The sequence below is a fragment of the Anabas testudineus genome, chromosome 15 (genome assembly GCF_900324465.2).
Source record: "Anabas testudineus chromosome 15, fAnaTes1.2, whole genome shotgun sequence".
Lineage (NCBI taxonomy): Eukaryota > Metazoa > Chordata > Actinopteri > Anabantiformes > Anabantidae > Anabas > Anabas testudineus.
This window is the reverse complement of record NC_046624.1, coordinates 6,298,717-6,587,074: the sequence shown is the minus strand read 5'-3', so window position 1 is coordinate 6,587,074 and position 288,358 is coordinate 6,298,717. Positions and strand designations below refer to the sequence as shown.

The 288,358-nt window shown below is 41.8% G+C and overlaps 12 protein-coding genes and 1 non-coding gene across 26 annotated transcripts; 4 read left to right on the top strand and 9 right to left on the bottom strand.

Annotated features, from left to right (window-relative positions):
* Positions 1 to 33,201: 33,201 nt before the first annotated feature.
* On the bottom strand, positions 33,202 to 35,801 carry irf2bp2a (interferon regulatory factor 2 binding protein 2a). Its single transcript, XM_026356425.1, has 2 exons — positions 34,661 to 35,801; positions 33,202 to 34,321 (listed from the first exon to the last, which is right to left on the bottom strand). Exons 1-2 carry the CDS (start codon positions 35,493 to 35,495, stop codon positions 33,603 to 33,605), a joined length of 1,554 nt encoding a protein of 517 aa, XP_026212210.1. The 5' UTR covers positions 35,496 to 35,801; the 3' UTR covers positions 33,202 to 33,602.
* Positions 35,802 to 58,754: 22,953 nt separating this feature from the next.
* tomm20a (translocase of outer mitochondrial membrane 20) lies at positions 58,755 to 60,796 on the bottom strand. The gene is made up of 5 exons (XM_026353808.1): positions 60,596 to 60,796; positions 60,234 to 60,280; positions 60,056 to 60,137; positions 59,634 to 59,776; positions 58,755 to 59,321 (listed from the first exon to the last, which is right to left on the bottom strand). The coding sequence occupies exons 1-5, from the start codon at positions 60,714 to 60,716 to the stop codon at positions 59,277 to 59,279; spliced, it is 438 nt and encodes a 145-aa protein (XP_026209593.1). The 5' UTR covers positions 60,717 to 60,796; the 3' UTR covers positions 58,755 to 59,276.
* Positions 59,447 to 59,580, bottom strand: LOC113159963. Its single transcript, XR_003298654.1, has one exon. It is a non-coding gene; the product is annotated as a small nucleolar RNA SNORA14 (small nucleolar RNA).
* An 884-nt stretch (positions 60,797 to 61,680) lies between the features above and the next one.
* On the bottom strand, positions 61,681 to 95,740 carry arid4b (AT-rich interaction domain 4B). 3 transcript variants are annotated; one of them, XM_026354282.1, is made up of 24 exons: positions 95,537 to 95,740; positions 93,257 to 93,305; positions 86,548 to 86,658; positions 83,366 to 83,431; positions 82,915 to 83,005; positions 80,806 to 80,885; positions 80,344 to 80,435; positions 78,017 to 78,158; positions 76,746 to 76,825; positions 73,419 to 73,495; positions 72,332 to 72,480; positions 72,173 to 72,245; positions 71,626 to 71,720; positions 71,413 to 71,510; positions 71,058 to 71,256; positions 70,741 to 70,958; positions 67,905 to 68,087; positions 66,841 to 66,925; positions 66,553 to 66,760; positions 65,186 to 66,415; positions 64,924 to 65,034; positions 64,507 to 64,731; positions 64,153 to 64,299; positions 61,681 to 63,970 (listed from the first exon to the last, which is right to left on the bottom strand). In XM_026354282.1, exons 2-24 carry the CDS (start codon positions 93,260 to 93,262, stop codon positions 63,819 to 63,821), a joined length of 3,918 nt encoding a protein of 1,305 aa, XP_026210067.1. In that variant the 5' UTR covers positions 93,263 to 93,305; positions 95,537 to 95,740; the 3' UTR covers positions 61,681 to 63,818. The 3 variants fall into 3 exon arrangements, with proteins under 3 accessions (XP_026210067.1, XP_026210068.1, XP_026210070.1); XM_026354283.1 differs by having other exon boundaries at positions 66,625 to 66,760; XM_026354285.1 differs by lacking the exon at positions 67,905 to 68,087.
* Positions 95,741 to 96,063: 323 nt separating this feature from the next.
* Positions 96,064 to 107,831, top strand: ggps1 (geranylgeranyl diphosphate synthase 1). Its single transcript, XM_026356304.1, has 4 exons — positions 96,064 to 96,435; positions 97,887 to 97,979; positions 99,292 to 99,362; positions 106,143 to 107,831. The coding sequence occupies exons 2-4, from the start codon at positions 97,907 to 97,909 to the stop codon at positions 106,944 to 106,946; spliced, it is 948 nt and encodes a 315-aa protein (XP_026212089.1). The 5' UTR covers positions 96,064 to 96,435; positions 97,887 to 97,906; the 3' UTR covers positions 106,947 to 107,831.
* Positions 107,832 to 113,231: 5,400 nt separating this feature from the next.
* On the bottom strand, positions 113,232 to 120,860 carry b3galnt2 (beta-1,3-N-acetylgalactosaminyltransferase 2). Its single transcript, XM_026353679.1, has 12 exons — positions 120,643 to 120,860; positions 119,970 to 120,096; positions 119,508 to 119,608; positions 117,402 to 117,601; positions 117,048 to 117,143; positions 116,354 to 116,464; positions 116,155 to 116,233; positions 115,382 to 115,565; positions 114,906 to 115,031; positions 114,560 to 114,719; positions 114,411 to 114,467; positions 113,232 to 114,206 (listed from the first exon to the last, which is right to left on the bottom strand). The coding sequence occupies exons 1-12, from the start codon at positions 120,749 to 120,751 to the stop codon at positions 114,069 to 114,071; spliced, it is 1,488 nt and encodes a 495-aa protein (XP_026209464.1). The 5' UTR covers positions 120,752 to 120,860; the 3' UTR covers positions 113,232 to 114,068.
* A 3,593-nt stretch (positions 120,861 to 124,453) lies between these two features.
* On the bottom strand, positions 124,454 to 134,189 carry LOC113158190 (guanine nucleotide-binding protein G(I)/G(S)/G(O) subunit gamma-4). Its single transcript, XM_026353919.1, has 3 exons — positions 133,812 to 134,189; positions 132,468 to 132,574; positions 124,454 to 125,772 (listed from the first exon to the last, which is right to left on the bottom strand). Exons 2-3 carry the CDS (start codon positions 132,564 to 132,566, stop codon positions 125,644 to 125,646), a joined length of 228 nt encoding a protein of 75 aa, XP_026209704.1. The 5' UTR covers positions 132,567 to 132,574; positions 133,812 to 134,189; the 3' UTR covers positions 124,454 to 125,643.
* Positions 134,190 to 135,372: 1,183 nt separating this feature from the next.
* Positions 135,373 to 183,890, bottom strand: lyst (lysosomal trafficking regulator). 10 transcript variants are annotated; one of them, XM_026356516.1, is made up of 55 exons: positions 183,820 to 183,890; positions 182,414 to 182,686; positions 174,755 to 174,846; positions 172,025 to 172,223; positions 169,518 to 169,608; positions 166,653 to 168,753; positions 162,667 to 163,615; positions 162,365 to 162,550; positions 158,606 to 158,762; positions 156,752 to 156,963; positions 156,568 to 156,634; positions 155,991 to 156,100; positions 155,025 to 155,394; positions 154,778 to 154,934; positions 154,492 to 154,665; positions 154,243 to 154,403; positions 153,787 to 153,977; positions 152,921 to 153,166; positions 152,171 to 152,344; positions 151,154 to 151,303; positions 150,455 to 150,592; positions 150,173 to 150,371; positions 149,956 to 150,084; positions 148,722 to 149,346; positions 148,191 to 148,371; positions 147,529 to 147,698; positions 147,146 to 147,376; positions 146,800 to 146,966; positions 145,883 to 146,035; positions 145,569 to 145,730; positions 145,039 to 145,230; positions 144,714 to 144,925; positions 144,418 to 144,627; positions 143,968 to 144,144; positions 143,688 to 143,764; positions 143,390 to 143,578; positions 142,868 to 143,013; positions 142,664 to 142,760; positions 142,444 to 142,505; positions 142,201 to 142,256; positions 141,941 to 142,093; positions 140,764 to 141,008; positions 140,460 to 140,526; positions 140,204 to 140,360; positions 139,517 to 139,657; positions 139,172 to 139,389; positions 138,848 to 139,078; positions 138,541 to 138,730; positions 138,309 to 138,445; positions 138,085 to 138,183; positions 137,509 to 137,648; positions 137,295 to 137,392; positions 137,053 to 137,209; positions 136,893 to 136,964; positions 135,373 to 136,797 (listed from the first exon to the last, which is right to left on the bottom strand). In XM_026356516.1, exons 2-55 carry the CDS (start codon positions 182,492 to 182,494, stop codon positions 136,659 to 136,661), a joined length of 11,685 nt encoding a protein of 3,894 aa, XP_026212301.1. In that variant the 5' UTR covers positions 182,495 to 182,686; positions 183,820 to 183,890; the 3' UTR covers positions 135,373 to 136,658. The 10 variants fall into 10 exon arrangements, with proteins under 10 accessions (XP_026212301.1, XP_026212302.1, XP_026212303.1 ...); XM_026356517.1 differs by having other exon boundaries at positions 150,173 to 150,368; XM_026356518.1 differs by having other exon boundaries at positions 154,778 to 154,931.
* Positions 183,891 to 185,824: 1,934 nt separating this feature from the next.
* On the bottom strand, positions 185,825 to 197,541 carry nid1a (nidogen 1a). Its single transcript, XM_026355170.1, has 20 exons — positions 197,213 to 197,541; positions 195,248 to 195,550; positions 194,944 to 195,170; positions 194,504 to 194,799; positions 194,245 to 194,385; positions 193,697 to 193,948; positions 193,241 to 193,441; positions 192,851 to 193,084; positions 192,522 to 192,659; positions 191,918 to 192,046; positions 191,478 to 191,621; positions 190,108 to 190,227; positions 189,482 to 189,709; positions 189,184 to 189,356; positions 188,444 to 188,570; positions 188,162 to 188,333; positions 187,915 to 188,072; positions 187,707 to 187,830; positions 186,775 to 186,887; positions 185,825 to 186,220 (listed from the first exon to the last, which is right to left on the bottom strand). Exons 1-20 carry the CDS (start codon positions 197,411 to 197,413, stop codon positions 186,102 to 186,104), a joined length of 3,600 nt encoding a protein of 1,199 aa, XP_026210955.1. The 5' UTR covers positions 197,414 to 197,541; the 3' UTR covers positions 185,825 to 186,101.
* An 8,955-nt stretch (positions 197,542 to 206,496) lies between these two features.
* Positions 206,497 to 211,623, top strand: gpr137ba (G protein-coupled receptor 137Ba). The gene is made up of 7 exons (XM_026354250.1): positions 206,497 to 207,180; positions 207,843 to 207,892; positions 207,987 to 208,209; positions 208,602 to 208,748; positions 209,233 to 209,361; positions 209,528 to 209,649; positions 209,745 to 211,623. Exons 1-7 carry the CDS (start codon positions 206,518 to 206,520, stop codon positions 209,857 to 209,859), a joined length of 1,449 nt encoding a protein of 482 aa, XP_026210035.1. The 5' UTR covers positions 206,497 to 206,517; the 3' UTR covers positions 209,860 to 211,623.
* Positions 211,624 to 211,809: 186 nt separating this feature from the next.
* On the bottom strand, positions 211,810 to 226,724 carry egln1a (egl-9 family hypoxia-inducible factor 1a). Of its 2 annotated transcripts, XM_026354252.1 has the most exons (5): positions 225,673 to 226,718; positions 216,290 to 216,409; positions 212,734 to 212,870; positions 212,573 to 212,640; positions 211,810 to 212,476 (listed from the first exon to the last, which is right to left on the bottom strand). In XM_026354252.1, exons 1-5 carry the CDS (start codon positions 226,375 to 226,377, stop codon positions 212,421 to 212,423), a joined length of 1,086 nt encoding a protein of 361 aa, XP_026210037.1. In that variant the 5' UTR covers positions 226,378 to 226,718; the 3' UTR covers positions 211,810 to 212,420. The 2 variants fall into 2 exon arrangements, with proteins under 2 accessions (XP_026210037.1, XP_026210038.1); XM_026354253.1 differs by lacking the exon at positions 216,290 to 216,409 and having other exon boundaries at positions 225,673 to 226,724.
* Positions 226,725 to 228,864: 2,140 nt separating this feature from the next.
* Positions 228,865 to 236,909, top strand: tsnax (translin-associated factor X). Its single transcript, XM_026356463.1, has 6 exons — positions 228,865 to 229,204; positions 229,958 to 230,050; positions 230,157 to 230,271; positions 231,057 to 231,187; positions 234,781 to 234,902; positions 236,285 to 236,909. The coding sequence occupies exons 1-6, from the start codon at positions 229,189 to 229,191 to the stop codon at positions 236,660 to 236,662; spliced, it is 855 nt and encodes a 284-aa protein (XP_026212248.1). The 5' UTR covers positions 228,865 to 229,188; the 3' UTR covers positions 236,663 to 236,909.
* Positions 236,910 to 239,230: 2,321 nt separating this feature from the next.
* disc1 (DISC1 scaffold protein) lies at positions 239,231 to 278,982 on the top strand. 2 transcript variants are annotated; one of them, XM_026355414.1, is made up of 14 exons: positions 239,231 to 239,821; positions 243,240 to 244,174; positions 244,528 to 244,597; positions 245,515 to 245,671; positions 246,655 to 246,751; positions 247,132 to 247,364; positions 249,729 to 249,783; positions 251,394 to 251,496; positions 251,672 to 251,860; positions 259,432 to 259,492; positions 264,776 to 265,022; positions 267,199 to 267,243; positions 271,874 to 271,997; positions 273,888 to 278,982. In XM_026355414.1, exons 1-14 carry the CDS (start codon positions 239,752 to 239,754, stop codon positions 274,100 to 274,102), a joined length of 2,601 nt encoding a protein of 866 aa, XP_026211199.1. In that variant the 5' UTR covers positions 239,231 to 239,751; the 3' UTR covers positions 274,103 to 278,982. The 2 variants fall into 2 exon arrangements, with proteins under 2 accessions (XP_026211199.1, XP_026211200.1); XM_026355415.1 differs by lacking the exon at positions 239,231 to 239,821 and adding an exon at positions 240,944 to 241,113.
* Positions 278,983 to 288,358: the final 9,376 nt, after the last annotated feature.

The window sequence follows — 288,358 nt, the reverse complement described above, 5'->3', positions numbered from 1 at the left end:
TGTGCGTGCTGCTTCCACTTTTTTAATAAAACATTGACTCATGCATAATTATCTCACAGCACTCAAACCTTAAATACTCACAGACCAAAAATCACTTATAGAAGTCACTAAACAAAACAACTATTTCAAGTTATTATATAATTAGAATATAATTCCTTAAATTGAATAATCTCTTTCCTACTTCCTGTTGTTTTTTTCACTATACACAAAACACTCAAACTCCATTTGTACAAATATAAATTTAGTAAAAGCTTCAAATTCCAATTTAAGTGAATATGTCCAATAGGTTTCCTCCATATTTTCTTCTGTTACATTGCAAACACCCTGAATGCAGAATGACAAGTGGTTTGTGTAGAATATGATGCAACTGACGGCAACTCGTAATAATGCAGGAGGACAGCCATAATAATGTGTTTTTTTAGTTTCAGTTTATAAGCCTTATTTGTTTTTCCTCCAGCTAGATGAGTGTAATGCTGGTTCAGCACAGCGTAAACAGCCTACAGGGGCTCAGTCTTAAACATAGCCGTCCTCCTTAGACTGATCTCACCGCAGGGCTTTGGCTCTCCATCCCAGCAGCCCTCTGGCCCACATGACAACAGGAGGCCTATTTTTTCCTGCAACACAGCGGCACCGCCCTGAGCTAACTCTAACCCTTGACAGTCAAAACATATTATTGGTCCAGGTGACAGGAGATTTACACTAAGCAATACAAAAACTCCAGGGATGGGAGACTTTGAGTGTTCACACTGACTAATATGATGTCACCGGAGGAGATTTTAATATTCAAAGTGAGCAGATACCACATATTTGCTTTGTTAAATAATTTTCCAAAGAGGACTTGTAAACAAAAGAGCTCAGAGTATGACCTCAGAGCTGAGGAGAGCGCTGCAGAACCGGACATTTAAGTCTAATGTTTCAAAGCTGTGGAGACAGTCCAGGCCTCAGCTGGTCCACATCTAGTGTAACCCTGATTCATCTTGACATTATTGCAGCGTTAAGGATGCGAGAAAAAAACCTACTGCCCCTTATACCTGGGTGTTATTCAGCCAATCTACAGCTGCAGGAAGATGGAGTTGTTCTTTTTCATTATCGCCACAGGGCCCACCGTGGTGCCGCTGCTTCAGCACAGAGCAGAGGCAGAAAAGAAAGCAAACAGGTAATTCACCACCATGTCCCTGCACCTCCTCGGAACCTGTTGTTCGTCCTCAAAGACAATGCACTTGTGTTTATATATGCCCTCATACATATCAATTACTTTACAACTTGGGCAGTGTCATCTTCAAGGTGCTTGAAAATTAGGTTTCAATGTCAGCTGAGAGGCACTTTCCAGACGCAAATAATGGCGCGTTCACCTCCAGGCTGTTCAGCCTCCCCGTTCAGCACACGGTGACTGAAAGTGAAACCCTCCCATCTAAATAACACTAAAATCCAGGCTTACACAAGCGATGCATTCCAGTTGCATCAGCAAATGAACTTCTTTCCACATAACAGTTTAGCTGTCAGCAACTGTGGTGTTTATGAGGAAAAAAGGAGGGGAAGTGAAACCTCTCTGTGCCTCTTTGTTGCTGTGGAGCACATGGAGGATTGGATTCCTGAAAACTCGGACAGCAAATATGGCGTCACCCTCGCTCTGAGTCAGAAACACAGAGTGTGCCCTGGATGAACTTCCTGTTTCAATCTGTCACAGATATAGGGTTTCTCCAGCACAGCCACACACAGGAAGTGAGTCACACTTATTCACCAGTCGTCTGCAGGCTGCAGACTTTACGAGCCCCAGAGTGACAGGCCAGGGAGGGGGCCAAATTAGCTTCTGAAACTTTAATCTCCTGCAACTCAATTATTTAATATCTGAGCCGGTACTTCAAAGGAATACCTCAACTCCCTCCCCCTGGCTGCCATGATGGAGGCTTTCAATCCCATCTCCTAGAGGACACGCCCATTTTATATCTCTGCCCTGCGGTTTGAATGACGCTCTGCTGAAATCTGACAGCGCTCCCTGAAAGCCCAGATGTACTGCGTCAACAACCTACAATGCATTATGAAGCGTGCTAGCTGAAGGTGAAGTTATTTGTTTGAAACTTCAATTTTTTTTCCACTATGTATTCAGCCATGCTAATTTTGGATTACCCATCCAATTGTAAAACAAAATCATCTGCAGCTGCAGAGCGTAATCTCTTCAGGCTCAAAAAGGCAAGAGGAGGAAGCAATTACTGTGATTTGGAATGAAGTGTGAATACAAAAAGAAAAAAGAAAAAAACCCTACTGGAAATATGCAAAACAGGCTTATGTAATAAATAGGAGATGAATTTTAATGAGAGTAACAATGAGAAACGCAGAAATATATTGGATGACTGCTGTGTTTTCTGTACAATAATAAACGTCCTCTGAATGTAAATGATGTCCTTGTTTACGGAAAGATTCATAATGGAGATGAGGTCAGAGAAATGAATAGGAAGCAGAGGTAAAGAACGAAAATAACCTTGAGAGAGGGGTCATAAATTATTTTGGAATTGGCCTTGATTTTTGTCTCACCCAGCCACATAACACATTTCCAGACCTGCATAGCTACTGGCTCTGTGGAAAAATGGATCAGAGAAGTGGAAAGTTAATCCCCAAGACCCTCCCAGCCAGAGAGGAAGAGGGGGGCCGCTGGCAACGGCAAAGAGGTACGGAGGTTTGTCTCTGCAGATTTACAGATACACACAATCTTATGACACTCAAAGGACACCTGAACTTAGTTTGACATCAAGATCACATTGACTTACATTTACTGAACTTTACGTTGTAGTTGTTGTAGTAACTTGCTCGGCACATCGCAGCTGTCATGCCAAATATATTGAGAGAGAGAGAAACGTCAGCCTCTGTTAGCGGGACTTGGGTTGGACATACTGCTGTTTACTAGCTGTAGTACAGTTTGACGCTTTGCAAAAACAACAACAAAAGAGCTTATTTGCTTTCCAGCTGAGGGTTAGCCGAAGACGATGACGCAAGCTTAGCTTAATATTAGCTAAGCTTAGCATAAAACCTAGCTAGCTAGGTATTGACTGCTAGCCAGTTGCTAGGCAACAAACTGAGGCTCCAGGAAGTTACATTTATGAAAATACAATTTTATTTTTTGCTTTTTAAAGTGTTAATCTTCTCCTATGCCTTTTTAAGGCATAGTTCTAAGTAAAAATAATAATAATAATAATATATATATATTTTTAAACCTTATGCTATGCTAACCTAGCTTTAGCTACATACAAAATAAGGGTGTTAGGACTGGTGAGATATTGATTCTTATCTAACCTTTAGAAAGAAATATAATATAGACAAAATGTAGGCCCATTCCTCTAAAAGTAAAATTATATTTTAATGTATAACCGTAATGTATTTAGTTTCAGCTTTTTGTGGTAAAAAGGTTATTTGACTGGGGGCACGGAGCCATGGGTTTTCTTACTGAACCTTTTTATGTTGTTTTTAAGACCGTCTAGCCTTACCACATAACAATCCCACTTTAAAAATGGTAAATAGGAACAACAATAGCTGCCAGCATCACATCATATCTGGCACCATCCGCATGGAACAGATGGCTTACCAGGCAGACTATATTAAATGTACCTAATGAGCCAGAGCACGCATGATCTCATGCAACCCCACTTGCATTCTTAATCTTCCCATATCATGCACGTGTGTGCAAGTTTACGCGCGAGTGAGTCTGCTGGTATGTGTGCATTACTTCACTGGGTACACACATACAAAAACAGATGTGTCTTTGCAAGCTTAGGATGCAGGATATTCTCTGTTCTCTTAAAAGCCTTTTACAAGTGGAATGACTCTATCAAGGGAACAATGGGTATTCTGAGCTCAGCAATGTGACAAAGGTTCACACTGACACGCTTTCCTAAATTAGGCTGTTCATGCACAGGAGGGAAGTGAGCCTTGCTCCTATTCTTCTCCTCTACTCTGGGGTCATTGTGCAGACAGGAATGGCCACAGAGACATATGAGTTGTCATGCTCTCCAAAGTAGGTTAAGGGCATTTTACTTGTGAATGTAAAAAATGCAGAAGTGTGCATCAAGGGAAAAATGACTCTGTGGCAAGTTTGAGCTAAATTCTTTTATTTTGATGGATGACGTGGATCTTGGGAGGGGTGTGTATAAATCAGTTTTTGTTTTTTTTTGTCACACGGAGATATATGCTCACTGTCATATGCCAACAATTACATTGTCAGTCTAGACATGTAGGTGATGATCTTATTCAGTGATAAGATAATAATTCTCAGATCACCAACAATACAGGCAAGTCTGCATTTCTGGCATGCACAAATCATCAATTGCTGACAGCGGGAGAAAGAAACCTTCCCACCTCCATTTTACCTTTTCACCTCCAGGCACACATCGACCTTCAGCATGTGAGCTGATGTCATTATGAGATAAGCTGCAATATGTCAAACCTTGTTTTTCTACATTGCATGTTTTCCCCTTCACATAAACACTGGCTCATGAAGGCATTGCAACACTATGCAAGGAACTGCAGATGTGAACAGAGAGGCCTTTGAAGAAGCAGAATCAAGGCCTCCTCGGTTCCACCCCTCCACCCCCTCCGACCCAAACTCCCACTGCACAAGTCTGTTTCCAGGAAACCAGCTGTTGGACTGAGGAGAAGGGAGGAGGTGATATTCTATATCAGGGCTGTGAATCACAGTTCCATGCTCTGTGTTTTTCCTATGGTGGTTTGGCTGCCTGACTGGCTGAGTGCCTGGCAGGAGGAGGAATGCGTTGTTGAGCAGGCTCCGGCACTGAGGGACTGACTGGAAGACTGGGACAGGGGGTTGCTGGGTTATTACATGGCCCCAGGGGTGCTTATTTAAACCAAAGTCCTGTCTGGACCATTGCACTGTTATTGTACTGCAGCTGCATGAGACCAAAGAAAGAGAGCTAGAAATTGAGAAAAGGAAGAGGAAGAGTGTGAAGGCAAAGAGAGAATTAGAAGGAGTGAGGGGGAGGCAGGAAGAGAGCAGGGGCGAGGGGAGGTCTGGACAATGTCATCCCTCCTTCCCAGGAAACAAGAAAAACAATAAGTAAAAATGAGAGAGCCCAGTGGAGCAGAAGAGGGAAGGACGCAGGGACAAGCCATAATTAGGCACTGGATGACGAAGGATCTATGCAAGTGTGGTATAAAGCTAAAAATGGAACTAGAACAAACCCACATTGCAAAAGTATCTGCTAACTGTAGGTGTGGGATGTTGGAAGTGATAACAAATACTACAGGCTTGACTGAGTGTGCATATTTAAACGTGACACACATTCTAAAGAGCATTTGGGTCTAGAAAGATTTATCATGCAGTTTAATTAAAGTCGATGCATCCGAGTTAGCGATGAAGAGTCACACGGTACAAACTCTGAGGAAAACTCACAGAATCTGAAACACTGTGCAATGGCACAAATCCTGGTCTAATTGTGCAGCAGTGTTTGCTTGTGCTCAGACAGCTCTTAGGAAAGGAATGTGTGGCCTACATTCCCTCTCTAGCCCCCGCCTCTCTACTTCTCCAACACCAGCACTCACTGTTTAAAAGGCTGCATACCAAAAACAACAAAGGACGGAAATGTTAGGAGAACATGATTTACTGGCATATTCCGGGGGGGTAACGGGGACACAGTGTAAGGAAAAACACATGGCCATGACTGTTTGCTCTGCAGTGTTGAAATTGCTGCTATGTAATCATTTAAGTCTGAGGCAGGAGGCAGGAAGGGGTTAAGTCTACTGCAGAGATAGAACAGGCAGAGGCGTGGAGGTATGGGGAGACAGAAGGGGTAGAGGTGGGGGCAGGGAGGGACTGTGTGTGTGTGTGTGGTGGTGGTGGTGGTGGTGGTGGTGGTGGGGAGGCAGGACTGCATTCAGATGAAATTAAATGGAGTCTAAAGTGCTGACTCATTGCGTTCAGGCCCTTTTATTACCTGCTCCGTCACCCAGGCTTTATAGGGTGGACTGCCAGAGGAAGACTGGGGGGATGTCGCAGCAGGCACGCAGCCCTCATTTACAGGAACCCTTCTGGAGGCAATAACACTACAGTCAGCCAGCAAGCCCACTGGCCCACCTGCACTCTGCGAAAGTACCCTTTAGGGCAACCCTCCACAAAAGCACACACACACAAACACACACACACTCCCCATCCCCTCTCATTTTTGACTAAACAGGAGGAAACCTGCTTTTGCTGCTAATGAGACATCAAGGGGAGCTGGGGAATCTCGACTCTGGTTCTAGTAGGCTAGTTTCTCATGTGGTGTCCCTGTGTGTGTGTGTGTGTGTGTGTGTGGCTGTCATTGTGAGGAGAATTTTTAACCTTTAGATGAGGATATTTTTACAAAGTAAGGACATTTTAGCCGGTCCTCAAATTTTTGGGGTTAGAACTAGGTTTTAGGATTAGGGTTAGAATGAGTTTTGGTTAGTGTTAGGGTAAGGTTTAGAGTGACAAAATTACAAATCTATATAGAGTAGATTAACATGGCCTTTGTGACAGTAGGGGGCAAGGAAATGAATCATGTCAATGAGTGTCCTCACAGTGACTGCCATACAGAAGTGTGTGTGTGTGTCTGTCTGTGTGAGACTAAAAAGCATCTGTTTGCTTTTCTGTGCTTTCTTGTGATGGAATAGTACTGTGGCTTACATCCCAAGCAATATGATAAATAATATGCTGAATGTGCATTAATCTAGAAAATCTTGTGTGAAAACAGAAAACTTGGCTGCAGTCAGACTTGCGTGCGTCATCATCCTCGCCATCCAATCATGTCCTAACACAGTTAGATGTGTAACTATTGCAGCAACATCATTTCTATTGCAGCTAGTGCTCACCTAGCAAGGTGATAGACTTGTTAGTGGTGTGAAAGCAGAAGTAGGCCGGTGACACATGACATATTTTGGGCACCAGTTCTTTTTCCTTTTTTTTTTCCTAAAGACCACATGTTTCTGTGGTCTAAGGGAAAGCTTGTTTTGACTTTCAGTGCTGGACTCTCTCTTTCCAAAAACTCTTCAGCTTCACATTGCCAGTTAGAATTTGATATTTGTAGGTCAAGACCGTCACGTTTGAAAGTCAGTGTGCAAGCTTGCAGACAAAATGGATCACAAAAGTTGACACAAGACAAACAAACATAATTGGAGTGGTTATACAACGTGCATGATGTATGGCTGTGGCCAATGTGGAGCACTCGCTGGCTGTGGAAAGCGCTTATTGCTGCTGATCAGACGAAATGGACTCCAGCACTATGTCAGGCTCCAGTTTGTCTCAAATGGTCTGGGCAATCAGTGCATACAGCCAATAAATGGAGGCATTCTCTCTGTCCTGGCTCTGTTTCTCCATCTCCCTCATTACTCTCATTACTCTGCAGCTTGTGGGTTATCTAATGCTCTCCCCATGGCTTACGGTTTGGCTCGGGATTAGACTCATTTTTCCAAGGGCATTTTATAAACAACCCTGTGTGCCTCCTGTTCCCGTGGGCTGAGCTGATGTAGCAGCAGAATTTATGACCTCGGAAGCCTTGTGGCCTCACTCCCATTGCAATACATTATTCAAATTCATCCTCTCTCTTACACGAGGCAGGGGGCAATTATTTGACTATCCGCAGGAGTGCAGCTGGAGTGCTGCGGCTCATCTTCAACAGCAAAGACGGAGAAATTGCCTCACTCCGGCAGATCAAGGTTGTAGGCAATGAAACACTATAATTTATGTCACAGCTTGATATTTGAGTGAAGTCATTGATTCCCTCGTGTCAGACCTTGGCAAGGACGGCTGCAGAATTCACAGAATGTAATTTCAATTCTGCCTCAATGAGGAAAGAAATTTTTACAGCATTAATTGGACATTTGGCTGACTGCACATGGTGTAAAATGGATTTTCCCCTGAATCAACAGAAAAAACCCTCAGAAATTCAGCACCGTGCCCCTGCTTCTCAAATTTTGTTCAAGGTTTCTGTACATAGTGGAGCAAATGAAAAGTATGTACTCAAAAACAAAATCTGTGTACTGCCCGAGGAAATAAAAAAAAAAAAAAACACAGACTGATATCATACATGCAGTAATTTGAAGGTGTCCCACTTTTAGCAGTGAACAGATGCAGTGTACTCATTTCTTGTATAGCAAAGTTCTCCTCTGTCGGACACCTACATCATGATGTAAGTGTTGTTCACACCACAACAACACATGCCTTTGTACCATTCACATATTGTATTACAGCGCCTCATGCAGACTATAGCTGTGACTATAAGTCACACTGGATGACACACCTCCCCCTGCACGAAGACACACTAATACAGTAGACTGTCATTATGATTAGCAAAGAGGAAGGAGGTGCTGCAGTCTTTTCCTGTTTAAACTTCGCCGCACCCACCCAAACCTCATTCCAGTTTCCTCTCACAGTCAAGTTGATGAATTCCTACTAACTTGTAATCAGCTGTTTTTAGATTGTATGTATTTAATCGACATAACACTACTGTTTGCAGTTTGTCTTTTCACAATTTTGTGGTTCTTATTTCCTCAGTAAACATTTATTAATGTTGTCTGTGTGAGGAGAAAAAAAATCTACCACAAGCCACAACTTAAAGCAGCATGCATGTTTGTTTTGGTCCCAATATTATCATCCTATAAAGTTGCTAAGGCATTAGCAAACTGGCTGGATAGTATACAATCAGAGCCTTTACACTGTAAAAAGTAGTGGGTCGTGAAAACCAAAACAATGAGCTAAAACATGCTAAACAGCACAGTCAACATATTTCTCATTGCAAATAGATATAACCTCCATGTACCTTCATTAGAAGTTGGTGACAAACACAACAGAAAATGAAACATTTGCGATACCGATAAACATTTGACAGTTCATCATCGTGTTCGGTTCATCATCATGCCCGGAAATGAAGTCATATGTGAGAAATATTATGAAACAGATTTGTCACTCGGTCCTGACACAGCGTCTAATCACTCTTTTATTATGCTCTTTACCCACCACACCTCTCAGAAGTATCAGTACACAGTAGGTTCAAAAGTCAAGTTTGGCACAGGAAGTGATATGCTGTCTCGCCGTTGAGTCTTCATTGATTGAACTCTGACATTTCTTTTGTGTGTGAACTAGTGTGTGTGTGAGTCTCTGTATGGGGAGACAGGGATAACATTTCCAGTAGCACACCTGCCTCAGAAAATCTCATGTGGCTGTATCCAGTTCCAGTCACAGATACCATGAAAGCAATCACAGAGATAACAAAACCTCATTCAAACACTGAAAGCAGGATAAGGACAGGTAAGAGCCTGTTCACCGTCTTTCCCACATGTGCAGCTTTTATACCCCTTTGGGTGTGCCTTTAGTGTTAACTGATGAAAACCACTGTGATGCAACTGCGTCTCTATTCATGACAGTACACAGTGGGAGGGTTTACCTGCAAATGCCTGTGGCTTCGTAAATAAATCATCTAAACTCAGCGGAGAGAAAAGCTCTGACAATAAAAGATTTTTCTTCCCTGATGGGTGAGTCACCGTTCAAAGGAAAAAGAGGCCCAGAGCCTATGCTGTTGCGCATTCACGCATCAGTTTCACTGGTGTGAAAAGCCAGCTGACAATAGAGCTAATTGATGAGGATTATCCAGCAAAAAAAGAGGAAGCCCTGTGACGTGACTCATTAGGGCCATCTGTGTGAGTGTACTGTATTTTCACAACCATGCTTTCGAGAGCAAAATAACTTCCTGTTTGGCACGAAGCCCCGACAAACATCACTTTACCCCGACTGGCTCTGCCACTGCCTGGATAATACTTTCACTTGCACCTGTGCTTTAAACCGCCCTCACTGTCTGACTAGTTGTTGCTGAAGGAAGGCAAGTACACAGTACACCCACTAAGAGCGATGTATTGAGGGAAATGTGAGTCACACTGAGCATCAACACACTTCCCTCAAAATGCTGAGACCCAGAAGAAGTCACACTTCTTTCAAACACACACACACACACACACACAAACATACACTGAGAAATTCCCAGTGAGTCGACTGGCTAATGACATTTTTTCATTACCAGCTAATCCAGACACAAAGGCACGACAGAGGGCTCTTAGGAATCTTTTTTAATAATTAGAAAGTGTCTCAGCCTCACTATTAAAACTTCACAAGTTTACAATCATCTCCCAGTGCTGACATCTGGGACATCTTAAATATCAGTGACACATCAGTGGAGAGGGCAGACCAGACAGCATTAATGAATGTCAGATTGAACAGTGAGCGCGTGGTCAGGATGTGCAGTGAAGCTTAGAGCTCATTCACATCTTTTTCTCAGTGAGTTAATTCTCTTGTTCTTACACGCTTAGATTTGTTTTCTCGCTTTTTCTTTCATTTTTTCCTTTCATTCTCTCTCGGGGCTGTACATTCGATCTCTATCATGACGCCTTACCACAAATTGGGAACGTCTCTGTCACTGCGGTTAGATCATTTGGCTTGTGAGAGTGATGCATCTCAGTTTCAGAAACATAAGATCACTGGGCCATTCGATTTGTGTTCGAAACGAGCACACAGTTGCTAAATATGCCCCGGCTCAGAGTAAGACATGTAGTGACACAGCTGGCTCTCCTGACAAAGGGGAAATTACAGAGTTCAGTGGGTGATTTTCTGATCCAGTCAAAGCGAAAATACCCTTTAACTTCAAAGTTACTTTACAGGAAGATCAAATTGAAATACTGGAGGAGGATTTCGTGTGTCTGAACAGTTATAAACAAAAGTACACATATGCACTTGCAACTTATCTGTCTGCGAATAAGGGAGAGTGATGAAATAAGAAGCCTATAGCTGCTCTGGCCTTCAACACCCACACACACAGACACATATACACTTCCCCTCCCCCCAGCTGGGTCCCTTCTGACTCATGGGGGATTACTTGTCTGATCACTTTGATCTGCTTGCCGGTGCCAAAGCTATTTTCTCCACCCAGCGATCAGCGTGCAGGTTGTATTATCCCACAGGCAGGAGACACACATTCAAGTTGGAAATTCATCTATCCACTGACACCCAGACTGCTCCTACTAAACCCACATTTCATGGTTTACAGCTAACAGGAGGAGGAGTCGATTCAGAGCCAATTTCAGTTAGGATTGGCAAGAACGGTGTCTGGTTATTCGAGGATGTTGCACAACTGCAATGAATAACAGTCACTTCTAACCACAAACTGTTTGCTACTGATGCAACAGGATCTCTCACACATGATAAGTGCTCTGATATAAAAGGAAGGTCATAAGCTGACACAGGGAGATGAAATGGAAAATGTGGGGTTTCCTGCCATTACCAAATCATTGTAGAGGCAGTGGCATGAGTGCAAAGGGGGAAAGTATTCTGACATGTTCACACTTATCTGCTTGAAGAGGGATACGAAGGAGTGCACCAGATGGTGGTGCATGAACCTCTCTTCAAGCATTTCTCTTACCCTCACAGCCAAGGCAGAAAAATGTGATGACACTTTTTGAATGACACATGAATCAACATGTGAATCAAGCCAACCCTGATGTGGCTGGGAGCTGTCTCTTTGCTGTGCCTCATCTGGTTCACCGTGTTCTCGTTGCCGCCGGCTTCGGTGCCAGGTAAACTACTCCAGCTGAAAAAACAAAAAAAAAAAAAAACAGAAACGAGCTGTGCCGTGGATACATGACTCAGTTTCTGTGAGATATAATTGTCTTTCTCCATAATTTCTCTCTGCAAACCCCACCGCTGACACCCACCCCCATATCCAACCATCCATCCATCCTCCCTCCAGGAGACTCGGAGGAGCCAGCGTTATCAGCGGGTGTCATTTCATGAGAGCCATCATCAGAGGCAGCTGCCTGGTTTCCGTGGAAACAGCCCACTTTAGGGGAGGCAGATCGGAGGAGGATGTGTTAGAATGCTGCGGGTTACTATGGAGACTGGAGCGACAGCTTACATAAGTATTCACTGTATGCGTCTGCTCCACCGAGGCACATTCCACCATATAATTAATGCTCAGAGTGTTTGCTCGCTGCTGCCGAAATTACAACAATGTCATTTCAAGTGGCGGGCAGCGGCGCTCGTCGGCCGCACTGCCACAGTCAAGGTCAGGCTAATTTCCCTGCCAATTAAGCCCAGCTTGTGTATGAAGCAGCTGTCTACTGCCATCTCCAAGGTGACACATGAAATGATTCTTCTTCACTAACCCAAAAAAGCAGCTCATGAACACTTTACAAATAGGGCCAGATGTGGTTTATATTCGCTTTAATGATCACCAAGAACTCCACAGACTGTTCCACGGTGCATTCAAACTGAATGTAGAAACAAGACGTGTTCCCTGAGATGTAATAGGAGAGCACGGACCATTAAATGGCTCGGACAGGAAAGGAAATAGGATGCAAAGGTGGGAGTCAGCGTGGTTTATTGGCCCCGAGCTATTCTGCCAATAACTAATGGATCCCTCCTGAAGAGAAACACTGCAGTCAAATTGCCTTGAGTGCCTGGATTCCAAATGGAAGTAGACAAATGATGTCTATCTTATCTGGACGCTGCATAATGCATTTTCTCTATCTCTGATTTATGTACCCATCACATCATATATTCCGCCATCTCCGCCGAGCTGCAGCCTTTTAAGTCCTGATTGCAATTAAGCTCTGTATATACGCTCCACTTTCATCTCTGGTGTATATATCTAACAATGATGTGATGCAGCTGTTGTGGCAGACCAGCAAAACAAGAGGCTTATTTGAACAGCGAAGGATCACAACACGAGTGAAAATAGCTCCTTGTCTTTGTCGAAGAAAAGAAAATGAGCTTTAATTGGTCTCATGTGAGCTAATGTATACACTGTGTATTTAAAGTATCATGGTGTACGGTTTTGGTAAAATTAAATTAAAGAGCACAAATATAGATTACTTTCAGTTTCAGTTAGTTGTTATCAAACTAATATACTGTAGTCAGAAAATAATGATTCTGTGACAATACAGGTTCTTAGCACTAAACCTCACCCTTTACCCACTTCCTCTGACTCACAGCCGTGGTCACATGAGCAGACGAGATGCCAAACAAAACCAAGCATTTGCAAATACATGGAAACAGCCTCCATGTGACTGCATGCAAAACTGGTGTAAAATCTGCAGGGTTTTCATATCTTCCAGCCACTTTGTTCTTGTGATTAGGATTTGTCCATATCTTAAAACTAGGATACAGACCAGTCGTAAGTGAAACCGTGCACAGCGTGCACCGTAGCGTGTGGTGCCTTCTCGACAGTTCCTGAGCGTGCTGGAAGACAGACAGGGGGTTGAATGGGTTAAACACAATGTTTAGGAAACCACAACATGACAAATGTCTTACTAATAACACTGTCACCACAGCCATGGCCAGGCGGGGAACACTTACTGTGGGGTAGTTGTATGACACATAAACCTCTATATAAGGACTTCCTCTTTGTATCCTCCAGTTGCTTTAACTGGAGAGTAAACATATCCTTAGTTACTATTACCTCTATGTTAATAACAAAACATACCGACAGTGTTCTTGCACATTGCATTGATGTTGATGGATGGAGACCATGATGTGCTGGAGCCTGTCTGTGTTTCTTATTATGTATTTTAGCTGCTTTTTATTTATTTTTTTTTTTTACCACAACCACATTCAGGATGTTTAGTTGATTGAGGTAAAACCAGAGGCATGTCTGCTACCTCCGGTCCAAATAGTGATCTGATCCCACACACTCACTCAATATTAAAAAAGAGAATTGCTGTCGTTTTTTAGTGATGTCAGCATAACACAGCAAAGCATGCAACCACCTAAAAGGAAAGGCTTAACCTGGGTGACTTGAATAACTATTGCATGCGACTATAATACCAGTGACAGATGGCAGGAGGGGAATGCCGTCTGACTACGGCAGGGACATGCTCTACTAAGTGAGAAGAATGCTTTGTGACAGTCCTCCAGGGCACCTTGTGAACAGCGTGACAGTAGCATGAAAGCATCAACATGCCAGTTTTCACTGTGCACCCCTCTCTGTGCAGGCCTGCCAAGACTACCGACACCTCAGTTCAACCTCCACACCACAGGTAGGACTTCTACAGATGCCGCTGGAAGTGTTGCTGCAACATTTTACCATCAGGATGTGGATTTGTTTTGCCCAGTCTTGAAAGAATAGTGGGATGGTAGATAAGCTCATTAATTGCCAGAGGCTGTTATTGTTACTGAAGACTGTAAATAGCTTTTATAATTCAATCAACTCCACCTTAGTTGTGCAGTGAGTCAACTCTCTGTCTTCCACAAACTGTGTCAGAGCAGCTGTTGCTCCAGATCATCTTGTGATGTTGCACAAAGACCGCACCAATAATATGACTAGCATACCATGCCATGTTATGTTGTGCACCAACAAAACAAAGATGACTGTGTTGGGTTGGCCCAAAACCACCCCACTAGCACAATTCCATCAAGTGTGTTCATTCGCTGGTAGCTTTCCAAGCCTATCCCTTGGGAGTTCAGGGCTGCTTGTTTTGGCAGCAATACAGTATTTTGGCAGATACTGACAGACCTGCTCACCTGTAACTAAACCACAAAGGCCAACACCCTCCTTTTGAGTGTCGTAGTATCAGTCTCCGTCTTCGTCTCTGTCCCTCTCTATCTCAGTGTGTCTGTGTGTTAGTTACATAAGTACAGGGATAGTAGAAATCCTTTCCCACTTAACCCAATAATCAGTCATGTGCTGCTATTTTAAGAAGGGAAACAAAATGACCATCAACGTCATTCACAAAATAATGAGACTAGTAATTTCCTTGTCTTTTTCTTCCAGGGGAGTGGCTCATGAAATAGGCTGCATTCTCTCCAGATGAATTATTACCATTCATTCGGATGCCCTGCAGGCAGCTTACGCATCATGGAGGCCCATATTTCTTGGCAGCAAACATATTAGAGTTTGAACCCCTGTCATGCCTACTCTGCAACCTTACTGATACCCCGTAACCACCTCCAGTCATAATCAGAATGTCAGAGTGGAGCAGGGAGGGTGAATAATTAATGCTGTGTCTTTTGGGTTTGCTTATTTCGCTAAGCAAAAAAGAAGTTTCTTGCCTTCGTTGCCCGCGGCCCAATACTTAGCTTGCCTGGCACTGTGTTCAGCTTCTAAAGGGATGATGCGTTGCTCAGAGAGATTTTTTTGACAAACCATCACATAAGATTCGACACAGGAAAAACAAACTTGTGCGGGAACAAAACTCCAGATGAACTCGTGCAGCACTTAAAACGGGAGGGAGACATCAAAGCCATTTCATGACACACAAATACACTAATATCTGCGAGGCGTAATCATGTCATTAGCATGTGAGATGACATTTTGTTGTAAGGTGAACACACAATTTAGTAGGTGGAGGTGACGGCGAGGCTGAAGGGTGTTGGCAGAGTCTCCCATGCGGCGACACATGTTTATCCAGACCGGCAGACAGACAGAGAGCAGATAGAGGGGCCAGAGCTGAGAAAAGCGGGGGTGCCCCGCTGTTTCCACGCTGCCAGGAAACTCAGCAGTGTCCTGTGGTCCGTCCCTGTCATAATGCCCTGCAGCATATCTGCTCCCGCTTCGGAAAAAGTTACCAGTGATAATGGCGACAGATTTAGCTCTCAAAAAATGGGCCTTCGAGTTCAAACAGCTACAAAGGGCCAGATTCTTGTTCCTAACCAGAAACTATTGATTTTACCTGCTGAAATGAGCGTTCTCTGTCAGTTGTTGCTAAAATATTTCATCACCTGTAGCTAGGCTGCAATAATTGAATGGCAGCTGCATGAGTTGGTTGATTTTATTTCAGATTTTGAGCTCACTTGTTTAAAAATATGGTTAAAGGAACTCTCAAATACATTTTCAACAAAAAGCAAGTTTGTCTTTATGAAAATTGGCATTAATGGGAGGTCATGATAATCGTTATTTAATTGTAGAAATGCTGCACAAATACTTACCAACATGCCTACATGTGGAGAAACCCAAAGCTTGACTGACCTGCTGTAGCTGCAAAGTATGGATGGGACGAATACATTTTGAGGGGAAGACTGAGCAACAACAAACATCCAAAGTGACCCCAGCTGTCTACAGCTAACCTGTATCCAGAGAGGATGCATTTCAAAAATCACCTGCATCTTTGCAGACAATGTTCCTCAGCAACAGTAATCACAGCTTTTCTTTTCTCATCAGATTGCCAGATGCTAAAGTTAGCCTCTGTGGCCTTATCTGAAAACAGCACCAGACCTCACTGTCTTCAGGTGGCCCTATCTCCCTCACGACATGATATACAGCACCTGCTGCCTGTCACAGATAGACTTAGCCCATACTAAATCCAGCCAGGCTGTCCACATTAACACAAGCATACCACAGAGTTCAGCCGCTTCATACAGTGTGTTGTGGCAGCCAAATCGATGATAAATCTCTGTTTTCATTATGAAAAATGTTCAGGGAAGTACTTACGGCAGGGCAATAATACTGAGAATGCCTTATTGTATTTTCTTTATTGATCCTGCAGATTCATGCATCCACACTTGGATTTGTTGTCTGCCGCTGAAAACAAATAAAATGTGTCTGGCATAGCGAGTGAGATATTTACACAAAGCTTCTTTAGTTCTCAGTGGGTTTGATATTAGCTCTTAAAATGAAACATAAATTCACCCACATCATTCTGTCACTTCCCATCAGACAGGCAGATCCACGTGTTTATCTGTGTTTGCCTTACAGTCGCTAGTCAACATGAAAACACAGCCTCAGCATCAATTTGTCAGCTCGTCTGGATGGGTCTTAAAATGGTGTCATTATCACAGCAGGTGTAAATCCCCTCCCAGATTGCCTGAGGTTGCACTGCTTACCTAAGGCCACCCAGTGACTTCCAAAGCCATAAACTTATTACAAACATTCAACAGGTTCAGACTGCTGCACTCACTCAGAGAGCTTAGGGCTGAGCTGTTGCTTGTGCTCTCTGTTAATCTGTAGCAGTTTGTGTGCAGGTCAACAAGTTACTTCCAAATCAGTCACAGCCCAGTAACACAGAGCTTATGTGACTCTGCAGTCACATGACCCGAAGTAGCTGATGCTTTTAACCTAGATGTTGAATAATCAGAATTAGGTCTGCAGTATTTTCCGTGACCTTAAAGTCAACAAGTAACAAGGGGGAAGCTGGTTTGATAAGGGTGAAATGTTTTATGGCCTCTCTGTTGATTTGCTGTCTCTGAGATAAGAAAATGCCCCACAGCTGCGTCCTCCAGAGCAACACTACTCCAATAGCACCACAAGATTTATGGCGGTCCGAGCTCTTGCACTGGGGACTCTGGGAAAAGACAAGTGAGTGATCTGAAACTAAACAAACCGTGTTTGATTCTGTAATTTCTCCAGTTCCATGACTAGCTCTGCTGGAGTCAGCCTGGTGTCACATGACCGGTCATTTGTCAGCGATGACGCCGGCTTCAACTTGTTCAAAACAGAAAGTGAGTCATCAGGCAAAGCATCCACGCCTAAAAAAAAAGAAAACACTCCTTAGCTCTGACTGGTTTCATATCCTGATCACATGTGAAAATGGAAAAGCTTAAATAGAGAGAAGTCTGTGTTTATGCTGGATGACCTAGATATGTTTAAGATTAAAGCCACTGGTAACACTTTGGTACGGATTAGTCAACACACTAATTCACTATGAACCACAATAAATAATAAACATTATTTGAATAAGTGTGGCTGCAGTTAAAAATAAGTGATTAACATAACATAGTTATTATAAGGGGTTATAGCTGGGAAGGAGCACAGATTCAAAATATGTGTAACCTACTAAATATTTATTTTTAATGAATTAATCAAGGCTTATTTTCATATGACTTTCAAATTATAAGTGAACTTGTCTGAACTACTGCGTATGCACTCACAAACATAATTTCCACAGCACAGTCATGTGAGTTTTTTCCACCTGATCTCCGCCATAGCGTGCCTGCGTTTCTGGACGACAGTGTATGGTTTAAGACAGGGGTCCGGGGGGTAGCCACTGCTCTGCTCTGTGTGTGGGTGGCTGGTTTTGTGTCTGAATGAAACAGCATGGGAGAAGAAAGGGGAATGAATAACATGGAAGGCTTTTTATTTGAGACTTCTTGTGGTGATGAATAATTGAGCTGTAGCGAGGCGGAGAGCTGTTTCATGAGCCCCTCTGTCTCCAAGTTAAAATTAGACCCTTCTCTCTATGCAGACAGTCTCTTTGAACTGCTACTGTCTCAGAGCATCACTCAGCTCTCTGCACAGCCTACTAGTGCCTTTCAGTGCAAGGTGCCTCAGTAGATATGAGGAGAGACATAAACGTGCTTGGTGGACAGGGGGAAAATTTATGTTATACACGACAGGGAACAGAACATCAGCATGATGAGAGAGACTGTGGATTATTATGTCATACTCGGTTTTGGGTGTAGGTAAAATGTAGAATAAAAATGTGAAAGCACAACTATTTTTCTTGTGTTGATTGGGGACATTAATTTAATATTCAAAGCTCCTCTCTGCAGCAGTTATAATGAAGTTCTGTCTCTGTCCTGTGTCTACCTGCCATACCAAGTTCCCTCAGGCTTTCCTGTCTTTGCTGGCCTCTGAGTACCAGCAGCCCATCTCAATCTGTCACTCCTGTCAGGCCCACAACGCCACCAAAGAAGCCAGAAAGTAGGACACGGAGAACTCTCTCTCACACACACACACACAAACACACACACACATACACACACATTGAAATGCTGTATGAATTGTGCCAAAAAATACACATTTTGCGACAGAGGCCTTAGAGTCCGTCAACATAATATCTGCTGTTATCTGTGGGCAGCAGCTCTAAATGGGGCATTCAGTGACTCTTCAAAGCCCCCGTTTCTGCAGGGCAACTCAGGCTGCATTGTTACCGTTTTAATTAGAAGTGCTTCTTGCCTGTTCCCTGAGATCCACCCAGCTTCAACATCAAAGCTCTGCTCTGAATAATGATGTACCCCTTCCATGCCTCAGGTACAGCCTGGATCTCATGCCCCCTCCTCCTCCAACCTTCCCTCCGCACTTCTTTGTACCTCTCGGCTTCCCAATTTACTGCTATTTCTCTGTGCGCTGACATAACACTATTTTGTCATGTTCAGGGCAGCAAGCTGTTGGGGAGCCCTCTGTGTTTGTGTTGTGATGCTTCTCTGCTGTTCGGGTGGTTAAAAGAGACAAGTTCTTTCCATTTTGTCCTGTATGCACGGTGCAGTGTTTGCTTTAGTCTGCTTTGACATTACATTTAATTACTCACAATTAAAGCAAAATTAAAATAGGGTAATCCCATGTCAAGTCTACTTATCACCTTCTGCCAGATCTTTCAACCAAATCCCATCAATGGTTGAAGTTTGCTCGGTTGCCTTCGGTTTTGATCTCCCTCATTTTAGACAGAACAAATTACTGTTGCATAGCTGAAGAGGAGCTTTACAACTCCCAACCCATTTATGTGTACATGATAAATGCCTCCAGATTGCTTTGGGGATGTTATTAGATTATCTTAATGCCTATTAAATCCATTATTTCTTATCTGTTGAAAATGTATTCAGTGACATTTGGTCAAATTGACCAAATCATAACATAACAAAAACCAACAGGCTCTAATGAAAAGTATCCGCAACAATGAAAACGGACCTGACTTATGCATTAGGAATTTACCAAACTAGACAGATGACAACGACGCCTTGGTTTAATCATCCCCTTTGTATAATCTGATCTCAGTCTCATACTGACTTTTGTTGCAGTGGCTTTCTGCTGACTCACAGCTGCATTCCTCATGTGCTGCTTCTGTAAACATACACAAGAATGAGGCAACACCAAAGAAGTCTCACGAAACCCAGAGGTTATGCAATATCTTGAATCATGGTGCACTCAGCTGATTATGCAGTAGATGTGGCACTCATTGCAGCACATCACATTTTAATGAGATCAAAACATACAATGAATCTTGGAAACAATGCACAGTTATGTTATTTTTAACCTTCCTCGCGTTGCATTGTGTATTGTAGTCGAAGCAGGTCACGGACCGTCCTCCAGTCAAGCGGCGGCTCGTTGTGGGAGCTAATTTGTGAGTCTGAATTACATAAAACTGGAAGGGTTACTTAAAATGGCGCGGCCTATTTCACTAGCATGACTATTAAAAGTCGCACAAACCTTGTTTGATGACTCTATTTAAAATGATAGTAGCAGTATTGTTTCTGTGAAACAGACCTAACAGACATAACATATGTTCACATAAAATATGAAACTAATTGAGCTTTGCACAGTTAGTTTTTTGCATGAATTAAGGTATAATATTTTGAACCTTCAAAGTCTTTGTGCTAAGCTATGTCTCTTACATGTAACCTCATATTTAGTGGCTACAGATTGAGCGAGTGTATCAATCTTCTCATCTAACCTCTGCTATAAAGCAAGCAAGCAAATTTCCCAAAATGTCTGACTATTGCTTGAGAGAAATGTCAACTGGATATTGTTAGTGTAATATTATTTTTTTTCCATCTGTCACATAGTGTTTACCCAAAGCATGATGCAAAACTGACTAATATGGTAATAAGGTGAGCTACAAATACACCGTAATTTTCCAGTTTAAATCACATTAACAAGCGTTACCAGGGAGTGGAAATACTTTAATTTCCCAACATTCATATTCCACCTCTGCTTTTGTTACAGCAAGATTAGCAGAGTAATCCCACTTTGATCACACTGTGTTTGAATTTTTAATCTCAGGTAAAGGCGGTGTGCAGCTCGCATTATGATGATGACTGCAGAGCTATAGCCAAATTAACATCTGCCCCACGCCATTGTCATTAGGCTGTAAAGAGCCTGTTTTGTTTGCCGTTAGGACAAAGGCCTGTCAACTTGTTACATGGCCAAGATTAATTGCAACGATTTAGGTGATTCACATTGTTGCTTGGTTTTCTATTGATGAGGTCTGCTCTGGCCTGTTTAGCCTGCTAAGTCTTCAGGGAGTAGAACATTCAGAGGCCCAAGGCCAAAGCCTGACGCATCTATCATGAGGATTACATCACTAAGATCACTGAAAGTCAGCAACGTTAGGCGTTCACAGTTTCCTGTGTGAAAGAGCTGCTGCAGTGATGATGTGTTTAAAGAGTTAACTGGAAAATGTCAAAGTGCTTTCTTGCAAGCTAATCAGTTTTGCGTCTCTTAACTTCCCTGCTGCCTCACGTAATGATGGTACTCAGACAGTATAGCACAGATTATAGAGTTTTGTGCAGCTCCAGCAAGCAGGCAGTCTATGTAGCACAGCTTTCCCTTGGGAAACCAAAGCCCAAAATGAGAGAAAAGCGAAGCCACTGATCTATTTTAGTGATATTAGATGAACACATGCATGTTTGTGTTTGCGTGAGGGGATGTGACGATGAGACTACAGACAAATTCATGCTCCGATTCGGGGGCGCCTCGTGATTGAGCTATTTGAGAAGCACAGAGGTCACAGAGAGGATGAACCATGTCGGTGATATCATCACAGCCCGGAGAGCAGAACAACAAATGTCGGCTTCTTCTTGCTTAAACAAAGAATGTTTGTTTGCAGCTCTTTTTGTTCCCTTCCCAGATTCACCGTGTGAGTTGAAAATTTGTGACGACGTAGTACACTGACCTTTGTTTCTCTGGTAACAGACTCTCTCTCTGTGTCAGTCTACAGAGGATTGCAGCGAGGGCTGAGGCTGAGAGTCGCCCTTTGGGGTTGAGCGCTGATCACATGAGCGGCTAAAATAACAAAGCAGTCTGATTTGGGCATACATGGAGCCACGTGATTCAGATCTCCAAAGAACTGAGCCAGTGGGAACACCTAATATGATAAGCAATATTGTAACCAGAGAACCGAAAGCTTTATCATCTGATGGAATAGTAGTAGCTTTATATGACAATACACACACACACACACACACACACATAAATGCAGCTTGATTTATAGTAAAACTAAAGAGGAAAGTGATTGGTTCTCGCAAAGTTCCTATAAAATAGCTGCAAAAATCCGATTAAATAGTTGATCAATACATCCTACGCAGGCCGGCTGTTGAAATCCTGCTGAGTGAGTGTAGAGATTTACTCAGAGGTAGATATTTGCATCACGGCTTTCATTTTCAAACCGACATAACTGCCTCTTTCAGTGAGTCAGCACAGCTACCCGTCCTTCAAAGGGTATTGTGAAATTGATGTGAGGATAATGTGACAATGAAACTGTTGCCTTCACACTCGTCTTCTGCCTTTTCACTGAGGTATCCGCTGTTATGAGAGGAACAAGATGCAAATTTCAGTGTTAGACCAAGCATGAAAACGTGGGCGAAAATGATTTATGGAGCAATCTTTGAGTCTCTTTCTTAATTAATACAGTGTCATATTGTACACGTCTGATGAAGTACAGAACAGGAACACACAGGGAATCCTGCACAATTCTTAGTAAGTGGCTACCAAATAAATCAAGTAGTTTTCAGGGTGTGAGCCATGGGGGACGTGTAATTAAGCAAATGACATGACATCTTTCTCATACGGACCGAGCCAAACGGACTGTAATGTTATTACCATGTGTGCGGTGAATGGAAATGGGATGCCTGTGCAAAGATCTATGATAACATTTACAGCCAGCAGAGAGTGTTAATAGTGCTATGATGTTTGACATTAGCGGTTCAGTCATCTTCCAAGAGATGCAGAGCAAGGAAAATTAGGTAAAACTAGTGAAAATGTATATAGCTTTATTACAGAATACGAAAAACTAGAAGAAACATGATCACAGAATGATTGCACACTGCCTAATATAACTATTTTTACTATGCTGATCTTAAAATTGATATTAGTAAGTTTGGTGCACAGTGAAATCGCTCTGCAATATCCTTATTTGATTGCTAATTAAGGTTACCGTTACTTTATCTATGCCATCCTACGCAGTCTTGCAAGCATTAGGAATTATGTAGAATGTACAAATCACATGTGCAGTGTTGTTTATTACTAGTTGCTAATACAAGAGTCATGTCATTATATCATCAGAGTTTCAAGTGTAGTTTGCAAAGCAATCACAATCAAGGTCCATTCAGTGGCTATTCAGCTTCTGTCTATAGTTTCCAACTAGAGAAGACTAGTCTTTGAGAAGACTTTTGGTTTGTTTGTTTCCTTCTTTGCGTCTCAATCCTGAATTCTATTTCAAAGGTCAAACTCCATCCACTCGCTGCTGAAGATCAGACAGAGCCAGACTTGCTAAAAGGACTTTGAGGGGAGTTTGTTTGCTTTCAATGTCAGGGAAGAGCTTTGAAACTTAAGATAAAGTGTAGTTAGGATCAAATGGGTAAAACTACAAACATGACAGTACATCAGCAGCCACTCCCTCCAGATCTCCTGCCAATCATCAAAGACAGAGAGCACGTCCAGTCTTTGTGCTCATGTCTCTGCCCATCACTCAACCTCGTACTGTCAGCAATTCTACGCCCCCTCAGGATTCCCACAGCACCATGTGGCAATGAGGGTCACATTGCATTCTGGGAGAAGCACGCAGCTATGATCCCCTTTGGGCCCAGCCCCCCTGACAATCTTGCCCAGTCTCCTCCAAAAATTTCTTGGCCCCTGGGGCACCGTGCAACCCAAAATAACAGGACACATCAGCACTTTCATCTGCATCCTCGAGCAAGCTCAGACACTGCAGCAGCAGCTGTTAGACCACTCACAGGCACAGATAGAGTTCTGAAAAGTACTAAGGCACTATAGCTGGCACACCCCCTTTCCCCTCTAGTGATACGAGCACAGACGGAGCCAGACTTGGATAAGAGTGCCAGGCTAGGTGTGGCTGACAGAGCTGTCCTTTAGCTGTCCTTCAGCTACACAGAAATGCACCCTCACTGTGAAAATGTACATGTTGTATGCGAACAACTTGCTGTTATTATATTGTAACAGATGTTATCAGAATGTAAATGAATTAGAGGCATTTAAAGGCTCAAGTTTAAACATATTTAAATTTTCACAACACTTACCCACGAGAAACATGATCAAATGCTGTTTGTATTCATTCTTTTTTTTTTTTGTAAATCACAGTCTATTAACAAAAAGGTGCAACACAAACAGGACTGAGAACAACGAGGGAGAGGAAGGGATAGCAATTTCTTGCTGAGGTCACTTTAGACAGCTTGTGTTACAAAGTGTTTGCCTTAAATAGAGTACAATACAGGCTGTTCCACAGTGACAGATTGTATCACGGCACAGAGGAAACACAGAGATGTATTGTTTTACTTAATCACTTTAAAATGGAGAAAAAGCATTATAATGTCTGCAAAGAGATAGAGAAGGTAGCTTATCAAGGTCACAGCTTGAGACGGAGTGATTAGGTTACTGTGGCACTTTGTGGCTCAACAGACGAAAACACATGACTTGTGTTGCAAGTTGTGACTTTGCAGTACAGCCACGGTGCTGTCTGATGAATCTGAGGTCATTCTTTCTCAATGCCTAATGGAGGAGTATGGACCTGCCAGTAATAACTCACAGTCAAGCTGTTTGCTGCAGGGTACAATCACCAACTCAAGGTAGGGAGTACACAGACATTCACACCCTGCAAAGCCCATTAAGGAAATATTTAGTTCATAAAAATACTAATGTTTAAATAAGATAATTATATTTATTGATTCTCTCAAAGGCTTTAATGGATTGTTCCAGCAGTGTGTGAACATTAAATAAGATTTTTTTTTTTAATATATATATATATTAAGTCCACTTCTTACAAGCCGGTCATCACAATAAAGAGCTGGAGCTTTTAGGCCGTCACTGCAGAACTGATTCCCCAGAATCACTATGACCGCTCATTCAAACACAAGTGACACTGGTGGGAAGCCATTGAGGGATTATGTCCGTGTTGTTGCACTATGAGCGACTCCTGCCGGTTGGCTGTAGTCCCTCAACGCAGGGTGTTGGGTTGTGGAGGGGGCCATTGTAAATGATATTAGTATCATGCCTTCCTGGTGACGCACTTTGCTGGACTGAAGCGCCGTCCAATTTTACTGAGTATTTCGAATTCAAAAGAGAAGTGAAAAATATATAAAATGATAAGGTTTTCTATGAGCTGTGATGCTGTGTGTGTGTGTGTGTGTGTGTGTGTGTGTGTGTGTGTGTGTGTGTGTGTGTGTGTGTGCTCTCCCTGTTTCCCTAGCAACGGACATATTGACATGCTGCAGTGCTGCTGCTGGAAGTTGGCAGGCAGCCAGGAAGCACCCTGCCTGTACACAAGCTCACATTCTGTCTTTTGCCGGCACTATCACTCCAGACTCGCACAATTCCCATCTCACTTTTTTTTGTTATCCATCTTGGTAGGTTCCTGAGACCAGCTGAACGCCAGTCTGAAGTCTAATGACTTGGGTGGATTGTGTAGTGTGTGTGTTTGTTGGAGGTGGTGGGTGTTAGGCAAAGAGAGAGGGAGGAAGAGAAAGACAGCATGACGGGGAGGGAGAGCGAGTAAGAGCCAGAGAAAAACATGGAGGAGGGAGGGGCAAAGTCTGTGCCATGCAGTGCTTGCATGTTAAGACGAATAGAGGGAAAGGCGAGCCCTGTGTTATGTTACAAGAACATAGTAGTGGCTGGGGGGAAGGGGTTGGACTCTACATCAACAGATGGATAAACCCGAGAGAAGAATGCATGCCAAGCGCCAAATGTATCAGCGGCTTGCTGGGGCATGAAAATGTCAGGTGTCAGCGGCGAGCCACGCGGTCACTGCTATTTTTACGATCCACCATGTGCTGGATGTACACATAAGGCCTTGTGAAAGAGGATGAAAGGGGTTAAGGGTAAGAGTATTGCCAGGCAGAGGAGGAGAAGAGCAGGATAGATGAGCGAGTGACTCACCTCTTTATCAGCCTGAGAGGAGCCACCACGGCCCAATGTGCTCAGACAGGTTGGGCAGGGAAATGTCAACACCGGGGAGGGCTGTGCATGGCTAGCAACCATTATCTCATATCTCAATTATCTCATGTGCAGAGCGCAACTCACACACTGCAGGGAAGGCTGTGCTAAAACCCAGGGCAAGTGTTGACTGGTCGTGTTAGAAACGTAGCAACACATACCAGGCAGTACGCGCCTTTTGAAGTGTTGCCATTGTTTTGTTGCCCCTGTCTTCACACAAGGGCATGAATGACGCATGTAGCTTAGAAAGGAAATATGCAAAAGCTCCATGCTGACTGGAAGCAATTTGGTAGGTTCGTACTCTCCAATTAGTGACTGGCTGGTGAACAAGTAACACCATCAAAACACATCAGTTGGCATTTTGTTACACAGCCTTTTCCAAAGCCCTCAGGGTCTGTGTCAACTACGTGCAGACAAAGCCTTCTAAACCCGGGATTTCATTTCCACATTGTGCCCCAGTGTCCCCTTCATTGTTGATTTTTCCACTATGTGCAAGGCCAGGGTATTTGTACCAGTCTGTTAGGCCCATGTCAAAAGAAAAAGTATCCGCTGTTGATGGCTAGGCCATCCTTGTTATTCATGTCATGCCTGGTGGTTTAGTAGGGCAGGGTGCAGAATTTTCCAGAAGCAGCTGTGTGCGAGCGAAGCTGACAGTGCACCAGCCCAAAAGGGTTTCTATCTCTCTCCCTCCTTTTCCAAAATCCTCGCTCCCCTCCCTTCCCCTCCATCGGCATGCTTGGCTCGGTGCCCGGACTTACTCAAACTCACACTCAACCAGAAATATCCGCTCTCCCCCCTCCCGCCCCTGAACATATCCCTCTGGCTCAACAGAGAAGCTTCCATCACTCCGGATGACATTGGATCATTTTTTTTTTTCCCCGTGTACATTCCAGCCAAAGAGGAGGACAAGGGAGGGGAGCGGCTGCTGTTTCTGCTCTGTGATTATATCATTACAGAGAAGCAGACATGTATACAGTATATCAAGCACAACCTGTCATTAGCATACTTTATTTGATGATGGCTAAACACATGTGTGCTTTTGTTGGATCCAACCAACTGGATTGCACTAGTACCGCAGAATTAAATTTGGGAATGCTTTTTCCAAGCACTCCAAATTTGCGATCAGCCTTGAGCTATAAAAACCCTGCTCTTATTTACTGTACCATTATCCCCCTGACACCTGTTGTGACATGCTCGGTCCGAGTTACCAGATACTCAGAAGGCTCTGCTAGCGGTCAAAATAAACTGGTCCGACCAACACAGTTGTGTAATACACTCGAAGTCACCGGCTCCAATAATAGCACACACCTGTCAAACACAGGACCTGGCTGTTCTCTCTGTTGACCTGACCTCCTCTCACTCCTTAACTCAAACTCAAATGTTCCATGGCTGGAACACAACAAAAACACTTCTCGAGAAAATGATTTCCGACGAACGCAGACACAAAGAGAGGGAGGAACAAGAGGTGGATGTAAAAGCAAGAGAATAGAACATTTTTGACTGGCAAGGGAGAGCGAACAAAGACGATAAAAGCTTTATTCTGCCTCTGCCGAGATTGTGCAGTGGCTGCCACTATAAAGACTTGATTGACAACAATATTAGCACTCGGAGGAGAAACAGCTCCCACTCACAGTTATGTAACATACAAAGAAACTACAGCGAGTTTGTGGATGGGATATTAGTGTGTGTGTGTGTGTGTGTCTGTGTGTGTGTGGGCATATGCACACGCCGTATTCCCAGATAAAAACAAAAGTGACAGAATATCTAACAGTGTTGTTCTTATCTTCTGGCAACTGTATGCCTTCAAGGAGATGAAAGACGATGTACAACACACTGAGGATCTCTCAGGAATCCTGGATTTATGCAGCACATTAAAGTTGTCTCAGACATTTTTTGTGGCGCTTCGCTGTTTGGCAACGCGTTAGTGAAAGTTTAATTGTGCGGTTGTGGTAGAGGCAGCTGATTCTGTTGCATGCAGACACTGAGCACCGTGTCCCAGCTTGAACTGGCTATAATTGTCCGTGGCTGAGTCCCTACAGAGAACCGAGCGAACAGACACGGACAGGAGGAAATGAGCATCCCATAATACATCACCACAGATCTGCTGACACACCCTGGAAACCGAGTCATTCATCAGCCCAGCAGACAAGCGGCAAAGCAAAGACAGTGAGCATTCAGATGGTCAGCTAAAACATTTCCACTGCACTGTAGTTTTTATATTTCATCCCGTCTTAACATTATTCTCTGTGCCAGTCATTTGAAACTATTTGCTTAACCTCCATGTTGGGACTTTGGACATATTCTGCATTCCTCCATGGACTGTGTCATTAATCAGCTTAAAAAGGCTGTGCACAGATGGCCCTCATGAGCCATCACCATGCCTTTACACACACACACACACACACACCATAAAGTTGACAGCACAGCCAAACGCCCATTGAACAGCAACACACATTTTGAGCAACACAACAGCCGACATTAAATCAGTCGGATTGCATCAGTGTTTTGGAAAAGCTCTGGATCACTGTCTTTCAGAGAACACACTGGGTGTCGATGAACTGTAATTCATTTTTGATTTGCCAAAGCACTGAAAGGCTGAGGATCCTTCTAGAGCAAAGCTGTGCTAGCGGCCTGTGTCTTCTTTTAGCATAGTTCCTATTGACAGCTAAATCTAACTTTAGCTCGGCATGTCAGAGGTGGCAACAAGCATCTTACTACTGTGACTGGTGACTATGCCCCTCCCAGAGTCCCAAAATATATGTCTGGTCAGTAGAGTTCAGCCGGAGAAAAAGGGAAGTCATGACATTTTTTAACACAATTGAAACTCTGTAGCTGTTCAAATCTGCAGGGTTATTTTTATGTGCTGTATTTCGCAAACGGATTAGGTTTATGGGCCTCACATGTTATTTTTTTGACAGCTGTTTTGTTATGTATTGAACATTACTGATACACGTCGCGAGGAGATATCACTCCCCTCTCTCACTTCCTATTTTTTATTTGGCATAGTAACAGTACGCCATCTTATCAGCTGATCCTGAGCCAGGATCAGCTTGGAGAATTGCTCAGCAGAAAAAGAATGGATTGTGCTGGGCTCGGCTATAATATGAGAAAAAGCCCAAATGCTTTTGGATCAGTCCCATGCTTTGTCCTCATCTCTCACGTTGCCTCTCTCCCTTGTTCATTTTACATCCTCTCTCTTTTCATCTTTTTGTCCTGAACCCCCTCTCCTTTCTCTGCATTCTGCTCGCTTTCCTCCTCCACCTCTCTCCCTCTCTCTCTCTCTCTCTCTCTCTGCTCCACTTATAAGATTTGGCAGCACTCCAAGATCTGAGAAAAACATTGGAGGCATAGCCTCGTTTTGATGTCTGGAAAGAGAGAGAGAGCGAGCGAGCGAGAGAGTCCTCATTTCCATTTCACAGACTTGATTCACAGCAACACCACAGCAGAAAGAAGGAATACAGGAATGTTGAGAGGTTGAGCGTAACCGCCAGTCAGAGAGAAGAGGAAGGATGGAAAGATAAGGCAAACGCAGATCTTATCGCAAGGAAGGGAAAAAAAAAGGAAAATTGGGTTCACAAAGTAAGATTAGGGTGTTTATAACGAAATGCAGATCCAAACATAAAGGATAAAGAACAAAAGTGCCACCAAAATAAGTAATATAGTAAAAATATGCATTGTGTTTTTGTGACCTGCTTCTGTTTCTGTTCCGTAGTCGACACAGAAAACAGCTGAACTGCAATCCAAAAAAACACTCAGGCAGAGAAAACTCAAAACAGTGCATGGGCCTTTAGCGGTAATTGGGTCTCAAACCAGTCTGAGAGAAAACAAATTTGGCACTCAGCATTGTAATCATCTTAACTTTGCAGGCCTTCATGGTAAACAGGCTAGACCAGTCAGATGTAAACCCTCCTCTCTGAGCCATGCCAAGAATCAGAAGGGAAATTTTACACATCCTGCGGATTTAGCTGTGCTTCTCCTAATTGCTGGTTGGAGCTCCAGTTTCTCCCCGGTGCTGAGAAAAGAGACCGTCATTACTAGTCTCGCAGGAGCCCGAGCCCCAACTCTAAAGGGAAACTTTGATTGATGAAAAGAAAAAAGAGGCAAATCTGAGCGTGTCCTTGATACAACATTTGCCGTGACCTTGTTTTTCCCTGACAGGTCTAAAATTAACCACACGGATCAGTTATACGGGGAGCGGAGAAATGTGGACCAGATTCTCCTTTTGGCGCGTCTCTGTCTCCGCTCGCTTTCAGGGGATTACAGCAGCACAAGCGTGCCTTTTGATTTATTGTGCTAAACATAGATTCATTAGTAAAACAGCTGGTTACACTGAGTGCTGCACCGTCTCCCACACAGGCCCTCCCTCCCCTCCACCCACCTACTGGACCAGTTTCAACATTTTAATGTAAAATAAATGCCTAGGGATTCACATTTTTGAACGCACGTCGACGTAGATGTCAGCGTTAGCTCCACCTGCTAGCGATGTGAATGCGATTAAATGTGAATGTAACGTGATTATGTTGTGTAGACAGAGATCTTGGGAGTATCTCTTATTCATATCAGCGATATTGAGGCAGACACACGACAAACAAGTTCAGAAAATTGTGCTCACATCAGCCCACAGCTGAGTTAACCATTGAAGGCACAGCAATGGATGCTTCAGTGTGTTATTGCCTTTTACTTTGCTAGATTAACAGGCCTGTGTAATGTAACTCCATCAAACAGAGATGTGTTGCAGCAATCTGCTAAAAAAAAAAAGCTCACATCTGGAGCATCAAATACTTGGACGTAAGCTTGCAGGCTACGTGACTCAAAACTGTGCTCCACTGTTGCTTTAGACCAAGCTGGTATCATAAAAGAGCGGAAGAAGGAAGAATCTAAATTAATCTTTGCCCAAAGTGATAACAGTTTCACCTGAGCTCCACCTGGCTCAGTCCCAGACGACATGCCTCGCAAGTCTTTCTGTAAAATGGTTCCAGGGGAAGAGCACATCAAAGTCAAACAATGTTTGTCTCGCAAGCGGGAGCTTCAACATTAAAAATCCCCAAAGGTTCATTTAAGTAAACAAAATGAGAGCCTGTGAGTCATTAACCACAAATGGCTCCTCCATGATTATACTGAAAACAGAGGAGATGTTTCACTTAAGTAGCAGCATAAACAAAAAATATATAATCATAAAAATTAAGGCTGAACTGCATGTCATCAACTCTCCGTGACCTTGCTGGTTGTTTACTGAAAGCTCTCCATGATGTTCCCTCCCTGCATACAAATGGACAGGCTGCACCGAAGCATCTGCTGTGCACCGCTTTCACCAGTAACTATGCAACACCAGAGCACTGTGTTATGACAGAGACACTTCCAGGGACACATTATCAAAGTATTTGATACGCCGCAGGCTATTTTAGCCACGACTGAACAAACAGGTATTGGCTCTTCTGCAATAAATCTTTTATGAGGAGGAAGAAACGTTCTTTTGTGTTTAATCACATGATACCATCAGCCAGGTTATGAAGACCTGGCTCCTGTCTCTCATGATCGCATATGTTGCAATGTCAACGCCGAGTACATAAAGAACAAGTAGGTCACAGTGCAGACAAATAAAAAAATAAAAATCAAACATGTAAGATGGAATATAGAGTGGGTGTGTAGTTGACAAGCACAGTAAAGTGTCACCCGTTATCAAATTGGGCTGCGTTTCTGGTTTTAAAGTCCAACTGATAAGATAACTTTCCAAAGAACGGAAAAGGGCTATAAACAAACAGCTGACTTGCTCTAAATGAACGGAGCTTATTTTGTCCATTGCTGCTTTTTAGTCTTCTCACTTGGGTAGCAATTAGTATCCATAGAGCCTGAGTTGGCTAAACAAATCCTAATCCAACATATCCGTTGATCAGGGCACTACACAGCTTAATAAAGAGCTGAATACTAAAATATCCTTCTATCTGTGCAGTGAGGGCCATGAATGCCCAGCAATAGACTCATGGGTGCCAACAAAGCAACAACATAAGAGCTGCACGAGGGCCTTTAAGTGCAAAACAACCCAACATCTGTTTTTTTGGATGTGTGGTCTTTCTGAATTTTAGGGAGTTAAGAGTTTGATAAAACATGAGCAGGAAGCACATCATGCCTCTAATAATTACGCAACTGCCTACTACACCAAGTCCTCCTCCTCTCAACCAGATATTTTCCTCCATGTCAGTGTCCGCTTGCTGCAGTGTCAGCTACACGGGAGCGAGAGTTCTTTGTCTGAGGGAGCAAAAAAAAAAAAACAGTCTCAAGATTGCTTCTCTTTTGCAGACACAGTAACTGCAGTTTGTCACTTAACACCCCATAAGCCGCTCATTGCTTGTAGAGATGAGCCTGGCTGCCTGCCTTCCATTACGGAGACAGAATTGCTGTTTTTATGGCTGCGCTGCCACGAATCTGCAACAATTAAATTTGCATCTGAAGAGATACAGAGGTTGGTATGTAAGGGAGCAACAGCGTTGTTGTTTACTCTAACAGAGCACACACACACACACACACACACACCGCATACTGAGGCAGAAATGTGTTCTTTGCATTTGGGAGAGTGTCGTTGCATCTGTGATCAGAGTTTGTGTTAGTGTGGCGCACACACACACACACACACACACACACACACACACACGTACACAAATCAGCTAAAACTGAAATTAAAGAGGTGCTGTGCAGTCCTAAGTCATGCCTTGGTTTTATTCATAAATTGGGATTTGTCAGCTGCTTAGAGAGTCAAACGTAGGATTAAAGGTCTATTTAAATTATTGAAAAAAATAAATAAAACCTGACACAGTTTGAATTCCAGCTTGAAAGTATGTGGTGCCACCACAAAAGGAAAATGCTGAGAATGTTATCTGGAGTGATTAGTTTCAGCAAGAGTACCAATTTGTCGTTTAACAACATAGTTGCACTATGGTCTCATGTTGACAATCGTGCACTTTCTCACGTTACTGACTCAACAGATTCCAACTGACTGAACATGACTTGGCACCTATTTCTGTACGCTGCAATCAGTTACAGTAATGCACAAACTGGAGCGAATTTGGAACAATGCGTATTGTTTTAATTTCTCCCCAACATTGCTCTTCCATGAGTCACGAATCATGAAAAAAAAAGGGCTTGTGTGCAGGGAAGCTGCCGTCCTGCAGCTCGCAACAGTAGCCTACTTATGTTGTGCAGCGTAAATCAAGTCTCCTGAGCCGTCACAACAAGCCTGCGTATCAGAGCAGAGAGCCCTATCTCATCATCTGTCCACAGTCCTGTGTAACTTAATCACTCAAATGAAGCAAGCTCAGACAGTAAGTTCATACAAGATCAGAAATTGTATTTGGCAATTTTTAAACAAGTGCATACAAGTACAGCTAAAAGCATTTCAGTTTTGCCAAGTGCTCGTAGAGTAGCATTAGTCACATTCTACGTTAAACAGGAACTGCCACCAGACCTAGAAGTACATCAAGAATTTTGTTAAACATCAACAAAGAGGAACGTAGTCCATTATAATGAGTACATACCTTTATCTTCAAAAATATAGAAACACAATGTATTCAAAAATCAAAAATTATACAACCATGTTTACGAAGTATACTCTTCCCTTGGGTCCAATATGTACAAGTCCGTTAGTTTGTTTGAATGGTATGTATGTGATATTTATATATTTATACTCATATTTTTGCTTTCCCTCCCCAAAGAAGTGTTCAAACAAAATCAAGGGTCCCTCTCCTTTTTTACTTTGACATCTCCTGCGAGGATGGTGGCGATTTCTCCTTGCATGAAAGCCCACGGTACGTTCGAGCCAACCAGGGGACATTTCTCGCCACTTGGACAGTACACTTCACCTGTGGCACCTTGCTGCTTTATGCTTTCCCTCGAGCACGGGAAGCAGAACTTGTGAGAGGGCACAGACGGGCACTGAACAAAGTGTGTGTCCTCCAAACGCTCGTGGCACAGCGTACAGCACAGCGGTATGCTGCCAGGTACAGAGGAGTCCGGAATGCTTTGGGGGTGCACTTGGTCCATGCCTGGCACGTGGGGGGTTCCTGCACCAGACGCATCTCTCTGCGCCAGCCTCCTCTGATTCATGGAGGACGGCGAGAGGGGACTGCTGCTGTTCCTCCGTGTGGTGGAGTGGACTTGGTTGGCGTCCTTGGGAGAACTGTTCCCACCTGCATTGTCTGCCGCCATGATGAGAGCCGCCATGGGAGACTGGTTGTTCTGGGCCGCCTCAGGTGGGGTGGTGCGGGAGTGGGGGGATATCGTGGAAGGGGGAGAGGCAAAGCTTGGCGGGGGAACTGGAGGCATTTTCAGTCCTTCAGTAGGTGGTGGTAACCACTGCTGTCCCTCTCCATTGAGCTTGGCAGCTGTCCCCTCTCCCTCTGGTTCAGGTGACGCTTTTCTCTTCATGTTCCGCGGGTGTTTTCCTCTGTCTGGAGGTGGGAAAGGGTTAAACCAAAGAGTTGAGTTGCACAGCTCAGACAAAAACGAACAATCACACTGGGAGGGAACAGCTTTCTACGTCTGTTTGTTTTTGCTTGTTTTCTGCTGCACCACAGGCTACAAATAAATAAATAAACAAACCAATAACAACCACAACAAACGTGGAGAATACTGATCAATGCAGACACGTTACTTTGCACATATGTTACTCTACTTATCATGTGTCTGTGTGCTGCTGGCCCACTTCTGGGCTTGGATGGGTTGATACAGATTAGCTGTAGGTGCACGCTGCACAATATGTTCTAGTTTTTAACATTATGGATGCTTACCTGACTTGGAAGCCGTGGGACTGGGTTCATAGCCCATAACCCTTTGTTGCATGGCCGCATGGTCCTTTTTGAACCTGTTGTCGAAAGTGTGCAGAGCCATCAGGTCCCTCACCGTCTTGCCCTTCCCCATCCAGTCCTGCTCTGCCCTGTTTTTGTGGCTCTCGGAGATCTCCGGCGTGAGACTGTCCGGTCTGTGCTTCTCCTTCACCTCCCTGTCGTGCTCGGTGCTGGACACTGACGCGGGTCTCTTGCCCAGGTCGGCGGGACTACCGGCCGCCAGAGCCGAGGGAAGCCCCATCTGGCCCGGTCTGCCGTTGACGGGGTGCACCGGGGGCATGTTCCCGTTAACCAAAGGCACTAGGTTTGGAGGGACCGTGCTATTCCTGCGCGGGTTGGGGCTCTGGCGGTTCAGCTCCGGCGGCTCGTCGGGCTTAGGAAATCCATTGGGGACGGGAATGCCGTTCGCCTGCCGGACAGACTGGTACTCTGGACCCAGCCTGGGCGGACGGTCGGAAGACAGCGGGTAGCGGTCCAGCGGCTGCGGCGGCCGGGAGCCGGGGTCTCCCGCCGCAGCGTGGTTGATCGCCTGGATGTCTTTCCCGGAGAGCTGCGACTTCCCCGGCCCGGGAGACCTGCCTTCCTGAAACCCGTGAGCCCTCTTGAGCTGCCGGGCCGTCTCGATGACAAACTCAATGCGGTCTGCTCCTTCGTAGTTGACACATCCTCTGCAGACGGGCTCGGTAAAATCCCAGATCATGGCCCACGGCATGCGGGGCAGGTCGCACAAATAACACGACTGCCTCCTGGAAGAAGCAGCGACCGCCGCGGACGACATGGCGCTCGTCGTCGACCCCCCGAAAAAAAAAAGAAACCCAAAACAAGTCTTCGTGTCCCGCTTTTCCTCCGAGCTCCCTTTTAGTCAGCGAACCAAAGAGCAAGTTCCGTTCGTCGGGGAAAAAAAAAACCCAAAATAAACCCGGTCCTGTCCCGACTTCTAGAGCAACAACGTCGAGTTTCAGAGGGAGAGGTTCATGCCGTGCGTCCCTTCCTGCAGCGCTGCTCTCTCTAGCTGCACCGAGCCGCTACTACTGGCTCAATGTGGACCAGTGACGTCACCACGGAGCTCTAAACGCCTGCTTCCACTTCAGTTTCTATTGACTTGATTTCTTCGACAGACCCCCTCCTCCTCCTCCTCCTCCTCCTCCTCCTGCTCCTGCTCCTGCTTCTTCTCTCCCCCCCCCCCCCTCACACTCACACACACACACTTTGCTGCAGCCTGTGTCACTCACTGCTTCTTTTTTTATTTATTTTTTTATTTTAATTTAATCACTTGAACTTGTGCCAAAGCTGCACCCAGCTCAGCTTTTACACCACCGCCTCCTCCGACTGAAGGGAATAACCCCACTGCTCGTTTTATTATTATCAAACCTGCTACATATTACGATGCCGATTTTCTTTCTTTCTTTCTTTATTTATTTATCTGTGGCTGTTAGCTGTAGACCACCAGGGGATAAAAGACAGAGACTCCTCCAGTTCTCTGCTGCTTTGTCCTCAATTCAGAGCATGATCCTGTTCAGGGTGAGAAGCGCTCGCTGCAGCTTGTTTTTCTCAATGCACAGCGCCTCGACGCCATGAGCTGCTACTACTACTGCTGTGCAATGAATGAGGTGGGTCGACTCTAGGAAAAAAACCACTAGGCTACTGTAATCCAGTGGGAATTTGTAGTTATACTGTGAAAAATGTGCAGCAACATTAGGCAGCACAGTTAGTGCTCTTTATAGCTGAGTATAATAAATAAAATAAATAATAAAGGGAATATGTTAGGATTATTACAGGGCTTTCTGAATGAATTTAACATGTAGCCTACTGACCTGGGTTAGATCACATTTTCCCTCCCCTGTTAATATGAAAAGAAGAAAAAAAGCGCCTGCACAAGCCAGTAACCAGGAAGCTCTGTCATGAGGTGGGGATTTCCAGCTGGTGTGTTGTAAACTTGAATGGATCGGGGTTACAGCGTGAATATAGCTCTGCCCACATTTTTAGTGCAGTGAGCAGTCAGTCATCCAGATCTGCCACCACTAAATGAAATTACAGTGCAGTGAATCAGCCATTCAGACTCTTTATTTAAAAAAAAAAGAACAATAAACCAACCAGCTCAAAAGATGAAATAGACTGAGAGCTGTAGCAAGATTAATGACTGCACTATCATGCTGTGTGTTTGACATGAGGGAAAAATGTTACTCCGCTCAGGTCATGTAGCAGAAAGCAGCCAAAAGCCCCTGAAGTAAAAGTGTACGTTTGAACTGGAGGAGTGTCCCAGTAGTTCAGATTCCTCCCTCTCATCTGGTCTCATTCCAACTCAGTGCAGCTTAGCCTCCGGCTTTGGGTGAGGCAATGCGTCTGAAACCTGCAGACACAAAGCAGGATATGTTTGTGCAAGTCCATGTGACGCTGAAAAGAGGAAGCAAGATGTTTAGTCACGTACCCTCATCCGCCTCACCCATCTCTGGGACATCGGGCCACTTGGTTCTCCGCCTGCAGCCGTGATCACGCACTGTGGCATGAGGCTGCTCCTTCAAAGGCTTTCCACAAACAAAATAAAGCAGTTATGTCGCCGCTCAAAGCAGCGTTTGCCACCAAGCAAGGATAATTGCGGCGCGGCTGTCATGTGATTTTAGAGTATTGTTGCTGTACGGCTGCCAACATATGAATGAGCACACCCAACAATGCAACACAATAATATTCCCTTTGGAACATTTACAGACGTCACAAGGTTTCAGCGTCCTCGGTGTTACTCTGACTGTAAACTACTGTATTAACACATTGTTTCCCGTCACTGCTTTCTCTACAATCCCTTGTTGGGCGAACAACAGTAGGAAGTGTTAGGAAATGCCTACTGTGAGAGGCAAATAAACAAATTCTTTCCTTAAGATTGGTGGGAAACAGTTGCCTAATGCTTTGATCCTTTCCTTTCCACTCAGTCCGTGCAAATAGTTACACACTATTATGCAAAACGGAGGCCTGGTGGGATTCAATTAAACCCTAAATGATGTGATTCTATAATAGAAAGGTCTATTGATTGTTTTCTGTCTTCTTTTAAATGACGCAGTGGCTGCAAAGCAGAGGCAGAGTTGTCTTGGAAGAAAGCACAGACTCACACAGATGGCCCTGATTGGCAGTAAAGACCGTGTATACAGTGAAATCACCACAGTGTGACCCAGCTGACTGCCATCTCATTTGAGTCTAGCCACTAAACCAGATGCAGTGTCTGTATTTTCCTGTTCCAAACTTCTTCTCTTCGAGCAGCGTATGCACGTCGAGACACAAAAGTAGCTGTAGGAAGAGTGACAGATAGGTGATGGCCAGGGGAATACCCAGCGTGTGACGGCATCGCAGCCTTGATGAGGTGACGTTATTTTTGTTCTGTTGCTTTCCGAGCCTGTTAAATTTTAGATTGGTCATCTTTTATTCATAGAAGTGAATCATTGCAAATTCTCTCAGAAGTTTTTTTCTGGCCGAGCAGAGCACGGCGTGTTTTCTGTGTCTTTTTCTCTGAGTTTCCAAACCAGCAGTTGTGTTATTGAGAGCAACTGCTGGACTACACCGTCCCATGTCACACAGGCTGCAACAGGACAGCGTGAGGACGTAACGCTGACGTTAATCAGCTGTTGTTGCGGCCTACCTTGGAGATTAAAAGCTGCACACAGTGGCAGGGGAGAGCGGACATAATGACAAATGTGCACGCTTTACAGGGAGATGTAACCATGGAGATCATCACAACACCCCAACAACCATATATATCCTGTTTACGTTGCTATTTTTAGCCACAGATTTGTACTGCATGCATTAAGACACAGATACAGTTGGAGGAGTTGAAAGACGAAGGCAAAGCCTCCATCTGCCGTAGCTCATTCTTGTTTTGAATGAAATGTTTTATAGATTTTTCTGAATGGATTAATATCGTTTCCTGGATGCACGTGCACAGAAACACAAATAAAGACACAAGTTTGGGCATTTTAAAGAGTCGGCTTTGATATAGGTATAAAATGGTGGAATTCAAATAAAATGGAGGGTCGACGGCGAAAGGGAAAAATGTGCTGGGCGGCTGGAATCTGGGGGCTGGAGGCTGCAGAGGTGATGTCATTGGGCCGGAGCAAGAGGCGAGTGAAAAACAAGTCTCTCTCTTTATTCTGATCCTCTTTGCAGTCCCAGCAGGGGTGGGGGGGTGGGGGGTGGGGGGGGTGTTGGGGTAGGGAGGGCCTGGCAGTCAGCCAAGGCAAGGGCTGCTGGGAAATGGCAAAGGATGCCAAGCAGGCCCCACCGCCAACATTAGAAGCTCACATCTTTGTTCTCAGAAACCTGGTGTGCTGCCAAAGGCCTCATTTCGGCTCCATGGCATGATTACACTGGATGTAGGCCAACTACTGAGAGCCTCCTCGCTCTCCCTCCCTCCCTCTCTCACTCTGCCTTTATGCTCCCTCCCTAGGCTCTCTCTCTTTTTCCACCGCCTTCAAAAGCTTTCTGCCAAACATGCAGCAGTTGCCATGGCTGCAGAGAATGGAACATAAAAAAGTGAGTAATGAGTCAGGCTTGGACCCAGATGTGCCACATGTGTATCCATTTAGAAAAAAAACAAGATGGTAACATATCCCCTTAATCTGCCCGGCCTGTCAGGGGACAGACAACTTTAACAAATAGCAGTGGGCTGAGAGTGGAGGAAGAAAAAATCCCAGCAGAGAATGTAAATGAACAGAATTGTTTTCACATCCATTTTTAAACAGAAGGTAGTTTCAGTGGCTTTGCAGTGCACATTCAATTTTGGCAACCAGGAACAGAAAGACCTGAACTTTGTATGCATTGTGAGCTGACGACATCACTTCCTGTCCAGCGGAAACCCCCGTATATTTTCAGTTACAACCCGACACTGATGTAAACAACCTTTCCCTCGTCTTTTCTTTTTGTAGCAAATTCATCACATACAGTACAGTAGTCAGTGAATCAGAGTGAAGGTTTTTATGTGTATTTGACATTTGACGTGTTTAAACTACTACGAGAATGAGTAACATTACAAGCACATATAAAAGCCTTTTTGTTTATTGCCCTTAAAAGGCCATGTCACACTTGACTCACAGCCGTTATATTTAGCATGCTGAACTCAACGGTGAAGTCCTTCCAGCTCTGTCTCGGACTCAGATAAAATTTTGCAAAATGTCATACTGCTGCATTCTTTTCTCACACCTATGGTTGTAATTTCCAGAAGCACAAGATGGCATGCAGCCACTCCTATACAGCAGCACTGTCCTAGTGCGTAAAGATAGACGTCACAGAGATGTATATATTTGGACACACGCGTAGCAGCTTCACTACTCAAAGGTTATACGTCTCTCTCTTTTCTCTCTCTCTCTCTCTCTAGTTGAACCAAAAGGAATGAGGAGTGCTTCGTGTGTTATGTAACATCTTCCCTCTGAGCCAAAATAAAACTTTTCCCAAAGTAGGCTTATTTATTACTGGAGCTCCTGTCTATTTTTGAGCTGCCTCGCTAGAAAATGGACTCTGACATCCCCGGCGCAGCAGTTAACACAGCACTCGGGCTCAGCATGCAGGTGCAGAGGATGTCTCATATTCGAGTGCAGGCATCGTTTTCACATTCCTACTCTACCCCGTCGCTGTCGTTTTTGGTAGAGCACCCAAGTGATCTGTGTTTACTCCTTTGCATATCACAATGCTTTCAGCCACAGATTGCATAAAGCCCCGGTAAATATTACGCACAGTACGTGTGAACATGCATATTTATAACTCCTTTATTTAGAAGATATTTCAGGCTTGTTACTGGAAGAAGATCAAAGCTTCTCCAGAAATGTAACTTGAAGGCTGTGATGTATAGAATACAAAATAACCGTGAGAGCAAGGAAAACCAAGAATAGTAAATACTGACCTAATTGGAAACCTCAAGCCTCTTTCTTTTGTGGGAAACCGTTCATAGATAGCATGTGGCGTATTCACATCAGGAAAAGTGGGGAAGATCAGGGGTAATGCAACTGTAATGCATAGCTTACAGATGTTGTGGCTACATTTGGCAAGTGATATTCTTTAGTCTTCCCGCAATTAGGCTCTAAACACATTTACTTGGAGACAGCCCTTTTTTGGTAGTGGTCATAAATCAGCCAAGTTTCCCGTCAGAGATTCCGCAGATGCCTCCCTGCCCTCTCTTTGATTGCTTGGTTTATGGAGGATGTTTCATCGTTCACTGTGAGCATCCATGCCAGAGATGTCCCTTCTCCCCTTTCCATAAAAGTGCAAGTTGTCACGATGGTGTGGCATTCATTATGCGCCTGTGGTTTAGTGGGCCTGGTCCCCGAGCAGCTGGGGAGCACTGGTCGTCACATTGAGCCTCATGCCGCAGTGAAAGACGGGAGGGCAGGAGATGAGGGCTGTACCCCCTCCCCACTTTTCCCGTCTGTGTAATAAAGCTCCCTTATCCACAGAGTCTGGGCATCACGATGCCTCACCTCCCCGAATCCACTTCAAAGCCTCGTCTCAGAAAACGGCTCTCTGTGAAGAGCTGAAATAGAAAATAGACCTGGGATGACAAGTACAACCACGCGTTTGAGAACTCAAGGACAGTCAGTAGTTAATGGATAATCGCAGTTTATTACAAGCTGCTCTGTATTTTCATTGTTTTAACCATTATGCACACTGACTATTTAATTTCATTTCAGTGTAAAATCTAAATTGAGAGTACTGATAATGTCAGCGTTGATTTTTTTTAGGTATTTACAACTTCTTCAAGAGCTATACGTCACTTTACTGTACTGTAGTCTGTCTAGATCTGTATCAGGAGATTTACTCTTGAGATATCTTTATATATCCCTATAACATTAAATCCACAGCTTATTTTAGGAATAGATAGATTTGAATTAATTCTGATGAATCATATGTTAGCTTGACTTTGATCACATTATATTTTTAAACAGTGAAAGCTTGTGAGGACTACTGATAGGAATATTAATGTCATGCAAATAAGCCCCTTATTTGTGACTGAAATGAAAGTGACAGCCTTTATTTAGGAACCTACCATTACCTCACACTGTGAGCTTTATGCAACATACATGGTGATAGATGTTGTCATACAGACAGTCATTATTCCAAACAGGCACATAGTGGATAGTTTAGTCATAGTCAGCATAACAAGCTCAGCTGAAGTGGTTCAGTAATACTGTGGGAAGTACATGGGATGAATAGGAGAGCCTTGACGCAACAGCAAAGTCCCAAAGGCATACGAAAGGACAGAACGGGGGGGAGCTCTGTGGGAAAGTTCAGCGCCCTTGAAGAAAGCCTGATAAGCCCAAGTTGATATGAGCCCGCGTGTTTGTATTGTGCAAATTTGTAACGACTACAAGCACACGGCTGATAGAGAGCCGTCTTACACCATGTGTTTGCACAAAACCTGCCTGACCGAAGGGCACGTCGATGCTGGGTGTGGTGAGCGTTATCTGTGTGATTTCAGTTTGTGATGGTAATGTCACACTGGCGTGGTTTTACACGGCGCACAGTCGATATACAGGTTTGGGCAGAGGCTGTTCTCAAGCCGTTTTACCGGGAAAAGGTTGCGATGGGATCTGCATTGTTCAGCAGGCGCACAGAAGTGTAACTTGACCTTGTTCTATGCAAATCATTCGAATGCTCTCAACAAAGAGGGATAAAGTTCACCTACAACACATTGCCACACAATGGGAGGGAGGAGCTAGACAGCCTTGAAGCGGAAATGGTTTCACACTGACTGACAAGTCTGGCTACACCCAGGGTTGCCCTGAAGGTCTACACACACACACACACACACACACACACCCCTCCCCCCGTTTCTACACATCTATTTTCACATATACATATCTCCATTGCTCATCAACAAACATCTTTGCAGAGAGCTTGTTTTCGTCTTCCTTCCTGCTGTGCATGACGTGCACCGCTTCGCTCTCTGTTTCTCGACTCACATGATAAAATCACTCTGACCGTTGCCTAACAACAAGACGAGCAAAGTTCACCTCCCCTGTAAAGTAAAAAAAAAAAAAAAAAACTCCAGCTCTCACACGATCCTTGCCAAGTTAACCATTTACAGCAGAAAGGAAGAGGGAGAGAGAGGGAGAAGCTCACTCTGAGTAAACACTGCTGCTGTGTTTGCTGTTGGAGCTACTTAACCCAGCCATTCACTGCCTCACCTCTTTGCTCATTAACACACAACGTGCAGCAACATGAAACTCGCCGGGGCTATATGTCATCTCACACCGAGACAAAGCTCCTTTCTCCTGCCACAAAACAATGAGCGCAGGCAGTCAGAGCGGTGCCCCCATTATGAAACCGCTCTGTCACAAGACGAGCGCCTCGCAGGAATGCTGTTGTGACACATTCATGCTGTTGACACAAGGGTTAAACATTAAACTGCTCACACACACACACACACACTTCATCTGCCAAAAGGGCGGGAGCTTTAACGACTCCGGCACTGCTTGCTCGACAGTTTGTATTTATCTTTCCACTTTGACTGGTTGTGTCGTCCGCCACCCCCCCCCCCCCCCCCCAACAGTCAGCAGGTTTATCAAAGGCAAAGTCCTCTCTGTAACTGCAGGCAGGTGCAGTACAGTGTAATGATTCACACTGCAGACACAATACGCCACATCACATGTTGGGAGATTTGTGGAGGTCACCGGGTGCGCGTGTTTGTGCGTGTGTGTGTGTGTGTGTGTGTGTGCGCGCGTTGGATGTCATGTGGTGCTGATCTCTGGCTCGGTGCTGGTGCAGAGGGTTCAGCAGGAGTTCAGCACACATTTATTATTCATGCATTTGTGAGTAGCGAGTGATGGCACCGGGGAGCCTCTCCTCTCTCTAAAGTGCTTGAATATTCTTCCACTGTTTTGACTCAGTTTGTGTTATTTTCTTCTTCGTCTTCATCTTTTTTTTTTTTCCTTTTTCAAATGTGGCGTAACATAATTCGAGAGGTTTAGCTCCGTGGGGCTGGATTTTATAAAGTGTTCAGTGTTTGTTTCTTGGATTTAGACGTTGCCATGTGTGTGAAGCACAGGAAATGTATTGGTGTAATACTTTACAGAAGGGTGTCTTCAGTTTAATGTGTGTTGGCAACCCTTTGAAAAATCCCTGCTTAACAATTCTGGGAAAGTCAGGCCACCTGGAAATCTCATGACTTCCTGAATCTAATTCCGGGCTGAGCTATCAGACTGTCTGACTAGCAGCTTTCATTTGGGGGGTGTAAACATTGAATGTCAGGCATGTTTGCTAGAGCCAGTGTTGAAGCATTAGCACTCATGCAATGCCTGCAGTGAACTCAAATGCCCCAGCAAAGCTCTGATTATATTTTCTCCTTTTCCAACAGATTTATCGTGTACTGTGAACTCGGAGAGAAAGCTGGCACTGGGTGGACTCGTGAACAGGCCTCTGCATGCTCTACATAGTCTATTCTTGTTGTCTCGCAGTCTGCACTTTACTCCAACCATATAATAACAGACCTAACAGGCAGGCAGTTTTGATAACCTGCAATTGTAATCTGAAAGCGTGCACAGAGCAAACAAGGCAACAGAAAAAACAGAGCAAAGGTATGACACCACCGAGGGAGAATCCAGAACAAAATCCCCTCTCATGTCACAGCGTGCTGTGTTGGCGGACCGTGACCTCATCCAAAGTTTGTATGCAGCCACCTCATGCTGCTTTGTTATCTTCAAATCTTGCAAACCAGCACATTCCAGGCGTCAGTGGCAACAAAAAAAAAAAGTCAGCGCGCAGGATCCTGCTGTGCTGTGAGAAACACGATAAGCAAATAAAACGCTTAAATAAATACTTCACCCAGCGAGCAGCAGCACTCTCTAGAAAGTAAAAGCATACAGGCACACACGTGTGCGCGCACCTTCATGAACAGAAAGGCAGAGATATACAGGATATAGGTCAGTTGTGGACTGTATGTAGCTGTGTGTGTGCTTACTCAGCAGCCTGCACCAGGCTTTGCTCGCTTTCAGTCTTTTTTTAAACAGACCACAGGGTAGTAAATAGCTACGAGGAGGATCACAGCCTTCACAGCTGATTGGCTTAATGCTCTCCTGACATAAACAGGAAGCCGGCCGTGCAAGTCGGAGACGGGGAGCGAACAAAGATGGAAGGACCGGAGACGAGCAGAATGTGGTGGCAAGACAAAGAGAGAATGTGTAAAAAGCCGGAGGGATTTAGATTTGAGAGGAGAGGGAAAAAAATAAAAAAGCTTTCTGTTTGTAGCGAGCCATGTGACTCACAAAGGAATTCAGCCTGTGATTCAGTTCTCTGCATTGTCAGCAGGCAGTGTGCAAAGATAATGTTGATGATGTGTGAAATATGGTCTGTTCAGTAGGGCAGGAGACCGCAGAAAGATGCCGCTCATAAACTGTAATCATATCATATCATTCATTCTGTGCCTGCAGTGGTTTTATCTTTAAATGTTTACATATCATCAGACATAAACTAGGCTTTTTCATGTTGTTGTATCTCATTTGTTTAACTGAAATAATGCAAATCATCCTGGAGCAGCTGTGCTGTGAGGACTGTGGAGGACAGTCAACCCTTTAACCGTGATGTGTCACAAACCTGCTGCAGTTAAAGAGATTTCAATGAATTCCTGGTTTTATTTTTAATCAGATTGCACAACTTGCATAAGTGATGCAATGACTACAATTATTTCACTTCCCAGTAATTCACCGTTTTCGCTAAACTCTGCACTAAGTTCTCTTTTTACATCAGCTTATGTATTTGTGGATCTTTTAATAAAGTCAAGAGACGCTGGATCAGCTGTTAGCTTATAATCACACGAGCAGGCATTTGCAGTACACACTGATGATGACGAGCTGTGTTGTTCAACTGTTATCTTCTGTAATATCTAACCATCGTGAAGTTCCTGCTAGCTGTGCGTGCAAGGCGCTGGGCTGTTGCATGCTTCTCACGGGGCTGTGACGGGGCAAAAGTACAGAGTGGAAATAATGAGTGACATATCAGCCCTGCTGCCCAAAGAGCTTTTAGAAAGGAAAAAAACACTCCTCCTCCTCCTCCTCCACCTTCTCCACCTCCTCCCCTGTCAACCTACTGTCCCCATGCCAATCTTTGAAGGTCAGATGAGAAATGAGAGCACCACCAGAGCCACTTCCACCTCCGACTGACTGGTTCAAACAGGCCCGGGAGGGGGTGTTTGTGTGTATGTGTGTGTGTGTGTGTGTGGGGTGTGGCTTACTGAGCATGCCCAGTAAGGAGAAATACCATGTGATGGCAACACAGTGGGCTCTCCCATCTGTTGATGTAGCGTGCACTTCTCGCCCCGGGGCCTTTTCCATCCAGTCTAGTGAGCAGCCAGATCAATTTACTGTGGAATGAACACAAAGTCAGCGACTGATGCGCACACACACACATTATTCACACATTCTTTATGTACAGCAGCAAAGCAAAAAGCCCTGCACTGCAGCAGGCACAGACACAGACAAGCACACATAGGAATTTACTCATGCATGCATACAAATAGTAAGACTCAGGCTGGATAAAAGGGTTTATATATTATTCATGGAAATGCCCTCTCTACACCAGCTCAAGTTTACAGTTCACCTCATCTTCTAGCCTTCCTGCACGCAATGCTTAAAAACAGTGGAGTTAGTTATTCTGGACACTCTCCTCCATCTAAATTCCCGTAACATAGCGCTGACTCATCTCATCCACGACCAGCAAAGGTGTCTAATTTATCACAATGGCTATTAATGGTGCTGACTGACTGCCATTTTCATTATTGTTGGCCTGTGTGCTGTTTCATCCACCCTGCTTCACCAAAATGCCAGAACAAGAGGCATCATTTCTGGGCAGTGATATCATCTGTCTCCACACACATGCAAAGTGAGACCACATGTGTGTGTTTTCCCCCCCCCTTATGAATAATTGAGGAGGTCTGCCTCATGTAGTTGAGCAGGCGCTGACTAGGCACCCAGGGTGGCACTCTTAACCACTGTGACAAAATGGTGTGGCGTGAAAAGTGACATTTAAGGCATATTGACGCTAAGGCGTATTGTCAGGCTACTTAATCGGCTGCTGTGTGACAAAGCAGGCGAACGCACTCACGCCAGCAACGTGGGGAGAACTCCAAAAATGCGAGCCAGTGTGTTTGAACGAGAGCTCAGAAAATGTTAATTTGCTCGGGCTGAATGCAAATCAAGGTGTGACTCGATTCCATCAGCTCACTCTTACTTTATATGAATAATTGAAACGTATTACGGGGAGGAGGGGTCTAATGTGTTCTTTTATTTGCAAAGTCACGCCTGTGCTTTGTGATATGCTAATGTCTCTCCCGTTCACTAACTGAGCTGTTCTTTAGAAAATCAGCCCGGGCCTAATGGCGCATTGTCTGGAGGATGATCAAAAAGCAGTCGATATAAGGATGAGATGTTGTCCGATGATCCGCAGATGACACTTATAATGAGGCACTTGAAGGAGTTTTCAGGCGCGACGGACACTGCAGCCATTTCGGTCACAAACCCACTAGAAAAAGTAATCGAATTCCACTGGCAGATCTGTCTCTCAGCCCTCAATCAGAGGATTTTATTTTTAGTGACTGGATGTCTTTCACAGCTTTGTCCTTCCATCCTCCTCCCCCCTCTTTGACCCTCAGGCCCTAACCATTACGGCCCACTCCGGTCTGAACACTGCAGCCTCTTTGACCTCCTCCACACACACACAAACACACACACACACAAACACACACCCTACCTCTTCTCATCTCTGCTGCTTGCTTGAGGGTTTCTAAATCGGGAACATCTGACATGCTCGTCACCTACTCATGTGTCTCTCTGTAACTCCCCGTGACCTCAAGTCACCCTCTTCCATTTGAATATTGTACATATTAATGCTCCTATAATACTTTATAGCAGCCCCATGTTCAAACACACACCCCTGACCACATGCACACACAAATAATGGCGATAAAAGACAAACAGCTTCAGTTCAAAGCTTAGCAACAGCTGTGTTCCATTGTCTAACCGGGAGCTGACTGACATTTGAAGCCGTCGATGGCTGCCTGTAAGCGTTTCTATTCCTTCTCATGCCTTCCCTCTTTTTTGCTCCCTCCATCTGTCCCTCTTTGTCCTCCACCACCAAACACTTCTCATTCCTGTGATGTTTTGGGTATCGCTGAGGTCTGCCTGGATACCGCAGTGTCTCCAATTCTCACACAGCAACCAGACAAGCGCAGAATATGCTCCTTATTTGCCTCCCACAGAAGGCAGACACTCAATCCAACCTCTTCACTGTCAGAAAGGCGGTGGAGATACACTTGCCAAGCTGTTTTGCAACCCCCACGTTCAACCCCCCCCCCCACCCCAAGTGTGTGGGGGATATGTATGTATCTTTCAAGCCCTTCATTTCCCAGAAAGGAGCACAGGATTTATGAGTGCATGAGACGCCGCGAGCAGCAACATCTCCAGAGAAGGATGAGTGTTTCCTGCAAACGTTTGGGTGGGGAGGGGGGAAGAGGCACTGCTCTGAATGTGTGTGGGTGGACAGCTCCCATAGAAACACTATCCAGTAACACTTGAGGAGCGTCATCAAGGGGAGGTGTGCGGTGCATGTGTGTGTGTGCATGGAGAGTTCGTCTTTCTGAGAAAAAGCCCATGAGGTCCGTGGACCTGTGACTGACAGTTACCTCTGCTGATTACTGCCCCTCGGGGACAGACTCTCGATGACAGCTGCTGCTTCGAACTCACCCTGAGCTGTTGCTAACTTCAGGTTCACTAAATATGTCCAAACCTGACTTGTCAGCTAAAGCAAAGCATCCAAATCCTTCCGTGCGTCTTTGTTTCGAGGAACACTTTGACAAACCTGACACAGGAGGACCGCGCACTGCCTAACAATCCTGCTGACACGTATTTGCAAAGTAACCGAGCCGTTCATCATCACTCTCTTCATCCTCCGCCACTGGGTGCGGACGTGAGGAGTAAGAGTGACTTCATGGTGAGTTGTGTAAGAGCACGGGGCGAGGCTTGAAAACCGATCCATGTGAGACAAACAAAAAGTGCTGATGCGCCGAAAAGAGAGCCAGTGTTTCTGGAGGCATGCAGATATAAAAAAAGAAAAAAAACCCCGACAGAGTCAGGGAGGACAGATGGGGTCCTGGTTCACTAGGGCTGTGTGGACAGTGAATGGTGAAGGGCCAGATATGGAGGGTTGGAGCTGGGGGGAGTGTAAGGGGTGGGGGGGAGTCTATTCCAGTAGAAAGAGAAAGGTCACAGTGTAAGCTGATAAAGGCAGGAGGCAGAGCTTGGGGCTGCTTCCAGGCCAGCTAGTCAGCTGACGCCTGCAGCTGTGTTTGGAACATCAATATGAGCCTTGTTCTGCCTCTTCCCCCCCTCCCTCCTTCCCACTAAAACTCTCTTTCTCCCTCCCTCTCCTGCTCTCTCTCTCTCGGCATCCCCTCTCATCCCCTCCTGCTCCACACCTCCCCCTCCTCCAGTGCTGTTTCCTTTTTTTTTTCTTTTCCAGCTCTGATTTATGAAAGTAGGGCATATGCCCATAACTGCTGCATCAAGGCACATGGCTGAGCCTCCAGAGGCACTAAGGCTCTGTTTACATCAGCTCAGACAACTGCACCGCATTGCACAATCACCACAGGCAAGCTGTGTTATATAAAGCGCGGGGCCACGTTCGCTCCACTGTTTTTGTTTTTCTGGTTCGCCCTGTCTCCACCTGTATTTCCTGAACTGCAGAAATCTGGACAAACACAACGTCTTCTGCTCTTTGACACGTTGCTTAACACACACACAATAGCTGAGTGACTGAAAATGTCAAATTTCCCATTCCCTAGGCTGATGTGGTGCAACGTTCATCACGAATATTTGGATCGAGCAGCTAGGGAACAGTTCCAAGAGCTTCAATCACTGTTTTGTTTTGTGGCATTCGTTGTTTTCAGCTATTTCACTCAGTCTCGCACAGGATTTCGGGGGCTTTGTGGCTGAAGTTTATTGTTGAGAAGTACTGGAGCATGAGGATATTACAACAAAGAGAGCGACAAATGGTGTGATTTCAGCGGCGAGTGTTGAGTCTGACAGAACGTGTGTTTGTTTGGGGACGACAATTAGTCCCAAACGAAGCACTAAGGCACTTCATGATCAGTTTCCATGACAACAAATGAGACTGCTCAGTCGGCGGAAGACAGAAAAATGTGTTCTTAATGAGCATGAACAAAGGCATTTGAGCCAGGAGCCTGAGACAATACTGATATGACAGTAAAACTGCATAATCACGCTGTGAGTAGGAGGGAGCAGATTTAAGGTTGACTTGAGATGATTCATGAGAGTATGTGGAGGTGTGAATGAGGAGGTCACAGCAGTATACTGATAGTAAGAGCATAACGTCATCCTTTGTGTTCAACCATCCGAAGCACAGACGAGGTTTTGTGGATGTCTTTGACACGAACCTCGTGGCCGCTAAAAGACACAACCAGCTGCAGCCATCACAAACCCTTCATGTGACTTAGGTTACAGGCCATGTTTGCACAGTCCAACCATAAAGCGGAGCTCGGTGTAACCTTCCCTGTCCGTCCAAACCACTGCTGACTCAATAACAGGCCGTTCACTGCGAGGACACCGGATTATTTACAGCTGAGGGCTTCGGAGCTGGACGGTTTTCCGTATTTCTGCCTACTTGTGAGTCATTACATGCTCTCTGTGTAGTCATGTTAGCAGCGGGGTCAATGCAGCCAGGCCCTAGCGTGCACACACACACGCACACGCGCTACTATACTCATTACTCCAATTTTCTGTCCATGAAAGGGATTATCAGAGATGCCCAGCTGCTGTTTAGCATTGGGCATATCACTTATGTTGCTGCCATGCCAAGTATTAATACTCTCTGGCAGCTAAGCACATGATGAAAAACATCTTATTTTTCAATCCAGAGCCATAACCTAAATAAACATTTTTATTTTGTTTTTGAGATATTTTCCCCGTCTTGCTTCCAGGCTTTGTTGCTCACTGCCGTCTTTGTAGAAAAGTCCTCGGCGCTCCCTCCACCCCCTCCCCCCTTCCCAACGCCCACACTCCTCTCCTCCACTCTCATAACTCAGCTGTTACTTGGCAACATGGTCCCAGCTGGACCCAGCATCAGCCACGTTGCCACGGCAACATAATGCACACATGCAGACACGATAAACATGTTTTTTTTTTAGGAAGCCGGGGCTACATGTACTATAAAACCCACATGTGTATTCAGCTCCGACACCTTTCAATAGAGGAACGCCCTGATAAATCCTCCTGGGGAAGATTGGAGATATAATCTCATGCACCTGCGGCACACACACACACACACACACACACACACACACACACACATATATATATCTGTGCTCATTGTAAAAATAGAGAAAAACTGATTTGAAATTGTACATCAATAAGTGACGGATTGCTGATTCTGCACAGCAGCTCCTCATTGAAGAATATCCATCTGGCTGCATTCATACACTTCTTAATATCCTTTATTAATCATGTCCTGCTTCACCATATATTTAAAGCCAAGATCCACTCACAGCCTTGAGCGTATGTTTCTGGGATACAAACCACTTCTCCACGCTCTGGGTAACACTGCATCTGTCGTCATAGCAACCCGATCCATCATCTGCAGGGGGATCAATTGATTCATTATTGAGTGAGGCGCAGCCTCCTTCTCTGCTTCCAGTTCACGTCTACTTACTCTGCCTTCAAGCAGCCATTGTTGACATTCCCACTCACTGGGCTGAAGAATGGAGAACTGTCAAGTTTCCCCCATAGAAATATATTTAATATTCCCTCTGAAAAACAATGTGTTTGAAGCGTAAAAGGCACAAGGCTGCAGCGTGCAGGCAGGTAGAAAATGCAATTTGTACAAGATGTTCTCTTCATTCTGTCACACAATCAACATCAGATGGGACCACACATTTAAAAGAGGATAGAGTACAGATAGCGTTCCCAAAATCACCCAGAGGCTGTTCCCACATGTGGTAGGAACTGTAAAGAAAAGAAGTGGGGAAATGAGTATTGGAGGGTATGACGGTCTTTGTTTTGCAGACAAGATGAATTAGTGGCTTAAAAACAGGGAAGAATAAATGGAACTCGACACACATAGCCTGTTCAAAACACTGTTTTCTGGAGCAGGGCATTTATAGCTGCAGGGGAAGACATGCTTTGATGATATCCCCCTTATTCCAGTCTGTCCTCCATGGTGTGGCTACACACCTGAGTAGAGCCTGGAGGCACTGGGATGGGTGGGGAGCTCCAGTTTCTAGGAAAGAAAGCTGATGGAAATCAAAAAAGAAGACAAATGTAAAGCGTTGGAAAGTGTGTGCTAAATGGATGATGTCAGCTGCAGCACTTTGACATTTTAATGTCATCTCTCGGGGAATTACATCATTAGCCCTCTTTCCTGGCCTGGTTCAATGCTGGGAAACCTCCTAATGGATGTCAACAAGCCATCCCTCTGGAAGAATGGAGCAGGGGGTGGAGAGCTGGTGTAGCCGGTGAGGTGGGGGGTGCTTTCACTGAGCAATATGAGTAAAAGAGAGAGACCTCACAGCGAACGTGATCTGGTCTAAAAGCCTCCAGTGCTTGTTACAAGATTAGCTCGATCTTTATGTTGGCGTCTCTAACAGAAAAAGCACAATCATCTGTGAGTCTGTTGCTGCTGAACCTAAGAGATCTGACATGTAACAACCTCAGCAGTGGAGTTGTTTGATAATTATTTCATGCACTTATAATTACAGGAGCACATTAAGTTGGCGGCGGCGGCGACGGCGACTCTCCTCAACAATTGTGCTTCTTTCAATTTAAAAAGCTGTCAGTGTCTCAGAGATCAGATGCTGTTTCCAGTTATTGATCCATTAATCATCTACTAGTCCATTAAATTTAAATCAAGAGGAAACAAACAGTAAAGAACTGATCTGTCTGACTGAAATGCCTCAAACCAAATATCAAACAAGAAGACTTTTATACAGCAGTAAAAGCAGCAAAACAAAGTCATATTTTAGGCAATACTATCAAATCATCACAGTAGCTGCAAATAGACTCCAAACAAACACGGAGAAAGATCAAGGCTTTAGTGAAAAATAGGTCAGATGGAGGATATTCATGCAGCTCAGCTGAATCTCTGAGCAAACTGGGGATGTGCTGCTGTGAGCTCACATGGCACAGCGCTGAACTAAATCAACAGCATGTGGACAAGAGCACAAACACCTAACAAAATCAAAGAGGGCAGGGGGGGGGGCTGCGAGAACAGTTCAATCAATCCGATGGACGGTGACGAAATAGGAAGCAGCAACTGATATTTTAGAAATGTTGCTCTCCTCTTGAATTGATTGTGAACTCAGCTGCGTGGTGGATCCGCTCAGTCTCGAAGAGGATTTGCTGGCAGGGCTGAAGAAAAGGAAAGAGTGGCGTGGCTGAGCCTGAAGAAATCAGATTTGCAGAAGGACAGAGAATCAGATGACGTGCACGACGTACTTCTTTTCTCTGCATCATCCCTTTGAGGACTTTCATTTTAGAGTCAAAGCCAGTTACTGTCTCACCGAAGCCGAGTGTGTGATATCCCCTCCCAGTTCATTGAAAAGAGCAGATTTAATGTGACAAATCCACGGCCCCAGATGACAAATAAGTGGGAAATTGGCTGTGCTATTCTGTCCTCACTTGTGATGAGACCTGAATTAACATCAAGCAGGACCCAGAAAGACCTGTGAGTGTCCAGATCCCCGATTTTTAATTTTTTTGATCGACTTTTAAAGTGTGAACCGGTCGTTCGCTTTTAAAGTGAAAAACCATGAGAAGAAGCTACTGTCCCCTCATCTTTTAGCATGCAGGCGCACACATACATATGCAGACTGAAGCTGGTTACATAAACAACAGAAAATGGTAAATAGTTCTGCATGCACAGGCTGTCATAAAAATAGTGTGCGTGAATGAATAGCAGTAAACGAGTGGGGCAGATAAGCTACCCCCTTATGTGCTCGCCTCAGATTCAAATTTAGCTTTGCGTAGGGAATTGATGAGACACAGAGCTCAAAGCGAAAGTCTTCAAAGGCCGTGGTTACACAAGATGCAAGGCGTCAAACCCACTTTGTAGTTCTCGGGTGAACAAGTGGGTTGGAGCTGCTGAGCTGCTCAGGGTGATACGGCAGCGGAGTTCTATGAGCCCAGGAAAAGATGATAAAACACCAAAGTTACACCAAGGTTACACTGTGTGTAAAAGAGAGCAGGAGTGATTTTTTTTTTTTTTTTTTTTTAGATGGTTGTAGTTGTGGGAGTGGGGGTTTGCTTTATCATGTTTCAAGGTTGAGACGCCTTTATGGTTGCCATAAAACATAGCAGGTGTGGGAGAGAAAAAAAAAAAAAAACAACAACGCGCACGCCAAGGGAGAAAGAGGAGAGAACAACACGGAAAAACAGAGGGAGAAAGAAAGAGCTGATGGCGTAATAGTGAAAGTGAACGGTTTCATCACACCGAGGCACGCAGGGGAGGGAAGCATTAAAGGGATAGTTCAACATTTTGGGAAATGCCTATAAAAAGTGTTCACTTCTCTTGGAGGTGTTTGCTTTTGTTTTTTGTTTCGTTCTTTGAAAACCTCCAGAGCACAGTACTAATTATTATTATAATTATTTTTTATTCTTTTGGTGTGAATTTGTTTCATTCATCTAAAGCTAAAGCCAGCTGCAGTTATCTAGTGAATGAAAAAGTAAGATGTCCCAGCAAGATATGAAGAGAGCTAACGTCTGCTGGGACATTGTATGATGTAAGGCGGGATCTGTTACCCTTGGACAGAGCCAGGGTAGCTGTCTGTCTGGCTGTAGAATCACATTTAGATGTGATTAGTATCTAAATCTCAACCGAGAAGTTCATAAATGCATTGCCCAAAAAGTTAAACTATTCATTTCAAAAGATCATTTAAGCCCAGACTGTGAAGACGGGTTGAAATTGAATCAGATTATTTTAATGTGCTACAAGTAGAGGACTGGTTTCCAGTTTCCAGTTTGCTTTGCTCCTCAAAACCCACCATTTGAGTGCCTACTAGCTCCAGACCTGTTGTGAAACAGGACTTCACATTACCACATTATTACTAATATTGCATTACTAATGTCGGTGTGCAGCAGCAAACTATGTGTCTTGCTACAGTTGAGAGAGCAAAGCGGAAGTAAACGATTGCTTCATACTTGCAGAGGCCCCACATTCCCCATAGAGTGCCATAGCAGGCTCGTACAGTTCCTCCTCTGCTCCCCACGTCGTCGCACACCCCCTCCAGCCCCCGGCTTCCTGTGCAGCAGCATGGCCGCTCCAACCATCCCTTCCCTTTCCTTTCTGCGAGCTCGGTCAAGCTCCAGCTCCCTCCACCCTGCCGCTCCAAATACATTATTTACACTCTCATCCCCCTCCCCCTCAGCTCATCTTAAAAGAATCAGGGCAGAGGGAAATAACACCACTGTATCCCCCCCCCCATCCACCCACATACACACACACACACACACACACACACACACACTCCACAACCCTCATGCACAGACACACACACATTGCACACATAAGCTGAACCCTCCCCTCCACTAACACCACCCCACCTGCTCATTCTTTCTCACTCTGCGGGATGAAAATATGGCACAGGGCTGGGCTGCGACAATGGGAAACTCTGTGAGGCCCCGGCCCTCCCATTAATCCCCTCTGACATGCCTCCCGAGGGCAGGGATTTGCTACAAGTCAATGCAGGAGACCTACAGTATGCAAAACAAGTCTGTCTGACTCTCTCATGATTTTCAAAGCCACTGCACTGCCTGTGAGACAGGAAGGCACATCAGAGAGAGGGGGGGGGGGATAACTGTGCACACAGTCTGCTTAGTTAACCCTTTCTTCACCCTCCTGTTCAGTGTATGTCACTTCCCTCTTCTAGTTTCACTTCTAGCCTCGACTGCACAGATAACGCTGATGACAGATGACAGGATGAGAACTGATGCTGAGTGATTTTTTTTCTCCCATTCACCTCTGTTGCTATTATCCTCATTGCCCCCCCCCCCCCCCCCCCCCCCCTTGTGACACATTCAGTTTCTAAGAAAGGCTCGCTGCTAAATATGAAAACCAATGTAAACAGGAATTCACAGGCCATGTGATGCACTTACTCCTCTCAGGCAGAGTAGTGCTATTGGATTTCAGCCTTATCAGAGATCTAGTGATGAGGAGATAGGAGGCAGGGTGGAGGGAGGGGTGGCGGGGGGGCCAGGATGACATTAGAAAGAAGTAGTTTGGGAGGGGGGTTGCTGTCCACACCCTGCAGGTCACACTCACAGTAAATGTAAACAACAGCAGTGAACAGAGAGGCAATGTTACACATGGGGGAGGGACGAGACCTGCATGGAGGAAGGGCAGCAGAAGAAATGGAAAAACAGATGACAGTAAGGCATTGCCCTACAGAGGAAGAGAAATCCGCCAGGATTTGTAGCCTGCTTCAGATTCACGTGATTGACTCCACTGCTGCCGCCCCCTCCCGCTCCACCAGCCTCCCCCCCCCCCTCCTCTTTTTTCCACCCAGCCTCAGACCCTTTGAGATGGAAAAATGGGTCATCTGTGTGGAAGTTAATACTCGGAGCACGTACAGTGCTGTTTTATTTTTAGGACGTGCCTTGGAAATTTTTCTTCTTCTCTCCCTCACTGCTGAATGACAGAGAAGGTGCTGGGTAATTAATATACTGTGTTGCTGCTGTGCACACAAGTGGAAACGTAGAAGAGAGCGGCAGTCTTTATTATAGCTACTGGCACAGCCTGGACATGTCTCATATTTCTCGCCGGCCTGCCCTCTCCATGACAACGTACAGTAGGCTGCAGACTCTGGCAGCACGGCCATGACATCAGCAACAGGGCACAGACAGTGTGACTCTGAGCATCGTCGGGCAGTAGGAAAAACATGTTCCAACAAATGCAGGGGGACTCGTAGCCTCTGTGGACACCCCTGCCTAACAGTGAATGATCGGCAAGCTACAGGCAGCAAATGCCTCCCTGAGAGGTTACCGCTCAAAGGTAACACTCTGAGGATCTCAAATGTAGACTGGTTCGGCTTTGCAGAGCCATGCGAAGCTGCCATAGCAACCACTTACAACAGAGTTATTTCTGGCTGCCTTAAACTCCCAAACACAGCTGCTCCCACATAACCAGACATCTCCACGAGTCAGACACCCAATCTGTGCATATATGGCACTCGGTGTACAGATCAGTAATCATGCTTTGACATTCAAACTCACAAACTGGAATAACTGCAAAGGTAATTACTGCTGCGGATGATTTGTTGACAGGATTTCCTGTAATGAGTTGTGGGGCTAAACAGATTATCATATTCCCAATACAACATTTGACACAAAAATCCATGCAAACAAATTACAACTGCAATCACACGGCTTTGGATCTGGTTAAAGCCTCTACGCCAATTTAATGTCGTCTTCAGTAACAGGTTATTTCCTGCACCTGTAATGAATGAACAGGGTGGACCTGCCACCACGAGCACATTGGAAAAAAGGATTACGAACTGTTAAAAATCACCCCTCTCCAGCACATGGTCTCTGTGCTGCAGGCACAGCCATTGTTACTGCTGTCAACTGGAGCTGTTGTACTCTCAGCTCCCTCCATTCAGTCGTCCTTTAGTGGAGCGCTGCAAGTCTACAAATACAGCCTGGAGCAACAGTGCCCCCTACTGCACCAGGGTGTCTTTATTTCCTTTTTTCTTCCCCTGCCTGCTTCACCGTATACGAAGAGCTGACTCATAACCCATTCATGGATTCAACAGAGCAGGAATAAATGATACACAAGTAATAACACTAAGTGAAGATTAGGTACAAAAACCCTTCATTAATTACATTAGTATTGGACTGAGCATTGCAGATCCACCACAAGCTTTGTCTTAGACAAAAAAAAACATAAGATTTGCTGCCTCATGCTGAGATCAAACAGTGTCATGGCCTTGTATCAAAGCTTGTTTCACTTGGCTTACTTTATGAGCAGCTCTTGTCTGGTATCATCCCGTGACCCCTCAGCTCCCTCGCTCTGTAGGGGACAGAGTATGCGGCCAGCAGCTGTGCTTATTTAAAGAAGCAGCCCAGTGATATGCTGCGTTGAAGGTTCTGAACCTGTTCCTACCCCCAGAGCCAGCAGCAAACCACAGCTTCAGCTTGACCTCCAACGGTCTGTTATTTTTCTCTTCTGCCTCCCCAAAGGGCAGATTAACAACGAGCCACTTCATATGCGCACACACACACACACACACTCTGGGGCCAGACAACTCTGCAGGCCTCTTGACAGGCTTCTCCTTTTCCACCAAATGGCAAACTAGCAGGAGTGCTGAAGAAAAGACTGCAGAGTGAGTGCATGAGTTCATGGAAAATGGAACACTGTCTACCATTTACTTTTCACTAGACATTTCTGGGCCACTGTTCAATTTTCATTTTTCATTCCTAATGTAGAAAAACTATTTTCCACTGCTCTCGTTTCCTGGCAAACTGAAGACCCAGGCTGCTCTGGCCAGAGCCCTTAGAAAAACAGCTGCAGACAGGGATAAAAATAATTACAGCTCTATTTGTCTTCCAAGAGACACACTTTTAACCAGACCTACTCCCTTCCCCTACGAGCTGCTCCACTTTCACTCTCCTGCACTCACAATAAAGTCATTCACAACAAAGACATCATGGCTCTATGTACTCACACAAGCTCATATGTTTCACCACACTGGCAGGAAACAAATATTGTACACACAAGATGGCAGGTCAGCCTTGTTGTTAGAGTCTGCATTTTCACTGAACACATTTCTTCACAATTTCTCCTACAAAACATTTCCTGCTGGGTTTATATATAAAAATACTCATTTATTTTTAATTTATGTAACACTTTCGATTCTGCATAATGACTCTCTAGTTCACCAAGCAGTAAAAAAAAAAACAAAAAAAAAAACTGCCCACTGTCCATATTTTAAAGCTTTAAAAGCTTCAAATCTACTTTTTTCCTGTGCATTGCTGCTGCCATCTACTGGCAAATGAAGTCAGAACCTCCTGAATGTGTTTCCATGTTTTATTGTGGGATTTCACACACAAAAATGTGCCTAGATTAGAAAGACTGGAATAAAAAAATAACATTTAACAGACATGGCAATAACAATTTCAGAAAACCTCATCACGATATTCCACAAGCAAGTGTTATTTGTAGTGTAGACACTTTTACACATGGTTAACTGGGCAGGAATATGTAACAACCCATCTACATACAGTTTTGTATTTGCACGTATCAGTAACCGCTCCTAAAACATGTGATGGCAGGAAAACATGAGATCTGATAGGGACAAGATTAGAAAGATGGAATGTGTTCAACATTTCAAAATAAGATAATCTTTACAAAGTTTATTAACCTCGGAGTGCTACGACAGAGAGCAGGTTATTGTCATCCTGTGTCCAAAGCTCGACCTCCGTTATATTCAGACTCACAACTCACACACACCTGCAGCCACTGTACCAAACAGTGCATAAATATCAGTGTCTTTATGGAATACTATAACTTTCTTCGCACACGCACTCACACATTTTCATTCGACATCATCTTCCGTTAATGACTGCGAGCTGATGATTCGCTGAAAAACAAGAGAAACATCTTCAGAGGTTGTTCACATAAGATCCACAACAGCCAAATGCCTGCACATGTTTTCTCTTCCTCACATTACACAGGGAATTAACCAGTTATTTGTAACGATAGTATTTTTGTCTTAGAGGTGAAATAACCAAGAGTTTCTGATATATGGCTCTCAGTTTTGGATGGCTCTAAGATTGCTTTTGCATCCTTTCTTGTCCCAGAGACCACAAAAAGTGACTGGGGGGTTTCTAAGGATGCGCCACCATCCAACCATCACACTGAAATTTGAATGAGAGATGCAGGAAGTCCTCACCTGGCTGATGCTGGGCAGTTTGGTGAGCAGCATTTGGAAAACTGGAGGCGGCAGTGTTTGCTGGAGCACCTGAAGAAGCTGCTGAGGTTGGCCGCATACTGCAATTGCGTTGGTCAGGTGGTCCACACCTTTCTCGAATTCACCTACGTTAGGATTAGAGAAGGTTTTAAAATGGGGGTGATATAAGAACATTTAGCTTTCCTGGAGATTGCTGAAGTGTTTGGAAACAATGGACTTGACTATTTAAACTTTGAATATATCACAAGTACACAGGCAAACTAAATGCAGCACAGGTTGTGTGTCCAAACGACCTACATGAAGCTGCTTCTCCTGATTTGCCACAGTCACAGATCACTGCTTTCTAAGCTTTTAGTGATGCTACATGTGTATCCTGCACAGACGTATGACTATACGTGGCTAACCTTGTGACAGGAGCTCTTCTCCGAGTTGAATTTCCTCCAGAAAGAATTTCTGAACAGCTTCCGGGTCCTTCAAATCCGGCAGCTTCAAAGTCAACAAAAAGCCATAAACGCACAATTAGATCCCAGTAACAAGAAAGTATGAAATACATGAAAATGACTGGTTGGCCATTTGTCCTACCCTTGTAATTGCAGACTTCTCACTGGAAATATTATTCCTTTTTCTACCTGTGAGACAAAAGTGAATGAGTGCTTTCGTACAACATGGTAACAACTGGACCGCTGCGAGCAGCATGCTTCATTCACGAGTTAGCGAGATACATATCCTGCAACGTAGGCGAGGAAAAGTAAGCGAAACAACAGATTAACAACCTCTACGTTGTGAGTAATAGATTAGGCAAAACTATTTAAAGTAGTTGAATAGATTTCAGTGGTTTTTTATAAATATAGCGTCCTAGCGGTGTGTTTGCCACATGGTCTCTACCCCGCTCCCGCTATAAGTTGACTACTGAGCTAACTTCCCCCTCCAACTCAAGCACTTACGTTCACGTAGTTTTTCCTTAAAGCGAGGGTCACTCCGCCGCTTTCTGTCAAAATAAATGCAGTATGCGACAAAAAGGGCTCCACACACCCCGGCAATGATTACGCTCGTCCTACCGCTCATCGTACCTGAAACCACGGACACAGCAAAGGGACCTGGCTAGCTAGCTGGGGAGCAGCTAGCATGCTGCTGCGGAAGTGCAGAGAGGAAGTACGTAAGACGTAATGTCAGAGAGGAAGTACGTAGGACGTAATGGCCTGTTTCTTTTATTTTTATTTTATTTTATTTTATTATCTTTCTTAATTACACCACCAACATTAAACATAAAATTATAAACCTGTTAAACCTGCTGTAATTAATAAAATATTAATAAAAAAAAGTCTATTAACTAGAATAGTAAAACATATTTGATATAAGTCTGTATTTATAAATATACACCCACTCAGCTAGAACCTGTGCTATAGCTTAATTCCACTTAATAACACTTGGCACTGTTGAGAAGTATTCAGATCCTTTGCTTCAAGGCCGGATCATTTACAAGGCAAAGTGGGAAGCTGCGACAGTCGCTTCGTGGTAATAATATATCACTGAAGTCTGTCAATCCAAATCCACCTTTAACATCATAATTCATTTAGTTAATACTGTGTTTGGTTTTTATGGTTGTTCTTAATACAGACATGAAAGATCTGATTTTTTTTTTGCATTGTTATTTTAGGCACATTATATTTGTTGATACTCTTGACTTAGATGAAGATCAGATCGCATTTTATGACAAATGAATGCAGAAATTCATCCTTTTTCTTGCCACTGTAGGCATGTTTGGTCGAAGTGTTGAAAAAGTTTATTTAGCATATAATATGTTTTATTAATCTTTAGCAATGAGCAAAGAACAAGCTTCATTTGTAAACACTATCTGCATAACAAAGTACTTCCTTTCAAAAGAGAAAGACAGGTAAAAAGTAAAAATTCCCCTTTGAAATTAAGGAGAATGATGCTAAAAATATAGAAGAAACACTGCTAAATTATATTTAAGCAGAGTATATAGAAACAAGTTCAATTTTCCCCACTGATTGCAGCAGACAAAGAGTACTTCACAAACTATGGTATTTATTTCAAACAGAGGCTTCTGCTTTGCTTACATTTTTACAATAAATTACACAATGACCATCATCAGATGAGCCTAATAAATACTATTGAGCATTTTTCAATAAGCTCTATTACTTTCTTTTTATCTATGATCAAGACCATTTTCCACATACAGGATCATACAGCTTTAGCTTCAGGCCATGTACAGGTTGGAAAATAGTTGAGCTGCATCCACCATTCTCCTCTTACAAGCACAAGCTTTAGAAAAACTAAACAAAACAGAACAGAATACAAACTAAAACCAAACATGACATTTTTAAAAAAAAAAAAAAGAGGAAGAAAGAAAACAATTAAAACGGATGAAAGAGGCAGAACGGAACGTAAACTTAAATCTGCTCCTACAGAAAAACAAAAAGAAAACAAGAATGATGACAAAGGGGAGAGAACAAACATGCTGTAACCCTCAGTATTTACACTCGAACTACAGTTAAAACCGTAAAACTGTCTGTACAGAAAAGTACATGTTATTAACAGTGCAAGATATTAAATAGCTTGACTCAAAACACTTCTCAATATACAAATGTATACCAAAAGCATACAATTACATACAAGTGCCAAACAAAATGTAACTTCAGGTTATGATACAGCAGGGGGGTCTATACAAAGGAAACACTGGAGATGTCTTCAGAAATGTATACACATACATCACTTTATGATATAAATGCACATTTACAATATCTTTACCTTTAATCTGGTCATAGTACAGGAGACAGAACCAAACAGATTTGGTAGGGATGAGTATGAGCAGAAGCTGGCATGTCATATTGATCATGAGTAAAAATAGAAAGAGATGCCAAAAGATACAAAGTATGATCTGCTTTAATTAATGAAGCAGAAATATATGGAATCAGATAACTTCATATTGTTTGAAACACTGCAAATGTGGAGTTCAGCTTAATTCATGTGTTCTGCAGTACTGAGTACATGCTGTAAATACCTCCTATGGCTGTCTTCAAGTTCACTTTGTCCAGTTGCAGATGTGCATCATCAAATCTTCAGTGAAGACGATGGGACTGAGAGGAAACTTAATGGGTGATGAGTACATAATCAAATAGGCTGACGAACTGAAGTAATGTGACCGCTGCATTCACATCATCTGTCATTGCACACCTTATACTGCACAACTCAACAGTTATACCCAAGCCGGATGAGTATTCAGTAGTAGCTCTGCTCGTCAAATAATACCACACTCTGTTCAAAACCATCCGTATCTGTCAGACCCAGCCCTTCACTGCCCGCTCACTCATACAGCATTTTTCAGTCTTTTGTAAGGGACACGTTATTCCAGCTGACCCTCTGATGTGACAAGAGGATCAGAAAAAATAAAAGTACTGTCCTTTCTCAAAGTGCCCCAAAGAGAAGAACAAAAAGGCACTACAGTATCATTCCATATTCACCCACTGACACTGTCAGTGGACCAACGATGGTCTGAAACCCTTTCTATCACCACCTATGTGACTTAATGCAAACGCGTACAAGTCTGTGTGCCTGTACGTGACAAGAGCATCGTCAACCACTTGAGGTTTAACCACATGAAGGCCTTTTCAAATGAGGGTGGACAGAGAATCGTGGCAAAGTTACATTTCAGACGTGCTTGATGCCAATGTGGCAGTGTTCCTCTGAATACCCCATAATAATAATAATAATAATATGGCCAGCACAGGCTGCACCACGTGAAGCTCTGAGGACAGAGCACAGAGGGGTCCTCACGGGAAATCATCCCTTACCAATATAACTTTATCAAATGGAAACAATTATTGCTTGCAAAAACAATTCTTACAAATGTTCAATTAAAGAGCGCAAAAGACAAATTTGTATTATTTTTTTTTGACAAATGTCATTCCCCTACACAATCTTCATAAAAGTGCACTTAAGTGCTATTAGCTTGCCAAGGAAACAGTTGTCAATAGAAAATAGTGCTTGTTTCTTGTTATTTTTTTTTGTCTCTGGTCTGTTTTTGTGCCCCAGTAGTTACAGTATGTAGGTTGACTTGTCCGTCCTGTTGGAAGGGAGCGGGGGTGGTGACCCCAGGGTGCTGGTTAAGTGCTTAGTGCAGTGGCTCCTTGCTGGTTCATCCTGTCACCTGCACTCCACTGATACCCCAGAGTTCTGAGAAGAGGAGGATGAGGATGACACCGGAGGGTCAGCCAGTGTCAGCATTACTGCTGCAGTCAGTGAGCTGGAGGACGGCGAGGAGGAGGAGGATGAAGAAGAGGACGCAGCCACAGTGCCTGCAGAGAACATGAAGACAATTTGTTATGGTCTCAGGAATGTAGGTGGAGATGGCACGGAGCGGGTTGCACCTGTTACTTTTAAGCTCAATCCCAGCCAAGTTTGACATGTGGGCACACACTCTGCAACCATCTGAAAACAGCTGGTGAAACCCCATCCTGGTAAACAAGAGCTGACTCACTTTCCCGTTCCTTCTTCTTCATGCGTTTTCGCCGTCTGTCAATGGAGGCCACCTCAGACTTGAGGGAGAGGTAGTGGTTCCTGATGTCCTGCAGCTTCTCCTGAAGAAATGCAATCCTCTCCAGGCTGCTCATCTTCTCCAAGTCAGCTGAGTGAACACAAATAATACATTTTAGGACTTTAGGGACAGCAAAGAACAGACTGTTGGTATAAATGAAACTTTAGTAAACAACTTGGAAACACTTGCTAAATAGGACACACACAGAACAATGGCTAAAAAAGGCTGATCAACTGTTGATGAAGATACTAATGATTTAATACCTGTAATGATAACAAATTAGTGTGCAACACTTACACATCTGGAAGCTCCACTTATACACACGCTGCGATCTTCCATGGTTGTCTCTGTGCTGGGCGTGATCAGCATCACCTTGCTTGTGGTACTTATGGCTCGAGGGGGGAGATCGTCCGTGACACTTGGGCGAAGTGGCAGCCTTCACGTCTGATGCGATGTTCTTAGAGGCAGTTGTTTTGGCAGCGCCCTCAGCAACAGACTGGTCCTCACTGTCACTGCTGTTGGCTGGAGGAGAGAAGGGAGGGAAACAATAAAAGGACACTGCTCACGCAAAATGTCACATCATTTCCCCATCTGAAACCTGCAACTTAATATAAGGAAACAAGTAAATGTGGAATACAAGATAAGAGTACCGCTGGCAGTTGAAACTGGAAGACTAGCAAGGTGTTAGCTACATCTTTCTACATCTCTCGTTACCTGTTTTCCTATTCTTTTTGGGAGGCACACCTAGGCTCTTGCGGTTTGGCTTGTGTTTCTTTGAGGCTCCACCTGTCTGTGATTCTTTCTGCCGCTTCTGGCTCACAGACGCTACAGAGGAAAAAGCAAAAAGACGGTGAGGGAATAGGCAGACTGTGAAATGAGTTGTCAGAGTGTGTTTCTTTAATGCTCCATCCTGAGGAAAAATAATGAATTCTGTCATTTGAAAGTATTTTCAAATATATTTTTCTGTCATTTGTACCTTTGGACTTCTGCTCGCTTTCCTGTTGGCTGCTGCTGCTCAGCTCTAGGCTGCAGCTGCTGCTGCTGTTGCAGGAGAGGCTGACATCAAACACCTTTGAGGGGGAACCTGCCCCTTCATCCTGAGGGAGGTCTTGCAGCTCCCCACCGAGACTCTCGACTTCCACCGTGCTGCTGTCCGTCTCACTGCGCCCGCCTGCCACTTCCTCCTGTGTGGGACCTGGAGGAAGAGTGTCAGAAACCGGCTCTGAGGGCAAAGTGGGGGGAATGGACGGTGCAGGGGAGGAAGGCTGCGCTTGACTAGAGTCTTCCACAGCGCTGACTCCTCCTGAGGTGGACTCTGGCGTTGTTGGTGGTGTGTTGAGTACAGAGTTACTGCCACTGCTCGGAAACTCCTGTAGTTTGTCGTTCTCCATCTGCTCCTCTGAGGGTTCGTCCTCAGGTCCAGCATCCTGTTCAACACTCTGCTCTTCCAGACACGAGGGAACAGGTGGTGGTGAATTGGCTGCCTCTGTGTCTGAGTCAGAGAATAACTCTTTGAGAGTCTTCTTGGGCCACTGGGCCTGGATGCTGGACCACACATCTTTTTGTCCTTTAGAGCGAACGGCAGGTCGTTCCTCTGCATTCCCAGACATTTTGGGCCTCTTCTCAGGAATCTCCCAGAATGCAGCTTGTCTGACACTTTTGGTCTTCTCCTTAATCCCGCTGTACTTCTTGGAAAGAGAACCTTTGGTTTTTGGGCGGCTTCGCTCACATTCCTCAGCATGAGGCTGTGCCAGCACTGCAGCTTCATCATCTGAACTGCTGCTGGACGAGGCCCCCCTCTCCTCTCCAGGGCCAGCTGCTCTCTCTTCCAGCTTCCTGGGAGAGCCTCCAGGTACCCAGTCAGCACTTCTGGTGTTTCTAGACTTAGCTTTGGATTGACCTTTCGGGGTTCTCTCCGCTACACTGTCAGATTTCCTCTTCCTGGTGCTCGCCTCCCCCTCTAACTCTGGTTGGCTTCTGCGCTTTCCAACATCTGCATTCTCTGCACTGACTAAATCCTGGCTCCTTCCCGAGACTGGAGAAGGTTTGGATCTTTCAGGAGGGGCTCCACTCTCCCAGCATTCTGATGTTTGTGGCAGCTCTGGTAGGGCCTTTCTGAGGCTGCCTCTGCAACCCGGGCGATCCTCTTCATTTTGCTCTCTCTCCTCATCCTCATGCTCACTTTCGTCCGTGGACATCTCAGACGCTGAGGTAGACAAGACAGAACTTCTGTTAGTTTCAGCAGGATTTCAAAAGCCATTAACAATGTGCTTCAGATCAGAGTGAAACTGTCTAATCTGCTGTAAGAGAGCATGAGGACTACACATTTAAAAGTGGTGCTACCTTGTAGGCCATTGAGGATAGAAGTAATTTCAATAGACTTGACTGGAGACTGCTGAGTCCCTTTGTCCTCACCCTCGTCCATCTTGGAAAAGACATCCTGACTCAGGCCACATTTGGAGCGAGGGATGCGGTTTGTGTTGGACGAAGGGCTGAGGACTTCTCTGTCATTGAGCCTCTCCAACCTGTCTCGCTCCCTCTCAGCTTTGTTCTGTCAGAATTGAATGCAGTCAATGATTCATGAAATCAAACCAGATTGAAGCAGAAAATTGCAACTCTCCAAACTTGTACCTTTATTTTTTTGCGGTGCTTTATTTTTGGTACATTCTTATTGGCAGGGCGCACAATCTTGTCAGCTTTGATCCATTCATCATATCTAAAAGTCAAAAAGTACAAAAGACAAGAAACAATTTCATCATTCAGATCTTTGTGAGGAGCTTAAAATCTCCACTAAAAAAAACCACCCACCACACAGACACTCTACTGTCTGACCCCAACATGTTGCTGTGACACAATAAGCCTCAGCAGCAGAAGAGGAAATCCTATGGTGTTATGTGGAAAAAGACAAACCTTTACGATGAAGAAACAAACAATATTGACACCGACCACCACACAAATCATATTCAACAGAGTTCCAACAGTACCGAGTGTGCTACTTGGGTCGAATGAGGAAAATGAAGTTTCACGACATCACACACGACAGACACAATGCAGAGAACATCCCACTGTCTTTTATAGAGTGCTAGAGGACCACACAACAACATTAAGCCAATGAAATGCTGATTGCACTAGGTAACCTCTGTGTCATGGTACCCTAACACTCTACTTAACACTGCATTAACCCTGACCCACTGGGGAGGGGGGAGAGGGTTGAGAGGTAGAGGTGAGTGTAGCAGCACTTTGACTGGCCTTTCAGAGGTTCAAAGGGTAGCTCACATTAAAATATCATATTACAGGATCAAAAAATTGTTTAATCAAAACCAGTGGTTGGCAATTTCCTGCTCAAAAGCAATTAAAACTCAGCTGGTCTGTAGATTTTGTTGAAAGACAGACAGCTGGGGGACAGACAGACAGGGGATTCAGTCAAAACTGAGAGAGGGAAGCTGAGGAGTGATCGACATCAACCCAATACTCAGTTCTGTTTCCACCACTAGATGGCCCAGTGTTCTCCATAATCAGAGTACTGACCATGGAACTGGCTCAGATGAAGTAGAATTGTGAAGAAGGCATGTATCTGTTACTGCTGCGGGGATACCCATGTAGCAGTGATCCCCTGAGCTGAATTGAAGGTTAATAATAATTTTTTTTAAGGTGAATATAGACATTAGGTGATTTCTCCCCAGGTCCTGTCTTACCTGACGTTCCAGCCACAGTAGTGCACCAGGTAGAGCACCTCTCCCCCCTCCACGTCTGCCTCTTTCACAGTGGCCTCGTACGTCTTCAGATTGCGGCCTCGCCCATACCTCACCTGCACCTTCATCCCCGGGGGGTAACACTCAAACTCCTCCCCTTCCTCCCCCTCCTGACTGCTGTCATCCCTGCAAGAAAAACAGTTCAGCACTTCCTGGCCCTAGGCTGCCCCATTCAACACCACAGAACCCCACCCACAGCCACCCACCTAACTCACTGCCTGCTGCTAGGATGCCTGTTTTCTTATAAATTAGCTCCACCCTTGCCTGTCCTGTCCCATTAGAGCATTAGGCCTTTAACAGTAAAGAAACATAAACTTCCACTTATTGTCCTAGTCCAGTGTAGCCTACAGCAAACTGCAGATTGACAGTAATCCAGTCAGAGAACAATATATGGAGTATTTCAGCAAATAAAACAAAAATCAGTCTGTCATGGCAGAATTCAATCATCTTACATGTAAATTAACGCTACTGTTATATCTAACCCTATATCCACAAACAACATACTTGGGATTCTCATTCACACACACGACAAGAAACACAGCAGCCACAAGGAGGCGCTAGTGGGGGAACAGTCTGGAGATGTGAAGCTGGAGGGTGGTGCACGAGTGCCAGTAAGTGGTTTAGGCGCAGAGGCCATAGGGGCAGGTTAGCACAGCAAAGCACAACTTGGCAGGCAGCGCAGCAACTTAAAGCAAGACTAGAGCGCAGAGAGGAAGCACGACCACGAGATCCAATTTGATCAGCTGCCACAAAAACAGCCATGACACAGCGCCCCACGCAATCCCTGTCATACCTAACTGCTCCGAAAGCTCATTTTCCTCAAGACACAACAATAAAATGATGCACTTTTGGTGCAGCAGTGCACACTGGACAACTGAAGAAACTGTTACCACCCTAAGACTGGGGACACACTAGGCTGATCAGCTATACACACAGATGATGTAGACCCCTCAGTGATAAATATGGTTACAAAAAACTAATTAGCAAACACTAAATTTTTTTTTTGTAGCAATTATAACAACTAAGTTATTTTAAGTTTTGTTTATTTAATGTTATCAAATATTACAAGATCAACTTTCTTGGTTTTCAATTGGTTGCAAGTGAAATATTTTAAGGTTTAGACAAATTTAAATTCAATGGCATTACCATGGACATCTCGATAGGTATTTTTTCATGTGTTCTAATGTTTCAGAGATCAAATCATTAATAGATCGATCAAAGCTTATTAGCAGATTCATCAGTAATGACAATAATCAGTTGTTATAGCCCTAAACAAATTATCTTAAAGTAAAACTTATGACAATTTCCTGAAATCCAATGCAATTAAAATTTAAATAAAAATAATAATAACTGTTTTGTAGTGAAAAGCCAGAAAGAGTCAGTCAAGCTGCAGAAGTCAAACTACCTTTCAACTCACTGCACTCAGGCAGTAACTTAACAATCAATGTGGAACAGGGGTTTCTCTCCATATAATTAATTACAATCATTAAGATAGCCTTCATTAAAATATAATTTTGGCTTTGCACACAGTCTGCAGCTAGAATAAAAATGTGATCCTCACATACTACAGGTTTCCTTCAGACGATAGGCTGTACACATCAAACAAGTTTGATATCATCAGGAAAGCTCAGATCAGTTCAGCTTGAAGGTTGTTGTCGCTGTGACTGTAAAGCATCGCACCACATAATCTGTGAGGAACACTGACCCGGGGGATCATGAGAGGATCAGGGAACCTCCTGAATATCAGAAGGTCTACATATGATGATAATCTGCATGGCCATACCACAGCCTCTGGTAGTAAAAACTACACACAGCAACAGCATGATCAAGACATACAGTATATAAAGATGGAGATTTTTTACTTTCAATCAGACACAAAAATTGTAAACAAAGCATGTGGACTTTTAACTTTTTGTTGAAGTGTATTCTAGCCTGTCCCCAGTCACCCAAACAACCGTAACACAACTGCAATATTGGAGGGTGAACAAACACAGGCCTAAACTAGACAGAGAGCACTGCTCTAGATGCTGTGAACGGGAAACAACAGGGGAAAAGGCACCTAACTGAGAGCAAACATTTCAAGTCAAACATTTATCAGCACTCAGATTCCTTTGTCTTCTAAAGATGATGGCCTCTCAAGCACTATATTGGAACTACCTTGCTAATGCATCAGTGACAACATACACACATGGAACACTTGAACAACATCAATAAGCCAAAAAATGAGAGAAGAGACAGGAAGAGGGGACAGAGAAACTGATACGAGTTTAGAAAGGGGAAGAAATCAAGAAGAGCAACAGCCATGTTGTCTGTGAGTGTGAGTGAGGTTGGCCACACTCAAACAATCCCAGCCAGAGACAGAGAGGGGAGGGGGAGCACAGCATGACATGCCAGGTGAGAGGCAGCAGTCAGGCTTTGGTGCTCTAAGATGTCTCTGCCAGCTGATGTTGACTAATCCACAAGAATTAATAATAGCACGGAGGGCAGTGGGTAAGAGCTTAGTTAGAACAGAGAGAGGTGAGCTTTCCTCTATCGTTAGCAGGTAGCGGTGGATTGTGGGTATGTTGGGTATTAGTGTCACTGAGGTCAGAAAGGTCACTATTCTTCATCTCTTAATGGTCCTTTAGGTTTTTACTGCCACCAAGGACACTGAAGCATTATTTGTCTGGAGAAACTCTGAAAGCTCTTCACAGTCCTGCATGGAGCTCGTTTTTGTGCCATGTAAATATATCAAATTTGTACAACCTTGGTGGAGGGACCATCCCTTCAGACCACCTACCCAGAGTTGTCCTTGCTCTCCTGCTCGTCATCCTGCTCCGGCTTTGTGTTCTCAGCTCCTATGCATTCCGTCAGCGAGCCCTGATCTGCGTCTGCCTTGAGGGGAGCATCCTCTTCTTCTTCTTCATCGTCATCATCGTCGTCATTTCCACTGTCCTTTTCCTCAGTTTTCAATGGCTCAGGCTCTGTTTCAGTTTGGGTAAAATCAGGTTTCTCCTCCTATGGGAGAGGGATGCTTTCAATATCAACATGTACATGGGTGGTCTGCAATGACTAACTAAAGATAAGAAAAAATAAACTGGATTTTGAAGAACGCACCTTGCAGACTGCAGACTGTGCACTGCAGGATTCTCCATCTTCCTGGGCTTTCTGCTCTTCTGAGCTGGATGATGTGGGAGCCGTTACTGCTGCCTCCACTTCAGACTTCACCTCACCCTTGGGACCCTGCTTCAATGGGAGGTCCATCCTGAAAGTGATGGCAGTGGAGGTGCAGTATTCCTCAAATCCATACAAGTACCTGCATGATGACAGATTCCTTGTTAACCTACCAAGAATATGTTAGCCCTGCTAAAATCTAATCATGAGGAGTTTGCATAGAACAGTGCATGTAAGTGTGAAAAATCCCAAAAACAGAATCTTCATCTGCCCAACGACATTTAAAGCCTATACGTACTTGCGGTAAGCACATTTAACATTGTAGCCGGCGGCTGAGTTGAGCACAGGGATTCCCAGATCCTGATAGACTTGTTTCCAAACAGAGCCACTCTCTATCTGCTCAAACATGGACACAGAGGAACACAGTTCTACAGTTAGTCTACATCAAATGAGACAAGTGTGACCAAAGTCAAACTACAGAGAGAGAAGTAAATCTCCAACTGATACTCACATTGTCAAAGCCTCCCAGTTTGTGCACCAGCCTGTAGAGCTTGAACAGGTTCAGGTTCCTGTAGCCCAGAACAGGCCTCTTGTTGATGGAAGTTCCTGAGGCGGCAAAACAAAAAATGGGTTGAGATGGTACACTTGACAACATTAGATTAACTGTAGACCTTTTTTAAAAAGAAATTGGAGCTAAATTAACTACTGAGGACTGAAAATTTATTTAGTAAAAGTATTCAAGCATTATATAAAAAAAACTATCACAAGGGTGTTCTGGCTGGTAAAAGAAAATAAAGGATATTAGATTAGGAAAAGTAGAAAATGTAAATGTTTGTGGCAGCCTTAAAACCTGTAGAGACCACATGGTGTTGGTATGGGCAGCGGAAAATGGAAATGACATCAAATTGTGTTATTCATCTGTCTAATTTATCCAACTCTTCTTTGATCTTGATCTTGATGAACATTTTGAACATTAACCTTCAACATAAAAAGCTATACACACAGTTTGCTTTGAAGAAAGCCTGTAAACAGCCATTTTATCTGCACTCTGGATTCACCTCTGTCTTCCATGAACTTGTAAAGCTGCTGCAGAAAGTTCTCCCTCTCCTCTGGGAACGGCTCCACTTCCTCCTGCAGACAGGAAACAAGACAGTTTGAGGATCACTTTTAGTTGGCCGTTGTGGGGTGAAAAGCATGTGAGCAGTTCGGCATCTAACCTCCTCCTCTTCACCACTGGCATCTTCCTCCTGCTCTTCCTCCTCATCATCATCCTCGTCCTCGCTGCTGGAACTTTCCTCCTTCACTTCTGTCTTCCAGATGCTGGGTATGACCAGATGCTCCTGGAACTCCAAGGCTGCATCCAGTGCTGTCAAACGCACGCAGAAAGCAGATAATACAACATATTTAGCATCTTAACAGTAAGGTCTACTTATCATTCCTTGCTCCAATGATCTAGCAAACGGGGCTGGCAAGTCAAACTAAACCATTTTGCAGAGACCGAATCTTTTTCAGGCTAAATAAACACAACTGAAACATGAACAGGTGTTTCAGTCAGCATCTGTCACTGGATGTGATATGTGTGAACATATATGTGTGTCTGCACATATGTGGGTGCTCACGGTAGTGAGGCGAGGAAATTATGTGAATGAAACGAGTGATACAAGCCTCAAGCAAAATACTTACGTTACCACTTTATTTTTCTTTGTTTATACAACTGTTAACTCTGAAAATAACACCCATACATTTTGACATAAACATGACGACAAGCAGCTATAGAAGAAAGCAGCAGGAAAATCTGCCAGGAGTATTTGCAGTGACTCAGAGCAGCAGAAGCATTCAGCCACAATGTCACAGGTGGATTTAAGTAGCATCTAACCACACTGGCAGATGCTTGTTTTACGCTTTTCTAATGCGGAAAATATCACAAGTCTGAGTCAACCACCTGTGAATACCAAGACTGGGATCATACAAAGCTGCTTCCTCACTGTAATTATGAGAGAGTAAGAGCTCTGCAGCAAAAAAAAAAAAGAAAAAAAAAAAGGGACCACTATATGAAGAGCATGGTGAGGACTTCAAATATAAATAGACTCGACAGCGACAGGAGCTCTCCACTGCTGCATTTTCCCCGAACAAAAACAAAAGTTCTCTTTCTTCAGTCTGCCTTGCTGCAACCCACTCTGTGAACGCTTTCTGCCAAATGTGTCAATGCACAGACCAGCCCACAGATGTCAGGGACTAGATACACGCAGCAGTGCACCAGTTCTAATATAATATTTACATCCTAAAGCTTTACGTTTAACTCACCTGGTTTGAGACCTGCGTCGGCTTTTGGGGGACAATCGCTGTTGATCTCGCGTATGTCCTTCCGCAGCACCATGTAACTGCAAAACACAGCATCTCTGATTACAATGTCCACAGTGACACTGTGTAGACAATATGTGTTGAACTACAAGGTTTAGCTCTAAGAAGTGACTGTGAGTATAGCCAACCAAATAGGCAAACAGTGAAAATCTAAGTGGATCGTTCTTTTCCTGAAACAAATGGAGCACTATAAAAGTATAACAGTGAGAAGTAGTCGTCACATTAAAGTCTTGTTAAAAATACTGACAGGGAGCAGGCTGCCTAATCTTGCAGTCCAGCACCTACAACAACCTCAAACACTAAGTGTACAGTCAGTTTCCTTTCTTACAACATGATTTGGCAGACAGACAGATCAGTGGAGCTTGTAAGATGATTGCAGTCATAGGTTTGGCTGATGCGCCAGAAAGACAATTGGAGGCGGTATCCATAGATAGAGGATATTTTTTTTAAATGCATGTTGCTAAAGTGGCACCAGTCTGTATTTAAAATTAAAACAAGATTATTTTCTTCCCAGTTTGCTTTTTATAATGTAAGCATGCTAATATGTGCTCATTCGCAATGATAGGAATAGGAGTCATATACAATCGGAGGATGAAACTAGATCAAAGGTTAAAGTCAGCAGAATCCAACTCCTGTCGACCACAAATGTGAGCAATGTGTTAAAAACATTAAATAAAGTCAACACACTGAAGTGGTGCTTCCAGACTCTCCTCCATTATTACTACAAGTGCTTTTCTCTCAGAGATCTAATTTTCAGTTCGTACAGTTATAAGTACAGCATAACCAATTCTAAACTATTGATTATCAGATTGATTACACTAGACACTTACACTTAATCTATGAAACTATGAAAAACACCCATTACATCTTAAAGTCAAATATTATTGTTAATATAAACTTTTATCTAACAGTCGAAAACCCACATTTAAATACAATTTACATTGTAATTTACATAGTGTGTTTCCTCCAAAACACTGGAGGAAAACAAACCTGAAAATCTTGTCTTTAAAGACTTAGATAGATTGTACAGCATCCAGCTCACAGCTTTTGTTTAGCGCTTCAAGGCCACTCTATTAAAGAGTATATGGTAAAATAAAAGAGACATGAGCAAATGCCTGAGGATCTTATTTATGAATTAACAGATTGTTACATTGTCTTTTCCTTCAAATGTAATTAACAACTAAGCAATAATCAGTACAATCCAATTAATTTATTAACCTATTAATTTCATTGAATAACTGACATATTTGTTTCAGCCACAAATATGACAAGGAGCTTCAGTTTTTTTCATCAGTCTAATCACTTTTGCAGCCCAGTTGTGTACAGCTCAACCTCCTCAGTGATTAAACTGTCATTTTCTGTATATGTCAACAGCAGCCGACCAAACAAGAAAATACAGCAGCTTCTGTTTCCATTGTTACTGTGGTAACCAGATCTGATTAAATAATAGTCACTTCATTACAACTCCTGTGTCCCCTATGACTGTGACCTCGCTTTCTTTAAAAAGTGTTTTCTTACGCCATTATTTTTGAAAGGCATGTCGAATGGCTATCACTAACAATACCAAACTCTGCAGGGGAAAGCGAACACAGCGACTGTGCCGCTGTGCAGCAAAGGTCATGTGCCTTATGGATGTGACCTCTTTTTTAAAAAAAAAACAAAGAAATCTCACAGGGAGCTGCAGTATACAATACCATTACTCTGCAATAACAGGCGAGAAGAGTGTGGCATAAATGATAAAGGTGCAATGATAAACAATGATAAGTGGAGAGTGTGTACTGTATGCATATATATAAAAAACACATAAAGGAAATGGTGCAGCAATGTAGCAGCTCTAGCTTTAGTGAAAAGGCATCTGCTGATGGATGTGAAGATTTTCACTTCATACTGCAAGATCTCAGCAACGATTATGTGGTAAACCAACACAACATATAAAACATTCTTTGTGAGGGCTACTTTGAAAACCTGAAACAGATCAAGCTAACATCCCAAAGATCAGACTGTATCAGACTGATGCATCACAGTACATACGGTATGAGTAGCAGATTGTTATTCCTTCCACATAAAAACACTGGAGAAAAACAAACCTGAAAATCTCATTAACAAGGACAGAGATTTTCCGACTTCCTTATTTCTTATATTCACCTCTGGATACACACACTCAGAGAGGATATTTCCCACAAGCCTATCTTGTTGGATTTATCATTCCTTATCTTATCAGTCTCATCAGCTCTCCCCTTCACCTGACTATTAGCAAAAAATACAAGTGATAAGACTTCCTGGGCTGCAAACATGTCTTGAGCTGCAGATTAAGGGTCATGTTGATGAGTTGCACTGGATATCTACTGAGGAACGCAGACTCAAGGCTGTTCTGTCATCAGTGGAATTCAAACAGACAGAAAGTAGTCTCTGGAGCAGCAAGCCAACACCAGAGTAATTTATGTAGAGTGGGAGCTATGTTTCTACCCACATACAGAGACTGCAGTAACAAACCACTAGCTGAGTGCAGGCTCATGACAGGACTTTCCTCTCTTCGCCACAGACAAAACAATCAAGCTGTGTGATTCCACGCCGACGGCAGGCTGCAGGGAAGCTACCTTACCTCACTAGGAACTTACAGCCTTAGGAGAAATAAAATAGCGCAACCCAGCACTGCCAGGGAAGGCACAGAGTGTCTTAACTCCTGTTGGCAGTTTGCAAAATGTGAAACAGCTCCAAAGATTTGTCATGAGTGGGAAGTTCATACCACGTTACAATAGAAAGAAATATATCAAAAGGCAGGAAAAAGCAAAAGGATCAATTATTTGAAATATTTGCAAAGATTATGCTCATACTGTGCACCAATTTCTTGGAGTAGAGTGCACTCAAGTATTTCCTTTTGTGGGTATACAAAGCAGTGCATGGGGTTCTTTTTTCAAAGGTTCACTGCACACAGATCCCATTACACTTATTGAAAGGCTCTTGATGAGGATGTGTTAAACTAGCATTACATGATTAGTTGATTAACTCAATTACAGAAAACTAATCAAGAACAACTCTGATCATTTATCATGAGACTGTGCCAGTCATTTCCTTATCCAAAGATTGGTTTTCCCTTAATGGGAATTGAATACCGTTTACTTGCTACCTAACTTTGTGCTATGCTAGCATAAACATATTGCATGTACATATAAGTTGCTAATGAAAATGTCTAATGATCTACTGTTAATCACTAGTGTGTCCCTGCTTCACATGTGGTATAAATGGTACTTTCAGGACATAAAGACTCACAATTTTCCGTCCTTGAAAGAGCGGACAAAGACGTTGTCCTTCTTCATAGTCACGTCTTCATGGCAGTCCGGGGAGATGACCTTGTTGCACAGAAACAGGAGACAGTCAAGAGGTTAGATGAGGTGGTGCTGTGTGTGTATGTGTGGAAGACAAAGTGGAAAGGGGAGGGTGTTGGGGTATCAGGGTATAGAGTCAAAGACCAAAGCAGTTACAGCAAAAGGCCGTGAATAGAAAATGTGCCGTCTATGAAGTGAAAACAAACAACTGTGAGAGGTGAGGAGTGATGTGTATAGGGGTGTGTTCCCACTCGCAGCATGTGCTACTGCTGCTGCTGCTGTTTACTGGAGCCGAGGAACACGCAGTTGTTCCACTGCCAGGGTTTAAGCCAGAAAAAGCAGCTCCTGCTCATACAGCGCAAACACGCATACTTGCAGGCTGGACGCATTTACACGAGCTCTATGACTCACGTTTGCTATGATATCATTTCCCTCTGTGACACATATGCTGCGCTGCAAATGTGAAAATTAGAGTGTGCAGCTCACAAATCCAGATCCGTTTCATCTGATATTTATTTAATGAGTCCACTTAAGAGCACATTGTATATCAGAGCCATGTCTCGTCATTTACCAGCGTACTACTCCACCCCTCAGCCATAAGGTCACAGTGTAAACAACAACGGGTTACTGTGTAATGTACTTCTCTGTCACAAGGAGGCAGAATGGAGTTCAGTCAGCAGCAAGCCAAGAACAACAAACCCCGGAGGCGGGGCCCTGCTGACTACACAGTTAAAGGGACAGCTTTCCCCACCCGCTCCCATTCTCCCACTTCTACTTGTAACACTTACATAAACAAACTACGCCTGTCACCGTTACATTGTGTGCTTACAGTGGTTGCGAATTAAGGGTGGGTGGAGAGAAAAATAGTTAGGGAAAGACTGAAAAACATCAAATCAATGTTGCTGCACAGTTGCCCACAGCATGGAAAACCAGTCTATCATTTTCCTACCTAAATAGGGGTTAAGCTGCTCAGGTGTCAGCAGCTACAAGTGTGTCTAATTTTTAGAAAGCAGCTATTTTACTAGTTCTACTTAATAATATGCATCTTTTCAACATTTCATGGGCTGAGGATACACAATAACAAACTCCTGCTGACAGCTGGGGTTACATAAGCAGGCGTTTTGATGAACTGGTACTAGGACCAGCAGCAGTAGCCCCTGTTTCTTTGCAGGGATGGAGCAGACAGCCTTAAAGGACAGGAGACTATGCACTCACCAGAGCAGGATACCACGTGGTCTTCTTTTTGTCTCCAGTGGCCACCCCCTCCACACAGACCACTTTACCGAATAGGTCTTCGTTCGGCCGCTGATCGCTCTCCTCTTCTTCACTGGAAGATGAAGACAACTCTTCTTCTTGACTGTGGGGAAAAAAGGAACATTTACTCAACAAACTACACGTTAGAAAGATACAGTCAGCACTTTATTATTTCTCTTCAAATTCATTATTTTGTAACAATAACAAAGTTGTCATTGTCTCCATATGGTATAAACCTTGCATATCAAAATATGTTCCCCAGTAAAGAGCAACATAATCAGAGTTCATGCTGAAAATGTACACTAATGATTGAGAAAGTGGTGTCCCACTTGACTCCATTCTTTCAAAGAAGTATAGCACTGCTGTTTATTAAAGAAAAATATTCTGGGTGCTCAAAGAACTGCAGAGATATTGGCATTGTATATCAAGTCCATGTCAGGCAGGGGATCTCTGCTCATTTTTACCCATTCGACTGCTGTTTAGCTAGAAAACATCAAAAAGTTTCCAACCAACAACCCAACAGCCCTTGGTGAACTTTCTAGTGTTATCATTATGTGTGAAGAATGAGGTCTGCTCTACTGATGGGATCACTCATTAGGATCAGTGTATTGACGAGCCGGACCATTCTCTGCTGTCTGACAGTCATTCTGACGCTCAGGCAGAGCCCTGACTGCATCCAGCAGACAGGCAGTCATGTCTCAGAGTGATCGTGACAGCAGCACCAGCAGGCAAACAGACCCTGCCTCATCTTTTTATGCCTCACTAGGCCTGCTCTGAGCACAACTCTATGTACATACACATATACACACGCTGTCTGGCAGGACACAAGAGCAGTAAATCAGCCAGGCTGCTGCTACTACTACTACTACTACTACAAAAACAACTAAACTGTGAATCAAAGTCATAAACAAAGCACTCTAGCTACTCATTGAAGGAGACACTACAATCCATTTAGGAATTGTAGTGCTCCACACATAAAGACAATTGTAGCAGGAAATGTTTAATGTTTGACCCTTACTTTTAAGACAATAATTTGCAGGAATAGTTTCAGACATTTTGGGAAGATTAGCTGAATAGACAAAAACCACTAGCATTGTGCACTTTAAATATGAAGCAGACTCCCAGCAGCTTGTTTAGCTGCCTTAGTGTGAAAACTGATGAAAACATGAGGAAGTTAGTCTGGTTAAAAATACAAATGAAAACATATATCTACAAACCATCGCCTCTGAAGTTCTCTGATTAAAAGGTTTTATGTAATTTGTTTAATATATACAAAAAAACTAAAGAGAAGACTTTCATATTAGGCTTCTATGTGTCTCTTGTGGCATTGTGTGTATTACTTGGCAACCACCTGGTTAAACAAACAAGATGTCACGTGTTAACTTCTGATAAAAACTAGGGCTATGCAAGCTGTTTCGCCCTGGTTCAAGTCATTACAGTGCAGCGATGTAACATTTGTATCCATCTATTTAGCGCGCAGCAAGAAACTAATTAGCATATTCCCCAAAATGTCCAACTATTTACAGCTTTAACAGTAGCAAAACCTCTTTTAAAACAAGCAATTTAGCCATTTAAACGTTAATCTATACTGTACTGTATCTACTGGTATATAGTTAAGACACTGTTAGTGCACAGGAAGACAACAGGTCCAAGCTGCTCATGTGCAACTGGGACTGTTAGTCAATATTGCATCCATGTTTAGGGTAATATTGACTTTTCTCTAAGTGCCATTAGCAAAGGGTGTCAAAGAATGAGATTACTTAGATGAGTGTCCTCTTATAACACAAAGGAGACACAGTTATATCCAGCGCATCAAAAAAAAAAAACAAAACCCTCAGTAGTTCAGATTCCCTGATGAAAACTCTGCAGTCCCCCAGGAGTAGGCACATCAGACCATAAAACACCTACAGGAACATCTGAGTCAAAGGATGGGTAAAAAAAAAGAGAGAGAGAGAGAGAGAGAGAGAGAAAGAACATTCAGCAGGACCACGCTGTGCTCTCACTGCCTCTCCAGCACGCATGCACACACAGGAGCCCAGCGTGATTAAGGACCTGGAGGAGGCAAGAAGGCTCTCCTCTTCCGGGCCTCAGGGGCTGTTTATGAGGGGATGGTGATGAGAGTAAATCTTTCATTTCAACCGCTGTCAGCATACTTAGAATGAGGGAGCCTGTTACCAATGACTGTGGATCAGCAAAGAAAATCCCTCTCCACCAAAATCACAGCCCTCTCATATATTACGTTTGATATGAGCCCTGCAGGACGCACAGATACTGAGGACAATACTCACATTGGGTTCGATCGTCGGCCACGGTTGCCCTTCTTACCAATGACAGGTGTCCCAAAGTGCTCGGGGTTAGTGAGGGGGAGTCTATCGAGTGTCTGCAGAGGAGACAAACAACAACAAAGAGCCTCAGTGCCAAGTTGTCAGACACTAAATTGGAAGACAAAAGATTTATCTTGTATACCTTGAAGGAAATCTCTTCATGGGATTTTACCAGTTACAAATAGAGGGGTTTACCCAGAACAATGGAGACAGTTTACATTTGACAAGCTTGCAGTAATAGCAGTTTCTGGTTCCTGGTAATATTTCACAGTTCCATATCCAAATGCCAATATGGGACAGTTTAGCACCATTTTATTTTGTGTACTGTGAGTTCTGGTGTGAGACTGTTGGTAAATTAAAAGGAATATGACAATACTTTGTTCTAGGGAAAGATGCAAGAAAAGGCTGCAGGATGACAACACTTGCCTCGCTCTCTGCAAAGTGACGCGCTCCTTTCAGGCAAAGAGAGGAACGTCTCAGGGTTTTCTCATCGCCATCGTCAAACACTGCAGAGACGGGAGACCAACTATTAGACGGCTGTATGTAGGCCACAAACACACACTGAAGCACAAATAAACTCCTGGCCAGTTACTAAATGTCTGCTTGCTTTATGATATTTTAAAAACTAATTACACTTGTCTTTTAAAGGCTTAGATAGATTGTACAGCATCCAGCTCACAGCTTTTGTTAAGCGCTTCAAGGCCACTCTATTAAAGAGTAAATGGTAAAATAAAAGAGACATGAGCAAATGCCTGAGGATCTTATTTATGAATTAACAGATAGTGCATCATGTCGATCTGATATTAAATCTCTCTAGACTAACTTGCATAACGTGCACCCACATCAAGTAACACTAAATACAACAATTCACTTTCAACAGCCGTGCTCCTCTCCAAGATAAATCCAGACGTGTTAAATCCTTAAATTCCATTGTTCATTGCTCAAATGTACTTGGCATCAACAACAAAATAAAACTGAAAACACTTGAGGTAACTTCAGAAGTGACTTATGCTTTTGTTTCCCCACTGATGAATGAAAAGATGAGTGTTTTCAAAACAGGGAACACCCCACGGGCACTCTTAAGCGACAAGCAGCTGCTGAGCGACTACAGATCTGAAAAGGAGTCTTAACATGATATACACTTTGGATTGTCTTAAATCGTAATTGTGTACTCTTGACGACTTGCAATTCTCAAACATAAAAATTGACTGCTTTTGTCTGTTTGATGCGATTGTGAGTTGAATAGCATTGGATTTTGTACTGTTGGTTGCACAAAACAAGCACTTTGAGGATATTGTATAATATGTCAACTTAGGCTGTGAGAAACTAGGAACTGTGTGTTTTAGGATTAATCAGTAATATAAATAAAAAGCCTCGTCACATTATGTTGTACAATATTTTAATGTTGATTCAGAATAGCATAGTCAAGCTCAAGCCTTTCCGGTGTCTACTGTGGACCCAGCGCATTCAAAACTAAGACTGACACTATCCTACAACACAAGGCAAATATCTGTTTATGCCAGTGCTTCAAGAATATAAAGAATATGCCAATAGGACATACTGAGCTTTATTACTGTCACAAAAATATGTCTGGGAAATAATCATACAAGATGCAAGACTTCTACAGTACCAATGACTTGGGGGTTTTGGCATATGTTAAAAGCAAGTGTTACGTTGCTATGAAGTCAGTTACTGAAGTTTGCTGTAGGTTCAGTCTCCTTTTTCGGGCTACTGTATATTTGTTTACATTTTGGCTAACCGCCAAAATAATTAGACGCATGCCAAATTAGCTATTAGCAATTCTTGTTTGCAATATACCCATCAATGCACAGCCAACTATGAGTGGATTTCTTTGATACTACTGGAGTTATAAGGAGCTTTATTCTATGATTTCTAAGCAGACATCAAGATGTATATTCACAGTGGAAATTAGAGATGATCCTCTGGTAGAAAAAGAGTATATGTTTATCAGTGAGAGTGTTGAGATTATATCTGATTTGGGCACCGACCCTTGGGGATGCTTGCCTCACAGTTTGAAAACTTGTAGTGGAGCTCAAGCTGCTTCTAATCTAAGTAAAGTAAAATTGTTTTTATTGTTCATCAAGTTACAGGAGTATTTTTTCCATCTTAATCTTGTTCTGTTGTATTAAAGTTTTTTGTAATTATCTGGTCCATTATTTTTTACACACCATTTTGGAATAAACACTGCAACATACTGGATGTTTCCTTTTGGCTCATCCTGTTATTCTACAATTGTCCAATTTGATTACTATGAGCATGTAAGTCACTGCAGGTTTGAAGTCTTCTTGCAACACTGCAAGAAATCACTTAATTCCATACTAGTTCTCAGGAATCTACTAAACTGGTCCTTGCAACATCTTTTAGTACTTAATACTCAAGTATAATGCTTAGGCAAGGGAAAATGCACACCTAGTGGAATTGTTTCTGTACAGGAGCATGTTTTCGACAAGCTAGCTGTGGAGAGAATAAGTGTTTGAGTGAGGAGGGCAAGCAGGCAGTCTGTTATTGACTTACCAACAGTGTATATGCTCGCGTCGGTCAGCTTATTGATTGTGGCCTCCTGGTAAACTCCATCCTGATTCTTCACCTCCACAACTGCACCCACCTGTAGGACGGATGCACTACTGTCATTTGGCATGTCAGTATGCTAATTATTATTATTTTCTAATTATCTAATCTAATCATGTGTTTTCAAGCAATGAGGCGACCATATTGCTGCTACAAGAATCCTAATTGACTGAAATTCAATTACACAGCAAATGCTTCGCTGACCGATGCTCGTGTGCTTTGTCTACATTCACTGTGCCAGGGACAGAAGTGAGTAAATACAGATACAAATGAAAGTGAAACTAAAAAACATGTGGTAATACACAGATTAACAGTAACTGATTATGAATACAGATGTGTGTCATAAAAATGTTGTATCTAACTGAGACAGTCGTGTCCTCTGTCTTTCCTGCCTTACCTTTAGAGGCCCTTTGATGTTTTCATCATGAACCTCAGCAGTGGACAGATCTGGTTTAAAGGTCACCTGGTGAAGGGGGAGGCAACAGGGAGGAGAATCAGTAATGAGAATAAGCAAACAATCCCCCAAAGATCTGACTGGGCCACATCAATCTTCCACTTCAGAGGCAGCATTTACTACTAAGGCTGAACTTTACACGAGCTGATTACAATGATGGACTCTTTCATGTTCCTGGCAATTAGACAGGTTTGTTACAGGTTACATATTAGTGGAGCTCTTGGTTTCATCATATTTACTACTATTGTTGCATTGCTAAGTGAGTGTCGACCAGTTGGCAACTGGACCGCATCAGTTGGCGTCAACTGTGCTGGATTTCTGCTGCGAGTGTCTGGGGCCATGTGTATTTGACCATCCCCCCTTTGCATCTGCAGCTTCCCCTGAGTGAGCCACACTAGATCATAATCTGATCACTTTGTAATAATCTTGCATCTGCATGGCAACCTGGCAACACAGAGACGGAAAAGACCACAAGGCAAGCAGACACACTTGCAGCCATTTACTGCCACACGTTTTCCAGGGAGCATGTGTGAAAAATGTTGAAGCTGCCACAGGTGTAGGACCTGTTAGTGGTGCAAATGCTCATCCCTACTTTAAATCAAAATGCTCATCTGTTTCTTTTTCTGATTCCTAGGGGAAATCAAATGAATGAGTTTGGGAGCATAGTCTAGTAAAACGCCAACATAATTATAACGGTAGACTGCATTCACATTTAATGTGATTTCGGTACCAAATTCAGATAACGCTCTTGAGTCAGTTTCAAATATAACAATAGGCAGAAAGTACTCATTGTAAAGGAAAAAGACAATGAATGAAACACATACTGTTAGATGCTACTGTACTGTTACGGCATTAACTAAGAGGGAAAGAGAAAGGAATAAAAGGCTTCCTGAGGCTGCATTTCATCAGTTATGGAGATAATGACATTCCTGCCCGGTGGAATAAAGGAATCCCTTTCTTCACAGGGACAAGCAGGAGGCTCCTCTCCCCACACACACAGACTGTCGCTGTCCAAATCCTCAGCTACAGAGCTTTATTAACACCTGCTCATCCTGACAAACTCCTAACTGTGAGCTTGCCGAGGTCTGTAACAGTACCCACTCAGAAAAACTGAAATGTCAATCCTGCACATTAATTGAGGTTTATCAAGCATTTGTCCCCAATTTGAAAATGAATGATTGTTATGTAACTGTTTGTTAAAGCAACATGTAAGTTGATCTTGATTTTTTTCAAGAAAATGTGTGTGCAGAAATGTATTGTGTGTCTTCTGGACATAAACAACAAAGACATGATCCCTGACTGATACCAAGCGATGCCTGTATGTGACAGCTCAAATAAAACTGAACAACTCCAGTTGCTTCACTTATTATCCTCCAGACCCTCTCTGTATTTACTGCTCCTGTCTTCTTCTGTTCTGCCTTTACATGTTGTTTATTTCATAGATGCCGTAGATGGAAAACTTGTAGATAAAATATGCAACTTTTTGCTGCTTTTTAGAAAATGTAGTTCCTCATAATAGCATCACCATAATAACCAACCCCTGGTGGGGCAGCGGAAGTGCTGCTAATGAATGAATTATAACCTAATGGTATTTTATTATTTAGCTATGTGAAATACATTTAAATGAATATAAAAAAATCAGCCTCCTGGAAATAACATCAGCTCTATAGAGGACTTTGTGTTCTGTCAGAGTGAGCAGTTGGGTGGTGAGAGGCACTAACAAACAGTAATCAAAAACTGGCCTGACTGAAGCTTTAAGAGAGACAATTCTTTCCACATACTAACATCTTATACTAAACAATAGCATTCTCATATAGATTTTTATTTCAGTAAATTTATTTTTAGCTAAATAGAGATCTGCATTAGAAAAAAATGTTTTTCCATTTAAACAATTATTTTATTTGTATTTTGCACTAAAATTGCATTAAGTAGCAAGCATATGCGTACAACAATCGTCTTTGACACAGCGCTTAGTCCTGATTGATCATTTCTGAGCCAAGCCGTTCACAGTGAGTGATACTGACACAGTACTAATTGGCTTTTTACAGGTCCTCTGGTATAGATCATCATCATAAATAAGAATGTCACACAGATATGTTCACTGAGTCTTAAAATTCACTCAAATGATACAAGCGCAAAATGCTGCAACCATCAACTTTGTTAAACAAACAGACAGAGATTAATGAACCAAAGAGCTAAAAAGGAACTCATTACTGTGGAATATTCAGATTCACAACAGCCACTGAGTAATTGCCATGTTTCAATGTTTGTGTAACAGAGCTTATATTCACATTACAGCTCCTCAAAAATAAACCCCACACTCAGCCAATTAGTATGTTAATTAATTTATGAGCCGAGACTGTCCTAGTAGTGTAATGTTAGCCCACAATATTTAAACTAACAACATCACATGTTCCACTCTGTCATGTTGTTTGTGTCTGTCCATGAGACAAAAAGACAAGCCATTTGAAGATTTCAGCTGGTGTGTCAGAATGGCAGAACATCACTGCTCTTTTGTCTCTTCGGGGGGAACTATAGTGCACTGACACATTAATAAAGCCAGCATCCAATCTTTGTTCCTCCCACACAATCTTGCAGAACAAGAGACAAGTGATCTGTCTCTATTGTATTATCCAGATGCTTCAGTCCCACCGGGAAATAAGATACTGTACTATGTGCATCATGCAATGCCTTCATCAGCAAGGCATAAAACCTATGGGTGAACAGCAGCCACACAGCTCCTGCAACAAAGCGTGGAAGCAGTGGGCAAGATAAACGCCTGAGGATGTGATGGGTACCTGGTGGGCTAAGCCAGACCTCACATCTGTCACAGCTGGGCAGCCTTAATCAGTGTTTCAACTGCCTGAACAGTACTAACAACCTAAACCAGGTGGTAGAACTCCAGAATATGAAAAACACAGCTGGATTTTTAGTTTGAAGAAAATTTTAAAAAATAAATTATTTGAATGCACATTTTCAGAAACCGTCTAATATGACAACCTTCAAATCCTTCCACAACATTGATCTCTAAACAAATGTTTTGGACAAGATCTTTAAATGTGGCTATCACTGGGTGTGCATTATACATTTTTAATTTTGGGTCGTGGCTTTGAAATAGGACTTACCTTGGCCTTGACTAGCCTCTTGGCAGTTTTAATCTTGGCCTCACAGAAAGCCCCTCGGTACTTGGCACTCACATCTGTCCCCACTGTCAAGTAGGGGGGCTCCTCCAAAGTCTGAGGAAATAAAAATAAATAAATAAGGAACCAGTTCAAAAGCATTTTATATAGAGAGCTTACTGACACAGGTGAATTCTCACAGCTGAGACAGGGGGACAAGCTTTACACGGTATAGGCCAGCTACGCAAAACCCACCAGGATCAGTGATTCATCCATGGAAAACACATACCATCTGCTCTGGATATTGGAGAACAAGCCTCTGAGGGAGCAAACAAAAAGGCCACTTCACTACTGCTTTGATGACAACAAAGAAAAAGTTATCCGAAACACATAGCACCATCTTGTGTCATCATTGGATGTTTATCATCCCTCCCCGCCCCCCCAACGAACAGATTTGTAGAGTGAGGGGTACGCAGAGAAAACAGACTCTGTGTGTGGATGAGGGCAGACGGTGTTTGTGGTTCATGTCGTGTGGAGATGAATTTACTGAGGGTGTTTCACTAGAGCTCGAGTAAAGGCCTAACCTAACAGTGGTATATTTAGACATCTTTCTAGAATAAGACCCAAAGTGGGCCACACTTCCTGCTGACAGGATACATCAAGATCAACTGCAATATGCTGGCCAATACGCCAGATGCCAGGCTTTAATCTACTGTTATTCCTCTTCTAATGTACAAACCTACCTTTTAAACAGTACAAGGAAAAAGAAGGGTGAGGAAGAATTGACTACTGACACCAGCTGCAGGGAGTCTCCAACGGCACATACTTGTGTCATGATTGAACCACTTTTAGGACTGAAATGGGAAGTTCACATCTGTGAATTTCAGACCTCCGACATGTTTTAGCTAACTACAGGTTACTTGCCTAAACTAGTCTGCTTCTGTAGCTTGTTTTAATCAGCTTCATAAATCCTGATTCAAATCCAGTAAGTACACCAGCTGTCAAAAATAACCTACTGGCTTTGTGTAAACACTTAAATCTTAGGTTAACTCACTGCATGTGAACAAGTGACGCAGTGGTGTCAAAAGGAAACAGCAGCCAAAAGTTTTAAGGGTGCATCAGCAGAAGCAGCAGCTTTTGGGGGACAAAAGAAAAACATTTAACAAATAAAACAGAAAAACAAAACAACTGCTGTGCCTCTGTTTCAGATGCATTTTGCAAGTGGTGTGCTAGAACTGACTGAATCCTGCATTTGAACTTGTGTATTTTGTTCAAGTGTGGGGTATAGGGTGTCCAGATGCTGCTCTTACCTTCCTGCTGCAACCATTTCACACCGACACTACCCTCTGTGGGTACTACACATACTGTAGCATTTAAGACATGCACTTCATGTCTTTAGTGCAGTCTGGCCTCAGCACCAGCTGTCCTAACCAACACCAGGCCTCCATGACACAGCACTCTGTCAGTTTAGGCCACGAAACCAAGCTGGAGTGCTACTGTATACACAACTGTTTCAGCTCCTTCCATACTAGTTCTCCTCTCCGTTTGCTTCCCCTTCTCTAAGCCTGCTCCTTTCCCCTACTTAAAAGAAGAGTCATGCTATTGAGTCAGAGAAGGCAACTTAGGTTATCTCAGACCGCTGTGGCTGCCAAACCACCACAACTTAACAAGGGTGATAGCATTTATATAACACGATGATAACATTTAAATTTACCATGCTCACGAGCCAATACAAATAGATAGTTTCTACTGACAATGCTCCACCTCCTTGTATTCAACTATTGTAAATCTGTGAAAGAAAAAAAAATCCATTCCATGGACCGGATTGCCATTTAGCCTACAGCTGTCTGTAGAAAAAACACTAACTTATTTTTATTTTCATCATTGCTGCCAGTGCTGAACGAACATTTTTTCCCCTGCTCAGGAGATCAACCAACCTATCAAGATGAGCAAACTCAGAGAGGTGGAATTCCTGCGCCTTTGGGACGTGTAACATCCTTGGACCAACTCAAAATAACGCAGTGAAGTGAACAAGAGCTTCTCTCACCTCAAGAGTGTGTCATAATGATGGCAGAGCAGCATTTATCAATTCATCATAAGCCTCAAGCGCCGCTTGAGCTACTGCATGCAAAAAATCAACATAATGGTAACAGCAGCAGTATAATCAAGACAAGGTTTCTGGCTATTCACCTAGTGCCACTGATGCAGAAAACACTCTCCAGGCACATGTTTGATTAAACACATACAAATGTGACATGGCATGGGGTGACGAAATACACCTGCGGCTGGCGTGGAGAGAAACAAATCTTTTTAAAAATCTGGAGCTTGACTTGTCTTAAATATGTCTCATCTGAGAGAAAGAAAAGTTCTGTCTGATTTCATATAAATGTACTCAGGCCATAAAAACCTTTTCCCCCTTTACAAAGAAACCTTCTAAAACAAAAGCCAGATGTGATTTGTTGGTTATGAAGTACTGCTGCTGCAAATCACACAGATAATTTGAACAGTACTAGCACCTCTCTGATTACCAGTGATCCAAAGTCTACTAAGTATTTAAGCCTTTCAAGTCGGGGCAGAAAACAGGCAATGCTGCTACATTAAGTCAGAGCTTCTTAGAAATCATTCCAGATTTACTAAAACAAAATCTAATGGAGGGACACTGGCACCAGCAGAATGAGATCAGTTTCTGCTCAATAAAGACTCTCAATTCATGAAAAATTTAACAGCCAGCTCTACAAAGTGCTGATTGAAAATAAGCTCCCGCTTATAGTGCATTTCTTGGACAGCCTGAGTGACTATAGCATTTTTATTCTACGACTCAGTAAAAAGATCTTTCCTGGCGGCTACCAAAAGGGCAACAGATGCAGGAGAAAGAAATATACTGAGTGAAGAGTTGTGGAGTGTTACATGTAAACTTTGGATTGTAATTCACTGTGGATGGCCACACTTCATATGAGTCATCAGCAAGGGGCTCCAGGAATCTCTCGTCATTTTCTCAACACACCACAGGACAATTTCACTGGACTGGATCCAAGTCTGATGAACCCATATTTATGCAGCATGCCTTGAGTAAATGCTATCGTAATACGTACTTCACTACATTTCAGAGGCAAACAGGAAATGTGCAAGTAACTGACAGCTGTTGTTGCTACCAGTTGCTTTGCATATTAAACGTGCTCTGCGCCCACACAGGTGTTTTCAGTGACTCTGGCTGGGGTTAGGTGTAGGCTGGGTGGAGCTATGCTCAAACTCTTACATGTTAATATAAAAATCATAAAGGTGTAAATTGTCCCAACGTGACAAGTGCAACAATACAAAAAGGATATCAGTGAGATTTCAGTCGAGCACAGTTTGGTTTCAAACCACTCTGACGGCACAACAGATGAAATTAGGTTATTATAGGTGAAAACACCTGTGTGATAGACTATGGCTGTGTGGGCAGCTTAAGATATGATGTACAAAATAAATAATGGCACAATGTGACACATTATTATTGAGTAAACTTCTAACACGCATAATGGATACTTTTGTCACTTCAAAAGTAAATTTTTTCTAATACTTTTGAATACTGGGCATGTACCTGTTTTTTTGTTTTTTTCCACTGTAGCACTGCTACTTTTATTTAAGCCTCTGAACACTTTTTCTCTCACTGTAAATCACTAAGTACTTAGAATAGTTAGCATAAGTCATTAGAGTTATGTAATTATTAGTTAGTATAACATCATTGCTACCATCTACACCTTGCTGCTCATATCAGTCTCATATATTAATGAGTAATTGTTCTAGATTATGGTGGTAGAAACGGGATGACACAACACTTAAACGTCTAGGTCACATCACGTGTGCTGGATTTCTATGTCACAAATCAATTATTTTCATTGTTAAAATTACAGCGTATTGATATCCAATTAAAAACGCAAACCTGCATCTTTTGAAACAGATCAACGAGGCACTAAGCAGCTCTACTGAAATATTATAAACAATGGTTTTTGACCCATTATATTTTGCTATAATGAATAGGCTTGTAGGTTGAACAAAGAAACATGCAAGAGGCATGCAGCAAAGAATTAAGCTCCCTCCCAGTCTAGCTCACACGTACAATAATCCTGTTGTGAATCACTTCTTTGTCCAAACCAGAGTCACCACAATTGCAGTGACTGGTGCTTCAGCAGGAGTTGCCTTGGCAATGCCATGGCAGCTTTAAACTAAAAAAAAAAAAAAAACAACAACAACGTATTTTAATATCTTTGGTTTATGCCCTTATTCACCAAATTCAGGGCTGTCCAAAAAATACACTGCTGCAAACCAAGCACAGAACGGCTGCCTTTGAATTAAAGATGATGCTAACTTTCAGATGATTTCTTCACATATCACTTACAGGTTATTGGAAACCTATTTACTGACAATCTTTACTCAAACGTATCACAGCACCACAACAGGTAATACATCACTACAGCAGCAATAACACATCACAATGAAATACTAACTGGACTAAATATATATGATTTCTCCCGCACCACAGTTTTTCTACAGACCAGCTTTAATCAAAACCTCTTGGTTTTTTCAGCTATTTAATATTCTGATCATGCCTTACATACACATACACAATTATGTAATTAAAATGAATGGATAGCGGGAATGGATGTTTAATGTTGGAGGTTGTGGACATTACAAAACTGTGCCTGACTCTGAAACAGTAAAATATTTACTGTAGTATGGATTAGGACTACTGCTACTGATGCTGATGCTTGAAACAGCATCTTGAATTTCAAGGTCATAGACAAAGTTCAATGGTGGAGTAAGTCTACGTGACTCCTGCTGCTTGACTAAGAACTTCCTTGATACCACTTCGAGCATAGGCATTTGCATGATATTTTCAGATTAAGTTATTAGATAGATTCCAGTCCCTGTGTACGATGTCTGATGTTTAAAGTGTTTAAAGTGCATGGAGTTGAAGCAGTGTGAGCAAATGATGAAAAACGGCTATGGACCATAAGCCAAAGTGACATGAATTGCTAAGTGAACATAATGAAAAGTTGCCCTAGTTACAAAGCAATTTACAGTTTAGACATTGAGCAGATGCTTCCGCACAGAGCAGTAAAACGAGCACTCCTCAAGCTTCGACAGAGCCAGATGACTCGGAGCTACATGAAAACAACAAATACCACAATATTAAACTGGAAAAGTCAGTGTGAATACATCGCTGCTGTCAGCAGTTATGTAGATAATGAAGTATAAGCACAATAATCATCTAGCATAAGTCTACTGCTCTCTAGCTCTTCCGAATAATAAACTACAAAGTGGTCACGGGCACTAGGAGCAACTGTTAAATGCATTTTCACGTATTGAGCTTTACTCAAATAGACACTTGTAGGATATTAAGCAGCAAAGCTAGCCTAAGGTGTGAATTAGGTTGTACCTGCTAACTCCATGTGATTCTATATCATCTGCGCCCAGATGTTCTGTTCATCGAAATGCATTTCTGGTCATAGCAATTAGATTCCATTGCCTCCCTGCAAAACACACTATTAATTATACAACTACAAATCACCCTGTAGTTCAAGTCAGAATTCCTCTAGCACAGTAAGAAAGCAGAAATGGTTGTGAGGTAGAGAGAGAAAAAAAAAAAAATACTAGCTGGTATCTTACCTGCTATAGAGCAAATTTACTGTCTATGATTTTCACATTACATGATGTGTTGGATGCACTTTCAGACTGTTTAATTGGATACTTTGGTAGACTGCTAACATGTCTTTTAGTGGGCAGTGGTAACGTTTGATTAACCACAATAAGCATAACACCATTAGAGGCAATGTGCCTACAAATCATTACCAGAGATGCTTTTGTCCGCATCTAGCTCCACACTCACAAAGCTTGTCAAAATACTCTCATACTCTTTTCCCTATGATCCTGTGTACACCACATCAAACTTTAACCTTGCTGTATGACAAAACAATTAATTTAAAAATGAAACAACCCAGGTTATGACTTTACATACGGCTCACATGGCAACAAATGACAAGTTAAGAAACAACAGACCTACAACCGTGATCTTATAAGTAAAGATGAAATAGCTTGCATCACAGCCTGTTTCCCAAACAATGACAGCTGTGACTTTTTCAGAGAAAACGAAAACAACGGCAGAGCTTTTGAATGCCTTGCAGATTTCACAGCTTGATTTATTCATATATTATTCTGCACTGTATCTTTAGCGTGGATTTATATTGGACACACTTCGTGAAAGCTGTTTTCTTTTAATGAAATCCACATATATCAAAACACATCCATCCCGTATCACTGCGCATAATTCAATAACGTAGCATAAAAAAGGCATTACATCAAAATTACAGTACCCAAATTGCATTTTGAAATACAGCTGAAGCCACTGGAAACTCAATATCATGCTTATCAAGTAAATGTATTACTTTGGCATATGTTTAATGCACTTGCCTTGTTCTGTTTGAACAAAACACTGACATTTACTAAAAGTTCACACCAGCCTTATTCATGAGAACACAAGCGTGAAGCCATGCATACAAAACACTAACACTGTACATTTAATAGTCTATGTTTGATTTGCCTGTTTTAGGGCATTGGTACACAGTAGTTATTTGTGAAACGAAGCTGAGACTAGACTGGAGATGCAGAAGTAGTAATCCACTGAGTTTCACGTGGCATCAAACACATGCAAGAAAAAAAAAATGAATGTACATACCTTCATCTCTCTATGAGTCCTCTAGGTGACCAGTGTAAGGAATCTGAGGCTGAAAACAGAGGAGGGACAAGAAGGCATTACCGACAGTGCCAACTTCAGTCTGCCACAACAAGACACGGTTATGTTATGATGACATCACTTCTTCTGCTACACTGCTGGATGCCATGAAAAAGCTGGGCGGTAGACGAACACTTTAACAGTGGAAAAAACACACACACACATCCCCGACACATGAAATATCCTTGTAGCGCCTGCAGGTTTCATGCTGGCTTTAATTGATTTGAGAAAAGTTGAAGTAATCCCGGCTAATGCGACGGCCGAGTGCTATGTGTGCCTGAGCTGTGGAGCCACATTCACCCCCCCCCCAAAAAAAAAGATCTGTGTTGCAAAGTAAAGCGTGGCAGGCTGATCACTCTCATTCGCAGAGCCCTTCAAGCCGTTTATGTAATGCCCAGTGTACTGTAGTCAGTCAGCCAGCAGTCAGACTTGGTTTGTGCATACGGGGGGGGGGGGGGGCGAGCAGACAAAAAAAGTCGCTGACCAAAGAGGCGACTTCTCCTTTCGGTCTGCACAAATATACGGATAATGTGGCAGACTATGGAGAAGTGGTCGATCGTGTAAAAGGGCGCACGGTGCTCGGCTCTTTGAGTACGGCAGCGTGGTGTGCCCGCTGTCTGCACTGCACTGACTATACCCACACCACAGCAGAGGATGACGCCATTTCTGTAGCTGACAGTCGGCTAGAAGGGAGTACACTTGAGCGCACAAACACGGGGGAAACTGCGGGGAACGGTGGACGAGATTCACCTGCCCCTGTCTGAGCCATTTCCCCGTCGGAGCCCGATCTCCTGTGTTTTACACGGAAAGCGATCGTTTTCGTTTTCGCCTCGCTCCCTCGTCTCCGTGCGCTGCTTTCTGCGGAGAGTGCACTCGACAGCAAACACAGAGCGATAATAACACAGCTTCCGAGCAGGCGACACACTCGCTAAACCCTCACAGAAATGTCACATTAGAGTCGTGTCGCAGTAACAGCGGCTCTGGTCGAGCCAAGCGGGAGTCAGCTGTGCGGCCACATTGAAAGTCACTTGTTTCTTCGCAAAATGCTCGTTTTATCGACTGGTCTGGCATTTCGCTGACTGTTCACGGAGTAATGTGGAGTGAGGTTGCTCCTGACAAAGAAACAAGTCGACGCAACGGTTCGCAACAAGGTCAACCACGGGGAGGACTTTTAAACGCAGCAACATCGCTTTAATAACGCCAACATTTTATTGTTATAGCAGCAGACAAGGTCGCGGGGCTTCGTTTGTGAATGATCGCGGAGCATACAATGTCACCCGCCCCAGACTATTTGCTAGACCAGCCGCTGCAAGTGAGTGACTGACCACCGCCAACAATAATGCACATTACAGGCGGCCGGAGCCTCGACTGTCTCTTCCGCTGTCCTAAAACCTGCTACCGGGATTAACTAAAGCGTCCGGGGCCATTTAAACCCCTCCAGTTATGATTCAAGCCCAGTTTGTCAGCGGTGATGTTACCAGTTATGAAATGTGCAAAACACTGGTCACGCACACGCACGCACACACGCACACACACACACAGCATTGTGAATAACACAAGTCCTCTCATGCAGAGGGGAAATAGTCCACATCGCATCTGGTTACAAAGCCACAACTGATCAAATGGATGAGTTCCTTGGTGCACGGTAGCCCGTCTGCTCCAGCCTACACTGGACAAGTCCATCGTGAGACGCTAACGATAGTGGCGGCACAAAAGAAAAGCCTGACAATGCAGTTTACCTGGTAAACTACAGCGCTGGTCGACAAATCACATCTTGCAGCGATGTCAGGGTAATACAGGTCGCCAGTGGTTTCGCGTAATATCACTTTTGACGGGGACTGTGGAGCACCATGACAGGCGCTGCTCGACGACGAGCTCTCCGAGGATTCCTCCGCTCAACAACACAACAGTCCGGTGCTTGTCCAGCAGCCTCGAAACTATCCAGCCCCAGAGGAGCATAACCTTTCACTGTGCTCATCGGCTTAATTTGGCTGGCTACAGCATAACTTTGTTACCGAGCTGACCAAGTTTTTTCTGTATTCTCGGTGGTCAGCTTTTTGCTGCCTAGTCGCCTAATTCATTCATTCCTTAACCCCCCCCCGTACACAACACATCGTTAGTTAACAAGTTAGCTAACGTCAAGGTTGGCTTGGTAGCAGCAGGGAAGCAAGCTAGTAAAATGTTCAAAATAGCGATGGATTTGGCGAACAAAAGCAGGCTTACCTGTGCCGTCAAGTTGAGAAACACTTCTGTTTTTCGACGAAAGCGTATTAGTAATCCATAGGAACATTTATGTGAGAAATCTGACGGGTTTTAATGTCGTCCGTTGGCTCCCAGTTGATGTTGGATGCGGATGGGTAAAAGTCGTTTTCGCAGAGCGCTGCTGTTCGCCTTGTTGAGTAGCTCATCTAGCCTAGCTCTTTCTGTGAGCCTGCCCCCGCCTCCTGGGGGTGATCGACAGCCCAGCTAATCCCGCCTCCCCCGCGGATACGCTCTCTCATTGGATAGCACGCCGACGAGGACGCATCCTAGCCGCTCCCCATTGGCTGAAACAGGAGAAAAATATCTATGATAGAGTTTAATGTAATCCTACTGGGCGGCTGTTTACAATACAGAGAGAAAAAGGCTTAAAAGAACTACAACCCCCAGCTTTGGAACACATGTGTGTGCTTGATATGAATTACAGGCTGTCCCGGTACAGGAGGGAGGCGTGTTTATCCATTTTCAAGGTGGCTCGGATGCTCCTACCGGGCTATGTGGAAACATAACTGCAACACTCTGCGCCTGCTCTGTAACGAAGCCGTAGCATATATAGGTAGCGCTTCAAAGCTAGCTTGTGAAAAGTGTGTGTACTGTACGCTGGCGCTAGCCTAGCACAGCATCTGGTGATTTATCTAGTAACGCATAGACTAAAAATGATATGAGAGTGTACGTGTGGCAGTCGTAGCGTGTGCCTCGGTCGACCAGCGTTCAACTGGGAGTTTCTAATTTGAAAAAGACGGAAAGAAATGGTCAGTGGTGTCATACCGGCGCGTTTATGTTAGCCTTCTGATGCTAGCAGGCTAGCAGTCTGGCTAACAGGAAAACGGGACGGGCTAGTCAGCAGACTGACAGCAGCCAAGGTGGGTGGAGATCACACTGATGAGAGGACCTGAAGGAGACCAGCATGATGTCACACACAAATAGTTTTATTATTTATTGTGTATGTGGAATTTAGGTCACTCGGGTACAATTCATTTTTAAGGTATCATTATCATTAAAGTTCTCACTTAAAGAAACGCTCGTCCTCAAAGTGATAGGAAAGCCTGTTATAAAAACGTCCATTATTATAGCATTGATGACTCAATTAGTAAATAACATACTTGACAAAGGTTATCATAAGCGGAGCTGCATGTTGTAATGGTTTCCTTTGTGAGCTGAATTTAGTTTGTTAATGTGTTTTTACTCAACGTAGACATAAACAATAAAGTTATTTTTGCAGAGATTGAGAGGGATCGTTATTACACTCATCACAAACAGTTCAACCTTTCTGCTGTTTTTCTGCATCACTCGCTACCAGGGTCTGTTATTCACCAGTAATGTGATTGTTTCAACCAGTCTTGTGATTACTGTGTCACTACGCAATAGGGGATTTCATAGCCGTCCGCAGGCGGCTCACACCCTGTCCGCTTCATCGTCACAGCATTTAGTCAGATTTGTCAAACCTTTAATTTTGTTCTTTGAGTTTGATGAGTTATAGCATGTTCTATGTAAAGCTGTACAATATGTTAGTTTTACAGTCCTTATTTTCTATCCTTTGTCTTAAAAATGCGCTTATTTGAATGCAAAGTAGGATGAGTTGGTGAGTGTATATACTCACAGTTTCGTTTTTGTATTATTCTGCTCATGTCTGATATTGTTAATGTCATGTTGATACCCTTGTTTCTAAAGTTTCTTCATCTACATTATACTCTCTCAACACTAGTCCTTCCAAGACCCTGCTTTAAGTTTGGTGTTGGGAAGTAATAGTTAAAATCAACTAAACTGAATAATACAAGCATCACTAATCTGAATTAAACTTCTGTTTAATGTGCGATTGTAGAACTGCAGTCATCATTTTAAAATGTACGCCTCAATAATATCACTATTGTTTCTGTAACCTGTCTGGTTGATGGCTCACTTTTTTGGAGCTGTTCTATTTACTATAGATAACACGGCTGGAAGTTGTAAAGTGAATTAATAATTGTATTGCTCTCTATTCCCTTTTTTTAAATTTGGGAGTTGTACAGATTCTGTACATTTGCTACAACCTAAATGTTTCTGCTCTATTTATAAATGTAACCAGAGATTTGACATCTATGGATGACATGGATGCCATCTGATATAATATCAAATTTATGAGGCTGCACCACCCACAACATATGTTTTGTGCATCCTGTAACAAACAACATTAGATGTGTAATGCATATTCAGAGTTGGTTTAAAAATCAATCCGGTACACCAAACAATGGTCTGTTGGGGATGACACTGTCTTTAACAGCTTGTTTATAATCTCCTAAATTTTTATTTATTTATTTTTTGCGCATCATTTTAGATTTATTTAAACCTGAAGCCATGGATAGTGTTGCAGAAGCAGCCTCCGAGAGAATTCTGCTGGAGCCTTACAAGTACTTGTTGCAGCTGCCAGGTAAGTCTGTTTCTATGTGAGCGACTGCAGGGGGGTTGGACATGTTTCATGCACAAACATGAAACTGAAAGGTCATCATAAGTGTTGTATAACGCTGATGAGTGGTAGAGTAAGGCTGAGTCCTGACCAGCTCACTTCCTGTTAGCCACACCAGATCATAGCACAAGGAAAATGCCTACAATAATTAAATATGATGAGAAGTGTATATCCATCAGACATAATCACAAAAAAAAAACATTCACCTATTACGCACCACTAAGTGCAAGAGATGAGAGGGGATCTCACAGCAAATTGCTCATCTTCAAATGAACTACATTTAGTTTTATGCAGTGAATTTGGATCACAATCACAGCAATTGACAAATATAGTACTTACATTTCAGATGTGTGTTTTGGCAGGAGCGTATACCTCACTATATTGAAGATGTCATTTTGAAGGCTTAAATTTTATGGTTTTCATTTTAATGTTTCACTGCAGGATCAATAGACATTTGAACATTTTAACATAATTTTAACATGCACTGATACATCTTATTGGTAAAGTCCTTTACTTATATTTGAGGCTATAAATATAACCCCCACTTGCTGCTGTTTAGGGGAAAAACTTTATTGGTTTCTTCACTTTTGATTGGTCACTTTCAGTGGAGAAGTGACTGACCTAACGCCAGAATTTCATTTGGGTAAATAGGACACGTCCTTGGAGTCTCAGTTAGTTTGGATATTTCCTCTGTTGCAGTGTCACTGTGTAATTAAAGCTTGAGAAATGTGATTCTTTTTAAAGTATTGCAACAAATATTATCATTAAGGAAAATCTCCAGTATTTTAAGCCTGTTATTGTCATAGTTTGGGAAAATATAGGTTTAACTAAAAATGTTCTCACCCCACCATTGTTTGGACTGTGGTTGCAAACACTCAGCTGGAGACAGTGTTAAAACAAATTCCAATGGGGTCACCAAAAGACACGCCTTAAACCTTGTCTCTGAACAACAGAAAACTTCCTGTGTTTCATTTATTCCAGCTACAACACTGTTCATTTACTTAGCCAGGCCACATCCCAACTTCACTGTTGCCTAAACAGAGCTGTGTATCTAAGTAGCCCACAAGTTAAACTCTGAACCATGTCTGCAGTAAAGAGGTTAAAGAGTTCATGTTTACTAAGATGATATAATAGATTCTACAGTAGTTGGTTTTCAAAATCTCTGTGGAATTTGTATTTTACTTTTATCTTGTTTCTTACAAAGCACTTTGTTTCTACAGCAGTGAGGGTGAGAGCAATGTCATGCTTGAACTTTTGTTTTTCACTCTCTCCTCAGGAAAACAGGTGAGGACAAAACTTGCCCAAGCATTTAACCACTGGCTCAATGTTCCTGAGGACAAACTGCAGGTAAGAATCAGCCATTTCAAGACCTACTCAAAGTCAGCTGATGTTTATTGTTGCAGGTGGGTTCAGGAAGGTGAATTGATTCTGTGCACATCTCAAACAGGCAATTTATTTTGTAATGCAGCTAGAGCGTTTTGTCAGCTGAGTTGTTCCTACCTGAATGTAAATGTACAGCTTGGGTGTAGAGCTCGGCGCATCCATGATTTATAACAGGAGGTTGTTAATGCAGCTAAGGATCAAGTGGAATAAATTAAAACGTGAAGCAACACTCAAGAACAGTTACCCTTTTCTCTATTTGTTTGATCTGTGGGTTAAAAAAAATGCAGCTTTCCCTAAGGGGTGATTTCATGAATTGAATTGAATGCGATTTGTTTGCATATGGCGCGCAGTTGGGTGATACAGTCATTTGCTGGAGGTTTGTCACTACTAGTCACGCCATTTACATAATGTAGTCAAGCATGTGCTTAAAGGCACCTCTGAGTTGCCCTACACCTCACACATTTTGTGGAGCAATTGAAAACAATGTGGTATTGCTCTGGTGAACAGTTGTTGTAGGAACAAGTTTTGTGGGACCAAAGTTAATGTGACTAACAAGAAAAGCTGTGTCAGAGTTGGACATTTTTTGTTGTGTGCATTATGACACGGTTTCTAACCCGAGAGCAAGACAGAGAAGCTTCTTTTAAACTTGAATAAAGAATAATGAGGCTTCAATTTACATAAAAATGTAGAAATATGTGGAAATGCCTGTAGTTAATAATGTCAAAAATCACTTATTAGTCCATTAATGTATTTTGCTTCCTAAATAGTATCCATGAAGTACCATTCAGACTATGACACTAATGAAGTCCTTCCCACTGTGGATGTATTTATAACACTTGTTTGCTCTCTATTTATTCATTTGCTTCAATTTGAAGAGCACTTTGTGCTTTGTGCAGCTGTTATATCTACTTTCTTTGTCAAGATGTCTACTCACGACTCAGCCCTTTGAAGTTCCTCAGTGGTGGGATATTAATAATAACTTTTATAACATTATTAAGCGCTCTTCTCAAAATTATGTTATGTAAAACAATGCCAACTTGCAGTGCCATAGTTTACAGAAACATAATACAGACATCAAAGGCTTTCAAATGTTGTTAATAAAGTTTTAATGAGGGTGGGAGATCTGCACAATATACCTGTATTTTTACTATCTATATGAAGATTAATAATAATAATTTTAATGTAAAACTGTCTTTGCCAGAGGTTTTTCCACTCACTTCATTTTCTGTTTTTAGAGGGTGGTAGTTTAGTCATGCTAGTTTTTGCATGAACAATTTCACTGTTTAGAGTATCAACACTAAAAATGACTTTTGTTTTGGGTTAGCATTGTGCCTGGAGACAGCTGCAAAAGATTAAATTGCTGATTTGTGTACAACCCTGTTGTTGTAGAAAAGTTGCGATAACTGCTGAATTGCAGTTGTCTGTTTGCCTTACATAACTGATAAAGGTACAAATATTTTCAGTGTTGTTACTGGCCAACTTAATTCTATTTAGTATTTTGACTAAAAAGTAAACTAAAAGTAACAACAATCAAGGGTAACTTGGAGTGTATAACAGCCATGTTTGGAAACCACAGTTGTGTGTGTGTGTGTGTGTGTGTGTGACCCTTGACCCTTAGGCAGCATTGCCCGAGTAACCGTCATGTTACCATGATGGATATGCTGTAGCCACATGGGCTCAGGAGTACTTGGTCTTATTTATCTTATTTACTAAAGTTTTAGGGCTCACATTCTGGGGATGTCTTTGAGTTTGTGCATGCTGGTCATGTGAAGCCCAGCACCACGCCTCATGATACTAATTAGAAGGCTGGCCGAACAACAACCTTTTCTCTCCAATATTCAGAAATTTCAAGTTCAATTTTTCTGTCATCTCCCGCCTTCATGTCTCATGTTCTGCTACATTATCTGAAAAAGACAAAAATATGTTTGAATAGACTCTAGAATGAATCCCAACAGTTGACGAAATCAGCATTTATAAGGCATGGTCTCTGTCAAAATGAATGTCTGGCAAGTAAGAGTTTTTCTTTTTTTTTTTTGGGTTTATAAAAACATAATATTCATGATGGCTATTTCCTACCTAAGCTCTGCCTTGTGATACCTCTAATATTAATCCAACCTCTGAGTATGATCAGCAACAGTTACCTAGATGTTTAGTTGACTGTGGGCTAACATTGCTAGATGAATTGTATTTCGCACTGTATTGTTGGGGTGATAGTGTTACATGGAGCGTGATGGTAGGCAGCACTGTCTGTATTTTTAAAAAAAGCCTTAAAGCTACAATATGCAACTTAAGCTAGTGCTAGCACATCACATCACTGTGCAGCCCTCCCTCTCCCTGCTCTGTTATGCTCTGCTTCGCTCTGTCGTGTCCTGCCTGTAGTGTGTTGGGTATCGTCGTCAATATGAAATTACAATAAATGTGACTGTTCTGTTACAAAACTTACCAGTCAAGCAGTAATATGAAAATGAAAAATTCTGATTGATTTAAAAGGAGAAGCAAATATCTCTACACTTGTGCCATTGCTATTCAACAACTCTCAATCAAAGGAGTCATAAAAAAAAACCTGTCCACATTAAGTTAGGTTTTGGAGCAAAAAAAAAGAAAAAAAAATACATACATATATATATATATATATATATATATATATACACATACACATACGTACATATATATATATATATATATATATATATATATATATATATATATATATATATATATATATATATACACACATACACATACGTACATATATATATATATATATATATATATATATATATATATATATATATATATATATATACACATACACATACACATACGTACATATATATATATATAGCTGTAAAATCAGTTTTAGTCTATACACTTTGAATATAATGGGAGGAAGCTAATAATTACAAAGCGTTCAGGGTTATTTTTAGTGTAGTTAGGACAAACTGTACACATTTACATCTCCAGTCAGCTTCTTATGTAGCTGATCACCTTTGTGAACAAAAGGATTAGCGTGACTCAAGTCACAGACTGATTTGCAGGCAAACATGTGCCTCCACTCATCCATTAGTGTTGTTGTAACATATTCTTGCATGCTGCCTGATACAAGCGTAACAGATATATTAGGTACCTATATTTATATCATTGGCAGGCATTCCTTCCTTTCCTCTGTTAGGTTGATTTCAAAAGAAATATTAAGGATTTTATGGTTTTATTTTGAGTTTTATACAATAGGGTGGTACTCCCAGGAACACCTTATTATACTGCTAGCATTAGCATCACAGTGAGTGAATTCTGGTCGTATGTGTGATGAAGATAGGGAGGCTTTGTAATTCTGCATGCACGTCATGGTGCAGAAGAGTTTCTGAGCCTGTCAGGTCTCATTTGGTTTGTGGTTCAACAGGTCTCCCTTTGTCCTGAATGTTTTATAAACCCTCCACAAATAGAGGAATAGGAGTTCTGCAGGAAAGCTCAGAGGCCACACTGTTGTCTCCTGTGGTCATTTCATCTTTCAGTGTGCAATAAAAGTCCTTGTGATGACTAATTTTAAGCCTCAGAAAAAGATTAATAACACTGTAAGTCTCTTTTTCAGAATTATTGAATAATATAGATCAGTCCTGTCATGTCACCCCTCATCTTTGCATCAGACATTTATTTAATCATAGCTTTTACACTTCTACTATTGCCGTGCGCTGGATGTTTTCTAATGAATGAATCAAGTTTGCAAAATTAAAAAGAAGCAACTCAGCATTCAAAGCAGAATTTTTTTTATTATTTTCAAATTACATGCGGCTTCAATTCTTAAAGTAATTGCTGACATTCTCTATTCAGGAGCACATGCGCTCCTTGAGGCTACAACAGCAAGTTACTTCAGAATTTTGAGTTTGATCCGTGTTTGATGTCGATGGCCTACATTCAGATGCAGATGGTATCAAAATCTACTTTTGTTCTCCTGATAATTCCACTTTTGACAGAATTTCCTTGTTATGGTGCAACACATAACTGAGGTTTAAATGTGCCTCACATATCAAAGACTTGTCTCCCCCATGGCTCCCTCTGACTCACCCCGCTCTAACCTCTCTCTCTGTGCCGGAGCTCTGTAAACTCCCGCTGAACCCATCATGCAGACGGAGAGCACTCCTCTTGTCATCATTAGCACACTGCTGCCAAGAAGTCGCCACCATGGAAACAACCATGCCTTCGGATAGATGGAGGCTATGACAGTGGCACGCTGTGTCATTTATCTGCTAGTGCGTTTTCTTTTCAAACCCCATATGTGCTTTTGTACTGTTTAGTGTAACACATGTTGTGGAGGTTTGGGAAATTCCCACTGTATGCATCAGTTGCCTTGTGACCTTTTAACTGTGGGGCTTCCTCCTGTTCTGTGTGACAACATAGAAAGGTTAGCTTGTACATACTGTTTCCTCTCTTTCCCTTTGAAGATGTGTTTGCTTACAGCCTCTTGTAGTTTAGTGGTACTGATACAGTGAAATATGGTAATGTACTGTAGCTGGCTTTATGAGAAAACAATTGGGTGGCAGGTTAGCTTATCAAACATAATGTGGAGCTAACATAACTGCTGTAATAATAAAGCTGTCCACTATTAAATAGAGCAAATTGCTGAATATGTGTCAGAGGGTTAACATCACATGGAGCAGATAAGAAGTTGTGACAACAGCAGATTGTATTGCAGTAAAGCCTGGATCAGGCTACATAGAACATTTGCAATGGATCTGAAGTTCAGGGTTTTTCCCAGGATATAGTTTAGCTGCAGTAGTTGGTCAGACAGATCCCGACACACCTTGTGATCAGTTTAGCCTTTAGATTAGATATATAAACTTTAATGTATGAAATAGCTTGTTTGCTATTTTCATAAAAATGTGTCATTATGTATGATGACAGTGCAAGTGGGGCTTGTTTTAGCTGTGTTGGTTCAACTCTACTATTTTCTGTATTGTAAATTTGTTAATCAGTAGGAGCACCTTTATTTACTTCACACAGCATCTGAAACATACTGTGCAAGCTTGAGCATTTCACAAACACTTTGTAGGACGTCCTATTATATAATATAATATCTCGCACTAAAACTACTGCTCTAAATGGGTGAGAGTATTTTTGAAATGCACATAGTAGGCCTGGTGTCTGATCTCGTAGGATGACTGTATCAAAGTGTTGGTCCAGTCAGGCCTGCAGACTGATGACATACACATAGATACACTTGCAGTTAGCACCCACTGCACCACATAACTGACTTGTTTGTTGAGTTATTTCTCCTCAATATATTGAACTCATTCAGTGAGGAGAAGTCACTTCATTCTTAATGGATCACTGATTGTAGCTTTGGAAATCACCAGCAGGGCTGATGATAATCAATGGAGTCTTGTGGAGCAGCGAAGGCGCTCGGCACTTAAACAGCAGCATAATGCAGCGACAGGCCGACTAATTGGGCTCCTTGGAGAACACAAACACTCAAAGTTCAAAACCTGACAATTGTTGTGTTGGAGCTTGATAGTTGCTGTTGTTTTCTAAGGCTGCTGTTGATGTGAGTTTCAAAGCTTGTCTTGACTGTGGCCTTGTTCCTCCATCCTGAAAGTGAATTCACAATGACCACAGTCATTTGAATCCTCAAGGATGTTTTTGTCTATGTAATTTTCCATTTTCTCATTCAAGTGTGCATTCATTGTAGGTCTACCCCCCCCCCCCCCCCCCCCCCCTCCCTCTTGTAGGCAGCTCACTGAGGTTGCAGGGTGAGTGGGTGTCAGGACCCTGTCGAGGGAAAGGTTGTGTTTGGCGGATAAACTGCTCAGGCGGCCCAGCCTTGGCCATCTGCCTGACCCACTGAGCCTCTCTTTGTGCTCCCCAGCTCTGCACAAACAGCTTTCATTACCAGGCCACACCACTTGTCTTTAAATCAGTAGAGCACTTCAGCCGGCTGCGCTGCCAGCTCAGGACAGCAGACACCTGTGTCAAACATGGACCTGGAACAAAGCCATTTTGGTTATCAGGTTGCGGCTTCTCCTGGTGGACAGAGGACATTGACTATGGCTGTTAAAACAGTACAGCAAGGATTTGACATTCATTCAGCAAGAAAGGTATCTATGCATAAGTGCTGCCTCGTGGGTGAAAAAAGGCCTTGATTCAACATTTCTGCAGATAAACGCTCATACTGTGATAAAGCTGTTGGAGCTTGTCAGTCCACTTGTTACACTCGTAATGTCTAAGGTTAAGTACTCAGCCCTCATCTTCTCTCTTTAGAGTAGGTGAAAGTGTTCTAAGCCCTGCAGTGTCACCTCTAATTGCTTAACCATCTGACTACATTTCCTCTAAACTCACCAAGACACTGTTAACTCTTTCTTGGCCAGCACATCTGAGTTTTAGAGCAGACCAGATGAAATCACAGCAGTACAATCACAATTTGAATCTGAAACAGCTCCAGTCTCGTGCGTGCCTTTGCTGAATTCTTGATTCCCTGATTCTCTGCCTAGTATGTTTCAGCAATGAATATTTTGTCTGCTCATGATGACTCTCACTAGTGGAGCAGTGCAGGGAAGAGTGAAGACATGGCACCCTCTGCTGTATCGAAGGTGTAACTTGCACACAGAACTTGATTTTATCTCTGTTGCTAGTTCAGAAATAGGAAAAGTATCTTTCATCCATCATCAATACATCTGTGACTGTAATACCTATAAAAAATAATTAATTATTTGATTTATTTTTAATCTATCAATTTGTTTGTGTCATGTTCAGGTGATCATCGAGGTGACTGAGATGCTGCACAATGCCAGCTTGCTCATAGATGACATCGAGGACAGTTCAAAGCTGCGGAGAGGGTTCCCTGTGGCCCACAGCATCTATGGCATTCCCTCCGTTATCAACTCAGCCAACTATGTCTACTTTTTAGGATTGGAGAAGGTGCTGACCCTAGAGCAGCCCGAGGCTGTCCAAGTGTTTACCCGGCAGCTGCTGGAGCTGCACCGTGGTCAGGGCCTGGACATCCACTGGAGGGACACCTACACCTGTCCCACTGAACAGGAGTATCGCAACATGGTGCTGCAGAAAACTGGAGGGCTGTTTGGCCTGGCTGTGGGGCTCATGCAGCTCTTCTCAAATTGGAAACAGGATCTAAAACCCCTCCTGGACACACTGGGCCTCTTTTTCCAGATCCGTGACGACTACGCCAACCTGAGCTCGCGTGAGTACAGCGAGAACAAGAGCTTCTGCGAGGACTTGACTGAGGGCAAATTCTCGTTCCCTACCATTCATGCCATATGGTCGCGTCCAGAGAGCACTCAGGTACAGAACATCCTGAGGCAGCGCACTGAGAACATGGACATCAAACGATACTGTGTGGACTACCTGGAGAAGGTAGGCTCGTTTGCCTACACCCGCCAGACTCTGCGGGACTTGGAGGCCGAAGCCTACCGTCTCATCAGGGAGTTTGGGGGAAACCCTCAACTAGAGAGCCTGGTCAAACACCTCAGCAAAATGCATCATGAGGCTGAAGCCACAGCAGAGTTGAGCCCTGAGCCACACTCCAGTCAAAACCACTGACCTTCAACCTTTCACTGCTACATGACTCACATCCTACTATACCAGCCCTGCACACTCCACTAACACAGAAGCTTTGCTAACACACCAATGCATTTATTTACATTCCTGAAAAGCTCCATTTGTGCACCAGTATGTTACATTCAGAAACTATTCTGAGTCACAACTAATCATTAAACTTGAACACTTGAATTCTGGTAGACGGCTTTGACTGCGCTCAGCAGCTGTGAGACGGCAAAGCAGCTCCAAATGTTGCCTTTATCTTTTGTGTGCAAGACGGCATCCTTCAAGTGTTGCTTAACAAAGTACACATCAGTTTTGTATCCAAGTGTAGCTGTGCAGCCAGTGGAAGGAATGAATTCAAATAGAACCTTCTTGTGGTTTTAGGTTTACAATTCTGAAAATGAAAAATTACAAGATAGCAAAAAGCTTAAAAGCCTTTTTTTAACGCGTGCTACAGTGCATATAAATGGTTTGTGTGTGTGTGTGTGTCTTGTCACTAAAATTGGAAAATTGTTTATCTAGTGCAGAGTGAATGCCGCTTTCTGAAGTCCCTGCTTAAAATACAATGTGGATGTCTGGAATGTGTGATGTGTGATTTGGGGATCCTTAAACATTAAAACGCCAGAGTGCCAATCCTGTAGAAAAGATCTCTGCAACTCAATTGTCTACTTGTTATGTAACATGCAGGCATTATATGCAAAGTAGTCTTCTTACTGTTTATGCTCAGCTCTATATAAACACTGTGTTGATGCTGTTAAGATACTGTTTCTCATTCAGCAGTTTTTCACATCTGATACTTTATTAAGGTGATTCAGTGATGATATTTGTAAGTCAACACTGCTGTAGTTCTTATTAAGTATTACTGAATAAAAATTTGTAAAGATGAAACATGTCGGCTTCACTGACTTCTAGATAAATTCACATATTTGTTTTTTTTTTTTAACATGCTCACTTCAAAACAGGAAAAAAACCAGGGGCCCATTTACAGAGACGAGCAGCACCAGCTGTGACAAATTTGTGTGTCTGTCTAACCTTTAACGTTGTTGTACACTGGACGTTTACTCCACACACACACACACACGATTAAGTAGTCATAAGCATTCTCCTGTTACACCAGATGTGTGTGTGTGTGTGTATTTCTCAAGGCAAACTTTAGTTCTGCAACTACATGCTGAACAGTCGGAGCTGCGATGCGAGCCAGCTGATGCAAGTTCTGACAGAATTGCCTGTCATGTTCTTTGTTTTGAGGAACCTTGACTACTCACACAGGCTGGCTGCTATAGATGTGCTGGGTGTTGTGCTTGGCGTTTGGTCCAAAATACAGGGCACCAGTCAAAGAAATCCTGTATTATCTGCTGCTTCTGTTAAAACAGTTGTTTGGGTTTGTTTTTTTTTTTCCCCTCAGCTGCTGAGAAGAAGCTCAGCTCTGTGGACAGAGGATATCGTTCCCAGACAGCTCCGTTGACTCTCTGAAGCTCTCGCTCTTGACAGCTGCAATTCAATTAATTGTGTATCTTTCGGATTGAATTGTAGCCTCTCAGAAAATATGTGCATTCATCAAAATGTCAAACGCTTTAATATCTAGGGACCAGATCCTCTGCTAATTTTCCTTCCAAGCAGACACAAGTGCGGGGAAAATGCGATGCAAATTCTTTTTCTGATTTGATAAACATTGGAGACGTATGAAGTGTCTTTTGCAGAGCTGACTTTAAGTCCATCACAATAATCAAAGCCTCTCGCAGTTCTCATCTCTCCTCTCCCTCTCTCTAGGTTGACTAGATTGATTTTCTCTACCCACAGTGTCTGAGTTCTGTTTGAGAGCAAAACAGAATAGCTTTTGTGTGAAGAGCGACATGGCTCACTCACCGTCTCCCTCATCCGCTGCAAGCTTTGGATTATTTATCACTGGTCTGCGCTTTGCACATTTGTGTTGCCTGGTAGCACATAACTGGATGTTTCATAAATATTCTTGTGGCAACAACAACAACATTTTGAAGCCCTAATTGCTGAGAATGGAAAAATAGGAAAAAAAAAAAGAGATGCTGATGTGTTTGTACACCTTCACTGATTGAAGTGTTACTCTCTTGAGTTAATTATATTCTTAAAAAATGCACTGACTTAAGTCTTGTGACACAGTTTTTCAGGCACCACATCAGCCTGAACAAATTTCAAAATCCACTCCTTTGGTGTGGGGCTGCCGAGCTGCTCCACTTCAACAACCAGCAGGACATGTTATTATCTACAAGAGCCCCTGAAGAAAACCTCCAATGTGGTTTCAGTTTGATGTTCACTTGTCTAAATATTGAGCCATGTTGATACCGTAAAGGACAAAATCATCTATTTGTTTCCAACTACATTGAAGTGTGTTTTCTCAGTTTCGACTCAGCCTGTATTTTAGCTGCTCACTTCCTAAATCCACTCATTCCTACTGAAGACAATTTTGTAAATGGTTGAACAGCTGGACACATGTTAGGGTCCGTTCTCAGCTGCTCAACAGGATTATCCTTTAATATCACTCGATTCAAGGGTTTTTTATATAAAAAGCTTCCTTCGTTTTACAATATTCATGCCAGTGTGGTTATCATATTCATGTCACTGTTCCCAGAAGAACACATGTTCTCATGCATAATTCTGCCAGCACTCGGTTGTTTGTAAAAATCTCACTGTGCCCTCGTGTCCCATTGGGCAGAAAGAGGAATAACACAGTAAATCACTTGTTTCTACCTGCAATCAGTGCATCTGATATGTAACCAGCTCCTTCGAGTTTCAAATGGCTCTACACTGATTAAAGGGACGCTCAGTTTTACACAAGAAGTTCAGTTTATTTCTTATGGGGCTTTAAAGTCTGATCAATATTATAAATCTGAATCAGAGGATTTTAACTCAACCTTGTGCAAGTGCAATGCAAAACTGCACTGAGTGTCTCTTTACCGCTCAACTGCGGTAAGAGGTTCACTTAGCTGACATCATATTTCCTCCATATATTGTATTGCATCACATTACTTCAAACGACGAAGTGGTTTCCAAGAATCTCATCATCACTCCAATGAGCTAATTCATGATCATCTTAAGACAGAATAACTGTCAGTAATGGTTCAGTAATGACTGAGCTAATTATCCGTCACAAACACTATCACAGTAAATCTGCCACGTTGCTGCAGCAGGGGTCAAGTGGGCTTATGAAACTCAATGATTCACTCAGTATTTCCATAACTTTGTCAAAAACGTGTGTAATTATATGTACTGTTTAAGAGCCAACCTTCCACCAAATGTATCATCTAACCGACCCGCAGTGTCACACATTTCACAGCTGTGTTCTGCAAATGTTTGGGAAAAATGACAGCTATAACCTTACCAGGCAGAGACGCTGTAGCTGCTATGGAAATGAGAGAGGGGGAAAGCTGCGTGCAATTTCAAATTGGGAATGAAAATATTGCCCCATTAGGGCATAGTGTGTGTCTAATAATATCCCCTCATTCCTGTGAATCAGAATCAGTCAGAAATACCGGTTTTAGATGCGGGGTGTCATGAATAAATGATTTCCTCCTCATTTTAGTGCACACACAGGAGGAGGAGGAGGAGGCTGATTGACAGCAATGTGTAATGCTCTGTGAGGAGGGTTTAAGAATATGGAGTTGTTTGAATGAGTATGCAGATGCACGCCACTCAGCAGACTGTGAGCTCCTCTTTCTAAGATCTGGGACAGCTGTGTCTGAATCATAGGCTTTTGGCACCACAGGTACTGTATGTTTTAATTTCATCTATAATGTGCTATATAAAACATAAAATAATAATAATAATAATAATAATAATAATAAAACATTGGTGGCACATAACCTGTAAAGTGACCTGCTTAAATATGATGTCTTTCCAAAAGTTGTATAACAGTAAATACTAAACAGTGAAGAGTGCTTGCACCCCAGGGGGTACGTCTGCAGTAGCCTAAATTCAATTACAAACATATCAATTGCTACTTGAAAATGCACTATGGAGGATCATAAATAGCTGAACAGGATAATAAATGCATGTTGCAGTAACTTGGGTAAGATGAAAAAGTTAAAAGTAACAGATAAATAGTTGAACAAGGTCAAATTTGAACATAAACTGTTAAAATAGTTAAGTTAGGGTAAAAGTAAAGTTTTGATAAATAGTTGAAAAGGGTCAAACTATAGTAATGAACCAAACTTCAAAACAATGTGGATCAAAAGTTAGTCAAAAGTATCTTGTTGAAAGTGCTGAAAGTAATGGACAGTTACGAATAAAGAGTTAAAATAGTTAAAAGTCACAGAAAAAGACAAAAGTGGAAACAGTGGAAAGTTAATGTACCATTAAAAATAATTAATTACCAGTAGAGGCTAAAATATAGTGCAACATTGATTGAGTGGCTGAAATAAGATATTTAGTATTAAATAAAATACAGTTTATAATCTATCCATAGGAAAAATATTTGGAACATGGAGGCTGGTGTTGATGAAGGGGTTTGTTAATGTGGGGTCCATTAGACATCAAGATTTTAAACAAACGTCTTTCACGTTGTCATTTCAGGATATTAAATAATCCATTTTAGAATAAGGCTGTAACTTAACAAACTGTGGCGAAAATAAACAGTAAAAATTATTTCTGGATGCTTCGTATGCGTCAAAACCACACATCAAGAAAAAGAGGCTCAAATCTGTTAAGTCAACACATTCTTGCATTCAGAATGCAGTGCAAGGAGAAGATGATGAGTTTTGGTAAGAGGTGAGACTCCAGATGAAAAGGATTTTATAAATACAATTAACTTGAGCGCCCAGGTTCCTTCTATTTTCTCCGAGCAGTGCTTGTCACAGGCTAAACGGATGATTGCACTTCCATGGCAAAATATTAATAGAGTGAAAATAAGTCAGTGGTTCAGGGAATTGTACTCCTGTCGTCGCTTAGAAAAGATTACACACATGCTGTAGGGCAGAGACAATTTAAAACGTGTGGGGTCTATTTATATCAAACATATGGATGAATCAGATATTCTGTGTTAGCAGGATGAGCTGAGATCTCTTTGTTATGCCCTGGTTTGTGCTTTGTGCCGCTTCTTTAGTCTTTAAGGATCCAGCTTTGGGAGCAATTTCATGTTCACAAATATTGATCTCAGAGAGAACAAAGGAATTCTTGAGTAGTGTTCCCCCTTGATACTGGATTATTTCACACCATCTAAGTCTTGCTTATTCAAGCACAAGCGCATTTAAATACGAAGCAGTTATCAGCAAAACAGTTGTTTGCACATTATCTAAACATCCAGAAATTATTTTAAAAAGGGAATAACTATATAAAAAGCAGGTGACTTCTAGAGTAAAGCACGAGACTCACAATTTAATACAATTTGTCTCCAGTTATTATGATGAGGCTGCTTGGATGAGAGAACAGGGCTTCAATAAAAGGAGCCGGAAGATTTGGAGCACGTCTTTGTAGATACAATGCTAATAATTTTAACGTTTTGCCAGTGAGTGTCGATATCCCCACTGCACCCATCAAAGTTTAGATAAATTCAATAACTCTTCATCTTCTAAAGAAGCACTAGAGCAGAAATGAGAAATTAGCTTTTGTCATTTTTGTTCTCCATCTGCGTGTTATTTCCACGCTTCCATCGCTTCACAATGAAGGGCTTTGAGCCAAATCAGTGAGAAAGGCTGACGGGGTGAAAAATGGCGCCCTTATCTACGTAGGAGAGTGGAACAGATGCGGATATGACTTTGTTATCATGCAGCCCACTGAAAAAAGAGGAGACTAGAGGATAAGACGGGGAGGGAGAAGGGAGGAAGAGGAATGAGTGCTCCCATGTCAGGTTAATTGGAGGAATAGATTAGTTGGCAGGTAAGACAAGTATAAATAAAACAAACAACTTCTATTATCCTACATTAGTGAAATATTCAGCATCATCTTTCATTATTTCCATGATATACAGCAAAGTAATCAAATTCCAGTGACTCAGCATCAATCACATGGATCCAACACTTCACAAACAAATCACTGGAAGTATCACTCAGGTGAAAAACCTCAACTCTGTGCTTCATGCTAAGATTTTACAAGCTTCTTTGTACAAGTTGACAGCTGAATATGTTTAGTACTTATTGATTAACATGAAGCCACTGATGAATTTGTGGCTAAAACACTCCATGGGTTTCCCTGTTCATCGTTCCAGCTGTGTTCAGCAGGTTTTAATGATCTGTCACAGCAACATGAATCTAAAGCCAACCAGCGGCAGTTCACCGTGTGCCCAAAATAAACAACAAGGAAGTCATTCATCTCTCTTAAGTGTTTTTATTACCTGTGAGGACGGTTTCATAAACCAGTGTTAAACTAGTGCGATTATTCCTCAGTCACGCTGAGTGCTTTCTCAAGTTCCAAAAATTGCAAATACACCGATTTAAATCTGTGTTGATATCACAAGTGCTGACATACAGACAGTATGGAGCCTAACAGAGGCCACATCACTATTTGCACAACAACATTTACAGTACAAAGTGTGTGTGTGTGTGTGTGTGTGTGTGTGTGTGTGTGTGAGAGACAAAGCTTGTCAGAAATCTACAAATATTGGAGCGGATGAAAAGCATAAGACAATAATTTACAAAATACAACAATGTAAAGCAGTCGCCTTTAAAATACCATCAAATATCCCTTTTACACCAAAAGGTTTACGCCTGTCAAGTATCAGAATATGAACAATTATAATATTACAAAGTATTACAGCAATGATCGTGTGCATGATGTCCATCACATGCTGGTGCTGCACACGGTCCTTGTCCATCCCTGTCGCTTATCACATTACTAAAACATCTTCTCATCTTTTTTCCATATTGTAACTGGTTTCATGAAACAACTACTGGCGGTGTGCTACAGCTACGTATATTCTGAAGCTGCAAATGCTTTATTATGTTGGTACAGTTGTTTTGTTAATATTAAGAACCTGCAACGAGATCTCAAAGATTTTAAGATCGTTTCCCAAGGGAAAATTCAACATTTCAAAAGTCTAAGTTTATATAGTGTAATAGCAAAACGGCTCAGTTTAGGGTTTTCAGGAAACCACAGATCCCGAACAACTAGTGTGTAAGTGCCACATTTACCCACAGTGTGGTGCGAGCCAGAAGTTCAGTGACCCCAGGGACAACCACAGGGGTCACCACAGGCCCTCTTTTGATCCCAGAGGATGTGCAGCTCCTCAGCCGTGTGCTGGGGAGACGACAGCATGTCCATGTAGCACTCTTTCTCGCACAGCCAGCCGGGGTCCTGGCAACAATAAAAAGGAGACAGGACAGCGACTGTGTCAACATGCACACACGGATCTGGTCATTAGTGATACACTGCTCCACACGCTGTATTTTAAAGCTATACTAGAATGCCGTTAACACACCAAACCATTTGGGACCACATTGCTTCATTAGAACCGGCAGGTCTGGATGTCATTCAATCATTTCTTTTCCCTCCCTTTACCTGATACTTCTGTGGTCCAACTGCAGCCATCCATATCCCCATGCTCACATCTTCTCCCTGTAACAAGACATGAAAAATGGATTCCTCTCGTTATATTGTTGATTGCTGCCCATTACGTCCCCACAGTAGTTCAGTGCTCAGTACTTCACCTGGTAGGCCTTCAGTTTCCCTGCATTACTGGCGAGCCACTCGACCAAGTCACGAGAGACCACGTAGCCTGAGCCACAGGCAAATGCCGGGTAGGCGGGACTAGCATACTCGAGCTCCTGCCACTTCCCAATGCGATCTACTGCCCAGCTCTGCCTGAAACTGGGTCAGGATGGCAGATTTATCATCATCACATCCTGTCTCCATTTCACCTGATGCATCATTGTTATGACTTGAGCATCCCTGTTTCTTTCATCTCTAGTTCAGCTGACGACACACTTAAGTTAAAATCACAAGCAAAATATACATCAGGATTTACAACATGATCACACGCCGAACAGTACTTACTTCCCCCACCAGAAATTGCTGCGCTTGAGACCCTTGTGGTCAATCTTCATTAATACTGAGTCCACGTCGATGTAACAATCATCATCCGTCTTCAGCAGCAGATTAAAGTCAGCGTTTCCTACAGACCTGCCACAGAGGGAATTTGCAACCTTAATTAAAGCCTACCTGCTGATTTCTTTTTTTTTTTTTTTGCAATATCCCAGAGTGGATTTATTTTCAAATACCACAGAGAGTGAAGGCCAAGAGGGCCCCCAAATAACTAAAAGACTCTCCAAGTCAAAGCTTAAGACCACTCTGTTTGTTTTGCTACTTGATGACTCACAACTGTACTTTTTCTCTGACTGAGTGATTTCAATCGTGATTCAAACAGCAAGACATTTTGAGGCAACGACACACTTTCATTTCAGGTTGCTGATTTCCTCAGAGGGCCCAGGCAATTTGGAGACAGGGAATCGAGTCATTAGCACTTGGCATACCATTTATAGAACTGAAGCAGTTTCAAAGGCACGTTCCTGTAGGTGTCTACCACGTCTACAAACACCATGTCGCCATGCCTCAGGCTCTCCTGCTTCAAGGCGGCGTCCTCCTGCCTCAGCCTGGAGGCATGGTGCTCCATCCTGGCTGGGTGGCCCCGCAGGTGCCCCGACAGACCGTCTGCATCTGACACCCAGGATGATGGATAGTGGACGCAGTGATACATAATGTGGGTAATGACAAAGAAATGCAGAAAACAAGATAATTTGATGAAAATGGTAACAGAGTTTTTGATATTTTCAAAAGTCATGTTAACCTTTGTTCACCCAGAGTTAAGACAAATTAAGGCACGTTTGAGGAATAATAACCTAAACTAATTCCTGGCAAACAATATAATTGTAACATTTTACAGAATGGGTCGTTTGTCATTGTTAGACATAATAAATGCTAAAATAATTAAATTTGCTTTCCTCAAAACAGCTACAAATCCATTCTCAGATCAACTTAAATGTAAACACATGGAGGAGATAAAAATCAATAATGTAACACAACAGGGGTACAGGGGGGAAAAAAGTTATTTCCCATTTGGAACACGTGCCAAATGGGAAATAACAAGAGGCCTCAGGCGAAAAAGGAGCTAATCTCATAACCTGACAGAGTGAACAATGTTTGTTTGAATTTTTACATATTGTCTTTTTACAGCACCTGCTTCAGAATGGTTTTGATCGAACTGTTTTTATAAAAAGCTCAGAATTAACTGTGTTGCTGGACCAACCGTAGATAGTAAATGTGAACCCTCCGGCCAAACCAGGAAATCCAAGAGCACTTCTATGAGGCAATATACCCTCTGCAATCTGCAATTCCAAGAAAACAGTGAATGATACTTCTAACCTCTTGAACTTTTACTTCACTGTAAAACTTCAGAGAGAATATTCTTTATACATTTCTGTTTGACACTACATGTGAGTACATACAGAGGCGATCTTGAGGACGCCTCCTCCATCATTGAGATGCACAGAGGAGGAGTTAACTGTGGTCAGTCCAGCAGAGTCCAAACTCTCCCAAACCAATGTCCCCTCAAAACCCTGGATAAAGAACACACGTTGCACTGTCCACCATCCCATAAGCTGAGCAACAAACAGGACCATCACATCTTCTGTATTTCCTTTAATTTATATTCTTTCTCCACCACAATTTTACTAAAGAGTAACTTAATACCCTGTGAATATCTTGTTATTGTTGGTCTATTGTGGTTTGGCAATTTCTCACCTTTCAGCAGTGCTGTGCAGGTGGTCACCAGGACCCTATGACATCACTGCTGGGTGTGACTACAGGTGCAACGAAGCACACTTCACTACGTCAACACAGAGGGCAGACACAAGGGGAACACATCCTGTAGCTTGAGCTAACTTAAGCTAGCGATAGCGCTAGACTAAAAATAAATCTGGTCGTTTGGTTAGAAGAAGAATATTCTTTAATATAAAGATGAAACCACCTTCTGAGACGTTTATTTTACTTAGGCCTGTTCAACCGTAGGATTTTTACATTTTTATGTTTTTTTGGACCTACTCCATTTAAAAATTAAATCAATGTTTCTTTAACTCATAACCTCTGCATTTCTCAAAAAAACATCCTGGTTACAGCACTGAATGTTTGTGAAAAACCGACCTTAGGTAAAATGAACTGCTCCACTGGTTTGTACCACATCCCATTCACCATGGTCCCTGTGCTGATGGCACTGAAGCGAGCAGTAACCACAGCCTCCTGCAAAAATCACAGGCTTCTGTACATAAAGTATTCATGAAGAAACTACTTCACATTATGATCTACTTTTTCCTCATCTACACTGAATACTACATTACAGACTTGGCACTCAATGACAGTAATCCAAGAGTTTCAGTTTTTGTCTATAACTGAAGCAGTAAACAGTCCAGTGTCCTCCAGCTGCCCCCAAGCTGTGTGCCTACAGACAAAAAACAAAAAAACAAGCTATATTATGTTCACAGGTTGAGGCTCTGTTACCTCCTGATCCAGTTGGAGAAGCTTCACAGTTACGTTGCTCTGGAGGTCGGGTTGGGTCCCGCTTGGAAAGACCCCCAATCTGGTGATCACTACCGGGTGGAGGACCTTGAAATCCAGGGCGATGGCCAACACGTCGGATGGTACGAGGACCGAGGGATCAGACACCGTCACAATCTCTATCTCTGCACCCTGCCCTGTCACTGTGACAGAGGGAGAGCAGGTGAAATTCATTACAAGCCCAACATGCTGACTGTCTCTTTTCACAGATGAAGACGGAGTGACTCCAGTAGAGGGAGAGCAGTCAGAGAAGAAGGCAGACTCTAGTAAAGCTACACCATCAGCAGTTTGACCAGCTTTTTCCTGGGACTGCTGTCTCCAACCTGAGCTTCTGCTCATGAGTGTGGTTGCTTAATTACAAAAGAGCAGTTTATTACCCGGGAGATCAATGAAAAGATCAAGGCTGTTAAAGGGAAGCGGGCTTTTTACTTTATATGCGTCGTACACAAGTTCCTCTGCTCGCTCCAAAAAACAGACAATTAGAGGTGAGGAATCACAGACAAGAGGGAGAGAGCAGCATTTGATCAAACCACACTGAACAAGAAGAATTCAGCAGGAAGATTTAACCAGTGTGAGAGGATGTATTTACTATTCCTGTGTAGACTAAATATAAATGCTTAGCTTGTGCACAAATGTCAAAATAATTAACAACAGTGTCTCTCTTGGAATTGGGCAGCTTGATAAATCCCTTTTAAAGAGGAAAAATGAATAATACTTTGCATAAATCATAAATTATTAACAGTGAATATGCTGTTAACCTTGATTTCTTTTTAATAATATGCAACAACTTGGGCCCTACACTTTTTTTGTCATTAAAGTTTAAGAGAACATTATATAATGTACAGATAGAAGCACAAATGAGGCGGAGCTACTGATTAATTTCTTTAATTAATTAGTTAAAAGAAAAGACATGGACTACTGAAAAATGCATTTCCACAAAGCCCAATATGAGGTCTTTAATTTGGTCTGACATCAATCCAAAACCAAATATATTCAACTTACTACCAAAGAAAGACTAAATAAACAGCAAATGTTCACATTTGCAAAGCTGGAAGCCGTGAATTTTTAATTGTTTATCAAAAGCTCCGCTTTAATCCCAACATGCCAACAAAACAGTCAAACAATAAAAAAAAAAAAAAGCCCCTCCTGTCTCACCTTTAAATATCATTAGGATTTCGACTCCTCCTCGCCACTTCAAACCACAAACCTCTTGTGCTGTGAGCAGGATTATTAAAACAGTCTGAAAAGCTGATCAGCATTCACATTATCACAGTCCCAAAGAAAAGTCCCTGTGATAAATGCGGCACAAACAAACACATTTCAGCAACAATTAATTGTCCGCTTAACGTGCGCTTTGACCTGAATCCCGAGTCAGGAACCCAACTGTGTTTAAAAGCAGGCATTGTCTCTTCCTGTTCCAATCATAACGAGCATCTAGCACCAAAGCTGCCCGCCCGGCTGCAATTCTGAAGCAAATCACGTCAACGCTTACAACCATTAACACGGTGGAGAGCAGAGAATGGGCCGGAAAAATAAAACATCACCGTGACCCTAAAGGCCGTCATCTGAAAAAAGCCTTTTCTGATGAGCAGTAATTATGTTTTCATGAAGGCAGCAAACACCGAACCAACCAGGAAACAGCTGAATTGGACTGGCGCTCTGAAGGTGAGAGGCGTGACAATTACTGTGTGGACGTTCGATCTGTCAGCGCCTGTTCAATTATTTTATATACTGTGCGGCTGTGCTTCATATAGCTTTACTTTTCAAGTGCTAGTACGCACTTATGGTTACAGCTACAGCAACTGGCATTGACTGCGAGGCATTTCTGATTTGGCCTTGGCTATGGAAAGGAAAAGAACGGTGTCCTTGAGCTGTGGGTGAATATGAAGAAAGGCGCTTTACTTCATTTCTGAACATTTCTTTCACTCTTTCATCTCATCTCCTGTTCTTCTGCCTCCGCTGCCACTGGTGACAACTGCACATGCAAGCGACCGACTGCACAGAATATGTTTTCCATGTTACAGCTGTGTTTCTTTTTATCATTATTACCTGGCTCAGTGAAGTTGAGGAGAGAGCAGGAGTAGGGGTCCTCTCGGTCCTCCTCTGGAATGGGACATCCGTGCTCGCCCACGATAAACTTCACCCCCACTCTGAAAATAAGCACAGACACTACTGTGTTCATCTCCTTTTCTTTTTTTTTTTTGGTGCAATATTAGGCTACAAGATTTCTAAAGCTTGTCCATCTATCCACCCTCCGTTGCCATGGTTACCGAGGGTTGCTTAAAGGCCATCACACCTTATCTGCACTCAGATCGCTGAATGGGAAGGAAATGGGCAAAAAGGAAGAATGAAAGTGAGAACGCTGGCCTCTGGTCAGGTAAAGATAAAAGGGCTGATGGGACAGTCAGTTATTCGCTGCCAGCTGCAGGCTCGATTTCCTCTAAACGAATTGCACTGGAGGTAAAAGAGAAAGAAAAACATGTGGTGAAGTTGCAGATCCACCCTACAGACCTTTGATGGAAGTGGGGGTGGTCTCTGAGGTAGCCCAGCCAGGTCTCCCTTATGGCTTGTCGCAGTTCATAATGGTGTCTCGCTGACAGCACTCCCACCAAAACTTCATAGAAAGGCACCTCCTCATCTGTAAGACAAGCAGAGGCCATGCGAAAGTGTTTCTCTGTGTGTGTGTGTGTGTGGGGGGGGGCAGCAAACCTCACACAGATGATGATGATGATGATGATGATGATGACTACTGCAGTGATGAGGTTTTAAACTCCACCATAAGACAAGAAGCTGAGGTGAGAAATAAAAGCCCCACTTTGAGACAGACCTGATTTAAGCTCTAACTGGGTGTTTCTCTCACATTAACTTGACCCTGTCATCCTCCTCATGCATGTTGAGGTGGTCAAACTAGGTTTTCAGTGATAACCGAGTGGGTTTAGCCTGATGATCGGTGACAGACGGGCTCAGCTCATCCCAGCAACGCCCAACACTCCTCAACACTTTCCCCACTCAGACACACTTTGTCGCGTCCACACACGCCGAGAGAAGAGGCGAATAATGAACTACAACCACAAACGCACGCACCGGGGCGGCGGAAGCAAAGTCAGCCGACCGCTCGGCGGGGGGAAAAAAAAAGTTGCGAGGCGTAAAGGAGAAGGAGCCGGGGACGTGGCTTAAAAAGTACCCGAGTGTGTGTTGTGGTCCGGCGGAACAGAGGAGGGTCGTTGTGCCAACCACAAGTGCACCAGGACGGCGACGGCACAGGGCAGCAGAGTGAGCGCTAGCCTCCGCATGGACGGAGCCCTTCATTCAGCCGGAGCAGCCTTCAGCTTTAGCGGCGCGGAGCCTCTTCCTGAGCCGCACGGCGCTGCGCGGTGTGAGCCTCTCCGTGTGTCCGCTTCATCTCAGCTCCGCCCGGGCTCTCACCACCGCCTCATGTCTGCCTCCGCTGCCTCGGAGAGCTGCGCCAATGGGAGGCGAGGAGCCCCGTGCCGCCGTGCACGCTGGGAGATGAAGTTCGACGCCCTCTAGCCAATCAGCTGCAGTGGGAGTCTGAAACTGTGTTTATTGTAAATATGATGAAGTAGGATCATAGAATCCTAATAATAGTATTTGAGACTTGAAGTTTCAACAAGTGGCCTGAATAGAAAGACGCAAAGTCAGTTTTATTCACAGTTATCAGCTAAATGTATTATTTTGCAGAGGTGTTATGATCATTTTTGGACCATTTTTTCTGATGCATTTATGTGATCTAGCATTTAACTTGGTATTTTAAAAAAAGGTACAGGTGTAGACCATACATTTAAGCGTTTAACATGTTTCCACTGAAAATACAGCACAACCGAGCGGTATCAATTTCAACACTAACCGCGTTAAATAAGACAGGGTGGTGTGGTAAGCAGAATAAATGGTTTATTACATGTTCTTAAAAGTAAATCGAAACACTAAAACACTGATAAGAGCTGGCATTGCTGAGAACGACCTTTCCTTGTTCATCACACAGACGTCTAAGTAGTTTCCGTTTGTTTTGCTCCAAACCACACTACAAATTTCTAAGGAAGTGAGAAAAACCTTGTAAGCAGAGTAGAAAATTAACATATGAATCACTTTATCCCTCTAAAACCCGGGTGACATGTTATAGCTTAAAGATTAGAACATAACTTTATTAAAGCCGTTCCTCTGTGCTGCACATTAATCATTTAAATGGACTCCATTGTGTACGGAGAGGGATGTTTGAGCAGGATTTCTTCTGACTCACAGAGTACCAGTGTTTCTTCTGAAGAGGAAAAGAAGGACCCACCACCACGAGCACCTCCTGCCATGCTCGTAAACATTTCATTTGTATTGATTTTAATGGAGTTCCAGGGTGGCATAAATAAATTATTTTAGATACTTTACCACCTCTTGAAGAGAAAAATGATGATGTAATGGGAGATGCTGGCATGAAAGACACTGTATGCCAATATCATGAGTGGAAGCCATTGACAAACTGCCGCCAAACAGCCTGCAGAGACTGTAGATAAATAATCTTATCAGAAATTATTACTATTCTCATGTATTTTGCTTACACTGTTCAATTTGGAAAATTGCTCCAGCACAGATTCTCTGTATTAGATAACCTACCGTCCTAGAGATAATTACTTTTCCGTGCATTATATCATTCTTTTTGGACTTGTATTCATAGATATACTCATTACAGTGATTTAGGTGTCCGTCTGAAAAACATTAGTCTTTTAAAAAGGAATTCACAGCAAAAACTATTTATAGCATGTTCAGCATTTCTCGAAACTCAGCCCAACATGCTGCTCCACTGCGCCAATCCCAGGTTGTTGTTTGTGTGCTCAGCTCCTATTTACCTTTTTATTTACATGTTGAAACATATTTGTGCTCTATTTATACTATCTCAACTCATGTGTATGCAGTTCTTCGCAGTTTCTCTTGTGCTTTGCAGTGTTGAAAACGCTCAGCACTCACTGTGCACTCTTCTCCAGATCTATATAGATTTCTTTTTATCCAGCCTGGTCCCAGCTGAGAATGATGTGCATACCAAATAATACAGAGACCTACTTCTTAAATTTCTAATTTTAGTTGTTGGTATATAAAAAAAATTCATATTCAAATTTGGCATCTGAGGAATATGGGTGCTGCATTTATTCCTTCTGGACAGCTCAATAAAACAATCCAACAATCCTAAGAACTTATTTCTATAATCTTATTTAAGCAGGACCAGATGATCAACTATTAAATTCCCAGTAGGAACATAGGTTTTATCCATTAAAAACCTTCAAAGTGTGCCAATCGGATTCAGCGGGACTTTAAGGAAGTGGACAGATCTGACTTTATTCACAGTAACCAAACACTCATATGACTTTTGGATTAATATGCTGAATTTTGATTGATTCACAGGACAGAAGGAGAGCACAAAAAGAAAGAGAGAAAAGTCAAGCTCATTATTCTTATTAATAAGCTAATAGACACAATATGTTTTAGTGGCTTTAACCTGAAATAAATGTTGGTAATAATCCACGCCACAGCTGTGCCAAGGTTTAAAGAAACGTCTTCTGCTTTTCTTTGATTACATCCTGCTCTTTAGGGATTCAGTTCAGGGAAATCAATAAGGAATAGCTGACTCAGCTTATCAATACCATTCATCTGAAAGTGTCAGTGTTGCTTCTACAGATTTTTATAACTTGAATGTCACCAGTGGCATCAAATCACCAAATCACTTGTATGTCCATGTCTTTAGTTTAGCAAAAGAGTGTCTGAAAAGTGTCACCATGAACTAAACCTACTGGTGAGGCTGTGAACACATGCACGGATGGACACACAAAATAGCAAAAAACAGAGCGTTGATTTCAGCGGGCGACACCCCAAATTATGATTTCTTTTCATTATTTTTCACCGACCTGCAGTGTCAGCGGATGCGCTGCTTTTCCTGTCTCCACTGCAGAGGGCAAACTGGCTGAGGCTGAATCAAATCATAATCCTTTAAAATGAAAATGCCACGACACATGAACAGTGCATCCAGATGGCCTGTGGTTCAGCTCAGCCACAGGAGGTCCCCACTACACACCAGAATATCATGTTCCCCTGTGAGAACAGAACGATTTGCAGTGGCCTTTTATGTTATCAGCGTGATCAGACGGACCACATCTCGAAACGTCAGAGAGAGACACCAAGCAGAAAAATTAAAGACGCAGCGCATTCGGATTGCCGTTTTCCTTTAATTCACTTGATCCATCAAAGGATTTACAAAGCCTGCTATTTAAATACTCCCCCCCCCCCCAGAATGATAATACTGTTCAAGAATACAGCTGCACATTGTTGACATATCCGGACTCCAATGACATTATTATGAGCAGACTAGCACCCAGAAAGTCAATGAAGAGGCAATATTTCATATCATAATAATTCTCTCTGTTTGGAGATAGAAATAAATCCATGCAATATTCATCTCTAGCCTTTATAGGTGTTTCAGATTTGGCACCATCTTTAAGATGAGGTCAGTGAGAGCACCCTGAGGTCTGCCTCGGGTTTCTTCGATAGTAAATAATGCCAATAATTATCTTTATAAACAATTTGAGTCCAATAGTTTGTGTTTGTGACAGACCAGTATCAGAAATTGTTTCCTAATGTGATGACTATTCAAGTACCGAGGAGAAGTGTCCATTACTTTTACAGACATGATGATGCAAAAAGCCTGAACCACCAAAGGGATCATAGAATGTAAACCGACCCTCACCACCGTTTTTAAAAAATACTCAGATAGTATCAATAAATGCATGATTTATAAATTTTTTTCCCCCTAAGTATCATACAAGCTTAATAGCACTACACGTCATGTAGCTGTCAGTGCTGTGCAACAAATATTCAATAATACTACTGATAATAACAATATTAATATCGATCATAACAATTCATTGTAAAAATTCGCAAATGCTGTTCAACTACCATGTAAAGGAAATGTTTCAACAGTGTGCTTTTTCTTCCAAAACAAAACCAAACAGAAAGAAAAGGCTGTGGGACCACAGTGTGACGATCACACTGCTCTCACAGAAATTGGCACTGTAACATACTGTACACTCTAAAAGACTGACAGTCCCTCGGAAACAGAGGGGGCTGTCAAAAAGGAGCAGAGAAACATGCAGGCCTCTGGTTTGGCATTAATGTCAAAGGCCTTGCCATTCACTCTAGGACAGGCAAAAAAGTATCAGGCTCAGGAAACATGCCCAGAAAACAAATAAGACCCTTAAGAAGGAAGTAAGAAGGGAGAGATATTCTGCAACTTGCAAAAAATATGCCAGTCGGGAGGCAGCGGGATTAACGTGATAGTGGCTCTGATTTGGATGAAGAATACGAAGAGGAAATCTAACAGAGCAGTAAAGGTAGAATGCATTAGAGCGTGTCCTGCGAAGGAGGCGGCAGAATCATAAATTATTTTTGACTTGAGGGTTGTTTGCACGGCGATAACCCAGAAGAACTCATCTCGCCGTTGAAACATTAGCTCTGCACCTTCCAATAAACACAGATTCTATTCATTCACTTATTCGCAGCCGAACCGATGTGGAGCCTCCTCCTCCTCCTCCTCGTTACGAGTGCAGTTTGCACAAACTGAAATCATTTACTACGTGAGATAAGGTTTCTGTTCTCTAATTGGAATCTGACAGTACTGCAGTACTAAAACGAGCAGGTTAATTGTTACCGACTCTAGAGGCAAATTGAAATCGAAACCACTGGGAAGTGTCAAATTTCAGTGGGAACTTCGGTAACTGTTGCTACAAATACTCAAACCTGTGCACTGAAAGCAATAAATAAAACTAACTCAAATCACGTTGGAGATTTACAGACACTGGGCAAACTTCTGTTTCCTGAGGCATGTTAAGATCTAGCACAATAAAATAAAAAGAAAATACATCTCTCATCTCATTAAGCACTGAGCAAGGCTGTTCTCTAATAACAAAGCAATAACAAACGTATTTAACAAGACATGATACGCTCACTGGGTTGCCAGTTCGGTAGCTGACTCCCCCAAAACCTTCAGCCACCAGGACAGAGTTGACCAACAACAGAATGTCCACCTGGCAACACTCAACTCAACGCCTACAGCCAGTAGCTTCAGGTGTGGTGAAGACAGAGGAGCCAGGCAACGCCATGCCTGCACCTGTACAGCTCTAACAGCAGGTCATCAGAGGATGGTGCAGAAGAACTTCTTCTCGCGGAAAGGGTTCTCGGAGGCAGGGACGGGCACGATGAGGGGGTCCTCGCGTATGTGGGCGTCACAGTACGCCATCAGGTCTGCAGCTGCTTTGGATACCTGAAATATTAAGACAGACATATACATTTAGACATATACTGTGTTTTGAAAATTGCTTTAAAGAGGATAGTGTTTGTTGTTTTGGACACATTAGCAGCTCTACAAGGTTTTATGGCAGTGCTTTGAGCTAAATGCAAACATGCCCACAGTGCTGATGCATGACTAATGCAAACATTTGCTAAATAGCACTAAACACAAAGCAAAGGTGTAGCGGATGGGATGGCCGTTAGATTTCCATCTAATTTATTCATTAACCAAATTAATGAAAGATTAAAATGTGGGCCTGATAATGGCACTAGGGGCGTTTTGCTCTCAAACTCTCAAAAAATAGCATTATATAAAGATGATGTTAACGTCGTTGGTTGCTTGATGATAATCGACGATGAGACTCAAACACCACGATGTTGGAAACAAAGGCAGCTGAAGACATTTGGCAAGGTGAATAATGGATGGATTGCTGGAGAAGAGTGCGTGGCCTGTTTTCATCCTGATAAACCTGAAGTGGAGCTCATGTTGGTCTTCTTGTCTCACCGTCAGACAAAGGTGCAAAATGATTCCAGATCTGAATTTGCACCAGATGAACCATGTCCATAATCTGGGTGATTGTTAGATAGCTCTTTCTACCCCCCATGTTTCTGCTTCATCAGTGCCTGCGGTGACTGCACTGCCTGTTACCTCAGCCTCAGGCGAGAGAAACTGGCAGCTCATTTGATTGATTGACAGGTGTTAAGCTGGGACTTTGACCAGCTGAGGTCAGATGAGGGCGGGACTAACAACACATTTCCTGCCTTAAGGTGAAATGATGCATATTTGTAGTTTATTTTTTTAACTCAAACAGTGACTGTAAATATTAAAGTTCAGTCAGACTGTCTGTAGGTTTCCACTAGGGAGATGAGTGTGTGTGTGTGGGGGGGGGTGCCTCAAATGGAGAGCGGAGGAGCAGCTGCATCAGAGGGACAGCGAGGGCTCCGGGATCTACGTGGAGGACAGAGCCATCTGATCTCCGTCCTGCCATTTCACCTCACCTACTGCTGCTCTCACTGGAGAATACTGTGCACAAAATCCATCCTGGTGCCTGATCAGCGCCGGTCTTACACATGGATTATTACATTATTGTCATCACAGCAGAAAAACGAAACCTTTCTAAGGGATGTTGATGATCAATAGCTCTACAGCACTCATGCAAGACCGTTCATTCCTACTTTAATAAAATGCTTCATAAAGATACAGTAGGCTTTTAAATTAGAAAAAGGTTATAATAACAACTGGGCACTGCAGTTTTTCACCAACGTTAATCAAACAGCATTTGTCGAGGACTGTTTTCAGGCGTGGATCAATGCACGTTAGGTTTTCATGGCATTAGTTGACATTAAGACAAACATGGAACCAGCTTTATCCTTTAACCTTCTGAGAGAATTTGACATGTTGAAATGTAAAAACACTCAACGATAAACCAGGACGTCATTCTTGATTTGAGCACAGCACCTTCTCGTTATTCTTTATCTAGGTTGGGTTTCCCTCCTAAGGCAAATATGTGGGGTTAGAAGATGATTATAGGTGTAATAAAGAAAATCTTTCTTTTTTCCAATTTTAGTTTTGTGGTTGTGAAGAACTGGATACTTTCACCTCTTCGGGGCATCCAGCAATCCTTCACATGAAACCGTCTTAAAATGAAGTTGAACTGTTCACAGTTCATATCCACACTAAGGCCGTAACTTCTGATGCGGGGTCACTGCTTCATTTGAGGGGGTCACACACAGCAGAAAGTCTGAAAAAGCACTGAGCTGTCGCCCTGCCTACAAGAAACTCGGGAAAAAAGCAGCTATGTGAGGTTGTAATGCGACAATCTGGGCTGTAATTAGACGGCAAACGTTAAACGCAACAGATGTTAAATGCCAACATCTGTCGCTCAAGGTGACAATGTTCAACAGGCCCAATGTTTACGATGGTCGTGTTCTTAATTTAGTATGTTAGCATGCACACATTTGGTAAAGGACACATGAGGCAGATGGAAACGCGTCAGGTCAGCAGGTTTTTGTCCATTCAGCAAAGAAAACTAACATCAACGCAAAATTCAAGGGATCACCAAAAGATCATTCCTTCTATGAGGACATCATGAATGATGAATGAAACAATTGTTTCACTGCTAACACGGAGAAAACAACAATACACACGTCTAACTACTGTGTCTCCTGCTCCTGCTGTTGAATTTTTCACCACATATCCTCTTTTAGAAATTACCAACATGAAATTCAAAATTAAAGCAGAGTGATGAGACATAAGAGCAACCAGCAAAGCAACACATTAAGCCCCCCACCCCCAAAAAATAAAGCAGAATGACAAAGCAGTGTTATCACGCTTGGTTACCCCCCCGTGTTTCTGCTCTATTACTAACTGTTGCAGCTACTTCACGCCACCTAACGAATCTCCATTATTCATGTTCATAAGACGCCATATGTGCTGTTGCTCTGTGCATGTTTTTGCAACGACTCTGCCCCTGATGAAGGCTGAGAAGTCGGAGACGGCACAGTGCACCTCTACGTGATGTTTCAGAAAACACAGGTGACATTTTCTTTGGTGAATTTGACAAGACCCGCCTCAAAAACACGTCTGGATCAGGCCTTGAACTCTGAGCAATGCTGGATAGTTCGTTTTGCATTGGTTGAAATAGAAGAAAGGAAAAATCAATGGGACAAAGAAATGTCAACTCATCAGTGGATAAGTTTACAGCATGCACAACAGTTCTGTGGTGAGTGTTAGGGGTTAATATACTCAAAATGGTTGATTAGTATTTAGCTGCATATTGATTTCAAAGGCTTTGTGTCTCCAGACTACGCGATCCAGTCATTAACTCGAGTATACACGCCTGCACAAAATGGAAACATTAATAAAGCCTTCTCTTTCAATGCAAGTAAACAACGTAATTATTCTCATAATCAAAGTAAACGCAATTGTTACAATATTATCATAAGTGAAGCCAGAGTTTCTGCAGAGAACGGGAGCCCCAAAGGACAAAAAGTGCTATTGCACGTTGTGTGTCATTAGGCCCAGACTGACTGTAATTACACTGCAGCCCCATGATGGAAGGAGAGTCCTTCTAATTAGCACAGATCACATTCCTTTGGCTGATTGAGCAATTAATGAGAATGTGGTGATCCCTCAATCAGCAGCACGGAGACCACTCTTCACTGATACACGCTCTCCCCTCGTCAGATCTCTTCATTAAATTTAAGGGATAGTCAGATATGACCAACTGTCTGTTGTCTTCTCTTTCATTTAGAGCCACGTTCTACTTCAGTGGCTCTTTTTTTTTTAGAGAGTACATTAATGAAGAATTACTTGGATCTCCACATCTGATGTGTCAAGTGCCTAATAAAGCACAAGCAGCTGCCCGCCTATCAATCATCCAACAACTGCTGGGAAAATAATAGAAACGTGAAGCCGCGCTGCAGCTGAAGAGCTCCTCCTGTTCTGGAATAAGAATAACGTATAGAAATAAGAAAAATACAATATTTATTTAACTGCCTAAAGCCTAACGTGGCCCGCTGACTTGATCAAAGTAATTCTCGTCCTTAATGTATTTTTAAGTATGTCGTTGAACATAATGTGTTGAGAAATGTGAGCACTGCTACAAAGACCATCCCCACGTCTTATGTGCAGCTTTTTCGACGACAGGCGTCACGCTCAGCTGAAACTTTCGGCGATTGATTTACATATTTTGAAGAGCCGAGAAGCTCGGCCCCATGAAACCCTAATGAAACCAGTTAAACCAACTCAAATATGCCACCGTTGAAACTGGGCTTTTAACAGCTGCAACTCTGGCGCTGAAAGGTTTTTCACATTAGACAGAAGATGCACTCTGTCAGTCACTTATGCAGCGAGCTCACATTTTTGTCAGCCCCCTCTGTGGAGCGGAGTGAAAACCTTTCAGATAAAAATCAACCGTGACATTTAAGAGTCATTTAAATTCAGGTCTGATGTGTGTGTGTGTGTGTGTGTGTGTTTTTTTGGTTTTGTTTTTTTTTTTTTTCATGTAAGATGCTGAGGTCAAATCTCTTCAGTGATCTAAACACTTGTCAGCTCATCTGTGATAACAACCTAACATCACTTACCTTCACCCTCATCACACTCAGCACTACTGCAAACAACTTACTTTACTTTGTTTGCGCTCTATTTTGGGCACGACAGCCAATTATTATGCACGCTCTCATTTTGCATTCGAGCAATGAATAGTTTACAAGTTAGACAGCCTTGTTACACTTGATGCCGCTGTCGTCTTTCTTGCCTGGTGATCCGTACTGAGATAGTCTCAGATATCTCTGTCGTGCTGTCACCACTAATTGTAACAACACATTTATTCTTTCCATTCCCAACAAACAGGCAAAGGAAAATAGGAAAACTCATCATTTATGGGTTTATGCCTGAACATAGTGAGTAAATGCAAAGAGCTGAGAGGATAGTTCACTTGTCAAAATGGATTAGATGAGTTTCCAGAAGTTGAACAAGTTGAACAATGTGCAGCTTCTTTTTAATTAGCAGAGTCAAGTCGGTCTCACGCCGCCGTGTCGCCCGTGTTAAGCCTAATACTGGACCTTCCAGGTTTGTTGTTGTCACCAGCTTATCTTAACAGCGAGAAATTGCTAAACCAAAGTCAATAATTGCTTTGGTGTCCTGGGGGTTCTGGGGGCTTTAAGACGATGATTATGTAATCCCAACATCTGCAGTTTCAATCTGGGCGGGGGTTCATTTCCTGTTATCTCCTTACTGCACCTAATAAAAGGCAAAACATGTTGAATGTTCACCAGTGCATTCGAAATACTGTAGTACTAATAGTACTACTACAACTCTTTTTATTTGTTTAAATGTTGTAAAAGAAGAATATTATGGAATGTTTTCTAATTTTGTGTTTATAATAATCAATATCATAAATATTGTTTTTAGTAAAAATTGGGGGTGCTTTTATTTTGATGGACTAAACTGGTCTAAGTTAGAAAAGGTCCATGTGTAGATCCACGTTTGGTGGATCTTTGGTGCTACACAGCAGTTGTAGTCAACTCGTAGGTTAATTCAGGGGTCGTTTAAATACGTCTTCCAACCTTGATTACAAGCTGGGGATAATCTCTGTTGCTTTGCTTTTGTTGTGCTGAGTAGGGATGATGGTATAGAGCGGGTTTCCATATAACGTCGAGCCAACAGCCTCGGGGGTTGTGGGGCAATCATTCCCCGCGCACATGAGGAGCATGAGGAATGAGATGATGACATGAGCTTTTTAAGCTGCACAAGAAGTGGTTCATGAAAAATGGTGAGAAGCGCCCCCCCACCCCCCCCACCCCGCACACACTCCACAAACATAAGAATGTGAAACGTGGTGAACACATGACAAAGTGAAAATAAAGACTTCTTCAATCAGTAGAGGTCATATAGAAATCTCTATTTATGGTGACAGTATTATAACATTTTAAAGCGCGGTGACCAACCTGCACCCTCAAGAGTATAGAAGTCAATGTTTAAATGTTTAACCAGGACTTGTTTGATAAGGTCTCTCTCTTTACTGCTTCACAATAAAAGTCTGGTGGAGCCGCACGAGGCTGAGGCATATTATTGAGCAATGGCTTATTTAACCGTCTAGATTTTCTTTGCTGAGTCTAAGAATCTGAATCGGTGACCTCAAGCTCACGGCCTGCTGCACCCTTGCAGAAATCAAACACTGACGATGTAAGATGAGGAGGAACCCTGCGTGCGCTAACCAAGGACAAACTCATGGTCAGAAAAGACGACTCAAAGTGGTCTACAGCTTCCCCCACAGTCACCGCCCGGGGGGTACCTGGGTCTCCTAGCTCTGCACGGTAGAGATGACAACAGTGGTGCTTTCAGGGTGAACTGAGGCTTCGTGCGAAGCCTGTTGAGAGAACATGGACCAAACTAGGCTGAGAAACATTCATTTTGTTGGTACCCTTGTCTATTGCCAATATTGAACTATGGGTAATGTAGTCACCAGGGGTTGATGAAGAATTTGTGAAATAAAGAAGCTGATCTCAGTTTAAACAGTCCACTCTGATCACACCTTAAAGTGCCATTAGGGAACTGGTGGAGTTAGTTTTACACAACATGCACTGAGATGACAAATAATGCACAACAGTGAACATAGGAAGCAAGATACGGACTGTTGCTTGTTCTAGATAATCAACAAAGCTCCACTTCTGCCTTTAACTTATAACTGTGCTTTGAAACAGTCAGGAACCGTCAGTGCATTAATAGCGGCACTAACAGGGACTGTGAGCTGCAGATTTATGCACATGCATGTGTGATTGACTAAAATGTTGTTAGTAATGGACGAGCATGTCACCAAGTGCGGCTCACTGATGTGTTTTTAATCGTTTCTGGATAACAACAGCATCCACGCTTCAGCTCAGCAATGGTGTATCTTCACTTCACTAAGACGCTGACAATCAAATATGATAACGTTTCCAATTCCAACCAAGCAATACCATTTTTGTGCTTTGTTCAGACATAAAACCAATAAAGTGTTTGCTGAGAGCTGATGAGAGTCACTCATAAAGATACAGCGGTGCTCTAAACACCACCAAAAAATGTCCACGCTGCAAATTTCCCATATTGCAGATTTGGTATTTTAAAAAATGATGCAAATGTTTGCTCATGGACACAGGTATTAAAAAAAAATGAACCCCCCGTACCTTTATCCTATCCATGCAAGCCTCCATCTTCAGCTGCTCAACAGCTTTCCTGGCTTGGGAGATGCTGGCCGTGCTGTTGTTGGCAATACCGTCCTTCATGGTGCTTCCTGTGATGCACAAAGGGGAACACATAGAGTCAGTGAACATCGCATAAAATCCAGCAAGCAGCAGCCCCCCTGGCGATGTCTCTGCCCCCCTTGGAGCAGCCATTCTCTGCCACAACCTTTTTTTTTTTTTTTTTTTTATTTGAAGGACCCATTTTGTCTGGGGGAATCTGCTTTACAGCAGCGAAGCTCCATTTTATCTGAAGAAAGAGCTTTGAAGGGAGCAGCTGGACAGTGTCATTTCTCAGTCAGTCTTCATGCATGGTCAGTTTTCTTTATTCCCCCTTCACAGAGATGTTGTTATTCCTCACAATAGCAGGCTGCCAGAGAAGTTCTGAATGCAGGAGGCGTTTGGACACGCAACTCGTTGGAGCTGCACGCTTCACCACGGGGCTCTAGTGCTTTGCTCAAGGGCATTTTGACATCGGTGGGTGGATTTCAAGGGAATTAAAACCCACAACTTCCCTTCCTCTACATCTCCTCAACTTTCTCTTCAGTGAACATCATTTCATGTGTTCCACTGCAGTCTCTGGGTCTCTCTATGTGGGGACTCTACCTCATTTAAGGCCCCTTGACCCCCCTCAGTCCTCACAGCACAGAGACAATGCACCTGACCACATATGGCTTTTCTAATTGTGTGCATGACAACATGCAGCTGATCACTGAGGTGGGATGCTGCTGTTGAATCTGTTCACACTCACTGTGGATTTTTTCTTTTCTATTCTGCATCGATTTGATTATTTTATCACATTTAACTGTATTTAAACGGACACAGATGTTTTGCAGGCGCTCATTTCATGTCTCCAATCCCACCCTTCGTGCCTCTAAAGCTAAATTTCCAGCTTTTTTTTTAAAATCACAACCTCGCAGAAAAGCTATCAGGCCTTTTTCTTTCTCCAACGATTCGTGCACGCTGACGCTCGCACGGATGCTTTTTGGGGGCTTGGACAGGGGGTCTGCGACGTTTTACCCAAATGAAACGAGGCTAATTGTGGATGCAGATCCGTCCAACATGGGCGACTCTTATTTCTAAAGGGGATTAAATTGTGATCACACACAAACACACACACACACAAACACAGACCGTGCGAGCTGCGGCCCTGGTTAGAGAGAAAACAGCAAACCACACATGATGAAAACAACTAATGATGTTAATGAAGGAATCATCTTAAAATCTCCTGCTGCCTCGTTGCATCGCTCGGTTATGAGCTGATTATTTAGGCTTCTGCCGCCGACCTACCTGAAATGTGCCAATGGTTTTCCAATTTGGAGAATTCCGGGTTGACTCCACCCAACACACACACACACTCACACACACACACACACACACACACACAAAAAGAGAGGATCTGTCAAATATCAAATGATGAGTGGAAATCCCAGCCTCGTCTCGGTGTGGAGGTGAATCCTGGCGTTTTAATGTCGCCTCAGCGGTTCGTCCGGTGCGAGTCGTGCGTATTCCCGTGTAGGAAGATGAGATCCAAGCGGCGAGGTCTTGGTGAGCACCACGGCTGGACTTGGAGAGATGTTACGCATGCAGCAGGGGGGGAAACCTCTGTATGACGATCAGATACAGGCTGTGGGGCAGGGAGCACTCGATCAGCGGACCAGGAGCTGCAGCAGCGACAAGCCAGGATGTGTTTCTACTGTACAAACGGACCCTAAACGCACCGAGGCGCCTATTAGTCGAATTAGGCTGCTGTGCTGTTTTTCTAATTTGCTTTATTGCTGCAGAAGGCACCGGAGATCTGCAGGCTTTCCGTTTCATTTTTACATCAGCTTTGACATCACCGGGTCCCCCCGTAGTAACTGATGGGCCTCATCCACAACAACAGGGAATCTGTGGGAGAATCTGCGTCCAAATTAAAACCCTCATTCCAACTATATGAGCCATGACCAACATTTGTATTTCCCTACTTGTGCTCCTGATCTAATGCAGTAGTTGGTGCAGCCAGGATTTCTTTTGCTGTTGATGCCCCTGAACACCTCTCTCCGCAGGAAAGTGAGAAATGGACACAAAAGACAAGCTGTAGTAATGTTTCTTTAAATTTTTATATTCATAATATACTCATCAGTTGGTTTGTCCATACACACACGCGCACACACGCACACACACCTCATATATATACAAACAAACAAACATAAAACATGACTTATCAGAAACTCAGTCCATGGAGCCAAATTACAAAACACTTTAAGCAGCCTAAGACAATATTTTTAAATTATGCATAGCTCAAGTTCAACAGAAAATAATATTTCCTTCTGTGTAAAACACACAAATCATTGTCTGTTATCACATTTCCTCCCTGCTCTTTACCATTTTCTGAAAAAGAGAGAGAGAGAGACAAAAAAAGAAAGAAGAAATGATGTAATCTCTAATGTGGATCTTAAAGAGAAAAGAATAGTTTGCAGAGAAAACAAGAAAACGCTGTAAACAAACACATCATGTCTCATAAAGCAACAAGCATCTGAGTTGGGCTGAGGACAAATACAACACAAAAGGAATGACGTCATAATATCTGAAATATTCCCTTTCTTGTAAACAAGTCAAAGACAAACAGTAAAATGTTCAACATCATATCATCACAGAGACGCGCTGCAGTCACCACAAAGGAAAAACAACTTGTTTCACAGCTGTGTTAAAACAAACTGTTTTTTTTTTCCTATATGAAACATGATAAGAAAAAAGACCTATTGCATGTTTGTGTCTAATATTGCTTTCTGGATTCGATTTATTAAGTGGAATTAAATCAAAGGTCTGGTTATGTAAAGACCACATATCATTGGCTCTCCTTGGATTCATCAGTAACTGATAAAAAGTGCTTTATATTTGACACATAACAACAGACAAACTGAAAGTGCGGTAAGTTGAGTGGGAATGTAAAGAATAGCTGCATGGATCCATCAGAGGAGAAGAAAGGTTTGGTCGAATGTTTTCCAGATTGGTCAGTGTAGTGTATAAGACTCAGAATTCAGCTTTAAATCTCATCAGTGCAGGAAATGTTAACTGTTGTAACCTCAGTCTGCTGAACATAAAACCTGTTCCCCACCTACTGCAAAAATGTGACACAGGTAAACACCGAGGGGCATTCGGGAGAATCTTCTTTGTTTTGGGCTCTAATGCTCTTAAAGTGTCTTCTCAGAATTCAAGAAGAAGTGAAAGGATTTAGTGAAGAAGGAGGGATACGCCTCCACGGGGGTTTCTAATGCATAAATAAAAGATCAGTATTTCTCGATGCAGAACGACAGGTTCAACCAAGGCAGGTCTTAAAGAAGGAGTATCATGACAGCAAATGTCACAACACACACCCAGTCAAGGTCAGCAAAAGTAGGACGGAACAACAGGCAACACAAGGTACAAATTCATCCCAGCGTCCCCCCCCCACCCCTCCACTAAGCTCAGATATAAAGTGATGCAGAGCTGTGACACTAGTGTTCAGACTTGAGTGGAGCAGACAGCCCAGCAGAGAGGCGTCTCACTCCCACAGAGCGGGACCTCTCCCTGTGACAGACGCGAGGAGGGGCTCCCCTCCTACCAGCTACTGCAGCGTCAGCAGGAAGCGCTTGTCGTGCTCCGGCAGCAATCTGTCAGACGGCGCGCCGCAGGAGAGCCGAGCGCGGCGGAGGTGAGAGACAGAGGGACTCCACACTTGGGGTCTGGTTTTGGCCAGACGATAGCAGCTTACCGGGAATCAGTAATATGAACAACAGGCAAGGATCTTTGCACAACAGAGGAAAACTAAATAACAAAAGACTTAACAAACCAAACGCACTCTCAGAAAAGGGTCTGTTGCAGCTTCAAATGTTCATCCATTCTCTCCCAACAGTGCACTTCAGTCTGTTTATAAATATATTTTATATACATATTATACTAATATATTATACTCGTTTCTTGATGCTGGGGTGGCTGCGGTAGAGTTTGCTCAGCTGGAGATGCTTTAATTGAAAGTCAGGGAGGGTTCAGGGAGGTTGAGGCCATGCTGACATGTCCTCCTCCCCACTCTGATGGGGAGGAGGATGTGGAGGAGGAGGCGGGGAGAGCTCCTCCTGCTGAGAACTGGACAGTCAGAAACATCAGGCACACAAGTCAGCCTGCAGCATAGCTGCTCAGGAAGGAGTAGAACATGGGCAGCTTCATGCGCTGCTGGTCCCGTCGACACCATGCCATCACTGTCCCCTCGCTGTTGGCTGTGTAGAGGTGGTGGCCATCACATGAATATGTCAGGCTAAGACAGACAGAGGACACGGTCATCAGAGACACAGCTAGCAGCATTACCTGCTGAATCAAACTGAATGTTCGGTTCGGTGGTAGCTCTGTTACCTAATGATGGGTTTGCTCGACTTGGGAAAGGTTATCTCTCTCACTGGTTTCAAATCCCAGGTGCTCCACAACCTAGGGAAATAGGAAATAGGAAAAATATCAGTGTGAATAAGACCTGAGAAGACATAAAAAACACAAACCTAAGAAAAACTCTGCCTACCTGACGACACCGTTCTCCAGCCCACCGACAATGACGTTGACAGAAACGCCCTCTGGCTGGTTGGAGAAGGCCACGGAGCAGATGATCTCCCTACAGTGGACATGGCCGATCAGATCACCGTTCACCGTCCACAAGCGCAGGTCGCTGCCTCCGCCCACTGGACACAAACAAGGAGGGGTCATGATTCACGTCAGGAATCATCTGAATATGTGATGCAATAAATATCTCTAGAGGCTCCTCACCCGAGTCACAAACTGTTGCGATGTCACCTGTGGTCTCGCTGGCAGACACAGCCGTCACTGGGCTTTTGTGGCCTGTGAGACTTTGAACATAGCAGAGCCTGAAGAAATACAGACCAGCTTAGAGATTAAATACAGTATAACTTTACATCCTCATTACAAACCCAAAATATGATTGAGGCATTTTCATCTTTTGTCATATCTCATACACACTGACCTGTTGAGGTCCCAGAGGATACAAGTGCCATCGTCGCTGACACTAATGAGGATGCTGTAGGGTTTGCAGACAAACAGGCTGGTGACTTCGCTTGTGTGTCCGTACAGGTGAACCTGAGATTCCACTTCTATCTCTGCCGGCTGTGGAAAGACACACGTTAGAGACCTCATACAGAGGACACAGAGATCTGAACTATTTATTATTGGCATGAATGGGAGATTTTGGTCTTATTCTTTCCTATAAAATATCATTGATCAATCCTCAGCGGGATTATCTCAACAGGACAAATAAATTGCTACTGAAACCCCCTTCAGAGACAGAGAAACAGGAAATCTAGCTGCGCATTGCTGAGGACTGATGAAAGTCTGAAAGCCTCTCTGATGGCTGAACTCCCAGACCCCTAATCCCACTTGTAGGCTCGGTGGAAACGTGTTTCAAGGGCAACTGTGATGTGACTAATAAAGCTGAGCGTTTGAGCACGGTGAGGCTCGCTAAAGAGGGGAAGATGGAGGGGGGAGGGGGGTTTGATGATGTGGAGGCGGAAGGTTAGAGGGGGACGTCGCCATGGAAACCCACTGTAGTGCTGGTGAAGCGGTTGCTGTAGGCGGTGATGACTCCACATTTGCTACCCGTGAATAGCTGACAGCCATCGGGCACCCAGGCGCAGCTGGTCACCTGGACCACAGGGAGAGAGACAGTTGGACAGAAGAAATGAACAATCTGGAAGCTTATTGGTCGATGCTCAGTGCAGAGACCTGTAATTCTTTTCACTAACAGGTGCTCTGGATATTTATGTTTACCTGGTGAAGTTGTGAACACTGAATGAAGTTGATAGGTGGTTCACTCTGTTTGCTCTTCAGCCTCAATATGTTATCTGCATAGCCCCAGCTCAAGATGGCTGACCACTGGATGTCTGTGCTGTGCATGCTCCGAACTCCTACAGAGTAGAGAACATAAAATTAATGGAGCCAGCCGAACACTGTGCAAAGCATCCTGTACGTCTGACTTGTGGCTGAGTGGTGGACTTCCTACCTTGCTCCTTGCTGTAAATCATCATGAGGCAGAACTTGCGGGAAAGCCCACAGATGGCTCTTGTTGGCAGAGCAAGCAGGGATCCAAACCTCTCCCCGTGTGGCTGGCTAAAGCACACCACAGGGTCGGGAGCAGAGGGCGAGCCCACATACTCACCCCACTTCAGACCTTTGATCCATGGTAGTGGGCTCTGTAGTGGAGGAAGAAGAAATTGGCAGGTGAGCAACAGATCATGTCATGGTTGGTGTATTAAGTAATTTCTGTCGCAGCAGGCTTTCAGAGTCACTGCCAGACCACAGTTGATTACCGGGCAGATTATTTCCTTGGACTGCTCTCTGGTTTCTCTGAAGGCCAGCTGAACCAGGAGTCCCATGGCTGCTGGCAATTCGCCCTCCATCATGAGTTTGGGACCAGCTCTGCTGATATGAGACGCGTTGAAGAGCTGTCTCGGTGTCTGTCCATATGTCTTGATCATCGTCTCCAGAGCGCGGCGCTGAACTGGGTCTTCTACCGCCGAAACATCCATGCCGAAATATGTCTGAGAAAAGTGATACAAAAATAACGTAAGCAACAACAGCTCTGGTGTTGTGCCAGTAATTCTGGTCAAATGTGATATTAAGAAGCTACTTACTGCGGGGTGGAAGACATTGATGGCCTGGACAGCAGCTTTGCCTTTCTGCTTGAGGCCAAACACCAGGTCGATCCACTGACACAGCGTCTGAGAGACCTGGTCAGACTCTAGAGCCTGTCGGTGGATTAGGATGAACAGACGTGGGTCATTACGAGCCCAGGGTGGCAAGTTGACATGATTTACCCTCTCGCTATTCTGTCGAACACCGAAATCAAAACCTGCGCAGGAGGAAAAAAAAACAAAAGAAAAAACAAAACAGTTTTTGAATTTCTAACAAGCTATGGAAAATGTATGCAGGTATAACTATATAAAAGGGTAAAGGTATAAAAGATAGTGGAAACGTACCCTCTCTGTTGACCAAGAACTCTGGGAGGTAGAAAAACTCTGGGATGAGCTCTTTTACATCAGTCATGGACTCATAGGAGGACAGGCGCCATGTGGTGTTCATGGAGTGAAACGTCCGGTCCGGAATATCAAAGCTCTGGTCTGATTAAGGCCAAAGACAATCTAATTACAGATTCGACTCACTGATTGAAAAGATCTCCTTTCATGACCTTAGACACTACGCTTGTTGAATACATTTACAATCACATAAAAAGATGCCTTTGAGGATCAGAGGAGAGAGAGAGAGAGATGCATAAATGAAAAAATAATTAACACAAAGGGAAGAAGTAGAAAAGAAATGGGGAAGGGCGAGGAGGTGATCAGAGGAGAGTATAAAGACGAAGTAACCTTTCATGGCTAATACATGTGTTGCGGCTAAAGCAACACCATCTCAGTCAGATCTGAGATCAGGAAATTTCAGAACTAAAAGCATCAGCACTGACCAAGATAGGGTAAATGTTATGCAGACAGTTGGCCTTCTGCTGCTGCTAAAAGCTTTTTGGAGATGTATGATAATTATCTGCTGTTCAAGAGCCACTGACTGTCAGTCATTTAGCATTCACAGTACTTGTTGAAACTATAGATAATGCAGCTAGAGATTTTTCTTGGGTTGAGATTTTCTCCTTTCACTTTTATTTTGCCACTCACCCTGGTATGCAAGGAACATCTTGGTGAATGGAGGCATTCTGACCAGGAAGTGCAGCACTGTGCCGCTGTTGGAGTAGTGCGAGCCATAGTGGTAAGGCTGGACAGGAGGCATGGGGTCATCCTCACGAATGCCTTTCTTGTATTCCTCCTCCAGGTACTGCACAACACACACACACACACACACACACACCATGTGTTTTCTGAAACATCTAAACATCTAATATTTTAACATTAACAAGGTACAGCAAAGCCTTACCCTGTAGTTATCCACATAGCGATCCTCTTTTTCTTTAGACTGGACTGCAATAGGTTTGCTCAAATTCCTGCAGGACCACAGAAAGGAAGCAAAATGAACCATGTCCAATAGTGACAATGTCTTATAAATTATTTTCCTGAAAAGATTCCTGACTTCTGAGTCATTTGTTACCCAAACTCGATGACAGATGTCCCATACCCCGCACCTGACTGATATTTATGACATTTTTTACTTTTCATTCATAAAATGTGTGAAAGGTCAAATACCTGTCCTAACAGTAACAGAGAAGCCTTCCAGTACTAACCTGTAGATGTTTGGATCCTGCAGGTCGAGTGTCTCACTGGTGTAATCTCGCAGAATAAAGGGGAACACTGGGTATTGCATGAGGTCGTTGAAGGAGCGGCCTGCATGCTTGTTAAGATGTGTGAGGTACTCAAAGTTGGAGATTTGACCAGAGCCCCACAGCTGTGTCAGAGCTGTGATGTTTCCGTGCTCCAGCAGGTTGGGCAGATCAGAAGTGAGGATGTTGTGGTAGACATCGTCACGGAACTAAGACAATAACACAGAATATCATGAGCTTGTTTTAGTACTGAAGTGAAACATGGAAAAACCACTGACTCACAAATGTCATCTGAATGTTACAGACTGATGAATTAAATCTCTTAGTTTCCTGTACTGCTGAACAATAGATCTGGTGTAATATCTCAACTGGACTTAGAGTTTAGGTCATTATAGATAAAGCTGGGAGAAACATTAATTACACACTTTACAGTATTGCACAATATCAAGTGTTGTAATAATCTCCTCAACTACCTTTCTAAAAAAATGTGCATTGCAAATTAGCATTGTACAACCATTTTAGCAGCTTTTTTTTTTTTTTTTGGCGACAGGAAATCCGTGAAAGTGTTTAGAAGGTAGCTGTCCAACCACACTGTAGGTTTTGTCAGTTTGTATGTATGTTCAGTATAATAGTTTTTCTTTTCCTGCAGAATATATGGGTACAGCATCTTATTATTATGACTCTATTATGAATGATTCTCAGCATAAATGACTACATAGCTTGGCAGGTATCCCGGACACAATACCCAAAATCTAAATCAACAAGTCTCACCTCAATTTTTATTTCCCCAAAACTGCATGATTTTGTCTGTTCATACAGCTTTTTATTTGAGCATCAGTGGGCTTGTTCATTTTTCGACTGGTTTCTCACATCATCATATTTTTACGTTTAAATAAAAACAATAGACTTTTTTTTCCCCTCGTGATCTGCTAGGTAGTCTAGTTACAGATGATGAGCGCTCTCCAGTTCATCGCACTAATGGAAAGAAACGGCTAAAATAAACATGCTAGGACAGCTACTGAGTACCATTCATGGGCAAAGTCAGCTTGCATTTCAGCATTTGTTACTTGAATATCTAACCTTCTTCTGACAACACAGCTTCCTTCACCTTTATCCTATGTGACTTGTGTCTTTGCCTCACCTTGGTGTTGTCAAAGGCTAACAGCAGGGTTCTGCCATTGGTCAGAAATATCTCCACAGCGTTGTCTCTTAGCTGCCACCATCGCTTATGCACCTCCTTGATCTCTTCATATGTCCAGGAGAAAGAAGGTGCCTCAGTTTCCCCATGAAGACTCTGTCCAAACACATAAACAAATCCCAGTGTTGAGCTGACAGGTAGACTCACGTGGCTTGCTTTTCCTCTGGCAGAGAATGAGCCTGACCAATAACATCTGGCTTTACCTGGTTGTCATGAGCATCAGCAGCATTGTCCTCCACAAAGTACATCCCAGACTTTCCTGTGAGACAGCATACAGTGAGTGAGATTTGAGACAAACAAAAGCTTCTCCTAATAAGTAACTAACAAACACTTGTGTGTGAGGGCAGAGCCTCAGAGCGGGCACATTTTTCTTTTTGTCTTTGTGCCTTGTGACCAGCTGAATATATTATGCATGGAGCAGATGTGAGCAGTGGTCATTGTCTTACCGAGAAGTAGCTCCCCTGCTGTTTCTCTGGAGGGGGCAACGCTGATGCACCGTCTGGTGAACCTAAGAGCAAAAAAAACAAAACAAAAAACACTTACAAGCGAATAACTGCTTCTCAGTGTTGCAAAAGTCGATAAGAAATTTATGTACAGTTCTTTCATCAGATTTTCATGTGTACTAAAGACATTCAGGTACAGTTACAGAGAAGTTGAAAATAATACCTGATGGCCTCACTAGTGGCTTTGTCTTTGACAGTGGAGGAGAAGGACGAGTGAGTCTTATCCTCAAACAGGAATGAAAGTGGGGGTTTTACTGGATCTAAATAAGACATAAAGGTCACATTCAAAACAAAACAATGCGTCTGACAAACACAGTGCAATAGACAGAATGTTGCCATACTGCTACAAGTTAAAGGATTTATCCACCTTCAGCCTTGCGTCTGTCTGGAAGCAAGTATTTGTTGGGGATGGTGAGGTAGCATCTTTGTAGCCGCCGTCGTTCCCGGTTCGGTCCTTCAGTGGGGTCCAGCTGCCAGGATGTGGGGTACGACGTCTGGTCATACCAAACCGCTCTGAAACAAATAGTGTACGCACATTAATACAGAAGAAAGCTCACTGCAGGGCAGAAGCTACTACAAATGTCATGTAGATATAGATAAATATTCTTCAGTATAACTAATTTTTAGCAGTATTAAAAATTGTATTTAGTATTATGTGAATGTAGATAATACGAACCAAAAAGCTAATAGTATGCATTAGGTGACAACATGTACAAATCAGTAAGTTTGCTTTCTGGTGCATATTTTACACCTTTTATTTTACTAAAACTGCAATCTAATAGTTTCCCTTTTAAGTTGTTTACAGAAAATAATTAATATTATACTTCAATTTTTGTACTTTGTTGTGTTATCGTGTAAGCCCTGGTAAAAGACACATTTCCATGCCCACCGGTCATGTGTGAGTTGTTGCACTAGCTCCTGCCAGTGGCGGCTGGCGCTAAGGTCAGTCTTGTAGAGTCCCCTGATGTGCTGGATGACTTTCTTTCTCTCCATGCCTTGTCGCAGAGACACATTCTGAGTGATATCAGCAGCAATCTTGGAAATGTCCTTGGACTTTCCTTCCAGCCTCTGGATAAGACTGCAGAAAGCAATAAGAAAGAATTGAGTGACCAGAGGAGTTTAACAAAGACATAATTCTTAGCCCTATGTTGATCAATTTCACATCAGAAAAAAACGCCCAGACTCACTTCCTCTGAGTGTTGGACACTTTCTTTTCCCACGCCATTTTGCTTGTTTTTGCTTCTGCTTCATACTTTAATTTTTCCTGTGTGAATGAAGTTACGAGTAAACAAAATTATACCATGCAGTTAAGAAGATAAAAACTGATTGTGCTTAGAATTTACAGAATGAATCCACCTGCACGAAAGCTGACATTTTCTACTACTGAACTGGCAAATTAGATTTTATTACAAATTATTATAAGCTATTTTACTTCTCTTAAACAGTGACTGTGATTGTAAAACCTACCTCATTTATTGCTCTGAGCAACTCTGGCCTGTGTGGAGCATTGGATGGAATGCAGCGATGGCCACAAAGCTTGAGCGAGGTCATGAATACACCCACGGCACTCTGCTCGTCTTTGGTTAGGCTGTCCTTGTGATCATGCAGCATCTCAAACAGGTACAGCGACAACTTTGGTCCATGCTGAGTAAAAGAGAGAGAGAGAGAGTAAAATAAAGCACATATTAAAATGTAACCTTTGTCTGAGGCAAGTAGCAAACAGTAATAATCAGAAAAGAAGCCTTATCCAGCAAGATGACCATCATTAAAATGAGACTGAGGAAGAACATGAAAATCTGAATCTACACTACTTACATAAAAATGACCAGAAATACTAACATTTAGGATTTAATAATTAGACAAGTTCACATGCAAAGTCACAAATGAACTAATATTAAGCATTTTCTTCAAACTAACCTCTAGACCTGGGCTGAGACTCTCCTTGAGGATGTCCAAATGTTTAGGATCTAACACAAAGTCTAGCGCCTCCTTCCTGTCAGATAGGGGAAGAGCAAGGCTCAGTGTGTGCACCAGCAGGCGGCCAATTTGGACCCGAAAAGTGTCCCGACATGACCACAAGATCCTTCGCCACTGCTGATGTGGGGCTCCTCCGCGACCTGTGCTGCCCTGTGAAATCAGAACAATATAGTGATAAAATTAGCTCTTTAAAGCTAAAAATACATCCTAAATCTTCTTGGTGACTGTTGTCATACCAGGCTGATTTTGATCCCGTCCATCATTAGTTTGAGGATGTCTTTCTGAAAGCTCTTCTTGCTGGCAGGTGGCAGCGAGAAGGGGGCAGGAGAGTGTGGGACCGAGGAGGGACCACTCTCGTCCTGCAGTTGATCACCTGGATCTGGTGTGAAAAGCTGTTGGTCTGGGGAGTCTGGAATATTCAGGAGGTCAAATAAGTCCTGACTCACATCTGAAACGAGAGACGCATTCAAACAGAACAAGGATTAGTTCAGTTTGTGCTCATCTAGGGGAATGAAAACAGAAGACTAGAGGAGATAAGTGAGAGAAGAATAAGACTTTTACCATAGTAAATGAGCCGGTTGACAGCAAGAACCACAAGTCTCTGCAGCCGTTGCACAAACTCAGTCTCACTGGCACGAATGGGGTTTTCCTGGCTCATTCTCCTCTGCATCATCTGGTTGAGCTCATCGCTGGCTACAGAGCGCATCCGCATCAGGAGAGAGTCAGTCTGGGCCAGAGAGAGCCGCCGCCGGCCTGAAAGCAAAGTATTGATATATGCTCACCTGCATGTACGCTTACTGGGTGCCTATGATGGTACGCCATTTGGAAGCAAAAGCACACATACTCATTGAACACAGAGAAGATTAGAAAGAGTTACTGATCAAAATGCCATCTGTGCAGAAATGCTCAATACTGATTTAGTTAAGCATTAAAACATGCACACACACATAGGCACCAGTGACTCATCAGGGTACTGGGCAAATTAACTCCCCAGGTGAGAGTGAGGGGGAAAGAGTGAGTTACTGCAAAACTGGGAGACATGCCCCATGACATGGAGAATGTTCTCCGCTGTGGACCACAGTCCCAGCTACCTGCATCACAGTGGAACATGAAGGATGATGCTCCTAAGGGGGAGGGGAGGGGGGAGTCTTGCGATAGGAAGCTGAAGGGAGGGGACAGGGGGATCTGGCCATAGGAGCAGTAGTGCTGTCGGGGAATGCGGGGGATAATGGAGTCTTTCATGGCAATGGAACCTTCACGTTGGGATGAGAAGAGGACCAATAAAAGGACAGGTGAGAGTGGAGCAGTAAAATGTTTGAAAACATGAAGGTCAATTCTACGCCTACACATGATTAGACAATGTGCCGACCAGATTTCTACTGTAGCATCACTTTGAAATACTCACCTGCGATGCTCTTGCGCTTCTGATAGATGGCATGATGTGGAGAGCTTGGTGTATTTACAGAACTACTCAACTTCTGAGGCTCCTGATTGGCTGTTGTTTTTATGAACTCAATCGCTGACTGTAGGACACGGAACTGTAAAGCCGCCGCCATCTCTGTGAGAGAGAAAACATACGATGAAAGTTCAGTAGTTGCAAGTCCCGTTGCCAAAAGGTTTCTAGCCGTGGATCACCCTGAATTCTTTCCCCTCAACTTCATGCCACACCATCCTCCTTTATTTACTGTATTTCCCTGTACTGGTCTACAAGGAAAAATTCTTCCTTTTACTCATTTACTCATTTTAATTAGTAATTTGGGGCTGTTGTTTACTATAGCATAGTACAGCAGAAATTAACAGTGGAATCTATCAAGTTAAAAAGAGCTTCAACAGGTTTTTACAGTTAGCAGAATTTGCTAAATGTGATGTTCTAAAATGTTCTTGCATGAGGCTAATAAAAGGCAATAATACAGTTGAGTATAATTATTAAAATGACAGATGATAAACAACTAAAAATTAAAGGGTGCCATGTACAGAATGATAATGCCTCTGTAACAACCCTGTGATCACATAATGATTATATCAGATCAGAATAATAGCAAAGAAATAAGCTCTAATGAGGAAGAGTGAAGAGAGAGAGCAAAATTAGAGAACAATGAGAGAAACTGGTTAATGGGTAGATGAAGATGTGAGATATTTCTCAAATTGTATTTTTTCTAAAATGGGTTTCCATTCTGCAGTTGTAGATAATAAAGTGACAGCACAGTTTCTTTCTGCAGCAGAGCTTGACAGCTTGATATCATCCAGAGCTGCAGAGCATAGCAGATGACAACACTGATGTATTTTGCATATGTATTGAATTTCTGAAATCCAGCCCCTCACCCTGTGTGCGACGCATCTTGCTGGTCTGCATGAAACCTAGCAAGGTAATGAGGTCTTCGATGATGCGGAAGTACTGGGACCCCGAAGAGCTGCAGGAGTGGATAGTTACTGCTACTAACAGCTGCTGGATGTCGCACACCAGGAGTTTGTAGTCATTCAGGGGAATACTGGAGGAGGAGGAAAAACATCAAAATATGAAGCAGAGGAAGTGAGTATATCACTCTTATATGCCAGATCAATGAATAGTGAGAGGATTAATCATTTAATTCATGGCTCAAAGGTTCAAGACAAAACCCATGAGCCCATGGAGGTGTTTGAGTGAATCATTGTGTTCTGACAGCCGTACCCATTCTCCATGCCATTGAGAGTGGAGAGGGTGTTAAAGAGCACATAGAGCAGCCCATGGTCTAGCAGGATGTCTGCCAGCTTGGGGCAGGCATTGAGGAGCTGCAGCAGCATACACAGGATATTGTGTACCAGGGAGTTGTCGTACAGAGAGTTTTCAATGAGACCCAGCACGGGGATGATACAGCGCTTTCTGAAGGGTGAGATGCTTTCCATTTCCTCCAAGTCTAGACTGCAAAGGATTGCAGAAAACAAAATAAGTTACAGTGTGTCTGAATAATATATGTGCACATTAATTACATTCAGCAAAATAGCAAACAGCATGTTATAAGATAAAAAAAACAAACAAACAAACAAAAAAAACACTACTCTCTCTGCACTCACTCTTCCTCTAGGCCCACTGGGTGTCCAAATAGCATCTCCAGGAAGCATTCAAGGAGACCCTGGCTGCCCTGATGGATGTACAGCTGGTTGGCCAGCAATGAGAAGCCATGGTTCTTCAGGAACTTCTCCTTCTGCTCCTTTAGTGCTCGGCTGAAATAGGCATCTAGTAGCTGGGGGACAGGAGCAGAACATAATGAGGTATCCTCAGAAATACTTTACTAACGTGAGTACAATATCTATTCTTACAATTATGATCACACTCATGTTGACATGATCACTGTGAAGCAACAGCTACCACTCAGTTATCTTAGCATAGACTTGAAACACAGGGAGGTAGATCTGTTTAAAGATACCATAACCCTAACAGTATGTAAAAGCGACATAGCTTAGACATAGCATAGTTTCATTCTGGCTCCTAAGTCTGTGATTGTTCAATGTAGTTGTTTTTCTGAACCGTCTCTTGAACTCTGAAATTCATCTTATATGACAGTTACACCTGCTGTGAGCTGCTTGATAAAAACATAAAAACACTGTAAAAGAAAGTGATAAATGTTAATTAGCAAAAATATCCTCGAATGGGTAACACTATAGTGAATAAAGTGCAGTAAAATGTAACTGCTGGCGTTTCAGATCCAACTGATCTAAGAAGATACTGAACCAACCTTCATAACTCCTTGTTGGATAAGAGGTGACGAGTGATTGACTAGGACAATGAGCGCCTCTGGCTGGATGAGTTTGTCCATCACCTCATCAAGCATGAGGTCAGGCAAAAGCAGCAAGACGCCCCTTAGAAGATCATAGAGTCCACAGCAGATCAGCACCAGGCAGTCCTCAGAGCTAGACCTGAAACACAAAGCTCAGACTTCAGTGCTGAAGTACTGTGCGTGAACAACAATCCTAATTCCTTCATCAGTGCTCATACAAGGATGTTAAGAAAACACTACATATATTGCAACATAAACTTAATCTTAAGTTATAAAAAACTGTACATTTTCTACAACTTGCTTGTGATATCTTTATTATTGAAACACTGAGGTTAAGGAATTTATCTTTTTTAGAGTAATGAAAAACACAGTAACCCAAAACAAAGAAAAATATATATTTAGAGAGATTGATTGTTAATGTTAAATATAAGTTACAGAATACCATATCTAACATGCAATGCCTTGCTAAAGACTAATGTGGGAGCATACCTGTCATTGGACTCTGTCTTACTGTGGGCCCTCTCATAGCCAGGAGAGTAGGTGTAGCTCTCCCAGTCTTCAGGTAAGGAGCCTCGGTCTGCGGCACTGGGCCAGCGGCTGACTGCCAACGAGCCGTTTGCAGCGGGGAAGGCCAGACCCAAACTGGTCAGGTTGCTGTGGCTCCTCTGGAAGGACTGGATGCCTTTGAGGCTGTCTGGGCGGCGTGGAGCCTCATCACTAGCCCAATCAAACCTGTCCTCAGACTCTGCACCCCCAACGCTGCCTTCGGCAAGGCTGTCAACCTCGGCTGTGTCATCCCGTTCCTCCTCCACACTGATAGAAGGAGTGCGTCGAGCTTCTCCTTCACCTACATCTGTAGAGTCACATATTGTCTTGGCTGATTCACAACTGCTGAGGAGCTGCTCATCACATCCACTCTTCTTGAGTGTCTCTGTGCTGCCCAGAGCCTGCTGAATGGTGAGGGACACCGCATCACCTTCACCTGCCTCATTTGAGCTACTGTGTCCGAGTCGAGGCGTGAGCAGTGGGGAGGAGTATGGTGATGGTGCAAAACTTGGTGGGCGTAAAGACTGATCATCACCTCCATGTTCAGGGGAAGGAGGGTGGAGATAACCTGGAAAACCAAACAAGAAGATTTAGTGATATTAGATTAAAAATATAAATATTTGTTTTTCTATTAACAGGTTTTATTGCTGTGTATTGTTATAACTTATAACTAAATATCTTTAATTCAAATAGCCTCCAAAAGAAGACTAGAATTCAAAGTCAGGTTATTATGAAAAAAGAGGCTTATAAATCTATGGATAATAGAATAAAAGCACAGCCAAAGAGGTTCAATGTCAAAGTTAAAACCATATTTAAGATAGATCATAATGAAGCACTTTGTAAGAACTACTCTTAAGAACAGCACCCATTACAAAAACAGTTCTTTAAAGCAAAAAATGTTGTCGTCAGTTTCACAAATTATTTACTACTAATTTAATCACATTTACATTAGGCGCTTAAAATAAAACTCTGGTTACTATAATTCACCAGAGAGAGAATTTAGGCTGACACAGCACTAAACATGTTTAACACATTTCCTTGTTAAAGGCACATGCACTGCAGATCTCTTCATTTCTAATTGCTTTCCAAGTAACAAACTGAATGATTGCGTTTAATTAGCTTCACTGTGTTGGATGCTGAGAGTGCTTTAAGGTCAGCGTAATACAGTCAGGTGCACCTTCATGGGAAGCATCAGCGAAGACAGTGGGAGAGAGTGAGAGCACAGAGCTGCTGGCAGACTTTCCTCCACTGTTGGAGTGTCTCAGGTACATAATGGACTGCACCTTCTCCTGGTACAACTTGCCATCTGAAAAAACAGACATCAAAAGATATCAGTGCATTAAATTAATGGCACTTAGATACACACACTGCTTTCACCTGCAATTCTCCCTCACCTATGTGTAGTGAGAAGTAGAAGCTGGATGGAGTGTGGCAGACGTAAGTGTTTGTAGGTGGGTGAACAGCCAGCAGGAAGTTGTAGATCAGTTTTAGTAGGTCCAGGTCCGGAGGAGCCCCGAGGACCTCCTGGATGATTTTAACAAAAGACAAACAGACCTCCTGTGGGATGGTGATCAGATGCTCGTCCTGATGCTCCTTAAGACAAACGACATATTGTTAATGACAGTCTCTGAAAACAAGAAGTGTATTATGACAGTAATTGAATAGCAGTGACCAACCTGTAGCACCTGGCAAGTGAGCAGGAATCGATGGACTATTTCAGCGTTGAGAAACTGACGGATGTTGAAGACCTGATGAGGGTGGTGCACCCTGATAAGGATCTCCAGGGCAGCAAGCAGCGTTTCCCATACTCCACACTAGTAGACAAAACGCAGTGAATGACAACAGGCAGATTAACTGGTTCTTCACCATCTGAAGGCGAGTCTGAGAGTGCCATGACTTCTCAGCAAACTAAAACAGTGCTGCACACCCACTATCTCTTTCACTTCTTAGATTTAAGCTATGTGTATTAACAATGCATTTAAAAGCTGAATATATTAAAATGTGATTTTAAAAATATCCAGAATTATGAGTTTATCTGGAGATTAAATCTTTGTAAAAAATAATTATAATCCATTTATTTTTAACAAATTTTAAATGTATTTTTTGTAGCTGAGAGCTGCTCCTGTGGTGTATAAATTTATTAGCAAATCATCATTAAGGATTAGCGGACCTTGGGAGAAATGTGCAGAATTAGTAATGCCATCCGCATAATTTTCTCTCTTTTATTTACCACTGCATGATCAAGTCAAATTTTCAACTACATATCAACAACACAAAAGATCTTGAATAAACATTTTTTGAAATGTGGAATATGTATCTCTCATGACTAGTTTATAATAATCACAATGTGGATGCAGTGATTAATTATAAGTTACCTTTGCTTTAGCCCAGATTTTCCAGTCCAACAGGACATCTGACAGAAGCCTGATATCCTGCACCACAGCGACAGACTCTGTGTCCAACCGAAACTGACCATCATCCCCCAGTATGAGGATGGGTCCACTACAACATCCATCCAGCAGAGTCTACAGAGAAACAATTTGGTCACCAGGTCAAAAATACAGCCATTTCTTTATTGCTTCAAGAATAACTTCCAGAGTACTTCTCAATCTAACTAGACACATAGCTCAACACATTGAGGCATGCGTCTCTCCAGAAACAATCTTACAGACAGGAGGAAACTCCATAAACTCCACATTAATTTTTTTGGAGCAGACATCAATCCATCAGAACCAATGCCATTTACTCTCTGTGTGGCTCAGTCTGTATTGATCATAGTCTGTCATTTGTGACCGTCTTCACTGCAGTGGTCATGAATCTTGCAGACTCCTTTGGGTCTCTGGCATACTGAAGCAAGACAGGACCTCGCACTCTTATACAGTTTGTTACATTACTAATCTGTCCAATAAGTGGTTTCAGTTCTAGTCCAGCAAAAGGTTTAATTTACTGATTTACTGAAGATATACAAAATAGACATTTCTTTTGTAGCATAAAAGTGAAAACAATTCCAACAACTGTGAAAAAGCATGTTCTTTTCCATATAGGAATGATTATGAGTGTTTAATATCAGTACTAATGAGTGCAGTTCTTTGCTGTACAATACAGTATGTGGAGGCCTAACACGACAAAGGCAATCCGAGGTGCTGTGTGACTCTGCAGGAGCTCAGTGTTTTATCAAGTCAGACAGAATCCATTTTAGTGCACAGTCTTTACACAGCTCAATTACAGACACAGCCAGAGGGTCAAGTAACAGCAGGGTCACCAACATCAGCTCAGCTCAGCTCAGGCTGGATCCAACTCATGGTAAAATCAAGAACGGATGAACAGGTTTCACTGCACTAATCAGCAGAGGATGAACAAAAGACAAGCAAAAGGTTTAGGTTGTAACTCACTTTCAGCATATGATATCCCACAATGCACTTGGACTTGATGAGGACCTGGTGGATCATGGAGTAACCATGGTAACAGTCCATTTCATGGATGCGGTGTTGGTTAAACTTGGACAGAGAGAGCAGCACTTGCAGGGCCAGAGCCTGGGTCTTTTCACAGTCACTCAGCTCCACTGTCTGGACCGCACAGAGCACCAGGTGATGGACGGAAAACAAAGACAGGACACAAATGCACGCACACACACACACACACAAAAAACAAACAAACAAACAAACAAACAAAAAAAACATGAGCGTGTGAAGTGTGAATGTGTGAAGTTGCCTCCTTTCTATAGCATTATTCCACACTGTTGGTGCTACAGTAACTGCAGATGAAACCGAAAATGCCCAACAAACTTTAAAATGAGATTAAAATACAATATTTACCTGAAAGATAGGTGCAACAATTCAGTAATTTTTACATGGTGCTGTTTATCTTGCAAAAGAGTAAGAGCAACAGCTGAAAAGCTGATTCTAACAATAAATGTGAGTATGTGAAACAGATTTTCTAGACTCCTATCAGGAGACTTATCTGTATAGAATTTAGTTTGTAATTACATTTTTAAATTTGTTGATTTCTTCTTTATTCAAACTGACAGTTTTCCATTTGGAAAAATATTTATCTAGCTTTCACAGCACCCCATAAATATCATGGCAACTGGAAAATAGTACATCCAAAAGCTGCATTGCTATTTAAGATGTGGATTATCCTACCTGTGCAAAGAGAAAGACAAAGTTCCCCGTTCCTCCAATTTTGTGCAAAACACTTTGCAGCCCTTGGGTTTCAGTGGGGAGCAGAGCCCTAAGAGCACCAAACTCCAGGGAAACACTCTGTGCCTCTTTGGAGCTGAAGGGCCGCTGGGTAACCACCGTCTTGGCCTGACCTTTCAGTCTGATTACAGGCTCGTAGATGGTGTAGACTCTGGGACTGCTGGGGGCATACACTACTGCCAAACTCTCCTGTGCAGGAACACAGTACAAACAATCATCTTTGTAGCCAAAAGTGCCTTCTTGTAACGTTTGATTTCTAATAGATTGTATACAGTAAAACATTTTTTTCAAAATAAGCTGCCCACACGGTTTCTGGCATGGATTCAGTGCTGGACTAGGCTTGGCTAAAGTATAAGAAGTTCTCAAGATAATTCATTCCTCCTTTCCTATTCCCTTCCTTTCTTTTTTAACAGCACATTTATTATCAACAAAGCTATTAGCATTTAATGGGAGAAAACTATTTTCAGTCTCACTGAAATAGCTGCTGCTTAACTGTAATAGCTTTTACCAGTGGGGAAAAATTACTTCCTACAATACAGTATCATAAATGACAACTAAGTGAAACAGCAAATTACTCATACACTGTGAAATGAAACAATGAATGAGACATTGAAAGGAACTGTTATTCTTACAGAGCACTTGAATCATGAAGCACAAGGATATAACAGCCTCTACATCTATGTGCATTTTAACCCAACTCGCCACTGGTTCCGCAGATTTGTTGGGCTATTGGGCACAATAAAACAACATGCGTTTAGCATGCATTTTGTGTTGTCACGTGTTAAGGCCTTATCTAACCAAATACTTACAACCAGAACTGTTGTGTCCACATCCTGGCTCTTCAACAGAATCTCTCGTACATGCTCACATTCCAGTCCTTCCTCAGTAACAAACTTGGAGAATGTCCTGCTGGGCTTGCCATATTTGCAAGGCATGATTGAGGTAAGGTCAGGACCACTGGTGTATAGGTAGAAGGCCTCCTCAGATCCTATTCTGGACCCTGGAACATGCAGGTAAACATGTAGTTACAACACTGAGCATTACAAAAGAAAGAATGTGGAGAATCTACACAACACACATCACGCCAGCCCTAGTCCTTTACAGCAACTAGTGTAGATACATTACAATTTTATCAGCTGCACCACAAACCAATTAGCTACAGCAATGTACCACCAGGGAGCAGCACTGAGGACACAAAATTACATAAAGGACCACCCTGCACATTAGTACTGATTCTGATTCTGGTCTAATAAACTCTGTCCTACCATTAAAGAGAAGCACAGTGCCCATGCCCCAGCGTCCACCATGCTTCAACAGCTCATCAGAGGATGGAGTACAGTGGCCCAACATACAGAAAGTCTTGTTGCTATCAGATGATAAACTGGACTTTCTGGGCAGGGTGTAGTCCAAAGAAACCTCACATTTCCTAAAAAAGGGAACAGATTGAAGTTGCAGTTAATGTTTTAAAAACAAAATGCTACTCGCTTATTCTTGCTATTATAAATGTTCCTCACCTGATACCACACACCCAGACAATAACATGACCGTGGATGTTTTTCTTTCCCTCTGGCTGCTGGGTGTAAGTGAGACCAAGGTGCTGCCATTGGCCTGGCCTGAGCAGTCCATGACCAGACTCTGCCTGTGCCAACAGCCCTGCTTTTATCTCATCGTTGGGGTCTATACAAATTCTGAGGGACGAGCACATTACAAAACGTCAAGGTCCATAAACTATGAATACTCAAGTAACAGTAATTCATTCCTCATAAACATCTTAGAGACTTTAGCAAAGCGGGAGCTCACCTGAATGTGAGAGAGCCTGTAGAGAAGTCTGCCCACACTTGAAGCATCAGTGCTTTGGAGCCCATGGACAGAATATGAATGAGACTGTCCTCTACTAATCTTGTCCCAGACAGAGAGGAACCATGGTGTGTCTCAGCAGCAGGTGGGTTACGATCTTCTGAATTACAGTAACAGGAGAATCTCAAAACTAGTTTATGTTTAAGGACTTCAGACATTATACAGTCTTGATAAAGAATCGTTTTCTCACCCTTTTCTTTGTTCCCATCTTTCTCCTCCTGCTCTGCCACCTTCAACCACATAGAGGCGCTGAAGCCGCTGGCCATGTGGGGCCAGCAGTTTTGCCCTACAAGGGGCAAGTGTAGAGGAGCGACGTGCCAAGGAGAGGAACGGAAGTGGTTTGCTCGGTACTCTGCATCCCCCTCCCTGCGACCAGGAGACAGTTTGCCCTTCCAGAGCACACCAACACTTTTTGCTCCAGCAGCACCGTTCTGTCTGGAGCTAGGGGACCCTACTCCTGGCGTTGAAGCCCCAAGGATAATAGGAAAGTTTAGGAAGTGAAGCGGCTCCATATTCATGTTGGCTTCAACAATTTGCAGAATGCCCTCGAGCAAAACCTCCTGACAGATAAAAGAGTAAATTGGAATTTAAGAGAACAGTCTAACAGTTTTGATGTGATAAAACAAAAACACTTGACTAATCTGTATTGCTGACATAGCTTTTTCTTTTCTTTTTTTTAAGTAAGGCAAAATCACAAATGGACATGCACCATCCATCAATAAACCTCTTGACAGAAAAGTAGCAATACAAAATGAGCAATGGCATCATATGCAACCAATGCAGTCACTGAAAACACGTCATTCACATGGTTAAAAATAAACTCTCTTTCTTCTTCTTGGAGACAAATTATTAATGATATCCGATGTTGGATTCCAATTAAGTGCAGACCTGCGATAATAAGTCGCGGCACCACATCTGTGCCATACACATTGTTGTCAACTGTGTATAGAATGAAGTGGACCCAGAGGAGCATTATGTGTTGATGAGTTTTGAAGAACTAATAAGTGAGAAGAGAGTGTGACAGGAAGGATGTCTTATAAATAAGGTTGTGTTGCTGCTGAAAAACTGAATGTACAGACACTGTGATCTTAAGTTATGGGTATCCAAAGCCTAAACATAAGCTAACAGTGAGTGACTGATGGGGTTTGCCGTTTACAGTAGGTGGGGTCTTCTCCAGGAAGAGGCGAATCAATAGAGCCAGTTCCTCCGCTGTGATTTGCTGGCTCACCATGGCAACCAGCAGCTCCACAAGCACAATCTGGCAATCTGAATGTAGATCAATGAAGAGCAGATTACGTGAAGAGTTTTTATTCACTTGGGTATGCACAAGAACACTACAGCAAGAACCAAATCAGCATCAATAACAACTTTGCTCTAAAATATCACCAGTAATATCACCAGTAATATAAAAACAAATAGGCCACATATAAATATATAATAAATTTTGTAAGAGTATTTTGTAAAAGTATTGTAACCATCATAAAATCAGCACCATGTGAAATATAAAATCAGCCCACTGGGTTCACAATTTCCTCAGGAATTACTAACATTACTCATACTGGCCATGAAGTTTGAACCTTGAAAACCTTGTTGAAATGTAAGCAGCAATGGGGAAAAAAAAATAAGATTACGCAAACTGAGTGTTCCAATTTTTCTCCTTAGATGTTACACATATTCTAGCAATATCCTACAGTGTGAAATCAAATTAACTTAAGGCAGAAGAAATAGCAAACCTGTAAAAGAGGGGTCTGTCTGGCTAAGGATGTTGTGAAAACCAGACAGGATGGTTTTGACACCCCCCTGCAAGAACCAGAATAAGAGATTGGTCATAATCCTCACAGCTGACAACACAGTAAGACAAATAGTCTGTTGAGGTGGAAAAGAGCAGGACAAAATTGAAGAAGTGATCCCTCTGACCTGGTTGTAGAGTAAGGCAGCATTGCAGCGGTTGGCGTGTACTGCACTCAGCAGGCTGTGAAACACATGACTCAGAACCTCCAAATCTGGGGAACCAGTGGCGAGCAACTGCAGCTCCATTGAGCAGATCTCCGGGAACAGTAGCACACCTCGTTCAGGCCCGCCGCCCACGGCTGCAAACTCATGCAACATGGCAGACTCCACGTTCACCCCTTGGGAGAACAATGAAAGACAATACAATCAGACAGGAAACAACAGACATTGATGTGGTGAAATGATGCATGTCACACATGCCAACATGGTAACACAGAAACACACACTGGCTTGTTGCTTAAACAGCTTCATGATCCACAGGCATTCCCTGCTTCTTCCTCTCCAATCTCTCATCTTTGAGGCAGCTAATAAAAATGAATTAGTCTGAGTCCTGTTCTCAGCCTCAGAGCAGCATGGGACTCCCCTCATGATTTACAGGAGAGCAGACCAGCAGGCTCTCATGAGGCTTCTGGGACCTCCTTTTATTAATGAGGCTCACTCTCCCCTTGTGCACAGCTGCCCAGTTTGACTCCATCCAATACACTCACACCGCAGACACATAGTGTAGTGATTTCAATAAATACAAACTAACAGACAATATGCAGGCTGCCTTAATGCAATTTTGTGGAAAATGTAGATGCTTGGTCTGAGATAGAATTTAACTAGAGCAAACCACCATGTGATAGCTTTAGGAGAAGAAATATAAGCCGTTTTGTTTTGAGTTGCTGTTGTTTAGATAACAGTGCCCACATTTGCAGTGCAACTGCATGGTTCACTCATGTATTTTCAATGGTCTTTAGACAACACTTACCTACCTAAATCAGGTTCTGGATTCACAAACCTTACATTTAACAGATGCAATTCATCATTTGTTTTCATCTTTAAATCTCTTTGATGGATTTGTTAACAATAACAAAAATATAGAAAATCACCAGCATTATCTTTAAAGGCGCTGTTTGGAGTTGGTTTATTTATTTGTCTAGCATGGGGTCAGCCTTAAGGAGTCACTGTTTTCCAGGATGTTAAAGTTTTCCACAAAGTCTCTCATTTGATGGAGACTTAGGGTCACAAGATCCAGCTCATGAGGCCGCACAGTGTAGTTCCCTGCGGCTGTAAAACAATGACTCTGTTCTGAGAGGATGACAAAACAACAAGGGTGTAATCAGGCCATGTTCTTAACCTGTGAGACCAGAGTGGGGAGGCAGAGCTGACACAAGAAACTGCTAAGAAGGAATAAATGCGATCAGGCTTGTTTTCTGCCATGTCATATACATGTAATAGAAACTAGCAACTTGTTATTGCCAAACACCCTCCGCAGTCTAAAAGAGGATGTGTGTTTTTTTAAAAACAGCCTGTGCTTGCATTTACACTGCAATTTTTCTAAAAAAAAAAAAAACAAACAAAAAAACATGCTTTTCAACATAAAATATCTCAGAGAAAGTTAAACAAACCTCTTGAATGATTGATTCGACAGTGGAAGAAGCAAGGTTTCCTGAGGCTAAAAAGCAGGCTTTGAGGTCGGGGCCAACAAATGACCTCTGAATCCATTAACATTAGTCTGATGACATTTATAACAAACAAAAACAAAGAATGGAATAAGTGAAGTATAAATGATTTATAGCTTTCTTAAAATAATCCCAGGGAAGTAAAAAGGGTGAAAAAAAATAAATCTATCTGCTGTAGGAAATTACAAGATGTAAAGTAAAGCAAACACTTTAAGCAACATTAAACCAGCCTAAGCTACTATTATTTAGGGCAGTGAAACGTGAGCCATAGCCGTGAATTCTTAAGGAGTGTGTGTGGTAGTAATTATGGACCTACACTCTTCCTGCTTGGCCATGTCCTCAGGGTTGCTTTCGCTGTCAGCGTCGTAGCCCTCCTCCTCCCCTAGAGGCTTGACGCCACAGCTCTGCACTTCGTCCACCTCCTCAGAAAGATCCCCTGCTGGGGCCACCCTTTCAGCCAACACCTGGAGCTTCTGACAGAAGGACAATGAAGGAAAAAGAGTGAGACAGAGCACGAGAGAGAGAGGCAGAGACAAGAAAAAAAGTCATTCATTTCAATACAGTTCCGTCCAAATGCAAAATGATTGTTGCCTGGTTAACTGTGAAATGGTTGGTCAGATAAGAACGATTTTGTAACAGCTTACCCAATCCTGTTGAAAGAAAAAAAAACAAAAACACCCTGACTAAGAATGTAATGCTTAAACATACAAAGCATGACAAGCAGTGGTCTTGTGAATAAACTTCTAAGAAAATGTTTTCAAATGTGGTGGGGAAAAAAAAAAAAAAAGTACAAGATTTTGGTCATAAGACAAATACCAGCTGACTTGCACAGCACTCACACAGCCCAGTTCCTTGATGTGAGCAGTCAGTGATTATGTGTGCACAGAGGCGAACACACACTCAAGTAAACAGTGAAACTATAAACCGCTCAAAGAAGAAGAAGCTTACTGTAACGCACACATCTATTCTTAACAACATAATACAGCTGAGATATTCAATTGAACACTTCAAACAATAGTTCTTCACTGGACAAACTTGGTGGGGAAGACTAATCTTGGAGTTTCATAGCACATACTTGTAATGGTTAAGCGAATATCACACTATGCTGGACTCACTGAGAAAGAACTAAGCTCTTAGGAAATGGGTAAATCTATTATATAAAAGTTAAATCCTCCTGTGTTGGAACAGGCTTATTCTGACAGGCATTTTAAGGCTTGCAGAAAACACAACTAAGGCTGTGAGATAGGAGGCACTCACCACCAAGTGACAAGTCACTTTAAAAATTATCATATTTTTTGCATTTGTCCCACTTCCTGGAGCCATACATGGTTATAAGATCTTTCAGTTCTGCGGCAGAGAGCGATAATGACATTAGCGAGTAGGCGGAAGTTGGTGCGACTGTAGCATTTTCTTGTCATTGTGAAAAACTGTTTTAAGACTTGACTTTTTTTAAATGTTTAAGAAGAGGATGAAAGAACTTACATTATTGAGCAATAAGAAAATAACACTGTGACATGTTTCAAATAGAGGCCATGGCGCATCTACAGCTTGCGAACAAGGGCCATCATTATTTTCAGTGGCAAGAAAAAGTATGTGAACCTTTTGGAATTTCATTGTTTTCCGCATTCTATTGTCATAAAATTTGATTTGATCTTCATCTAAGTCAAGGGTATTAACTAATATTATGTGCCTAAAATAATAACACAAAATAAATCAGATCTTTCATGTCTTTATTCAGAACAACTATAAATACCTTACACTGGAAAAAGTATGGGAACCCTTTGAATAATATCCTCAAAAAACTAATTGGAGTCAAGTGTTGAGTTAAGAAAATTAGTTTGGAGGTGTGGTGTAGAGCTACTTTGACTGACAAAAAACACTAACTCTAACACTCTAACACAAGAAGAATGTGCTTATGTGAGTCATGCCTTGCCAAAATGATCTTTCAGAGGATCTACAATCAAGAATTATTAATTTATAAAAAGCTGGGAAGGGTTACAAAGTGATGTCAAAGACTTCAGAAGCTCACCAGTCTACATTTAGGAAAACAATCTACAAATGGAGACACTTTGGGACTGAAGCTACTCTACCAAGAGGTGGGCAGCCAGTCAAAATGACCCCAACAACACAACAAACAGTCTTTAATGACGTAAAGAAGCAACCCTGAGTGACAGCCAAAGATTTGAAAGCATCATTGGAACATGTTCATGAGTCTACAGTAGGTAAAACATTGAACGTGCAGGGTGTCTATGGTAGGACACTACGAAGGAAGCTGCTGTTTAATAAAAAGAACATTGCTGCACCCCTGAAGTTTGCATTGACACTCCACAGCAGTATTGGCAAAATGTTTTGTGGACTGATGAAACTAAAATTGAACTACATGGCACTACATTTGGCGTAAAAAGGTCACAGCATATCATCATGAAAACATCATCCCAACTGTAAAGTTTGGTGGAGGAAACATCATGATGTGAGCCTGCTTTGCCACACCAGGGCCTGGCCAGCTCACAGTAATTGGGGAGAAGATGAATTCTCAAGTATATTAAACAATTCTTCAGAATAATGTAAGAATGTCTGTACATCGACTGAAACTCTGTAGAAGTTGGGTGATGCAGCAGGACAATGACCCAAAATACACAACAGAATGGCTTTTGGAGAGGACAAGTCAGAGCCCAGACCTCAAACTAATAGATATGCCACACTGGGGATGTCCAAAGACGACAGAGTTAAAGCCAAGTGTTCACATACTTTTTTTCCCCACCATCAGTATGATGTTTTTGTTCTCAACAAAAACATTAAAGATCATATTTTCTTTGTGTTATTTTAGGCACATTTTATTTGTTGATACTCTTGACTTAGATGAAGATCAGATCAGATTTTATGACAAATTAAAGCAGAAAAGCATGAAATTCCAAAAGGTTCAAATACTTTTTCTTGCCACTGTATGTCTGTACGTCAGGGAAATTACAGCTGCTTAGCAACCTAGAGTGAGTGGCCACACACAGCAGCCCTGATGCTTGACAGCACTTGACAAATGGTTTTCTTTTCATTGTATGCGCTCTTCCTAAATAAACACACCAGCTCTATATTTTGCCACGGCATTCAGCCAAAGATGGAGCACATCCAACATCGTGACTAAACAGAGCTCGTTTTATTCTGCTAGTAAAAAAAAGCACAACAACAAAACAAATGTAGATGCTTATTTGCATCTTTTGGTTTGAAAGGAACTTTATTAGAAAATATTATTCTTAATTGTAGGGTTAAATCTTGTTTTTCCTTTAGTTGCCCTGACCAACTGTCCCCATGACTATGGTTCATTCAGCACAACCGAAGAATCAATGTTATTATCACTGGGTAACATTCAGCAATGCAGCCTCTTACTGGTTACTTATGTGTTTTTAAAATTTAAGTGATCTCTTGACATGCATCCGTTTTTTCCTCTGCATATCAGCTTCAGAAACATTTGCCCATTTACAACCTTGTTAAAACAAACAATTAGGTTAAATATATTAAAAAGCTAGAGAAACTGCAAAAGACATGATGAGAGAGAGATTGAGAAGCTCTCAAATTTAGTTGCAATTTCATAATTTTGTGCATTATCTGCACCTCTTATAGTGGTTACAGTAGAGAGACAACAGGAAATGAGGGGTGAATGATGAGAATGACATGCAACAAAAGTTGCACGCATTCTGAAATAGCAAAAAATTTATTGAATTGTAGAGTCAGTGAGTGGATAAGTATAGTCTGTAATGCTACTTCAAAACCACATACATATAATGCAGTTAATGGTATAAGCTGAGAAACAACATTCTTAGCGTTAATTTGGGGTGAAAAAAAAAAAAACAAAAAACAAAAATAAATTACTGAACGGATGCTTTACAGTAGATCAGATAAGGGTTAAAGTAGTAACAGCTTTATACAATGTTAAACATGAATGACATCTAGCTGCAGAGGAATCAAGAGTCTTAATGCACTGCACTACACTACACTACACTGGCTATAACCTGAACTGGTCTAATGATGCATGAATAGCTCAAATAAGCTAAGAAAATGTGAAGGTATAGGTAACACTCACAGGTTCTCCCAAGGCAGGACTCACCCTGTCTGGCTTCTCCTCAGGGGGATCAGAACAGGATGACACCTCAGCCAGGGCCACTCTCAGAAGAGAGTCAAACAGAGGAATAGCAAGGTCTGAGTTCACCACCCCTGAGCGAGAGAGTTGATCTCTCACTTCAAGGAGGGTCTCTTCCACTGACTGAAGCTATACACAAGGGGAGACATACAGTAACAGTGCTACTGAAATGAGGGTAAAATCATTTCATTTTGTGGTTGATAAGGTCTGGGATTAGTTTGTCAGTATGATATAAAATGGCATACCTGATAAGAAAGCTCAGGCTCTATCCTCTGCAGGGCTGAGTTAGCACTGTGTAGACAAATAGCCAAAAGGGCCTCAAGGAGTCTAATACTTTGTAGTTGCCACTCTTCCTCCAGTTTCTTTGATGGATCTTTGGTCTTTCCCTCAGCTGGCCCAGTACCAAGAGTTTCATTTGAATCACGAGTCGTCTCCTCCTGCCCTACTGAAGTGGCTGGCACTGTGGACTCCGGGCTGCCTTTGCTCTTACCATCCCTCTTTTTCTTTGCTTTTCCATCCTTAGTCTTACAGGAGAGTTTCTGAATAACCATGGCCATAAGGCGTAAGCAGACATCTAGTCCTCCTAGCCTGAAAAACTGCCTCTGAAACAAAGGGCTAGCCAGGTAGATCCACCGACATACTGACCATACATCTGCAGCGCGTCGTACCTGCTCTTTAGAGGGCAGAGCCACACTATCTGGAGACAGGTAAGGCAGCCGTCCACCAAGGGGTTCACTGGCTGTACTGTCATAACCTGAAGTGTCCTCAGAGTCATTGGCTGAGTCCCGGTCAGAATCAGCCTCTTTGCTGACGCAGAGAAAGGCCACACACAGAAAGAGGTTGATAACATGGACGTGGGTTTCTGCTCGGCTGCGCCCTGGTCCACGGCCTTGACCACTTCGGCTCTTATGGCGTGGATATGCCTCCTTCAGGCCTTCATAGAACTTGCTGAGGCTCTGCGGTCCCTCTAAAGACCCTCTCAGTGCCAGTTCTTCAGCAAGGCCCAAGACAGCATCCCTTTCTTCAGCATCAGCACTCTCTAGCTCCTGAAGCACCCGGTCCGCCTGCTGGTGTCCAGTGCCTATTATCAGGGTCTCAAACACCTTTAAAGCCAAAGAGCGGGTCTGGTCGAGGTAGACGAGCTCTGTCACCTGGTTGAGCCCATTACAACTGATGAAAAGGTCTCTGATTACCCTGTAACAGAAAATATTGGAAATTAAGCAAAGTGAAACTGAACACAAACACAAACATTACACTTAGTATAAATGTGGGAAATAACCAACACTCATTATTATTTATATTTTATTTATTTTAATTCAATATGTCTTTGCTGCAATCAAAACAAATAGCACCACCAACAAACTCTACAACTTATAAATCAGAAGAAAAGCCACCGCCATCATGCAAGATGCTTCACACGCCATCCACCACTTACAGCACCTCCTCCCATTAGGTTGCGGATGTAATTTCCCCCAGGGCACAACAAAGCCTTTAAATAAATTAGCCACCTTCTATTAACATGATAAATTTACTGTGAAGGACGTTACACACAAACACTGCACATGAACACCTGCTATTTTTTAAAGTTTACAGTGTATATTTTATTTGTTTTCTTACCTAATCTGTCATATTGTGTGTCAATTATCTAAATGTGAATTATACAATTTTGTTTTGCAAAAAAGGTGAAATTTTACCCGTGTTTATACGCACAGCACTAAGGCATAAATCAATCTTAAAATATTAAAGTGTAACCTCTGAGTAAAGGTTAAATCAACATTTGGTAAGAGAAAACAGCACTCTGAAGAGATGCACTGCCATTAAACATGAATGAAATAAAAAGACTAAAGCGTAGGACTGGCTGCCAAGTATGTGAAGTAACTGAAACAGATGTTCAACTGAAACTTTGAGCTTGGTGCATGAAATAGGGAAAAAAATTATTAAAATTAAAATTATTATTCTTTTTTTCTCTACTCCTAACCCTTTCTGCAGTGCCTGTCTCAATTAATGTGGAGCTGATTAATTCTGCTTTTTCAGAACATTTCATGTTTTCATTAGTAGTGTGCAAGTCAATTACAGTGACTACCCACAAGCTGCATATTTAATCATCATCTCATCATTACGCATTGTAAGATGACAGAGAAGTAGCCAAGAGGCACTGTGAACAGACTGCTTATCCTGTAGGTTATCATGCAACAACGACTAAAATTAAAATATTGTTTAAACTGTATAATATGGATCTGCACCAATGACTGACTAGTATTATTTTGGTTTACACATTTCGGAAAGGTCTTTAATTTAATTTAAACTTTGTTTAAATGTGATCTAACATAGTAAGGATAGCATAGATCTCACTCCCACAGCAGTAAGCAGATTGTTCCCTCATATCAGCATGCAGTCTGCTCTGCCAGAGAAATTAGGCAATATTGGACCTTGAGATAATAAAATAAAAAACGTTTTATCCTGTTGGGATATTTGGAGGTATAGAGAGCAGACTCTGATTTCAATTAATTATGGAAGAACAATTCTCATGCTAGAGCAAAGTTACATATTGTGACTTTCAAACATAACTGAATGTACCAATTGCTTTTAACATGACTGTACAACCCTCAAATAATGATGCTTTTCCGCATACACATTTAGTCTCTGTTAATTACCCAGCAGATGGAGCTGTACAGGCTTTTACTGTACAGCTGAACCAACAAAGGGTGATTTTGGCTATTTAATTACACGAACTGCCTACTGGAAACACAAATGCAGCACAAAGTTTAATTCTTAGAACTGACGTTACAATTTTACAATTCACAACAGTTAAGGTGATTATCTAGAAACCAAAATGTTTTGCATTTTACATCCTTTTTAACAATAAAGCTACTGTCCTTAACTGCGTTTACATGCACACTGCTTTCTGATTTCTTTTTTTGTGCTGTGTTCGTGTAGCTCCAGCATGACAGCACAGGGGGAGAGAGGAAAAGATGGAGGGAGACACAGCTGACACACAGCGCCAAATGTCTGAATAAAAAAGATCTGTGATGGAAAGCGCCTTATTTTGATTTCTGTAAGGCACATTTGTGTGATACAATCTCACCCTCATTCACTCTCCCTGACATGCTCATGTCTCTGTAGACATTAGAATTGTGTTGTTGCTACGCACTAGTGAACGTAAATGTGTGATACATCGTGTCAAAATGACACCTTATTTTATTCACATGAAAGTTATTATTGTATTATATCACCCTCCATTTAAGTCAGTCTACATTTGTGTTACATACACTTGTTATTCTAACCTAACAAATTGGCCAAATAAAAATACATTCCTTGTATAATTAAATAGCTTCAACTTTAAGTAAATACCACTAGCTTGGTGTTTGAGCACAGTTCATGATCCTCTACAGTGACATTTATCTTCTATATTCACTCAAAATGATCAATGAGTGTGTACAAAAAGGTTTTTGAAAATGCTCAGCTGTTAAGATTTGCGGAAAGCTGAAAAACATTCTCTGAATTTTAATATGGAAAATTATTAGCTCCCACAGCTTTAAGACGACCTTAAAGGATACATCCAACAATTCTGTATACTCAATCTTTTTCAGGATATAAGCTAGAAGATACAAGCTATCTTGGCATGCATGGGGAAGAAAACAGGAAAACTACCTAGACAGGTCACTATGATATACAAGTGTATAAACTACATATTCATATTCAATGAATATATGATCATATTCATACCAAAAGTAAAAGCTAATTAATACAATATTATACTAATTCAATTTAGTCAGAATGACAACACCACAAACACCTGCTTTTTCCAGACTGTTACTATGTATGTAACAGTCAATAAGTCTCTCCCTGAGTTCACAAAGATGTAATGAATTATTGACTAACATCAATTAGCAATGACCTGGACAGACAGATCTAATTACAACCAATGGCTAACTGGATTAGGTGTCTTATTTTGAACTTGCTGGCTGTATTTGATTCAAGTTATAGAAAGATGAAAGAATCCATTTCTGAAACTTAATCTATATTAGTACAATATTTGCCAAAACATTTTTCAAAATGTTTGTTTTTGTAGTTTTTTCTAAATTAAAACATTTAAAATGTTAAACACATATTTGGCTCAACCAAGATACAGCCCTCTACTACTTAGGAAAAAAACTGAAATCATAAAGACCCCTGTAAAAAAAACGGTAAAGAAGAAAAATAAATTGTACACTGATTTCGAACAGCTTACCTTGACTTGAGTAGGGCTGGTAATGTTTGCAGGTAAACGAGTAGTACCTCCACAGGCAGGCACTGTGTGTGATAGCTGCAGACCTGAGTACAGACAGTGGAAACCCCCAGCTGTTGGGCATGATGGGCCAGTTCTACCCCTCTCTGCAGCACAGGGTTGAAAATGTGTGTGTAGAGCTGCCACTGCACTATAGCATTGCCCCGGAGGGTCAGGTGACACACATGGCCAGCGATCTGCTGGCTCAGTTGCCAGTCCTCACCGAACACTAGTTCTTGGTAGGCCTCCAGAGCATCCCATTTCCACAGCATGTCCTCTGCTCCACCTCCACTTGGTAAAATACCCTGGGAGCGATAGCGCAGACTGGTAGTAATGGCTGAAGCTTCCCCTTGCTGCAGTGTCTCCTCTAGGCCTGGCAGCTGGCTGTGGTCAAGAGTACAGATGTTACAGGAGGCCAGCTTTGCTTTCTCTGAGGGTTGCCCCCCACCAAGCTGATCTAAGATCAGTCTGCCTAGGACACTGAGAATGTGAGACTGGTAACTACGCAGGCCTGGAGCTTGAAAGGCATGCAGCAGGGGTCCTACCACAGAGCGGGGGTCCATACAACAGCAAATTCCAACAGCCTGCACCCCAGCCAGTACCTGTAGAACGGCTGGGCCACTAGGAGAGAGGCGCTGCAAGAGTCGCAGACATTGGTGAGCACAGACAGCCAGGCAGCAGCAGCGCTCAGGGTAATGCACCGCTTCCCCTTCGATCCCTTCCTTGCCTTCTCCGTCCTCTTCAAAGGGATTTCGCCTAGCTGCCTGCTTGAAAGCAGAGACAGGCAAACCTGACAGGTCTCTGTGGTGATGAAGGAAGTGTGAATATTCGCATCGACGATGGCGGCGTCGGGCACACACGGATTGATGCAGCTGCTCTGACTTTGCTTTCTTGACAGCACTGATGATCTTGAAGAGCCCTGCGATGAGACCTCGCAGCCTTTCGGAAGCCTCACCTCCTGCTTCAGAATCCCTGGCCCTGCCAAGTCCCTCCAGCCGCAGCACGGTGGCCTCAAAGAGTTCCAGACCACGGTGCTGAACAAATTCATGAATGAGCTCCAATGCTTGGCTAAAGAAAAAGGGATTAGGTGTGGAAGCCTGCAGGCAACCAAGCAGCACTTGCAGTACTCCTTCTAGAAGCTCTGGCAGCAGTAGCGCTCTGTGGCGATAGCGGGAGAATGAAAAATCATCCTGAACCTCCTGCAGCGTTTTTTTGGGTCTAGGAGCAAATGGGTTAGTCTGTCTGTCCAAGCAGCTCCGAATTTTGAGTGTAGCTCGCAGCAGGTCTGTCAAACTGCGTCTCAGGCTGTCCGGGAGTGTTTCACTCTGACTCACATCAACTGACATCAGGTGTAGGATGGTGCGTAAAAGCATCCTCTGGACCAAAGCAATGGGTTCTTCAGTCCAACCTCTGGCAAGCTCCTCTGCTCCTGTTCCACCCCCTGCCCCTGGACCACAGCAATCTCCAAACTCAGTCAGGATCTCAGTGAGAGTTGGTACAACACTGACCGCCAGGCCAGGGTTATGGTTGATGCTCATGTCAAACTTACAAACCTTCTCGAGAAGAGAAAGCAGCACATGGCAGAGATCAAAGGGTGAGTTCTCCATGCGATTGAAAATTGATATAGCTGCTGGGTCTGTCAGGGTTTCAGTATCTGCCATGTGGGACCCAGGTGACCTGGGGTGTGGATATGGTGCGCTCATGGTTTCTATAGTGGTGGTGGCAGTGGGCATTAACTGTGATGCCTCTGAACGGTGATGCTGACAGCTCACCCGGATGGTGGAGCCATGTAATCTTCGGCTTCTCACACCACCAGGGCCTGGAGCAGTTTTGTCTTCAGTGTTGGCTTCTGAATCTGAAGTAGAAACCTGGGACTTGCGAGCATCCTTGACAGAGTATCTCTGTGCTATTCTGCGTGACCTGCGTGATTTCCAGGTGCCACTGCCAACACGCAATCTTTTCCCAGAGTTCTGTTCATGGGTCGCAGTCTTCTGTCCTGCTCTGGGAGGGATGGCCTTCACATCCCGGCTAAGGAACACTTCCAGTAGGGACGGTAGGGTGAAATCTGTCAACAAATAGAAACATTTATCAATCTTAATGTAGATAAGATGATAGAAACATACAAACCCCAAATCTACTTGGAAGTATTTGTTAGGTCAATGCCTACTAATGCGACGCTTTTGGAATTGAGATTTTAGATTTCAAAAACACTAATTTTCACTGTGTGAAATGAGGAACACAAGCATCAGATGCATATGACCTGTTTGTTGAACCCCTTCAGTAAGTAAGAACTAATTAAAGTAAAAATGTCTAGGGTCCACGTTAGAACAGATTAGCAGCACTGTACCAAATACCGGTGTCATCCTGAGGTCACTGGCCTCTACAATTAATTGCTCCTGTTTTGTGGTTGCTAACATTTGCAAGATTTACCATAGTAGACAAGTTATTAAAAGTCTTTTAAAATGATGCATACATCTCTAAATGAGAACTGTGTACCATTTACATTGTCGAGGAAGTAAAGTATCACATTGATAAAGACTTTCACAAAGCTATTAACAGTCAACAGCAATGTGTACACATTCTACTGTGTGCCTACTGTCATATTATATCATATATCATTTATATGATGGTAATAACGTGTGAATAATTATGTAAAAGATGAGAAAAACAACAAATACTAATAAAACACAGTCTGTTTCAGTTCATCTGTACAACCAAAATGTTTATACAGCCCATTGAACTTTTACATTACATAAAAACAGCTGGGGAATATGAGGTACATGGCATTAACATGTACAAGTAACAGGGCAAATACTTGTGGGTACTGACCTGGGGCTTTTTCCTCCTGCACAGGGATCTTCCAGACCAGTGGTAGCAGAGAAAGCAGCAAAGTAAGCAGCTCCTCCCGGCAGGTCAGCTCCTGAGAGAGCAAACAAAAAAAGAAACAAAACTGTGAGGTTACTTCGAAAGCCCCCGTGCTTCTCTTCCTTTGGTCACATGAAGACACTCCCACCAACACACTCTTGTCCAGACTTAAAAATACTACACATACACACACAGACACACACAAGCACACTCCAAAGGTTAAACATTAATGCTGGTCCTCACAATGATAGCCATGCAAACACACAGACAGACGCACACACAAGCAATTTCGATGCCTGAATAAAAATGTTTTACAAAATTCTTAGCAATTATTTATTATGTACTTGCTTTGACAGAGTTGTGAGCAAACGTGAGCAATGTAGCATCTACATGAGAGCCTTACTTCCGAGACAATGGGGATCTCGTGACAATCCAGGGAATTCCTCACAACAGAGAGAATCAGCTCCTTAGTGTGCTAATTAAAAATGATCAGCCTGCTGATTTTGCAAGTCTGTGAAAACGTACAGTATTTTCACTGTATAATACACAGCCCATTGGAGTGTACCGAACAATTACCTGTAGATTATCCTGATTGCTTGAATTGCACAATTACATTTAATATGTTATTTTTTGATTTTTAATAATTACAGTATAAACAATACTATAAAGGGTGAGCAGCTCTGTTTATCACCCTGGCTACAGTTAAGAGAAAAATAAAAGAGTAAAAATAAGCAGTTTCTTACAGATAATGTTTGTCACATTGTGTGGTTTATGCTAGCCAAGGGCTGACAGAAATGACTGACACTCATTTATAAGTTATTCATTAACTAACAGGCCAATCAAATAGTTTTTTCACTTACTCTCTGATTATTTTAATGATGAATACTTTCACCTCATATAATCAAAGTTTGTTTGATTCTACCAACCTAGAGTCATGATTTTAAACCAAGTTCTGCAATGCAAAGCACAAGTTCTTATATACCACAGGTGATGATGTAAAGAGAAAATGTAATGAGTGTCTGTGTGCGAAATTAGCTAAAAGAAGGTAAATAAGAAGGTCGTAGCTTAGCCATGTGATCACGGTGTATTACAATATTTCATTCAATAAGACATTTGCTATACAACATTGAAGAACACTATGTACTGCTGCCTCTACTGCCTTGATACTCTTTTGTATAAAAATAACTGAGCTCAGAATCCAATATTTTTCTCTGGTGCCTCTAAAGAACTGATAAAGAATAACATATCAAAAAGTCCCTTGCTAAAGGATTTTTTTGTCTGAATGCAGTTCTTATATCATCAGACCAGCTCAGTGGCTTTGACACTCTGCAGCACTAACTGTAGTGGGTATTCAACCTGTTTATTAACGGTTGCACTTTCTATAAAGCTAGTTTCACATGATCACAATTAGATCTTATGTACAGTTGGCCCATGTCCACCTTAGCAGTGTCTGTGTCAAAAACACCAAACCACTCAGGGGTCATATAATCTTCAATTTTTGTACTGGTTTCTCATTGTCCTTCATGTGCAGTGCTTGACTGCTCATGTGAAAGCTTCAAAATTCACTCAGGATAAGAGCATCTACTACCTTGTTACTTAACCTTAACATTGACTGAAAAACACTAACAGATCAATAAATAAACACAGAGCAGTGGCCTAGGCACAGCTGGTAAAATCTGCAATACTTGAATCTGTAAAGCCTCTGAACATAAGCATGAAAATTTGGCACAACAGAAATTAAGGCACAGATGGGGTCATGTAAAATCCAATTTGAAAGGCAATATAAAAAAAATAATAAGAAGAATTCTAACAGTGTTACTCAACTGTGCTAAATAAATTTTCATATCAGCATCAACATCTCATTTGCAGCAGCAGAATGAAGTGACTAAGGTTCTGCAATCAGACAATGTGTGGGCACTGCAGATCTTGTCACTTTGTAGATTCAACCACCTGGGAAACTGTGGTAACACCGGTGCTTAACAGTGGAAAATAAAAACATAAATTATATGTGGTATGTTCTATTGTTCCTTAAAGAAAACAGCAGACGTAGTATAATATCTTATCTTAACATACTTTTAATTTCACTGTGGTCAATAAATACCCTTTCAGCAACATCAGCTGATGTTTGTCTGATGTTTGAATAACACTTGTTGATTTTATCGTGTTTGTTCATTATGCTATATCTCTACTGCGAACTGTCTACAATTTCCTTTTGATCGACAGATATGAGTGGCAGAAGAGCTTATATAAGCTTTAGCGCTGCATAAAAAGTTGATTACATTACAGAGCATGCAGCATGCGGCAGAATCTGAAACAAAGTGATTATCTATAGTTTACTTAGTATTTTGGTTCTCTATTAGTCTTTTCCCTGTGCACCACCTGGCAACAGGTTCTACTGAAATGTTTTTCATGAATACAATCTAGTCACATTATGATTATAGTTAGAATTGGTGTTCTTAACTTTTCTTTACCTGGTCAATAACTGAGTCCAGTGTGCTGAGCAGCAGAAAGCCTCTGCCCCTGACCAGGTACTCTCCCAGTGCCACCATGTGACTTTCTTCCTCATCTTCCTCCCGTGCCTCTGCTCTCTGGGCCACTGCACTGCATAGTTGATGAACATCAGTGAGAAACTCCCTTGCCAGTGTGTTACTGGCCCCACTCATGTCTGAGCTACAAGCAAAAAGAGGAGGAGAAAGATCAGAAGACAGTTGTACAATCTAATATATGTATACATGTATCTAGTGTGTTTCTGATTGCACTCTTAATATAAGGTATTACTTGGCAGTGTGAGGAAAGCAAAATAGTTTAATGTAAGGCAGAAACCTTATGGAATAAATTAAAAGTAAAACTTTAAGTTTAGAGTTGACCTTAGCATCTCAAGAAATGACATATAAACATTTAAATATCTCAATTGCAAAAAGTAGTAGGCACGATATATCACATCAATTGTTTTGTTTATACAGTGTAGCACTCCCTTGGTTTTTAAAAATGACATCTTGTACCATACTATGATGAGATGACTGTAATCGTGTAATATGAACTAATGCTGTGAAAAAAAAAAAAAAAGTTGATAAAAAATGGGGTTTAGTGTTGATCACACTTAGGGTTAACATAACAGAAATTGCTGCTGACTACAAGTGTAGTAAGATTAAAGAATAAGAAAACTCCCTAAAAAAATAAGCCAACAACAAAGTGAAACACAGTTACACACCTTGATCCAACAATTTCCTCAATAAGTAAAGCTAACTACTGGCCCAGTGAGTCAAATCTTAAAATCTAAATTCATGCAGGTATGAAAGTGAAAGTAAAAAAACAAACAAAACAAAAACTCATTCAACCATCATAAAGCGTCTCCAAGCTAGTCTGATTATTTCTTCCATGACCATGTGTTCTTGTAAAAGTAACTGACAATGAAGTGCAGCTCTGTACATAAGCCACATACCTCTTTCCATGCTCTGTTTAAGATACACACCCCCTTTCCAGGACAACGCCAGCTACAGAGTTCAACATAAACTAATAAACATGAGTTTAAGGCAGTAACAAAATGAATTAGCTTTTGCTTTTGCATTTTTACATTTCTGCCATTTGAGGGCTTTTCTTAGCCAAATCGAATTTAATAGTAATATAAGAAGTACTGAGGTAATAAAATATAAAGCCAGAATCTTGTTTCACAAGAAGAAAAAAAATATTTCTGGCTCTAGCCTCTGCAACATATAAACATTATCTTACCAAGTGTTACTAGGCCAAACTGATTCCTTCCAGTCATCTTGTGTACGCTCCAAGCTTGACTGCAGCTCTAATGGCTGTGTCTGCATACCTCCTCACACGACTGCTGACTGCATTTTCTGTTCTACAGAACAAATTCCATTAAATTGGAATTTCTAATGGAAGCTTTCCAGATTGGCAGCAGATCAGCGTATCACATGAAAGCATGTGATGTCACATGGCCTTGGAAATACTGACGAACCCCAGTGCCCTATAGAGGACCTCTGTGATTGACCAACATTCATTATGCAGTAAGTGCCTTTGTATTCTTCACTACAACTGTTAGGCGCAGAATATCTGCAACTGGAAACACATTTTCTCAACTGGAAAGGTTCCAAAAAAAGCTAGCAGCGTAAATTTGCCAACATTACAAGAAGGTGATTAATAATTTTTGAAGCTGCTTTTAACATATTAAACCTCAAGAGCTCTTCTGTGACTTCATCTTCACAAATCATCTTCATTATTAACTCTATTCACAGATCATTTCTAATCTGTTCATGTGTATGAACAGTTACTAGGCTTCGAAAAGAAAATTTAATTTGTCAACACAAATCCAATTAAGATGTGTACAAAAATATGCACAAGTGGTTCTATTACTAATTGTAATTGAGATCACAAGGTTTTGAAAAAAATATTGGCTAAACACATTAGGCTTAATGGTTTATACACTGTTAAAGGATAATTCAGCAGCATATCTCCAACAAAGCAAGAGCTAAACTCCGTTTGATTAAGGAGTCACTGAAAAGCTTCTACACTGTAAGAAGTGATTTCTAGTCCTACACAGGGGTTACCACTTGACTGCAACTGCACTACTGCATTACTAGTGATAAATAGGAGTGGGTTTAGCAAAAATTGGCTTGCTAGATAAGCTATTAGTGAGGTTGAGAGAAATGTAGAGCGCTATGTAAATATTTTATTGAATTGGATCTCTTGAAAACAAAATGCTGACATACCAACAGTTGTGGCTGTAAGATTGTTTTCTTTAATATTAAAAGGTCATTTGAATAATTTCACCAGCTTTGTGTCAGCATCCTCTCAGTTGTGTTAACATAACCACAAGACTAAACAGAGCTTGCCGATTTTGCCGTCTGCAAAAAACACACATAACTCAATTATTGTTTCCCCTTTTTTTAATTTTGTTGTAGCAAAACATTTTCTCAAGAAATTAAAGGGAACTTTAAGCAATGGGTACTCTTCATATGTTGCCTGCGTTAAAATGGTTCCAAAGATATACGGACATGGACATAGAGTTGTAATGATATCATGGATAAATACTGAAAAGTGAAACACCTAGTGCTTGATCTCATGGAGAATTGAGTTGCCTGACGTTAAAAACGAAAGTTGTTGCAAACTGTTTAACCAAAGGTACTTCAAAAGCTAAGTGAGACAAAACCTGTCATATAGCACATTTAAGTTCAAATTACAATGAGACATACCAGAATTTCAGCACATCTTTGGTACTGTGATTTGGGTGATGCTGCACATAGTGGAATAGACAGAGGAAATTCTCCAGACTCTGAAGGCTGACCTGATAAAAAACAGAGAGAAACAGATTTTTACTTTCTGTACAGTTGCATGGAGACAGAATGGAACAAAAACCTACTACACAAACATGACCATTTCGTTTGATAACTACTATCATTATTGTTGATCATATTACATGTTGCAATAATTATATATGATTGCATAGTCAATTAGATAGAAATGTAACAGCCACTAATGTTATGTGGAACTAATGCTTTTATATTGTTTGGTCAGAAGCAGTGCTGGAAATCAGTGTATTAAACTCCTCCTGTTCATTAGTACAGTACTTTACTTTTTAAAATCTCAATCAACAAGAAAAGATTGGTACTGGAGAATCTTGGAATGTACAAAAACAAAGATCATCAAATAAGGAAACCGGCCCTGTCACAGAGCTGCAGTCAGCTGACCACAGAGCATAAATCTCTCACTCCCCAGAGTTGGAAAGGCAACGGGAACTTTCTCTTAACAGCAAGACAAGTCACCTGACTGCTTTTAACTGCATTAGTAGTTCCAGGGTAGTGTGCTATTACCTTTCTGGCAGACGTAAGATCCTCTAAGCCATCATCCTGTTGTCCCCTACACCACACAAGAGCTAGCTTTACAACTCTGTTAATCTGACACCACTGACAGGATTCATTCAGGCAACCCTGATCCCTGACTGATGTTGCTGTGCTGAGTGTCTGGGTCACAAGTCAAAGAATAGATACCACACAGGACCACTCACTCTACACGCAGTGGAGCTTATGAAGGCACAGGATGGTAAAGAACATTAAATTAGAGGTTTATACAAGTTTTTTTAATCTAAAGGAAAGCTTACAGTGGTATTATCTGAAGGTTCACTATAAATACAGCAAGCTGGAGATCTTAGTAAATGGTATGCACATACAATACACACTTTTTAAATTAGCAACAGTTATGACAGATAGAAAAAACAAAAAAAGTGTGATGACTGATTTCTCTGCCAAAAACAAAATGTTCAAAAAGCAAAATATACCACTTTTGTTTCTCATGATTTCAATCACATTTGTTAAAAGGATTTTTAATATGATTCTAGCTCACAGACTGACAATAGAACAAAAAGCTTTATCATCTTAGATCTTGGACAGTTTGGGAAACAGGGTCTCATCTTGGATCCTATTCACTTTGAAACAAACAATCTATACATTTTGAGATTTTGACCACTAGCAGACCACTATGGAGAAATGTTTCACAAATGGATCCCCTTTTGTTCAGGTCATAAAAATGTGGATACAGTGCTCTCTTTGTACCATGAAGTTCTCAACATATGTAGCAGTAAGGGACACAAACACAAGACAAGAAACGTAAAACGGCCTTTAAAAGAGTAAATACGCCATCATTTATAGCTAGTTATAGTGTGTACTGTCTGTGTCTTACTTATGTGCTCTAAAACAACAGACACTTGTGGAGATTTGTGATTTTTCTCACTCTGTCTGACTAGAGTACTGTACAAGAGGGGAAACTTTCAGACCAGTTATTGAGGTGTCTAAAGTTTTGTCACACCTCATCTTCTTCTGCTAACTATCACAATGAAGATGGGGATTGAAGCTGCTCATCTCCTGTACACAATGAGTCAACTTCCTTCCTGTGTCACAAGTGCCAAAGTAAGTTTTTGTTTAAAAGTAAAGAAACAAGTAACATAAAGTAATTAAGTAAACAAATAATGTTTAATAAATTACATCAAAAGAAAGGTATAACTAGCAAATACCCAATATTGCATAATGATTTAGAATCAGGTTAAAAGATTCACATTTAGCATCATCAAGTATCCAACAATTTTAAGTAAGTTGCAGGTGATGAAAGTGTTGAGTTGACCACACTCACCAGGGTCAATGTAGGGGGGCAGAGAGGGTGACACTTCAACAGCTGATCAAAAACCCACCCCAAGCAGTGAGGGATGGGTGCAAGGATAGGTGGGTGGGAGTCACTGCACACCGAGGGGCTGGACAACATCACACACACACAGGAGACAGGAAAAGGAAGAAAAAGAAATGCATGTATCATGAGAGAGACAGGAGAGGGCAGGGGTAAAACATGAAAGCTGACAAGCAAAAGGTGAAAGAAATAAATGCAGCGACAGATGACAGCAAAGATAAACAGGGGGAGTGACTGGCAGGAAATCAAACCCTCAAGGTTGCCAAAACTGTTATTACTTTACTAAATGAGCCCAGAAGCGCTGCACCCAGTCTATAAAAATTTATCTCTCAAAATGAATATATAGAATGAGTTGGTTTGTCCTTGTGTTATCAGTGTACCTGTTATAGCTGTATTCCTCAAATAGGAAAGGGAAACTGAGTGGTTCACGATAGCACTAATTTCCCAGCAATGGAGTTGTTTTTTCCTGTGCGGTTCTAATCCAATATTACAATGCACTCAGCACAAACCGGCTGGGGTGATTTGATAATGGAAAGACTGCCAATACTGATTAACACAGCTTAGAAAACAAATCAAGAGTTCGCCAAAGCTCAGAGAAGACATTTCTGTAAACAAATAGAAAGCTTTGACCTTTTACTCTGCGGTGATGAACTCCTTTATTTGCTCATTCGTCATGAAGACATCAACAGGCAATCTGGGTGGTTGAGACATAGAGCTTTGTGTTTCACTTAATGCTCATTGTATGATAAGAGCAAATTTTTCCAGCCTTTTCACGATATGTTGACAGAAGGATCTATTTAACCAATGGGAAATTACTTTGCCACACGAACACACATTTAAATTGGATGATAAGGGCAACACAAACAGCATAGGTTCCGCAGAATAGAAAGAAAACAGCAACACTCTTACAGAATATTATGTGTGTGTGTATAAAAAAACATATATCCACACAGTATACAGTACATATGTACAGTATGTATACAAAGGAAACCTCAGATTCACATTTGTGCACACTTCCTCTATTTGCTGCATTGTATCCTTTTCTGTTTTCAAAGGGTGGTTTTGCGTATGAGGAATTTCTGTTTAAACACTGAAAGGCGAAGTTGACGCAACTGCTCGGAAACTGCAGCTGTGACCTGTGTCTTTATCCAACATGGCAATCATGGAAGGCCTAGTCATGAGAGTCTGATGGCTGAGTCACCCCCGCTGGTACAGACCTTCCTCTCAAGCTCCCTTTGGATAATTGGGTAGACTACAACTTGGCAGAGGCAGTGAAAGCGATGTGATCCTGTCCTCGTGAGAGACGACGTGGGGCGTTGGTTATGCAATGTTTTTTTTTTTTTTCCTCCAGTTTGAGATCACTACTGATCTAATTTGACATTCTGGGTGATGAGCATCATGAGAAGGCCCTAACGTCCCACATTTCCTCACATACTAAGAATCAGAGCTGCTTAATGCACCGCCATTTTCCCCCTCTTTTTTATATTTAAAGAGCTTACCATCATAACATGGCTTGTATTTTTCCTTTTTTGGTCAGTGTCATGTCCTCACTGTCATAAGCAGTGACCTTTATCCAACCATAAGCACAGTCACTGAACAGGAAATGAAAAATGCTTCTCTGCTTCACTGTTTTCATTAGTGAGATAGCATGCAAGCTGGTGCTGGTCAAACTCAAAATCCAAACAGACTGCTCTGGCTTGTCTCTTTCTGTCTGAGAGAGTGTGTTTTTGAGAGAGAGATCTGACAAAAAGCTGAGGCAGAGCACAGGATGGAGTCTGACTTAGTCTAGAACTAGAAAGATAAATCACTCATCTATTCAGCCAATTGTTTTGTAAAAACCCTTGGGAGTTGGGTTGACACTAAGAGAAGAACGGTACATGCAGAAGCGAAACGAGCCACGTGGTCAACCAACAAGCTTAAGAAAGTGCCTTTGTGGATGTATGAAAACATACACATTATGAACAATGATAAACAATGTGAAACATACGGAAGACCACGAAAGTCATAATGCATTTAATAAAACTGATCGATAAGTGAAAGTGAAAGTAGTGTGAGGATCACAAGACATCATGATTAGAACCACACACTTATGATTGGACTTTAGCACTTGTTTTCTCCACTCAAAGTGCAACTTCATGGCAAATTCTCTAAATATTGTAATATTAGGCAATAATGGCAAATTACTGTAGAATGAATGAAACACATTCATCACAAAAATATGTTGCTATACATGTATAAATTAGTATAGTATAAATTAGAAATCAATTGATGAATAGGTGTAATTTGAGTCTTATTTGCTTAATTGGGTTTCCTTTGTCCAGTTAGAACCTACATGAAAATCTTATTATGTTTTAAATCATAATAATGAAGAAAGAGAAAAATGCCTTAAGTACCAATTACTTTGTTCCACTTTATTGCGCTTTCAGTTGCTCAGATGTCAAAAATGATCTTTACACACTATCATTAATTGCTTTAGAAACTTTGGGCAGTTATACTTTATTACAACTGGCCTTAATGCCAGATATTTCACAGCATAACATCTCTCATGATGATAACACATTAATGGAAATAATACACATAGTGAAGCTTTTGCTGAAATATTACAGAGATAAGTTCAGACCTGACAAGGAAAATACAAAAACTGTAGGGATGAAGGTGAACCTGCACTGCAATTTTTCCTGCCTCCTTAGTCTTCACTGCATTTAGCCTTATTCTGTGCACAACACGTTTAATCTGCTTTAGTCAAGGAGTCAGGGTTTTACTACAGAAAGAATGTAAAGCATAGAAATGAGCTTAGGAACCTAATGACAAGTAATGTGGTTGGAATATGTGACTGTGCTTGTCTCATTTCAGACCCTCGCTATATTGAGCTATACATGTGTAGAGATTAAGTAATAATGTCTAAAGCAATGTCTAAATATTGGACAATTACTTTATTCCATTACGAGTAATTGCTGTAAAAACATAGCTGATGTTAGAGAAACTACAGAATGATACTTACAAGATTGTTCCAATTGCATAGTAGGAAAGCATCTTGTCATCCATTTTTATACAAACTCCCAGAGTTAAGATTAGTACAAGACTGAAAATCAATGAATTTAAAAGGATATAAAAGTTAAGCAAAGCCAGCACCATACATATAGCTTGGAGAAGAACAAGAAGACAAAAAAATAAGTGTGAAGTGCTCCAAACAGCTCACTTTCATGTTGCGAAACATCCTGTGAGCTCATAATGAACATCCACAAGCAACAAAACCTATATTTATTTTGCTTGGTTTCTGGTAACTATTGCATTAAATTAACTTTGCTCATCAAGAAAGCGATTGGGCAGAACAGAAAACGACCCCACAGACACAAAGTACAATTAATTTGTTAATAATTCCTCCAATAGGGATGTTTTGAAGCCTAAAGAATGCAAAAAGACGTTAATGCAAGTAATTATTCTGAAACTATAAAACACCACCTAAAATAAATATGAAACAAGATCAATCAAAAGTTTTAATTCTAGTGTATTCCATATGGTAAATGCTGCTTATCTAAAGAACATTAATGCATAGTGAATATACTGCGATGAGGAGGAACACATGCACAGGAGTGCATGGACAGTTTTAAGTCTGTGGTTTCCTTTCAACCAAACCAAACTAAATGCATTTCTGCTTTTTGAGAAGAGTATTTACTGAGAATGATACAATAGGAAACAGAAAAAGAACGACTAAGGCCAAACATCAGGTCCAAGTCCAAGTGACCCATTAAAGCTTTCCAGTTCTGATCTAGCAGGATTAATCTCCCGCTGAAATACCAGCAAGAGTATATCCTGATAGAAATGCAGATGAAAGGCAGAGAGGTGAGACACCAAAATGTATAGAATAAAGATGAGGAGGGAGAGGCTGCAGCACCTGTATTTTCACACCACCTCATTGATTATTGCAGGATAAGGTGTCTTTTTGACCTCCACAATTTCACTGTGAAGTGTGATCACAGAATTGACCACAGAACAGCAGGAGAGTGATAGCCGCCGTCTGATGGGCCAAAAACAGGGTCCTTTCAGTCACTGCACAGCTTCTATTATCACTTTGTCATGTTTAGCTGTGTACTGACTGCACTGGCTAGAAGGTGCCACTTCTAGTCAGTCAGTGAGATGGTGGGAATGTGCAGCATACACTTGTGTGCTGATTGTTTAGGCAGAATGAGTTGCAGAAAAATATCCTGTGCAGGCAGTGCAACAGAATCCATGCGAGTGATACACTCTGTCACCGAGTCCACATCAGATTCAATCACAATAGAAAGCTACAGTATTAGCAAACTGAAGAGTACAGCTGCACTCACTTAATTATCCTTCTGCATGACACACATGCTTGCTTTGATCAGTGTGGAGGTGACAAGTGGAGGAGCAAACACAGTTATCTCAAGGGAGGCGTCACAACAAAAAGTGACATAAAAGTTGCCAAGTATTTTATTATTACTATGGAAACTGAGAAAAAGTCAGCACCATGTCTACAACTGATATCCTAATGCACACTACCATTATTTACAACACACAACAACAGACAAAGGATCTAAAGAGGAAAGAAGCCATTATTTCCAAGAGAGAAAAAAAAACTAACGGCCTTTCTCAGCAGGTCTGTATTTAAGGATGACTTGCACATTATATTTCAAAAATAACAGACTAACATTGTGAACAAATCAGCTTTGCCTTGTGTGTGTCTGCGCACAGCAGATCCCTCTTATGCCTACAGTCTGATCTTAATCCAAGTCTCGTGATCTAGCTGCTGTTGGTTCTCTGACAGCAGGCAGGGGGGGAGAAAAGAGCTGCAGTGGCCTGACAGAGATTAAAAAAAAACACCTCCACTCACTTGTGTCGATGTATCACACAGGAATAAAAGTGCACTTGCCCAAAATTATAATGAGCAATCTGCAGTTTACACCTGCTTCCACATCTGTGTAGTGACTCACTGCCAGTCGAGACATACTTGTGCTGTGTATTACTTAAATTTCCAAGTCCAAAAATGACATCAAGGGACCTCCACGGTCTCGGGCAACAGAGGAAATCATTTTCTTTCAGAGATACTTCTGCCACTCACCTCTACCACAATGGCAGAAGGAAATGTAGTGAGTGACTCTCCACATTGTGCCTATGTCCTTGTATAACTGGATATAATTTTGTCCAAAATAAGCCATACCTAATCTGTACTGTCCTTCTGTGAAGATTCTCAATTTGAATTTTTAGAGCATATGAAGTTTCACTGGTAATACATAAGCAGACATTTCTGCATCTTTGTTTCTGTATAGTTCTCTACAGCTGCAATGCAAACTATTTGGACTACTCACTGTGGGATAGCTAAGGCAAAAACAGGAAAGTAATTTGGGGAGTCTGAATGACAAACAACAGGCCAAATGTCTCTGAACAATGTTTGCTACAGTTGTTGCAGTGATGACTAAGTCTCTACATAATCCGTGGTGTGACAAATTAAAATTCTAGACAAAGAGAGAGAGCAGGAACAAATCAGAATCTGAATTAACAACATGTGTTAAAGACTTTTCATGAATCTTAAGGTTTTTCCAACACCGGTACCAAAAAATGAAAAGCAAGCATGATAACCACACAAAGAAAAACTCTTTAGCCGAGTCTGTATCCCACTGGCTCCTGACTTCAGAGTGTCTGCAAGCAGCAGTGCCTACCTGCAGATCCGCTCCTTGCAGTCTACAGTCCATGTACTTTTCCCACGCATATGACAGATCAGCCTGCTGTGGACTGGCCATGTCGTCCACACCTCCAGGTACAGCACCACTCAGGGCGATGAGGAAGTCAGTAATGAAAGAATTCTCCTAATGGTGTCCTCTCTATTCCTCCAGGTGGCTGAAAGTGCCCCAGACAGCACTAAATGTTCTCCTGGGTCTTTCATAGCAGATTCATGATTCACTGCACTGCTTTGCCACTTTTAAGTTTGGCTCCTGCAAAAAAAAAAAAAAATAGTCATGGGTTACAAAAACAGAATAAGCTGACAAAGACACTTTCGCTTTTATCTTTTATCCATACACGAAGAGATACTGGCAGTTCATTGTGATGCACTTGAACCTGACTTGAACCCGAAACAAACGAGCTTAACACACTGTTTCATTACCAAAACAAAAGCGAAGCTACACACTCAGCTAGCTAGCTATGTGGCAGAGCCTGCGTCAAAATGGCAAGCATGTGAGGACAACTCATTTCCGATAAAGGATATAGTTTTTAAATAAAAGCACCACATTTGTTTGAATGTAGCACAAGAAACTCCAACAAATATTCTCCTAATGAAAGCTCACAGTGTTTGCTGTTGTTATGCTTTATGCCTTCACCTACCTACTGTGCAGATTTAGCCCTATCTTCTATTTTTAGGTGATAGCATATAGCTTTTTTTGACATGAATGGTTGATCATCAATGTAACAGTTATCACAAATGATCTTTTTTTTTTTTTTTTTGGTAAATATATTTCTTCAATAGGGTTAAAAAACGAAGTGATAATTTATTGCCACCCTTATTGCCACCAGGCCATTAGTGTTGGGAAAGCGTTAAATGAAATCAAAGTCTTTTATAAGCTCACGCTTTCATGCGTGATTCATCTATGCATTTGATGTGGACAATTACATAATTACAAACAAATCACTGACTTGAATCAGCTACCTAACTAAGTTAGCTACTCAACATGACGACTGAACCTTTATTTTGAAAAATCTGCTAGCTACGTTCCTCTAGCTAGCTTGACCGCAGGAGACATCAGCAAACGAGCGCGATATATTTAACCTATATATCTGCATGAAAGCTTTGTTAACCTCAGAGCTGCTACACCTGAGGAGTTTCACGACATATATTAGTGAGCAAACAGCACAGTCCGGCGTTTTAATTGTCTTGCTAGCAGACACACCGTTAGCTGCGGTGCTGGCTGTTTCACCGTGTCGTACTGTGCATGGCAGCTGTCAAAACTGTGTAGCAGAGAGAAGCGCACACCTCGTTAGCGGCCTTCACTAAAACAAACATATAAGTAGTTACATCTTTCTTACATTCGCGCTATCCAGGTCTGTGGGAAGGATTCATTTTCATACGTACCTCTGTTTCCCATTAATTAAAGCCAGCTAAAGCTAGCCTTCGTCCAGCAGACTGTTTATGTGCGATTTAGCCATCAGCGCTGACTGTAAGGCAGCCTGCCCGCTAACGTCAGGACGTCAGCGGCTCAGTGAGGATATTTATTTAGTTTAGTTAGTCACTGAAGCCCAGGTTTGTTCCAGGCACATCTTTATTTGCGTGTGCCGTCAGGGTTAGGTAGGGCTCAAGTAAGCACCTACAAGTACCGCGGTTGAGTCATAATAATAAAAAACAAACGTAAAAAAAAAAAAAAAAGAAAAACAGCAGAGTTTGTAGCTGCGTTAATTTGGGGAATCGAAACTCATAGAAAAATATACATGTGATTGACGTTTATAATGAATTTATCCCAAATACACATTGATTTGTTATTATCTCAGTGGGGCAGTGGACAGTTTCCTGGCAGACAGCCGTGAGGGTCTTTTCGCCGCTCAGCCGGTGACAAGCCCACAGACTCCTCCCATTGGATAACACTCAGCCAGCGTCCTGTCAATCAAAGCATTACGTTCAGGTGGTGCATTGAAGTCTCTCTGTAAAACAATAAACGGACGTAAAACTAAGCTAAATGCTGTTTTCTGTTTGTGTAGCTTGCTTAATTTTGGCAGTCACAGAATACGTTTTAATATTTAATCCACAGTGTACTGACCGCCTTCATTAAAATACCACAATGATCAGGCTACGTCTTGTTTAATGAGACATCAACCTGTAGGTTTGGTAACTGATAAACTCAGAAACAACATTTCTGAACTCAGAAAAAAGTTATAACTATGTAAACGATTTATAGCTGTATCTATAAATCAGAATGGAAACAAATAATTGGCTTTACCTGTCTATTGAAAGAAACAACATTCTCGAAGGGGATTTACGAATTATTTGCATTATTAAAGTGAAAATCTTTGGATTCCTATTCTAACTTTGGGATTTAGGATTTTTGATAATAAGTTTTAGCCTTTTTTCTGACGCTATATGGGTATTACTCTGCCTTGGCTGACTAATTAGCAGTTTTAATCGGTGATTAAATATTTAGTTACACCCGCAATGTGACTGTTATGGTTGCAGCTCATGTGGTTTATGTATATTCCGAGTTAAAGAAAGAGCCTGTTAACGCGCCGCTGACGCAGCTTTCCTGAGACTCTGCAGCAGCGGAGCACAGCAAAGATTTATTAACTGGTGTTTTTCTACTGACACCTGCTGGTAGAAATAACAGCAAGCCAATCAACCAAAAACCATCATCAACTGGGAGAGTTAATGCTGCAGCTCATTAAAAAAAAATCTCATTATGGCCCCTTAATAAGCTGTAGTTAATATAATTGTATCCATTATTTTATACGTCTGCTTGATCAGCAGTATGACTTTTAGACAATCATACAAAATATTAATACAATTAGATTTAAATAAAAGGAGGCTGCATGTTGTGCTGCTTTAGGGACAGCAGGAATTTGCATTTGTTAAGTTGGCGATCATGAGGTTCTGCTGAAACCTAGTCTAGTGTTGTCATCGATCACATGATGTAAAAACAACGAAATGCACACACACTTCGGCTCGGCGACTATCTGAGCATTTAAAAGCAGCTTTTACGCACCACACCACTGCCTATGAAACAAGATCCTGGACAATTACATCCACCTAGTGCAACCTTCCTACATCTTACTACATCAAATAGTGTATTTGTAACACACTCAACCTAACACAAGATGTCGCTATTATTATACTAAAGCAACAGACACAGCAGACTAACCTGTTAGAAAAAATGTTTATTTTGTTGCCCAGCATGTAAAAAACATCCCACCAAGTTGCATTAAGGCATTTTTAGTCCTGTTTCACAATAATACTAATACTTCTCATAATAATCCAGACATCTGACATGAGATGATGGCATGCTTTGCTGCAATGAATTTCACATTAAATTATATATATATATATATATATATATATATATATATATATATATATATATATATATATATATATATATATATATGTATATATATATATCCCTTGAGCTTTATTCTCAGTTTATGTGCACTCGGGAAAGAAGTCAACATATTAGTGTTTATATGTACAATTCTGAGGAACAGATGTGAAGTTATAGAAAATGTGGATAAGGATAACGCAGAGTAATTAAAGGCACAGTAAGATCACACCTCTTGTTTTCAGTGGCAATTTCAGCAGCTATAGTTTATTAATGCTGAGTGGCTCCTAATTTTATGTCAAACATCCACACAGTGTCATCTCTCAGCCGCCTCATTTCAGTACTCCACACAGCCCACGCTCTCTGCGTTGTTGGGACACTTGCAGGTGCGGCCGGTTGGAGTCGCTAAACAGAGGTGAGTGCAGCCTCCGTTGTTCACAGCGCAGTAGTTTTGTCCTGGAGGCAGGAGAAAGCATACGGACTCTTATTAATGCAGGACACTCCAGCGTATTTGTGTAAATAATAAGCAAACCCCTGTAGACAACAGCAGGAAAAAGCTTCTTCACTGTCTTTTAAACAGATATAAACATTCTCCACTTAAACATTAGGAACTCCAGATGCTGGAGGCCCCTCTCTCTCTTGCCTCCGCATTCCCTGGCTTTACGCACGCAGCCTTATCTAAAAGGGAGGATGAGGCCGGGTGCTGTGCAGTAACATCAGTCACCGCTTCACTTCATCAATACTGGCCGCAGAATTCCTCTTGTTGCTCTCAGGTCAGGGAGTGAACCTGTGATCTCAAAATTCTTTATAGTGGGTACAGAGGTCACGAAACAGGGCGGCTATGTCCTGAAACCTGACACATAAGTCAGCCCCCAAGCGTACACGGGTCAAACTATTTTTAATAATGGCTCTTTAGTGGGGCTGCACATCTGTGCTAAATGCAATGTGTGTATTAAACATAAAACCCTAAAAAGCACGTTATTTAAGGAGAATATCATTTTGCTTAATACCTGAAGGACAATGTGCATAAGCTGTTGCAATGCCGTATAGTTTGGTCCGTTTCTGAGGCTGGAACTCCTCAGTCTCCTTTCCAGAATGGCGGTCCACTGCAACCACGGCATCCCTGTTGTAAACACAGTCAGCACAACAGTTCAGAGTTGACCGCTCTGTGAATGTTAGCATTCTGCCTCCTGCATGTTGTATACAGTCTGCCAAGGAAGAGTAAGGTCTAGGGTAGGTTTTTTTTTTTTTTTTTGCTGTAAATGTTTGTTTTAAACTGTTAAAACCTCTACCACCCCCCTCCACCACCGTCTCTCAACCTTGTCCATAAGACCTCCAGCCCTGATGGGATCAGCACTCACAGTTGCTCACATAGGCTAAGAAATTGCAAGCAGCTGCCCCTTTTTAAGTTACCTCCTCACCCTACGTGTGTGTGCGTGCACGCACACACACACGCACACACACACACACACACACACACACACACACACACACACACACACACACACACACACACACACACACACACACACAAATGGGCACCCCAACCCCCGCTGTTTTGCAGCAGCTAACACACTGAACCAGCTGCATGTGAAGAAAGCTCCACAGTCTTCAGAGTGGGAGTATCCAAATATGGAAGAACATCAAGGGCCCATGCTTGAAGTGTGGGGAGCTTTTTGACCTCAGACCCACCCTCTCCTTCCTCCACCTTGACAGATCTGGGTTCTTACACTGCACAGTGGACCATGGATAAAGGCTGAAATATACTGTATTGTAGCATCAAGGATAGGGTCTATTGCAGCCTTTATCCATGGTCCACTTCAATACTTATAACATGGCACTCTTAATTAAATTATTTAGAATAACAACGACTAGTTTCTTTTATCCAATATGTTGTCACTGGAAAAAAAGTGAGAGTTCCCAAGAATACAAGAAGTCAAACCTCCGCCAGTCAGTGTAGTAGAGGTTCTTCCCGAAAGACGTCACTCCAAAAGGGTACAGAATCCCCGCCACAATCTGCCTGCGGTCACCACGACCAGGATGCATGCACTCCATTTTATGCGTGCCTAGAGGTGAGAGACTACATTTAGTGCCGATCACGTGGCACACGTCATCTCACAGACGAGTCATCTGCTTGAAATCTGCCGTACCTGCATCTACCCAGCAAAGCAGGGAGCTCTGAAAGTCGTAAGTCAAACCGTTTGGCAGGCTGAGGTCATCTTTAACCAGCACCCGTCTGTTGGATCCATCCATGTGAGCGGTCTCAATCTTGGGGGCCTCGCGGTTCCAGTCAGCCCAATACAGATTACTGTAATAAGAACAGGCTTGGAGTCAGTGCAATGTCCAGTTCAACAAGAAGCAACAAAAACTTTAATAACTTGTAGGGACATTACACACCCATTGGGAGGATCTGTGATGATAGCGCGAGGGTTGACAAGATCAGAATCTATAATGACGCGACGCTGAGACCCATCCAGAGAGGCCACCTCGATGTGGTCCTCCACAGAGTCTGTCCAGAACATAGTACGTCCCAAGTGGTCGATGGCGATACCCTCAGGGCTTTCCAAATCTGTTGTGAGGTTACAGTTTGCACATCAGTAAACACACTCGATTTCACATTTATTTCACGAACTGACTCATAATGAGAGAGACACAGTAGCAGGGAACAGTAACGCTGACCTGATCTAATCACGTGAATGGGGTCTCCTCCCTGGATGCTGGCTTTGCTGATTGAGGGAGATGTGATTTCTGTCCAGTAGACCATTTTCTCGACACAGTCATAAGCCACTCCAATGACTACCTTCTCCTACGGAGGGGGTCGGCAAACAGAAATCTTTGAAGTGCGCTTATAAAAACATGGTGCAGACATGTATTTCAACATTAACGTCTAGACATTAAAGTCCAAACAAACAGAGCCATCCAGTCAGCGTGCAACTACTCGAGACTTCAGGCCAGCTGGTTTGGAAATCAGCGTAACAAGAAATTCTAACTGCAATTCCGAAGATGTCTGACTGATGTTAGTAATTACTGTGAATGTCGCCATGTGTGTCCAATAAAGTGCACGACTTGAAAGCAGAAGACCTCAGCCTGCCAAATCACAGAACTGACTCCAATGAGAGACTGACTTTATGGTATCGTCACAAAGGAAGAATTCCAACCTCTTTAGACAGTTTTTATTTTACAATCTACATAAACACACCTGTTGAACTGTATATACAGTATATACAGTTCAACAGTGTTTTGTTTACACAAAAGTACATTTGAAATTGAAGACAAACTGAAATTACAAGCTTTCGTCACATAGATGTAAAAACTAATTGGCTTTGTAAGAAAGGCACTGGTATTAAGATTAAGAATTTTATGTTTTATTTATGTTAAACATGTCTAAAATGAAATAGATCGCACAAAGAGAAACTTACAGGGAGATGAAGGACAGTTTTGGCGTCATCCTTTTTCATATCATAACCCTCTAGTGGGATGTGGTCTATCTTGCCGTTCTGGGAAAACAGCAGGTGTGTTCCTGGAGGCAGGGGGTGGACGGTGGGTCTAGTGGTGGGGCCGACAGGTGGTGGAACAACACTGTGGTCGATACCTGATGGAAAACATATTCAGAAACCAACCTCAAATCAGCATAAAATTAGCCTTTTTGATATTTTTGTTTTGTGTTTCCTCGTAGGTCATGTAGAGTTTTGGTTTGAGTACGAGTGATTTACTCACACATTGGTCTGCTGCTGGGACCGGCTTGGGACCCGGGGATCTCCTGTCCATTTTGGTCCACACACCAGCAGTATCCTGAGCTGCTGTGGCACTGCATCGGTTCGTAGGCACCATACTGGTCGCAGGTAGGGATGTACTGTCCGACGGGAGGCCGGGGGCCTCGTGGGCCATGCTGGGTCACACCCAGGATACTATCTCTGTGGATCTCACACTGAGTTTTTGGCCTCTCTGAAGATAAAAGTCAGAAACAGATTTCAAGTCAATGATAAAACCTGTTCATAAGCTCATGTATATTTATACCTGTCTTCTGCTTTAAGCTGCACAAAATCTCCCACATTCCTTGTAAGGCATGACAAATTCCTTTTGCTCTCCAGAAGAAAATGAAAAACAGGTCCCAGCTGGCACCAATAAACTGTGGCGATGGGTTCATTTCCAAGTGGAATAAACAACGCTGCGAATGAAAATGATCCATTTTCTACTACTGCGCCTGCAGCTACTACATCAAACTGAAGTGAAAGAATTATATTGGTTCCAGCGCAGGCAGAGTGTTACCAGACTGTACGGAAAATCAATCATCCGACAACAAAGCACTATTTAATGTTTTCCGTTATCTGAAAGTGACTTACCTGAAGAGCAGTGGAGACCGTCCCCATAGTAACCTAGCCTGCACTGGCAGCTGAATGATCCCTGTGTGTTATGGCACACAGCGTCCTGATGGCACCTGCCTACCTGGCACTCATCTATGTCTTCACGTGGGATAAGAGAAAGAGAGTGAGAGCAGAGAAGAAGCGGTCATCACAAGCTGGAATAGTTTCTGCATGTCCTCGCCGTGTCCTTTTATGGTGATGGCTTGACAATACGAACTGGGTCTGTCGGTGCCCAAAACTGTGCTCAATGTGAAGAGCATGGAGCGTGGAGAGGAATGGAAACACATCACACCAACACTCATGACCTCCACATGTGAAACACCCATCTGCTTTTCATGTTTTGCTGTTCACGCTGCAGATGTATTATGTAACCCACTTCACATCCCCCAGTTCTGAGCAGATGGTTTAACAATTAAAGCCCTTGCACTGCAATCTGGACTACTTTTGTCAGTGTAATTTACTTTTATATTTAGCCTGTTGACTAAAAATACTACAGCTCCAACCATTTTGAAGCATCTCATATGATTTCATAGGCAGCCATTAGTTTCATCACATTGTCACAGTAAGGCCATCACAAGGAAGCACGAATTTCAAAACTCCCCTTGTTAGTGTGATAACGAACGCTCTGACCCCTGAGATTGGAGGATGAATTTTCATTGCCTCAAGCTACTCATTTTCCTAATGTCCTCATTACCTTTTTTTTTTCTTTTACCTCTGCACCGATCGTCTGGCAAGATACTGCAGCTCATGAAAGCAACAGTCAACTCTCAGAGCTCAGACTGCTCTTTCTCTCAGCGCAACAAGTATAAAGCCTGGAGGCCGGAACAATTATCAACATTACAGTGTTTCATTCATTATAATCAATTCACAACATGAGTAAATCTAAATTCTATTAAAATCAGTAATTAAAAATGCAATTAAATAATTGATTAATAAACTAATTTCTCCAACCCAATCATAATTTCATTATATTATTCTATATTAAGAATTAGATTTTTCAAATTAGTCTATTAATTAGAATGGGTATATTTACTATACGATTTACTAATGTGTCTACCTATTAGATTTTTTTCTCTTTTCTAATTTACAAACAATTCTGTTTTAATTAAAAGATGTAAAGGCAGTGTGTCACATCCGCAAAACAGCAGCAGAAGCTCAGACTGGCCATGTGTTGGTTATGTGTTGGCAGAAATCTGGCCAGTCAGGGCTGCTTTGAGAATTGGATGTCATGTATTTCTAATGGCATTGCAACATTTATAAGTAACAACCCCAAAACCTATTATAGACACTGTGGTGTGGTCAGTCATGATACATTTATATATTGAATACTTAGTGTCCCTGTGCAGTACCTTGGCAAATTCTGCCATCTCCTGTGAAGCCTTGCCGGCAGGTGCAGATGTAGGATGACCCTCCGGTGTAGCTGCACAGAGCACGCTCAGGAATGTCACAGGTATGAGTGCCTTCTTCACAGGCATCCACAGGTCGGTGAAACTCTGAGGAAGTAGCAGGCGAATACTGTTTATTTAGTCTGGTACAGAGAAATCAAATCCTCACAGCCTTTATTGTAGAGCAGAAATAACCAGACATCACATTAACATTTACATTGTTACAGTTTGAATCAATTACAAAACCTATGTATGTGCAACTATTCTTAGTGTGTATCCATGTATTCCATCTTGCTGACCATGGGCTTCTAAATATTTGAATCCATTTAGCAACAGTTTATAACTGAACCTGTTCGTCCCCAGATTTGTGTAATATGTATTTATATTAAACACACCACACTTACCAACACAGGTCCGCCCGTCACTGCTGAAGTGAAATCCATCTTCACATTCACAGCGGAAAGTCCCGGGCTGGTTGTTGCAGATCGCGTGAGAGCCACAGATCTGAGGATCTTCTCTGCACTCGTCAATGTCTGATAAAGACGGGAGTGAGTTATCATATGCTAATGAGTGCCACGACTGAGTTTAGGACTCTGAAGTCTGGATTTGTCAGTGTCCTTCATTATCAGATGTCAGGAGATCAGAGGAGAGAGCTTAATTATATTTCCTAATTACAAATGTTCCAAGATAGCATCTGTCTGAAATACTTCCTTCTTTTTTTCGACTGTGCCCCAAAGCTCTTCCTGTCTAGTCTCTTGGTTGTACAAAGCTGGGAAGGAGGATCACACTGGATATGTTAACCTGGTCTGGGAGTATGAGACACTGTTTATCATGAGGGACTCCCTCGTCTAATTGGCAAGATTGCGTACTTCCCCAGGAAGGAAGCTTGCTTGGAAGCAGAAAGCAATAGTTTAGAGAATGGAGACGCTGCTACACCCTCTTTATCGCCACAAACAATGGAAACAAAAGTCCTTTTCTGTATGATAGCTTTTATTCCATCATTCTTACCATAACATGTGCGGCCATCGCCGTTGAAACCAGTAGCACACTGACAGCTGAACTGGTTTCCCTGTCCAGCTCGGCAAACAGCGTTGGTGTCACAGCCGTGTCGTCCAGTGAAACACGGATTCTCCTCTGGCTGCATTCCTGAGAACAGAAGTTGCAGGACGATGTTGATGCATCAGCTCGTGTGATTTTACAACACAAGCTTCAAAATTCGCTATCACACAGTAGCCCTAACTTTGAGGAAAACTGTCCCTGGTCAGGATATATGTTGCGCACCAGAAAGGAAGCTGAGACTAAAAACAGGAAGACAGGAATAATTTCTGTGACCTCACCATTAATGTCCCCGATCTTGTTGCTCATGGCAAACCGGATGAGTTCATTATTAGCATCGTACAGAACAAAGACCTGGTCCACGCTGAGCATCTGTGTAGGCTTTACGTCTCCTGAAGACTCGTCATGCTGGCAGCCCTGGAAGCTGATGGTCTGACGCCACTGATATGTCCTGGTGTAAGTGGAGCCATCGGGTAAGCTCACTACATATTCCCGATTGGAGGATGAGGTGATCACTAGAGGGACCGGCAGAAAGATAAATAGATTTTCAAGTCACTCAAGTAGATTTTCTCAGTCCTTTTCTTACTAAGTGAGTTTAGATGAGTGACAAAAAATGCATTTAAAAACGTCTGTCAGAATGAAACTATTTCTCTGTTCGCGCTGTGTCTTACAGTTGTTGCTGTATTGGTAGATCTCAGAGTATGGGTCAATCCGTACAGTGGAGCCCAGAGGCACCTCGGGGACCCGGCCTTGTAGGGTGGTGCTCACAATCAGGTGGTCATGCTCGTCGATCCCTTTGAATTCCTGCTTGATGGTCAGCTTCTCATTCCCTGGCAGAAAGGTCACCTCAGCCTGCCGCGTGAACTCCCCCCCTTCAGAGGACAGAGAAGTCAGTGAAGGTTAACTCTGAGTGAACTTTGGCTCGTCGTCTTCTGTCCAAGCTGCGGTATTGTGAGGGGAATTTAGCTGGACACAGTGAGTAAAACTGCAGCTGTACAACTACAACTGACATTTCCTTCCGAAGATTTATGCGCCCTGAACATCTCCTTATTTTGTTATTTTCTAACCAAGTGAAGCTGCTGGATGTCATGTAACACATATTGCATTTGTACAACTGTTTCCCTCACCAATAATACTGAAGCCGTTCTTGAAGCCCGGCTGCTCCAGAGCAAACGCCCACCCAATGACACCACCCAGCGCCGAGAGGGGCTGCAGTGACGGTCCAACAGAGGATGGTATGTCGCTGATGGCGACATAGGAGCGGCCATCGTTCACCACAACGTATGAGTGGAGGTCATTGCCAGGGAAATCCACTGGAGTAGGAGAGTTGCCCACATATACTTTTCCATTCACTTTTCCATTCATCCTTTGTGGTTTTCCTGCAAAAACAAACCACAACCATCAAAGGTAGTCTGAGCAACCAAACCTGATACCTGAACCCACTGATTTCTGCCTGTGTTTACTTTAATTTCTGGGCTTGTGTAACAGGCACCTGAGGAAAGTGGCTAAGTGACACGTGCAAAAAAAGAACTTCCTCCTACAGCTTCACATGTGCACGCTAACAAGACGTAATGCCTCAAATGTGTCCTGGATGATATTGATATTGATGATATTAACATGTTTTAGATATCTAGATCTTCTGAATGAAACGTGTCTACCTAATGTATAAACATACCCTCTGCCACACACTGTATGCCGTTCCCATAAAAGCCGGGCCTGCAGTGACAGCAGTATCCATTGAAGTAGTCCTTACAGTCAGCAAACTGGGAACACTTGTTTCTGTTGTTCGCACACGTCCCAAAGTTGTATGAGAACACTGGGGACACAGGTAAGCACAGTAAGGATATATTTGGGAGAGCTAACCCATTTAAGAACTACAATGTTTATTCTCTTTAAATCAAAATATAGAGAACAAGATTACATCACATACTCACCATCTACATTTATATCTGGTTGGTCCACAACTACCACTTCTGGGTTCTCAGGCTGGTACTGAACTGGGTGAACTTCGATCTGGCCTGCGTCTGAGTCATACTGTGGATACCCGGCTTCCTGTCCATTAATATACAGAGGCCTCTTTGCCTCAGTGGACTCCTCATTGTAATCAGCCGCACCCTGAGATGTGGCCTCTGCAGGTAGGTCAGTGACCTCACCTGGTGCCACGTTGGTAAAATAGGGAGCTGTTCCAATTTCATATACCCAGACACCCCGCAGCCCAGAGTTAGTCTCCCTATATGGGTGAAAGAGTTACGTTTGTGTGTGGACAAACCCAGTCACAATACAATATAATAAAGTCACACTCATTAACATTATCCAGCATTTAACATGGACCACGAAACAGTGTTCCTGTGTTGACAGGCATTGGGTGACTTACTCTGCTAAAGCCCTGACAGACGCCTCGTCATCAGTTGTAATGCGGTAGTATGGTCCATTTGACGTAAGGAAGAAATGCCGGACCAAACCCTTATTGAATCCAGCATGAATGATGACGCTACTGTGATGTACAGGCGTGGAGGTGAACCGGATTCCATCCCGGGGGTACAGGACAATAGCAAATGAGGACGTCTCCAGGGATGCAATAACCAGCTGGAAGGTGTTTCTCTGTACAGTAAAAGATTAACAAGGCTGTAAACAATCTGTTTCACCCCAGATGACTTAAATAACCATGTGATGCTCACCTTCTGGACTACACTATCTCCTCTGCTTTGACGTTCGTGGGTTGCGACATCAGCCCAGGTGATCAGCACAGCGTGGGTGGGATTGACTTCATCGTCCTCAGGGAAGGCTCTGTTGATGTGCTCAGCTGCCCGACGCAGGACATCGGGGCCGGTGTCTTGACGGAAGAAAACCTTCCCCACCCCATCGCTTGTGTCCAAGTCTCCTTGCAGAGCCGCAATCATGCCAAAGTCTGGGGGCATTTTGCCAAGATAGGTCGGCTCGCTTGCTGGCTCTGCTGTGGCAATAAAACCATTGGTGTTGATCTGACATGAAAAGCTTAAGTTAGCAATGGGGATAAAAAGAAATTGATATTTGTAACCAACTTTCTTTATGACATTGGAACTGTTTCACAGCAGAAACAAACCCGATCCAGTCTGAGCCAGTTTGATCTTTACTCTGAGCTCATTAGTCTAATCATCCAAGTCAGTTGTCATGTGCTGCAAATGAACAAACAAGATGTCATTTAACACAGAGTGCTACACACTTAAGGTTTAATGGGAGCACACGCAGGCCTGGTAAAATAAAGAACAACTTGGGTTATGTCAAAAACACACAAACTCATGCTCATGGGGCTCCTCCACTTCCTGACCAGGGGAAAACAAGAGCACTATTCCTGGCCGGGGCCACACTGTTTCCTGTGCCTGCCCCTGACAATCAGCCCCAGAGAGCCCAATGATTGTACACTAATCTTCATTACAGAAACTTCCTGCCTAACTGGGAGATAAAGCTGGAGAAATGATCAGTGATTCTGATTTCACAGACGCAGTGTGGAGAGATCTTTATGGTTAGCGGACACCTCGACACGTTGGTGCTCAGTGAAAAGACGAATTACACTCAGGAGAAGACAATAAAACGTCCTAATGGTCAAAGAAAATGTTTGTTTGTCTGGTGTGAAAAACATTACTGTTCCCCTACAGGACATTTTTAGGGAAGACTGCCTTGTAAGTAAAAAACCAAAAATCTAGCCATCATGACTGCAGTGGAGAAATATGTGAGTGGTGGGTGGTGAAGAGATAACTTGGAAATACTGAACAGTGGGAAACCACCATACACTGATTACTGTATCATGGAATTAAATATTTAGAGCAAATGTCAGGCTCATGTAACAGATTGTCTAATAGCTCAACTCTTTGGGAAACACTGTGTATGGTTGTATAACTGAGAAATTACAACACACTGGTGTCAATCAGTCAGACTGGAGCTCGGCTTCTTTGCAAATTAGAAACCCGAACTGCTGCAGACTACAGAGCCTCCATGAGAAATACAACATGGACAAATTAGTCAAATAATGAGTTCCTGCATGTAAAGGGAAATGCCTTTTTTATATCATTATCCTTATAAAGGGCTGTTTGTCTGTCCAACACAATGGTGCAGCTTTCACCTTTTACAAGTCATTTAAATGCCTCACATTGTAACTGCAAACAGAACATGGAATAATGCAGTAGGGTTCATTCATATGTATTTGTATGTATATGTTATGTAGTGATGTAGGGTGTTAACATTTTAAACGTCTGTGTTTGGTTCTCATGAGACAGTTCTCAGATTTCTACTTTTGCTTTTGCCTCAACACTTAAAAAAGAGCTTAGACACACACACACACACACACACACACACACACACACACACACACACACACACACACACACACACACACACAGATAGACTTAAGATAGAGCAGCCTCTATGATAAGTAAATCAATATGTGCACAAACTACAGAGCGACAGAAACGTCCCAGTCCATGATATATGTTGCAATTCCCAGGCTTTGTTTCACTTTTCTAAGCACTGGCCCCTTTTCAACTGCCCGGCGTTTTCTACATTGTGCGCAATTGCGCAAGATCGACGGACTGTCCTGTCCAGCGCCACGAAATCTCAGGCGTTTGTGTGAAAAGTATGATTTGGTACTAAGATGTGGGTTAACTTACAAAGATGCTGTGGAAAGTGGCATCATAAAAAATCACGGGATTGTCCAGGTCCAGTCGGTGCGTCTGGTCATTCCCCGGTTCCAGTAACTGGTCTCCTGCGCTTGGTCCGAAAGGAAAAAGCTCATCCCGTGTTATGCTCCTCACCGAGGCCACAAATCCCAGAAAACACGCACAGACGAGCCACCCTTTGTTCCAGCCCATTGTTGGTGTTCCAGAGTCCGTTAAGCAGTCCTGATAGTCCAAGCCAGGTTAGAGGAGTGACGAACAGGCGCAAATGAAGAAAGTTCACTCAGAGTTTGAGAGAGGTGGAGCCGAGTTTTCAGAAAAACCACCAACACTGGAGGGAGAAATCAGAGGTAGCCTCCACTTTTCATTTCACACTGTTACTGAAACAAGTTCCTGATTATAGGCTGGCGTGCCCTGGGTCAGTTTGGCATCAGCAGTGATGAAATAAAAATAGAAATAAAACCTAGTTGTGAGGCCTAGTAGAGGAGAGCAGCAGGAACCAAGAAGCTGAGGGGTCAGTTTCCCATTATTTGCTTTTATTCAAATTCCTGAAACTCTCTTCTAGTGTTGCCAATACAATGAAAAGCAGCCATATCTGTTTTGATGATTAAGTATAATAATACAGGGGCCACAGTGAGGGAGGTATAAGGGGCTCCAGGGGGACAACACTGGAACAGTATTGTTAAGTTTGGACACAGGCCGAGGGGCCATCAGAGCAGACATTATGTGAAGGGCAATATCACAGAGCACTGTACCATACACTAATCATTTGAGGCATGCCGCTGCCGCTATCAGACTCCACTCCAGCTGGGATAATGAGGGGCATGCTGTATGGTTGAAGTGGGAGCTGTTTCTGCCCCGCTGCTCAGTCATCATCAGTGTTTTGGTCCAGTTATCTGAGCCACTGTGGGACACACTGTCATGGCTTTTTAATAGGAGTATTCATGGTCTTTATGATCCCTAATGATTTTTGTGACTACTGACATTCTGTGCAAAGTGACCATTTGACCAAAACGTTGGACTTTTGCACACAGTTGCAGTCTGTGCCAACAGATGTAGATTGTTGTGATATCTCCGGCTCCACTTTTAAACTCCTCGTCATTGCAATCAGTCTTTAGCGCTTTAACATTTCTAGTTTCTCTGCTTGTATTGTATCGACTGTGCTGTGTAAGGAATGCTGCATCAGAGAAGGGTGAAGACATTTAAACCTGCTCCTGTATGGAACACAAGAAAAAGTTATAATATGCTTTTGTATTGTATGACACACTCATTTCGGATTTAGTATTACAGATTCATGTACCAGCTTTTGTTGTTGACCTGCTGAGTTACAGTAGATGTTAATGATGCTGGTAATGATGTGGGCTGCATCACATAATCATAACAGTGAAGATGGTCATTACTCTCTCTATAAGTAACCGTTTTGACTGAAGGACAATGGTGTTTAACAAATGTCCTACTATGATTAGCCTGTGCGTTCTGTTGGCACAGGAAACCATGGTCACTATCATCAGGCACACTGCTCTCTTGCTCCCTCTGGTGCTTGTGCAGTAGAAATATCCACAGAATAAAACAGATTTTTCACCTACGTTTATTACTCAAAAATACATTTTTTCTTGAAAAATTAAAATAGGTCCCAGTTCTGTTCTGACTGAGTCACTGAACTTCTCTTCTCTTGATCTAATCAGGGGCTTAGAACTGATATTCAAAGCGTTAGTATATTAACCATGAAAAAAGTGGTAGCAGGATGTATTTACACATGTATTTAAACAATCAGTTATGATTAATCAGAGTTACGTTGTGTCATAGCCAGGATGCTCTTTATTACCCACCAGTGCTTCTGATTAACTGACATCAGGACAACACCAGGTTAGACAGAATAAGGAACGAGCACATCAGAGGGACGGCTCACGTTGCTTGTGTTAGCAACAAAGTCAGAGAGGCCAGACTGAGATGGTTTGGACATGTTCAGAGGAGGGATAGTGAATATATTGGTAGAAGGATGTTGGAGATGGAGCTGACAGTCAGGAGGACAAGAGGACGGCCAAGGAGGAGATATATGGATGTGTTAACAGAGGACATGAGGTTGGTTGGTGTGAGGGTAGAAGATGTCCATGATAGAGTGAGGTGGAAAAGGATGATTCGCTGTGGCGACCCCTGATGGGAAAAGCCGAAAGAGAAGAAGAAGATATATGTATGTATATATATAGATAGATATATAGATAGATATAGATATAGATATAGATATAGATAGAAAGATAAATAGATAGAAAGATATAGATAGATAATAGATATAGATATAGATAAATAGATAGATAGATAGATCGATCGATAGATAGATAGATAGATATAGATATAGATATCGATAGATAGATAGATAGATAGATAGATAGATAGATAGATAGATATAGATATAGATATAGATATAGATAAATAGATAGATAGATAGATAGATAGATATAGATATAGATAAATAGATAGATAGATAGATAGATAGATAGATAGATAGATATAGATATAGATATAGATATAGATATAGATATAGATAAATAGATAGATAGATAGATAGATAGATAGATAGATATAGATATAGATATAGATATAGATATAGATATAGATAAATAGATAGATAGATAGATAGATAGATAGATAGATATAGATATAGATAAATAGATAGATAGAAAGATAGATAGATATAGATATAGATAAATAGATAAATAGATAGATAGATAGATAGATAGATAGATAGATATAGATATAGATATAGATATAGATAAATAGATAGATAGATAGATAGATAGATAGATAGATATAGATATAGATAAATAGATAGATAGAAAGATAGATAGATATAGATATAGATAAATAGATAGATAGATAGATAGATAGATAGATAGATAGATAGATAGATATAGATATAGATAAATAGATAGATAGAAAGATAGATAGATATAGATATAGATAAATAGATAGATAGATAGATAGATAGATAGATAGATCGATAGATAGATATAGATAAATAGATAGATAGATAGATAGATAGATAGATAGATAGATAGATAGATAGATAGATATAGATAAATAGATAGATAGATAGATAGATATAGATATAGATAAATAGATAGATAGATAGATAGATAGATAGATAGATAGATAGATAGATAGATAGATAGATAGATATAGATAAATAGATAGATAGATAGATAGATAAATAGATAGATAGATAGATAGATAGATAGATAGATAGATAGATAGATATAGATATAGATAAATAGATAGATAGAAAGATAGATAGATATAGATATAGATATAGATAAATAGATAGATCGATAGATAGATCGATAGATAGATAGATATAGATATAGATATAGATAATAGATAGATAGATAGATGATAGCTCGATAGATCGATAGATAAAGATAGATATAGATATAGCTAATAGATAGATAGATAGATAGATAGATTAGATATATATAGCTATAGATAGATAAATAGATAGATAGATCGATAGCTAGATAGATAGTAGCTAGTAGATAGATGATATAGATATAGATAAATAGATAGATAGAGATAGCTAGATAGAATAGATAGATATAGATATAGCATAGATATAGATAGAAATAGATAGATAGATACTTAGATCGATAGATAGATAGATAGATAGATATAGATATCGAAATAGATAGATATATAGCTAGATAGATAGATAGATAGATAGATATAGATATAGTAAATAGATAGATAGATAGATAGATAGTAGATGATAGATAGATAGATAGATAGATAGATATAGATATAGATACATAGATAGAGATAGATAGCTAGATAGATAGCTATAGATATCGATAAATAGATAGATAGAAGATAGATAGATATGATATAGATTAATAGATATATAGATAGTCGATATAGATAGATCGATAGTAGATTAGCTAAATAGATATATCTAGATAGATAGATAGATAGATAGATAGATAGATAGATATAGATAAATAGATAGATAGATAGATAGATATAGATATAGATATAGATAAATAGATAGATAGATAGATAGATAGATAGATAGATAGATAGATAGATATAGATAAATAGATAGATAGATATAGATAAATAGATAGATAGATAGATAGATAGATAGATAGATAGATAGATAGATATAGATATAGATAAATAGATAGATAGAAAGATAGATAGATATAGATATAGATATAGATAAATAGATAGATCGATAGATAGATCGATAGATAGATAGATAGATAGATATAGATATAGATATAGATATAGATATAGATAAATAGATAGATAGATAGATAGATCGATAGATAGATATAGATATAGATAAATAGATAGATAGATAGATAGATAGATAGATAGATAGATAGATATAGATATAGATATAGATATAGATAAATAGATAGATAGATAGATAGATAGATAGATAGATAGATATAGATATAGATAAATAGATAGATAGATAGATAGATAGATAGATAGATAGATAGATAGATAGATAGATAGATATAGATATAGATATAGATATAGATATAGATAAATAGATAGATAGATAGATAGATCGATAGATAGATATAGATATAGATAAATAGATAGATAGATAGATAGATAGATAGATAGATAGATAGATAGATATAGATAAATAGATAGATAGATAGATAGATAGATAGATAGATAGATGATATAGATATAGATATAGAAATAGATAGATAGATATAGATATGATATATAGATAGATAGATAGATAAAGATTAGATATTTCACATTACACATTTTTCCAAACCAGTTATCAGTCAACCTGGAACCTGATGAGCTGCAATGGCTGTGAGAGCAGCTCTGTGAGAATTCAAAGCACTGTCCAAATGTATTTTGTGGATATAACAAGAAGAATTTGTAAGCTGTTTAAAAATAAATGTAACACTAAACAGTTCGTCTCAGTCCCAGTTTGTGTCTTTATTTTCCTTCATTTAAAATACACACGCAGCTTATACCTTTCTGTCAGGTATTTTCTGATAACACCAGTTTTAATCTTGAAATCTGACTACAAGTGTCCTGAATATTTTGCAAAGCATTACCATTCATTGCAACTACCACTTGGGGGCATTGAAGTCAAAGCTCTTCAAATTAGATACAGTGGCAAACAGAAGGACTTCAAATCATTTCAGTGCCTTGGACTTTATGTATGTATGTATATGTATCTTGAGCTTTGATCAAGTCATCTGAGAACAGATACAGTATATATCATATATATCAGCATGTTATTGTTAAGAGTTTGTGTGCAAACCAAGCGTCTAGGTAACAAGGAGCACCTTTAACAACAACCTTTTAACTACTAACACAGTTTCATCCCCAGTGTACAGATAAAAAAAGTAAGGTACAGTTTGTTAGATAATACCTAATGTAAGTCCTGTTTCCTTTGTGTTTTTTCTTTTGACAGTGTCAGTGTACTAAATGTACGAAAGGAGTGAAACAATCTTCAACAGCTTAGCTGCTGACTGTACAAATTTGGGGGTGCAAGCCTGTCAAATTTGAGACAAATTTGCATGTGTTGACAGATATCACGTCTGTCAGAAACACTTTCCTGCAGATGTGATGGTAACTGATTATTTCTGGCAAATTATGTCAGAGAAACAGTAAATGCAAATTATTACCACTTAGTGAGCTGCCTGCTCCCTGGTCTAAAGGATTGAAACTGACAACTAACATGCCAGGAGGGAGCAGCTGGAAAAAGTACATACAAATATTGTAAACAGATTTATGCATGTATACAATATTTGTGTACAAATACAGCATTGCTCTACCTCCTTCACACATACAGTGAATTCAGTCCTTAGTCTCATTTCCCTATGGTCTGTGTCTCCAAATGAACCACACTGATAACACACACACACACACACTGTGCGTCATTGTGCAGACAAACACATGAGAGACCGCTGAGTCCAGTGTCTTGAGATGGGAGTGTTTCAGTGATGGGAGGATCAATCTCATAATGCAGAAATTACAGGATTGTTGTGGTAGCAACTGTATTGAAAGACTGAATGTAAAGTCACTTGGAGCAACGCGTTCATTGTACTCAACACTTGATTAAGGATTGTTCCGAATTAAATCAGCAGCTGTGTATTACAAACCTAAAAACTTGTTATTAATTACAAATCTTCTCGACTACAGTAGCGCATCCTACTGAGAGATTATTAGGAATGTTTTATTACATAATCACAAAACATATGTTTATTAGCCGCGATGGAAAAGCTGACCTGCACACTGCGCCCACACAACAAGCCCACACGCAGTATGTGCCTGCAGTGTTTTAACCTGATTCTCCCGAGCTTCTTTAAACAGTCGAGGCTGACCGCCCGTATGCTGCAGAGCCAGAGACACTTCCTGATATGAGGAGTGTCCTGCATGTTGTAGTGACTAATGTATCTCTGGTGACAGTGGATGTATTGACCCCTTCAGCAGGTATCTTACATGTGTAGTCTTAGTTCCACTTAGTTGGATTTTGATGCCACTTTCCACTTTACAAAACAAACAATTACTCTCTAAAATAACCTGCAGTGAATTATTACATTTAATAAATGATTCAATTTGACTCTTAAATAATAAAGTTGTGAATAGTCTAACAAATTTTTTTATCTAACATACTGTAAAGTAGATTTTTCTTTAGGTCACAGAGCAATGTGCAGAATGAGATCAGCACCGGAGACAAGTGGTGGTTCAGCCAGCAGGAAGCACACAGACTTCCCTGGGCTTCATGTGAAGGCAGAAAACATTTCCTCAGCCACGAGGAAACACAAAACCCTCTGCTTCAACATTGTGTTACTGTATGTTTATGCTATTGATTGCAGTTACAGGAGCATAAAGTCATAAAGTCTGTGTGCACGCTGCAGGAGTATGTTATGAATGAATCACTGAAATATGAATCATTTATAGAGGAACCTGCCATAACATGTGTAGCTCTAAGTGGAATAATGGACAGGTAGCACACACACACACACACACACACACACACACACACACACACACACACACACACACACACACACACACACACACACACACACACACACACACACACACACACACACACACACACAGAGGAAGATAACAGGTTTCTTGCAGAGTGACAGGTGGGAAACAGAACACTTGGCATTCGAGATCTGTTTGAGACGCATTCCAAATGTATGCAGAGTTTCTGGATCAAACAGCTCTCACTTTCTTATCGACCACTCTTTTCTATTGTTGCTTATTTTTTTCCATCTTCTAGTCTCCAGCACCAGTTCTCAGTTGGGCGAACGTGTGACAGACACTTGTTTTGAGATTCTGGACAAGCCCACTGAAGCTCTGACGAGCTCAAACATGGACTCTGAGAACAGGTTTGACCCCGTCTATGTTGGCAGGACAATAACTGCAATGGGGAAGATTTTTTTATGGTACTACTTTAAGTGTGATGTATGATACAAACATGAAATTCAGACAAAGAGACTTGATTTAAAGTTTATCAGAGTCATTATATAATGTGTCAGTGAAATGATCTTCCTAGGGGTGATGATGGATGGCAGGTTTTGGACAGCACCCCTCGAGAATGTAGTAATGGTACACAGTAAATCTTTGTTCTTCTTGTTTTCAGCTTTTTTTATTTCTTGTAGTTGTACACAGCACAGTAACACCCTGTTGGTGTTTCCCTGCTGTCCAAACTACCAATAGTCATTTTGTATTTAATCTTGCTATAACATTAGTTTAGCTCTCCAGGGATGTGTCGCTGTGGTCCATGCCCAGGGAAAACCATCAGGGAGGTGAATCTGAAAGTCAAGTATGGTGCACCATTTATATTTGAAGTCGATGCAAACATCATCCACTGGAAAGTCTCAAGAGACGACCGACCACGGATTGTTGTTTATTTCCTATTTGTTTACTAAGAAGATGCCAACAAGACTTTTACTGTCCTACTGAAATGGAAACCATTTCTGCTGAGCTTCATAAGCAAAGTCACTGTCAGATTTTAAAACCACATAACAAATCTAAGGTGAATGGCTGTGCAGTATACGTAGCTCACTGAACTGAGACTGCACATGTCTGCCCATCTATCTTGCCCCCCCTGCAGAATCTCCTCCAGATTCTCCTACTCATTGTAATTTACCATCTACGCTACACATCTGCCGCAACATTGCCAACCAGTGACTGTACAGTATTTACAACACCACTCTCCTGGAGATCCCACATACTGTAACCAAGAGTAAGAATAAGTGACACAGCACAACCACAACAATCACAGCTGACAATTAAACATGACAAGCCTGCATTTGGGAGTGACTACTATATTTTGAGGCATGAAATGCACTAACTGTGAAATGAGTGAATGGTAGCATCATTTACATTGTATGAAACTTGGCTGCAGCTATTCAAATAAAGTTCAGCAGCCAAGAGGGGAAGACTGTAGCTGTAGCTGTTTGGTTTGGTGCCTGAGTGGCAAAGTCCCAGTGTAAGAAAAGATTAATGTAGCGTAGAGGTCAAAGGGCAACTAGAGTGACCCCCGTCTTCTTCATGTTCACATGCTCCAGCCCTGCGAAACAAAAACAACACCAACCAGAACAAACTTCATTACAGGGGGAACTCCGGTGATGTTACATGTGAAGATCAGTTTTACACTAATGAAACGTAGCCTTTTGAAAACCACTGCGTTCTGTCTTCCGCGGCCTTGGAGCAGCTTCCCCGAGCTGGAGAAAACAACCCTGAAATGTCATCAGGGCCATGTGAATCCACATTTTGTAATGGAACGCCTGTAGTGCAAGAAAGGCAGGAGTGTTTCCCAGCCAGAGAGGTTCTAATGAAAGATTTATTTATCTAATATATTAACTCAGGATATGTTTTTTTTTGCCTCTTGCCAAGACTGGATTAGCAATTACGCAACGTGGACAAGTCTTCCAGGGCCCCTGGCCTCTTTGCAGCAATTACTTTTTGGTACTTAAATGAAAAAGTTAATATAAACTGGAGGAGGAGGGGTCCAACTGTGGCTCCTGCATTTTTACCTGAGCTCCTGTCTTAGCATGCTGTGGCCGCGTTGTATAACTAATTCATGTGTCTGAATGACGAGGATGAATATGTGATATGCACTAAAATAAAAATGCACCATCTAACAGCTCTGAACTGCTCTCCTGGGATCGGAGATGGTGGTGGGAAGTCCCATCCCGGGGTTAAAGGTACAGCAGCGTGCGTCAGCTGACGCGCGGCGACGCGTAATGATGGAGGCAGGGCTGGAGGGGGGCGGAGGCCGCTCCGCGCTCTCAGCTCCTATGTGCAGCTCCCTGCTGCTGCTTCCTGCCGCCGCTGCCTCTGACAAACAGCTCGTCCCCATCGCCCGATCATGTGTCTCGCTCTCTGGCTGTCTCTGGCTGTGCAGCAGGAAGTCAGCCTCGGTTCCGCCGCGCTCTCTTCTTGACAGCCCTGTTCGATCCCTGCGGCTCTCGCTGCTGCTCTGCCGGGAGCGTGAGCCTTCCCAGAGCCCGAGTCCGGCGGAGAACACCGGGCAGAGGCCCCTCCGCTCCGCGCCGTCCTCCCCCTGGGCCCGGAAGAGCATGGAGGCCCCGGCGGAGGAGAAGGAGACGTCGCTGATGGACGGGTCCATGCCTCTGCCCACCCTGAGCCCGGCCGTGCCTCCCTACGTCACTCTGGGCCTGACGGTGGTCTACACCGTCTTCTACTCGCTGCTCTTCATCTTCATCTACGTCCAGCTCTGGCTGGTCCTCCGGTACCGACACAAGCGCTTCAGCTACCAGACTGTGTTCCTGTTCCTGTGCCTGCTGTGGTCGGCCCTGCGCACCGTGCTTTTCTCCTTCTATTTCAAAAACTTTATCACGGCCAACACTCTGGGACCCTTTCCCTTTTGGCTGCTCTACTGTTTCCCTGTCTGCCTCCAGTTCTTCACGCTCTGTCTCATGAACCTTTACTTTGCACAGGTGAGTTAGCGGGTCATTGGTGATGCTTCTCATCTTATCTTGCACCTGATTGTGGGAACAGTCCTGCTGATAACTGAGCCCAGATACAATCACATCTATCATGATTCTTGATTCTATCGTTATCCACTCAGAAATGCTCTTTGTGTTTTGCTTCATCGTGATTGATGATCATCAATCACTGTTGGTCTGGAGGCCAGTTGTGGTCCAGGTGATTTGCACCATTTGATGCTCCACTAATAGTCACTGATATTAACATGATCTGAGAGCAGCTTCCAGGAAGTGTAAGGAGAAAACCACCTCTCGCCCTCACTGTTAACACGCTCTACAAAGTGTGATGCAGTGAATCACTCCTTCATCTCTTTATATAATCCAAATATCAAATAATAGCTCCTCTGACCTATTCCTAAAGTGTATTTATAGCATAATCCTCTTGTGCCGGTTTGAGTCACAGTTGACAGCGAGCCACTGTGCTGTGCCACATGTAACACTTGTATCTAAAGTTCAAACCCAAACTGTGAGGTTCCCGTTTCAAACCAATGGTGCATTTTTTTTTTTTTCAGTAGAACGAGAAAACAGAAGTGAAAACGAGCCGTCAGAGCAGCGTGATGCATTTGCATGATGCACTTTTGATGCGTTTTTTTTTTGTGGTCTTCTCTTAACAGGTTGTTTTTAAGGCGAAGTCCAAATACGCCCCGGAGCTTCTGAGATACAGGTAAGACAAAGCGGGGACTTGGAATCGCAGGTTGCACTTTTGATTGAATCTGTGGCTCTTTTTTCTGAACGTGTTTCTCTGTCTTTGTCCACAGGCTGCCTCTGTACCTGGTCTTCTTGTTCATCAGCCTGGTGTTTCTAGTCGTGAATTTGGTTTGTGCCCTGCTGGTGCGGATGTCCTCAGCAGAAGCTCACACCGTCGTGCTTGTGAGGGTCGCGATCAACGACACGCTTTTTGTCCTGTGTGCCATCTCGCTCTCTCTGTGTCTGTACAAGATTGCCAAGATGTCACTGGCCAACATTTACCTGGAGTCCAAGGTGAGAAAGGAAATCAGTTCTCGGACACTGGGATGTGCTGAAATCACCAGCCTTACGTGCTGCATATAGCATCCCTGTGTGAAGATGGATTTCTGCACATAATTTATCCATAGTGATTGTTCCCTAGCAACGCCGTGTCGTACTTGTGTGCGACCGGGCGTACTGTGATGCATTCACAAGCCTAATGTACAGTTGGGTGCGCTGGTTGCTTCATGCTGACCAAAACGATGATGCACTTGGGCGTGAAGTCAAACCTGAAATTCAACATTTGTTTCTTTAAAGAGCTCTTTGTTTTTCCACGTGGGTTTTGTGGGATTTCACAGATGTTTTCATCAGGCTGTGTTCTCATAAAAGGTAGATGGATGTTTGATAAGTGATTTCTTTATGCACAGGGGACGTCAGTGTGCCAGGTGACAGTTATCGGAGCCATCGTCATCCTCCTGTACCTATCGAGGGCCTGCTACAATCTGGTCGTCCTGGCACTGTCAAACACCAGCATTAACTCCTTTGACTATGACTGGTACAACGTTTCAGACCAGGTAAACCTACAGAGGTCTTAATAGGTTGAATATGCGTCTTTGCTTTGTTAGATGAGGAGATTTCTCCAACTGTCTTGTCTGTACAGTGCAAAAAAGGAGCAGTCAGCCGGCTTAGATTTGCATAAAGAATGGAAATGATTGAGTCATTTCAGAAGCCCACCCACCAGCACATCTGGAGATCACAAATTAGCTGCCAGACACTTTTTTCCTCTAAACTCTGCTACGCTCAGATAACTGGCTGCTGGCTGTAGTGTCATTTTTACAGACATACAGAGTGGAAACAATCTTCTCATCCATTTGCAAGAAACTTAATAAGAGCATTTTTATATATATCTCAATGTGAGTAAAATGTCCGTCTGTGCCTTTAAGTATTTTGTATATTTTGTTAATATTAAAAACAAATTTTGCCTTTCCTTCATTTTTAAAATAGCAGCTCCTTGCAGTAGAGTGCTGTGTGTATACTGTATGTGTGTTTTTCTTTCAGGCGGACTTGCAGTCGACTCTGGGCGACACTGGCTACATCGTCTTTGGGGTGATCCTGTTCATATGGGAGCTGCTCCCCACCTCTCTTGTAGTTTTCTTCTTCCGAGTTCGGCAGCCTAATCTGGACAGGGTGAGCCACAGGTTCCTAACACTGCTTCAGGCTGCAACACATGATTCATAAACACAGTTACAATAACAAAATCTAGTGTAAATGTTTTATAGGATCGTGAAGCTATATTACCATTGTTGTTGACTGTATCTTCTGTGTCCCTCTTTGTGTTTGCCTCATCCTGCAGAGCGGCTCAGGGCTTCCTGGACATGTCTTCTCCTCCAGGGGTTATTTCTTTGATAACCCGCGGCGTTACGACAGCGATGATGATCTAGCATGGAGCGTTATGCCTCAGAACATCCAAGCCAGGTAAAAAACTCACAACACACTGTACCATGCGTGAAGTAGGAATGTGACAAAAGGCAAAAGGGAGAGTGATCAGTTTTTTTTGGTTGACTCTTCAGTTTGGCTGCTGACAGCTACGAGTGGGGGAGCCAAAGCAGCGGCATCGGCGCCTACATCGGAGGGGACGACAGTTACCACCTCCCCCCTCCTCCAGAGGAGCTCAGCCATTACTAACTAGAGCTCAGAGTGACTCCCTCTGACCTGTGGCTTCATTTTTTTTTAATTTTGTATATTTTTGCACAGTCTCTCTTAACGACCAAGGCACATGAGGCAGACTCAATACATTCGTTATCTATTTTGTCTAGAGAGGTAGAACTAACACTTTTTGCCAGTATATGAAGGTCCGGTGACGGGACACACATTTTGCACACTCCTTGTACAAAGTATGATCTAATTTCGACTGCTCTAAAAAATTTCCATTGTATAGTTTATACTAAATACTGCTTAATATATTTCCAGATATTTACAATATGTACTGTATAACTATTTTATGTACTATCTATGGAAACATTCTTTTTCAAACAGATTTGTTTATATAGAGAAAATATGCATTTGATTCATATTAAAAAAAGAAAAAGAGAAAAGCTGCTCGTTTTATTACAGCACCACTGTTTTAATGACTGACAGGTAGGTTTCTCATGCATTACAAACATTTCTACATCGATATTTAAAACGTTAAATCACAGAGAAGTTATTTTCTAATTCTTCTTCTAACTGTTTTTGTAGGTTAAGTTAGTTTGTGAGGAGGTCATGTAATGGATCAGTGCAGTATAGCAGGTATTCAGGCTACACTACAGCGCCCTCAACTGCTGCATCTGTGTAACAGTTATAATAATAATAATAAAAATAATAATAATCAACCTATTTGACCAATAGATATGTTCATATGAATATTTACGTTAACAACTGGGAGAGAAAAGCAACAATAATATATGACACTTATTATTAATATAGTAATTATTTATTGTATATATCTACTTTTTGTTACATTTATACATATTTAGATTCGATAGCAGTATATTGCACATTGATATTGAATAAAAATTGTATTATTGCCCACTTTCAGTCCCAATTGCCTCAGATAAATCTTCATCTTGAATTGTTTGCTTTAGACTTTTCTTTTGGAACCCTTGTTTTTTTACAGTATTGTCTTATCACAGACTTCTCCTGTGTTTCATTACACAAATTACTTGTGGGACAAGTCATGAATCCCACTTCACGCCACATGTTACCTCATAATAACAAGCGTAGTAATAGTAAAAATGAATATTGGTAGAAGAAACACAAACTGCTGAAACTGTGGATGCGGGAAGGCGAAGGCGTGAAGAATCATTTATTAGGGAGGAAAAAAAGACCAACAAGCTGACATGTTTCACACTTCTCCCTATTTTATTGATGAGCTGTTTTCAGAGATGGTTGCATTCTCAAAGCACTAAATACATAATGTACCATGGAAATGTACAGAATACTAAGATTCAGCAATGTCCTTGTAAGACTTCAGTCTGGAGATGATCTTAGAAAAGGTGTGCATTGGTTTTAAAGTGTTATAGATCAAAATCGTCAGAAACTGATTTGTTTCCGCCCACTAATACAGCAAATGTAAAATATAAAACCATTAATAAGTTAACTCAAAGGCTGAAACACAGTTTCACGATGCAGAACACTGATTTCCTCTAGAAAAATCAACTTGAAAAGTCCCTGATACATTAACTTATGGGTTTCCTCTTGATTCTTATGATAAAATGTTTCAATTACTGAAAAAAGTTCCTGTAGAATGTTTCATCACATCATCTAACTTTGGGCTCTGTTTTAACAATCACAGTTAAACACATAAACGTGTAGGTGGTTGCTCTTAAGAAAAACGGTTTGTCTTTAAATGTTAAGAATGTTGTTTTCAACATATGCAAATGATTTGTCCAGGATTTCAAAAAAAAAAAAGAAAAAAAAAGACAACAGTAGGTGCACTGCACTGCTGGTTTCCTGCAGAGGGCAGCATGGACTGTATAGTGTGAACAGAACAGCAGGCAAGGCAGCAGCGCTGGAGAGTGGGACCAGCAAGACCACCAATGACACTGTTAGCATCTACTATGGCAAATGAATGAACTCAAATTAAGACCAGTGAGGTTCTCTCAGAAAAAGGGTATTTTTAATTCAGATCATTCCTCATATTATTGCAAACTCAAGCACATCTTGCCATACAGTAGCTTATAACAGCTGATTCAATGTGAAAAGCATAACACATTAAGCATATGCAGAGCACTGTACCTTTAAGGATTTAACAGCAAAAAAACAAAACAAAACAAAAAAAAAAAACATGTAAAAGATTTAGATCCTCTCTGAGCTTAATTCCTGTTTGACGTGATTTTCTGAAAATGTCAGATGTAGCGTTGAGTGTTCACCACCTGAGAGGTGAAAGGATAAAAGTAACACAATAATCCCTTTCAGTACAATGTCATGACATTCAAGGTCCGCTGGGCTGCCCAGGTTTGCTGAAATAAACAAAAATCACTTTGTTTTTTTTTTGTCCATAAGCATGGATCTTCCACACACTCAAGCAAAAGTCTGCTTTTCTTGCCTTGTAAAACACACACACACACACACACACACACACACACACACACACACACACACACACACACACACACACACACACACACACGCTCTCTATAGGCCACTTTTTTTTTTTTTAGTACAGAGCACTTAATGGCTGTTTGTAAGGGGATGCACGCTTCCCACTAGCTGGGATCTGTTGGTTTTCCAAGTTCAACCTTTACTCCTTTTTCTCCTGCACCTGCGGATGGAAACACAAACAACACACTAGATAACGAGCCACGAAACACCCGTAACAATGGAAACACGATCGCCTAGTTTGGGTATCCAATCCTACCTGTTAAGTACTTTTCTTTTGCTCTGGCTCGCTCGTCTGCGTCAAAATACCACACTGTGATGGCATACCTGCCGAGACAAAATGAGAGCGGGTGAGTGAGTCAGCGAAAGGCAGAGAGGCTCATCTAACCGTGTGCAGTGGACGCAGGCTCTGATGCTGACCTGGTGGCGAAGGCGGGCTGAACCTCGTGAGGGTTCCGTCTGTCTGACCAGAACAGAAGCAGACGGTCAAATTTTGGCTCTATGTCGGCAAACTGAGCCTTTCCTTCTGGGAAGATTCGAAGGAGGCCACCGTGTTCCTGGAAGGGCAGAGCAAGAAGAAACAACACTGTTATGTACACGAATCAGGACAAAGCAAGTGCAGGAAGGTAAAGGGAGACAAGAGGAAGCGAACGCTTATGAAGCCTCTGCAGTGACCACGTTCCTGGATTTGAACCGCCATTGTGTTCATCCATTTTAAAAGGTAAATATTCAGGAGTAGGAGATAATGTGGCCCCAAAAAACAGCACATATTACTCAATTAAAAGACACTAAAATGCAACCAATATGTGGGGTTTGTTAAAACACGGGACGACAATGTTAAAGGAAAAGGGTTGTCCAGCTCCACAGGGTAGGAGGAAAGCTCAGGATAGGAAGCAGCAGTGGGGGACTGCTTTCCTGTGGAGGGATAGGAAGAATAACCCACAGGAAAACTGCTCTGGCTGGATAAAGGACCTGGAGAGTGAAAGAGCAGATTGCTGCGAGCGTGCCTCTTAAACTCTCACACAGCTGATATGATAGGCCTCTCTCTTCACACGCAAACTCCCAGAGCATAAAAGGTTTACACCCTTTGTCGGAACAGTTATGCTATTCCCATCTATATTACTTTGAATGAAGGGGAATGCCGATGGTGTGACTAAAGTACATAAAGCACAATAGGCTTGAGGAAGACAGGTAGGTCAAGGACCACTGATATACTACACATTGTAAAATTACATTTAGCAGACGCTTTTATCCAAAGCAACTTACAAGGCAAAGGCAGAGTAAGCGTAAGAAGGTCTTGCGTAAGGACCCCCACTGCTTGGATTCAAACCCAGCAGAGATGTTACCACTACACTATCGCCTAATTGCCGATAACCTGCTGAAAATGATGCTCTACACATTAGAGTGAGCAAAGCTTGACCCTCGACTGAGGTAAATGACCTGAAAGATCATGTTTAGATGAACCGGACTAATGCTGAATGGGGGCAGAACAAGGATGTGTACTTTACATCCCAGGCTGGGAAAAGCGCTGTAAATAATGCTGTAAACCAAAAAAACAACCGTGGACTTTTCAGAGTTTCATCTTAGTATAATAAAATGCACTGTGGTTCAATAAAGTAAGAACGCCTTCGAATTTATTAGTCAAAAGTCAAGGCAAGAATATACGGTACAGGATACACACTGATGTAAAATATGTAATTTATCCCATTTTAATCAAAATCCAACTAATCCATCTTCATCCATGGATAAACAAACTAATTTACTTTCAACGCTTTACATTTTCGGCCCTTAACATTTGCAGATTAACCATCAATACATACAAAATTGGTCCTAGCAGCAGAAAGCAAAGTATTTCCGGTAGCTGGTTCGTTAGAGTTCCCGTTCATGTATAATGAAAATACATGGTGTACTACGCTGTAGTTCCAGGAAACTTAAGGATATGATACAAATATTACTTGTCAGACTTTGATGATTATTCATTCTTACTTTAAATTACTTTATACACATTAAATAGTCATTTTCAATTTACAGTATACTCACAGCTAACTTGACTTAATAATCATTTTGTGAAGAAGCGATGGAGCTGAATTGATATAATCATTTCTAAATTGGGGGTAAATAGCTGGAACAACTGAACCTGAACATTGCAAAGACATGTGGAACGCTGGTATCCAGGCAACCGCATTCTGTAACAGGCAAACGCCTAATGAAACAGCCAATCAGAGAGCAGATTGTAATTATTCACATGTCCAGCGGGATTTGTCGAACATGGCTCATCTGAAAAACCGAGTCCTGTGCATGAACACGACAGGTGAAATCATGCAGCAGGGTTAGATGACTAACGAAAGGACGGTGTGAGCCGTCTGTTACACACTGTTACGAGTGTCAACAAGAAAAGATTTAGTCTACACATAAACAAGCAAAAACAGTAACTGTGTTAGTGCTGGGACATACAGTACAAAGGACACAATGTAAAGCACTGCTAGGAAAGTGGGTCACAGGTTAGGCTGAATCCCACTTATCAACATTTATTGACTGTAAAGAGTGTGGTGTCATAACAACGCTGTGATATGCATGTTTTCATAGTAACACGATACCTCAAATTTACTCCAAATACTCATTATAGTCAGTCAAATTCATCAGGATAAAAAAATCCAAAGACAAACAGCATCAACTGTGTGGAAGCAATCAGTGGGACATGATGTTTATCAATGGACAAAAGAGTGAGCACTGGTAGTAGTAGTAGTAGTATTTCCACTGGGGATTCAGTTACTTCACAGTCCTCAGCAGACAGGTCCCCAGTATCTGTGTATTCAACCTCTACGCAAGCAGTCAAATAATGCAGTAACCCATAAAAAATAATCAAAATATTTGCCTTTTCCTGGCTTGATGTCAACTATTTATGGTCATCCTCCGTTTAGCCACAAGACAGATTCATCCCTGTGTCCTACCACAAACCAGCACTCACAGGCAAAACAGAGTTTCCTGCAATTACGTAATTGTCGAATGCAGGTCTGGAGGTCAAGTATGTGAGGAAGTCTGCAAGACAATCTCTTGTCTGCTTATGTGACCTGTCATGGCGCCAACTTCTCAGAGAAACATGAAAGTCATCTTTTCACCTTACAGTTGTTGCATTTAGTTACAAAGACTGTTACTGCCTGGTGTGCAGCGTCCTGTTTATGTGTCTCATAGTAAAAAGTGGGGTTCCTTAGCCACTTGTCCAATGATGGGCATCTGCTGAATCTAGTGCTAACACAATACCATTTCCCAGACGTAAAATATGTTTATACGTTGAACTGGGCTATATTAAGGTCACATGAGCTGTGGATTGTACTGTAAAAGTCGTCTATGATTGTTTAAAGACAATGCAATCAATGAAATAAAGACTCACAGGCTTATTCATAGTTAATAAACTTTTATATGCATGTTCCTGTAGAAAACCACAACAAAATACTGCTTAAAGTGCATCAAAATACCAGAATTGATGTGAGTAATAAACTACTGCAATAACCCCTCAGTCACTTTCTCCTGTCTGCATGTAAATCCTCTTTTCTACACGAGGAACAATGGGTGTGTCAATAACAACATGGGGGCGCTCTTCTGCCTCTTTGGGTGTGGCTGCATTAGAAAGATCTCTGCATTTTAATGGGATTATAAATTGGGACAATGGCCAAACAGCATGTAGTATCATGTAACTTCTACTACTGTCTCTGAACACACTGAGTGTGGAATAACGAAGGATGGAAGATGACGACCCACCCACAGACACTTGAAATAGGCTGACTTTTCACAGAATATGCAGAGCAGACAAGATCTTTTGGGAAATGATTTAGTTCTGATTGTTATTTCAGTGACAATTTCAAATCACAACTGAATCAATGGTTATGAGAACAAAGCACACTGAATAAAGTTCAAATTGGAATAGTCATCATCCTTTACTAATAAAGATCATTTCCTCCACACATCACTCACATACCTTGGCATTCCAATCTTTATTAAGGTAATATATGCATGTGACACACCGTCCATCGCCGTTGGGATTATCCACATGGCGCACATATCCTGTCCCATTTCCAGGGTAACACGCCACCATTGCCTGAAGGTGGGAAAATGGAAAAAGAAAACAAACAAAAACAAAAACAAAAACAAAAAAACAAAACATCATTAGTAACAAACATAAGCATACAATGTCTCGACCTCATGTTTTATGAAACAACAAAAGTTACTGTAGAAACATAAAGCACAGTCTCTGAGGTATTCAAATTGTGTTGGTTCAAATTCAAGCGCTGCGGTGGAACCAGACCCAGTGGCTTTGTCTGCCTGCCATGTGGATGCAGCCGGTCTTGGCAAAGCCTCATCGCATTGTCCTTGTCTCACCTGCACAAAGACTGACACAAGCACTGGCTGCTTACAACCCAGCTGCCTCACTATAAACTTTAAACTAGCGAGAAAATAAACCGGAGATATCGTGCTGCATGTCAACTTCCCCTTGCCTTTTCCTGCTCTATTAAGACTTGCATGATCTGCTTGGGTGTTGGCAGTGAACCCCTATGAGCTCTTGTAAACGCTTTGGTGTAAACAGCAAGCGAACGCACTCATACAACACAGAGAGTCCCACAGGAATAAGATACAGAAGTGACGACCTGTACACTGACGGGAAGACTGGGACAGAAACACTTTTCTTAGAAATAAGATTTCCAATTAGAGACGATGCAAACTGACACGGCCTGCAATGTCAGACTGCATATAACATGTAACATACACTTACAATCAACACAACGGTGCTTTCTGACTTGAAAGAGGAGCTCAGCTAAGCAGCGAACGTGCACGAATGCAGAGGGCCAATCTAGCCCTCATACACCACGTCTAAGCAGTGATATGACAAACAAAAGGAAAGTTTCACCGCATTCTTCCACACACTGGGATCAACATAAAAACCATAGCAACATTATTATAAACACTCACAGCAGACTAAACTCCCTGACTTGGTCTCGTGCCAAGCGAAATAGTATCAGACTTTTTTATGTTTGAATCGTGAAAAGATCCTGTGTGCAGAGAAAAGATAGGACACACTATTTCAAGAAGCTTCGAGTACTGAATTGAGCCTATGTGAGCCTGTCTGTTAATTTTATTGTGTTATGTAGCATTTCCATGGCAAAATGTTTATGTGCAAAATCTTTTTAATCTGTCAACGCTCAGTAAGAGCAAAAAAACCCACATCATTCACCTCATATATACCTGTCTGAATCTTATTTTCCTGCGCATCTGGCTGTAGTTGCTTGCGTCAATCCACATTGTGCTCACATCTTGTGAGTGATGCAGGTTACCACTGGAATGCACAGTATCAGGGCCTTCAAAGCTGAATCACAACAAACTTCAACATAAAGATGTGGTGGAGGTGGGGTGGAGGGAGTCTCGCTCTGGCTGCATGAGCTGACAAACCACTTCGGCGATTTGGGTGGGGGGCAAAAGAAAGGGGATCTCAGAAGAAATGGCTGCTAAGAATCAAGGCGGGTAGGGGCACACAAATTGACAAAGGACTTCCTGTAAGTAAGCCACAATATAGTACGCTTTTGTGTGTGTGTGTGTGTGTGTGTGTGTGTGTGTGTGTGAAAAAAGAGAAGGACACAGAGAAGAGGGAGAGGGGTGCAGACAGAGAAAGCGTTGGGGTTGGTGAGGGAGGGGGGGAGAAAAGAAGATTGAACTGCTGTAAACTTTGACTCTTGGCCTCCCTCCAGAGAGAGCAGTATTTTAATGGTTGTGCTACGTGCAGAGCGTGAGGAAGGTTGGCTGATCCTCGGCTATGTCACCCCTCCCACCCTTAACTGCTCAGCTCATGCTGCAAAGCTGGAAATGGGTAAACAGTCCCTGCTAGGAAAAGTGTGTTTGTGTGGATTCAGATGTGTTAGGGTGGAGCATGTATGGGGGCTTGACTGAAAGTGTGAGAGCTGCGGCAGTCAGCAAAAACCCAGACACAGCAGTTTCGTCTTCCATTTCTTTTAACCTGATTGACATCGAAAAGGTTTAACTACCTACATTTGGGCATTGCAGGTAGAGCAGTGCTAAAATACAGGTTGTTAACACACAAATTTTTTTTTTTTTTGGAGAAATATGCTATTTCACCAGCTAGCACTTCTCAAAACAAGACACACATAAAGCATCTGAGAGGTGAAGTGTGGCTGTCATAATAATATGCTGCAAAAGTCAAAGTAAAGTAGAAATTAATATGTAACTATATCTGACACTGATGACGTGCGCAAATTCATTCACAGAAAACAACATGTGACTACATGCAGATCACCCAAAATCTGCAAATGCAAACCTTGTATGTAAGTGCAGTTATCTCCAGTTAGCTTTTTATGTGATCTAAGCCAGCAAGGTGAAGCAAGGAACAGACATCACTTCTTATCAAATCCTCCAGGAGAGAGCCACAGGCGACTGTAGCTAGACCTTGACAGACAGCATAGCAGTAACACACATGGCATCCAAGTGTAGCACTCTGTACTGCACTGAATCACATTTTAATAAATGTAACCGGGTATAAATTAACTACTGGTATGGAAACATCTGTTTTGTTCTCTAGCCCAGTGCGATACCTGTACACTGGAGGTCACTGGTCTTTCTTGCCATGTTCACCTCTAACCTTTGTCCCACTTTTGCTTCCTTTGCTCTCAGCCACTTATTTGTCTGCTTTCCTTGGTGGCTCTAATTAGAAGCGCCTCACTTGCCACATCATTTGTTTACATTCCACAAGCACGGTTTTGGAGGCTGACTGGCATTTACCAGGCAAAGAGTGAATGAGATAGGAGTGGAGGTCATCAAAGTAAGTATTCAGTGTGCTATAACTATACTATACAACTATACTAAAACAAATGTTTTGTGATTTCCAGTTAAACGCTTCGGTCACATGTGGCTGGAGAGGTTACAACGACCCAAAGTCACTGTAATTACGTTTTTAGTGGACATCTACTACACTGTAATTCGATAGGTCCATAAAACATTTGATTTAGTTCCTTTATATCTGAGGTGGAACTCACAGAAAGAGAGGATTCCTCAGGACAGAGGCTATTCTGTACCAAGCAAGTGAGCGTGCCACTGTTTATTTATTTCTCATTCTCAATTTGTCTCAGAGAACTGCGACTAACATCTTAAATAAACCAAGCTTCAACTTGATGTGATGTAACAAGCACAAGACAAACAGTATTTACTGAAGGCTACAACAACGTCACTGTAAACCAGCACACACCTTGGTCCTTCTAAATGTATTATTTTTGTTCATGTATCTATAGTCCAGCTGAAGACTATAACTCTCTTCAGGTATTTCCAATTCAATATTATTGTAAATTAATTACTGATCGAATACTATAAACTTATGACACTGCATGATTTATGCTCTGGTCTTTATTCATTTTATTTACATAATCTTTACAAGATCCCATTATGATCAGTAATCAGTAATATTCGAGTTACGTTTTACTGAAAATGTCTCAACTCCAAAGACAATGTTGTGTTCAAGCACAGAGAAACATTAATAACTTCTTCTACACAAGTATTTCTACTAGGTGGTTATGGACATGAGGTGGTCTCTTAAAAACAGTACATATTCATTCATTCCTACATTTCCTGGAGAAATACAAAATAAATACATGCAAATTGTCTTAATGAGCCAAACTAAAATTACGCTTTAGTAACCTTGTACAGGTTATCTGTACAAGCTATGGCAGATTGCATAGAATATCTTAAACTGCACATAAAGACTCTTTTTCCTGATTTGCTTTGAATCACACACAGAAGAAGATCTCGATGTGATCTAGTTTTACATCTGGCTACTTTCCAGCTTGGCCATTCCCTCTTAAGATACCCTTAGTATTAAGATGCTGTGTAAACATATATAAACAAAAAAAGAAAAACTGGAATCAAAATATGTTTATAAAAAACTTATTGAACAATTTATTAAAACTACTGCTCATTTACAGTATTTTCTGTTGCTCCACTAACTGATTCATTGAATAGTGCTTTCAGCAGCACTACACATCTGACCGAGCAGACGTGTTAACCAGCTCCAACACAACTATAAAGAACTTTCTCTTTGCTGATCACTTTGAAGGATACACTGATTACTGTGATGCTATCACTTCATCCCAGGTTCACGCACGGATGTGAGCCATGAACTGGGGCGGAGCAGAAAGGGGAAAGCAGGAGGGGTCTGCTCACTTCACAGAAGAGATGCTTATCCAAAAGCGAGTACAAACTGTTAGGATGGAGACCTCGTAGTGCAGGGGAGGGTGGGAAACAAGACAGTTTGGGGCCCAGCCTGCGATAGCTCACGGTTTTATCTGCCAGGCTGTGATGCGGCCTCCAGAGGAAATCCCTGTTTAAAGTAATGACCTAGTTTACTCTTTTCTGCATTACTGTAGGATGTGAACAATAGAGGGATGTATAGAGCAGCGGCGTTACCCTTAACCCTGAACCAATGCAGCGGAAACACAAGCACAGTTTCTGGTATTACGCAAATACTCTGATGGGGATCGTTTAAAGTTGATTTCAGCACACACCGCTGGTGTCACAACAGATTAAGTCAATATGGAGATCTACTCTTCCACCCGGACAAGTCATGAAATCACACACAATTAACACTGGCGGAATCGAGGAGCACTGCATTTAGAGAACCTCAGTGTTCGGCGTCAGATCAGATCCTCAGTATCCCGCAATAACTCAGGTGCTGTTTTAGTCATACATGACAGGAGCTGCGAGAGCAGATCCACAGTGCTGTGTCTGTTTGCGCAGTAACCTTTCAGTGACTGCTCAGCCTGACTGAACGGCTCCATCGGTGCCTGTGTGAGAGCCAAGTGAGCTCATTCTGTAATTGGATCAGTCACTGATACTTTCCCTTCGCCAGTGGCAGAAGATAGAGCGAGAATCAGTTTATAGCTTAAAGCTCTCTTCTCAATCTGTATATAGGCTGGAGTTTCGCAAAGTAACAATTCAACCTATTAGTGCCCAATTATAACAAATTACATAATCTGTGTCTTTCAGAAACAATCTGGATTGAATTAATGCACTAAAAATAATTCTTATCACAATTATTTTGATGTCATGCTCCACCCACAGTTTAATCCTTCCTGTCTTCGACTCTACAGCTGTGAACATCCAAAAACAGAAGACCTCTTTCTCAAGGCTCCACTTGGACCACAGCCAGGTCGCTGCTTAGACAGACATGGCATAGCAAACAGAGGGGGAAGCATGCACATCAAGTCAGAATAAATGATATGTAGATTTAATGTAAAATTCTGTTTATTTCTACGAGTAAGCACATGGTCAGATTATTTCTCCAGTTAATAACATCCACACAGCATGTCACCTCCAACTACCAGCCTCCATTGATATGCCTGGTATGTCACACACGCAACATTAGACTATAATAACAATGGTATTATGAACCTCATTAGAAACATTCATACGGATTACAGAGGGGGTTAGGAGACGACTGGCTGTAGATCGGCTCACACTTATGGACGCTGAGTGACTAAGTGAGTGCTCTGACTGACTCCAATTTCCTCAAGTACTGTCACATTTTTGGGCAACTCAGGACAGACTTAGTTACCCGTCACTCTGCAGATTCAGTAATAAAAACACGATTATCAATTATTCTGTATTATTTTAGCTTAAGATATTAGCTCCACTTTAGCAGCTGCAACATTGTGACATACATAACATTAATATACTTTTTTTTGGGAAAATTTGTTATTCTCCATGATGAGTTCCTTTATGTTTTGTACTTAAGCATATTTTAGTGATACCTGATACCTCTGTACTTTTACTTAAGTGTTTCTACACTGTAGTAACGCTACGTTTCCCTTAGCAGAAGATATGCAAGTATAATGTTCAAACAATAAACAGGAAAAAGGTGGCATGCAAGGTGCTGTTCCAGGCATGTGGGTACTATAGGCGGAAGGAATGAGTGTCTCCCACAGCCCATAGCATAATGTACAGTTGGCTCCAACGCTCGGGGGAACATCATCACATGACTTCCTCAAACTTCCTCAAAGAGCTTAAAGAATTATGTTAAAAGTCAACTTCCTCTGAACACGTGTCCTCTGTGGCTCTGTAACATTAAAATCAACCATAAAAAAACAAACAAAAAAAAAAACAGTGGGGAGTTTTGTTCAAATTGATTGTGTCTAGGTAAAACAGCTCTCTAGAAATCTTTGAAAAATGACACTTTTTAAATGTGATATTTAAAAAATAACCCAAATATATCAACAATTAATCAAGTGATACTTAAATATTTACTACTGACTTACACATATCATTATGCTTATCGTAGGGGGAGACAGACTTCTAAGACTGGGTAATGTCTGTAAAATTACTGAATACCTCACTATGGTATTAGTTTGCATTACACTGTTGGTCCAGTCCTTGTAGGACTAGATAACAGAAATATAACTCTGGCATTTCAGTTCTATACTGAGCTGTGAAATGAAAAGCTCGATAGTCATTTTGTTTCATGTAAAACAACATAACTGTACCAGTGATAACTACTACAATTAACAGCACAAATGACCAGAATGGATCATCCACTGCATAGTAAGCTCCTCTTTTAACATGCTGGACATACTGATTTTCAGTGGGGAACAGCGAGTAAGTGACAGAACAATCGTGTAGCTGCTCCATAATATAGTTCTTTGACCATGCTTTTATCAGAGAGCATTTAACCTGCCGGAGCTTCAGGCAAACATACGTGCCCTGCTGCCTGTGGCTTCCCACAATGCATCAAGTGAAAAATGGTGAAAGCGAAAACATGAAGTATTTGGGCAAAATCCTTCTCTCCTATCTTTCCCAGTGCAAACTCTGCTCACATTGTGTTGTATCTCTTTGAGACACTGATACTGGCAGCCTCCCATTTGTGCAAGTTGTGCTGATTTTCACTGGTTACTGTCCTGGTGCGCGTTTGCCAAGGCAACTAGGGCAACAGGTGAGGAATTCAAGCTCTCGGCAGTGTGTGTGTGTGTGTGTGTGTGTGTGATGCTGATCCAGCTGCGTGGATCAACAGCACAACCTGAAATAACGTTCTTTTAAAAAAACACCTAATGTCTACTGAGAATCAGCCAGGGGAATAAAACACACAACTGGACAGGTGGAGCAGCCTAAAAATAACAGTGTATGGCAATCAGAGCTCTATGACCACACAGAAAACCAACTACCTGAAGGAAGCAGAGGCCACAAGAGCTAAGCCTCTGTTCTCCTTCACTGCTACGTCCTTTAAATATCAAGCACTGTGATAGCACAACATGATTAGGGACTGTGACTACATTTAGTGGGGTTAGCTTAGTGATCAGGTGTATTGTTTTTTTATGTGCTTATCCTGATCCTTTCAGTGTGTCTTTTAACTCTCTTTATCCTGACCTTCTATGTAGACCACAACAAATGTTTAACAGCTCTACACGATGAATGAAGAGATTAAGCAAATTAATGTGAGAAAAAAAAAAACGGTGACAGACACTCTAAAATTATGCACAGAACAGCACAAATAACTATTTATACACAGTGTGCGTGTTTATATACACACACATACTGACCTTTGTGATTTCTTTCTGTCTATCTGTCTATCCTCTCTGTCTCTGTCTATAGGAACTGAAGGTCTTCCACAAGGTCCGCAAGTAAAAGGTCCGCTAACAGCAAGTAGAGAAGAAAAAGGATTTCCAGTATATTGTTTATGATTTGTGGTTATCAGGGAGCGGCTATCTATACGCAGGAGAGTCCCTGAAGTTCCAGGAGAAGTGGGATGTGTGCCACATCTCTGACGTAACATGACCTTTCTTTGGTTTTATTCTGTCATCTTCAGCTGCTGCGGCCACTATTCGAGCATACTGACGGGCTTCTACAAGGAAACGGCAACAGCATGTAATTCAGTGAAACAGTGACAGGTCCGTCTAATGCCACAGGATCATGTGGTGACCAAATCTGGTCAAAAGAAATGTTGTCATAACTCTAACTGATGGGTTGAAGGGAAGCTGGCATTGCTTCAGGCTGATGTAGGCTGCTTTTCTGAAACTGCACAGAGCGGTTTGAATGGTTAGTAATAACTAAAAAGGTGAGGGGACACTTTTTTAAAAGTACTTGAGCTGTTCACTGGAACCGGCCTAAAAATGAAACTAATCATTTTCTTAGAAAACATATCTCAGAGAAACAGAAACTGCCTACAGCTTCCTCTCCCCCACACAGTCGAGCCTTCCTCTCAACATGGGAATGCGCTGTTAAAACCACTTTGTGTGTGTGTGTGTGTGTGTGTGTGTGTGTGTGATGCAAAAACTAAATTTATGCAGCAAAGCCTTCTAGTCTGCCACGTCTCATAGTCAGCCATGGAACAGTGTCGCTGTGGAGGACTCAGCAGCACAGCTGGACTTCATGCTGTATGCCACAGCCGTGTTCATCCCACTGTTTGCAGTTTGGTTGCAGTGGCTTCACACACATCCTGTTATTGTACTATTTACAATTGAACACATACCCTGCACAGGTATTTCAGGTATTTTTCCACTATTCATAGCTTATTTTCTGTGATCCAAAATAACACAGAAATAATGAGTGGCTGCATTTCAATAAACCTACTTTTATAAGCATCACATTGTGCTTGGTGCTGCTGACAGGAGAGACTACATATTAGAAATATTTCAAACTAGTGTCCTGGAAAAATACACTAATCTAGAGATATCACATCAGATTGCATTTAGTCAACAAATTAGTCATATAAACTTAACACCTCTGCATGTAACATGCTTGCAATTGCTTTACAGCAGAAGCCACTGAACACCACTGTTTCATAACTTGGTTTCATTAGACTTTTGACAGCTCCAGCTCCTGCAAAGCTGCTGCAGACACGTTTTATCACGGCTGTGGTGGTAGGCTGCTTGCCGCTTCATGTTTGAAGCAATGCTCTGCGGAGATCTGCTTCATTAGAACTGACTTCATCAACTTTGCTGCTTGTGGTGTGTGTTTGTGGGCTGAGGAAAAGGATCCACCTCTCTGACTCATGGCATTAGCCGTGCTTTAACCTGGAGTTAACCAGGAGTTAGGAGCCTCTTAACACTTAAGCTCGGGTCTAATTAGCAAACAGAAGCATGATACTGAAAATAATGGTGTCTTGATCACAGAAAGATATGGCTGAAAGCTCCGGGGTTAGGACTTGTGTCTGTCAGATGTCTGACACACCTTTTATTTTGGTGCTTCCTACAGAACCTGCACACTGCTGTGTTAAGGGGTGGACTAGCAGGGTCCTGGCTGCTGGGGGACAATCATAGCAAATCACTGTCTGCCGGGCACAAACAATGGCTGTGTAAGTCCAACTGTTTCAGTACTTACTTTTGTCCTTCCATTTATCGTGTAGTTTCCCAGTTTGCCGTTACAATGTCTGACCAGATCGTCCATGCGACCCATAAGAAAGCGGATCTTCTCGCAGCCGGCCTCCCTCCCCTCTATCCACGTGATTTTGTCGCCGCGGATGTCTTTAGAGGAGTCGCTTTTTTGGCTGACCAGCTGTCCGTCTGTGAACCTGCCCGTCTTGTGAAGGGCTTTGACGTTCTCCAAAATGCCCAGCCCGGTGTCCGCTCCTAGAAAGTTGTCCACCACACAGATGCCGTGCTTGCTCATACACGGCACCACGTACTCCACGGCAAGTTTCTGAGGGGATGAGCTGGTCTGTCCGTTAGGTGTGGCACTGTTGTTGGACCCGTCCTCTCCCGATCTGTCGCCGACCCCGGGCGCTGCCGAATTTGCGCTCTGCGTGATCGGCGCGCTGTCCACCGGCTCCGTTTCCCTCTTTTCTCGGCATTTCTCCGACGCCTCGTCCTCCGCGGACGGCGGAGCCAGCTCGGGCTTCTGTTTCGAAAGCTGCGCCTTGTCCGCCTCCTTGCAAATGAGCTTGTGCTTCTTCCAGTGCTGTTTCTGGTGCTCCTTGCTGCAGTAGAAGGAGCTGCGGCACCTACCGCACTTGAGGAGGTTCTCCATTTTCCCACAAAGTTCACAGTACTGTCGGTCTCGGTCCAGGTCGCTCTGCGTCCTCTCCATGTCTGCGGGTCCTGCGGGGGCGCTGCGCCTTTAATTCCCAGTCTCTACACGCGCCCTGCTAACCGACAACTTTGGAAACGGTCCACCGCCTCTGCCACGCTACAGCGAGCGAAACGGAAAGCGGACACTCAAAACCTCGTCATTTCCCCCCACTCGTTCCCTTTTTACGTATTGTATCAGTGAAATAATACAACCGCGTGTGCCCTGGGCTGTACATGTTGGGCTGGGTCGAGGTCTTCGGGAGGCATTTCTACTCGCTAGCTGTGTCGGTCGGAGGGCAGTGCATGGCGCCGCTCGGTGTGCGCTCAGCCCGCCTGTGGTCCAGCCCGCTGTGACGTCAAACCACACACACACACCGCTCCTCCCGCGCTGCCTTCACGGGCCGTCGGACAAATGACCGTGCGGAAAATGGCTCGAAACACGTTCAAGTACTTCATCAATTTCATGTCAGAGCCGGTGCTGGGAAGTAGCGAACTACTAAGTGGTGAACTTCCTGATAGTTCTACTACATTCATATTTGTATAGTGATTCAACTAGTTAATTTTTCTTTGTCCTTTTGTGCAGCTTGTGGGCCATCAAAGGAAAACCTTAAGGAGCCATTATTCGTTTCACATTGTTCAATAGGTTCATCTTTTATGCAAAGGTGCAAGCTGCTTTAATTGCCTTTATGCATGTTAAAGGTTGTACCACTTTGTTTCCAACAAAAATATAACATTCCTTGCACTTCTGACCTCTCTCTCTCTCTCTCTCTCTCTCTCTCTCTCTCTCTCTCTCTCTCTCTCGCTATTTAAGCTGGATCCTCAGCTCACCTGTAAAAAATATTTTAATGATTTGAATGGGAAATTGTGAAACTAAGCCTGAATATTAAGCCTCAATTAATCATAAGTATTGATTATTGCCATTTATGAACTAATGTTCAGAGAAGTTGTTGCATGTTCTTTCAAGTCAATTATTTTTCATATTGCCTGAAGTAGACATTTTTTGCAATAAACCTAGCTGAGTTGCATTTTTTTTTTTTGGGTATTATTTATCGTTTTAAATGTTTATCATATGTACATTGTCAATTTGACCATTTACAAAGTAGTTTAAACTACCTTTACTGAACGGCTTAACTATATTTTTTTCTAGTGTGGTTTAGTTCAACTACTTCCATTTGGTACCTTGCATTGCTTTCTAAGTTACTTTTCCCACAGTGATCAGGGTAATTTGTCCTAGCCCATAAAGGAAGATGTCCTTTGATGGTCTATTAAACTACGTTTTATGGAGAAACACAAGTAATGTGATCTATTAGAGCCCTGTTTTTGAGCATCACTGACCTGTCCATTGCACATTTTTCCGACAGAGGTTAAGACAAAATTAGCTATTTACGTCTTGATTTGTAAATAGTTGTTTTAAACGGATCTGTGTTGTTATTAGGCTCATTATTCTTCTGCGACAGTCATTTAGAAACCCAGCAGACTGAAAACTCGAATGTAGGAGCTTGAAAGGAGCACCTGAAGGCTTCATTAGACAACGTCAACGTCAGTGTGTTTTGACCCCATTCCTGACTCGCATATGTGAAATTCCTTTCACACAACAAAATGATATTTTGCATAAATCTTTTGTTGCCGTTTCGATAAACTGATTAGTTCGTTTGTTGGTGGTTTATGGAGCTTGTGACTGCGGTTGATAGGCGGGACTTAAATCAGTTGTTGAAATGCATATTGTCACAACATTCATTCGATTTTTTTTTTAGAAATAAACTTATGTTTAGATTAATATTTCATTAGACAGATTGCTGGGGTTTATTAATCATCACTCTAATAAGTGAAACGGATTTCTGAGTGACAGGGAGTGGTGTGCTGTGCAGCGCAAGCTCAAGTTGGCACCAGTCGTGTGGCACGTACACAGACTGCAGGAGTCCCCAGAGGAGGGGTTGCTGGAGAGAAGCTAGTAATCTGATCAAGACACGTTGGATGAAACATACTTTAATAGCAACAAATGACACAGGCCAATCTGGAGTGACAGTCTGGAGATGACCGATTGCTCCATATGAGCTTTATCTGGAACCTTTAAGTGTTTTAGTTGCGAGCTGGCACACCCCCTCCAGAATAAGTTCAACTGAGGAATATGTTTAGAATTACTAAATACAGGGTTCAACTGTGCATGATAATGAAGGCGTCAGCAGAAAAAAAGAAAATACTAAATTATAATTGTGTAGTCATAATTTAAAAGGGTTTTGCATGTTAAAAATAAATTTAAAATTAAGTGACGTGTATAATTTGAAATTATTTGCCATTTAAATTATTTTGTATGTTTTAAGTTAAATCGGTTTATTCTAATTGTACTATTATTATTATTATTATTATTATTATTATTATTATTATTATTATTATTATTATTATTATTATTATTATTATTATTATTATTAATGTGCTGGAAACCATTGTAATAAAACAAACGCTGTTCTTTTGGGACTACATCTCCCACAATGCACTGCCTCAGCTACGCGAGTAAACAGCGCAAAAGGCCCCGCGATGACTGAAGACCACATGAATGCCTGTTATTAAAGCCACGATTTCTATCGTTTGTTTCCGATTCAAGGATATTTAGACGTTGGATTGTTTTGTTTATTATCGTACCGAGATGGTTGTTTCTCTGAGTAAGCGGAAATGTTTTGTGTTTTAATCTGGATAACGCCCAACCGATGTAGTTAAAGTGCTCTGCTTCGTTACATCTGTGAGGCAGTACGGACGCTAAACAGTAAAAAACAGCTCTAACTCAGCTTAAAATCATTAAATTAAGAAACAGAAGAAGTTCAACACTGACGGAATGAAGAGACGAGAAGGTATGTCTGACTTTTGAAACTAACAATAAGAGTAACGCTTTCATACAACGTGCTTTGAAGGGAGCATGGGATGAATGATAAGCTGTGTAAATCTCCCAACTAGCTAACTAGTTAGCTAACAATAAACTTCACTAAAGCTATCATACAGAGTCGGTATTAAACCACAGCGAGACAGTATTAGTATTAATGTACCAGTGTGGCAAGTTGATACTGTTAACTCAAGTTTGTTGTTGTTGTTGTTGTTATTATTATTATTATTATTTATATTATTTTTACAGTCCAAGACCAAAATCGAGACAGTTTGCTGTCATGTGGTGCATGTTTTCATAAAATCTGTCTTGAATATTGTGTCAGTGAAATGTTATGATAAAGATTTTGGCTTTAGTTCACATCGTTAAGAGTTTCTCTCTTAATGTTGTATTGCCTCACTAAGTTAGTGGGCTTTAACAACGAATAGTCCAGCAGACTTAGAGATATTTAGATTTTTAAATACTGTAATGGTTTGAGCATACCCTAAAATTATATGAATTCACATACAGTTTTTAAAGTTGCAAGATCAACTAAGATTTGCAATAAAGACATCAGATAGTATGTTTAAACTCAGCTTTATGAGCTAAATATTTGGAGAGCCACTTTAATAATAATTAAAAAAAAGATAATCTATAAAGAGACATTTACATTTTCTAAAATTACAGACAGTAGAGGAATTAATGTGAGCTGCAGTGGCATCTGACTTTTTCTTTGTCATGTTAGGTGAAGGATGTCCACAGAAAAACTCTGCGGATACAGCACAAGACCGTGAATTGAGTGCAAGCCCATCCTCACCTGTCATTGCTGCTTTCAAAGGCAACTACAGCTGCATTTTAAATTCATTTTCACCCACACGACATGTGTGTGTTTTCTTTGGAATACGTCTCTATTGACACTAACTTTTTCATTTTCTGTTTTGAAGTTTTCCAGCAGGAGCTTGACACCAAACATGACAAGTATGAGCGCCTTGTTAAGATCTCTCGAGACATTACAATTGAAAGCAAGAGGACCATTTTTCTTTTGCATAGAGTGACCAGGTTCGTACAGAGAAAAATACATGGTAATTAGTGCAGTTTTTTTCTGGAGACACAATTCTGTTTACAAAAGGGCTTAAAAACTTACCAACCCTTGCCCTGAATAGGCTCGTTAGGTGAAACAAAGGATGGGGGGGATGTGAAGGATGTAATGATCACACCTCAGCCCACCCCCCTCGTAACACCTAAATGGGTCGTTAAGTGTGTCCAACCTGGTGCAGGTGTGAACTGGTTCTGGCCTTTTTGGGGATAGATGAAAGGGCAGCATGATAAATAGAAGACAGGTTGTGTCTAAGTCCTCCACCTCTGTTGAGAGAGGGAGTGTTGATTTGCACATGCACGGCTTCCCTCACCCCTCTCTCAAACCACTTGTCCTCTTTGTCCAATATTTTAACGTCACAGTCCTCAAATGAGTGTCCTTTATCCTTAAGATGAAGGTACACCGCTGATTCAGGACACCTCAGGTCCTGAATCAGCGGTGTACCTTCATCTTAAGGATAAAGGACACTCATTTGAGGACTGTGACGTTAAAATATTGGACAAGGAGGCCAAGTGGTTTGAGAGAGGGGTGAGGGAAGCCGTGCATGTGCAAAAATGTAGTTTTACTGTGATCATTAGTATTTTAAAATAACATTAAAACATTTAGATACTAGTTTGAAAGTCATGGTAATGTGTGGAAAATCTATTGCATATTGTTTTGGCATATACAGACTGTCCAAAAGCAGTCGAGTAACATTATTCTAAAAACTTTTTAAATAAGATTTAATGTGTTTTCTATGTAATGGAAGTGTACCAGATGCAGAGGATGTTCTGAATGAAGCAGATGTCAAACTGGATGGAGTCAGACAGAAAATTGGTCAGATTGCTGAAGAGCTTAGAGGAGAGGACATCCATCAGTTTCACAGAGCTTTCACTCCAGGTGAGTTTTCAAACACCTGATAAATTGTTTAAAACAGCAAACAATCCCAATAAAAATGTGTGTTTTTTCATTATCTTTTAATACTGCACTATATTGTGGTCTAAGCTAGGTTGTCAAAAAATAGCACAAAGATACAAAGCAAACAGAGGATATGAATGTTGGACAACTGTCTATTTCACCAATTGTGTGGGTTGATGTGTTGATAATTAAAATATAAAGGGCCTGCAAGTGTTAAGCAAGGAAATTCAAATGACAAACACTGTGGTAGAAGAAAGAAGCAGACAGATAAACCACTTTAAACGAGGCATACATTTCTGTGCTCAGAGCTGAGAGGCATAAGCCAGACAAGTTTAGCATATAAACATTTCCAGAAATGCGAAGTGCTGAAAGAATTGTGACCTTATTTTTCACTTTAGCTCAAATGTGTGAAGTTTTGCATTACTGGGTTGTTTTCAATGACATGAGAGAAAAAGATACTTACAACATGTAGTTTAAGTACATGTTTTTACCTCAGCATTAGAGTCTTTTCTACTGAAACATTAAAAATCATATCACATTAATAAAAGGATGTGAAGTGTTCAGAAAAAATATGTGAGCAATTTGGAATGACCTGGTTTTCTTCATTAATTTGTCTTTGTGACATCCAAAGTACTTACCCACCACTGAGATGATGATGTTTTCATGTTGGTATGCCGTGCTGTTTTTCCACCATACATAGTACATTGTTCTCTGTAAGCTGTTCAGCTTTAGTTTCATCAGTACAAAAACATTTTCTCAGTAGCGTTGTGAGGTGTCATGTTGCTCTTTGGCAAACTTCAGGCATGCGTTGATATTGTTCTGGAGCTCTTCCTCTGTGTTGTCCTGCAATGAACTTCATGATTTGTGTATGGTAGACTAATGAACAGAGATGTTAACCAGATCAGGTGGTTTCTTTATACATTTACAAGTTAGTCTGGGTGTGTTTTACCTCAATGAACTTTCTGTCTTGAGCCTGGTGGCCAGAGGAATCACAGAAATAAAATCATCCCGATTTATAGATTATATATTATATATATATAGATTTATTTAGACAGGTTGTCTCTCAACTTGAATATCTTAACACTATGAGATTAGGTGGTAACCCTCTGTGGCTTTATGCAAATCCCACTCAACATCCCACTGACAATATTTCTATTTAACTGTTTCCTGACTTCAACTGAAATTGTCAGCCTAGTTATTAAACTTGAATTATGGTAACTCTCTTGATTTACTGCAAGATAGGTTTATGTTTTTTCAAGTGTATCAACAGTTGTGACATGCCCATATGTTCAGCAGTCTGACTTGGATCCAGTCCACAGGTAAAGTATTTCTATTGCAAAACTGGCTGAGCTGGAGGTATAGTAACACAGAAAAGAACATTGTATCAAATACAAAACCCTTTAGAAGATCCACTTCCCACAGAAAATAAAGGTACAAAGGTATTCATTCAATGTTTTTATTAAGAAACATGACCTTCAGAGTATATCATGTAGCTAAAATGATCTTTGCTTTGCTGCTGTCAACTCAATCTCTACTTTTGTGCTTTACTTTAACACCACTGATAGTGTGAGTGTGACCTTGATGCAGGCTTGTATGTGATAGACACACCCTCTGATAAAGTTGTTTTCCCTCAAGCATCAATATCAGTTTTTGTTAGCATAGCCAAAATGTCTGCAGAGTTTGGAGGAAAACAGTACTGGGAGTGAGACTGAGCTGTTATCTAGCAGCTGGGGAAGTCATCATAGATTGCGGTCACTCACGAATCACTACTGCATCCGCCACGACGTGACCAGTCGCACTTCCCACCACTTACACCTTTCTTGTTTTTTTTTTGTTTGTTTGTTTTTTTTTTTTTTTTTTTTTTGTATTCATTTTTATCTTCTTTATTAGATTGAGACTGGGCTCACTACACAGGCTCCTCAGATAATCTTGACTGGAAGCCTCCAGGCTTTTTAAAACTAAACACCATTAAAGACATTGTGGCCTAAATTTAAACACAAATGCCACTGATAACAGGGCAGCGTGGTGCTCTGACAAGCTTAGCTTGATACTGCTAGCAGCAAAGGGACACTGAAAACCTAAATTTCCTGATGGGGCTCTCGGGTTCATCTGCAACTCAATGAACCACTCTGTGGTCAAACATTAACCTCAGTTATGCATCATCAGTGGGTGTCCATGCATTTGATGTGTTTTATTTTCAGCATTTTCAATACACAAATCTATGTTGTATCTTTGCGAATCTCCAACATGCAGTATTTATAAATAATTTAAAGTTAGTCCTCAACATTTCTGTGCCAGTAAACCCTGTATTTTCTAGTTGTTTTCTTTGAGCCACTGTGATCTACGGTAACTGTTGATTTTTTTTGTTTTTTTTGGTTTTAGTGAGCAAAGCTAGTGGCTGCTGAGGACAGTAGCACGAGCAGCGCGTGCCTATAAACTCAGGAACTGAACTCCAGCTGCCTTCCTCAGCCTGTGTAATTCATATTGTTTATGGCAGCTTTTTGTTAATGACGTTATAAAAAGTTATAAGTGACTAAGCTGGAAAGGTGTGTCAGTATTGTATTTCTCTATATCATTACATTTTAATAACTAAATCAAGAAACCTATGGGACCTATGACCTACCAGGCTATTACATGCCTGATAGTTGACTGGCGTAGTGCAAACTCTTTTTGAATATTTTTTCTAACCCTTGAACATCAACAGTTTATCTTGTTAAATCTTTAGAAATCTCGTCTGTAATGGAGGCAATCACCTTAATTGTGTTTAAACAGCACTGAATAAATGCACAAAAAATTGTGTTACATTATGCTGTTCATGTAACACAAATGCAATATATTTAACATTTAAATAATGTTTAAGATTTTAACGTTTTCCAACTATGAGTTTCTTTCTTTTCTAATGCAGGGATGCTGCAAACAGAGAAGGGTTCACAAACTAATGGTTGGAATGAAAACACATACTGGATCAACGCCGCGTAGAGTCACAGTTACAGACATCAATCAAGTAAAACTAAGTAATAAAAGCAAACGGTAAAAGCCAAAAGGTTAAAAAATAGTAAAATAAGTGAAAGTAATTCCAAATGAGGTGGAGATAAACCAGATCCTACTCCCGGCTCTTGACCGCGGTTAGCGACACAGAGATAGGAGCCCCTTTGAAGTTCAATTGTTGCTCCAAAAGTAAACTTCAGACACAAAGTCTTCCGTCCTGTGATTATTTGATTCTTGTTTACACAGGGCCAGAAAACAAATGAGGGGTCATCTTAGCCCACCACAAAAAAATAGCCACTGTTGTTCAATCAAAAGCCTGTGGCAGGAAACAGGTTTTTAAGGGAATCATTATCTATATCTGTGATCTATACTGAGCAGATACAGTGTAGTGTTTATACACACTCTACGTGCTGGGCTCACTTGATACATACTTGATACACATCTGTTTAGTAGTAGTATTTCTTAGTAAATCACAAAAACACATGAGTAGAAAAATAAACGCTCACTTCCCACCATTCCATTTAGATGAACTAGCCAGAGAAGCCAAACATCTGGATGTAAATTTTTTTTGTGATCTCATGCTTTAGGGATCCAGGAGTATGTGGAGGCTGTTTCTTTCCTGCACTACATCCGTCATCGCAGCCTCGTTAGCCTGGAGGAGATCAACGTTAGACTGGTGTTCGTGAGAACAGAGAAGGCAGATGCTAAGGTAAATGCAAAGACTTTGTTTTGTCGTGTGATTTTAATGTAACCATGTCAGTTAAATGGATTTCAGCTCTCGTTAAAAAAACCAAAACAAAATATCACACAAAAAAGGAATAGTTTGACCTTTGTGAATATACCTTTTCACTGGCATGCGATAAGTGTGATCAGTGCCACTCTCACATCTGTACACTAAATATGTACAACCAGCAGGTGCTTAACTTAGCATGAAGCCAGGCTTTGTCCAAGACAGGGAAAAATCAGTCGTTTCATATAATACCTATAAAATATTATTCATTCATTCATTTTTTTTTTTTTTTTTTTTAGGTTTGCAAAAGACATTTTCATGCCAAAGTGAAAACAGATGTTTACAAATGTATTTAAATGTTTTAGAAATATAAAACAAAAAATAAGAAAATAAAGTAAATCCATTTACCATTTACCTATATCTAGGTAATTGGAGATCACCTGAGTGCAGTGACTGCGTTTCAAAGAATGTAGTATGAATACACCTGTATCTGAAACATCCGATTACTGGCGAATCGGCATCCTGTCCACAAATTACACATCAAAGGCAAAAGATCACTCCAGGAAACTCAGCAAAAGACAAGTTAGGGTGATGGATACAATAACCTTTAGGTGTAAGTACAGTTAAATCCATCATTGAGAAATTAAAAGAATATGACACAGTTTGCCTAAAGCAGATCATCCTCAGAACCTGAGTGCCTGTAAGAGAAGGGGACTAGTGATGAGGCCACCAAGACGGCTGTGACTCCTCTAACGGGGTTTCAAACATCAGCAGTTGGAGGTTTTTGGGAGAGAGGCAAAGAAGAAAAAAAAAAAAGCTCATCTGAAATTTCAGCTAGAGTTTGCCAGAAGGCATGTGGCACTGACGTCAACTGGAAGAAAGCTCTATGGTCTGATGAAACCAGAACTGAACCTTTTGGCCATCGAACTGGAGTATATGGTGCGTGAAGAACCCGGCCAATAGTCTCCTCCATTTCACCAGTAGAAGCTTGAAACTTCATCAAAGGAGTCACAAGTGTCTTCGTGGACTGCTGTAGGCATATTGACTTTCCTTTTGAAAGTAGTGGTAATAACACACAAAGGTAACAATCAATGTCACTGTGTACTGTACTTAAGACCTTTAATGTGTGATTATATCACTTTATCCACTCTGTTAGTTTCAAAGTAGCCGGGCTCCTGTTGATGCAGGCGACATAACTCAGATCTTAATGTTTTGTAGTAAAAGCATCATCATGCTTAAGAAAAGTTGCTTATTTGGAGCTCAGAGCTTTTGCTAGAAGTACAGCTGCTCAATGTAACATCCTGTTATCCGCATTAGTTTTGTGTGTGTAAAAGCACTGAAAAATTACGTTTTCATCTCAGGACTCGGCTGAAGCTCTGCCTTTGGGAGCTCAGGTCCTGACCTTCCAGGTGACGCCCTCAGACTACCTGCTCGGCGTGGCTGACCTAACCGGAGAGCTGATGCGCATGTGCATCAGCAGCGTGGGCAACGGCGACATTGACACACCTTTCCAGCTGAGCCAGTTCCTGCGGCAGATCCACGACGGCTTCTCCTACATCGGGAACACAGGTCCTTACGAAGTCTCTAAGAAGCTGCACACACTGCGACAGAGCCTGGGCAAAGTAGAGGACGCCTGCTACACCCTGCGTGTTCGTGGCTCAGAGATCCCCAAACACATGTTGGCCGACGTGTTCTCCAGTAGGACCACACTCATCGACCCAGAGGAAGGAGTGGTTTAATCCTGCACGACTGCAACAGCTTTGTTTATGTTCTCTGTGGTGTCATTGTCTTAAGTTTAGCTCCAGTTTTATGTTTGTGTGAATTTTAAATGGGATTTGACAGCTTTGATATGTTCGAGACATGCTTGTTAATGTTATTTTTATTATTCCAGTAAAACAGTGTTACAATAGACAATGGATTTTCTTTCTTTGATAAAGATCTGATGACTTCAGTTGTTTTGCATGAATAAAAATTCTGTGCCAAATATGCCATGCTCTCCCAGTCTGTAAGCTGCTTTGATTGTGTGTGCGCGCGTGTGTGTGTGTGTGTGTGTGTGTGTGTGTGTTTATTTTATTTTTCTGTCTGCTCTCCCCTCCATCCCACACTGATTATCTAAATTAGACGAAGCGTCTGTCCGCAGTCGCTACATACTGTGTGGAGGAGGAATATGTGATTTTTGTACACTGTACGTGCCTAATCTCTGGCAGACTCATTGGAACTCACGCACACACAGTAACAAACCCTTGCCTGCTCATTTTTCCCTCTTTAAACAGTCCTTGCCACACAGCAGTGACATAAATTCAAAATATGGTTTGGAGCATGTTAAGGAATAATACTGGTGGAGAACTGATAAGCTCTTGCCGATTCCTCATCACCTGATGGTGTTTGTTACCAACCAGGCAGGAAGAAGTAGTCCTCCTGTGTCCATGGATGGCCCAAGAGTAATGTCTGTGCAATATGTAATCCGTAACGGAAACATTTCCTACTCAGATTAAAGGTGGTAAGTTTTACTGTGAGTGTTTTATAAATCAATTAATATATAAATGTAATGTTATATATTGTCTATATGTGATCTTATGTTCAATGTAAACAGGAAATCATATTGTGTCTCTAGAGAGGCTCTATGCTCTGCCCAGTCCCCAGATTTATGTTTGGTACGACGAAAATCTTTTCAACGTACGCACACAAACTGTACAGTATAAAATCAATAAAAATTAAAATAAATCATCAAATGAGAAGAGCTCATGACCGAGATAAGAGATACAAACATTTAAGTTACAGCAGGTAGCACTGGGGTGGTCATGTGGACATATGGTAGTTATTACTGTACAATGTCACAAAAGGAGACCAACTTATCTTTATTGTAAATGAATTATTTGCAGTAATCAGTATGTTGTAAAGGTGGACAACATGTAAAACGAATGTAGAGAAGGTGATTACTAACCCAGACAAATTGTAAAAAGACACAAACTAGAAAGGACAGTATTGAACATGAAAACGCCAGACATAAATCTATGTGAACTGACTGACATCTACTGGAGAAAGAAGGGTACGCACTCTATAACACAAGTAGAATTTGCAGCAGAGCTGCTGTATTGTATTGGATTAAATTGTACTTTCTAAAAAGTGGCCGTTTATTATTTCTTAACCCTCTCTGGTCACTGGTTAAGTCATCACCAGTTTTGCATGTTATTCCTGTCACCAGTCCATCTCTTTGTATGTCAAGTGTCATTTTACTGTCTGAATCAGTCTTGTTCACCTGTATCCTGATGCTAAAGTTGAAGTACTCTCTCTTTTTTGTAAATGTTCTCTAATGAATCAAATCAGGCCATTGACACTGACTTCCTACAGCAGGCAAATTACACGTGAAACTAATAGCACAGCAGCTTTATTGTAATGCATGTGCCCCACAGTTACACCATTTAGTTCTTATTTCCTTTTTTCATTTAATACAATATGTAAAACAGTCCTTTGAATGTTGTTTGTGGTAATGAGTTGTTGCAGTGACAGACACTTAGCTGCTTTGACAAAGTTTAATACTGGCCAGGTGATCTCTCCCTGCAGTATATGCAAGGTGATGGGATTCCAGCCATGGACCACACATTCATTCTGCAGGGTGCAGTCTAAGAGCTGCACTCCTGTGTTGACTGAACTGAGCTTTTTTTGTCTCTGGTTGTTGTTCATCAGTCAGCGAAGCTGAATGAATGCAGCATTTGGATGTGTGGGGGAGAGGATAAAACACTCTGTGGGGTCTTTAGTCCTCTCATCTCATGCATTCCCTCATTGAATATACAAAGAGCACTTTTGTATTTTACATGAAAATGTTCTGTAAGTATCTTAAGATTGCAAACATTGCATTAAAATACTTAATATTTAATATGGCTTAAATATACTAGTATTTGTGGTGCTTCCTGTAAGACACAATACTATACAAGTGCAATTCCTGTACTTGTATTTTTGGATATTTTGTGAATGTAATTTTGATTTCATTCGAATTTAAACAAACAACAAAGTTGTATTTTAATATTTAATAATTAATAAAACACTTTTACTAAGTGGAATTATTCCAATTCTCAATTCGCACTTGAACCTGTCATCTTGTTTTACTGCCTCACTGGAGTTATTGGCACCATGTTATGTTTCTCCTCCACCAATGACACTGAAATCAGAATGCTTGTAAAATAAAGGGCGCAGAAATGCAACCAGCAGCCCAGTTTAATCCGGTGATGTGTCTGCAGCCTTCATAGGCTGTCTGCTGTGGTTATGAGGCGGTCTGGAGGAGTCAAATTCCTGAACACGTAGGAGCTCCTCACGTTGCTCCAACACGACGCATGACGCGCGGGCGCAGCGCAAATAACGGATTACAGTTTCTCCATGTACTGATCGATGAGACTGATTTGTCTCGGCTATAATTTCTGCCAGTCCACACAATCATCGGGCGCTTTTTTATTTCTTTTTTTTCCCACAAGAAGAATGAGACAAAGACCCCTCTCTTCTCTCCACGCCGCCAGTTCGTGCGCAGCTGTGCCCACTTGTTTGCCGCTGAGGAGAAACTGATACATGGATCGATACTTGTGTCATCAGGAAATGTTTGTCATGGACAAAGCGGCGCGCGTAAAAGCCGGTTCCGTGCGTTAATCCAAAGTCGAGGGAAAAATAACAGTCCGGTGTCACTTCTCCACAACGGAAATGAGATCAGTCCCGCTGCCTGGCTCCACTTCTTCTAAAACATGGTCGATGTGAGTCCCTGTAGCACCGGCCTGGGATCTGACGTTATTTAACTTCTGACAACACAATACTGCTTTTTTTTCTTTTTATTCATGGGAAGATGTTTGCTGGACTGATGGGACTGGAGTGTCACAGCAAATGTCTGCTTCACCACTGCGAACTGATGGAAGGTAAAGACTCGTCTTTTTTCAACTTTCCACTCTGCTGTTGTTGAGAAGGCGATCGTGAGGAGGACCGAGTTTCACTTGTGGTGTATTTATTGTAATTCAGATGTAATAATAACGTCATGTTAGTGTGGTGACAGTGCCAGAGCAGCGGATGATCCTGTTCTCACACACACAAGTTTTCCATCAGGGTCTGGAGTGGGTATAAATATGACTGGGACTTCTGTAGCTACTGTTCCAGCTCAGCCCAATGAAGATAGGCCTGTCCTGAGGAGGGTTTATTATTTTTTTAATCACTGGGCTGATGCCCTACATAGACATTCAGCCAGCTCAGTGTATCTGTCCTATATAAGCTGTCTTAAAGTGTCTGTGCTCCTGTCATTCAGGTCAGAGAGGTCAAAGACTCTCTTCCAGTCAGCTTCTTGAATGATTCATGAAAAGTGATGAATCCAAAAGTACTTGTGAAATACTTGATTCTTCTCCCCTCTGAATGTGCAGACGGTGTGGAAACAAGACTTATGTTGACTTGTTTTTGTCTATCGAGCACAACTCACTCGCATATTTCACATAGCTGCTGTACATACTGCAGCCGCCCGTGATTCAGTGCTGTTCACACAAGATGTTTTCAAACAGATGAAATCTTTAAAAAGGTCAGGAGATGTGGCGAATGCGTGTTTTAAAGAGGCGGTCATTATTAATATCATATATACTGTAGACAGATACTGACTCACTCTAAAAGGGATTCAGCTTTAAGTATGTTGTCTGTGGAGTCTGTCTTTTTAACATTTGTGTCATTTTAAATGAATCCATAATCAAAATGATCAGATGTTGAATGGGTTTGTATTTTTTACTTCTTTTAACCTTCAAACAAAGAGACTCAGTAGCTGAAGTTGGCTTTGTGCAGCGCTCGCATTGTGACTATTTAAGTTTAGTTACCTGTCAGCCGGTATTTGCTTATTTTCAGATATGTCGACAGATACATATTCGCTGCTTTGTCACCATTTGACCAGAAGTATGGTAAAAACGACTCACTGCTGACTTTCACTTCCCCCTTTAGTGACACTGTGGTTTGTCCTGTGAAGTGTTGCACATCTGCTGCTTCTCAGGAGACTGCTGACACGCAGATCTGCTGGTATGTGTGTTAGTGTGTCCGAGGACGCTGAGCTTGTTCCTCAAACGTTTGTGTTTTTATGAGATCCTCTGAATTCCACCACCCTTTCGCCGAAGCGCTTTCAGTGACCAATGGGACGCAGTGTTTGGCCTAAGGGCTCGGAGCAGGGCGTCACTAATCTCCAAAGGTAAATAATCTTGCCTCCTCCACTTGAGATGCTTCATTTTCTCCGAGTGTGCCCAGAGTTCCTTCAACATTAGTGTGGGAAGGCTCCGTGTGTTGAGCTGGGATTATTTGCTCTTCAGCATTGAACCCCTTTAGGTCTCCCTTTGCTTATTTATAATTCCTGTTGGAATTCCTGACAACCTATTTTAGCACAAAGCCTGACAGGAAGCGACGAATAACATACTTCTCAACGGCATCAGACATGATGTAGATTCCCCCCAGCACACACACACATACACGGATAGACGCACACAATGGGCCCTGAGGCATTTCCTTCCCCTTACTGACAAGAGTCTTATTAGTGTAATCGAAGCATGGTGTGGATAGAGTAACACTCTCTATCATGGAGCCCTTCTCTTCCAGCTCCTGGGCTCTTTCACTATGTGAAGTGGGCTCTACGTTATATCTGGGCCACACCAGATGGTGGATGGTTGAATTTGGTGCCTATGAAGGGTGTTGGGTTTCTTAAATTGTTTATGGAACAGTGGCCACGTCTGTAAAGAAACACTAATGGAGCTGTATGTAATCTGAGCTTTAGTGAGAGGGTCCCAGAGGACAGAGATGTCTTACTGCTCTATGCACATATACATACACAGAATGGGTACAGTGGGACCCCCGCACCCTCCCCCAGTGTTACTCTCGATCCAAAACGGGACCTTCCGCGAGTCCAAAATCCCAGCTCTCCCTTAAGTGCTTTCTTTTTTGTGTCTCTTCCTTCCTGGTCACATGGGATGGTTTAGGAGTGACATCATCGGAGGTCACGGGGGTTGAGCTGCGGTTTGTGATGGTCATGGTTTGTTAGATGAAGTAGAAGAAGTAACTTGAATAAAGAATGATGAGGGACAATAAAACTGACAGTAGTGCAATATCTTTTGTTTGTCTGCATTATCTAGTGGTGCTTTTAGACTTTTTATGTGTCTAACAGGATTTTACAATGACCTGAAGATGACTGCTCCCACTGTTTTCAGGACAAAAGTGTCAGTGTGTCTCTATGCGTGTTTGGTGTGTCTGTGTGAGTGGGAAGGGAAAATTGAGACTCAGTAGTGATAGAGGGAGCAGCACAGCTGTACACAAAGGGCCTGTTGATTCTCCACATTTCAGTCTTACTCTCTTTTTTTTTTTTTTTAATTCTACACATTATATGTATTAGTCACGTGGCGCTGCAGCAGGTGTCCGGCTCTGAACACAAGTCAGTCTTTATCATTCTGCTCCACTTTCAGCCCTAACACTGTTTATTTTTCTGTTTTATCACTGCTTATGTCTGTTTCTAGGACAGCGGGTCTCACACCTTTTCTGTCAAGCCCACCTCACAACCTTGTGTAAAACTATTACATTTCAGCATCTGACCTACTTTTTTGGTTTATTCCCTCTTAGATATATGTCATCTTTTGTTTAAAGCTGCAACGAGCAATACTTGTGCTAACAATGAATCAAATAACAGATGAAAGAGACATTTAGTTTAGCAGTAGGTGAGATTCATCAGGTGGATTAATACAAAATATATAAAATTATGCTGCTTTAAGTGATGTTTTGTTTTCTAAACATGTCATAACAGCACCATAAAAATTGATCTTGTTATTGTATCTGAATTAATCTTGATAGACTCAGGTGCATCAGACTACGTTCAACACGAATCCGATTCATTCAGCTTTACTTCCACTGCACCCGTGCACGGTCTGTGACTTTATTTTCAAACCTTAACAAATTCAGATGTAAAATCTGGAAATGTAGTTGATGTAGTCCACTCCTCCACTGAGAGGCGTGTCTTAGCTCAGAATGACTGTGTGGCTTTGGTATTTCCCAACAGCTGGAGCAGAATCCTGGGAAAAGTCACACAGCTGCCCAAGTAGGTTTTCATTCAGTTAGCGAAGTTAGCTCTAATGACAGGGGGGTGGGACTAGATGTAAGTAACGCTGAGACTATTAATGAGGAGATGTCTCATACTCTTGTGTTATTGACACATTTCACATCACATGGTGCCGATTTAGTTTGTGATTGCGCCGTTAATCCTGCCACTTCTATGAGCTCACTCTTTATCTTCCTCATGACCGTGTTGTCCAGCTTAATGATTAATCTCTGCATCGACAGGTGGCAGAGCATCAGGGACAGCTGGCAGCTCCGGTCGTAAGAGACTCCACCGACGACCAGGGTACATGAGGGGAGAGCAGTCCAGACTACAGAGCACTACTTATGGACGGGAGGAGGAGGAGGAGGAGGAGGAGGAGGAGGAGGAGGAGGAAAGGACCGCATGCATTAGGAATGGAAAATCTGGACGTCACACTGGCATCGCTGATGCAACCAGCGCTCAGCGTCTAACACCTGCTGTCACAGCGTCCTTAACGAATCTGCAACAGCCTGCTAACCTCACATGTAGCACTTTACTCTGCTCTGTTACTCATCCTCTTCACCCTGTGGAGTGCGGCGCCATTAATGGCGCATCCAGCCTTCAGGGTCATTTCTCAGTGCCACAGAGTGAACTCAGGCTAAGCCCAAACCTGGCACTGCAGTCCTCACCGCAGGAGACCTTTAACTCCAGCTTTAGTTTCATCCAGCAGTCGCTCAACTCCAGCCAGAGGACGGACTCAGCCACAGCTACACCAGCCCGGGAAAAAGAACCACTAAAGCAGCCAACTAATCCACCTAGTTCACCTCAAACAACACATGCAACTTTACAAAGTGATGTCTCGAAGCATTCAACTCCCATCCAGTCACTGTCCTCCTGCACTGCAGGCAGCCAGGTAGAGAAAGACAACCTGTCATTAGGTGGGACGTTTTGGCGGGAATGTCTGTGGAGTGCCAGGGAGGCTACATCCCACCTGCCTGACTATGACTCCCAGTCTTTGGATATAGACATCACCTCCTCACTGTCTGTAGACTCGGACACCGCCTCCGCCTCTGCCTCCTCTGTTACCTCTGGCTATGAGAGTGCCACGCCTGCCTCCGACCAAGGCTGGGACAACCTGCTGAAGAGGCACGAGGCCGCGCTGCAAGACTGCCTCCAAAACAACCGTGCTCACACCAAGGTGGGTCATCAGAAGTGATGAAATGCACTGTAAATATTTCTGTCAGTAGCAGCATCTAACAGAGCAATAAAGATGCGGTGACCACTTTCTCATGACCTCTACTGAACTAAAAGGCCAAATCTGTGAAGTTGTCTGTGATCGAGAAAGAGACAGTCTGACTGTCTGTGCTTCATAACGAAGTCAGGTCCTTTAACTTCATACCCAGTCCTCAATCTGCTGACCTGGTATCACTTTGAAACAACGTTCATTGCACCCTCACAGTTTTTTAGCTTGTGACGACTGTTTAAAGAGCGCTGCCCTCTGGACTGTTGGCTAATCTGTTCTGGCTTCGGTCTATCGTGTCTCCCTCTCAGATCGAGTCCATGATGTTGAAGCTACAGAGACTCCAGCAGAAGGCCATTTTGGATGATGACTATGACGCAGGTGAACTTTCAGTCGAGACTTGGCTTTAATGAGTAGGTCGTTTCAGCTTTGGTTGATGAGATGATAAGGACTAGTGAGCGCTTACACTGAGCTGACTTGAAGTTCTAAGGTGTTTTTTATGTCTTTTTATATTTTACACCAATGTCAAATTTAAATTGATTTATTTACTCTTAGCATATATAAACTGATGTTCATATGAAATGTAGTATAGTGGAGACTAAGAAGTGAAATAAGTAGACAGAAAACTAAATAACATTCAGTTACTCTGTCATTTATATTGAAGTTTCACAGTTTAGTCCGGATTCAGACTTAACAGTTCAACTTCTTTTTTTTTAGATTATGGACTTTAAGGGAAGTCACGCAGCAGCCTTTTTTGGATTTCAAGCAAATTTAATTAGTTGTGGATCATATTAAGTGCACAAACTAAAGAGCTAAAGAATTGGATTGCTTTTTACTCACTGTGACGTATATACTATTTCAAATTAGATGCAGAGGTTAGTTTATTTAGTAAAAAAAACTTCCCACTGAAGTAAAGATTTCATAAATATTTTAATAGCTGACTTACTGTGAGTTTAGTAGATGAGTATGTGATGAACAGTCTCTTCTGCTGCGTGTGTGAGTGCAGGTCAGTCAGCCAAGTAAAACCTAAAACCTCAGACCACCAAAAACAGTCCACACATAGAAGCTAAAGCTAAATCAAGAAATTCTTTTTCACCAATGTTAACTTAATATTCTGTCAGCAAGATGCCTGAAAAGCTGAAACAAGAAGTAAGGCAGTTGATTAGATTTTCTTGTAGAGATTTATAGAGTAATTTTCTACGTTGACTTTCCCACACGAATCCAGTTCACTAATGACTGAAGTGTTTTCTGCATATTATGCTGCGTGTTATTCAGAGTCTGTCTATGTGTGTTTTCAGCTGAGCGTTTTGGGAAAAAGCTGGAGGAGCTGTGCACGGAGCGAGGCGCTCTGCAGCTGGGTTTACCCTCCAGACAGCCAAGTGTGGCTCAATTTCTTCAGCAGCTGAGACAGGCGGTGCACAGCGCCCTCCAGAAGGCAGAGTGCCGTCAGCGCAGGTCAGCTGGACAACAACAAGGATGTGTTATTACTGTAAACACACCTCCCACTGTTCACACCTAAAAGAAAGGAACATGTTAATCTGATTCATGATCCAAACTAACGTCACAGTAATCATAAGCTGTTGTTTCGACATCGACGTTTAATGTGCTAAACATATTAATGTGTACTTGTTTCCTGATTACAGGCGAAAAAACCACAACCTACATTACAGGACATATGCAAAATAAAGAACATATGGGAACAGCTCCAACATTAAAGGAGTGCAACTATAATTATATAAATAATTATTTTCCCATTATTGATAAATCAATAATTTTGTCAATAAAATAAAATAAAAAATTCAGTTGAATGGCTAATCAATTTATCAACAGCTCTACATTTAAATATACCTACAGTGCAGTAGCGTTGCTGCTTTCGCTTCCATAAAACACACAACTACTTCTTTCACTACTGGCTGTTACGCTGTTGTTGAGCTGCACTTTTAAGCTTTGTCATGGTCTTATCATGATTGTCATCTGACCTCCATTGTACAACAGAGAATTTTGTAGCATGGAGCCCACAGGGAGGGATGTCAAAAATAGCTCTTGTAACAGGAAGGAAATCAGGTGGGGTCTGTCTACAGGCTATCCTGAACAAATGTAACCTAAATCTCATGCAGCAGTGCTGTCCCACTGTGTTTCTATAGGTTCCCGTATCTCAACTTTTAAAATGCTAAAAACAGGACAAAAAGTGCCACCACAGATTACAGGGTGACCTGTACATTACACACAACACAACAAACGTTAGTGTTGATGATACATTAATTATTAAAATCCCTATTAAAATTGCCTATATTAAATCAATATAATTGCCTCATGAAAGCAGATATTTTGCTAAAAAATTATATGAATGTAAAATACAGTTTATAAAAGCTAGTCGGTTTATAAAAAACATTAAAACACCATTTACGTACTTTACATTTTTTGTGACTTGTTGGCAGTGAGCGTGCAGAGAATGAAGCAGGGGAGCGGCCTCATTCATCACAGGGTTTGTTGCATCGAAGAGATCATCTGATCCAAGAGAAACGGCTGGTAGAGGTAAATTATTCTTATTCATATTCTTTTATATTATTATGTCTTAAATTCTTGTAATGGTAATTCCTTCTTCTCTGTGTCACGTCTCATGTGCCATGCCTGTTAATTGTTAAGTACCTGATCTCATTGTCATTATTGATATTATTATTAAACTCGTATTGCTACATAATAATCCAATGATTATTTTCAGCTTATAATTAGTGAGGTTATGTAAACGTAATATACCTAACTAAGCACTAAATGTTAATTAAAGTAAAAATATCTTCTGCAGATTAGCTTTTTTCAGTCCCTGCTACTATTTGAATTAATTCCAACACACATAGAAAACAGAATAACAAAGAATCTGATGAGTAAGGCCTAAAAACTCAATGACATCTGTGCAGGAGGAGATAGCAGAGCTGCAGCAGAAGCTGGCAGAGTTGAAGGAGCGCAGCCGATGCCTGGAGCAGTACATCCAGCAGGAGGAGCAGCAGGTGGAGGCTGAGGAGCTGGAGGGCTCTGTGCTGAGGAGCTGCACTGTGACACAGCTCCGTGACATGAGCCGCACCCTGCAGGACCTCGTCACCTCTGAAAACCGCTTGCAGATCTCTGTCGCTCCATCAGCCTCCATGTTTCGGTCAGCAACACATACAGTACATGCCTTTGTGTTCTTACACCCAAGTATAGGACCAATAGCTCAAAGATAGTATATACTACAACACGAGTTTTGTCTGGGTCTAAGTTTACAGCATGTGCTCCTGTCCTGCAGGACCATTAGTTACCAGGTGGGGCTGCTAGAGGGCTGTGACTGGTAGTGGCGCTCCAACAGTCATCCGTCCATGAATGTGTTTCCCAGTATCATGTCACATATTTTCTTATCATTAAATTAGCTCATTTGGAAGAGGATGTGTCAGTGCACATCTTTGCCCTCTGACAAACAAAGTTACATTTTGAATAAATCTTACAGTAGGATTGTCTCTCGTGCCTAGAAGAGTACAACTGTGTCAAAATCACGTTTCAACCCAATTAACATCTCAACTAACTAACAGAAGAGGAAACTGCACATACTAAAAAAAATAAATGCAGTTTTGAATGAATCTAACTGTTGTTCTTTTGGTACAAAAACACCTGGCTAATAAATGTACGGTGATGCAATAACTTGTAAGACGTAATGAGGAATGATTTGCTTTTATCCAGCCACAGAGAGCATAAATCAAGCAGCCACAACTTTTTACCTCACATTTCTTGCGCCCTCAATCCTGTTCTCTCGCACCTGCCTGAACCTGCTTTGAATTTTAATGTTTTTTTCTCAGATGCAAATGATTACTTTGCATCATATCCTCTGAAGTTAATAGCTTGCAAGGGAGCACTGTGGAAAGCCTCTCTGTCTTGCCACTCATTAGAAAGACATGTAAATTGTACTTATCGCCTTCTCGGAGGCATGACCCACCATCGCTGGCATAATTTGATATCTGACACGTTCTCACCCCGACTGGAACGCATTTATTCTCGCTGCTGATTGAAATTGCGACCTCAGATTGGGTATTCAGCTGCACATCTCCAGGTGGCATGCTTTGGGTCATCATGATGATTGTGTTGCAGTTCCCTTTCCAAATATCAGGCATTTCTCTCTCGTATCAAGGATTAAAGAAATCCACACTATTCAGGGTAGCTTCAAAAAAGGATTTTATAACACCAATGTTCACGTTGTACTTTCATTTACACACTGGGAACATCAGCTTGAATAACATGTAAAGGACGTACGGATTTCTGTAATATGAGACAATTGGGACTGTCTCAAGGTGACTGTGTTATACATAATGGATTTTATGCGCTTTTTACCCCCATCTATTAATTCAATTTACATCTGCCACCAAATTATCTGACCTCAGTAGTTTGTCCTGTTTGCATGTTTACAAATAGTAAAAACATTACTGATGTTATTTGAATCTTATGATCAAGTGAATGAAAATACATACATTAATCTACATTTCCTGTTTATGTTTGGAAATAGGTTTAGAAACGGTAGCATCTTTTTATAGTCTATTGTATTATGCATTTAAATGCTCAAAATGCCACAACTGCCAGTTTGACAGTTTAGTTTTTGTGTAGCTTTAACAAAACAGACATTATAATTAACTTGACTCTTGAATGATCAGGTGAACTGGTCACCTGGCTAACTGGCTGCTGCCTAGAGCATCATATTTACCAGTTATAACAGTGGTTTTGTTCTTTTCTTGATTGTTAAAGAAGCAAATAAGTGGATTAAGGGGTAAACGATGCCTGTCAGTTGTGTATTCATTGTGAGAAGATGAATCTGTAACAGGTTTGCTCATAAGCAAAAATGCCTAAACTTTCCTAACTGTTAGTTACAATTGCTAAAACTGAAGGCTTCAAAAACAGGTCTTATACTTTCTTTATACACAGTATGAGGCTAAATCAACTTTTCACATGCAGTTACACAGAATGCAAATGTGTTTTTAGCTTTGCGGATTTCTGCAGCATATTCATTGGTGCAGACTATATAAGTACATAATACACAAGTGCCTACTCTATTTTGCTCATTCATTGGACAAGATATTTCAGACACTGCCTTTTAAAACTTATTAGAAATTCTGTAACTTTTTTATGTCGTGTGGGGAGTAGATTGCTTATGCAATTAGAGGTTCTAAAGAGGATTTGTTTGTAAATCCTACTGAGACAAAGTTCACCTTTTACATTTTGTGATATGAATTTGTGTTTATTTGATTTTACTATATTGATCAGTTTGCTTTTACGCTGCTGTGAAGCACACTGAGTTGCCATTTTGTATGAAAAGCACAAAAAAAGCATATAAATACAACTGACTTGACTAATAGTTCATAAGCCATTCTGTGTTCAGCAGCCAGCTTAGTAGATACGAAAGTAAACTTGAAGACTTTGAATGCTCTTATTAACATCTATTGACTTTTCTTTAGTTTCAGTGCTGCACTGTAACATTTTTATTTTATTTTTTTTGCAGGCTCCAGGAGCAGGAGCAGGCACTAAATCTGTCCATCAAGGAAGCTACAGCTAAAGTAAGCCACCGTTCCTCTCGGCTCAGCTTCCTCTCAGCATGGCAACAATGACTGAATGTTTTTGAATACCTAATGAGTAGTAAGTCAGAATAGATAGTATGTGCAGTGTGTCTGCTACAGTGCATCAAATATGCATACTAAATGTCAGTGTCTGTATGCATGTGGTTGTTTCTGTTTGACAAGGCAGTGAATTCTCTAACTTACACTCAGAAGCAGTAGGGGATGTCGGTTTGAATAAAATCCAAAATCCATTGTAAAACAATGCAACAGAGACAACCAATATAAGATTTTTTTTTTTTATTTCTAATGAGAAAGAAGAATCTGATTGAGTAACTTTTGGCAATTCAGTGGCTTCCCTCTGTACTGCATGTCACTGGTGGATTTATGGTTAGCTTTTCCCTTTTACTGATCTATATACATAGATCTCTGCAGCTGAAAAAAAATAGAAGCAGCAGAAATCTGTAAGAGCTACTGATTTAAGAATAGAAAGAGGGAAAGGGGCACAGCAGGGGGGACAGGGGGCACAGTAAAGACCTTTTTACTGTCACAGTATCCTTTAGAAATCCATCATCAATGGTTAGTTGATGCTACAACTGCACCTCAAAGGAATAGATAGGTTTTCCACCAAGAGACACTTTTACCACAATCACAAAAGTGTTCATTGTTAGGTTGAAATGAAAAGTTTTGTTCTTAAATGAGATATCCACAATGTGGAAAATGGCACACCTGCTGTGGCAAAATGATTGCAGCCATGAAAGTAACTTTCACTTTCTGTATTGACTTTTCAAATTCGACAAATAGCCTGACGCTTTGAAATTAAATCACCAGTGTCAGTGTAACTACACTTGGAAAAAAGCACTTGAGAGCAAATTCAACTTTAAGTTATGTATGAAAAAGAAATTATGCAAGTATGTTTGAAAAAAAAAAAAGATGTTTTTTATATTTCTGTGTGAAGAAAACTCCCTGGAGATGTGCTGCCTCAGAAATACCAACCTATTTGACAGCCTTTTCAAAGTGCTGCACAAAACTGTGTCAGATTCAAGAAGAAAATCCGGCTCCACATCCCTTTGAGCAGTGAAAATAGTTCCTCAAAAGAGGGAAGCACATCATGGGGATTGTATCTGGCTGTAGCTCAAAGTGAATACATTGGAAAGAACAGAGGTTTAAAGGGCAGAGTGAGGGCAGATGGGGGTCAGGTGGGGTGTATATGAAGGCATCAACCCCTCTGTGAATACTACAGAGCTGAGGTGCGGCATCACCATCAGGCCTGTGACATTCAAGGCCTCTTTCCTCCCTGACATTCTAATGGCATCTTTTATGGAGATTTCACATTTCCCTGTCTGTCCACGTGAAAGGAGACACACTCTCATTTTTTCCAAAGGTTAAAGACAAGGTAACACATTTGTGTTGATGCTCTGCTGTGTATTAAAAGCAGGGCGGGCGCTGAAGTACGGAAATGAACCTGGAAGGTCTTGTAAGGATGAGTGTCACAAAGAAAATGAAAGCAGAATTGAAAATGAGCCATGCATCCCCTGGGATCCCTGTATCTGCAAAGGTTTGGTTAGGTACCGGTCTCTGCTCTGCATCATATTCTCCTTCTTTTTCCCCAGGTGGTCATGAGTCAGAGGCTGGGCAGCAGCCTGAGGAGGAAAGTCAGCGAGACTGAAACGCAGCTTTTGGCACTGCATGAAGCCAAACTGGCAGCCATCTCAGGTATTACTCCACTTAGCTCCACCCTAATACATCCTTGCCTAGATTTCACATTTGTTATTTACCTCATTTACTTGAATTTCTCATCATTAGCGTCACTTAATTACATCATTAATGATTAAGGCGCTCATTAATGGGCAGTATGAGAGTGATGTCCTCCTGTGGTGCACCGGTGCAGGTAATGACTTCAGCAGTGCCAAGGAACTGAAGGCTGAGATGAAGGCGATGTACTTGGAGCGGGATCGGCTGGAGGCTCTGTCCAAGAGGCTGCACAGCCTCAGCTCGGGGAGCAGCCAGGAGCTGGCCAGGATGAAGGAGCAGCGGCAGCAGCTCAGGCAGGAGCTGGAGCAGAGGGAGGCCCAGCACGGTGAGTCACTGAGGCCAGTCTGCATCAATATCTGAACTCTTTGTATTGCTGTGGGCCATAAGACAGAAAACAATAAATCATCCTCATTACTGTCACAAATACCTTCTAAAGGCAACGTATAAATCTTACTAATGCCTATTGACAGCTTTACAGTGGTGTGTAGTTATATTTACATAGCCTCAAGGAATAGTTTGACATATTTGGGGAAATTATTTTAAACCAATTATTTGGTTCCAGTTACACAAGATGATAATTATCAATCCCATAACTGTCCATTAAATATGATGCTACCACTAGCTGATCATCTTATTTTAGGATTAGGACTGGAAACAGGGGCAAACTGCTAGTCCGGCTCTGTCCAAAGGCAACAAAACCTCAGGTTCATGTCTTGTTTGTTTAATTCAGTTGGATTCAGTTTGTTTAATTTGTACAAAACCATAGGTGTAAAAATTACACACTGTTGTTTTAGGCAGGGAATTCACAAAGGTGCTGCTCCTGGCCAAGAAACAGTCTGGCACATGAAACCACTTTTAAACTGTTAAAATACACTTTTTACAATTTGCAGATTTACAGATAACTGTTATGAAGTTAAGATATCATGTAGTATTTTTATTTCTTAATTGTCAACCACAGTATATTCCTTCTCCAGAACAAATTTACATTCCCATTTGTACAAAACATGAGTATTTAGCCATTGTTTTGAGTCAATGTGTGCTGTAGTACTGTAGATTAAGTGAAAACCATGGACACATTTTAATTTACTAACTCATTTCCTCAATTTAAACCTGTTTTGACTGATACTTTTCTCCACACCTTGGGACATTGGTAGCAAGCTGTGAACACACATGTGACCCTTGCAGCATTAACAAAATGTTTCCTATTTACACATCATCAATTAGGAAGTAAAAATATACTTGTTTTGCTCTTCTATTGCAGCTAAGTGCTCCATTATGCTCACAAGCTAATAGCTACTTTGTCTGACTGCCGTTTGGTTTACAGCTTTTGTTGAAAATAGTTGCCAGCTGTGGCTGGAAATGACACTGATGAGAAACACTAAAGCTGTGGACCATAAAACAAGAACAATGAAAAACGCTGCAGTGCTCCGTAGAGATGCAAAGAAGTACAGAGTTAGATGATTATTATGTGCGGGTTCATCACTAAAGCGACCCCTTCTCTAGCAGCAGCTTTAAATAACCATGTAAAATATTAAATGAAATAAATTCATCATTATCCGAAAGAACATTTCTGTGTTTTTTTTATCTGCCCAGGGAGACAAGAAAATGTTTGTAGTATTTTTAAAAGGTGACTCTCTTTTTTTTTTCCCTGTGAGTACACCTTTTAAATACCACTTCAAATTTGAATCATGAGAGCTCTTTGAAAGACGAGTCCTCTCTTGATGTTGCTCCATGCTGGGAGGGCATCAGTGGATGATGACTTTTCTCCAAAATGAAGGAGAAGTGATCTGTTGTCAGTGGGGAGACCAAATGAATTACCAGCAGGATTGGCAGTTGTTAAGAGGAGGAGGAGGAGGGCTGGTGGTTGTGGCGGGTGTGCAGGGGAAATGAGGTTTAGATTGTGTGAAGTAGCCAATTACCTCCAAGCCACTCAGTGCAGACATGATGCATTAGTACTCTCGCACACACTCTCCACCTAGAGGAGATCTGAATGCTGCTTAAAGAAAAGGACTTGCTTTATAGGGTTGAGGGTGGGGAGGAGGTTAGGTTGGTTTGTCCTCTTGGCACTGGCAGAGAGATAAATGGATTTTGACGGCACCACCTGCAGTATTACTCTCTCTAGTCCATAAGTCACAGGGAGATTTCTATGAAAGGTCACTTCACAGTGGGAAAGGGATGTGACAGGACCGGAGCAGGTACTAAAGAACCGGAGGCTGGAGCTCTGGATCAGGCTCTTGCTGCAAAGGCAAAATGTACAATTAGCCATCTGAGCATTATCTCGTTCATCGAGGTCTGTGGCGCAGCATCACAGTTAGTGTCGAGCCATTGTCTTGTCTTGAATGCACCCTCTATCATCACTAGGGGGCACTCTTTCATTATTGCAGTCAGCAAATGCATGGACATGTACTTTTGTTCATGTCAGTTCCATAATTTTACATTATTATAGCAGAAACCAGTTCTTTGCTTGCAAAAGCAATTATATTTATTTTAGTTCCACCTATATGCATTAAACTCAGTCACCTACTTGATTTTTCTTGCTGCTGATATACCAGCCTGAACTCCTCGACTTGCTAACCATGACCATTAATGCCTTTCTTGACAACCACATTCAAGTTCTCCTCAGTATCCTAAATACAGTGTGCCTCAAACATAATTCAGCTCTCAAAGACACAAAGGCTGGAAAACCAGTGACATGCAAATGCTTTGGCTAAACAAAGGAACAGGAATCAGGTGGATAACACGTCATAACTGTGGGAAGAGACAAGAAGTTAATGATTGGTTGTGCAGCTTGCTCAAATGCTTAAGTGGGCGCACACAATATGGCAGCAGCGGCAATTTCACAATGTGTTGCTGACACCAAGCAAGGGGCTCATTAAATTGTCATCCTATTTGGTAATAAGGGGCTGGCACATGCTATCTGGAAACTGATAGCCCACAAACAGCACATTACCATTTTTTTAGCTGAGGGGGATTAGAGATTACTGTCTACTTCAAAGTCAAGATGGCCATTCTAGTGTCATCTTATACCAAATACATATGTCTGTGCGTGATAAGACTTCTCGTCATGGCGTGAGCTCTAAAGCAACACATAGTTCAGTTGTTACATTGACCAAATCAATACACATACATTCAGTTAAACTGCGCAGCTTCAGCGTGTTGAGCATCTCCGCCCAGCGCTTTTTGTGGCGTGGGGGTTTTTTGGCCTGGGAGCCATTACGTCCCTAATTGCCACTGGCGTGAGTGCTGATGAACACCAAACCCATTAAAGCTGGAGGGCTGATTCCCTACTGAGAGTATAATTTTGTCCCCAAGAGAGATCTGGAGTGATACTAAATTTACAAATAAATAATTGAGGAGCTGAATAAGATGAGTAAATGGCCCCCAAGAGTGAGGACGTTCAATTTTGGATCCAGCGTCAGAGTGTGTTCCTCTTGATTTATCTAATGCTTGTTTAATGCTGTTGTTAGCATGCTGGCCGTATATTCTGTAGCAGTCAAGTCCTTTGGCGATGGAGAGGGTACGTTGTCTGCTCCACATGGCTCCACTGGATCACATTATTTTTTTAATTCTTGTCTTTAACTGCAGCTCCACTGTCTCGTCTTCCTGCAAACAGCTGGCTACACCACTGTCTGACTTTGTGCGCGCTCTTGGAGCCTGTCCAGGCCAGACTCAACTGTGCATAACAGTCCAACACCTGAAGTGCGCATGAAAATACTGTCACTCTCTGTTATTAAACAAATGCAATTTCCTCTTAATGGAGTGCCAATACTAAAGGACGTAAATGATTTATTCATGACTCTGCCTCTTTCGTGGTGCTTCTGTTGAGCACATGATGGAATGTGTGACAGCTCTTCACCTAAAGAGTGTCCAAATGATTGAAAGCAGTGTAATGGTTAAGTGGCCCCGGGAGAACGTTTCCTGGTTTTTGTCTCAGAACTTTGGGCAGTAATTCCTGTGATTCAGTCCTTCCACTGTGAATCATAGTGTCCGTGCCTGTAAGAAGTACTGTAAAAACAAAGTTAAGTTGATTGAGGTGCTACTACAATAGCTCCCACTAATACATCAATCAGCTTCTTTTTTTAAATCCTCAGTAAAAGGTTGAGATTCATCACGTCTACTGTAGCTGCACTGCACACAAAGCTGTGCTAATAATAATAGCATCATTTTTAGTTTAACAACTTCCAGACATCAGCATGTACATTTCAAGTTAAAAGCACCCATGTCTCTCGGAGCCACTAGTGTTCCTGTTAAACCAAAGTCTTCTGTGGGAAAAAGGCAGGAGATTCAGAAATGTGTTTTTGTAGGTAATGTTTCAGCTTGGTGCTAATGGACTTTCCCAAAGGATGCACGGGTAATAATGAGATGCCAGTTTAATGGAGCAGGATTGTGAACAGGTGAAGTCGTTGAATGCTTTTGAGCGGGCACATTTTGGGAGAGTTCCTCTTTGTTTGAGCTTTCCGCATTCAGTGATCAGAGAAAATGTTCTTTTACAGCCCGAGGCAAGTTCAGAATCTCCTCCAAACAAACTGTTTACTGAGTTTGACTTGAGTTATAATGACAGTGAGCATGTGTAACATTACAGTCAAAGCAATTCAGAACCCAAAACGGAAATATATATAGATAGATAGATATATACACCCAAGCACAGATTTTGTACACAGCCTATTTTTTTTGTCAAATGATTCTTTTTGTTGTGCGTTTACGCAGAACCTCACAATATGTTCCGCCATGTCAACTGCAATCTGTGTACTGCTCTGCTTTGTGATCCCGCAGCCTCATAGCATCGTGGGTTATTGAGTGTCTGTCTGGGATATAAGCCTGTCCCTCTTCCTCCATTAGCCATGCTGCTGGGCTGCTGTTAAGTTCAGATACATTCATGCAGTGTGAGTGTCTGCATATGCTGACTGTGTGTTTGTGTTACCTGCGGAGCTGTTGCACTCAAACAGCCTGAGATGAGCTTAAACACATTAATCACAGTCAGCGCCTTCAACTCAATTACAAAGACACACTACTTTTCTTCTTCCTTATTATGCGCAGGCTTTTACAACATGCATATTGGTGTTGCTGCGTTAGCACGGAGCCGCCTCTAATTTGTTAGACAACACAAAGGCCTCACAGATGTTGGGTGCTTTTATTGTTACAAGGCAATGAAGGAATGACTGCATTATTCTCTTTCAATTAGAGAGGTGTTCAAGTGCTCATAACGCAGCGGCAAATCCAAACACCTCGCCGTCATTAACGTCTGCAGGCTTATTAAAACCCGTAACTTCATCATCAGGAATTGTGCGTCACTTTGAGCTATATCGGCTCCATTTGCTTTGTCTGTTTCCATCACTGACGATAATGATTAGATTAATTATTTTTGTTAAACTTTACTATTCAGCTGAAGTAATTATTTCTTCGTTTGACTAATGAACTTGCATTCTGACCTATATTGAGTAAATAGCCTTATTGAGAGGTCCAGGAACATATTCTCATCATCTTTCAATAGTGTCTAAGTTCTGTTTGTATTTTGAATGAGTGGACTCTTCGATTTTGGCCAGGGTCCTTGGCAGCAGTCATTGATGTTCAGCACCTGCTGAGATCACTGGTGTGAGGGAAGGTTGAGCTCATGAATTTTCCATTTTCCAATGGACGCTCTTTGAATGCCTGTCTTAAGTTCTTTCAACACCAAATAAACTGCCCCATGTATCAGGGACTAACAAAGTGTCTCTCTTTTTTACGGCCATTATAGTGCTGATTTTATTCAGATGGCCTGCCAATGACAGCAGCCTCCTGCAGAGTTACAGGAAGTGGTAATATCACCCAGCGCTCTGGTTCCACTCAGCACAGGAGGAGGCTCGACTGCTTGATATCTTGTCCTATTCTGTAAAGGAAAGATGATTTTCATCTATCATGCCTGAAAAGGCTCACTAGTTTTGCTACTGGTTGGCATGGCGACAAGATGGCACACCGACTCTCTCTTCAGTGTATCACTGTATCAGCATAGGAAGAATTATTAAGTAAATACACTCATGTTTGTATCTCCCATCTTCACCCTCTTATATTGGCTTTTGCTATTCCAATTTTTTCTAAATCTGGAACTTGCTCTTGTTCCAGTTGTACCCTGCTTTGTCATCTTTCATCTGTACATACTCTGTGCCATCCAAAGTCAGGCTTAATGCCCCCATGTATTATTCAGTGGCTCTCTCCTTGCATGCTGCTTAACAGAGCCGGCATGAATGAAAGCTGACAAGAGAGACTCTGTCAGGTAGGACGGGATCTCACGTAGCAATTAGGAGGTTGGTAAGTGAGCTGTCTGGACCATGACTCACCAGATATTTGATAGCGTCTCAAGAGGCCTCAGTCGTCTCTGTGATTGAGCGGATTTAGTCACTTTGAAAAAATGCAACTCTCAGGCACACAAGCCCCACAAATAGCCCGACCACGTCCATCTCATCTCTTCCCCCAAAGCGTGGACGGGAGCGAGTATATAAAAGTGTGTCACAGCCACTTTCTTCTTCTTTCATTTAGTCCCTGCTGTGCCAGCCCCCAGCCTGTCTCATCCTGGAGCTGATGCTGTCTAATAACCACCATCAAGACAATGGCACAAATTACATTTCAAACCACAGTGTGATTCAGAACACCCAATTAGGTGACTTTCTCTCTGCGTGAGCTCTAGTCAATGTTATCAAGCTAAGTGGTGTTACACTAGAGAAGTTTCCAGCTACTTCTGGTGTGTGTCCCCTTATTATGGAGCAATGTCTTCTTTTGACATGTCTTTATAGGTTTTTATCATGGTACTCAAAGGAAGAGTTTAACTTTTTTGGAAACTTACGTGACAAGACTTAAATGACAAGTTACTAGTCTCAGTATGGTAAGGTAAATGTGAAGCTACTGCCAGGAGATGGTTACTTTATTTTGCACAATGCCTAGCTAAGTATGGCCCAGCGTGCCAGCACCTGTGTAACTCACTAGTTAACTTATTTATGTAATGCATTTCCAATTTGCTGTATTAGTGTTGTGTGCTGGTTTGGTTCGTGCTCATGCTCAGTAACTTCCTGGAGTCTTCATTGGAAATAGGCCTAACCGGCCTAGAAATAAGAAATTAAACCAAAATGTGTCTTTTGTATGCCTCAGTTTTTGCAGAAATTAAGCAATCAAGACCTAACGTTTCATGACATCTTTAATTCATAGTTACTTCTTTGTGGATCTAGTTTTTAAGGTGGGAACTCTGCACTACAATGTGGGAAAGCACTGAGTTTTGTGTCTTTGTGTGTGTCAGTGTGGAAGGTGAGGCTTATATTGAATGGTACTGCTTGTATGCACATATAGACGGTCTGCAACTTGATGTAAGTGCACGCTTTTGTGTTCAAAGATCTGCTGCGGTGGGGGGCATATTCTCATGTTTCGTACATGAGCTCATTAACAGTACTGACTTTGCCCTCCTCTCCATCCTGACTAACGCTCAGCCAGCTTGCGTCTGCCTCCTCAGGCACAGTTCAATGCTGGCAGAAGGGCACAGGAAGCAACATAAGCTATCCATCCAACTTTATACCCCTGGCACAATATGAGGCCATGATAAAATCCTCTTTTATCCTTAGGCCGTCTCCAATTTGATCCCATCCTAGAGCAGTGGGAATGGTCTTTTCTCAGTTGTGTGTTTGTCTTAAGAGAGAGCCAGCTGGGGTTCTGAATTGAATTATACTATTGCAGTTGCTCAGCACAATGCCATTGCCAACTGTGATGACGTCCTTTCTTAATAGAGCCCATGTACAATATATCTAATGACAAGTCAGTTTTAATCATATTAGAGCTGTAATTTGTTGCTAGGATACCCCATCGTGGCTAATATAAGTAGTAAATGAAGTGCCAGTAACAGGCGTGTTGTCTTTGTGCTTCTCTCTGTTCACACAGAAAGCCAGCTGAAGGAGAACACTACCAAGTATATCGAGCTATTGGAGGACAGATTGCACAGGTAAGAGTGTTTTTCCCCTCGTCCACTTCTGAGTACAGATAAGACACAGGAGTACAGACATAAGCAGACATAAACAGAGCAATAGCCTTGAAGGAGTCTCTTCTCACCTTTGTTGTTCTCTAAGCAGAGCGTCATCTCCCCAGTACATCACTTTACCCACCACATAATACACTCACACCTTTTCTCCTGCTGTTGTCTCCCAGAGCCCCCTTCTCACATCTCTCTCTGTCTCTCACCTGCACAATTTGTCTTCCTCTTCCCACCTTCTCACATATTTTCTATACCTTTATTTTTTATACCTTGACACCAGCTGAGTTTGCACCTTTCCCCCTCTGATTTGTAAATTCTATATAAAACTGTATCTTTTTCTATTTATCTATTTCATTGTATTTATCTTTGTCTCTGGGCTTCAAAATCACCTTGGACTGGTCTTTTGTGTTGTGGGTGGTCGCCCAGCCTTCCTGACAGTTACACAACAGGATTGTGATGTGCGGAGTTTCTGACTTTTTGAGCAGAGGGTGTGGAACCCAGTCAACTGTTGACACCATACGCCTGTTTATGCGTCCTTATGGAGATTAGAGCTGCTTTAGCTCGTCTCCGCAGCAGACTGACAGCACCAAGCAGCTGCGATGCGATCAGCTCTTATCGTGCAGGATTTTGGAAATGCTCTGGTTTTACAGATGGATGAGTACAGCTGGTAATATTTTTGTATACACCATATGAGCCATGCTTTCTATTCAGTGTCTTGTTTTTAAAGCAAGGTTGGGCCACCTGAGCTTAATGTAAGGAAGGAGAAACTATTGACACTTTTGTGTGTCTGCTTGACCCTTGCCTTTGTTTGTGGTGTGTGAGAGGTGGTAGCTCTCTGTCTTGCATCCTTGGAGAGTCAGGGTCACCTCTTTGGCTTGAAGCCAGAAGTCAGTCACACATTGCAAGGTTGTTTGTTGTTGAGGGACGCATGGGCTGTTTGCCTGCAGGTCAAGGAGCAACATGCCTCCGATCTCAGCGCCCAGCAGGGAAGCAAGCCTCAGAACCTTTTCTGTCAATAGGGCAGATGGCTGCTTTGTGTTTTTTTTTTTTTTGTTTGATTTTTCAAAGAGTACCTGTGTGCACTATCTGTCTCATGTGAACCAACTTACTGGAGGAGACATTTTCAAGGTATTGTACCAAAGGGCTAAAAATACAACCTATTTATACACAACAAGAAAGCAAACTGTAACTAGACACATTCAGTAGATGAGACGCTTCAACGGGAGGCTGCACCCCAACACAGAAAGTATACTTACATCTATAAAAAACACGAACTGGATTTAATACATCAGCGATAATTAAACTGTGTATTTACAGCTCAACAACCACAAAACTGACTTTTATATTAAATTTGTATTTATTTATATTTATTCTACTTAGTGAAAGTCATGGTACTCACAAGAGTTGAGTTTAAAGATGAATCAAAAACACCATGCGTATCAAAGGTTAAGAGCCAAAAACACTGGCTCCTGCACTCCACATAATACAGTTCAACAGCACCATTTGTTAGACACTGCCTGTCTAAGCGCCTACGCCTTTCACAAAAATACTTTTCCTATCAGTAACTCTGGCTTCAGGGCACAACCAGTAGCTTCCACCAGCTCCAGTTTGGCACAGTGCCCCTTATTTGACTTGACTGAATGGACGGCCGTCCCCGCACACGCACATATACACAGTCCTGCACACACATACACACACACACACACACACACACACACACACACACGCACACACACAGCCATCATCCACTGTAATTTTTGTCAGTCAGCTCTAATGTACATTACCAGATGGAGTGCTGTGGTGACGGGAGGTGGGGAGAGGAGGGATGGGGGAGTGGAGGAGAGAGGAAGATTAGTACTGGTGAGATGTCTGGTCTCCGTGGAGACGGATGGTGTTGAAAAAACCAATTATCTCTTCCTTGCTAAAGACTAGAACAGGATGTTAGAGCAGCGCAGATGCTGTAAGTGTGTCACCAGAACAAAAAACATTTTATTCAGATTAGCAGCACAGCACAGTTGTTTAGAGCATTATGCAGATGTTTCATTAGGAAATGCCTCTTGTATTTCTCCTACATTTATGAATTCTTCTACTGAGATTTGGGTGTCGTTTATCATATTTAACGGACATCATGCAACTGGTATATAGTCAATAAAATATTCACATAAGCCGTGTTGTCTTTGAGGACATGCTGTGACCATATACGCAGGTGTGATGAATCACTGTTATCACTTTTAATGTACAAACGTCTTTCAATTTGCATAAAAGAAATGTAAAGGGTTTTTTTTTGCTCAACTGGCTGCTGTCAAAGTCTCCCCAGACATCAAGCCACCCACCTTACAAACAGTTCACTCCACTCACCATCCATCACACCTCATCCAGCAGTCACCACCTTGGATTTCACCATATTATTAACACCTCTCTTCAGCTGGCGCTGTTTGAGATGTTGCTGCATGATTAAAGTGAAGTAGTCTTCTCTCTCTTTTTTTTTTTTTCCTTTCTAATGTGTGAGTTCCTATTGTTTTTGAGTATCGTCAAAATGAGAGGCGCTGCCACAGATGAAATCTCATTTATTTTATTTCATTCAGGATATTAATTTCTTAGGGAGATGGTGCATGCTTTACCTAAAATATACTCAACAGCTGAAACTCCAGCTGCGGCTGAAGATAGAAGCCGTTTCCACAGTCTGTATGATATTGGTATTGAAATGCAGCTCAACATACAGTAGGAGCTGATGGTGTGTGGAGTTCAGAATACTGGCCGGTTCTGATAACCAGTTGGAGAACCTGCTTTATGCTTTTTCACTCTGGTAGCACCAGCAGGACCAGACCACTGCTCCTTTGTTCAATACTTACTGTGTATTCATAATGCTTTCTCTTTAGCTGTCTGTGAGCTATTGCCTTGAGGAGAAAGAGCAGTCCTGTCAGTCAGCAGTCCCACAGGGGGGCTGTGAGACTGTAGAAGGAGTGTGCCTGCCTGTCTCTCCTTCTTATTACTGGGCCATCAGCAGAGCAGCACGCCCACAACCCGCCACTGTCAGCTGGCACGCCGAGCGGCTGCCACCAATTAACCCCCGGGCGAGGAGTTCATACCGACGGGCACCAGGACGCCGCCATCACAGGGATGCTTAAGCGGTGACATGTTGTCTGAATTTTCAGTACACAGATCTCTAATGGCAGTGGCAGTTGTTTGCAATGAAGTGGGACTGTCACTGAAGACAAGCCTTTGTGATAGATAAAGGGTGGGTTTGACATTTTTAGAAGAATTTATGATAGTACAACACCGAGTCCCTGCAGAGAGTGATTTATTGGTACGTGTGTGTTTTAAGTTAACACGTGTGCCCACCCATATCTTTGTCTGTGTGTGTGTGTGTGTGTGTGTGTGTGTGTGTGTGTGTGTGTGTGTGTGTGTGTGTGTATTCGAGTCCCTTTTCCACTTCAGAAGAGACAAAAAAACAATGGCATGGCTCACTGGGTGCATCCCCACTATAGCAGGATTCAGAAGCAGTGGCGTTGAGTAGCGAGCTGGCGAGGGCGGGGGGCTGGCCCCGGCAATTTCTCTATTGTCTGTGTGCCAAATGAAGGTTAGAGAACGACTGAGAGGCGTGTGCTGGCAGGGTACAGGGGTTGGCAGCCTTTTCAGGCAGGAGATGGGCTGGAAAACAAGTGGCTTTCAATTTTCTGCAGACCTCATCAGTGAGAGGGAGAAAGGAACAGAGGGAGAGATTAAACAATATTGCATTGCGTTTTGAGTTTCTTTACCTATGATGGAGAAGGAGCAGTTTCTCGTATCTACACTATCTGTGCAGCGGGCGTTTCACGCTCGAGGTGAAAAATACTGAATAGTTTTTAACACTCTAACTCACCCGGTGTGAGAGTTAGTGTTTGTGACAGAGAATCTCCTCCTGGGTTGGAAATCAGCTCGGGAGCGGAGGACATTTCTTCCTTTAAGATGTTTGATGCATCTCATGTGTATAAAAGCCACATCTATGTCCCCACATCCTGTCAGCTTGAGTTGATTTGCTGCACAAGATGGATTCCTGGAAAGAAGGTTGCTATTGATGAGTAGAAAGATAAGTAGAGACTCATCCTCCTTCCAAAAGCCATCAAATATATAGAAGTCATAACTCAACGTGAACACTATCATCCACTTAAAGGCTCCATCACCACAGTGGACACACAGTATACATATCTGGTGTTAATGTAAAACACAAACAATTGCTTTGACCTGCAGGACCTACTTCACTAAATAATAAATTATTTGTCGAATTGTTCTCTGTTGTTACACATGGGCCTGATATCTGGGATGTCACAAGGGTCAGGGCGAGGAAGACAAGGGATTACTGATTGTAACTTAATGAGTAGATAAACAAAAAACAATCTTCTTGTCCTCTCCCTGAACTCCTGCTCAGTGACCCAAGCAGAGATGAACACATCCAGGCTCTTTGTTCTTCCTCTGCTGTAGTCCTTTGAAGGAAAGGACACAGCAAACCAGGAGGACATTTACACCCGTTGCATTTTGTCATCGGTATTACAGTCAGTGAAGGAGTTGTTTCTCCCCTGTTACTCTTTTCTCAGTGCTTTATTATAGAGATGAAGTTAAAGAGTTTACTGCGCCTGTACACTTACTGCACTCAGTTGTCATGTTGCAATTCACACTTATGACATTTCGTATATACCTTTGACTGTTTCTCATATTACTGCAGCTCCTGTTGTCCTGATATTAGGTGATGTCTACATTCTTTCATGTATGTTTAGCATCTTATAACCTTTCAGTACATACATTTTTGAAAAACATGTATTTTTCTGTTTACAAATATTTACAATTTAATATTTTAATATTTTGCTATGAAATGCATGTATTCATTGTTCTTGCTGAGAGAAGATTGATATAAATCTCGTGTCTGTACTTGAGTTTTGAGCTGCAGCCAGGAGGTGATTAGCTCAGCTTAAAGTGTAAAGACAGGATTTAGTGGATAGCAGCTAGTCTGGTTCTGTCCAACAGTACGCTGTACTAACATCAGCAAAGCTTTCCAATTACCACATTACATCTAATTTGCTAAATAAACTATTTATACACTTGTGCTTATGAAAGGATTAAACAGCTGAGTATAGTTACTGCACTTTAGATGTGCTGGTCTGAAAATCACTTAAATGGTCCCACTTATGAGACTGACACAACCATTTTTGCACATTGTTATTGATATATAATACTACTGATGACTCTGTAAACATACTGGTGGCCTTCTCTCCGTAGCTGTAGCTGTCCAGGCTTGGAGCGAATCTGGGAAGCTGATCTGGAAGCATGTCACCTGTTCTTGCGAGGTCTCCAGCTGCGGGCTCCCAGCTGCAGTGGAGTGGACATTGATGAACTCCCCACTGCAGCAGTTTATCCTCCAACTCAGCCGGGTGCCAAAGAAGAAGAAGAAGACTGCGCCATGCTCACCGCTCTAGGAGGGCGCTGGTGTCCGGAGGCCAACTTACAGAACTCAGAGTTCACCAAGGTAAATGTCTGCGCTGCTCTGAGTGACAGATTGATATGTGCAGTCTGTGACTACATCTTGGATATAACAGATGCCCTTTTGAGGTTTTCCACTTGTGAAGTCTTACATATTTTCTTCCCATAACCCATCTTTGCTGCTGAAAGGTCAAATGGGAACAGCCTGTTTTCAGATTCACTTTATTTTTTTATTTTTACTATGGTGTGAAACATAACCTCAAATAAATCCTGGCTACTTGGTCAGTCTTACCACTTGACTGGAGAGGACAGCGCATAGATTCAGCTGTCGTCTGAATGTAAAAACGACTACAGCGAGATGAGCAGCAGACGATTAGTGCGTTACCGCGAAGGTATTTATGGAAAATGTGGGCGTGAGAGAGGCAATCATTTGGAAACATTTTGTTTTCCTTGAAGAGATTCTGAGGGCAGATTTAAGAGTCTGTTTCTGCCTCATTACATGCGTTTAGTAGAAATACATGCACGCAGTGTGTGTGTGTGTGTGTGTGTGTAAGTGTGTGTGCTCGCGCGCACATGTGTGTGAAATATCTGTGCTGGTCTATCCCACAGTGACTTGAGGTCCACCGCCTCAGGGTCGAGTCCAACTGATTCTCTTCTCTCCTCACACTTCCCTCCGCCCACGTAGTCTGACACACTCGTTTGAGATAGGAACAAAGCCAACAGAGTTTTTCTGAGACTATATTTTGTTAGTTTGGCTCACAGATGGTAATTTAGATACAATGTTTGTGTTTTTTTAGCAGTAGGTAGTGGAGTGTATGTATGTACGTTCAGTATGGATTTCCTGGACTACTGCCATTAACAACTGTTTGTCAGTGATCTGTACTGGTGCTGTTAATAACCTTTTTCATGCACTCGAACTGGACGCTGCCATTTTCTTTAATTCTCTCACTGTAATGCACCCACTTAAACTCGTCTCAGTCATGCTCTGTGCATTCATAAATACACACTTTGCAGTGACGTCTCCTTTTGCTTCCCTGCTTGACTGTATTTGACAAACTGCATGGATCTATATTTTTTTGCTTTCTCTTTGTTTCTCTCTGTCTTTCTTTTCTCCTCCCTAAAGCTCAGCCCCTCCTAACATTTCTCCAACAACTAAAAGGTGAGACAGCCAACCATTTCCCTCTTTTGTCTCCACCCTCTGGGCTGTATTTGTCTCTAAGCTAGAAACATTAAAGCACAATGTAACAATACGTTCTTGTTCGTGCTTAGTTAATTTGAAATGTGAAATTTAAGTGTTAATCTCTGAATATTTCACAGCATCAGTCTCAAACACAAATGACAGCTCATTCGTTTCCAGACAAACCAGCTGACATGTTTTTCATTTATGACGTTTTCAACTTGTAATAGGTTGTGAAATACAACAGATGGATAACAGAAACTTGAGTGGACAATTATTAGCTATTCTGATGTTTAATTGAGGAGAATATTACAATATTAAAACCATATAGAAGTAGATTGTTTTAGCAATGATCCCTGTTTTTCAGTCTTATTTACAGTGTATCTATCTGCATGTGTAAAATTTCAAGAACCCACAAATCAGAGTTCAAATCAAGTTCTGCAATGCACATGGTAGTCTGGAAGATACAAGGCTTTTTATCTGAGTGTCGCAAACATCAACAGCGTATATTACCAGCTGGATGAGGAATCTGTACTTGGACGACTACACAAGAAAGGACATATGTTACTGTGGGATAGGTGTAATCTGAGAAAACAAAAACAGTCCAGTTTGTGTGAGTGGTTCAAAATTGCACCTTAAGCAATCTTACCTCAGATGCAGAAAGAGGAGTTATAGTTGTCTGTTTTTAATTTTGAATTAAAAAAATTAACAATAACAACTTTTCTGATTATAATTTGTTGTTATTCTGCCTTGTTACCCTAAAGCCACAAACAGTGTGTTAACTTAGGCACCATAATTACCTCCTTCCTTAGTGAGGAATGTACAATGAAATACTTTGAATACTAACAAAGGGACCTGTGGTGCAGATGAGCCAGTTATCTATTTTTCTCCTTGTCAGTTTTGGTAATGAATAATTACAACCTCTTCTCATTATGATGATGCTGCTGCACACATACAGTACAAAGCCTACATAATTGCATTTTCAATAATTCATGAGCGGGTTTATGGCGTTGTGGCCTCAACAAATCTTTCCCTTTTGTTGCAGAAATTGGAGGAGTTTTTGTTCTGCATGGAGGATAATCACCCAGAGGTTGGTAATGCTAACTCTGTCAATGTGTGGTTGAATGTTATCGGAGTAATTAACGTGTCAGGTTGACACTGGACTGACTGGGACACAGAAAAATCCATTAGATGACCTTAACTTAAACATGACCTCTGTCACCTTTCGGACTGTCTGATCAATGCTGATCTACATGAAAAGCCTGAGTTGGCGTCACAGAATACCTGAGCTTGCACAATACCCTTTAAGACCAAGTTATGGCTTTGCTAAGTGTGTCCTCTCTCTTTCAGTCCTTGGAATTCTTTTGCATGTGCCCAGAACCTGCAAATATTTCACTGGAGCACAACGCTTCATAAACATATGATAGTTTTATAGTTGCTTCTTCCCACTAATTACATCAAAGCTTCATACAGAAGCTGTAAATTATAAGTCAGTTGATTGTCCATTTGCTAAATTCCTTCTGTATGTTGTAAGCAATTCTAACTAAGCAGATTTGTTAAGTTTGAGCTTTATGCCTCCCTCTTTAAAATCAGAAAATATAAAAGCAAAATGGATTCGATTGTCTTTTTATCTCTTCTAATATAAGATGCAAACAGAAGCGTGTCTGGTTAATTAGCTACTGACAGCACTAATCTAAGAAAGTACCCCATTCCAGCAGCCACTGCAAACTCATTACCTGAGATAGCACTACTTTATTCAGTTGAAGCCAGTGCTTTTTCCATTGTAACACTGAGGGTGAAAACATACAGTTTAGACATACAAACATGTTAAAATGGAAATCGGACCTACATCCCATTTACATCTATATACGTCTGAATAACCTCAAGCCTGGGACTGGACATTATGCTTCTTTTATAGGAGTTTTATAGGATTCTTGTTTTATAACCAGTCAGCTGCCAACAAAGCGCAGTCCCACTTCATGGAACTAACCATAGCTTAAAAGTCATCAATTGGTTTGATCGCTGTGATGACACAATGGCAAATGCTATCTTGATGGTGTTGTGATAACATTGTGGAGGACTTGGATTCTCTGCCTTGCAGAGCGCCTGACCTCTTTCTCCTTTCCATAATGACTTTAAGTAAATGATTTCCACTTAGCTGCTGCCAAGCTGCTGCCCTGCTGCCACAATGGAGATTGATTGGTGTGTGTTCGTTTGTGCAAATGTGTGTTTTACCACTAGTCTATTTTCTTCTAATCTCTACTAATTGTTCTTTTATCCTCTCAAGGTCCTTACGTTTTCCTTTTCACACTGACCCAGGGTATGAAGCAACAGCACCGATATTATTAAACTGAAATGCTGAAAGCTTTTGATTAGATTTGTTAACCGATTGTTTTTGATGATAATATCATAATTACACCAGACCTGTTACCTAGAGATGATAGCTGTGTCCCAATCCCATACTACTAATATTTACAGTGCCACCGTGATATACTGAACAGCTCATAATATATTGTTTTTGCTCCCAAACTAGTGCATTTTTCATTTTAGAGGAAATGATGAGGACATCAATCAATCAGTTCTGAAAATGTCAGTGTAAATGAAACTACACTGAGAAAAAATGTCTTTAGAAACATATTTTACTACTTTTTTTATTTATTATTTCCTAAAGCCTGGTCACCATTCACAGTTTGTTATACAAATCTTTAGTTTCTTGTTTTTTGCAGTAAGTGCATGTGAAATAAAGTGTGCCATGTTGCACCAGTATAGTATGTATGCTGCTGGTTATCAAACCAACTACAACTTTGGATTGCCAGTTAAACTTCACAAGTTAAAAACTCAATAGTTATTCAAAAAGCTGTCAACAGCTGTGGAGAATTGTACATTGTGCACTGACGAGAAGTGTACACACCAACAGAGCTCGAAAATTGAAGCTGTATTCAAAATCCACTTAGTGCTTGAATAGTGACAAAATTGAGTATCCTCAAAGCCGCCAGTACTGAGTGTAAAAACAGTTGACTTCTGCTCTGTTGACAGACACTATTGTCCAACAGCGAAATGCAAAATGTGAACGGTAGCAAAATACTGTAGTTCCAAAACAAAAAGTGTAACATTGTTTTGTCATTCTGAATTTTAAAAGTCAGTGAAAGTTCGATTTGTTTGTCACTTCCTGTTAGTATACTACAAAGACTAGTGGAGAGAAAGAGAGTATCAGCTGTAGAGTATCAGCTGTAGAGAATAAACGTGTAGTATGGATCTTGGACACAGCTACACACGTCGTATTGTACTTGTACATGGTGCCATCAGTGATAGCGCATATGAGCTAATCACATGCTAGTCAGTGCTTTTTGAGTTTCGCATGAATTCAGCTACTTTATTGTTGGTCAAAGCAGTTCTGACTTTGAGTGTAATACCAGTCCGATGTTATTTCTTTGTATTGCCCGCTGGGTGCACACCGTCATGTCTAACAACACCCTTGGGACCATGCACAGTCACCTGCTGCCTCATTATTGTTTAAATAACCAGTTGAATTTCTAAATAATGTGCTCAACTGCATGCTTCTGCAGTCTGTTTGGTTTAATTGTGGTCTAATAACATTAGTAGCACGGTGCCTCATGAATCAACATGCCGATACATGTATGCCCGGGATTCGATTATTCATATTGACATGTTGGTGAAAACTAATTTCCTGTGATTTCTTGTTTGTCAGAGGCAGAGGTAACACAGTCATGCGCCTTGTTTTGATCACCACCAGGAGCTAAATAACAGCTCTGTGAATAGTTTTTAAAAGGTTTGTGTACAAAGTTGCTAACAAACTGTCAGGGATGTTTACAACAGTGTCATTCTGCACAGTGGGCTTTTGTTTTCTGTCCTGTGGTTGCACTGACTTTTTAAAAGCTGACTGCAGGCTGCAAAGTATAGAATCATTCAACTACACGGATCTCCACGTCACATAAAGTGACGCCTGAGGACTCACTTGAATAAGTGATTGTTTGTTAATTAAAGCTTGTCACACACAAAAACGATATGCCTTCGTTAAAGCCTTTATCCTGCAGGCTGTTAGTCTTCCTTAATTTCTTCACGGCATCAGGAATGACTTGTACGCATTGTTGCACCTCAGGCCTGTTGTTGTTTCACTTTTGGGGTGTTACATCATCCGGACAGGAAGTGCTATTCCAGGACACAGACAAGGGACACAACTTTCCAGTGATTGTTCTGACACCTTGGAGCTGCAGGGAGTTGATATTTTCTACCTGCAGCTATGAGTCAGATCAGACTTTCTGTGTGTTGTTTGATGGGAGCACTGGGTCTACGTGCACATTTGTGTGTGTCTATTTGCTCCAAGTGTGTCTGTGTACTCTCGTGTGTGCGTTTGTGTTCTCTATGCTTGATAAGTGTGAAGAAACTAGGACACGATGTCTGCAAAGGGGCCTGTTCTAATTATGGCCAGCTCTGCTCTCTGAATGCTCTGCCCTACTGCACTCTGCTCCTCTACCAAGCTCACATCCACTCCATCTTCCAGTACCCTCACAGCATCCTCAGGCGATCTGCAGATACCCTGCCAAATGTTCCACGCAGCCTTCTGGTGTGTTTTGTGTACATTATAACCTTGGTACATTACCAAACAAAAATTTTGGCTGTCCACCTCACAGTGTTAGGGATTCAGTGTGAGAGAGTGAAAACTGAAAACTTCGATGTTGAGTTCAAACATTAGCACCAATTATTTTAAGTAAAGTAGCTTAAATAGTTCAGACCATAAAACATTTGATCATAGACACACATATATATACACCCCCCCATGCAAAAAAAAAAAAGTCACCACCTGGATTTAACCAAGCAAATAGGTAAGAGCCTCCCATTGGATAATTACTACATGGATGATTATGATTCAGTTGGCAACAAGTTATTTAACCCAAACTGATTCACTGAGAGGTTTCTAATTTCTTAAACAACCATGTCTGAAGACACATCCTGTAGTTGGAACAAATTATTGGCATGAATCAAGCAAATAAAACATCTAAGGAGATTGATGAAACTACTAAAACTGGGTTAAGAACTGTCCATTGGAAGAAGGTCATGTGGTCTGATGAGTCCAGATTTACCCTGTTCCAGAGTGATGAGTGCATCAGAGTAAGAAGAGAGGAGGGTGAAGTGATGCACCCATCATGCCTAGTGTCCACTGTACAAGCCTGTAGGGGCAGTGCTATGATCTGGGGTTGCTGCAGTTGGTCAGGTCTAGGTTCAGCAATGTTATGTGACCAATGAACGAGGTCAGCTGACTACCTGAATATACTGAATGACCAGGTTATTTCATCAGAGGATTTTTTTTTTCTTCCCTGATGTCACGGGCATATTCCAAGATGACAATGTCACAATTCATCGGGCTCAAATTTGGACTGTGCAATGGTTCATTTCTCCCATTATCAACACAATGAAACACTTCACTGCTACATTATGGGAAATATAGGATGCAGCAATGTTAAGGAATAAAATTCACAATATCTGCAGGATATTTAATAAGATGCTTCAATTCTGATTCTGTCCCCTAACATAAGAGCACTTCACTAAATAGTTTGTCTGACTCGTTTTATACATATTATACTATGGTACAGTCATGCTTCGAGCACTAAAGGCCTTCCTGTTATTATGTTTTAACTTGTTGGTCCTTATTTATTCTCTTTGCCCCATCATCACAACCCTTCTCTCCTTTTTCCTGCCAGGATGGATGTAGTGAGGTTGAGGCTGCAGACCTGACAGAGCGCTGTGAGGTGATCAGTGACAGACTAATGACCTTGGAAGATGAATTGCAGACGGCCATACTGAACAGGGATCAGGCCCTCACCCATATCCTTTCACTGCTCTCTAAATATACATATATCATATAAACTGTATACTGTGTGTGTGTCTTTTTGTCTCTGTCTATCCATCTTAAGGACCTAGTTTCCTCAAGGCCTTTCAGCTCTCAGAAATACACATCCGAAGTACCTTTAGGCTGAAGGATGTTAGCGTTATGTGACTTTATCTTCTGAGGGAAAAAATGTCCTATCTGACAAAATAGTTCTATTCAGGGAGGGAATTGAAACTATCCTCTAGCATCAGAGGGTTTTTCTTGACAGGCTGGACGTACCACCTGGAAATGAAATGGCTGAATGTCCAGCCGAGGCTATTAGAGGACTGTTGTCACTGCCTGTCACCATGGGCTCAGATTAAAGTCAGCCGACAGGGGCAGTGCAGCGGCCGATAGAGGAATATCACTGTAATGATTCTGCTCCTGTCATATGTTAATGTCCATCCTCCTCCTGACCCTCCTCGCCTCTCCTCAGTGTGCCCACTTCCACTTTCTGGCTCAGAGGAAATTACAATATCCATGATAATGACTCAAATGAAACCGCTGAAGCTGATTGCAGGTCACAATACATAATTTTCCACGCTAATTAGAAAGCTGATTGGAAATAGATTAGTGTGTTTTTCTCACTCCACTTTTCCCCTCTATACTGTGGGCTTATTAAGACCGATAGAAAAGGTGATATTTCAACACAGGGATGAAGAAAATTTGCCATCTAACCTGCTGATTATTTATTTATTATCTGTAACGCCTAATTTCTTTTCTCGACTACAGGCTGCCAGAAATATTTTTCCAGTCTGTCTAAATTGCTTTAGAGGTCCATTTAATTTAAAGATCTCTAAAAGTAGCACGTTGTACTGTATGTCTGTCACACTGTGCTGAAGTGTGGCCAGGCAGTTTTCACATCTGATTAAAGATTCATGTCCCCCACTGTGCTGTCAGGGGTCAGTACAGGCTTCTCCACCATTTGCATGATATCAGTGTAGATTGGCAGTCGGAGATATACACAGATCGGCCTGCTTGTCTCCTCTCTGCTAGTGTGTCCCTACATGGCTTTTTGAAGTTAGCACGCTCGTCGTGGGCACTTGATTCTAAAGATACTGGACAATATCGTTTTTGTGTTGCTGAGATTGAACAGAAACTAAAGGCAGGATGATGCTACTGTTGCCATAGTGACAGGAAGATCAAACCCTCTGTCTCCATGGGCCTTAATTGAGCCACGGCTCTGAATGCGAGGAGGTGGATGGACAACCACTGAGACTGGGATTGAAAACAAAAGAGTCTGTGGTTAGTTTGAAACGCCTTCAATATAATCCGGAACTTCATTGTCCCGTTTTTGTTCGTGTCGTCTTAAAAGTTTTGTCGAACCTTCTGCAGTATTCATGAAAAGCTCTTTAACAGCTTGTTAATTATGAATGAGCACAATCTGTGTCCATTCAGACAGTAAAACGAGCCATCAGGCTCCATCTGCCATCAAAGCCATCCCTTTGGTTGGCCACTTAAGATGGACACTCACACAATTAATCTGAGTTTCTAAACAGGTTAAACAGATGACAGCCTCTATCCCGTTTCATTGATGGTTTATGAATAATTTAGATGGAGTCTGTTTGCTTGGGTCCCGATACTACCACCCAGCTTCACAGATGTGAAGAGCTCATAAATAGGGAATTGGATGGGGTTGAATTGGCTATGACTTGATGATCTGCCCCAGTAACCTGTTTGGAGGCCAAACTGGAGATTGATGACATAACCAGATTATATCTGGTTTGCTGCTGTTGCCATTATTGATAAGAGCCAGACCAGACATTTGCTCTGATGTTAGTCTGCTGGCATTTTTGTGCAACTGTTTGTGTCCTAAGCATCAGATTCCTCCTTGACTCAGTCTTCACAGTCCTTAGAAAAGGAGGTTCAGGGAGTAAAAGCCACTTTACAAACCATGCTCGCACAACTCAAAGAGGAAGAAGCTGAGGAAGAAGAAGAAGAAGAAGGAGAAGTGTATGACTTAGAAAATGAAAACCTCATGACAAATGGGATGGAAGAGGAAGAGGATGAGGATGAGGAGGAAGAAGAGGACCAGTACTTCAGCGACAGCTGGGACATTTGAAATGTCGGCTTTGCAGTAGATGTGACCCCATGTCCATACAGCATAAAGCCTCACTCAGTGCGCTCTACAACCAGCCTCTGTGGTACTGCTGAAAGTGTCAAGTGCAAAGCCATCCACAAATAGAAAAACAAATGAAGGATTTTGATATAAATGCTCATTGTAAGACACTTTATTAGAAATTTCAGAAGTTCTTCAAATCTTGCCAGCCTACATTTAAACATGTAAAGCGTGCCTTAGGACACTGAGCCAACATAGTGATTGTTTTTTCCAACTCAGTGCTTCTGAATCCAGGTCTTCATGTCATGTGTTACCAGTGTTAAGCAATTACTGTAAAAAAATTTCCAGTTTTAGATGATTATTTGGAGTTGTCAGTTGTTCTGTCTTGCCCTTTGGAAGCCAGTTGAGGAAGTTAGAAACCAAATTCATGGCAACAAGTGCAAGATAATGAAATATGCTAAATGGCAAAGGATGATATGACAGTGGTAAGAGACGAGTCAGTCTATCTAAGCAGTGTTTGCAGAACTTACACCATCATGCTATAAAATTCAATAAGAGAAACACAACTCATTCTTAAATAGCAACTCTGAAACTGAAATCACTGTAATTACCTGTTTGAATTCTGGCCGAGAACTAAGTGTGTGTAGCGGCTGGATAGTGTAGAGGTAACATTGCTGCGCTCCAATGCCTACCTACCTCCAGTAGGGGTCCTTAGGCAAGACCTCCTTACGCTTACCCTGCCTTTGCCTTGTACCTTGTAAGTCGCTTTGGATAAAAGCGTCTGCTAAATGTAAATGTAAGTAGACAGTCTTCTACTGGTAGCAGCCTTGCACATAATGTAAACACACAACACAAAGACAAAATCTGCTTAATTTTATGTCATTTTGTGTAATTTACATTATATTAAAGGTCATTTTGAAGAAAGAAAATAACTCATTTGTTATGCAGCAGAATGTGAGCTAACTTGAACACTTTGTTATTGTCATGGTGTGGAAAATGCAATTTTTAGAATCCCCCGCCCCTTTTGTAAAGCAGCGTATGCGTAGAGCAAAGCTCAGTCGTGTGTCATGCATTCAGAAAATACTCAAGGACAAAATATCAGATGGCACATGAATTAAGTATTTGCAACTGCTGTTTCTTTGTGTTATAAAATAATTGTATCACTTAGCCACTGGTTATGTAAGGCTTTTATTTTCTATCTGCTCAGAAGATTCTTGTTCATTCCACTCAGTGTCACTGACTTTCTTGCTAAAGACATTTTTGTACTTTTACCTACTAATCACTTTTTTTAAATGTACTGTGCAGCTTGAACTCGCTGTGTGTTGTATTTCATATTTATTCCTTACAGCATCTTGCTAATTATAGCATGTACCATTCAGCTTAATGTTGTGGCCCGCTGTTTTCTTCTTGTATTGAGTTACAGCCCCTCTGGTAATTTTCTCTCATATAAAATGTGTGGGCATGCTGCCAGGCGAGTGAGGTCAGCGGTGACATGTAAGAGATATCAACACGGTAATAAAGGTCTTCTAGTGAGGTCTTTAGGGGATACACGGGCGTCTATTGTTATCTTACCTCGGCAGCGGCAGTGTGGCTAATTGGGAGGCAGCCTCACACAGGCCACGGTGGGGGAAATGGGGTGGTGCTGCTTTGTCTCCATCTGATTTTGTCTGGTGGTTTTTGGAGACTGGAGCTGCTGAGGGATCCTCAGAGGCGTGTCTGCAGTCTCGCGCTCTGGGCTGTAAACACAGCTGAGTGCTCTGGGTTTTTCCGCAGCAGCACAATAGGCCTTTCTCACATTCATGCCAGGTTGCAAACCACTTGCCAGGCCAGAAGTCTCCACATCTATCAGCTTCAGGCAGCGTACAGACAGAGCCTGGCATACACACCTTTTTGCCAAACACCCCCACCTCATAATTGAATCTGTGCTTGCACCACACTGTGCCCCACATGGCAGCTCTGCTCATAAAATGGCCACAGAGAAAAACCCATATGGTTTTCAGCAGGCAGATATTGCAGGAAGAGATGTCTCATGATGTAGTATAAAGCACCGTACAGTGTAAGGTCCTTTGTGTCTGCAGTTGCTGCTATGATATTGTACATTGGTAATTATGTAGTATTATTTTATTATTTCTCAACATATTTTTCTAATCTATTCTCTTGTCATAAATATCCACATAGTCCAGTCAGATCTGCTCTATGTGTTGGTATGTCTGTCAAGCTTTGTGTCCATCAGTGGCACAAATCGTGTTTTCAGTGATTACAGTGGCAGATTTACCTTCTAAAATTCAAAGTTATTTTCCGAAGAATGGGTCTTTCACTTCAGAAAGAGGTGGACAAAAACAGGCTTCTCGTTTCCAGTCAGCAACCATCAATTTGTTGGCTGAAATCACCACTGTTGCTAGTAGAATCCATCAGCAGTAGCTGGAGATATTTTGAGTAGATGTAAATTAGGAAACTTCCAAAAATGTGTTTAATATGAACTTGATGACATTGTGATGTTAAAGAAACTGAAGTTTTAAAGCAGCATGTCACATACAGAAAGTTAGCTGTACATTTAGTTGGAACACTACACAGATTAGTCGTTTTTTTTCCCATTACCTTCAACCCCACAATGCAAATGAATGAAATACCCCCAGCCATGGATTTAACATTTGGTTACAAGATACTAATGTGGTCAGCCAGATATGCTAATGTTTGCAGTTTTTTGCAGTGCACTGAATAAATAAGTCATTAATTGAACATTATGTCACACATGTTGCCAAATTGACTTTTTTTAAAATATACTAATAGATTCATTTTCAGATTTTTTCTTTTTCATTTTACACTGAGTCTCTTCAATTCTGCCTTTCAAATAATGAAGGAAATAAATAATAAAAGGAGGACAGGTAAAAAAAAAAAGGAGAAAAACATAATTACCATCTCAAAATGACATGCAAATGCATGGGATGTTGTTCTGCAGCTGTTCAAACGTTTCACTGGATTAATGAAGAATATTTCATGGGTGAATATGAATGAATTAATGATTTCGGGGGGTTGGGTCTGGGATCTGATTTGTTTATTAGAGTCCCTACTGAGTTGTTATGTTGTCTGACAGGTACATGTACAAACTCTCTAAACCATGGGAGATGCATGGTGTTGCAGATTTTCCTGTTGCACTGCTTCAACCAGTGTGACAGACAACACTAATGAATGCAAATTGGGCTTTTTTTTTTTTTTGGTATCCCGACTTTTCACATCCTCAGAGATTTCTGTATCCTCCTTAGTAACTGACGCCTTTGTGACATGTGAGTAACTGCAGTCAGTGCAGGTGACTGGTAAAAACTGGTGTTTTTGTACAGAAGTGGACCCTAAGCTCAGCCCTGTCTGCAGCTGTAGCCTTTTATTCAACTTGTTCAAGTGGTTTGTGGAGCTCATTTAAATTCATTCTGCACTTTACTCAACTGCTGAATAAATTCAACTGATCAGTTAAATAGGAGGGAAATTCCTGTGGAATTAATAAGCATTTTTAAATGATTTAATTACAAGTCCTCCCAACTCCAAATCTGCATATTTCTCTGTCAAACCACTAAAAGAAGAACTGCACAAATGAAAAACAGAGCAGACTGAACAGAAAGAAAAGGAAATAGCCTGATTTGTCCTTTTTCCTGTGATCGGATTCTGACGATCAACATCACACTTAATTATAAACACTGCCCCAGTGGGAGTTGCAGTCTCCTCACAAACTGACCTATTTCCATCACGTATGGCCGAATGAGCAATCACAGGATTGGAGCTTGTCAATTTCACATGGAGATTTTGTAATTTACACACTAGTCCTTATATATAAATAAAATGAGAGCCTCTCTGAAGAGTTTGAAAGTTTCCAGAAGTGGACAGTGGACAGTGGACAGTGTGCAATATGAGTGTGTGCAAGTGCAGAGAAAGACCTGCAGATTCTGCAGGATGTTTAAAGATTTACACTGAATTTGGAATAATTGTTATACGTGTGATTATACTGAGCCTACTTAGATCCAAATAAATAAATTAAAAATAATAGAAAGTCATGTTTCCTGTTGTTCAAAGGATCCAGTTTTTATTTAGATGTAACTTGGAGCTGCAATGTGGCTTAGGCCAACACAAGTTTGACACTAGAAGTCAATCCACTCTGCTGCTGCCAACCCTTCCTCTCTCTGTTATGTTGTTCTCTGCTGCAACTCTGCTACAATCCACCACATCTTGCAAGTGCTTCAGGCTGCTGTTGAAGACACACTTCTTGCATGGCTGTGTACATCTGATCTGCAGACATAAGAGAGGACAGCTCATGAGTGGGATTGCAGCAACATGCCAGGTGGACCTAGACAAGTACAAAATCAAAATTTCACATACAGAGTGCACACAGAGCACGTACGACATGGTATTCATGTCAAAGTATAGGCATGGATGTAGCTTGCATGTCTACCCCATAGGAATTAGAATAAGAAACAAATCAGAAACAAAAACTAGTGCCTACCTTTTCTGTAAGTTTGTTTTGTATTTTGTGAAATGGGATTGTTTACTATTTGGTTGTTGTGTTTTGAGGGTGGCATATCTACAATACCCTGCATTTGAATTCTCCAATTGGCCCGGGGCCCTTTCTTTGTGGACTTTGCCTGTTCTCCCTGTGTCTGCGTGGGTTTTCTCCAGGTACCATTACTTCCTCCCACAGTCCGAAGGCAATGCAGGTTAATTTATGACTCTAAATTGCCCGTAGGTGTAAATATTGACAACATGAACTTCATGGCATAACTAGAAGAAAAGTCAAGTTACAGTGATCAGCATTTCTCCTCTGTAAGACTGTAAATATTTGTATGAAATGTATTTGTGATGTGATATGGCACAGAGACGCACCTTAAGTGTGGTTTAAAACTGCCAATAAATAAATCCAAATAATTAAACTGAGGCTTTGGTGTCAAACATTGTTTACACTGTATTAGGAGAACATACGTCACTCGGGTACATTTACAACAATGTCCTCTGACAGACTGAAGCTGAAATAGCTGAAAACATTTTGGTGGAATTTGGTTTAAAGTCAAATGTTTTTGAACAACATTGTTCACTGTGTATTTCGTCCCACAAGTATAACAAGTGCTCATGTCAGACTGCTCTAAAAGGGTTTTATTCTCAAGCTTCTCTGCCCAAAATAAGATCAAAGTCAAGATGAACTCGGTGAGACAAACCATCAAATCTCTTTAAAAAGATTTACAGGATCCATGTTCTCTTGTGAAACATCACAGTCGAACCATAAACAACAGTTATGACAGTGTTTTTGTGCTGCTATCTCACATCAAGAGGAATGGGGCAGCCTTTTTTTTTTTTTTAGCATGCAGCGTGAGCAGCAGCAGGAGCAACGGAGAATTGATTATTACTACGATGTCCAAGCAGGAAAAACACATTGTTAGTAATTCCTCCGGGGAGAGCTCCTTCATTTAGATCTACGGAGGAGCACTTCCTCCAAGAAGCTCAGGTTCACCTTGTAACATCCCTAAGGGACACGGCTGTCACTGGAAAGCTGAAATATCATGCCAGCTCTGCCATCCTTCCCACTTAGTCTGAAAAACAGGCAGGTACCACACCAGGGGGAGACAGGATCGATGGATGTGATGGATGGAGCTGGCTGACTTTAGGAGAGGGGCTGGGGGATGGAGGGGAAAGGGAAAAAAGTAATGAGAGCTCCTGTGAGTGATGGGGAGGCTTTTGCCATGGGAGGCGAGGCGCGTGGTCCTTTCTTTCACTTGAGCTGCCAGTTTGGCCTAATGAGACTAAGAGGAGCTCCTGTCCTGAGGAGGGAGTTGGTGATGTAAGATGCTGGTTCTCAGCAGCTGTCTGTCTAGACCGGCCTGCACCCACAGACGATAAGGAACATGAGATACACCATCCCAGCACAGGATGGGAACTTCACTGTTTGGGTGTGCTGTGACTTTGTGCTTCAAACGCAGAACGGTCCTGATTGATCCGTAAAGCTGCACTGATCAATGTTTCTATATTAACAATTTATCAAATTACAAAGAATCATTTGAAAGGTCTTGTACTGAATCCACGGGGAAAGTTCATTGATCGTGCAGATCCTCTCAGCTTTCAAGGCCTTTACAGCAACTGTTCAGTTCATGACTTTGGTTTTGAGTGCTGCAACTTTACTGTTTTACTTTACAGCTTAAGGACGGCTGATTTCTCTCAGAGGTTGGTGAAGACCTGTACTCAATACTGTGCATTTGCAACGCTAACACACACTCTGCTCTGCTCTGAAAGTTGGTGGTTTGTTCTTTCGTGAAGAACAGTGATTATGATCAAAAGGGAATCTCTAATATTGGTGTTAAGAGAAACACTAAAATGTGTTAGTGTTCTGCTTGTTCTGTTCTGTTGTTCACACACGTCTGCTCCTGACCTTTATGACATGGCATTAATTAATTAGCATGAGGTATTTTTACATAATAGATTTCAGTCTTGACCCTTGGCTGACTTCTCATTGATTTTTGTTGTGTGTTCATTCTGTGTGAAAGGGGTCAGTGTCTGGTTCATGCTGATCTGAGACTGGAGCATTAAAATGTGTTGATACTAACATAACCTCAGTGTGAAAGAACTAGCTCAGGACCCTAATGCCAGTTTCCAGATTTAAGTTTATGTGATAAACTATTGTAACAGAGACACAGGGTCTGTGTTACAGGATGTTTGTTCTCACACAGACACACACACACACACAGAAGAACCCAGTGCACTATTTATAGAAATTTAGCCTTGAGATGTGTAACATTTTAATAAATGTGTCAAGAGCAGCTTCATGGGCCCTCTTAAACATTCCCATCCTTTTGAGCACTAACACACTAATGCAACAAACAGATGATGAAGAGCAGCCCAAGGACATTAGTGCCATTTGGAATTTAAAATGGAAGCACGGTGAAAAAGAGAGGAAGAAATAGTAAATGACAGAGAAAACACATAGCGATGTGAGTATTCCTGTAGGGGACGATGTATGTCTGTAAAAGATGCAGGCCGGATAACATATTCTGAGAATAGATGCCTGTTGGAATGTCAAGTGCTTTTAAACCACACAGCACAAAGTCGTCCTGAAGTGTTTAGATGTTTCTCAGTTGTCTCTTGATGTTTTATTAATCATCTTGTATCCACAATTTCTTTTTAGAATTACATCTGCAAGAAAATCATCCGGCATATCCAAATGAAATGAAAGTGGTAAAACTAGATAAACAAGAGACACGATACATTTAAATGGAAACATCAGAATTCATCACAGAGCGTGAGAGTGGATTTAAGCTGCAAGTCAAGGCAACTTAAAGAAAATACATGTGTGTTAATGAGGAATTGTTTGGAGGCGTGCACTTGTGTTTTTTTCTACAGTACAACTTAAGTTAATGTATGCAAATAAAACAAAACACATGCTAATAAGTAAAAAAAAAACTTTATCATTTGACAACGTCTAAAAAAAAAAAAAAGGCTGCAACACAACCAGATACAGAAATTAATGAACAGCGACAAACCAGTCAGTGTTTCCAGGGGGGCCACTGAAAAGTAAGAGACACTGCTGGGACACTGTTGTTGCTATGGTAACTCATTAAGCTAGGACGTCTCTTAATTGCTTGTTTTAATGTTCTAATGACATATTTAGTTTCTGTATTTGCCCCCTGTTGATCAACTTTAAGACATTTTTAATTTTCCTCAGCAAAAAGATCAGCATGAAGGTAGTTTTGAGTAGTTTGTAGTAACATTAATAATTTAAGTTATGTGGCCCAGTTTAGCACAGCACTCCAGTGTTTCATTCCTAGAACCATAATTAGGTCAATTTCCTCAATACTTTTGTTTGTGACAAATCTCTGCAAAACTAATTACATGCCCGCCACTTTCAGATGTAAGAGAAAGCTGTATAAACACAGCCTGACTTTGCATTTAGTAACAATTATCAAATGTTAGGAAGCCAACAATGCATTCATTGTATGTAAAGCATGTTTGGTACTTAGTACATACAGTAGTATATTAATATACCCGTGCTTGTCAGAGAAAATTCTCAGGTAGAAACAAGGTGACAAGGCTGGAATGGCTGGAAAGCAGGATGGATACTGATCTGCCAGGTGCCTGGTGACTGAAGGAGGCGTAAAGAGCAGGTGACACCAGTGAGGGGTGACTGGGGAAAGCTGGAACAGGGAGGACAGGAAGTGGAAGTCAAAATAAAAGTGCAGAGCAGGATCATGACAGTGCTGCCCTTTTCTGTTCATACTGGAACGTAGAAGAGAGGTAGAAACACGTAATGCAAATTGTGTTTTGTTTCATTGTTCTACTTCAAAATGACTTCACTGACTCAGCCTCTAAAACTGCGAGCAGCCTACCGTGAAAGAGAGGACCAATTCTTTAGATCCCTCCACATATAGCTAAGTGAAAAAAGTAAGTTGAATCATGTCCTTGTACCTTATCGACTGTGCCCTTGTCTGGAACATCATAAAACATTATGAATTAAGGCCACGGCAATTTCAAGGGCAAAACTAGCACACATGCAGCCGTTCTTACTACGCAAGACTCAGGACCTTTGAGGTTTCTTAACGAACAGTGGGCAGATTAATGATATAGTATACAACAGAGAGAGGGACAGCAGAGGGAGCTGCCATATCCTGCTCTGCTGCCAGTCCACTGCTGAACCATAAGGTCACTTTGTTGTGTCTCCCCAGGAGGTTTCCAAAAGCAGCCATTGCTCCTGCAGTGTAGGAAGTGAACTTGAGGAGCCCTTTGTTGACACTCTTTTTAACCCGGAGGTCATGGACATGGGGGGAATAGCTACAGCTATGTTTTTTTATGTTTTTTCTCTCTCTTCTCCATTACTATTCTCTTCTGTTAGTTTTTTAACAAATGAAACAGAAATCATGTTTTCTTTTTTGTATATTTTCCACTGGGTTTCATGTATTAGAGAGTGAAAACAGGAAAGGAGTGTTTTTAATTGAAAAAGTGTAAAAATTGTTTCAGAGTTTATTGTTTTTGGGAAAAGCTCATTAATTTTACATCCAATACAAGTTGTATCTGACTTGAGTTTTTTTTATTTTGCAATGGGGAAAAAATGCCAAGTTGTGGTCTTTTTGTTGTTTTTCTCATTTCCTCCTGCACCATATGTGTATATTGTTCACAGAAATCAATTTAACTCTGCAGCTTTAATGAGTAGTCAGCCCCAGTGAACATCTTGTTACTGGTGATAAGGGAAATCCAGGAAAAGAACAGAAACAGTCGTCTTAGCCATACTGCCCTCCCTTTGTTTTGGTTGCCATGGTGCTGGCTCATCCACTCCCCGTGTTTCTTCCTTGCATTATACAGTCTGGATAGTGTTACTATTACTCACACACAGGGAGACATCCTCCCCGCATGTTAATGTGAAGACTCCAGTACGTCTGAATGCCCCATCAGCACAACTGTGCCATCTGCAGGCACGAGACTCCGAGCAGGCCCACCGGGCTTATCTGCCACCAAACTGGCTGCGGGACAGGTGAGGTGGTGGGGTGAAAAATAACCTTCTGGCTGGTTGGTCTGAAGAGCCAGAAAAAAAAAAAAAACTATGAGTCTACATGATAGATTTGAAAAAATAACAGGGTTATCGTTCATTTTTGTTTTGATGGGTGTTCTCGTGTCAACAGCTGCTGCTCCTGTGTCTAATGTTTGTGACAAAACGATGAGGGAGGCTGTAAACGCTTACTGTGTGAGGGCTCCCTGGCTGGGTCCACATAAAGCTCTGTGGTCTAATATTGATGCTGAGGACATCGTGCTAACGCTTCGTGTTTCACTTCTGTATTTTTTTTCCTCTATTTCCACGTATAAATGTGTTGAACTCACTAATGAGGTGATTCTTTCGGTTTGGCAGCACCTGTAAAGTAAAATGTCATGAGAAAATGTTTAGCTTATAAAAGGTGTTCCGTTACTTCCATTCACAGCCGTGGAAGCTTTGCCTAAAATAGTCTTGTTGTCTCCTTCCATCCATCAGCGATGTGCTTGACTGCCTCGCTATAAGCAATTACTGCTCCAATTGGGCTTAATGACACTGAGAGGGAGGCAGATCTGCAGCTTGGGGAACAGCTATGTGCTATTTATAAATCTTTTGAAAAGACACCTGACACTGCTCCATCAAAGCTCTAGAGCTCCAACCAGAGTGCCGGGATCCTGAGTGCCAGCCACTGATTGGCTCAGGTGTTTCTTTGCCACATCATGACCTACTTCTGTAGCTGATGGACCTGGACGTGCACGGAGGCAGCAAACATAAGAATACTGTCATCGTTTTTTCATCTGCAGCGTCACTCCAGAAACCTTTTTTATGTTATGCTTATAAAACTGTTTATGGAGCTGGAATTTTTGCCTCCGGTCCATCTTAGCTGTATCCTGTTTCCTCCTGCACGCTGAATTTTAAACTCACCAGCCGCTGAACCCCACTTAACATGCGTTCAGCAAATTATTCTCCTGTGAAGGATATTCCCTGCGTCAGTGTGCGTCATCCATCTTTGTCCATCACAGCTCATTCCAGCATGGTGGCACATGACAGCTTCAGCACGAGTATCCACACACTGATTGACATCTCCATTGGCACTTCCACTCAGGGATAATGGAAATGAATGACAGCACATGCAGAACGCTCTCCATGCTACATTAGCTACAACCAGGGGAGATTTTGCCAGAAGCACAACTCCACTTCATCTACATGCACATGTCTCTTAGGATGCAGTTTGGCAGCTACACTGCCTTTAACATGACCATACTTGCACTTGGATTTTTATGAATACGCTTTGTGGAGGGTGTTGGTCTGAATCAGCCAGCTGGGGTTTAAACAATGTGCTTATTATGTTGTGGGGTTTGATTGCTTGTCAGTCGTTCATGGCATTGGACTGTGTTCAGTAATGTAAAAACTGTGGGACTGACAGGATTTGATTCAACAAGGGTTTTATTAAAGGATCAAATTCCTTTCATGGTGAAAATTAAAGCTGCTCCAGTTGATATTCTTTTATTAACAGTGGCTCAAAGTGCTACATGTATGTGAAAGGGATCTCACAGTGACAAATCCACAGAGAACAATCACCTGCCTTTGTGAGTCTGTCATTCCTACAGTGCGTTTTAGTGTCTTTCAGCTAATTGTTTTGGGTTTACATCCCACAGTTTTAACGTTTTAGTGGACTCTCACGACTTTCATCATCCTCTTTCCAACAGACATCTGAGTTTAGTAAAAAAAAGCTCAGATAAATCAACTGTAAGGTAACAGTAGAAACTCATATTTCAACTCCTTGAAATGTTTGAGAAACAAAAATACCCATAAAAACACAACCTTTCAGCATCTTTTAATGATTAAATAGTAATAATTGATGCAAGGAGACTGACATTCCTGCACTTGTAAATCATAATAAAAGGTAAATTGAGATTCTTGACTGACCATTAAAGCCACGACAGACTGCAGATTTTCCAAATATGCTGAGAGGACTGTTGCTTGTCTTTCACACTTCGAGTTCACACACGCCAATTTTCTCTGCCAATTACACATTGCATTTCACCCACACATTATGTGGATTCAACAGCCAACCAGTCACACTGCTGTGTTATTATCAGTCCAGTGTATTTCATCTAAATCCAGTCACATTGGGTGGAGTGGTATGAGAGACATGATTTGGAGGACTGGTCTGTAAAAATACCAGCGTGATGACACCGTGGCTTTCAGCCAAAGAAATTAATGGAGCTCTGCAAGGGTTCTTACTGTAATACCAGCTTGCTGCGGCCTCAGCCATCAGGAGAACAGAAACCCTATCTGATTGGTCATAAAGACATTCCATCGAGGGAATAAGAAGTAAAAAGACTGTTTACAAATGTCAGGCTGGTCCTGCCACACTTGTAAAAGACAACATTACAGAGCTCAAAGAACACCGACTCCCACAATTGGAAGATAATGGAAGGTGACTTTTACAAATGTGAAGAGGTGGCCGCTCGAAAGGCATTTCATCAAGTGTGACCGCAGCTACAGTGATTGCCCGAGCCACTAGTGCATGCCAGATGTAATTTTTACTATCTGGAGGCAAAATGACTCTGCCAGTAATCCATCCCCATCCATGTAAAAGTGATATTTATGACATGATGATATCTGTCTGTGCCAAACACAATGGGGTTCTCTATGTACATTAAAATAAAAATAGTGTAGTGAAATTTAAGTCTAGTAACTGATGGATGTCTCTGTCCAATCTATGAAACCACAGAGTTTTGCATTTATTGAGACCATACAATGAAACTCCCATTATGAAACTAATGGGAGTTTATTTGAACATCTTACACAATGATTTAATCAAACCGTATTTGTGTTTTAACGAGAAACTATTTCCAAACCATTTTCTAGAATGGGCAGGTTAATTATTCATCTCAGAGTTAAGTGGTCAATTATGACTCAACTCTGCAGTTCCCCTCAGCTCGACAGATCATTCCAGCATTTTTTCAGCCCAGTGTTACTGTCCATCGCTTTAGTGATTTGGTTCATTCCCACCACTTTCATCAACCTAGCTGGCAGCTGCTGTCAGCAAAAAGCTCTGTCAAGACTGTTCATTAGTCACCAAAGTCTTTCTTCATTTACTGCATTTTGAGCTACCATACATTATAGTGATGTTATTTGAGAACACATTTTTGCAAATTAGCCTTTAATTCGTTCTAGTGTGGTTACTCGCCGTGTTGTCTTATTGCATTAATTGTGATGAGACAGTTTTGTTTTGTGAATTAAACACTTTGTTTAAAGAGTACCTCCACCATGCCCACCCCTCTATCTGGCCTTGCTCTCCCTCTGTGTTGTGAACGTCTAGAATAACAGCTGCTAATGCACTGACCCCTCCACCTGTGTTCCTACTGACCACTGGGAGAGTAAGGCTGATGCCTGCGGACAGAGTGCCGCATGGTACAAATACAGCTAATAAAAACAGTGGAGGAACATGACTACACATGAGAGAGTTCAGTTTTTTAATGGCTAAGTGAATCATTTTCAGTCTCCTTTGGGAGTTGGTCATCCTGGTGAGTGTGCAATCTGGAGTTTGTTGAATCAAAATTCAATTAGTTTTAACATAAACAGGGAATTAGTGCAATAGCAGGTGCTAGAGATGGTAACGAGGCAATTCATTCGATCGACTTGAATGCTTGGCATGTTCTGCCGCATCTTGTCGGGTTGTTTAGCCTTCGTGGATTAGTCCTGAGGCAAGAGCTGTACTCCCTGTGACCTTTTAACACTGCAGAAGGTCAATGCACCACTGGTGGCAATGGCAACACTTATCTATTGTTGCTGCACACTCTCCCTGGGGCGCGAATGCGTGAAGGAAGCAGCCTGTATGATGTATAGGGTAGCCTAGTTGTGCTGACAACACTGGATGTTTGTACCATAATACAGTATATTCTGTATCTATGTTTGTCCTACAAGGCAATGTGTCTAATACAGTGTTTCTTACTCTCTGGAGTGAGCTGTGCTACATGGATTTGAACGCTGACGTGTACTATAGGCTTATAATGCACACTCACAACAGCAACTAAAAGAGATTTTGACAGTAAAAGAAAATTTAAATTGACAGATAGCTCAAATGAAGCGGCAAATGTCAAGTCTTTTCAAGACAGGCTGAGGAACCCAGCAGATGGTCTCTTTATGTTCAGTGTGTGCACAGACAACATGACTTCCTTCTATCCAAAGGGAGGTTAGTAGGAAAGTCAATCAAGTTAGTTTTCTTCACAGTTCAAAAGGTTTGCCAGAAAAACATGTGTGTTCTTTTTCTCAAGACATACTTTGAATGTCAGGATTGTTTTCGCTATTTGAAGGACAGATTTCATTTAGATGTTGTATTGAATAACAGGGTGGCACCTTACCAAAAGCTATAGATAATATGCACTACATACCAAACACTAACAGACTTGAGACTACAGACTCTTCCTGCTCTGCTGTACTCCACAACATACCGTTTTATTTATTAATCAAGCAGAACAACTTTAAATTCTCTGGTCTGGTCTGATTAGATCTGACTTAGACAAAATAAGTTTTGGAACATAAACATTTAAAAATGTATTTTATAAAGTTACATAAGTATTTAGCCACAGCCAAGGTTAAAGTCCTATTGAGTTGAAATTAAAGACGCAAAACTCCACTTTGCTGAATATTGTAGGACGGCCAGCCCATGTTTGAACTGATTTATGATACTTAGGGACAAACTGACTGAATATTTAATCAAAACAAAGCCTAAAGCCAAAACCAAAGCCTGCAGTAACATATAT

Excerpts from the sequence above, each read along its gene's own strand:
- irf2bp2a (XM_026356425.1), bottom strand. The coding sequence starts at position 35,495 with ATGTCGTCCGCGGCGGTCGCTGCTTCTTCCAGGAGGCAGTCGTGTTAT. Across the intron at positions 34,322-34,660 it reads TCCCACGGCTTCCAAGTCAG|ACAGAGGAAAACACCCGCGG; the intron begins GTAAGCATCCAT and ends TCCCACCTCCAG.
- tomm20a (XM_026353808.1), bottom strand. The coding sequence starts at position 60,716 with ATGAGCGGTAGGACGAGCGTAATCATTGCCGGGGTGTGTGGAGCCCTT. Across the intron at positions 59,777-60,055 it reads AGAAGAGCTCCTGTCACAAG|GTGAATTCGAGAAAGGTGTG; the intron begins GTTAGCCACGTA and ends ATCCTAACGTAG. Across the intron at positions 59,322-59,633 it reads AACTGCCCAGCATCAGCCAG|CGAATCATCAGCTCGCAGTC; the intron begins GTGAGGACTTCC and ends CTTGTTTTTCAG.
- arid4b (XM_026354282.1), bottom strand. Across the intron at positions 64,300-64,506 it reads TAAGTGGAGCTTCCAGATGT|CTGACTTGGAGAAGATGAGC; the intron begins GTAAGTGTTGCA and ends GTGTTCACTCAG. Across the intron at positions 63,971-64,152 it reads GAAGAAGAAGGAACGGGAAA|GCACTGTGGCTGCGTCCTCT; the intron begins GTGAGTCAGCTC and ends TGTTCTCTGCAG.
- ggps1 (XM_026356304.1), top strand. The coding sequence starts at position 97,907 with ATGGATAGTGTTGCAGAAGCAGCCTCCGAGAGAATTCTGCTGGAGCCT. Across the intron at positions 97,980-99,291 it reads GTACTTGTTGCAGCTGCCAG|GAAAACAGGTGAGGACAAAA; the intron begins GTAAGTCTGTTT and ends CTCTCTCCTCAG. Across the intron at positions 99,363-106,142 it reads TTCCTGAGGACAAACTGCAG|GTGATCATCGAGGTGACTGA; the intron begins GTAAGAATCAGC and ends TGTCATGTTCAG.
- b3galnt2 (XM_026353679.1), bottom strand. The coding sequence starts at position 120,751 with ATGCGGAGGCTAGCGCTCACTCTGCTGCCCTGTGCCGTCGCCGTCCTG. Across the intron at positions 119,609-119,969 it reads CACCCCCACTTCCATCAAAG|AGTGGGGGTGAAGTTTATCG; the intron begins GTCTGTAGGGTG and ends GCTTATTTTCAG. Across the intron at positions 115,566-116,154 it reads GTTCACATTTACTATCTACG|ATGCAGACGGTCTGTCGGGG; the intron begins GTTGGTCCAGCA and ends CCTGGGTGTCAG.
- LOC113158190 (XM_026353919.1), bottom strand. The coding sequence starts at position 132,566 with ATGAAGGACGGTATTGCCAACAACAGCACGGCCAGCATCTCCCAAGCC. Across the intron at positions 125,773-132,467 it reads CTTGCATGGATAGGATAAAG|GTATCCAAAGCAGCTGCAGA; the intron begins GTACGGGGGGTT and ends TTAATATTTCAG.
- lyst (XM_026356512.1), bottom strand. The coding sequence starts at position 182,494 with ATGGCCAGTCCACAGCAGGCTGATCTGTCATATGCGTGGGAAAAGTAC. Across the intron at positions 156,101-156,567 it reads GACAGACCCCTCTTTTACAG|ATTGCCAGATTGTGCTTGTG; the intron begins GTTTGCTATTTC and ends ATCTACATTCAG. Across the intron at positions 155,395-155,990 it reads TGGAGAAGACCCCACCTACT|GAGGTTTTGCTCGAGGGCAT; the intron begins GTAAACGGCAAA and ends TTTATCTGTCAG.
- nid1a (XM_026355170.1), bottom strand. The coding sequence starts at position 197,413 with ATGGGCTGGAACAAAGGGTGGCTCGTCTGTGCGTGTTTTCTGGGATTT. Across the intron at positions 189,357-189,481 it reads TCCCAGCAGCAGACCAATGT|GTATCGACCACAGTGTTGTT; the intron begins GTGAGTAAATCA and ends GTTTTCCATCAG. Across the intron at positions 188,571-189,183 it reads AAACTGTCCTTCATCTCCCT|GAGAAGGTAGTCATTGGAGT; the intron begins GTAAGTTTCTCT and ends CCCCCTCCGTAG.
- gpr137ba (XM_026354250.1), top strand. The coding sequence starts at position 206,518 with ATGTGCAGCTCCCTGCTGCTGCTTCCTGCCGCCGCTGCCTCTGACAAA. Across the intron at positions 208,210-208,601 it reads ACATTTACCTGGAGTCCAAG|GGGACGTCAGTGTGCCAGGT; the intron begins GTGAGAAAGGAA and ends CTTTATGCACAG. Across the intron at positions 209,362-209,527 it reads GGCAGCCTAATCTGGACAGG|AGCGGCTCAGGGCTTCCTGG; the intron begins GTGAGCCACAGG and ends CTCATCCTGCAG.
- egln1a (XM_026354252.1), bottom strand. The coding sequence starts at position 226,377 with ATGGAGAGGACGCAGAGCGACCTGGACCGAGACCGACAGTACTGTGAA. Across the intron at positions 212,641-212,733 it reads CAGCCCGCCTTCGCCACCAG|GTATGCCATCACAGTGTGGT; the intron begins GTCAGCATCAGA and ends TTGTCTCGGCAG. Across the intron at positions 212,477-212,572 it reads AAAAGAAAAGTACTTAACAG|GTGCAGGAGAAAAAGGAGTA; the intron begins GTAGGATTGGAT and ends TTCCATCCGCAG.
- tsnax (XM_026356463.1), top strand. Across the intron at positions 231,188-234,780 it reads TCACAGAGCTTTCACTCCAG|GGATCCAGGAGTATGTGGAG; the intron begins GTGAGTTTTCAA and ends CTCATGCTTTAG. Across the intron at positions 234,903-236,284 it reads CAGAGAAGGCAGATGCTAAG|GACTCGGCTGAAGCTCTGCC; the intron begins GTAAATGCAAAG and ends TTTTCATCTCAG.
- disc1 (XM_026355414.1), top strand. The coding sequence starts at position 239,752 with ATGTTTGCTGGACTGATGGGACTGGAGTGTCACAGCAAATGTCTGCTT. Across the intron at positions 246,752-247,131 it reads AAGAGAAACGGCTGGTAGAG|GAGGAGATAGCAGAGCTGCA; the intron begins GTAAATTATTCT and ends ACATCTGTGCAG. Across the intron at positions 271,998-273,887 it reads CAGGGATCAGGCCCTCACCC|AGTCCTTAGAAAAGGAGGTT; the intron begins ATATCCTTTCAC and ends CTCAGTCTTCAC.